The sequence below is a fragment of the Tachypleus tridentatus genome, chromosome 7, assembly GCF_004210375.1.
Source record: "Tachypleus tridentatus isolate NWPU-2018 chromosome 7, ASM421037v1, whole genome shotgun sequence".
In the NCBI taxonomy this organism is placed as follows: domain Eukaryota; kingdom Metazoa; phylum Arthropoda; class Merostomata; order Xiphosura; family Limulidae; genus Tachypleus; species Tachypleus tridentatus.
The window spans coordinates 149892690-150096045 of NC_134831.1; the positions used below are offsets into that span (position 1 = coordinate 149892690).

Sequence of the window (203356 nt, forward strand, 5' to 3'; positions counted from 1 at the left end):
TGTGAAGTATTGAATTTATACTCTGAATACGAAAATAATATAAAAAAATATTGAAAGCTAATGTATTATAAATGTCTTATAGCAAAAACAAAAATGATGCAATAATGATTAATACAGTAAAAAAGCTACAGTGTTGCCAAACAGTTGATAATATTGTTGGCAAATGAGTTGTCTCTGAGTTGGCTATCACCCAGGTGAACCTGAACAGAAGTGTACCTATAAAAAAAAATGTTAATTAACAACCTCTTTTGCAACTGTAATCATGTTTACGTGAGATATTTAAATTGGTTATTAATAGTAGTAGTACATATTTGTTAGCTAATGGGATCTACTGCGTGATAATGCTTTGCAAAATGATTTTATGAATATTAGTTATAAAATGGATTAAATATAGAGGAAAATCTTGTTTTACAAATCTCCATTTTTCTTGGGGGGTAGGGTGTGGTACTTGGACAACGGAAAGGATATACATTTCATGTTGTTAAGAGTTTCAGAATGCTTTTTAAAAAGTTTCACAGAGGAATTAGTTAAGGAAATCACATCAGGGAATTCTAGTTGGTCAGTTTGTAAAATGCTTGTTTGAGAGAAAACAAAATGCTGTTATTAACAGTTCAATCAAAATGGGCATTTGTTACTAGGGTTAGTGCTTGATCCTTTTCTTATTTATATTAATAATATTGGTTAAGGAATATTTTAGTTGGTCATAACATTAATCTCCTCATACATTTGTTATTTTCATGTGAAAATTATTATCTCAAAGAGTATTAGATAGGTCTGTTATATATTGGTAGGTTCTATTATTGAGTGATGCAGAACTTGGCTAAAATTAACTAAGATTGAGTAAAGAAATAAGTGAACTGGAAAAGATGTATGTCATACAATGAAAATGAACTTAAGTGAGGACAAAACTGTACAGGCAAAATGGACAATTACCTCTCACAGGATTTTTGAGCTCATTAGGTTGGTTATTCCATTGATGTGGGCCCGGCATGGCTAGATGGGTTAAGGCGTTCAACTCGTAATCCAAGGATCATGGGTTTGAATCTCCGTTACACCAAACATGTTCGTCCTTTCAGCCGTCAGGGCGTTATAATTTGATGGTCAATCACACTATTCATTGGTAAAAGAGTTGGCAGTGGGTGGTGATGACTAGCTGCCTTCCCTCTCGTCTTACACTGTTAAATTAGGTATAGCTAGTGCAGATAGCCCGTGAGTAGCTTTGCACGAAATTCAAAACAAAAAAACATTGATATGTATTTCTAATAATCAGTTCAATGAGGATCCAGTATATGATTGTTTAAATATAATGTTTCTTGATTAATAGAAAATGTTAGATCTACCCAAAGTGACTAGTCCTACTCACGTGTCTGGTGTTTCTCATTCAAATATAAGGTAGGCAATAGTACAATTGCTGTCAATATTTTGCACAACAGGGCAGGTGTTATATCCACCAAATGACAAAAAATAAACTTGATGACTTTCTTAACCACATGATATGCAAAAATTGTATAGCCTGAAATAAATAAAAAAAATTTGTAAAATCTTTGTTTATAATTTCGCAAAAAGCTGCACGATTGCTATCTGTGCTAACTGTCCCTAATTTAGCAGTGTAAGACTAGAGGGAAGGCATCTGTCTGGTCATGACCACCCACTTACAACTCTTGGGCTACTCTTTTACCAACGAAGAGTAAGATTGGCCATCACATTATAACTCCCCCATGGCTATAAGGCTGAGCATGTTTGGTGTAGCAGGGATTCGAACTGGCGATCCTTGGATTATGAGTCAAACACCCTAACCATTTGACCATGCTGGGCCTAATTTGGAAAATGTTAAGTTAGCAAAAAGTACAATATGTTTGTATTTCAAACATGTTTGTAGGTGTATTGAGGATATTAAATTATTATGAAATGATTTGTATTAATTGGTAAATTGGATAAATGATTTTAAAAATGGCATAGTAAATGCAAGGTAGGATGTCATTTTCGAAAGTTTTATAGAGGCTTATAAGGTCCACTGTGAAGTGGATTCCTGTATGTAGTGAGGTGACCTCCCAGAGAAGGTTCTTTGCTTTCAATTTGCCTTCTTTGGAATTTCAACATCCATCCACATGTTTGCCGTGAGAGGTTACCTGTGAATGGTGAGACAGGATCGTGATGGTTGGAGGATCCAGCAATTTCTATAGACTGGCGGCCTTGAGGTGGCTCTCAAGGTCATTTGGTTGGTCCTCTTGGACTAGGGTCAACTGGTTATCGGTGTTGGACTGTCTCAGTGGGTGTTGTGGACATTGTGTCTGATGCTGGTGTCTGGGTATAATTCACGTTAAACCCTGGTGCTATTCCAGTGTCATTGTTTGGCATTGTAGTGTGTCCCATGACAGGTGGAGTCAATGAGCACTAAAATTTATTCTGTTTATTATGGATACTCTTATCCAAGAAAAAATAAATAAAAATGATAAAAACAGATAATTGGAAAACGACCAAATATGGACGACTCTGTTGCACAGTTATCATCACAATCAAATTCTGTACCTCGGTCTTTCATTCTGCATTCATTATTTGAGAAATACTCAGAGCAGATGTCTCCCCTTTTCATTCAGAATGGAATAGAGAGGCTTGCTGGGCCCCAAGTCAGTAAAGAAGTTGCACTCTGGAGACATTTTGGTGGAAACGTCAACACACCAAACTTCTCCCAAATTCGAAGACCATTGGGGTATACCTATTGAGGTTACTCCTTAAGCAACTTTGAATTCCAAAAAAGGAACTATTGTTGAGAGGATATAAGGAAAATTCCTAATTGGAGATCCTCTTTGATTTCTTCAGCCAAGGCGTTTCTGCATTGTGCTGTATCTCCACTCGTAAGGATAGACTAATGCTGCCTACAAATGTGTTTATTTTTGCTTTTACATCGCCTCGACCACCTTCCACTATCAAGACAGATTACTAGAACTGTAAGGTATGTCTGTATATTCCAGACCCTCTTCAATGTTTCCAGTGTCAATGTTTTAGTCATTCAGAAACGTTGTGGCTCTCTGAGGTGTGCTCATTGTGGTGGCAAAGATCACAATGCCTACAAATGCAAAGTAGAACATCACTGTGTTAACTGTAGTGATTCTAACCCCTTTCACTTTTGTTCTTGCCCTAAGCGGGTGGAAGAGTAAGAGATTCAATGTTTGAAAACAGTGAACAAAATCTCCTATCCAGAGGCTCAGAAATTACTATCTCCCACTCCTTCTAGGATATATGCTACTACAGTACACTCCACTACTATAGTGGGAGTGTTTAGAGATCTTTCTGTACCTTTTACAGAGTCGTTCTCCAACCATGTGATGAGTTTTTTGCTCTCCATGGTAAAAAAGTTGAAAAGTCAAAGTCTATTCCCATCTCTGTTTCCACCCCTTCTTCCAGTGGCTCCCCAGATCCACTTCCTTTGGTTCCAGCTTCTGGAATTTACTCGGGCCTATTTTTTTCTTCTGTCCCGAGATGCAGAAATATTATTCATTCACGCCCTCAGTCGCTGGAATCTTCATCCACTAACAGACCTGCTCACTCAACCCATAACAGGATACATGGAGGTCGACAGATCTTCTTCTAAAGAAAAACAACGTAGTTTCAAAATAGGAGGGCTCTTCGTCTGATTATCTTCCACCTAAGTAAAAATGACTACTTTGATACTGTGGAACTGTCGAAGTTTACTTTCTAATTTGGATAACATCAAGACGTTGATTAATTCTTATCATTCTGTGTGTCTTTCCTTACAGAAAACGTGTTTGAAACCTGCCAATACAATCACCTTTCGGCAGTTTTTGTACAAGAATAACAGACTGTGTGATGAATAAGTGCATGGAGGGGTGGCACTGCTGTTCGACTAGCATGTGTCCACCCTATCTTTGTCACTCAATACACCCTTGGAAGTAGTGACGTATTTAGGTATGGGCTAAAGAGGGCTTAGCCCCAGAGCCCATAGTCTTAATGGTGGTCCTCTGATAATTTTATTTCATGTAAAATTACATAGAATATAGGGCTCACAAAAATTACTCGCACACACACAACCTTAAAACCACCACTGCTAGGAAGTTCTAAAGCCATCCCTGTTTCTTGGGTCGTACCATCACTGTTTCTTCTCTATTCTCCTGGAGAGACCTATGATCAGTCAGACCTTCATGCTCTCATTAAACACTTGCTTTTTCTATTCCTGGTGTTCTTTAATGGACATAATACCCTCTGGAATGATAAGTATTTATGGGAGGTGTTCTGTAGAAAGTATGCTCTCAGATCATAACCTTTATTTCATCAAAACTGGTTCTTATACTTACTGTCATGCATCTAGTCGGTCTTTTGCTGCTATTGATCTCTCTGTACTCCCCTTCTCTTTTCTCTTGGGGAGTTGACAGTGACTCACAGGGCAGTTTTCCTGTTATCATTTTGAAGAAGACACCGTGGTCGATCCCACCTGAACCATGTGCCTTGGTGGAAGGTGGACCAGCCCAACTAGCCCACCTCCACTGCTCTTTTGAAACTTGATCATGCCGTTATTTGTAAGCCATCAATAGACAACTGAATGGCATCAGTGACTGACTATATTGTCGAGGTTGTTGCTTAACTCGACACGTTTTCCACAGTATCCCCCTTCTTGGTGGAACCCTGGCTGCCAAATAGCATGGAAAGTTCAAAAACAGGTCTGGGATACTTTTAGTAAGTATCCCAAAGTTTTAAACCACATCGCTTTTCAGCAGGCCTGTGCACGTGTTCAGCAGGTAAAATGTCAAAGCCAGAAGGAATCCTAGATTAAGTTCACAACAACATTTCTTCTACCTCCAGTTCCAAAATTACACGGGAAAAGATTCAGATTGTCAATTAGGGGTATACTTCCCCCTTTGTATCTTGCTCTGGACATAAGTTTTACTCGTGCATCTAGTACTTCTATTTCGTCCCCCACCATCTTGGCCATCAAATGTAGAGCAGAGTGATCACTTCTTTTCTTTCAGGCCAATCGTCTCGCCTCCTTACACTGGTGGATCTCAAACTTGCTCTTTATTAGTCTGACAGTGCATTGGTCATACCTGATTATATTCACCACGAGATGCTGCGGCATCTCTCTCCTGCCTCTCTTGCTATTCTTTTGGTTGTTTTTTAACCAGATCTGATGGGAGAATGTTTTTCCTGATGCTGTCTCTGTAAGATCTTAGAAAGTATGGTTAATACTCATCTTGTTTGGTTCTTGGAATCAAACAACCTCCTCTCGCCAACCCAGTGTGGCTTCCAATGACATTGCTTCACCATGGACCACCTTATTCGACTTGAAACGTCGATCAGAGAAGCTTTTCTTAAGTAACAAGATCTTGTTTCTGTATTCTTTTACTATGAGAAACCTTATGATACTACATAAAGAAATGACATTTTACGAGACCTCCACTCATATGGGTTGCATGGCCATTTACCCACTTTTATACAGAATTTTTAATAGACCAGTGATTCCAAGTCTCTGTAAGCTCGACACTTTCTTGCTCATTTCCACAAAAACTTGGAGTTCCTCAGGGCTGTGTATTGAGTGTTACACTTAATAATTAGAATTAATGCTATCACTTCACAAATTCCTCCTACCTTTGACAACTTCCACTTTTCATGTCAGTTGTCGAGCATGAGTTTTGCTGAGCAGCAGCTTTAAACTGCCCTCAATCATTTATTGAAGTGGACCATAGCAAACTGTTTCACATTTTTTCCTTAAAATCGTATTCTTGCACTTTTACCACCATCAAGATATTAACCATGATCCCGAATGAGCTCCACCTCGGTGATTCTATGCTTCCCGTGGTCTTTGAAGCAAAGTTCTTGGGGCTTATATTTGACCACAAGCTTACCTTTATTCCATACATTAAGCAGCTACATATCAAGTGTACAAGGACACTGAACATCTTCTGTGTCCTCCCTTCCACCTCTTGGGGAGCAAATCGATGTTTTAGTTAAAACTTTTTCGTGCTCTCATTCGACCAAAACTGAACTGTGGGTCTTTGGTCTATGGCTCTGCCAGGACCTCAACCTTGAAAATGTTGGACACTGTTTACCATCAGGGGCTTCGGCTCTGCACACGAGCCTTCTACAGTTTTCCTATCCATAGTTTATACACTGAGGCTCATGAACCTCCGTCACTTGCAACTATCTTTACTGTATGCGGCAAAAATTCGATCCTTACTACAGCCTCCCACCTGGAGTTGTGTTTTCTTTCCTCAGTGAGCCTTGCCTTTTCAGAACAGATGGTCTGCTATTGTCGCTTTTGGCCTTCGTATCGAGCACAGTTGGCTGAATTGGATCTTTTCTTGGATGGCATTGCTGTCTCCTCTTGTCAGCTCATCCCACCACAGCTTTGCCATCCCCAAGTGCGACCTTTCTTTGAGTCATGGAGTCACCTGATTTCGAACCATCTGTACAAGTGGGAACGAAATGATGATTCGAAAGATGTTTAATAAGTAGAAGATGGTACTTCCAATCGCCGAACGTCTTTCAAATCACCCTCCATTCCAATTCATACAGATGGTTCGAAATCAGGTGACTCTGTGAGCTCTGCCATGATTTGTTGTGGTTCGGTGGTTGCACACAGGATTCTGCCTATAGTTTTTGTGTTCACTGCTGAATTGTATGCCATTTCTCTTGCCCTGGCTTACGTAAAAGCTTTGCTTAGCTCTCTACTGACCCTGTAATTGCTTCACGTTAGTTCTCACCCTGTTCTCGTCGACATACATTCAAAACCGACTAACTCCTCTCTCTTTTTCTTTTATTTCTATCCAGTTTCTCTGCATATCAAGTGACATCGGTATTGGCGAGAACGAGCTCGCTAACACCACAGCTAAGTCCGTCTGCGCTGGTGCTATCATTGCTGTACCTCTTCCATATATGGACACCGGTCCTGTATTGAAGGCTCAGGTTCGCGCCAGCTGGCAGTGGAGTTGAACTGATGAACTTTTCCACATCAAACCCTCTGTTGCTCTTTTGCCGTTTTGTTTCCATAAGGGTCGGAAGGAGAAAGTTGTTCTTGCAAGGCTATGCATTGGTCACAGTTTTTAACTCACCATATTCTTTTGTCCGAGACTAATGCACCAACGTGTGGCCTTTGCGATACTCAAGTCACAATAGCCCACCTTTTACTGCGTGCCGTCGTTATAATTCTGAACTACTGCATCATTTTAAACATGTTTTTTCCACAGGATTACCTCCTAACACTGAACAGTGTAATTGGCAATGGTGACACAGTCCACCTCACCAATGTTTTTAATTTTTTAAGGGTCATTGGCTTTTTAAATTATATTTAAGTTTCTTATTTGCTATTTGAAGTTTCTTTAGATCTATCTCGATAGGCCCTGCATGTCTAGGTGGGTTAAAGCGTTCGACTCGTAATCTGAGGGTCGCGGGTTCGAATCCCCATCTCACCAAACATGCTCGCCATTTCAGCCGTGGGGGTGTTATAATGTGACGGTCAATCCCACTATTCATTGGTAAAAGAGTAGCCCAAGTGTTGGCGGTAGGTGGTGATGACTAGCTGCCTTCCCTCTGGTCTTACACTACTATATTATGGACGGCTAGCACAGATAGCCCTTGGGTAGCTTTGCGCGAAATTCAAAACAAACCAAACCAGGTTTTTTACCGGTTATTTGACCCAGTTATTTTGCGCCAATAAACGCCAAACAACCAACCAACTTATAAGATAATCTCGCAGATTAATAGAATAAAGGCATTTGGTTTCTCTGAGCTGTATCTTAAAAACAGCATTACGAAAATATATAAATTTAAAATTTCGAAAAGCTGGTTTGTGTTTATTGAAAAGAATTTAATGTTTTCAACAGGATAGGTATCTTATGGAATGAGTTGTTATTGGCAGTAGTTAAAAAGTTAACTATCTTATAAAATATGAAAAGAAAATTAATGAATTCCTGAAAAGTAATGGGAGGTTTAAGATTTATTTTATTTTATTTAAGGGTGTGAAAGGACAGCCTTGAAGAATTGAATAGTCCTGGCCCGGCATGGTTAGGTGGTTAAAGCGTTCGATTCGCAGTCTCAGGGAGGTGAGTTCGAATTCCCGTTACAGCAAACATTCTCGCCCTTTCAATCATGAGGGAGTATCGTTGGTAAAAAAGTAGTTGAAGAGTTGACGGTGGGCGGTGATGGCTAACTGTTTTTTCTCTAGTCTTACACTGATAAATTATGTATGGCTAGCGCAGATAGACCGCGTGTAGCTTTGCACGAGATTCAAAACAAACAAACTTGAATGGCCCTTTGTTGTTCATGTGTTATGTTTGAGACAGTTGGATCTCAATCTGAGTAAATAGTCTCCAACGGGAGACTATTCCATAAACACTCATTTCTTGATGTTTAAGAAGAAGCTCTTAAGCTGAGAGCACCATTTTATAGACACACTGCATTGTGTCCGTAAATAGCCATATGGGTAATGTTAATCATTCTGTGTAAATCTGATTTTACTGTTTAAGTAATGTTAGGTTTAGAAGGCGAAAACACTTTTAAAAATAAGGGTGTTTTGGACCTAGCTTTCTTATAAATGTGACCAGCTGTTGTATGAAGCAAGTATACATACTATGTTTATTTTGAAAATTACAAATAATGTGGTAGTTTTATTTTTGTGTCTCATATCATTAAGTCTTTCTTGCAAACACAGCTATTCAGAACTATTTTATAATAAATATTCTGATTGAATTTCCGTTTATTGTACAGACCTAAGTTGATATTCTACAGGAAATCATTTTGACCTGAGAATACAACAGACTAAGTTAGAAGGAGAAAACTTTAGTTGTGTGAACATCGAATACTGCAGGTATTCTTCTTCTCTTTCATGTGTCAAATCTGCGGCAGACATCGACGACCATGGCATGCCAGACTTCTCTGTTGTCAATTCTCTTTATCAACTCTATGTTGCTCATTGAGTTCTTGGTGACACAGTTATTGAGGCTGTCGATATATTTAGTTCTTTGACACCCTCTGCTTTTCCTCCCTTCTATTTTTCCACATAGCATCTGTTTCTCTATCCCATTCTTCCTACAGATGTGTCCTAGAAATTCCATTTGTCTCTTTCTTATAGTTTTCATGAGGGACCTTTTGTATCCTGCCAGTTCCATGACTTCCACATTTGTTTTTCTTTCAGTCCATGATATTTTAGCATCCTTCTAAGGAACCACATTTCAGCAGCTTCTAATCTCTTCTCTGTATCTTTGTTCAGTGTCCAGCTCTCACAGCCATATAAGAGAACAGACCATACATATGATTTCAAGGTGTTAATTTTAGTGACATTTGACTGTAGGCATTATTAGGCACAAAAGAGTCTATTTTCTTATGGAAATAACAGTTCCCACAAATCAGAGGACTTAAGACAAAGAGAAAGATTTGATCACTCAAGGGAGATGGTTGTCGCGAAAAACTTCCTGATCTAGGAAATGTCTTTTCCTGAACACAAAACTTTTCACTGATGCTGTGAGAGTCTATGTATTTTTCCATTACAGCAATGCTTAGAAAGGAAAGCCAAAACAACTGCTTGTGCCGTCTTCACCTAAGAATTGACCTTAGTATAAGAGAAAAAACGAAGTACTGAGCAACCTTGCAGTGGTGTGGCGTCTTATTGGTTTGAAACCAAGTGTAGCAGTCTTTATAGGACTTTTATACCTTTTTCAACCAGAGTAACTTGACCTTTTCTCCACTCAAAGTCACCCAAGAATGGTGAATAAAAACTGGAATCTGATCTGTTAGATGTTGTTTGTCACTAGAGGCTGTCTCACCTACTATTGTGAAAAAGTAAACACCAAATGAGGAATCATGAGGCAATTATTAGTCTCCCAGAATCAGGAGATATAATGTCAAGTCTATCATGGAAAACCCTGGTATTTCACAGAGTTGACATGAAAGCAGCTGACAACAAATCATTGTTCTGCCACTCCTTACTAAAATTACTATTCATATGATTCAGAGTTCTTAAGCATGCCTACTATTCTGTACACACAAAATGGAGGACATCCTAATCAGGTGATTGCCGAAAGTTTCTAAGAGAAAAACAGTTTGTGTCCAAACAGTCAAGGTGCAGCATAGGAAGATTTGGGCCATTTCCTGAAGCAGTTCAGGTAGGTTATTGCTTGGAATGGCTGGTTTTTAGAATAAGCCAACAAATCTTTATCTTTAGTTTGAATGATCCCGACCTGTATTTCATAAATCACAACTATAGGACTGCGAGACGGCCATTGTCAATTTGTACCAAAAGCTTAACCTTGTGGATATCGAGCATTTTATAGGCCCAAGCTCAGTGCCCAGAAGAGAAGTACTATAGAGAACTTAGCAACTTATGTAGATGATCTGCACCATAACTACAATAAAGTTTACCCTGTAACGGCTTCAACAGATCACAAGGGTGTCCTCGTCGACAAGTTTGTTGAAGGTCTTTCCAGTGAAATTATGAGGCTCCATTTTAGTGTGAGAAATATTCTCACCCTTAATAGAACAGTTTATGTTCCAACAAGGTATAAAGGGATAACTCTGAACCAGTTGTAAAAGTTAAAAGCCTGAAACAGCAGATCATTGCAGGCACCTACATCATGCCGATATTGAGGGAATTTCTCATATCTTGTCGAGTTTCTATTAGGTAATGCTATTGGTTTTTGACCTGTGATTCAACAGATGCAAGAGAGTCAAACAGGAACATACCCAATACAGCTTCATAAAATCAATGTGACCCAAGGTAGGTATAACCATCGACTTGGAGCTGGGTGCAGTAGGTAGCGTGAATTAAAAGAATTTTATGAACAACTCTGTTTTGTTAGGACTGGGTTGTACTTGATATGTGCCTGTTTAAACAATGGTCAGAATACTGGTACATGCTGCTGTGTCAAGCTTTCAGAGCAAAATTACGACTTGGACCAGTCTATATGATATTTATATTGGGGAATAACAACAAGCTAAAAGTAAATGGAGAGGAGAATCTCTGAATATATCTAGATAGCATCACTCATAAAATGAAGGTAGTTATCCTTCACCTTGAATCTGGCCTTGTCATCCTTGAGATGGACATACTGTGAAGCTTATTTGTCAGTTTTGCCTGTGTAAATGCTGAACTGATATTCCATGGGAGAGTTATCTGATGTTAATAAAATTTGACCCAGGAACAGCAGACTGCAGGAATGTATTTAGGAAAGTTACAGTATCTCAATATACATAAATGGTGTTCTATGGTTTACTACGGACAAAGTCCAGTGTATTGGTACCAAGTAACGTAGCAATATAGCTTATGTTTCCAACTCAAATAGCAAGCAACAGTAGCTTGGGCAAGTATCTATCTGAAGAATGAAAAAAATCTGTGTTGTTCTGCGACTATGAGTGATTAGATACCTATATTTCCACTGACATAGTCATTTGACAGAGTGAGTGAAGTGGAAGTAATTAATACTACCATTAATGTATAAATTGAGAGTGGTGAAGGAGGAAAATAAGATGAGTTCTCTTTCACATCTTCCAATCATCTTTCTTTTTTCATTGAACATCTGTCCTCTATATTTCTTTCTCAAACACGTTTCAAACTTATCCCTTTCTTTATAAAATTGCGCCTGAATTATTATGTTTCATAACCATAGAGGATCTTATAGTCTCCATATTGGATGAGCTCAGAAAGGTGGCCATTTTTACTGCTCACTATAGTTCATTTTCTAAAGACTTAATACTGTTAATCGCCTAATTCTTCAGAGACTGACTATTTTATCACACACTTAACTTTAACCAAAGTGACCTTAACCTGACTTCATAACACATCTCACCTCTTTGCCTGAATGCGTTCAACAATGTTGGCTGTATTCACTCGTGACTTCATTTCTTTCTCGATGTTATACCAAGCTCAGAAATTTCAGTGTATAATCACACTTTTCTTTACATTGTTTCGCTATGTCCTTTAAGAAGTACTGATATTTCACTGTATTTCTATGTATCAAATTACAGTTTACAGTCTGTGTCCAGATATTTTATAAACTCAACAGCTTTATTTATCACTGCAATACTTCAAAAGGTTCACAGTATTTTGTACACATACCTGACATGAACAGATTGTTAGGGCGCTAGACTCATAATCTGAGGGTCGCAGGTTTAAATCCCCGTCACACCAAACATTTTTGCCATTGCAGCCGTAGGGGCATTATAATGTGACTATCAGTCCTACTATTCATTAGTAAAAGAGTAATCCAAAGGTTGGCGGTCGGTGGTAATAACTAGCTGCCTTTCCTCTAGTCTTACACTGCTAAATTAAGGACAGCTAGCGCAGATATCTTTCGTGTACCAGCTTTGCGCGAAAATTTAAAACAAACAAACTTTTGCATGCATATGTGTATTTACACACAATTAATATAGAAATACCTTCTATCTCCTCTGTTTCACTTTTCTTGTTCGTGGTTCTAACCAGAAAGTTAAATATTATTTCTCTTTCATTCATTTGCATAACCAGGCATTGATATACAATATCGATTTTGGCCTTAGCAGGACGGATCTTAAGGCCTGTAGCTATATACCATATATATATGTTACTTTTACCCAGAGGAAAGTCACATTTGCATTTTGATGGCCATTCACTGTTCTATAACATATTTGTAAAATTAAACTCCTATAGCGACAGCCTCCATCTCTGCAATTTTCATTCCTCAGGCTAAGAAGTCAATGTTTCCGTTTCCACAACAAATGCCTTACCTAAAGAAAGGATCTTAATTTAACAAGACCTCACATGATTGTTAAGCAGTATTTTTCAGTGGTGGCTGAAGCTTCATCACATGCTAGTAATTCGTGGCTTAAATATGCCACTGGGTGTTTCATACTATTCTCACTTATTTGACTCAGCCATAATCCTATAGCTTGCGCAGTGTTGGCTTATATTTCCTCATGTGAAATTGTTTTTCTACGCAGTGCCTCTTTCAATTTCCCAAACTCCTTCTCACTTACTTCACTCCACACAACGCGCGTTGGTCCTAATTTACAGATTAATGCTATGAGTGGGACTACTATTTCTACAAACATAGAAATGAACTTCTAACATCCAACAATAACAAACAAAATCGAACTCCTTTCCTTGTCATAAGTTTTCCTGCCTCTAATAACTCCCACCTCTACCTCAGGAGTGGCAATCAATCCTTTACCCACCACGTGACCTAGATACTCTATGTAGTTCATTCCAAGCTCACATTTACCTGGTTTTTCTGCTAAACCTGCTTTATTCAATCGTTCTAACACTTCCCTCAATACGTTTAGATGTTCATCTCAATTTTTTTTAAATGTTATCTACATAATTTGTGACTATCTATTCTAAGCACCATAATATGATACCCATTAAACTATGAAATGTTGCTCTAATGAGTATTACATTAAACTTAAATAATCCAAAAGGGGTTAAAAACGTTTTCTCTTTATCCTCTTCTTCTTACTCAACTTGGAAATAACCTTAAAACAGATCAGTTTTGGTAATGTTTTGTGCTTGACTAATTTCCTTTGTCATATTCTTCAGATGAGGTAATGATTAGGAATTGGCGATAATAACTTCATTTAATCTCCTCAAATTAATATTTATCCTTGCCCCCTCAGTCTTAGGTACTAACACTACAGCCAGTGCATAAAGCCTAGAATATTCCCTAATTTTAACTCATTTTAAATATTTCTCTATCTCATCTTTTAGAGCTCCCTTCGAATGATGTGATATTCCCCTTTGGGATACTTTATTGCAACATTAGATATTACATTTATCACCTACCTTAATAAGCAGGTTTTCCAGGTTACACTCTCATAATCTCATGTGCTTTTCCTGTTGCTTAAGAGTTAATCCCTCAAAACTTTTAACTTGTCCTGTCTTCTCATAATAATATAATATTATTTTTGTTCACTCTCGGTGTCACTGGTTTGGAAACAGATCATCACACAAGGTGTTTGTACAATTCCATTGTATCCTAACTTAAACATCCTTATACAATAGGTTCGTCTCATACTTCTTTATTTCCTACATCTATATCAAATATTACTTTACTGACATGTTTAAGTATGGGGAATGAATCAATCCATCTTATTGCTAAATTATTTCTTGGTATTGCTTCCAGTACCCCAACTAACTGATTAAACTTAGCCTAAGTCTAATAGAGTCTTAACATCTCAACAACATAGTAACATAAATGACGAAAGTCCTATTGTAGCTTGAGGGAATTCTCGTTCAAATAGTACAAAACTCAACATAATATCCCAGTTAACAAGATTATCTTGTCCCATTACTTTTAGCGTGGGTTTCATTTTTCCATTTCCTCGCTGACACAACCCATTTGTTCGGAATTTATAAGGACTAGAACATTTCACTTCTACTCTTGTTGCCTTCTGTAATTCTTATATTATTTTGATTGAGAATTTCTACCTGAACATGATAAGAACTGTTCAGTAAATGTGATCCATGAGAATATCACTATGAACTTTCGCGCTATATTCTTTGCATCTATAGAATCTAATGTTACTGCTTCTATATATTTCGTGTTAGAATGTATTTATTCCCATTCTCTGATACTAGAAGTTAATATTGTACCGATTTAAAGCGTTTACTGATAATTAATGAATTAATATTTGGCTTTCCTTTTAGCTATGCCTAAATGTCCAGCCAACATTGCATGATTTCCTAACCTTAATATTATCTGTCTACGTTCCTTTGGGAACACTATTTTATTTCTAACATCTGTTTCATCATTTCCATTACATTTATATCTCAACATTCCTTTTCACAAGCAATAGAAATTTTGCTCGAGTTTAGTTACAACTATTTAACTTTCAAAAGCTCGACATTTTAAATATGGTACAGTCTACACAGTTATTTCCGCTGTTGTATTAAAATTAAATACAGTATATCTCCTGTGAGTTGATTATTATTCAAGCTGTTTTCTCCTCAGAGTTTTCCAACTAACAGCATCTCTTAACATATTTATAACTTGACCATTTGACATTACCTTTTTATAAATGTTTATTTGAAACTGTTTCTTTGTTTTCAATGTAGCATACTATATTCTCTCTTCTTTACGCAATTTTCTTATTGTGCATACAGAATTTAACTACATGGCCGACTTAGTCACATATAAAACATTTTCGCATGGGTTTGTGTTACTTCTTATTTACAAAATCATTTTGTGGATAGGTTTTCCTTATAATTCTTGATGAGCAGCAATTTATTTTTATTTGTTTGTTGTAAGTAGTTTTACTAGTTTCGTTATCACTTACTTTCAATTCTCCGTGTTTCCTCACCAATATATATTCATTGGCTAATATCATTGTCTCATGTGTGATTGCTGTTTCTTGTTGTTTAACCATATTAATTGGTAATCTCGGCAAGATTCTCTAGTAGTGTTACATTGTTTGGTCCATTTAACAAGCAACTCATTCATTCTTCTTCCATACTCTTTAACTGTTTCATTTACCATTTGTTTTTCTCTGAACTCCCCGCAATAGGTCTCTTGGCTTGTGTCGTATGTCTCCAAAATACCTGATTTCTCTACATCGTACTCCAATTCTCCGTATTATTGTATGCTGCTAATGCCTTTTCAAATAATAAATTAAGTAACGTCCTCACCTTATCCTGTGGCTGTCATTTCTTTGCTCTTGTTAGTTTTTGAAAAGCACAGTAAAATACGTCTATATTGTATTCGCAAAATTTAGTCAATTGCACAATGGTGCTTCTTTCATGCGTGCTAACCCTATCATCAGAATTGCTCTAACTTCCACTCATCATCAACTTCATTTACTTTGTTTATGTCTATCTTATAATTCTGGCTCTCAGCTTCTACTTCTAAATATCTATTATCTGTTGTCAAGCATTTTATTTTCACCCATATCTTAACAACTTATAAATCTTTAGCGTGATAACCTTCTTGAACATAACTCACAGTTTCCATTTTTTTTACTAAACTCAAAGTTGGAAACACAATCTATTGTGACACCCACCTTAATTAAAACTTTCGTATATCTTTTTTATTCAAAATGCTAATATGTTACACTTGATTCCCTACATTTTCCAGCTGATTTGTTATCAGTGATTTTCAATTTTCATATATGCTAATGTTAATTCTCTACTTTCAACAATGAGCCACAAAATTTTTAACCAGTAAGAATTATCTGGACCGCCATTGAAATCAAAACAGATCAGATAAGAAACAAAAAAAAAATTGCTATCTTTCCTAACTTCACAGCTTCGTTAAATTGTCTTTCCTTCTTAGCTTATATCGGTGTGGTTTCAACTTTAAACTCGTATTTTATTGCTGGGTTTCGATTCCTTACAAACTGATAAACCTACTTCTAACACCACTTTGTTACGATTGTACTATACTTCGCATTTCCTTCCGATGTCCATAAATTGAACATTCGTTTTTAGATGCTTGGAATATGTTGATTTTGATGGCTCATAAATAGTAGCATATTACAGGACTCTCGCTGTAAGTTGTAACTTTAGAAAATAACGCAACAAGGTTGGTGAAGTAATTGAATATGAACTGAAGGCTGTCTGCTATAAGCTGTTGGAGACTATGCGATAATGTGTAATATCGATATGAGTAAATAATAATATACGTGTATAAATAAATATATATCAGTGGATTTACATACATATATAAATATTATATAAAGTCACTTATTAGTGTTATATAACACAAATCTACCAGTTACACAAAAAGCATAACTGTTAAGCAGCTTATAAATATAAACAAAGAATTTTATCTAGACATTAAGATATTGAGACATGAAGTTAACTGTTATTACTGAACTATGAGGTATTGTTTGAATACAGTGCACTTGCTATTTTCATTTGTCTTTCGGAAAAAATGTTCCAAATTTAACATTCATATGTTTGGGAGGTAAGGAATTTTGTAGAAGGATATGAATAAAGAACTCAAATCAGTTTTGAGAGAAATCAGTTACACTTCGTATTTTTCACTATGAGTAGCGTAAAATAATCCAATTAGACTGATTTGTGTATGAATTTTTTTTATAGCAAAGCCACATCGGGTTATCTACTGTGTCCATAGAGGGGTATCGAATCCATGATTTTAGCGTTGTAAATTCGAAGACTTACCACTGGATTGATTTGAACTATTTATCTATGACAAATTAAATTCGTGGAGAGTAACTTGGATTTAATGTAAAATGCTATTTTGGTGTAACAATTGTTTTGTTTGGTTATGATGGAATATTTTTAATCATGCAGACTAAAAGAGTATATAAACACATAGTTTTCTAAATATTTTCTTAATATTTTTACATTACAGATGCAGTTAAAATGGATGATAATGCAGGCTGTAAGTGTACAAGTGGAAATGAATTTAACACCCCATTTGGTAAAATTTTGTAAGTTGAATCTAGATTGTATAAATTTGTACCTTAAAAAATATCTTACAAGAGAGAGTGTGTTCAAGTATTAATGGATTCCAATGGTTAGAATTAGGGATCAGATTTGTCACCTCGATCCTATTCCTTTGCTACTGAACCCAAGCTCTGGTTATGTAACAGTAATGGAGAACATGCATCTGGATCATGGAGTAAGCTGTGTTGACCATTGTTATGGAAATGGCAACATAGCTATATGTATTTGTCAAGTGGAAATCCAATAAATCCTAGGGAACTGACTCTCAGGTGTTAGAGATACATACTCTGTAAATATCATAAGAAAAAGAGCATTTGAAACATGAGACTAACATAATACGTTTATTACTCTGCATTTAAAGATTTGTTTAGAGTGTGGATGTAGCAATTACGACCCTCTTTACATCCTTAACAAATGGCTCCCCTTCTGACCAATTGTAATTTATATAATATTAACTTTTCAATCTGAAATTTTACACTCTGATGTCGAATTCTTTAATCTTTTGAGGTATTTCATTCTTCGACTTGTTAGCTCGTTCGTACCAAATTAATCAATACTTAATGATGAAAGTTATGGTCAATGAAAACCAATACAACCAGAACTTTCTACTCAGTATTGATCTGATGTTCAACTTGACAGAGTTCACAGGTGGATATGCATAGTTAACCAATGCATCTATCATGTAAACTTACTGGTAGCAATATCAGAAAAGCAGTAGTTTCTGAACCTCTAGCAAAACTGAGCCTGCAGGAAACTTAAAGGCTGAAGATGCTACCAACGAATACCACAATCACGGTAAAGAAATCGAGACGTTCTTCAAGGTATTATGAGCAGTCCATTAAGTGTCTCATCGGGAAATTTCTAAAATCATGGTTGTCCAACAAACAAATGTAGATGCCCTGTGCAAATATCAGTGTGCTTCTACTTCTGGCAAGACTACTACATCCTGAAGTCACTGAAAATGTTTCTTGAGCATAAAGTTTCATCTAGGATTGGCTGGACTCTTGGGCATAATTTAGAGCCAAGGGAAAGAACCAATCTACAGTATTGAATTATCTGCTGATTATCAGAACCGCTTTCTTTTATTTTTGTTATTATTATTATATAATTAGAGTAGGCAATGCAATTGTTGGAAAAAGTTGCAAGAAAATTTTCTAAGTGGAACATTTGCAATTAAGAAGCCCATTACATTATTAGTTAACGTGAGTAAGTGTTTAAATTTTAGGATATATTAACCTAATCATTTACTAATAGGAATGAAAAGTCGCAAATTTTAATGATTGATCTGGATGAGGCTAATATTACCATTTCAACTAAGTACCGTTAGATTTAGTTAGTCTGTTGTAAATATTGTAAGAGATCTAAGAGAAGGTAATTTTATATTTATCTCTCCAATAAAAGCGATCATCTATCATATAAAACATGTAAACACATTGTACTTGTGAAAAGTAAAGATTTTTCATAATCAGCGTACCTTTAATTAATTATTGTGTTTAGTTGTAGTTAAGCACAAAGCTACCCATTAGGCTATGTGTACTGTGCCCCCTACAGATATTGAAACCCAGGTTTTATCGTTACAGCTGAACCACTAAGGGCAATTTTAATTATTCTTGAAGGTATCGATACTGCAAATCTATGGATATAGTTGAAAAGCAATGCTGCAAATGAAAACGCAACTAACTTACGTTAGCTTTGATATATTTTATAGTAAAAATTGTAAGGAATAACCATGTGAAAGACAAGGAAGAAAACTCATGCGTCACATAAGATTTTGTTTAGAGGGGGAAGAGAAGGTGTGGTATTTTGTATTTGAATGTTAAGACAGTGCTGTTTATTTAAGGCATTTATAATAGTTAAGTGGCCTACCTAGATTGCTCACGATGTAGGTTAGGCACGTAAAGTTCTGAATTGATTTGATGGCCATGCGGAGAAGGGGAGGCATCGCATGACTTTGAGGTTAATAATAAGTGAGACACTTGCACAAGACATTTTAAGGCAAATAATCTGATCAAAAATGACAAATCAATCGATTTATCTAATAAGAAACACCAGATCTAGCGATCATTTAAAACAGTGGTATCAAGGCTAAGTATTAAAACTCAACATGGTGATGGTATTGGTATTTCAAGTATTTGTAAACGGATGATGAACTTCACACGCGAAACCTTAATATATAAACACCACTGTCTGAGACGAGACTCTGAGGGATGACGTATCCACTCCTCAAATATTTTTCCCTTTGCAAGCGGGGCCTGGCATGGCCTAGCGCGTAAGGCGTGCGACTCGTAATCCGAGGGTCGCGGGTTCGCGCCCGCGTCGCGCCAAACATACTCGCCCTCCCAGCCGTGGGGGCGTTATAATGTGACGGTCAATCCCACTATTCGTTGGTAAAAGAGTAGCCCAAGAGTTGGCGGTGGGTGGTGATGACTAGCTGCCTTCCCTCTAGTCTTACACTGCTAAATTAGGGACGGCTAGCACAGATAGCCCTCGAGTAGCTTTGTGCGAAATTCCAAAACAAATAAACCCTTTGCAAGCATAGCATTATATATATTCAACCCTCCCTGATGTATATGGTGACGTCGTCCGTACTTCGTATTCCTAATTTCATTTTTGCATAGCTAATATACTGAAGTTTAAAAAGCTTCCCACATACGCATTCTCGTTGCTATTTTAATTATATAGATGATATTGATAAAATTGAATGTAGAGTCTGTGAAAAAAGATCTTTATATTTAACGATAAATATTTTATGATTAACAAAAAAGAAGTGTTTAAATATAACGGAAATATTTAACAAGTTAAAATAATAAAAAATAAAATAGTTGAGGCTTCTAAGGTGGGTAGATAATTAAATACATATTAAATATGTGAGATTCACATTTTCATTTTATTGTTTGCAAACTTTTAGCTACTTTACCGTAACTGTCAAATAATGTAGCTGTGAACAGCTACTGCACAGCAGCCGCAAGCTTGCAAATAAATAAACAAAACCGTGGATTTCATTAAATATATTTCTTAAATAAACATTTTTTTTAAATTCCCAATGTCAAATTCTAATTTTGCCCTGGTGAGTTAATTTATAAATAACACCCTTCATAACGTACGCGCGTCCGTAGAAACCTCCTGGTTTATATCATTAGACGTTGGGTATGAAACATGAATGTTCAAAGCATTATTATTGGAAACGTTTCACTTTAAATTACGTATCTAGGATATGCAGCTTTAAAACACAGAGAAGATATTTTGATCGTGTTGAAATAAACTTAAAGTGAATTTTATGAGCAAAACTTCAGGTAAATTTACTTTTATTTTATTGTACCTTTTAAATTTTTTATTATTGTAAATTGTGTAGGCTTAGAACTATGGTAAAAAAATGTTTAAATTATAATATGAGGAGCATGAATGACCTACGTTACATTCTGTGTAAATATTTATAATGCCGTTCAGTTTGATCATACATTAATTAGTACATTGGATTAAAAATGTAGAGCACTGTAGAGAAAGTTTTACCATTATTACTGTTAATAACATAGTCACTTGTTGAATGGAGACATCAATCGCAGTACTAATAATTAATAAATAAATAACTAGCCAGAGTTGGAACATAACTATTGAAATTTCAAAGTAAAGGAATTTTTTTATTTTTTAAATAAAATATCAGGAGTTTATTAGAGAAATTGATGTATAATTAATCATGAATTATTTGAATTATGTTTGGTACTCTCCTACATTTTTTTTTATAAGCAGGAAGAATATTTTGATAATTTTTTTCACTTGCTTACATGGGCATCCACACAATTTATGCAGGGTGGGGATAAGCCATCACAGAGCGTAAGGCATTTGCCTTGAAGTTTGAATGCAGTAATCTGGCTGATAATGGCTTATTTATGGAAACCTAATTTTGTCATTTATATTTAAATAACATTATTTAATACATTATTTTAAATTTTCTTCTGAAATTCTGGATGGAGCAAATGCCTTCCTTGACCTATCCTGCAGATACTTATACTTGCTTATATGTGGCTAATAACTATTTGTTGTTAATTTCAGTAACTTGTAATTGAAGTTGTAGCCATTTTATTAACATCTAACATATATACACGAGTATATAAACAAGTCACTTTGAAGCTTAAATTCTAATTTTTGTGATAGGAATAGAATTTCTTTCAATTCATAATTTTTGAAGTGATTTTCCCAGAGAGAGAGAGAGGGAAGGGGCATTTGAATTAGTAGGATTGTACTCATTTAGTAGCATATAATTGTATAGTATAGTACATCTCTAAGTAATATGTAACTTGCATAAACAAGGATAAAAAAAAAATAATAATAACATTGCATATATGATTACTGATTGCTAATGGTGTCCACTTTCTTTTGGTTTATATAAAAAAAAGTTTTTTTTTTGTTTTTTTTTAAACAATGTTTGGTTAGTTATTTACCCTGAATTTTGCAACAGACAAAAACAAAATTACTCAGTATGATGCAATATGTAGATTTTACTGGAAAAAACACTAAAAACAGATCACTAATTTTTGGACTTATTCTATGTTGTGGTATTTTTGCTATTTACAAATAGTTTTACAACTGATCATCACTATAAACCCATATTAATCCTCAGGTGTGATATCACATTTTGAAATCTCCTTTGACAATTATTTGCACCTAAATATGAGCTGTAGTGCCATTGCTTTTGGTTCTTTTCAGTAGAGAAATGTCATTTTGGAAAATACATTGGTTATATTGGAGGATGCACATAGTTACTAGGCATAAATTATCATTTACTCTTATGAATTTAGTGTTATGTGTATTGTAAGTTTAAATTACATGAAAATCTTTTGAAGAAAATTAATTTATCCCTTTTTAAACTTGTAAAATGCTGGCCTCTACTATTGCCAATAGCAAATCATTCCATAAGTTTATTGCTTAATATCTATGTTAAGGGGATCCACTAAATACCATGACTGAAGAAAGAGACCTCAGCATATTAGTGCAGCCCAATTTACTAGTTCTTCCATAATCTCCACTGATGTGATTTTATTAGCTAATTATTTGTGTAGCATCTTATAAAAAGGTTTTTGTAAACATAAATATACTAATTTCAGTGCAATTTGAGTAATTTTTTTGACTGCTACTTTCAGTGTATTACCACCTGTTAGTTTTCTAATCACTTATGCTCTTTTATCGTCACTGTGAACAATCAAGTACTCTAATACTAGCTTTCAGTTTGCTCTTACATTTGTATAACACAGGCTTCAAGGATAATAATTGTGAAGAAAAATGGTCACATCATTTTACAACACTGAGCTGTAGATGAATGTTTTTTTCATTTGTTACTAACTAATACAAGTTTAAGATATAATGATTAATTTCCTGTGGTATTGCTTAAGTTTTGTTTCCCCTTTTCATGAGGTTTATTCAACCACTCTGTATAAAGATCTATGTTGAAAATACAAATACAAAGTTTTTAAGACAGACAAATAAGTTAGATTGTTAATCTTCTTTTTTTTCAAAAAGTATGCTGGCAGATTTTTATTTCTTTTTGCACTCCTTTGTAAAGTAGATTTAATGAAATAAAATATTTTTATATATAAATAAAACTTTGCCAAATAATTTTAGTGTGGTATGTTTTTTCTTTGTAAAACAATTAGCAAATACTCTTACAGAATAAAGAGAAGGTGTGTTTTAATAGCCAGACTGTCTTTTTATGTTTCAAGCTGATAATTACATGTGACAGCCATGTGATTTTTGTATGTTTAGTAGGACTGTGTTTGAAAGTTCATTCACTAGTCAGGAATTTGAAGATAGTTCAATATATTTGAAGGTTTATCAGGTAGCATTCAAGTAGTGTCAGGTTTTTTCTCTTGATAACAAAAACTAATGAGCAGTCTTTGAATACTAATCGAACGTTAAATGTCACTGTGCAAAATTGTTAGTTTGACTTGTATAATGCTATTGCCTAAACAAAAGCTATTGTAGTAAAATCAAATACAAAAAACAAAATATTATATATAGCAACTTTTTCTGCAGACCATTCTGGTGAAGCACAGGGAATGATATTTTGTGGCTGCATTGCTTCAGTAAGATTTACTGAATGCCTGGTGTACAAGATATGACAAATATTATGGTAGAATAAGAAACATAAGGTACATGCTAACACTGATAATTTTAATGTTGTAAAAGTAGCACCTGTGTCACCCTGAACCCTCATCTTTTTTGAAGCTTACGTTTAATTAACCAAAATGTTGTTAAAAGAAGTGACTAATAGTAGCATATTTTCTTGTAACTGTTTGCTACAGTTCAAGCTCCATTTATATTCTGACTGAACTGCTGGTGTTACTTTTTTCTGTTTTGCTGTTTATTTATTAATCTGTTTATTAGGCATATTTAGGTAATCAATTTTATGTTAAAAATATGAAGTGTTAACTTGCTTAAAATGGTGACAACATTGAAGGACAATAATGGCCCTGTTGGTCCATTTATCCCATCTACTATACTAAACTAATAAATGATTCAAATCCAGTTTTTATTTAGATATTTATCAAATCTTCCCTAAACTCTCTTTAGTTTACTACTTCCACATCTAAAGGCAACCCATTCCTGAAATTCAACTACTATATTTAGAAAGACAAGACTCCCTATAAGCTAAAGATGACTTGTACTTTACCAACATTTATTGGTCCCCACTTGTACTAACATTTTAACCATTAAGTTAATTTCCTTGATATTTAATTCAATTTGATCCTCCAAAACTCTTCTTCAACAGAAAACCATTACAAGGATCTTAACCTGTTGTTATTACAGTTTCCATTTCAAATGTCATACTAGTAGTTTTTATTAACACTTAAATGTTTTCCTTAGATAAGGTGCTCAAGGTTGAAAAAAATACTCTAATTGTTCCTGACCAATGACATGTACAATAAAATTGTAATTTCTAAGCATGTATTTAGTATTCCTGGAAGTGCATCTTGAAATTCTATTTATTACTAATACAAGCAACAGCACTATGCTTGGGTTGATTAAGAGACTTATCAGTGAGAACACTAAAATATTTTTCTCCCACTATACTGTTAAGATATTTCCATCAAAATTATACTTCTAATTCAAGTAATGATAATCTACATGCTTTACCTTTCATATATAATAAATAAAAGCCATCTGCCATTTATTCTCCTAACTCTTCAGATAATCTAAATAGTTTTGTAAAATAGCAGAATTCATCTTGAAGCCAGTAACACTCGAAACCATAATACCATCAGCAAATATAAATAACTTATTGACCATTTTTTCATTTGTCATTGATGTAAATAATAGTAAAAAAAAAGGTGCTAACACAGCTCTGAAGTGCCCCAACTCGTAACATTGATTTAATTGGAATACTCTTGCAATGCAGGCTTACTGTATATAGATATAAGTATTGAGCATTGCATGTGGGCATAAAGAACTTGAAATTTTTATTTAAGATATAAAAACATGCTTACTTTACTGTATAATGTATTTGTAAATTTATATGAATTATCTATAAAATGAAAAGGTTTTTATCAGTAAATTACTGTTAAAGATTCAATACTTCATTTAGTAAGATTTTTTGAACCTTTAAAAGTCAAAATCAACCCTCTGTATCAGTCCACTCCCTTTCTGTCATCCAGGTAATCCATAACATACCCAAATATAGTTGGTTTTCCTTTGTGATATATTTCACAAAATGATTTAGTAAATATTCATTTCTTAGAGTTAATGTTCCCTGCTACAAAAGAAACATGAGCTAGCCTATTGATTTAAAGGCAACTATTATCATCCAATTAAAAAATAGAACCTTCCAATTCTCAAGCACCTTCCCATTGTCTACTGACCTATCATGAATGACAGACAGAGGCTTTTATATATTTGGCATTTGACCTCAGTCAGAATCCTGAGGTAACAACTATCTGACTGATACTTTATTTTTTTGTAATTTTTCATCTTTCTACTTACCACTAAGGGACTAGTATTGGCATGATTCAGGTCAATCCTAATTTTTCCTGTAGAATGCTTAAGATCAAGAATAGTGCCAATATTTTAAAAAAAGGTAAGAAAAGAAGAAAACATTTAAATGTTTTGCAATCTCATAGTTGTCGACCAAAACCTTGCTATTAGCATCTTAAGGTTGAATCTCTTATTAAACATTTTGTTTATCTTTACATAAAAAAACAACATATCAGTCTCCTATTTAATGTGAGCCTTTTTTTGAATTTTCCATTTGATTTTTTAGCCAAATTCTTAGTTTTAAAAACTTGAATATATTCTTGATTTTTTCCTTTTGTGTTTAGTGAGCCAGTTGGTTTTGATCTTTCCTTGTATCTGTTTCATTTTTTTTTATAAATGTGCCTATCTTTAATTGAAATAACTATTTAAAAAAAATTTCTAGAAGTCTTTTCTACATCACATTTTAACTCATTATTCAAATTAACTAATAGCAAATATTTTAATGGATTCACAATTAGCTTTCTGAAAGTTAGGAACTAATACTTATTTTTTATCTCAACATGTAGAACCTCAGATCTAATAACAAAATGATCACTCTTTCTCCATATATTTCTTCTCCAACTTTTGCAACCACATCCTTATTAACCAGATGTGTGTGGGATCAGTCCACATTGAAAAATAATTGCTTAGTATATCTATTTACATGACACATGGAAAACTCACTAAAACATACAAAGCTGTTATACACAAAACGTCATGTTACAAAAATAATTGTACTCTATCCATCTGATTCAGAGACTCTGACAAGTTGAAGTGCAAAATTATGTTTATGGAAAGAATAATATAAAAATACTGTTGGTAATTGCACTGTTTGCATGTTGCATTAATTTAATCTCTAGAACCTTGGAAATTTATATCCACAATTTCTTTCAATAACTATTTATATTGTAACTGGTACACAAATGGCTAGCAGTTAACAATATTATCCCTCTTTATACTTCTATTCAATATTTTTGTAAATATAGCCTGGAATACTATTTGCCTTATGACTAGTAATGTTACATTCTGTAGAAACATATTGCATGTTAAAAACATTTTTTAAATATGCAACATAGATCTTGAACTATGTCATTAAGAAAATAAATCTCAATTCTCAATACTAAATAAGTTTTATTTATTTATATTTTTTTTTACAGGGATTTGTATATAATTTGTGTGTATTATGGCTAATTCAGTTTTGTATTCAACATAAATACTTGAGAAAGAGTTCTAAACATGATAAATCCTGTTTATCCTGGGAGAAAGAACAACTTTAGAAAAAAACTAATTCAAGTCTTGGACACCTGAAACCTATTAAATTGTACCTTGATTTTAATCAGTGAAAACTACATTTATATTTAATGTTCATTAAGTGTTTAAATTAATTATATCCGTAACATGCTTATTGAATATGTATGTAAGGTTACTTGTAATAGACATATCTTTGATATTACCATGTTGGGAAATGATGGTCTGAGAGAGTTTAAACAGTTACTATTTCTAATTGCAAGATGACATGTGCCATTAAACTCTCATTCATAAAACTTTTTTTGTTTCTTAACTGTAATGCGTATATTCTTACCAAATTAATACAGAGACTCTTTGACTTCTTTTAAGTAGTTAAAGTAGTATCCAATTTCTTATAAGAGTTAACTTAATATCCTTGTTTTACACAGAAGATGTTCATTGCATGAAACTATGTAGGTGGCCACAGGCTCTAGTCAAACAGCCTATTGGCTATGCATGTAATTACTCACTTTCTTCATTTAAGTGTTTTTGTTAATTGCAGTAATAGTATAAACTGGTTGCAAAACTGATTATGCATGTTGCTGTGGTATGTTTAAGAATTTGTAAAGTTTTAGTACCATTAGCTTACTTAAACTTTAATAGCTGAACATACAAGTATCACTATTCCTATTGCATTTGTTATTGATACATAGAGGTGAGTATTCTTTAAAAATACACAATTTTTTTCTGATAATATTTCACTTCAGATTACATATCTGGATCTTTGCCTGATGGAACACATTTTGAAAGGTTGAAAATCTTATTTATGAATCTAATGAAATTTTTTTCATTTAGTAAGAGAATGTTTTATTTTAATTTTACTATAAAATATACTTTTTGACTTTATACACTTGTATGGTAAACGTGTGTGGTGTTTTAGTTTTATTCTTATGAGAAAGCTTATTGAAGTAAAGAAAGTATACATGTTCTTGGTCTTTAGCAAGCACTTAAAAGCAATAATATTTTCTACATTTATATAATTCTATTGAAATATTAATTGAAGTTTTCACTGCCATAATATTTTTACGTTTATTTTGAGGGGAGGGATTTCACAGATATAAGCAGTTTAATTTATTTTATCCTTAATACTGAAGTTAAGTATAAGTTTTGATAGATTTCCTGTAATTTTTTCTCAGGATTTTGTGAAGCATTATCTAAGGATTCTACATATACATGTGACCTGTAGCTTTGAGATTGCAGCTGATTGAGAATAGCCAGCGTTATTTGTATTCGATAGTTCTCTATAGTCACAAACCTGTGTGAAACTGTATGCCAGTTAGATAGGATGGATAACAACACAGATGACCAAGGCAAACGTCAAGGAACAAGGTACTTCGTTTTATCCTTTTATGATAATTTATATATAATGGGAACATTCTAGGAAGAATGTTATAATTTGTTGTTTTGCTTTTGTGATTTTTTGGTATATTAGAGAATATGAAACTCCCTAAGGTATGTATTAAAATTTAAAAGCAGATATACTCTGAATTAGTTTACTATTAACACTCCTACGAAAAGTGGGGCCTAATAGGCCCCAGAGCAACTTGAAAGGTTATTAATATTAGGCTAATAATTTTGTATTTAAATGAAATTGCCATTTAAATCCATTAATGAATGGATTTACGAGATTCCCACTGTCCCTATCTACTATCTAGCGAAACCACAGCCAGGGGAACGGGCTTGGAGAAATCAGGACTAGAAACGTCTTTTCGTAGGAGTGTTAAAACTAAATCTAATATTTAAAAAAACATTACACATATGCAAAGCATCAAAACATTACAAAAGATGTAAAAATCTGAGATGTATTTATAAATGCTTTGAACCTAAGAACACTGTACTGATCTATTTCTGTAAATTTATTTTCTGTTGTGCATAAAGAAATGACTAAGCTTATATAACATATAAGCTGTAGAGGATATTATTTGAAATATTTATGATAATTTTAGGAATATTTCTGTATTTCGTTTCCAGTAAGAAGAAACATAATATTACCTCGACTGCATTGCGTATCTTTTGTGCCACGCACCATAGTTAATGAGATCTTTGTTCAGTCTCTTGAAACTATTAGATCTGACAATGCAACTTGGTATTGATTGAAAACATTATTTGCCATATTAATTTCGCAAAGTGTAATATAATGTTTTGTAGTTTGTGTGGCATTACATCACATTTCACTTAATTTTTTTAATTTCTTTTTTGTATTGGTTCAACCAAAATTGTTCCATTCCCAACTAACATAGAGCTCTAGAACTGAGTGAACATTGTCATTAACAGTGCCATTGTTTATTTTTGCAGGAAATTCATAATATATGGTCAATAAAGAAAAAGTTAGAAAATTAATATCAGTCTTGTAGTGAGGTAATGTCCTCACAAATTACTAATAAAATATCCTTTTAACTGTAATAAAATAATATTGGTAAAATTAAACACAGTGTGAGATTCTTTATCAAATGCTTTATATATTTAGTCCTGCGTACATAAATCAAAAACTAATTTGTATGTTTGATTTCCTTAAATTGCTCTTCCAACACCATTTGACTTAAACAACTCTTCCAAAACACACTTATCTCCAGTTACACTTTAGTTTTATCCCAACGAAAGGTTATTATTTATTTTTAACATCTAAGCATTGGTATAAATTCTACCACGCTTTCTTTAATCTTCATACCACACTATGATGCCTCTAGTGATTTTGATATTGTGACCCACTCCACCAACATCAGTGCACCCGATATACCTGATTTGTATATAAGCTCCCCATTTTTCTTTCTTCATTTTTTCTCAGTGGCAAAAATTATGTAAATGGTCTTGTCTTTAGTGTGTGCTTTCACCAGCAGTATTGCTATGTTTGCAGCTTTTTCTCTTGAATTATTTTAGATCTTTTTTATGGGTATTGATATAATGTTTATTCTTTTGATTTTACAGAAAATATAATTTTTTAACTGTGTTTTTTTAATGTGAATAATCGTGTTCATGTCTCAGACATGCAATTACCTGATGCCTCTCCTCTACTACCTTGCATGTTTGTTACCTGAGCATCAGAAGTGGGGTGGGGGCATCTCCTATAGAGGGCAAACATTTCTTTATATGCAGAGAAGTAGAGGCTTACATGTGATTTGATTCCTCTTATTCCTGTTGGCTCTGAGGCTCAGTTTGTGGGAGATCAGAGGTGGACTAATGAAAATTTATACTAATTTTCCATCACCTTCCTTTTTTCAGGCAGCTACTCATGAACCTCAAATAGACATTCTGCCTTTTGCACCCCTTTTTTACAACCAGTATGCCCTATTTGTAATGTTATGACAACTACTTCTGTGGCTTATGAATCCTTACCTTCTTTACTGGGAGAAGGTAAGGATTACCATGTTCTTCTACTTTTGCCAGATACTGCTGTTCATGCAAGCAGACATACAGATCATTTGAGGGAGGGTCCTTATTCTCCTTATTTATTGGATCAGTATGTCTTGGCTTTCCATTGTCTTGAAAATTCATATTTTGACTGTCAAAGGCTAGACCTTCAACTTCCTATTTTGGACTCAAGACAAGATGCTACTGTTCATCTTTGTCAATCTGATTTCCCAAATTTGTCTGTCACTTACAACAGTTTTGGATTTTATTATCTTTGTAGCTGCTGTCCGAGATTCCTGTTCAAAGTTTGGAGAATCTTGGTAATCTATTGACTTCCACTTTGGTCAGGTTTTAGGCTTCTGCTTTGTCCTTGGTATCTTAGTTAGTTGATTTGTTGCTGGGATATTTTAGAGAAAGATGTCTTAGTGGAGGGAGGTTGCCTTCCTACCTTGGACATTAGAGATATCAGAGAAGATCCTTTTCTCAGACAACCTATTTTTGTAGGTATTCTAAACTTCAGGGAAATCTCAAGTAGATGTCACCCATCTACATTAATCACTTTTTACATTGGTTTCTTCACTCTTCCACTAAAGTTCTTCTACAGGGTGGTTTACTACATCTCCCACGTGTTTCTAGACATCCTTCTTTGATGCCACAGTTCACAGTTGGGATCTTCCTCCTGAGCAAAGTGCAGATTTCGATGGCAGTAACTACCTTATGAAGTCAGGTCTTGTGGGGTCTTATCTCAGAGTTAACATGAGCATGGGAAGCATTCACCACAGATCAATGGGTCATTCAAGTTCTCGGGAATAGATTGGCTATTCAGTTTCCTCCTTTCCTGTGTCTCATACTGGTCGTCTTTCCATTCTAAAAAATAAAATTTATTTTTAACTATCAAGCATAAGCCATCCAAGAACTTTTAAATAAAGAGACCATAGTGTGTTAACTCCTCTCTTAAGGGTTTTTATTCTCAGCTCTTACCAGTACCAAAAAAGATAGGCAATAGGTGACTAGTTATTGACTTTTCTTGTCTCAGTTACTTCCTCCAGCCTCCTTGGTTTACAATGGAGTCATTTCTTTCCCTTTATGGCTCTTTTCACCCAGACTAGGGATGACAAAATTTGACACCTCGGATGCCTACCTTTATATCCTAATTATTGAGTCTTCAAGGCATCATCTCCATTTTGTACATGACAACCAGATTTTTCAATTTCATGCACTCTATATGGTTCTTGGCTGATAGTGAGAGCCTTTTATCTTTATTTTCACTTCCTTAGCATTCGCACTCACCATTACATGGATAACTTACTTCTTTCTCCTTACATTTGACAGAACTACAAACTCAAACTGTTATCAGAATTTGCAAGAGCTGATTTTCTTAACAAAATGGAAAAATCTTTCTCTCACACAATACTTCGTCCATTTAGGTATGTTTTCCAATTCCAGATTAAGTTGTCTCTATATTCTCCTCTGCATATTCAAACCATGAAATAAATGATTCTTTAAATTTAGTTGTTTTCTTCTCCACCAGCACACAGAATTCTATCTCTTTGGAGATGTGGGTATCCTTGGAATCACTCATTTGTTTAGGTTAGACCCATATGGGCACTTTTTAATGGCTATTATGAGACCAGTAGAACATTTGCACAGATGTGCTGGATTATCCAGTAAGTCTGTAGGATTCCAGTTTGCTGGATCTCAGCTGGTGATTGAATAAGGACAACACAACAGTTTGTCCCTTCATCTTCTCCATGGCCAGAGATACATCTGCTCACAGATGCTTTTCTTCAGGGCTTGTATGCTTGTATAAAAAACAAACAAACATGGAATTCATGGGATTTTGAACAGCAGAAGAATCTTCTCTACACATCAGTCTCTTGTAACTTTCAGCAGTTCAACTCACGGTCTGTAATTGTTAAGAAGGAAGATAGTAATGCTTCGTTTCACAGCAGACTCAAAGCAGATCTTGCCTTTTTGTCCTGCCACTAATCACTATGGTATTCTTGCTAAAATGTGAGAGAAGGTAAATGTGTTTTAGAAATTTACATTTTCCTATATTGAAAATGTATTTCTGATTATACTGTTGCCTTTTCTCAGATAATTATCTGAAATACGTATTTTGGTGTAAGAAAATGGAAACCAACAATCATACTTGGGTTGAAATTGAGCTAAAAATAAGTTACGAATTTGCAGGATATTTTCAAATTGAAAACTTTTTAAATGAACTAGTTTTTGATTTATATTTAGGTCATTAATATCTGTTTTGACACTTATTTCAACTATGAATTTGTGGACATGCTTTTCTTGAATTGTAATTCATAATGCATATTTATTCTTTAAATTAGCATTCATTCATCAGAAAATATGAAGGTTAATTTTCAAATTTATTTTTAAAGGAAAAAGAAGCATTACATTTTAATCTATTTTCTGTTAGGTATACATGCATCTGTAAATAATTCATACTTAAAAAATGTATATGAGTGAATAATATATTGAGTGATACAGTAATTTTAATTATATGAAGATATTTTTCTGAAGTGTAATGTGTGTAAACTAATGAACTCACTTCAAGTTATTACTTGTGTATACAGGATGTGAACTTCAGTTCTTTCAGAATAAATGTACATAACCTATTGAAATATAATCTGTTTTACTCAAATTCCATGAAAAGCCTTAGATTTGTAAAGACAGTTGCACTGCCACAGATCTAACTAGCCTTTTATGTATAAAGGCTCAGAACTTGGCTTTTTACTGTTTTGGAACACTATCTTAAAATATTGAAATTATGATTTACTTGTAACTTTAATTTCTGTATTAACATCTACATGTGGGTTATGACCTTATTTTATTTTTGTGCAAACCAAATGTAGGTTTATGTGCTCATTGAAAATTTGTAAATAGTACTTGTATCTGGAATTGCATTGCACACCTCATAAAATGTTACTGTATTTTTTCTAATGTATAAAAATTGCAGTATATCATTGAAATTGTTAATATGGTTAAGCATCCTTCAGATAAAATTTTACTCAATCAAAAATATTTCGGTAATTTTAAAGTACTGTGTATAACAGCCTGCAAATTCTTTACCATTTTGAGTAACCAATGAATTTTAGCTTTTTTACATTGTGTGTGCTTAACTTGCAAAATATAATAGTTAAATAAAAATTTAATTTTTTAGACTTTTCAACACAAGGAAATGAAGAGGAAAGGAGTATGGTTTCATTAAGGTCCATACTTTTATTATAGTAGAAAGTGTATTACACTGTTTTAAACTAATGACTATTTGCTTTATCATGCAGACAGCAAGAAACAGTGAGCAATCACAAAAGTGGTAAGGAATTAAAAACCAAAACGAATCTAATAAATTTTTAGTCTTAAGTTACGTTTAATCTGTATTGTTTGAATGAAAGTGTGGGACTTGTATTCATTACTACGTTTATCACACATTAAACTACCCTTCATTTGCTAAATGCTGCCTTTTGTAATATATAAAAGTATAAAGGCTTTTATTAAGATAGTTCAAAGGACTGACAAAAGTGTATTTCAATTTTAAAACTTTTAAAATAAAATAAAAATGCCTATAAAATGATTCTTAAATGTTAACAAATAACACTATGTAACAAGTTTTGTTACTGGATGGTATGTATTATTTCTTAATTGTTAATGTTGTAAAACTACAAAAAATGAACATTATTCCCTTCAAGCTTTGGTTTTGTAACCTGGATAATGAAATTTAGAAATTAACCTACATTCTATGTAAAAACAGGCAACTTTGCACATTTTCATTTACATAAGGTCTGAATAAAACAACATAGAATCAAGATTTGCATGTATTTATACTAAAGTTTTATACAAAAATGTTTGCAAGTTTTTTGAGATTTGCAACTGTAATGTAAATCACTTTTGCATATCAGCCTCCAAATATAGTCTCCCATCATGTTTTTGTTATATACTCCCTGGTAGTAGCATTCAAAGTCCTGTATATCTTGCCTTGCTCTTCTGAGTATTCTCCCATCTTCTCCTTGAATTTATGAAGACGAGTGTCAAAGATATGGACTTTCAGGGACATCTTGCAGCCCATTTTGCTGTAGTTCTTCACCAGAGCCTCAACCAGTTCCACATAATTTTTGGCCTTATGATTGCCCAAGAAACCCTGAACTACTGAGACAAAGCTGCCCCAAGCCTTTTTTTTCCTTCCTATTGAGCTTCTTGGGGAATTCTGTACACTCCAGGATCTTTATTTGTGGTCCAACAAAGACACCAGCTTTGACCTTTGCCTCAAACAGCTTAGGGTAGAAGTCTCGAAGGTACTTGAAGGCTGCAGACTTCTTACCAGGAGCTGTGACAAATTGTTTCATAAGACCCAATTTTATGTGTAGTGATGGGAACAACACCTTCTGGAGGTGAACTAGTGGCTTACACTTGACATTGTGCCTCCCCACAGAGAACTTGGTCCATTTTGGCCAGTGCTTCCTGTTGTATGGTGCAGTGTCCCTGCTCTCCCAAAAGTAAAGATAACAGGGAAACTTGGTAAAAGCCTCCTTGGAGACCCATCAGGAATGCTACCATTTTGAAGTCTCCAATAATCTCCCAACCATAGTCATAAACTTCAAGGCTTCTAGTAAGGCCTTGACACTGTTGTATTCCTCTGAGGTGCACTGAATGAGCCAGGGAAAGAGACTGGTACTTGTTCCCATTATGGAGCAGCACAGCTTTGAAGCTTCTGGATGAGCTATCAACGAAGAGATGCCACTCGTTCGGGTTACAGTCAATTCCAGTTGCCTTGCACAGACCGGATACATTGTGGCAGAGGCAGAGCCCATCTTGATGAGTGAAGAAGCTTGATAAAGGTTCTTAAATTCTCATAGTTCTACAACATTCCAGAAAGTTCTTAAATTCTTGCAAGTTCAAGAAAATTCTCTATGAGCTACTCAGCACTGAATCTACTTGGAATGTTCTGGAAAATGAGTAAATTCGAAAATTTTATTACCCAGGTCAAAAAAGCAAAGTTTGAATAGAAAAATAGGTCTTTTTCATTTACTTTAGACATATACAATTGGGAAATAATACTTTCTGTCCAGGAACAAGAAAAAGTAAAAATTTTCTTTCATAGTGTAATTTGATGCTACATTACTGGCAACTCTAGAGACTGTAGGCTTATATTCCAACTTGTACCACTAAGCATGACTGCTGTGTGTTTAGTCCTAAAATCAAAAATATACTTCTAGGGAAATACAGGAAACTAGAAATATTTAAGTTAAGCTTAGGTACTTCCAGTTTTTATTTTTGAAGTACTAATGGCCAACATTTACAACAACATGTTTCTTAATTATTATACAAGGCCTATAATATGACTTAAGTAAAAGAGAATATTACTGCTTTATTAACTTTTCTTTAAGAGTGTATATGCAAATAAAAATATTAACATCCTTTATTTTTAACAGATGATAATTTCACTGTCAGTACCCTCCTATTTAGCATGTAACTTTTTTTTTGCTTTTTAAATTCAGAGCCAAACAAGCTTCCCATTCATAATTATTTGTTTTTTCCATATTACTATAACTAGTAATGAACAGTTTTGACTGACAGTATTCTGTGTAGTGTTTGTTAAAAGACAATGGAAAACTGGGTATTCAGAAAAAGTCTTGCGTCTTGTTTCCAAGTATAGTATGACATTAATTCCAGGAATTTACAGCTTTCACAGAAAACCCTTAAGTATAAAAGAAACATTGTAACTTACAGAGTGCAACTGATGTTCTTGTTTATTCTAAGTATTCACATACACATGTACACATAGGTCATTTTTTTGGACCACCTAACAACATGAACATGAAATGGTGTCCTGTACTTAGATTTAAAAACATTAAAGCTAAGTAATCATTATCTTGAAATAACAATATTTGTCTGTTTGGTTGGGATGAAATATCGGAGTTGTATCAAGTGTTTCGTTAATGAGAGAGAGACTTCAGGTCAATAGACAGATGGAGTAAAGCCCAATATTGTCACAAATACATGCATGAATGAACCATCTTGAATTCATTTAAGATAGCATTTGGAATCTTGCCAATTCAAGATGTAGTTATTTAAGCAATAGCCTCCTGTTTTGTGATTCTGCAATAGGCTGATCTAGTATGTCATTCCAAATAACATCTTTGTTTATTTTCCTCTTATAATTCATCATAATATTGCAGGGAAATGGTATGCAGTTTAGATAAAACAAAACAAGAATATTTAATCCTGTAAAAACCAAAAAAGGAACCAAATATACCATTTAACTGAAATGTAATATTGGGATAATATGTAGTAGGAATGTCTTTTCTGCTATATAAAATTTGCAGAACCTTTGATTTGTAATATACAGTTTTATATATATATATACTTTTTTAATCATTTGTATCACATACTTAGTGTGTTCTTTCAATATTTATCTTGGCAAGATAAATCAGGAGAATTTTAAAAACATTGAAATACTGGACTGGCATAATTTCCACACTTGTATATACATATTCCTGTATATAGTTTAAAATTTTCATATCTTCTGAAAGATTACAATTACTTCTGTTCCATTAGCTAGTTTATTTCCCCAGAAAATTATACATAATTACTCAAGAAAAAGTTTTGAATTTTGATGAGATGTTTTCTGAGTGTGAATAAGCTTCTGTTCTTGCTTGAACTAAGATGGGTATTAGTCATTCAGGAGGTGTATGTGAGAACAGCACTGCCTGGCTTAATTATACTACAGTATGAATTTATACTATAAACACTGAAACTGGTGTGTACCTTTCAGAAAATATTTTTACATCTTCAAGTTGTAAAGAAACTTTATATCATAAAAAAGAAAACAAAAAAACAACTGAATTCCTTTATCTTTGAAAAATGAATGACTTGGTACATTTTTTACATTTGGAAACAAAATTCCAGGGGTTTTTGGATTCTCCTTTCTATAAATTTTTCTTGGGAAAAATCTTAAGGAATATTTAGATCTTCTACAATAGGCCAAAGAAAATGATTCAAAGTTGTTTGAACAAAACTCTTCTCAGAACAGAATTCTACAAGTCAAAGATTGCAAATAGTTATTTTTTAACATTTCTCGTAATAACCAAAACATAGAATAATAAAATATCCAGCTACAGTGTGGAGAATAAAGATATTGCTACTTTTTTAGTTTCCAGTTCTTCTGTTTTGTATCATTTAATTTGTGATTTATACCACAGTTAGAATAAACACTTAAGCTTGAATTAGAAGGGTATTTCCAAATTAAAATGTTTTAAAATACTTCTTTCTTTTAATGTAAAATATAGTTGTGTAAAAACAAAAGTGTATTATTAGATGTTACTGCATTAAATATACCATGTTTAAACAGTAGCAATCTTAAATACATCTCCATTGTGAAAATGGCTGCTTTGAACTAAAGTTGCCTAACTTCCCCAGTCTTGCAACACTTCTTGGAGAATGAAAGCGAATGAAAATATTTGCAGAGATTTTGCTCATTATTCAATTTGTGCATTTTCAAGTGAAAAACAAAACAATCCAATATTCTTAAAATAGTATACAAAACTTTTATGGTACGACATTAAGATTCATTTAAAATAGTTTCAAAAAGAAAGTACATTTTAGACTGAGAGCTCAGTTTTACTTGTAGACTTTCACCAAAGGCAGAGCTGGGTATGCAATTTGCCTCTCGAAAAATTATTCAAATTGCACATGCATCGCAGCCAAGAATAAATATTGTAGTATTGTGTTATATCTTAATCGTTTCATCAAGTTGTTAAAAAAAAATCCTAGTCTGCTACTTGGGTGGCCTCTGCTTTGTACTGGTCATCATTTTCTATCGATTGTCAACTGTTGTTTCTGTTGATTTACTAGAAGTAAAAGTATGTATCACCTTATGATATTTTTGGCGAATTAGGGTTCTTTTCGCTATTTTTTCACCGCAACAGACATATTCTCATAAACCTTCACTGAGAGTGTAAAGAAGTATTAATATAAACAATTATTAATCAATTTTAATTTTACATCCATTTAATATTTGTCTTATCCCTCATTGTTAATATTAAATATCGATCTGGGCAAGCTGTGTGCTTAGAAAAACGAAGTTAATGTTTGTTCAGTTCTTCGCTTGATTAATTCCAACTTAATTATTTACCTTTATCACCTTATGAATAATTTATTAGCTTTTTTTGCACGCTTTATTTATAATAGTTATCCTCACCACAGAAAGTTTGTTCGCATTCTTTCGGAATAGTTATCGATAGTTGTAGCGTTATCCTTTTTAAAAATGCGTACACCAAGTGCAAACTATTTAAAAATTCGTACGTCTCTTGAAAATTACGTATATCTATTTCAAGTAGTAATCCATCGTCAACTGACAGCACAGTAATTTAAAGCATCAGAGCAAGACCACCTGATGAAAAACATCACTTCCAACCCCACAATTTCAGTATCAATATCATCTTTACAGAAAAAAGCACAAGTTTCATTGGCGAGACAAGATGCGCGCACACGCACGCACACACACACACACACAATGCCAAAGGTACCGAAGTACTAAATTTATTTTTATTTTTTATTGTTATAAAAGTAAATAAAATGGAAAAAAAAATTCAACTTATTAGGATAAATAACAAAGCATTAATGGAAATAATTACACAAAAACATTCTCGCTCAGGTGTGCATGCCAGCTGTTCATGAATTGCGTAATTCATTTACATAAGTTGAATTACGCGGTCGTAGAGCGATTTAGTTTTTTTACATATATTTAGTACATAGACAGGTTCAAAGAACAATTAGCTGTGAAAAGATTGGAGAACAGATTTTTCTTTTAGGATAAGCTGGTGATTGTTAAATTCTGCAACCATACTAGAGAAATAAATCAGAATTGGTTTCGGAATTTTTGTGGTGGTAGTGTTACGGTAGAGAAAATTAGAAACACAAAAATTTACCGAAAAAATTTATTAAGAGATTCTAGAGGTTGTGGAAGTGACATTTGAATACTGCAAGATGAAAAAAGTATTTTTAGTCTTAACACAGATCACTAATCTGAGTCGGACTCTGATTTCATACTTTTACAGAGGAATCTGCAGTAAAAAAAATAATTAATTAAAAACTACTTTTCGTGATTAAAAAACTTGTAATCATCACGGAAAGCTTGCCAAATTTTATGTAAATACATTTAGTACATTAAAAGTTGTGTACTTTCATGGTTACCTGGTAGTTACAAGGTCGGTCAATTGGGCAACACTAGTATATGAGGAATTAATTATAACGAAATGGCAAGGTTTGACTATTTTGACCGAAATTGATCGGCAACGGTCACAAACTCATCAAACTACAGAAATACAAATAGTTTGTTTACAGTTGGTACTGAGAAACTTACGTGCATACATTATAAATCAGTAATAGCATCTTAAGTTTGTAAGACCGTATCTTGATTTTCTACTTAATTGGCACATAGAAACACTTTAGTCTGTGAACCAGTACACTATACAGTAATTATTAAGCACCACGTTGTTGCAAAAATGACATACGTCAAACGCAATGGAATATCATAAATACGTGTGATAATTTCAAAACACGTAATTTACGAAAGATTTTGCATGAACGACGAGGATGGTTCTCGATTGTGCTACCACTTGTCCCATGTGTGACGTAATTGACTCACACCTACGATTACATATTTGACACGGACGTTAATGGTATTCATAATGTAGGTTCAGGACTTAAAATAAATTGAACAGAGGCAGTATAGAAAATTAAGGAAACGCGTGTAATTTTAAACACGGTGTCTTATTTAGGCAGGGGTCAGAGGAGGCTCAGCTCCAGGGCCCATGGTCTTAATGGGGGTACATTGATAATTTTATTCTATGTAAAATTACATGGGATGTAGCGTCAACAAATATTATTAGCCTATGGGCCTACATAACATTAAATCCGCCACTGTTTAAACACTCATTTTTAATTTACCAAATTCAGTCTTAGGTTACCAAAATCGGTTGGGCTTCTTTATGGTATCGTCTGGCTATGAGCATCGAGAAAATAAGCGAGTACAGAAAATATTTTGAGAATAGCGCTCACTAACCTTGCCTGTGAAACTCCCCAGTATGTACCTTCCACAATTATTTTACGTTATCTATTTTCTAGGAGTTGGACAACCAGCAAATAACACCTGTTGGTAATTATTATTGTTCCAGTTAATGTGTTAAACTGTTTCGTCATATAATGTTCAATGCTTTCACTCTATCGTGAAAGCAGGCGAGGGTGCATTTCTTATGATCATAACTATCTATCATGGATTCGATTAACCTAATCAAATGACCTTTTGTATTCCGAAATTTCCTGAAACGGTTTCGAACTTCGGACAATTTTGATGTGATATACAGAAAAGTTGAGATTCTATTGCTTATAATTTTTTCTAAAATTTTGCCCACATAACTATTCAGACTGGTTTGCCGGTAACTTTCTTGTTTATTCGCTGATTTTCCTTTCTTTAGAAATAAAAACATTTGCTTGCTTTCAAGAGGCTGGGCTATAACCAGAACTGAGGGACAAATTATATAACTCTGTTAAATAATCCATTTATGGGTACTTTTTTTCTTTAAGAGAATCGTTTGTTTTCTATCCTCACCTGGAGCTTTATTTTTGGTTTGATTCACAGATGTAATTACTGCTATTCTTGTTGTTGTCCGTGTTATTTTACTTGTATAATCATTACTTAAATTTTGTGGAATTGTACATGCTGAAAAATTTGTTTGCTTGTTTTATTCTGTTCTGTAAAGTCGTTTACTATGTTAAAATAGTGCATGTCCATGTCTGGTTCATTGTGTGTTTTGAGTTTTCCTCACTTGTTCTTTTAAAAATATCGGTTTTGTTTATTTGTGTATATTATTTCGAATTCATATACCTATTTTTGGTTATTTGTAAATCGTTTAAGATGTGACCAAAAGTTTATATGATCTGTGTGTTCATCTAGTTTTCAATATAAATTATCTTCTTTTAGTTTTTTATTTCTTTCTCAGAGTGTTTATTTGGGTTTTGACGTATGGATCTCTTGTATTGATGTATTTCTTCTCATATGACTACATTCTTTTATCATGTTTATAATTATGGTACGAGGTTCCCATTTGTTTTGAGTAGTATACTGGTTTTGTTTGGTTATTGTATATCCTGCACCTTTCATAAGGTACCCAGTAGTTGTTTGACAGTAATAAGTACCACATTTATTGTTGATTCTAGTGATAATAGAGCTACGAAGCTTAAATATTCTTCCCAATTTGCGTTTCTATAATTAAATTTAAGTTTTTCCTGTTGGCTTATAGTGGGGTACGAGACCAAAAACGTTATTTGGAAGTGATTGCTATCAGTATTAAATGTTAAAATATGAACATTTATTACTAATATTATATGAGCTTATGTACAAATTTAACATGACAAAACTATTGTATAAAAAGCTTGTATTTTTTCGAGTTGTATCATCCCACAGCACACATTTACTACTTTCTAGAAATTTCAGCCATTTTTTTTCCGTTTCTTGTGGTTTTCTTACATCTATTTTTTGTTGCTATTAACAACTCCAATAAATATTAAATTATTACATTAATTTAAGTTGTTTAATAAGTTAGTGTCTATTATTGGTTGGAGAACAATAATTGCCTGCTATTTTTTTGCCACTATTATTTGATATAACTGTTCGCAATTTTAAGGTCGTGAGCTCTAACCTCCGTTACTGATTATGCCCACCCTTTCAGCTGTAGGGGCGTTATAAAGTGAAGCTCAATCTCACTATTCATTAGAAAAAAAGCAACCCAACAGTTAGCGGTGATTGGTGTTGACTAACTGCTTTCCCTTTAGTCTGTCACTACTAAATTAGGGACGACTAGTGCAGATAGCCTTCTAGTAGCTTTGCGTGAAATTCAGAGTAAGCAAAACTAAACCAAACTGTATTTTCCCACAAAACTACTCCTCGGCTTATAGCAATAGTAGTATGATAGTTTCTTAAGTAGACTAAATTATTTATTTAAAAAAAAGTAAACAATGAACTCTGTGATCTCATTAGCTACGTTAAAGTAAGAATAGTTGAATAAGAAACAAGACGCATCCATTAAACACTGAATAAAGTACAACAAAAACTGGTAAACAACTTTCAATCAAAGTTCAAACTCTCATGAAATAAATTGTTTTAGATTCTTTCAACTTTCTTGCCGAAATCATTTTCAAACGTACGAAACTTTTTTAATAGAAATTAACATTTATTTTTCAAAATTCAAGTGCCTTTTATCATGAGAACATATTACTATTAATCTTCTGAGTTTTAAATATTTTTTCATAAGAAATAGTTGTTCATGAAGTTGTCAGCTGAGTTTATAATGTAAATCAGTTTGGTACGAGAAGCTGTTATCTAATTTCTAGGCCCGGTAGGGCCAGGTGGTTAAGGCACTCGACTCGTAATCTGAAGGTCGCGGGTTCGAACCCATGTCACACCAAATATGCTCGCCCTTTCAGCCGTGGGGGCGTTATAATGTTAGTCAATCCTACTGTTCGTTGGTAAAAGAATTGGCGGTGGGTGGTGCAGTCTTACACTGCAAAATTAGGGACGGCTAGCGCAGATAGCCCTTGTGTAACTTTGGACATAATTCTAAAACAAAACAATCTAATTTCTATATCGTCTTTGACAATGGTAACATTCTTGAAAACGTGGCATTTTTCTCCCCAAGTGCTTAATTTGGTGAAGGTCAGGAGAGTATAATTATTTTTATAGTTTGTTTTTGACTGACACCTTGTGTTATTCCAAACTTTTTTGACGGTTATAATAATCTGTTGAAAATAACTATCGTAGGTACAGGCATGAAAAATACAATAAGTAAACCACAGCGTTGTTACGGCTCGTCAGCAGATTTTGTAAGCGAGTTTATGAGTAAGAGAGGTAAAGAACGATACTGTAGCGACCATATACATCGTAAAGTACCGATAAAATAATTGCATATGCGAAACGCACTAATAGGGCATTCCATTCGAACAAACTTGCAGTTCACATCGTGTACGAAATTGATTCATTAGTATGCAAACAAATTGCTTCACCATGTATGTATCAGTCTGACATCATAATTGTTTAACTTTTATAGGTTTTTATGACTTGTCTTATATCTTCTTATATGTTAAATTAATTAGCAGACAAGCAGTCGCGAGGTAACTGAAGCATTTCCAATTTATCTTTTTTTTTTTTTTTTTCGAATGAAGTGAACGTGCAGCATTTCGTCATAATTAGTTACAGGAATGTGTATTGCACAAAGATCTTGCACGTGTTGTCACAAAGCTTGTTTCATTAATTGCAGCTATATTGGATTTCAAATATTTCCCTTTCGCAATAACTAGCAATCCCTAAAAGAAAAAGAGGGGTCCATGGATTCAATAACTATTCAGGTTTACGATATAATTGTCTTTATGCACATAGCGGAGATGGCTTACAACGTCAGATAATGTTTTAACCTAAAACGAATATGATAAGTTAATTATACGCCACATGACGTTTTGGAAATAGTGCAAGACCTTTAGATGTTAAAAAATTATAATAAAATTGTGTACTTACGTTTCAGAGATCTTCGTATATGTTAAATTAATTAGCAGAGAAGCAGTCGCGAGGTAACTGAAGCATTTCCAATTTATCAGTTTTTTTTATCGAATGAAGTGAACGTGTTGCATTTCGTCATAATTAGTTACCATTGCCTTCTGAGATGCTTTTGTCTTTACCAATAATTTACTCAATGGTGAACACGTGCAGTGCGGGTAGTGTGTGTGCGCTTAAATACTTCAAATATTCAGAAATAAATTCTAATAAATGTGGAAAATTTACAGAAATCCCTTTTGTTAACCATACATATAATGACCTCAGTATGGCTGTATTCAGGGTAATATAAAATATAAGTAATATGGTTAAGCTTTTGTCTTCATATGCCAAGTTAACTACCAAATGTTATACATTGATAGAATAGTGCCTAGTGCTAAGAGAAGTTTTAGGTGTATATAATTATCCCACATTATTGGTAAAGTATATTATTACAGTTCTCGCACAATTTAAGTATTATGGATCAATAGATATTTTGAGAGATAAAAACAGGCAGAGATAATTAGGTAACACTTGTTCTGTTCTGTAACATATGATTGCCAAATATAGAAAACTATCGTTTTTTTTCGAGCTGTATTCCATTTTCATTTTTGTATATGGGTGCATAAAAAAACCTGAAGTAAATTAAATTATCTGTGTGTATACCATAATTCAGGGATGGCAAACCATGTAGTGTGTGCCCAAATTGGGGATAACCTGAAAAATTTTCTTCCATGCCCATGGTAATTTTTAGCAGGAGATTATCAATTATTTTATATGAAACAGTTGCAGGAGTTACATGTTATTAATAACTATAGTTATTCATAAGAAATAAAGTTAATGAATTATTAACAATAATAATGGACTTTTTTTTAGGAAAAAGGAATCCTCTTGTTTAATTATGTTTATTTATTGTTTTACTATAAACAGAAATCATTTTGTGAAATAAGCTTTGTTTCATATTATGTAACATTAAAAAATCAAAAACCAAGGAAAGTAAAGTAAGCATATTTTACTCTTAGTGAGACTTTTGCTGCTGCACCAAAGATGACAGATATTTTATATCAGGTTTGTATTTGGTTGTTTTGAGAGCTATTCATACAGCACTAGTTTCATCAGCAAGTCTGTTCATATAATTACATTTTACAAAGTTCATCACTGAAAATATGACTTGCATAAATATGTTGATGAAAATACTCAATACTACCATTGTGACATTTTTCAGACAGTCAAAAGTTTCAGAACCTTATTTTCTACAATTTTCTGTTATTCCAGTCACTGACCTCTTTCAGCACTTTCTAGTTTAGCTCTTTAGTTTAAAAAAAAATTTTTGCCTCCAAATTGAGCTACTTTGTAAGTCAGTTGCATCTCAAAATTATCCAAGTCAATCCACTGTAACATGTCCAAATTCAGTTTGTCTAACATTACACTGTCTGCATACTTTATGAATTTTGCAGTTTCTTCAAATAACCTGTACTCATTAAATCTTAAATAAAATGGTTCAAAAATTGAATTAGTGATGCTTGAAAATTGCATTTGCAAGCTCCAAATGTATATTTTCTCATGAATTTTGGGAAATATTCAAAAGTGTTGTTATAAACATCACATTTAAAAGCTTTCAATTTGATTTCAAAAGCTTATATTATCACACGTAACATCAAGTGTTTTCCCAGATTCCTGCAGTTTGGTGTTAGTCATCTAATTGTGAGGAGAAATCTGTGAAAAACATCAGTCTATATCAGATAATTCTTGACAAGAAAATTTTTAATTTGTCAAAAACAGACTAATTTCATCCAAGTGCTCAATAAATCATTTAAGGACAGAACTTCTACTTAGCCATCCAACATAGTCGTGCATAAGTAGTCCTGTCTACACCAAATTTACCTTTCTCAGTAAATTCTGAAATTGTCATTTTTTGTGCAGAAATAAAATTAACTACCTTGGCTACTCTTTCCATCATTTTGTTTAAGCTCCTTAAGACCAGCTTTTGCACACAAATCTTTCTTGTGTATAATACAATGAAAGCCTACCAGTGAATGTCCAACATATTTTGCAAACAGGTTTACACAACTTGCTTCTTTACAAATCATGCTGGGTGCACCATCAGTTGTCATGGAAACTATTTTTCAAAGGTCAGCCTGTCGATTTGATAATTTATTTACTACTGCCTTACATTTCAGCCCCTGTGGTATGTTCAGGTAACATTATAAAGTTAACCAGTTGCAGATTTCATCACCCTGAAATAACTGAGCAGCAAGGACTAGCCAAGCTGATGATGTAACATCAATGCTCTCATCAAGACAAATGGAAAGGAATTTAGATAAACCAATATCTTTTGTTATCTTCTGTTTGTTTCCATCTTTAATATTCTTTTACTGTGTTTCTACTCATTGTCAATTCCTTGATGTGCTGAATAATTTTTTTTTTTTTTTTTTCTGGAAAACTGTCAAAAAGGAAGGGAGCATATTCTAGCCATGACTCTTTAATATACTCCCCATCACTAAGTAATTTTTCATGTTGATCAATAATATTTGAAATTGCAAAACTAGCAACAACTAATTTGGAACTACCTGAAACAAATTTCATTAAAACATTTTACTGCATGTTGCTATTGCTGACTTCTCAAGAAATCTGTTCTTTTTGTTCTAGTTCACTCTTATCATGTCCCCCACTAGTACAGCAGTAAGTTTATGGATTTACAAAGCTAAAATCTTTGGTTCAATTCCCCTCAGTGGGCTCAGCAGATAGCTTTGCTATAAGAACACACACACACTCTTATCACAAGCCATTTATGAACAGCTTCACAATGCTGCTTTACAGAGAAAGTCCTGCACATTGTTTCAGAACATAAGATACATAATGTTTTATCAACCTTTTTGATCATAACAAATCTTTCATCCAAGATTCTTAAATTTTTGCTGCTGCTCCTTCCACTTGAATGTTGTTTCTTTGTTGATTGAGCTGACATTCTGACAAACTGAAAAGGGTAAATACAATTTTAAAATATCTCGCCAATTATTATGTCAATGATAAATTTTCACAAAAAGTAAATGTGTAATTAACTAACTGATCAAATGTATATGCATGCCACACCAAACAATATAATTCATATATTTACTACAAAAAATAAATGCATATTTATCGTTATTATCATTAAGTATCCAGTATTCACTTACAAACAACAAAAGAAAAATATAAGCAGAACGAAGCCAATATCAACAGTTTACTTCTGCTTATTAAAATACTGATGTGCGCACTGGGTCTGTGAGGATTCAAAACGTGTCATCAGAAGTCGCATGTTCTAGCAACCACAAAGCTGGTGCCAAGAGGGAGTGAGACGTCCCATGTGAACATTTCTTACTGTTCCCGGATTGGAAAAAAACATTTGCTGCTGCATTTGGCAATAATGATAATGGTTTTATATATATATATATTTATTTATTTATTATGGGTTTGAGTTTAAAAAATCAAGAGGCGGCACTGCATGCCATGTGCCAGCAATGTTTTTTGCATGTCTTGGGTTTGCCATCACTGCCATAGTTAGATGATCAATGATTTATGTGTGAATGGAGTATTAAAACCAATACTCAATTATATTAAAATGTTATACATTTTTAAATAGGCACTATTATGGTTGTATCATATTCATATCTATGTATGTTTACACTTAACAAAAGTAAGAAATGTAATGCTTTAAAATGAAATATAAACTTTCCAGCAAAGTTATCCTCTATTACAATTGTAAGTACACTGACAGTCAGTAAAACATGTTTTTATCAACTGCTGTTTGTTCTGTGGTAGGTTCTGAAGATGTTTGGTGTATTTCATCCCATAGATATTCAATATAGTAAGGTTGGGGGAGTATGATGGCCATGGCATTAAGTCAACTTATTCTGCCTGGAGATAGTTTGTGCAGATTGCAAATGAGTGTGTTTTCAACAAAGCCAAATCAGGCTATCTGCTGTGTCTAACAAGGGGAATCAAACCCCTGATTTTAACATTGTAAATAGGAAGACTTGCTGCTGTCACAACGGAGAACGATTGCAAATGAGCATTGTCTTGCTGCAAAGCAGTGATGTTACGGTGGGCTCTGAAGAAAAGAACCACGTGGGGGATAAGACATTTTTCAAGTAACATTGTGCATTCAAGTTGCCTCCAGTGACTACCAGAGCTATTCTTTAGTTGCCTGAAATGCCTCCTTATATTATAGTACTAAGGTCATCCTAGCGATTGGACTGTCTAACTGCAGCAGTCGAATAACTTTCATCCTGTCTTGTCCAGACATGTTGACGTCTTTTGGTACTTGTTTGTAAGGATACTGGTGTTCCAATCCCTCCAGGTTCATTCCTAATGCTGCCTACACTGCTGCAGTTTGGCTAGGGGAGGTGCAGGAGTGAGGTCTGGAATTTTGACAGCTCCACGTGCGTCAAGCCCCTCGTGACGTACAGTTGGACTGCTTACAGTGAGATCAAGTAGCTTTTATGAATCTCGCAATCAGACTAGACGTCCGGAATCTGTCACATAGGTGCATCAGATAAATGGCTCTATCTTGACATTGAGTAATGATGTATTGCCGTTCTGGACGCTTTAGGTAAATCAACTAAGCCTGTCAAACTGTGTCGCTGGACTAGCCTCGTAATTAAATGGTCAACTGATTGTATCCCATTCTCTGTGGAACTTCCTTCCAGCATATCGATACCATGGTGGCATTCAGTGGGTACTAAATGAGGCATGGCTTTCTGTATTCAGTACTAAAACCATATTCTGGTTGTGCAATATATAGCACACAATTATCCACCCCTACACGCGATCCTATAACAACGTCCAGTAGCAGACCACAGAAATGGACTGACTTGGCGTATGATGATCGGTATTCAGTGAAGCGTGTCAAAAGTGTAAAGGAATGGTTATTTCACATTAGATGAGCCTCGGGAGCTCACATGGGAAATGGAAAGTTGATATTTTCTGCCATAGGAAAAATTATTTAAAACAAAACATTGTTTTACCATTGACTGTCAGTGTACATATGCAGGTGCATATGAGATTTTAAAAGCGTTTACACCTTTTAAAGATATATTATTAACAAATAAGTATCTGACAAGTATAATACTCCTGTTCTTCCATCTTTCTCATAGTCAAACAGCCTGCATTTATTTGTTATTGTTCATTTATTTCAGAATTCACCTAACATTTGTTTTGTAAAGTCCGGTTCCAAGTTTCCACTATCTTAGAAGAGCGTTGGATTAAGGATAGAGGCTATAGTTATACAACTGTATTGTTTGGCCTCTAACCAACACAGGAACCTTAAATGTAAATATATTTTTGTTTGTTTGAAAAGTTACACCAACACGTACATGTGTTAGTTTTGGAACTTCTCCATGTACAGAGCCTTCCAACCACAAATACGTCCATTTATATTCGAATAGAGTAGAAGAGTGATTTTTTCATTTGATAGACATTTGTAGGCCCTGTGGTAAATATAATTCTGAGTGAGAGCTGGGAAAGATGAATGCTTTTAGGGGATGGGAAAAGGTTTGGCCTACCTGTTTTTACAGCTGAAACTGAATGTTTTATTTTTACTTTACTTTCAGCTTACATGTTCCTATAGCTGTCTTGGTGTCTATCAACATTGTATATTTCAAGGCCCAGCATGGCCAAGCGTGTTAAGGCATGTGACTCATAATCTGAGGGTCGTAGATTCGCATTCCCATCGGCAAAACATGCTCGCCTTTTCAGGCTCACCCTTTCAGCCGTGGGGGCGTTATATTGTTACGGTTAATCCCACTATTCGTTGGTAAAAGAGTAGCCCAAGAGTTGGCGGTGATGACTAGCTGCCTTCCCTCTAGTCTTACATTGCTAAATTAGGGACGGCTAGCACAGATAGCCCTCGAGTAGCTTTATGCGAAATTCAAAATCAAACAAACAAGCATCTTTCAACATTCCTATTAGTTCAACATTTACTGTTAAACACTTGTCTATCCTCCTGCATTGACCACTTTAATGAGCTTATTTATCGGTTTCTATATATGAATCACCTTTTTTAATCACTAATGTATTTGTATTCTTCCGAACCCTTACTTTAGCAGAACTTTTCGTATTACAACTTTTCCGTTTTTAATCATCTTTGACACGGGCCATTTTTGATAGGACAGTTAGAAAGAATATTCAACATATGATCACCAAATTTCATCATAATCCTTTTTTTTTTTCTGATTTACAGAGAAAAAATAATGTGCAAGTAGTCCCAGTATTAACAGATAAGGATATTTTGGAGTTGCTTGACCTTGACCCTCTAAACATAATGACTTTTAGGTTGGGTCACATTCTAATTCTTTTAAAAAAATTGTCGAAATCCATTTAGCCGTTTTCTAAAAATCTTGCTAACAAACAAATGAATGAACACACACACACACACACACACACACACACACACACACACACACACACACACACAGTGAAAACATAACCTTTATCCACCTAGATAGTGAAGTTAATGAAGATGTAAACATAAAAACGTTGAATAAAAGCAGCTGTTAAATGTCTTTTTGAAGCTGCTCTCACCAAACATGCTCGCCCTTTCAGCCATGGAGGTGTTATATAGTTACGGTCAATCCCACTATTCATTGGTAAAAGAGTATCCCAATAGTTTGTTGTGGGTAGCGATGACTAGCTGCTTTCCCTTTAGTCTTACACTGCTAAATTAGGGACGGCTAGTGCAGATAGTCCTCACGCAGCTTTGTCCAAAATTCAAAAAGAAAGAAAAGAAACAGCTCTATTGTTGTGAAGCCAGTTAATTGTTTGTTTGTTTGTTTTGGAATTTCGCACAAAGCTACTCAAGGGCTATCTGTGCTAGCCGTCCCTAATTTAGCAGTGTAAGACTAGAGGGAAGGCAGCTAGTCATCACCACCCACCGCCAACTCTTGGGCTACTCTTTTACCAACGAATAGTGAGATTGACCGTCACATTATACAAAAGAATGTTTAGCGACGCTGGTGCGAACCCCCACTCTATTACGAGTGCCTTACCCGCTAGGCCATGCCGGGCCAGCCAGTTAATAGTGCATGATTCATCTCTGAACACAGTATTATTGTTTGTACGTATAGAAATACAAGCATTGTTAAGTATATCGTATTAAATTTCAACTATTTCAAATTATTCTGATAGCAAGCTAGTTTTTTAAACACGTGTAATCCTGTGCAAACTGTCAGTTGGTCTAAGTTTCAAATGTTTTCTTCCAGGTTTTGGCTGGCGATAACTTCTCTGGTTGAAACGTCAATGTTTTTTCTTTTCCCTTTTTAACTAATTGGCTCTGTGTATGTGACACTTAAGTGATACTTGCTTAATTCTAACATTACATCATTGGACTCTGTAATTTCCTGTTTTATTTTTCCAAGATTTAGTGAAAGTTAAATGATTTCTGAAGGTCTGGTTTAACATAATTTATCCATTATACATCTAACATGTCAATATTGTTATAGAAATTATAGTAATACTTTGGCTGAACGTGGGAAAGTAGAGCTTGGTTTTTCATGGCTCTTCCCATTGTCGAGAGAGGAAGAAAAAATGCCTTGAGTTCTTGGATCATGGATTGGTCTGATTTCAAGATTAGCAGTGAAATACAATTATTCAATCGGACAGGATTAACCAAGAGTTGACGGTTAGTGGTGTCTTCTCTTTAGTCTATCATTTCTAAATTATTGATGACTGGTGCACTAGCATCTGAGTAGCTTTGCACCAAATTTAAACCAAATCAAAAAGTTCAAACTTATCTTACTAAGCTTACTATTAACTTGTTGAATGAATGAAATTTTAATATCGCTAGCAATGTACATAAAAGGCTTTTTAATGAGTACTTGGTTTACTGTTTACTTTTATGAAGTCTCATTTGATGACTTGAGTTGTGTGGTGTTTCATACGAGAAGCTAGATCTACCAAAACTTCATCGTTGGACAATCTTTGTTGGTTTTCTTTTTATATTTATTTAAACTTTTACTGTAATTTACCTTGATTATTTAGCCTAAAACGGCCATTACACATGTGATTGTGTTTCTAATAACTATTATTTTATCAGCAATTTATTTTTAAATAAAAATATAAAACTTCATTTAGGTACATGCGTCCCTCAGTTGGAACAGTGGTATGTCTACAGACTTATACTACTAAAACTGGTTTTGATACCCGTGGTGTGCAGAACACAGGGAGACCTTTCTGTAACTTTGTATATAACAACAAACAAACAAGGTGCATGCTTACCTTAAATACATTTAAAAGTTCTGTGTTTTATGGTTACTATTTTAATGTCTGTTGTCATGTGGCCTCCTATGGTGTATGTGGTCAAGTTTCATATAAGTATATTTGAGATTTTAGTAGTTAGTCCATGATTCAAACATAAAACATTTTAGTTTGATTTGGTTTGAATTTCGTGCAAAGCTACACGAGGGCTAGCTGTCCCTAATTTAGCAGTGTAAGACTAGAGGGAAGGCAGCTAGTCATCACCACCCACTGCCAGCTCTTTGGCTTCTCTTTTACCAATGAATATTGGGATTGACAGCCACATTATAATGCCCCTACGGCTGAAAGGGCGAGCATGTTTGATGTGATAGAGATTCGAACCCACAACCCTCAGATTAAGAGTCGAGTGTCTTAACCATCTGGCCTAAAACATTTGTAGCTCAACTTGGATACATTTTTAAAAACCTCATGTGAAAAAAAGGAAAATAGCACTGATGTTTGAAAATGTGACATGCTTGTGAATATCTTTATGAAAATGTTATGAACATTGTGTAAAAAGTAGAAATTGTGTATAATTTTGTGGGAGTGGGAATAAAAAAAGTGTATTAGGAAAATACTTCTATATGTAGACAGTGGCAGCATTGTATGCTTGGAGGGGAAAGTAGAAGCTGAAATTCTCTATTTTCTTCCTTTTATAAGAAATATCATAATTAAACTTATGAGGTATGTTTTCTTTTTAGATATGTTGCATGCATCTTATAATTTAAAAATAAAAACTAAAAGTTTCCTATCATTAAGGGAAGTAAAAACACATTGGTATGAGTAATCAACATTATGTTCAGTTTTAACTCATGAATTGTAGTTCAATGGCATCAGTGGATACGCAAAATAATGCTTAAAAAGCGAAGCACACAGCACGTAACATGACAACTTCTGTTCATCTCTAATATGCAGTACTTCACTCCCCAGCAGGTTTTCCTTTATACTGTCAAAAACTATTTATTTTTGTGTGTTTTACAGTTAGCAAATGAATCTTTATCAGCGTGTCAAATAAAGCGTATTAAGTGTAACAATCTATGAAATATTTGATTATACTGATGTACCTCTTACAAGCCTAAAAGAGATTTGGAATTGTAGGATGTAAGTATACTTTTGTCCTCTCTTTAATTGGGGGCACTAACTTTTTGTAATTCATCCCCTTATTTCTGCTGCTAATGCTTCCATGCTAGTTTTTGTTTTTGAATTTTCTCACAAAGGAACAACAGAACTAGTTGCACTTAACAGTTCCTAATTTTGAAGAGAGAAATTACAGGGAAGACGGCTAGTAAACAGCACCCAGCGGCAACTCTTCTGTGACCAAGTAATGGGATTTGGGTGTTTACTTTCATAGCACATCTTCAGTTTATAAATATGGAATACTTTTTTGTTGTTGCAATGGGCAGAAAACCGTGAATCCTCCTGTGATCTATAGTGTGACCACACTAACCACTAAGACCACTTCCAGTCATCTGTATTGGTCACAATAAACCTTTTGTGTAAGGTGTTGCCTTTATAATTTTTATGACAATTTGTTATGAAGTGCAGATATCCCAAATGATCAATTTAATGATAAAATTTAGCAAATAAAAATGCAAGCTTTTAAATATCTCAAAAATGAAAATGTTCCCAGGGAAGTCTATAAGCCTTGTGACATATATGCTGTCTTATGATGTTTATTCAAAGGATGCAGTATATTTACACTGAAGATTTCTAGGCTAACTGCATGTCTCATCGTCTGAATAAATCAGTCTTTCATTTAACTTGTGTAAGCAACAATTTTAATACTTTACTATTGTTCAACAACTTTGTGCTTTTATTAAATGTTTTAATATTAATTTGCAGATTTGCTTGTTTTTTGTCCTGCCCATTTTATTAATGATTTTTAACTGATCATTGTTGTGCATTGACCTTATGTAGGCTGATAATCTATTAGTTATTAACAAAGTGATGTATTATTGTGCCAGTTGATAACTTTTGGAGATTGTTGTAAGTGAAGAAAATTGCCCAAAGCTAGCAGCTGTGGCATATCATGGGACAATCACCTGGAAACGTTGATCATAGTAATATAAGTTGACGGTGGTACGCTCCACAGCATTCACTACACATGACAAACACATACTATATATAGGTAATGATGTAGGGGTTTGGTAATCCGAGTAGACATCCCATCTTTTCATGTTCAGAGCTAGAAAACAAACAAAAAAAAATGCTATTTTGGAGTTTGAAGTTTTTTATTCATCATTCTTACTTTGGATTGTTATTTGAAAATTGGTTTTATTTACAGTGGTTTACTTGAAACAATGTGTGGTCCTGTATCTTGGGGACAAATAGTAGATATCAAAGCACCTTTCTACTTTACCATAAGTTTAGTATGGTGTCTATCATATCTACTATAAAAGCTAATAACTGCTAAGAAGGAAGATTGCAGATATGAAACAAATTCTCACATGTTTGTATAACTGCCTATTAGTAAGTTTTCACACAAAGTTACAAACATGGTTTTCATATTTACTGTTGCAGTATTTCTATTGTTGGGTGGAATGTTTTGTATTATTCTGGAAAAAAAAAACTCTAGTCCTTGTACACTTACAATAACAAAAGTTTTATTTATTCGACTGAAAGTTTTGTAAGTTACATTGTTTCATGAACTAATGATAGGTGTAACTTCACAATCAGTGCTTAGTAGTCAATTTTCTTAAGTGTGGTATTTCTCACATCTCTAGAATTCCATTGAAGCACGAGCTTCATATTCAGTAAAACTAAGTAACAGACAAAAATCACTATCCAAACTAACTCAACAATTAATCCAGGTCTAACAGATTCACGAGTCCATTAATAACTTCTTATTCTTGCTCCATGTTATATTTTTATATCATTAAAATCACTTCCTAAACTGCAAAGAATATTATCATTTGAAGTAAAAAAACAAAAAAACTTTCTTTAGGCAAAAACAATGTACAAATTGAAAAAAACAAAACAATTATGACATTTCAGTAACACTCCTATTATACCAATTATGGTTGAGTCATGTTAACATTAAAAGGAAATATTGTAATGGATTTACTGTTGTACATTTATTTTAATATCTGCATTTGTTTCAGCCTGATGCATGTGTATTGTCCAAGTTCTCTTGTAGAAGATTCTTGAGAGCAAGAATCAACAATGTTCAAAAACATTAGCACGTCTTCAAATATTTTTGAATGTTCAAGAATCTCTCCTAATTGGTATAGACAGTACAGTACAAGCCTTGGAAGCTATAATTGTGATACACACTTATTAATCATAAAACTACAGAATTTGACCAGGAACATTTATACATTTTGAACATTACAAACTGTTTGACTTCAGTGAATTAACTTTCAACATTAGTATTTCTACTAATACATTAAGTATCTTCATCATTAAAAAATCAGCTTGCAAGCAGAGTGAGGCCAATTAAGACAGCTAGCTAGCTCAAGTGAGTTATGACAGTATCCATTCATAAAATATGAAGTTTCACACCAGGTAGAAGACTGAATATTATTTGTGAACTTGTAAAGTTTTTATATATAAATAATTATTTGTAATAACTACCATTATAAATTATATTTGTGTGTATGTGTTTATAATAAAATATATTTGTGTTAAGAAAGAAAATTGTGTATCAGTCTTGTTGGCAAATGTCATAAATTTTATACATATTAATAATTAACCAACTTCTAAATTCAAATTTCCAGTTACTTGAAATCCTAGTACATAATGTACATAACATAATAAATCACTCATTTGAAATAAATTATAATATGTAACTTAAATACATTGGAGGCTCATATCCTAGATCGAAATCAGAGACAAAATTCTTTCTAAATTAAAATTCAAATCTTAATTCAATATATGTTTCAGTGCCAATGAGATTTGATTGTGTTATTATCACATCTTTATTGAATCATCCTTCCTCGAACAACTATAAAAATATTACAAAGTAAACTGCTCAAAATTTTAGAATTAGAGGTTAAAAATCAACAAGAAAAAATGAACTAAAAATCTTATTATTGAAATATTAGTCAATGATAATTTGTTGTGTGGGGAAGCATTAGAGGAATACTGTAGTGTGTCTACTAGCAAATCAGAGTTAAGTGATAAAGATAAGTTAAAAATGCAGTTAAAACTCAGGCAAATTGAGCTTGAGCAAGCCTGTATCAAAGCCAAGTAAGAAATTAGGCTGAAAGAATTTGAAATTAGACTCAGCTCCTATCAACCAAGGCAAAATGTAAATTTTGAACTCAATCAATATATTAAAATATCACCATTTAATGAAAATGAAGTTGATAAATATTTCCAACATTTTTAGAATGGTTGCCCAAACCATGGAATGGTCAACCGAAAAATAGTCGTCATTATTACAGAGTGTTTATGACTGGTAAAGCACAAACACCTTGTGCTGCTTTCTCTAGAAGATTGTATGGATTATAAGATTAAAGCAGCTATTCTCAAAGCATACAAGTAGTACTGTAGGCTTACTGCCAAAAGTTTCAATGTTATCACAAGCAAGATAGTCAAATATGTATGGGTATGCACCCATAAAGAGGTTTACTTTATATTGGTGGTGTAATTCTATTTGTATTGGTGACAGTTTTGATTAATTAAGACAATTATGTCCAATTGAGGAATTTAAATGCTGCACAAGTGACAACCTCAAAACTTACTTGGATGAAAAGAAAGTTAAAACACTACAGGAAGCAGCTGTTCTTTCCAATTATTACACTATAACACAAATCCTTTTTTGTAAAAAGAAATTTCTACCATCTCAGCAAAAACCTGCATTGTTCAATCCAATGAAGTTAAGAATTCTTCTAGAAAACCTAGCTTTTAAATGTTCAAAATCTTCAGGCAGTCGGGGTAAAATTTCACCAAAATCAAGTCCCATCTGCCATTTCTCTAAATTTCTTGCTCATGTTATGCCTGGTTGTTGGAGTTTGAAAAAGAAAGGAGAAAAGAAGCAACACCCAGTGCATTTGTATTCACAAGAACACCAGATGTTGGTTTGGCCACTGATGGAAAGGTTGATATAGTTAAGGAGAAATTTATATCTGTTTTGTTTGTTGGTTGTGTCTTAGAATATGGGATTAGCAGCATTATTTGTCAGTGTGATATTGGGGCACCTCAGCCATTACTTTTAAAAGGTGTATTGTCTTTAAATTCACATTCTGCCACTGGTAATTCTGATAATGTCAGGGTATTGAGGGTAGCTTGGTTAATGTTCCTTTTCATAACACTCAGCATCAGACATACTTTTGGGACCAGTTTTGGTTGGAGTAAGACCTACTCTGCCAGTTAAGGGTGTATTATTATTGTTGGGAAACAATTTGAATGAGGGAAAGTTGTTAAACCCAAGATGATTAATGAGCCAATCACTATTTCATTTAAGGTTGATGTTATTTTTGAGGAGAATCTAGATGTGTTTCCCTTATGTGCTGTGATTCAAACTCGGGTCAATAAAATAAGCCAAAAAGAGACGATAGACACGTTGGGATGACATTATAGATTTCTCAGACGTTTGTTTTCTGGATCCAGTAGGGCTCTTATAAATAATTGTTCTACTGAAAATTCTTCTGTGAATAACAATGATGGATATGAGGAATCTGGTTCACCAGGTGAAGTTCCATTTGTTAGAAGTAAACTAATCACTGAGCAAGAAAAGGATCTCTTCACTATTTAAATATGCACTCCCAAAGAATGAACTGGAGAAAATTCCAAATGGTTGCCTTTCAAAAATGTTGTGCTTATAAGAAAATGAGACTGCCAAATGTACCAGTGTCAGAGGACTGGGCTGTAGTTTATCAAATTGTTTTTCCAAAAGCATATTATTCTGATATATTGAAAGTGGCCTATAAATTCCCCATTTGAGTTAATTTAAGAGTCAGCAAGACGTGTCAAAATTGAGACTTTTTTTTTTTTTTGGCCAAGAATTAGACAAGTTTTGTAAAACTTATTAACCAAAAAATTCCCTTTGTTTCTTTGAAACTTATCCCAAAGAACCCTTCAGTTGTGTGATTTACCAGAAACTTAATCAGAGAACCAGTATTTGTTGACTGTCTTGTGATATCCACTTGTTTCCCTGAAGTTATCACCTTAAGAAACATTTCAGCCCAAAACATTTCTAAGGCTTTGATTAATTTCTTTACTTTTGTTGACTTGCCTGAGAATTCAGTCTGAACAGTGATCAAATTTTGTCTGGGTTGTTGGTGCTAAATAGATTAAATCTAGTGCATACCATCTCTACTTGCAAGATGCTCTTGAGAGATTCTTTTCTACCTTGAAATATGATGCAGACTTATTGTCTCAATAATGAGAAGGATTGGGATGAAGGAGTTAATTTATTATTTGTTTTTCAGGAGTTGTTTGAGTTGACCCCATTTGAATTGGTGTTTGGTGATTCAGAGCATGTCCCTTTCAAGTTGCAAGAAAAACAATGGTGTGAAGATTAACCAAAAGAAATGTACTTACCAGATTGTTTCCACATTTTGGTCCAGACTACTAGGTACTTGTGAATTGGTTCAAGAAAATTTGAAGTCATCTCAAGCTAGAATGAAAAACATTTATGATCACAAGGCTGAAAATTGTAAGTTCTGTCCTGGTGACTTGGTCTTAGTATTATTACCCACTATGGGTCATCCACTCAAAGCTAGGTACCATGGTCCTTACGAGGTTGTTCAGAAAAATCATTAAGACAGACCATGTTGTAAAAACACCTGATCATTGAAAGGCTACTCAACTGTATCATATCAATGTGTTGCTCTTACATTCTGGCCAGTCTTAATTCTGAACTTGATCACTTGTCTCTTAAACTGAAAAGTTGACTTGCTAGTTTATTGATTGAATATGAATGTATATTGCCAGGCATTCCTAATCAAATCTGTTGCTGTTCATGATGTTGATAAAGATGTTGCTTCTCCTGTAAAACAATATCTCTCATGTGTCAATCTAATCAAGGCTGATAAAATGCATAAAGAAGTATCTTGTATGCTGGAGAATGGCATTATAGAACTTAGTAAAAGTGATTGGTCTTCACCTTTTATACTGGTTCCTAAATATGATGGTTTGGTTAACTTCTGTACAAACTTTTCCAAAGGGAATGCTTTGACAAACAGATTCTTATCCCATTCAAAGAATGGAGGAATGTATTGACAAAAATAGAAAAGCTAGATATATCACAAAATGTGAACTGCTCAAGGGATAGGGGGCTGTTCCTCTAACTGACAGAGCAAAAGATATTTCTTCATGTGTTACTCCTGATGGATTATACCAGTAGAATGTAATGCCATTTGGGGTGAAAAATGCTTAGGCAACTTTTTAGTGAATGATGAATCAATGTCTCAACAATGTGTTAGATATTAGAATTTAAATTGATGATATTGTAGTTTACAGTAACGCCTATGAAGAACACTTTTTTATTATGTGGTGTTTTTGAAAGGCTTAAGAAAGCCAATCTCACTAAATTTGGCAAAAAAGTGACTTATTGTAAAGACAAAGTTGATTACATTGTGAATTATCCAACTGCTACAAAAGTTTAACTGTCAAAAAAAGAACTATTCAACTTTTAAAAAAGAAACATTGGCTTCAGTGTTAGCTTTACAACATTTCAATGTTTATGTATCTGCATCTCAACAACTTGTTATTTGCACTGATTATATCCCATTGACATGTTTTTAACTAAATGAAGGGCAAAACCAGAAGGCTGTTAAATTGGAGTTTAACATTACAAGAGTATGATCTGTAGATAATCTGTCGAAAGGGTTGATAACATCTGTGCTGATGCAGTTTCACGTGCTGTGTAATATTATGATCATTGGGTTATTTGTTTTGATTCTGATATGTACTGTCATGATTTTTGAAATTGTATTTAATGTATAATTATCAGTGTATGTGTACATATATAATATCTTAGTTAAAAATTGGTGTAAAGAATTTTTAATTCTCTAAGGAGGGAGTGTAACAGATATACTGTTATATCTTTATTTTAATATCTGCATTTGTTTCAGTTTGCTTGTGTCGTATATTATTGGATTTGTTTTGGACAAGTCCTGCCTGTTTTTTAAATTTTTAGAAGATTCTCAAGAGCAAGAATCACCAGTATTTAAAAACACTAGCGTGTCTTCGTATATTGTTGAATGTTTGAGAATCTCAACTAATTGGTATAAAAGCTAGCCAAGAAACAGTAATAGATCATTATTGTTTGGTTGCTACAGTCAGTATATTGTAAGCATTGGAAGCTGTGATTGTGATATATGCTTATTAACAACAACAACAAAAAAAACAACTCCAGAATTTGACCAGGAACATTTATAGATTTGAAACATTGTAAACCATTCAAATTCAATGAATAAACTTTGGATGTTAGTGTTTCTACAAGGACATTAAATATCTTCATCTGTAAAAAGTCAGCTTGTAAGCAGTGTTAGGTCTCTTGGGGCATTTTAGGTGAAGACAGCATACACCTTGCCTAAATCTGTATTTGTATCTTAGTTCTCTAATTCTCACTGTTAAGTATGAAAAAGGTTTATGCTTCAATATTATCAACTCCTTTTACAATCTTAAACTTCAGTGAGATCCCCTCTAAATCTTTTTTTTTTTCAAGAAAAAACAATTTTAAGGATCTTGTCTCTCTTATTATGACAACCTCTCCATTTCAAGTATTGTTTCAGTAACCCTCATCTGAACCCTTTCCAATAATTCAATCTCTTTCTTAAGGCAAGGAGATCAGGAATGAACACATTCAGTTATGGCCTAACCAGCAACTTGTACAATGAAACTATAATCCCTTCAGACTTGTATTCAATATTTTTGTAGATGCAACCTAAAATTCTATTTGCTCTACTGCTATCAGTAGCACACTTCTTGGATGGATATAAGAAACTGATCGATTAATACACCAAGATCCTTTTTCTTTTTTGTTCCATGACACTGTTAAGGATATTCCCATCCAAATTATAATTGAAATTATAACTCTCATGCATTATCTCGCATTTGTCATAATTAAAATCCATCTGCCATTTATATGCTCCACTCACTAAATCCTTTTATAAATCAGCAACATCCTCATCACAGCTGGCAACACCCAACATATTTATCATCAGCAAATTTAAGTAACTTATTGACCATTCCTTCATCTAAGTCATTAATGTCAATTAGAAAGAGCATTGGTCCTAAGACTGAGCCTTGAGTTCCACCACTTGCAACATTAATCTAGTCTGACTGAACTCCATATGTAACAACCCTCTGCTTTCTTCTATCAAGCCACTCTTCTATCCAAATTGTTAATTTATACTCCATGCCTATAGACATATTTCTTTACAGCCTTTTATATGGCACTTGTCAAATTTGTTAAGAGAATTGATAGTGTTGATTCATCATATTCTTTTATATTTAATGGTAATAATGGTAAGACTAAGGGACACCAATATTACTTTTGGCTGAGTAGAAGTTATTTTCAGCTATGACAGCTTTATTTTTCTAACAGGATGGCTGGCTGGCCTATGCATGGTTTAAAGAAAAAACTTTAAATATTTTTATGATAAAGACCTGCTTTGAGTTTTATATTTGTTTTTTAGTCTGTGGTTTAATTCAGTGGACAGGATAGCCTAGATGAATTAAAAGGGGTCCTTTATTCTTTAATGTTTTCTTAACCTCTGGAGACATTTGCAGTTTGTTTTTTTTCAACTTTTTAATCACTAAATAACCTTGAATTTGCAAATTTTTAGTAAAACTTACAAGTATATTGTATATAAAACATAATGTTAAGTAAACATTTTTATTGAACATTTGTTCATACATATATGAAGCTTTTACTTAATCAGTCTGAGAGAAAGGTGATCTTTATTTTTATGATAATTTTTTTTATACTACAGTTTTTTTATATTTCTTTTGTATAACCTAATAGAATATCATAAATGCATGTCAAGTCCTCCACATAATGTGATACTTTATCTCATATTTTTGCAACCTGTTGCCAACTATAGGGAAACTGCTAGTATAGAGTGAATGAAAAGTTGAAAAAATAAGAAATAAGATTTTTTTTTTTTCTAGAATGTCTGCAGTTTGGTAAAGACAATTACTGTTATTCACCCTAACAACTTCATATCTCTAGCCTTTTTACAGCTGCTGTTATTTAATTATATTGTTTTTTGAACCATGTATAAGCAGCATAACAAAACAATGAATCACCTGATGGGAGCTAAGGGTAAACAAACTATTAAGTTATGTAATGAGGTAGCAGTTTACAGATGTTATTCAAAGAGAAATTATGATCACTTAATTTTTCACTTAAGTGTTCTCTTATCTAATTTAATGTTTTTAATTCTTAAATGTTGGCTATGTTTGTTTAAAAAAGACTTAACAATAAACAAAAACATGAATAAAAAAAGAAAACATTTAATTTATCCTTGACAGCTTTTGGACTCAAGTGCATTATTTAGTAACTGTATTTTTTTTCACTTTGTTGACGTTTGAAAATAATTCACGTAGCTTTAAAAAGTGCATTTTAGAACACTGAAACATATCAGACATAAGAATAAAATATCCCAAAACTATAGTAATGTATATGGATTTAGAACTAACCTATAAATAGGTAAAAATAATTTAATTATTGCCCAGAACAACACTCAGTCTAAACACACAAAGCTTTCCTTATTATCTGTTGGATATTTTTACAATTGAAACAAATCAGAAGAACATTTGGTTTATGTATTTTAGATTTTTTTTTATCTGCTGGTTATAAACATGCCCAATAGCAATGTTAAAAAGAATTATAGAAATATCTTAAAAGACCAAGGACGTGCTCCTCTTATGTCATGTTGGTCAAATAAATATAGTGGTATGTCAGTAAAGCAAAATGATAATGAGTTGAAATTTCACATTTTGGATTGTTTGTGTATAGCATGTTTTTTATAATTGGTTGAAAAATCTAATGATCTTATAAGGAAAGAGAAAAATATTTAAATTAACAATTGGAGCATCATCACATTGACTCAGAGATGCAGACTGAGAATTTTGTATATTTCCATTTTAGGTTAAGAAACTAAACTTGGTTTATATAAAAAAAATTATAAACTATATTTTAATGTTGAGTTTATTAACATACATTGATAATAAAGTAGTTTAATTAGATTTTGAAGGTAACTCTTGAAAGGTTGGCATTTGCACTTTGACCAAGTTGTGTACATCATGTTAACATTTAAATTTTGAATGTACTTAAGAATCATTGAAATAATAAGATTCAATATGTTAAAATTCTTTGAAGTTTTTGAAAGTTAAACTTTATCATATTTTAGAATTATACTTTAATATCTAAGTATGAAAGTATAAAGCATATATATTGTGCTGATGTTTTATTAATTTTTTTGCACAATAAAAAATTAATCATTTTCAACATTCTGGTGTATTTTTTAATTGAATAATTTTATATTCAGAGTTTTTATTGATCCTTTAATTGCAATCAGTGTTCCCATTGTCCATATGTATATAAACTGGAGGCTTAATATTTGTTTATTATATGTCAATATGCATGTTAGAAATAACATTTTCACAACTGTTTTTTTTTTTTGTTTCAGGGTTTTTAAGAAAAGTTCTCCCAATGGAAAGGTAAGCTGTAAAAATATTTTTTCCACCATTAACCCTTTTCCCCACAAGTCAAAGGTCAAAGGCTATGCAATTGTGTTTGTTCACTTGCTTTTAAAATTTTATGGAACTGCTATTTTATGAATTTATGTTAATAAGTTTGAAATTAAATTGTAAATTATAATTCAAACTTTAATATTATGTATGAATTAATTTCTTAATTTAAAAGTAAATATTAAAATAACACTTAAATATAGAATCTAGTGAGTTGTGTGGTATGTTGAATGCAGCACTGTTTAAAATTAGATGTTTGTGATGTCAAAATACAAAATTGATAACTTCTTACAAATTAAAAACTCAAATTACTAATCTTGACAAGCTGGAATATAAAATAAGAACATTTTATCTTTTTATTTTGCTGACATATGGCTTATGCACTGAATCAAACACTGGCCCTGTTCAACTCTTCCCATTTTTTAAAATGGTTCCCTGTATACTTTTACTACACTATACGATATCACAAAATAATGAAGCTCTTGCTTATGTGTATGATACTGGAAAAACTTATTACTCAATGTGCAACCCCCAACTTCCTGAAATTTTTATTCTGTGTGCATGCATATTTGTAATAGGGGTTGCTGTTTTCCTGTTTCACCTCTGTTTCCCATCACAGAGAACTTTATATTTCTTCATTTGAATTTACAGAATAAAATTTGACAACAATTTGCTGTACATAGTGGAGTAAAATTAATGTGAAGAGGTCACATGCAGATTCAACTTTTACAGAGTATTTGGCATGTTTTTGCCTTTTGGACAAGAAAATAAAAAAAAATGAGATTACTAATACAAGGCTGCAAATCACTCATAGCCACCATGCACTATCATCCCTACCAATTGCTGGTACCTCAAGTGAGCACGAGTACCATGGGTAATTGGTTAGTATGAATAATGAACCAATATGATGTTTTGGTTATTCAAGTGTACATATAAGACCTAAAAAAAATGTTTGATATCCTCCATGTCCAGTAACATCCTAGTACAAAGTTCCTAGGGAGAAGAGTTAATTGTTTGCTTTGCTTCTTGATTTATTGTTCTGCATTTTAAGAAAAATGAGTGTAATAATTTATTTTTAAATGGTAATAATCTCTCTTTCTCTATAATGTATGATCATTGAAATGTGACTATTTTACAAAATACAAAACAGGGAAGACTAAAGGTAAGTTTTATATTGCTGCATATATTACCTGAATGCATGTCCAGACAATGCAAGTTGTGTAATGTTAGGTAGGTGTGACTGGAAGGTCAATATAGTAAGAAAAATAATAAATATGCATGTTTATATATAATATTGTGAGACTTAAGCTATTTAGACTAAATATTTTGTATTTTCCTGTTATAATACATAGTCATTCTAGCATGAAAAAAGCATTATTTATTTCCTAATTTTTTTATAATGGTTACAAGGTTGGTTAAGTGAAAAACCTTGCATAGTTAGAGAATATAAAATAACATAAAGTTATACATGCTGAAAACAAACATTTTAAATGTATCTAGAAGCTTTTCAGAGATTATGCAAATATTTGAGATTTTTGGGATGAAGAATAGTTTTTTAATCATCACATGAAATCACTTTGCTTTGAGACTAGTAATGAAACACTTTTTACAAACAAATCTTTAGTAAAAATATTTCATTAGAAAATCTGATTTTACATACATGAAATACTTATAATTTTTACCAAAAGTGTATGAAATTTTAAGATATACATGTTTTTTCAAAAGTTACATTGCAAATACTTAACAGGTGCAAGTGTTTAGACAAACACGTACATTATACCAAGCCCGAAATGAAAGGATTAAGTGGATGGTTGTGTACACACACAAACTTATTGCAACAGTATAATATTTTTTTTGTGGTACATTGCTTGTAAAAAAAACAAAAAACAAACAGTTTTGTTTTTGTTTGTTTCCCCTAGATAACAGTTTACTTGGGCAAAAGAGACTTTGTTGACCACATAACTCATGTTGAACCAATTGGTAAGTATGTATGCACTTGGATGTTAATATTTACGTACTTAGTGTTTTGTTTCACTCACTAAAGTGTTATATTAACAAAGAAAACACAATTACAGTACACGTTTGTAATAGGGTTGCAAAGTGTGCTTTTTTTTTAAATTTAAATACAGTATTTTATAAAATCTTTTATTATCCTTTAATGGTGATTTACAAGAAAAAATGTTTTAACAGCTTTTAAAGATTGGTTTTGTATTAGTTTGTGTCTGTGTGTGAAATCTATTTCAACTATAGATCTGTATAAGGTCTAAATAGAGAATTAAGAATTTGTGATGCATGTTTTGGTGATGAAGATACCATGATAGAAATGTTGAGAACTTGCTCTAGTTGGTCATCACTTTTCAGAACAATAGCTATGACAAGAGTATGCTAAACAGAGAAATAAAACTAAATTTGATACTATATATTGTAATGTGATAAGGCATTATATGCTGTTTTCAGTTCAGAAGTTGCATATTTGTGCAAAGGTAAATAAAGTAAAATGTGAGCCTTTTTTAGCTACTACTACAATCTCATAACAGAAAAACTAAGCTGGTAAATTAAATAAATATGCACTAGTCTTCCACACTAGAGATTACTGGTTGTAATATGTACACTATGAAGCAATAAGACATTTGATTGAATTTTTTGTTTGTTGAATGAGTGGACTCAACTAAATGTCTGATTTTGAAACGCCAGAGTTACTCAACAGCTATATGAAATGGTTACTATACAACAGCACTTTTTTTTAATGTACACATCAGAAAGAAATACTGTTATTTATAATAACAGTTTCAATCAGCTACTGTTCATTAGATTTAATAAGAGAATGGATGTCCTTTGTATATAAGAAAAATTTTACTTTGATATGGTTATTACATTTTTATATATCTTGGATACATCCATGGTGTTGAGAAATCAACAGTATTATTACTAGCTTGAGCTTCATTTAATAGTTTGTTGCCCTCTGTACAAATATTCAAGTTTACCATACCACTGGTTTCAGTTTTACAATATATTCACTATCATTGGCCAAAACTTCTCCGTCTTGCCCTTTACTGTTCATGACAGTTGCCTTGTTATGCAATTTTATCTAACAGCTAGTGTGGGTGTTTAATGATGTTTGTTTGTTTTTTATTAGCAAAGAGTTCACTTTTTATATCGGGTACTGATATAAGTTTGTACTTAGGTGGGCGATCATCTTGTAACTGCATAAACAATGATCATCTACTCAGCTGAATGTTTATGAAACATCTTAGCCACATGCACCATGATTAAAAAAAAAAAAAACCTTTGATTTCTTTTTGGATCATATTGGACACCACATTTTAGACATCTTCCCAATCCAAATATAAACTTGTCAGTTTCTTCAAAGTTAGAAATCTAAATCATGTTAACAAAATCATCCCCATATTTGATATAGCATGTAAAGAGCTGCTAGAATGCTTTTGGATTTTAGTGGCCCTGGAATTTCCTTGTCACTCATATTTTCTTGTACATGCCCTAAATTCCTTATTTAAACCCATAGTATACTTTTGACCAAAGTTGTATTTTTTTTAATATTTTTTTTTTACAAGTAATGTTTGTGGTCTCATGCCTTATTAATGGTACAATTGATTATCAATCTAAAAGATCATTTACTCTTGAGAAACATTCTATAATTTCAATATTTTAAAATTGTTCTTCCATTAAGTGATGAAATAATAAAGTAACTGTTAGCAACACTGTTTGTTCATTGAATATAACTAATGAATCAGTTGTGTTGAAATAAGTTATTAGTTACAAGTCTTTAAAACACGAATAGTCTATAATTTTCATTCATCAAAGTTGGGGTCTGGCTGGATCAGTTTGACTGAAATAATTGGATTTTGCATAAAGAAGTACTGATGTTTTCCCTGGCATGAGAACAATGTCTGCATCTCTGTTATATGCTTCTGATCAGTAAGTAGAATTATTGGATTAACATTTGGAGCCTGTCCAAAGGCATATCACATCATCTGTGTCAATCCTTGACTGATATATTCATAACTAAATTTCTTCTTTAAATTATCCATGAAATTTCTGTAAGCTTGTTTAAATTAAATGACAATTTTATTTGTTGCCCTTTAAATGATAAGTAGTGTTTTTCTGGATTAAAAAAATAAATGTTTTGTGATGAGTGGTAAGCTTCACCTTTAACTCTTTAATCAAAAATAAGAACTTTTAAGGCCAAACAAAACAACTATTAATTTCTCTGGCACTGCTGCATTCAAGTTTTTTTGTTTTTTGTTTTTTTGTTTCTTTAATTTTGGGGGAACAGATGATGATTCATTACACCATTATGAAGCTCATCTTAAATTCATGTCAAAGATCAGGTGAAGCATAATCTACAACATTAATAAGAAGGAACATATTTTTATAATTTACCTCAACAAGCAGCCTTTTTTATATTTAATAGACTATTTGCATTTTAAGGATCAGAATTACCACTAACTATTCATGTTGGAAATAAGTTATGTATGAAAATGACTTTGTTTCACTTTTCAAAAAGGTTTGTTTCTGCTACAGCATAACACATTTTAATAATTGTAAGGTGCAGCTTCTAGAAATTTTGGAGAATATTACACTGATATTGTAATATTGAACAATGCTGTGGAAAGATTTCAACATGTAACTACAGGTGCTGATGAAAAATAGCTAGATAGTGTAAGAAGTAAGTATTATAAGTAACTGGTTTATGCTCCAGTATAATGTCAGAATAGATTATTAGTACATACATTTTTTGTGAAAGCAACTTGATTTAAAGACTTTTTTATGATTCTGTAATAGATGTTTTTGGTAATCTTAAAGTTGTACTGTAATTTAGTTACTGACATTTTCAGAAGAATGTCAGATTGCTAAGTACAGAGGGTTGAGTAAGTTATACTTCCAAGATTTTGAATCTGTAATCAGCTGGTCATGTAACAATCGCAAATGATCTAAATAAACAAAGAAATAGCATTTACTAGATCTACAATTTGACATTTACTATTTTATAGATAGTATGATGACACTGAAGAATTGATCACTATTAGGAAGAGTATGAAACAGCTTTCTGTGATGCAAAGTATTAATACACTTAGATCATATAGCTGTGTTCAAACCAGGGATTTAGAATTTTCAAGTTAGGAATATCTCTTATGCTTAATGACATTGGGCAACTGGGGAATGTAGATGAACTTGAGCTGCAAGGATCATCCAAAAGAACACTTGCAACAAGTCATAAACTCTCCCTCCCCATTTGGTAAACAAAGAGTGACATCTCTTAACAAGTGTGAGCCCACTGACAAAAATGTTAGTTGAAAAACTATCCACATGTACCAGACAACAAGACCTTATGAAGAAAGATCTCTATCTGGTAAAGCAGTGCGAGTTGTGTACATGAACTGCTTCTAAGACATGTCCAGGAAAGGAAGGCCAGCTACAGAAAGTGGTGTGAACAGAACGTAGCCAGTAAAAAATGGTAGAAGGTGATAAATCTTGTATGTACCTTGATAACTAAGAAATCCTATACCCTTTACTACCAGTCTGGGGGTGAGATAATTTTCTAAAGATAGTAAAAGGCATGTTGCAAAACATTTTTGAAAGGTCCCATGATTACTGCTGGATGCTGCTAAGTTACAAGTTAGGAGTCAGAGTTGGATACAAAGGTTAAGTGGAATTTTGTTTGTCACGCTAGTGTTGTGGATCTTTTGTACCATACAAAAATACTAACTTTGTAAAGGAAAGGGAGGTCTACAGGACATGGATTTACCAAGATAAAGCTTCCAGTCATGTCATATTTAATGGTTGCATACATCAAATAGCTCAAGAATTAAGTGGGTATTCATGCAATTTCATATGAAAAGCATACTGGTCATGTTACCAAATATGATACATATGGATTATTTGTGATTGAAGTATTCAAAATGGTGCTAACAAACTATATGGATTATGGAAAGTAAACATGGAGAATTGGTATACTTCAGACATGACCAAATTTTTTGTAATGAGAACTGTGCTGCAGGGCTATTTCAAATTATAGTCATCAAATTGTTTGACCAGACATTGAAATATGGTAACAGTGTGGTGAGGCTATAGAATTATTTTAATGTAATGCACTCAACTCTTTGTTAACATATACTGTAAGCAATTATTTTTAATATATGATCTGTTTCAACTCAACAGGATCAAAGTAGTATTTTGTGTAATTTGTTATAACATAGAATTTTTACATTTTATGCCTGATAGATGGAGTGGTTTTGGTAGATCCTGAGTATGTGAAAGATAGGCGTGTATTCGGTCACGTTCTTGCAGCATTTCGATATGGTCGTGAAGACTTGGATGTTCTTGGGTTAAACTTTCGGAAGGACCTGTACCTTGCCTCAGAGCAGCTGTATCCTTTTTCAACTGATCCTGATAAAAACCACCCACTGACTCGTCTTCAGGAACGTCTTCTCAGGAAACTCGGCCCAAATGCTTACCCTTTTTATTTTGAGGTTTGTTGAAATACTTCAGAAACCTTGTATATCTATAAGAAATAATATATTTTATTTAGTTAAAAGTAAAATGTAACCTAAGATGGATCATCAGTTATAACTTAAAAGTTGGAAACTGTTTTAAAGCATGCATAATCAAAAGAAACATGTTCAGCTTAAAAAAATGTTGAAGTTATGCTGGAAAGTAGTCATAAAGGAATGATGCAACTTTTAATACAATATTGGAATCTTAACATTTTCCTGTTAGACAAGTTGAATTCATCTTGAAATTAAATGAATTTGATTTCTCTTTTGTTTTTGATGCATAAAATGATGACAAGTCAAAAACAATAATAGATTTATTTCATCTCTGTCTTTTATGATACTGAAAAATTTAACAATTTTTCCTAATAATTTCAATATTTTGGCAGTTGAACCTTCTTTTAACTCCTTAAACCTGAATGAATACTGCCAGCATCTGGCTATTATACCTGATATATGTGTCGGATAGTAACAACATCCAATAAAATTTGTTTCTTTGACTGAAAATTAATTCAAACCATGTTATTAACCACAGAATTGAGAAAATTGAAATTTTATAAGATATGATGGTAATTATTATGAAATAATGAAAATAATTTTTACAAAACATGGAAAAAATTATGGGTTTAAGTTAAAGACTGGATGAAGTTTTTAATATATTACTTATTACTATTATCCATGGCTTACTTTATTCTTAGTGACATTTGATTAGTTTTCTTTTAAAATTACTCCAGAAACACATCACATCTTTGTAATTTTCTAGAGATTTAGATTGAAACTCTTGCAAATATGTTGCTATAGATTTTTTTCAGCATTACAAGATTGTCATCATGATTTCTATTTACATCTGTAAATGTTCTCAAGTGTAAGTTTCTGACAGTTATTTAGAAAATTTATGTAATGTATGTTGTTTTTTTTTAAATTAATAAGTGGTTTTAAACAATGTCGTACATCGCTTGTAGTTTGTAAAAATGATTACACTGAAGAACTTGTATCAGACAATTTTGTTTTGCAGTAACATAATTTTATTACACCCATTTTTTTGTTTTTCTTTATTTTCCTCTCAGCTTCCTCCTCATTGTCCAGCATCAGTCACTTTACAGCCTGCTTCTGGAGAAACTGGAAAACCATGTGGAGTAGACTATGAACTTAAAGCTTATGTGGCAGATACAGTGGATGAGAAGCCACATAAAAGGTAATAATAAACATCTTCTCTGAGTTTATTATTGGACCTTTATTGACAATTATTCTTAGCAAAGGTTTTAGTTTCCTAGCACTAAATGAACTGTTAAAGGAATATTCTAGCAGATGAATGTGAAAAAAATTAAGTGTTATGCATTTTCAGAAACTCTGTTAGGTTAGCCATACGAAAGGTGATGTATGCACCAAGCAAGCAAGGGGAACAGCCCAGTGTTGAAATCAGTAAAGAATTTATGATGTCACCTAATAAGTTGCATTTAGAAGCCTCACTTGACAAAGAGGTTTGTTGTTACTGTGATTTTGTACAAGTTATTTTTTTTAATGTTGAACAATGATAAAAAGAACAAAATAGATTGCTTTGAAATAATTATATAGTTAAAACCTTTACTTCTAAGTACTCTTGTTCTTAATTTGACATTAATCATTGTTGTAACCCAGTGGGAATTATCTAAATATAAATTTTCTTTATAAATTGTTAGAATTTTGTATGAAATATAATTTACAACTGTGGAACATATTTCAGTAAATTGCATCAGGCCATATTAAGATGGGAAATAACTAAACTCATGAAATTGCCTCAAAACTTAAATCTTATGATAATTTCTAACCTTAATTTAAACTAATTAGAAAAATAGCAAACTTATTCTTTCAGACTTTTATATTCATTGTTTGTAATCTCTGTAATATACTTTGCCTGCTCCTTAACTGTAATTCTTTGTTTTTAAAATAATTTGTATTATTATTATCATTTTTACATTTAATGCTGGAATTGCCAATCTAATGAGTTTCTTAAACATATTTTCCTAGACTGTTTTTGCACCAAATTACCTTGCTTTCCTATTGAATCAAGAGGCCTTAACAAAATATGAGTAGTGTAAAAAATATAAATAAAATGCTATCAGTTTTGCAGTTCATTTCACCAATTACTGTTCATGTTCCATGTTTATTTTAGAGAGAAAAGTAGTGACTTGTTCTAAATTGTTGGCTAGTTCATTTTTACTGAGTGTTATAACAGGCTATCATCATATAACATTCCTCATTTTTTAAAGTATGTGGACCCCACCAGTGATAAAACAAATAGTTTGTTTGATTAATAAGATTGTTCTTCTTTCTTAGCTTATTATATAGCTTTAGTACTAACCTAAACCACCTACATTGCCAAACCTTGTGAAATATTGTATTTAATATATTCGAATCATTATAAATTTTTATTTTTCTTGAATTATGACATTACATACTATTAGTTATTGTATATATAATTGTTTTCATTAATTGATGAATCAGTTTTTAGTTTTGATCAAAGTAATTAGCTTAGTTTTGATGAGATATTCTTAGTTTTTTCTTTGATACTATAAAAAGTTCATAAGTTTTTTTATGTGGGAGTAATATATTTTAGCTCTATCACCATGGAGAAGATATTGCAGTCAATGTTCACATAGCAAACAACTCAAATAGGACAGTGAAAAAAGTCAAGATATCAGGTATGTGTAAAATAAACCCCAGTCATGAAGTTGGATGATGAACCTTCAGAAACTAATTCAAATTTTGATACAGTCAGAAGGTGATGAAATGTGTATTTATTATTTTCTGTTTCAACACAATTTTATTTGTACTTACAGATTTTATATGCACAGAGAAATATTGTTTTTCCTTGATAATCTATTCAAGTGTGAGTTCAAATTTATTCTGTCATTATTGCATTGGTCTGAATGTGATACTGTAGTTAGTGTCCTTGGATTGTGACTGTGATAGCTCATTTTTGAACCAGTTGTCCCAAAACACACCCCACATTTTAGGGCTGTGTGAGCATTCATAAGAGTAATGGTTGTACAAGAGTAGTACAAGAATTTGTGTTGGGTGATTTCACTAGATGCCTTCATTTTAGTCTTATCAGTTCAAAATTAGGAACAAGTGTGCACAGATAGCTTTATGTGAAAATTTTAAAATAAACAGTCTTCTCTGAATATTTTTAACCTTCAAGTAAAAATTCTTCATTAACAGATTAAGGGTTTTAACAAAAGTAAAATGGAATTTATTGGAAACATGTATAAGACTCTGGTTATTTTGTGTTTTTGATAGTTGAGTTTAAAAAGGCCAGTCTTGAAGTATAGAAATAATCAATAGGTTTCATATAGGTATGAATGAACAAACTAAGTTAGTCCTTTATTGCAAACTTGTTGGATTGTTCTATGATGAATTTTCAACAAAAAAAGTTAATTGTTTTTCAAAACTTTAAACCAAAGAGCCTAAGTGTGTGCATGTTTTATACAGTTAAGAAGAGTAAAACAATTTATATTCTGTTAAAGAAAGAAATTGATTTACTGTGCAAATGGATTGGATTTATAAGATATTTATGAGCATATTCTATTTTAGAAGTTCTGTTAATTTTTAACATTATAATATGTTCTAGTTCGACAGTTTGCTGATATTTGCCTGTTTACTGCAGCACAGTATAAATGTTCAGTAGCTTCAGTGGAGAGTGAGTGAGTATGCTGATATTTCCGTTTTACTTATAAAACCTCCCTTACGTTAGTTTCATTTTGTAAAAAGTAAAAACCAGCTGTTTTAAAATAACTTTGAACTTATAATTGCAGTTCATTTTTGGAATTAAATGAACCAACATTTCCTGTGAAAACTAATAAAAAATTTTGTTTTTGGCTTTTACAAAAACACCTTTATTATATTTAATTTCAATCATTGTCTTAACTAAACCAATATATTCAAATGTTTTTGAACCTATAATTATATGTCTGAGTTGTATATTTTGTCTTTGTTTCTTCATAAATCTATTTTACTCCTTCAGTAGTTATCAATAGTTATTCAATTTGCATTTTAATATCTTGACATTATCAACAGTCATTGTGTATCACTTAGCTATGTAGTTAATCTATCTATTAACCACAAGCTCTAGCTTGGTGATTTTAATATCACAGTGAAAATGTAAAATAAATATTTTTTAGGGATGGGTGTCCTGTTGGACCTGGGTTTACATTATCAAAGGTTTACTATTTGAAGCCTCTATTAGCCAATAATAAAGACAAGCGTGGTCTAGCATTAGATGGGCAATTAAAACACGAGGACACAAATCTTGCATCATCCACCATGTAAGTTACTGTTATTTCTGATTAGTTTATGATTTTATTAGTTAAAATAATAAATCTGTAGATATTGCATTCTTAATCAGTTTCTTCAACAATTTTGGAGTTATTATGAGTAATACAGATGTTATAGGCTACCCCCTTCCCCCACATACATCCCAATACTGGCTATAAATCAAGGTTGAAAATTATCCTTGAAAACATCTCTCACAATTGTTAGTTATTTATCATTAATGACACTGAAAATCAACTTATTTCTTTGCAGTAATTAAATATATTGTAATAAAAGATAGTAAAATACTAATCTTGTGATATAATTGTAGTATGTTACAAAACTACTTGTTGTCATCTAGAAAAATGCATGAGGATTTTGTTAAAACATTATATTATTGATTATATTGTTTTCAGTTAAAGATTAGGCTTAGCTTATTGTAAAATGTTGTTTAGACGAGTTATATCAAATCTGATTTTTTTATAGTTTATTAAAATTTTATTTTATATTTTTGGAATAATTAAGTTGTTTTAATTTTCTTGAAATTTTACCTTTAAAACCCAGTTTTTTTCAATTATGTAGACTTAAATGTACTTTTAATACTGATTCTTTAGGTTACCTTAAAGAGAATAGTTTTAAAAAGAAACATGAGTAGAAAAATAAGCATTGAAGTTTTATGGTGGCAGTAAAGTGAACTTCTGGTCAAGTTTGTAGAAAATGATCTTTTAATAGCCAAAGCATTATTTATATATTAGTATCAACTTGAAGTAATTGTGCACATATTAACATGAGTCTCAGATAGAAGAACAAATTGTGTGATGTGCCCAAAATTGTTTTGAAAAAAACTAGGAAGGAATTTTAATTGTTTATTCTCACTGCAACTTCCTCTTCTCTTAATGCATGTACAATATAAATGTAATGTTACCAACAGTTTTGTTGCAATTTTGTAAATGTCTTGCATGTGCAAATAGGCATAGTAATAGTTGAACATCTTCTACCTGGAAATGTCTTCCTGATATAATCTCTTCTTTTCACTACTATTTGGTAACCAACTGTGTTACAATTCAATGTAACATTAGGTGATATTTTTAGGGAAGTGGGGGTGACTTATCATTCAGTATCCTTATTTTAAAATGAATCTTTTAAATTGCTTTTTTCCCCCCATTTTCTTATTAATATAACAATAGTAGTAGTTTTGTTTTATTAGTAGTATACACAAGTACATTCATTCTGTTAGTTGCATAGAAGAACTAGCATCTCCACTGTGTTAATAATGACAATACTATCAGCTTTATTCTATTAATAGTCTGGCAGTACTTGCTGCTTTGTTCTGTTAAAAGTGCAGTTGTGCCAGCTGCTTTATTCTGTTAAGGTTATAACTGTTGTTAAATATTTATTATAATGTATACTTCTTAGGAATTAACAAAATTCAGTAGTATTAAAATAGAAAATATGACTATGTAATATTCAAGCCTAGATTTCCAAATAAATGGCAACTTTTGGTGTATTTACATTTTGAGTTACAGCTACTTTAGGTATTACAGATTAAAATACTTGTATATAACTTCTTACACTAGTATTTATACATTTGTACACATAAATTATACTTAGTAATAGTGTACTTTGTCATCTACATAAATTTGTATTTCAACATACAATTTGTTTTCACTAGCATCACAGATCCTTCTCAAAAAGAAAACTTAGGGATTATAGTGCAGTACAAAGTAAAAGTTAAGTTATGTCTAGGACCTCTTGGAGGGTGAGTTCAAATATCTTTATTATCAAACATATTTTGAAAAGAAAATCATTTTATGAGTTGAGTTTGGAAACAATATTCTGTTTGTGTTTTGTGAGAGTTATTTCAGATTTTTTAATAGATAATATATGTACATATATATTTTCCTAATAACATCAACAGTTGCCCAAATTTTGTTTTGTTTTTTGCTTAAGAAAAAATTCATTTTCTGTGGTAATCCTAAAGGTTGAAAGATGTTCAAAGAAAAAATTTGTGCTTCATATTAGTGGCAGTTACATTAACAAAAATCTATAACCTTTCTGTAGGGAGGGAATTGTAGCTTCAATTTTCTACCATGTGTTTTCTTAGGAATACACATAACTTGTTGCATTTCTGTGTGCACTTTACATGTTGATCATATGTGGCATTGTAACTGAAGAAATTGTAATTATTCTGTCTGTAGAATTTTCTGTGTTTTAGAAATATGCTTAGTAAAAGTTAAATCTTCTCCGTATTTGACATTAAGTTAAAAAAAAGTGGAAAATATTCTGTAAGGCATGAAACTCCCTGTCCCATGTGATTAACATGATGTAATTATTCTTTGTATTTAACAATAGTTTCCTGAAGATGATAATTTCATCCAACAAAATGTTAAGTTATATGTTTTGGCTCAAGAAATAAAATTATATGAGAAGCTTACTGTGATTTAAAAAAATTTATTTTAAACATTGTGACTTAGTTACTCATTGCATATGAAAAAATTCTTAACAGTATGTATGTATGGGACACAGTAATGATGTTATCTTTTCAGGTAAAAAATTGAAACTGAATTTGTTCTTGGTTGGAGTCATTGTAGCTTCAGTTTATCCTCAGTCAAAAGATAGACATAGAAACATCTATTCTTATCTAACTAAGCCATGAAAAGGAAATGATTGTATAAAAAAAACTGTATAATTTTCAAACTAAAGTTAAAAACAGATACAGAAATTTAAGTATTTTTATACACTTTTAAATAAGTTTTGTATTACTTTATTCTTTTTGCAGTTTAATGAATTTAAGGAACTTGTGCTATCTGTTTGTGTTGTTTACTGTTAAAGGTTTCTCACTTTAAGAATGTTGGATATTTATTTTGTAGGGATGTTGTTGCAGAACTTCCTTTCATTTTGATGCATCCAAAGCCTGAAGAACCACCAGACACACCTTCAGGTCAAGAGTCCATTTCGGAAAAAAGTCAGGAGGATAATAGTGTTCCTGTTGATATCAATTTGATACAGTTTGATACGTAAATATCGTTGTTTTTGTTTATGAAATTACTTGGATAAATCGTGAGTAATGAAGTTATTACTGCGGATGACAGAAGACTATTGACCCATGATAACTAGATTATAAGCATCAGGGGCTCATGCAACTAATTTATAATTTTCACAATTAACAGCAACATATACAACTGGGTTAAGTACTACAACTTACAATTTTCTTAGGTAAAAAATATTTTGTTGTACACATTACCATATGATATGACAATGTGCTCTAAAGCTCCATTGTGCATAGGCAGTGGAAACACTGTGATTCTAGAGGAGCACATCCCTCAAATATTACCTTTTGCATTTTTCTGTTTTGTCAAAAAGAAATTCTAAAAACCAACTTAATTTGAGCCAGAGAGAATGCTGCCAACTACAACCTGCCTTAAATGTTTAGCCTTACGTGCTGTTTTAATTATTCTAGTTCTTTTGCATACATTATAATATATGTAATTTATGAAATATAAATATTATATTTGCCATTGACTTTTTATTGATTAATATCTCAATTAAAACAAGCTAAATGTCCCCTTGGAACAAAGTGCACCTAAGTGTAAATTTATTGGTAGTATTGACTGTCCCAACCTATAATAACAATGGTATATATAAAGTTATTTTTGTTATCTTACTTAGACAGTAGGTTGAAAAACACTTAAGTTTGTAACTTAAGCAGAAGTAAAATTAACACACTCTACTACTGACAAAATTTTCATGGATACTTAAAAACTGTAGAATATCATGGAAAATATATATTCATATAAATCCAACTTTCAAAGTTCTGAAAAATATGATTTATATTTTGTTAGTTTCTGAAAAGTTGTGGAATATAATTTTAACCATATTCAAGTTGAAATGTACACATTTGTTATATTTTTAATGTATATTGTCCATTGATTGCTCAGTCCAACTGGATAGAAATTGTTGATTGTCAAAACATTCACTGAAGGCATCATTACTTACTCTCTTGACTTTTCAAGTAGAAATAATCACAACAAAGTAGAATAATGCATGAATCATGGAAGTTAAACATGACAGACAGTGACTATTGCTTGATTACTGTTTGTTTTTTATACCATTTTAAATTTCACACAGTGTGTTCATTCTCTTTAGTGTTGTGGGTGTGTAGTTGTGGGCCTGAACAAAGTTCTCTCACCTTTGTTTTCTACTAAATTACAAATAAGAAAGCAAACACAAACTGAAACTTTCTCCAGCATGAGACAAAAAGTTAGAAAATAAATGTTAGTATTGTAAATATTATGAGTTTGATATATGGAAATTGAAGGGTTTGTGTTTTGCCTCAACACAAGTCTAGATCTTATTTTCAGTGTTTGAAAAATACTGTGCTCACAATTCCTGAAGCAAGTTATTTGTGTTTGCTATTTTATTCTACTTGCCCATCTTGGCAGATAAACATTTCTGTGAATTCTTCATGTTTCACATCAATTTCAATGTAAGTTGATCTGGGTTAATTTTTCACAAAAGTGTCTTTTTGTTGTTTAATGAGGTTGTCAAATTTTCTAGATGCAGTTGATAAGCTTGAATGTTATTTTTTGTTTGGATCAAGTTTTTCATCTTCTTACTCCTTGGCCTGGCAGGGCCAAGCGCGTAAGGCGTGCGACTCGTAATCTGAGGGTCGCGCTAAACATGCTCGCCCTCCCAGCCGTTGGGGTGTATAATGTGACGGTCAATCCCACTATTCGTTGGTAAAAGAGTAGCCCAAGAGTTGGCGGTGGGTGGTGATGACTAGCTGCCTTCCCTCTAGTCTTACACTGCTAAATTAGGGACGGCTAGCACAGATAGCCCTCGAGTAGCTTTGTGTGAAATTCCAAAACAAACAAACAAAATTCTTACTCCTTAATATGATTTATATTTTCTAACAAATTCAACCCCATTTACACTCATTTTCAATAAGTTTAGGAAATACTTTTGTGTTTTATGAGAATTGGTTGACTAGTTGCTCCAACATTCATTAAATTAGTAAGAAAATTGAACAGAATGTATAAGTGTATACACTGGTGAAAAGTGAAATAAAAATTTTGATAAGCAGTTAACCTTAGAATTACCCAATTTTAAACAATTCTTAAAACGTGCATTAAATTGCTAATAGATCCATAACACTGCCAGCACATGGTGCATAATACGAGTTGCAAAAAGGAAATTAATGCCATCAGTATTGTGGTTAATCCAATGAACTATTGCTGGGACCTCCTATGCATTTAACATGAATATTTTCATCTAATATTTGTGGCAAGTTCACGACATTGAACATTCTAACAGGCAAAACATAAAATTGCTAAATATGATAGTATCTTGATACCAGCTGTAGAGAACTGTTTTCAAAACAAGTCCAATTTTTTATTCTATTTCTGGGTTCCTTGAAGCATTAAATAGTTTTTCCTTTCTTCCATGTTTCGTAAACCATTTCAGTTGATTATAAAATGCAATGAAATATATATAGACACATGCTCACACACACACACGTACACACACACACATATGCGCGTGCGGTGTCCCAAAGAAAATTGAAATTTGTTAATTGAGATAACAAAGTTCAAAACAAAATATATTCTCAAGACTTTCAAATTGTATTTTATTTAATAAACCTCTAATTTTTTCCATCATTAGCTATTATAAACCTATATCTAAGACCATGTTTTCCAATACAGCTATAGGGATGGATAAGACAGCATTACAGATCCTAGAGATCTGGCCTGGAGTGGCCAGGTGGTTAGGGCACTCAACTCTTAATTCAAGGGTTGCAGGTTTGAATCTCCATCACACCAAACATACTTGCCCTTTCAGCCATGAGGGTATTATAGTGTTATAGTCAATTCTATTATTCATTGGTTAAAAGAGTAGCCCAAGAGTTGGTAGTGGGTGGCAATAACTATGTCTTCTCTCCAGCCTTACACTGCTAAATTAGGAATGGCTAGTGCAGATAGCCCTCATGTTGCTTTGCACAATATTCAAAAACAAATAGTCTTAGAGATCTCTTGTTGTGTTATGATATTTTTTGTTGTTGAAAGCCCCCAAAGATAAAGATCCAAAGGGATGAAACTGGGAGAACTTCTCAAGTTATTTTACTCAAAATAGGGCCTGTTCTTAAATGTAAGTAAAACACTCGTAAATAACAACAATAATAATTAACTTCAATAAAATGTATAAGCTTTAGAAGGTATTTTTTTTAATTTGGTTGTTACCTCAAACAAGTTATTCAACTTTCTTTTTGGGACACCCTGTGTGTGTATGTATGTTTTAAACTATTTCATTTATCATTATTATAAGAAAAATTGTTTCTAATGATGTTAATGTTTGAAGTTTAATTTTTGTATATGTAATATACTTATTAAAGGTTTGATTAAAATAAACTTTACCCCTTAAGATTACAAATGTTAAACATGTTAGATTTACTAGTCAGCTCGAGTACCAAGCTACTGCTTCATCTTGCTCAGCAACCTCAATTTTAATATATTTCTAAAAGTGCAGGAAACTGTTAAAATCATAATCAGTGATAAGTACTAGAAATTCACACATTATAATACAATATAAAAGAAAATGTTTAATTGTTGCTTGCCAGTTTCATCTTCAGTTCTAGATGATGTATATTAGAAAAGGAGATAATCAGTCTTTGTTGAGTATTATTCAATTATTTATTGATGTTTTATAATTTGTTATAGAGGCTAAAGAAACTACAATTTTGGAAGTTTATATAATTTTATTAATGTATACATAAATCCCTTTTATGCATACAATTATAATAAAATTGTTGCTTTGCTGTGGTGGTTTTAGAAAACTATTTTTGATGGTTCAAGAACATTTATTTTTTCATACATCACAAAGATCTGTGAAGAGAATCTGAGACTCATTGTTTTACTTTCATTATCTATGAAAAAGTAAATTGTCATTTATATACACAATGATGATGTGATTGTTTTTATTTTGTTTTGCAGAGAAAGTACCAACTGTTCTTCTGCTCAAGAAGATTTTGTTTTTGAAGATTTTGCTAGATCTAGACTTAGAGGTGAAACTGAAGCTTAAACACACAACCTCAGCTTATCATGGGTTCTGTATACGAATTCCATCTTTGAACTTGGTTCTCAGGTGTATTTTACTAACAATAGGCCAGCTCTAATGTTTCTTCATAGTCCTGTTTTGCTACTATGCTTTGTTCTACCAGGATGATCTTTATTTATATTTGAGTGTTGTTTTTGTTATTCATGTTAACACAGAAAATATTTTATATACATTTTGGTAAGCTTTTGCTACCAGCACTACCAGTAAAATTATTTCCAGTATACTCAAAATACATTCTTTTGTATGTTTCTTCTTTAAGAGTTGTACTAGTCCAAGTTTGCATGGCACGTACTGATATTTCATATATTTGTTTGAACGTTTTTATTACCTTACCAGTTAGTTTCTTTTGCCTTCACAAGCATCATTTGTGTAATTGTTAACTTATAATTTTGATAAAAGTTATAGGTAAGATTATTCTGAAGTTGTGAGTAATACAATTACTTAACTTGTGGGACTAGGTTGGAGATGAACTTGTTCTATTTTATGAAGCAGAAATTAGCCTACATATTGTGCCTCATGATGAAACAGCAACATAAACACTGAATCTTCATTTATGTATGTGATAAACCCATCTAAATTTCAGTGTCAGTTTTATCAAGAGTACTGATTATATACATCATTATCTTGTATATTTCTCTTTGTGGAATCTCAGTACATAATTTCGATAGCACTGTTACTGTTTGTGGCAATCGTATTGTCACTATGGGCATCTCTCTCTGTCCTCATGAAAACGTGTTTGTATGTAACTGTTTTTAGTGTAAACATAAACCACATACTTTTCTGTTTCGTGAGAGCATCATAAGATAATCAGTTTATCTTTACCATTATTAATAAAATTTGTGTCCTTGGGGCTAGAAACATAATCACATACATCACTTATCTTAACATCACTGTGTAAAGAATTCTCTTTGTGGAAGTATTACCATATATATCACTTTTTCTTTCTTTTTTTAAAGTATCATCTCTGTATAAATACAACTTCTCTTCCTGGAAGTATTATCATACAACTACATAACTGTCTTTAGTATCACTGCTATAAACAGGCTTCTCTTTCTGGAAGTAATACCACATGTCTATATAACATTTTCTTTAGTATCATCATTACATATAGATCTATCTGTAATTACTTCATCTGACACACAGCAAATAAGATATAAGGCTATAGTAAATGTTGAAAGTACTTTATATGATATGGAAAAAGATTGTGTTAGTAAAGATTTTTTACAATATCATTGGTCTAGAACAGAGGTGTATGTTGCATAAAAATTGTTAAATATTAATGAACAAGATTTAAAATGCTAGTATTCTAATATAGATTATTGGTACTGACATTAATCTGGAGTATAAAAAATATAATTTGTAACAGTTTGTTAGTTTCATGATTTCTTTAAAACAAAAAGACAGAAATGATAATCATCAAAATCTTCACAAAGAAAGCTGTGTGATTTGCTTTGTTGTATTTTTAATAACATTACTAGTGTGAAATAGAGAAAATAGTTGTGTAACTTTAAAGTTGTTACTTGAGGAGAAACTGAAAAAAATTATGGTTTATGAAGTTTAGTACAATTGAAAGTATGCACGTGAAGAGAATAATGGTTACTGTAATAGTTTTCTATAAATCAGGTTTGTTAATGACATTAACATACTACTTACCATGGCTAAATCAGTTAACTTTTCAGGAGTAATTAATGATTTTTGTAATCTTGCTCAGTCATGTAAAGTACAATTATATACCACTTTGTATGACCTTTGCAACTGTTTTGTTTTTCACTCACACATTGTCACAAATGAAGTATTATTATATACAAAGAAAGCATGAAAAATTTCCATTATATCAATCTTGCATGTGTAATTTTTTGTACGATGAAAACTTCATGTTGTACTATTTAGATTTATACTTCAATAGTGCATTTGCATATTGCTTTATCTTTGACCTCACCAAGACCCTATTAGTTTATTTACTATTAAAATCAAATCATGTAGCTCTAAATGCATGTTTTGGTTTTTTTCTTTCTGTTTTTCAATTTGTAGTTTTCTTTTCTCAAATTTAAAAGCTTTTGTAACCTTTCTAAAAATAAAAAATGAAGAAATACATTTTCTATCCAAATCAAATAAATTTGAGTAGGATTTTATATACGTATTTTAGTTATTCTCATTTTATAGTTAAAGTTTTGAGAATGATTTATTAAATTGGTAATTAATAAATATGATTTTTTTATTTATTTTTTACATAGTCAGTCTTATTTCCCTTTTGACTAACGAACATTGTAATCAGCTGTATTACTGAATATACTCAGCAAAAGAATAAAATGAAATAATAAAACTAGTCTTTGTTATCCTTTGTTGTATTTTAACGTAACATCTTGAACAAGTTTGTGTATGTTGTAAGAGGTGATTGACACTTCATCTTGATTAATGTTTCATTTTTCAGGCTTCACTACATTATTAGTGAAGTATGGAAATATTTTAGGAGCTAAAATTATTCATTGCATTTAGCTTAACTTTTTAATTGCTTATGGAGTTGTCAAAATGTATTTTACTTCAGTTGGTAGTGAAAATGTTGCATGTTTAAGTTTATTTTTCTCCCAAAAGGATTTCTTACAAATTATCAAACTAATGTCATCAAACATTATTTTTGCTGAAGTATATCTGTATAATTATGTCAAAATATAACATTCATGAAGCAAAAACTGAGACTTGCTACATTCTAGAGGCTGAATCTATATGCATAGTCCAATCGTTCAAGAACAACACTAATAATAAGATATTTCATAAATGGACTTTGGGTAATTGGCATAGTATAAAGATGACTTCTAAATTCCTTCTTTAATAATTAATAATTGAAAACTTCGACATTAGAGAAAGGATTAATTGTTTGACCAAAGAATATGTACAGTGAGAAGAATAGTGTTTTCAAATTCCACCTTATTTCGATTTTGCAGAAGAAATATCGATGCCTTCCATGGATGATGTACTCACCTTTAAAATATCTACCTTTCTAGACAGGCTCTCATCGCCCAGCAAAGTTCCTACGAAAACAACGTTTTTATATTATGAAACAGCAGAAGTTATTGTCAGTTATGTTTTTATTTTGTGGTTTAGGTTTATGAAAAATAGATAAATTGTATTAATTTTCAGCTAAGTAACTTAATATTCTGGTGAATTGTTAAGTCAGTGGTTTTTGTTTTGTTGATTTTTTCACATTCGTTGGTCATTTAATAAAACACGCAATGTTTGACACGGTAGGATATATCAAATAAAGGGCAGATTATAAAGTACAACTGCATTATGTATTACCGTTTTTTATTGTCACGTTTGTTTTAGTTGTTTTTTTTATTAAAATTAATCAAACACGGAAATTGTTCGTTCATTATGATATTGCTTGGCCATAAAAAAAGCAACAAACTAAAACACAACTATTGGGTTGCACTTTATCAGTGAATAGTGGGGTTAACCATAAGTTAATAACGCATCCAGGGCGTGGGTCTTTTGTGACGGGATTTTGTCTTTTGACGCGCATATTGCGAATTGAATGTATTAACCACTAGGTTTTTTGTATTGTGAGTTGCAAAGAAAAATAATTGGACATTTGTAATGTCTTGTGTATTTATCAATAATTGCTATTCCTTTGGTAAAAGGAAAAAAAAGATTTGAACCTAAAACTTTCTAAATCAACTTACTGTGTTATATACTTTTACTCCGAGTTCGAACCAACAGTTGAAAGAAGTAAATTATCTGCAATTATAAATAGTGTATGTGCCATCGACGTGTATTTTAAAATGAGAAACAAGTCTATCGTTTATTTAACTGAAAAAATAAGATTTTTAATCAGACGATACACTGGACTTAATGTTCTTATACTCAATGTGATATAGAGTAATATTTCTTTGTAAACGTTGTAAGTTTCCTGTTAATCTTATCAATGGTTACGGCAAAATCTTGCTCTTACTTACAAATGGTGATGAATTAATGCAGTTTAGTCCATATAGCACTTAATACTAGACTAATATAAGTCACAAGTGGTGAAAGTTCGGCATAACTTCGAACCAATAACTTTGCGTCAATTCACATTTTATTTCGGCATACTGTATTGTAACTTTAAATTAAACCTATAATTAATTGCGTTGCACTTAGATTTATCCTATTGTATATATGTATGTTTAACCATGCTTTTACGTAAGAGCTAACAAATGTATATAATCATGTAAACTTTCATTTAATCAGAAAATATTCACAGCTGTCGAAACGTGAAATTATTTGTCAGAATAGGACACCGTGATAATCAAAAGTTACTACAATGTAGTAAATTAGAATCGGTACTTAATTTCTTTAGTCTTGATTTTTCTTTTAAGATATAACAGTTTAAAACAAAATAATTTAAAATTCTTGCTGTTTACTTTTACCAAATAAATTGACTTGATTCATCTTTGGGAAAAAACTATTCAAGAGATTTTTCTGTCACGCGATGGGACTTGCAACGTTAAGATCCAGGGTTCTATTCATCGCGGTAGACACAGCAGATAGCCCAATGTAATTTTACTCTGAAACAAATCCTCTTACAGTAGAATGCATACATATATTTTCCTTTTTAATGATTAGTTAATATTTTAGCAAAATCGTATCTAAATAAGACCTTAATCATGTATAAATTTATTCTACGTGTTTTTGACTTATTGTTGAAACGCTTAGAACTTTATAAATACAAAATTATTTGGATTATGACTGGAATATTTTGGATCTTATTTCGGAGCAAAAGTTAGTTTACTCGGACGTGTGTATTAAAGACTTACCCATAAGATATTTGAAACGTGGTGTCATTGCCCTAGTTCAATCTTTGTAGATTTACTCCAAACATTAAGATAAGGAGAGACAAATTGAACTCTAACATTCTACTGGGAAAAAACTAGATGGACTTCACAAAGTTGCGTTTGAAATAACAAAAAATACGTACTTGAGAAGTATATTTAATGTAATGATAAAAATGTTAGTCATACATTGGTCACAAAATCAGTAATTTTGAATAAACAGAGTCCTTCACAAGATATCGTTTTGAAATATAAACTATTCAACTCAAATATAACTTATTCATTTTATGTGGATTTAGATGGTGAAGTTGAAAATATAGCCTGTTGAAAAACACCATTAATATTTCATAATTGGGATAAACATGGAATTAATTAGTATTACTTAAATTATACAACATCAAGATGAATACGTACTTAAATAAAAAAAACCCTCCATAAATTGCTATTGTGAAGTAATTTATATTTTGCAACGGTTGTTGTAAAATGAATTTTTTTGGATAATTTTATCATTTTCCTTAAGATGACACCAAAAATAATTCCCAGAATATATATATATATAGGAGAGTAGTTTGTTTTTTGCGGTATTTTTATGTTATTGCGCTCACAAGTCAGACTTCGCATAAGTTTATCAAACTAGCTGTTAATAAATATATATATTTGCATGTTTTTATATTATAAAAAACATTCGTATTGAATTCGAAGGTACGTCTCGTGAAAGGTGTTCACTCAACGTTGGAGTTAACTTATACTTGATAATAGATTGCGCGTGTGCCAAAACCTTTTCTTTCTGTGCAGCTTTTACTAAATCATCAATGTAAAGCCTTTTGTTTACACAATTTAACCGTTTTATTAATTTAGAAACCTTTTATGACTGTATGTTGTAAATTAAATCGTAAACACATTCTTTCTTCTTCGTCTTCGTTTTCTTTTTTTATTTCGCTCAAGCATTAACTTCACTGATCTTCGTCAATGGTGGGTGAGCGAGAATTTTGTTTGATTGTTTTGAATTTCGAGCAAAACTACACGAGGGCTATCTGCGCTAGCCGCCCCTAATTTTGTAGTGTAAGACTAGAGGGAAGACAGCTAGTCATCACCACCCACCGCCAACTCTTGGACTCCTCTTTACCATTAAATAATGAGATTGACCGTCACATAATAACGCCCCCCACGGCTGAAAGGATGAGCTTTTTTGTGTGACGGGGATTCGAACCCGCGACCCTTAGATTACGACTCGAGTTCTTTAACCGCCTTGCCAGAGAGGAAACTTTATAGACTTACAAAGCTAAAATTTGGAGTCAGACTTCCCACACATTGTGTGGTTTTGTGTTGAAACAGACAAACTAAAACTACTCCTGATCTATGTTTATAGATAAATCCTTAATTTCATATTTTTATGTGGTTCCGCTGAAATTAATATTCAAAGCCCTTTCAAATGTAAGGTTTATTAAGTTCCAGATCATCACTTTGCTGTTGTGTTTGGCAGAAGTTCAAACCCTTAATGATTGATTTTACAAATGGATAATAAACTTTTCTTTTATGAATGATTTAATCATAAAATCAAAATAGTTTCGTTATTTTTATATTTTACTGAACCAGTTATCCGAAAAGGATTTACTGTTATGTACTTATTTTAATATCTGTGTTTATTTTAGTTTAATATATATATATATTTAGAAGTGCCTGTAACGTATATTGTTAAATGCGTATTGCAAAAGTTCTCCTAGTTTTAGGTACTCGAGCATAAGAATCAACAATGTATATATGTACATAAATACCAGTGTTGTTGGGCCAGCTGAACTTCCTTATTTACCTCATTTAATGTGTCAAATTTAACATTAATACTGTTAGTAACACGAAATGATTATATTATTAATAAATAATTATATTTTATTTGATGAATAAAAAAACAACACCATTTTAGTAGTTTATTTTTTGTAAAATAAAATATATATTTTAACAAACTGTTAAAGTATCTGACACTTCTGATAAAAAGGGAAAAAAAATTGAGCCTTAAACTTCTAAATTAACTCAGTGTGTTATGTATATTTACTTTCGTCCTTTCTATCCGAGTTCGAACCAACAGTTGAAAAAAGTGAACTATCGAGAATCGTAAAAGGCGTATGTGCCGTTGACGTGTATTTTTAAGTGAGAAATAAGGTTATGTTCCTTTAAGTTGAAAGAAGATTTTTTAATTAAACTATTCCCCAAAATTAATTACTATTCTTGATCCCGACGTGATCTAAGGTAATTTTTTTGTAAACGTTGTAAGGATCCTGTTGACCATATCAACAATAACTGGTGAGTCTGTTATTATCCGTGAAAATGTGTGTGTTGATACATGTTATATATCTTAGATATATATGGGAAAAGCTCACTTTATACTGGACATTATTCTTTGTGTCAAGTAGAAAGTTCCGGTTTGTATTATTTAGTAATTATAAAATGGTTACTTTTTATTTCATAACAGTATTCTTGTTATATATGTTGGGTCATCATTGATTATACACACTGGGGAGACAGTTGAATAATATTGTTGGTCTGCTACAATCAGTACACTACAAACCTCGGACGCTATAATTGTGATAAACACTAATTAATAGGAAAACTACATATATTTGACCAGTAACGTTTATGGATTTCGAACATTATAATCCGTTTAACTTCAGTGAATAAATTTCGAACGTCAGTATTTCTACAAGGACATTAGATATCTTCGTCAAAGAGAAGTCAGCTTTTAAGCTCCATGACGCTAGCCATTAAGCGAAAATTAACAAAATCAATATAGAATTAATTCATTCTCCGTGAAAGTCGATAATCGATTCAATTCCAGATCAGTTCTTAGAAGACTCAGGTTTGTATATAAGTTTGTAAAACTCTTGTATATAAACCACTATGGCCTAACGTATCCAGACTACTAGGACGCTAGGCTCGTAACCTCCAGGTCGCGAGTTCGAATCCCTGTCACATCAAACATTCTCGCCCTTTTAGCAGTGGGGGCGTTATAATATTACGATCAATCTCACTATTCGTTGGTAAAAGGGTAGCCCAAGGGTTGGTGGTGGGTAGTGATGACTAGCTGCCTTCCCTCTGTTCTTACAATGCTAAATTAGGGACAGCTAGCGCAAATATCCCCCATGTAGCTGTGCGTGAAATTCAAAACAAACAAACAATAAACAATTATTTGTAATTATAAATTTTATTGTTATTTGTATATAAATATATATTTGTGTTGAGAAAGATAATTTTGTGTCTCAATCTTGTTGACAAATATAAATTTGATAGATATTGACATTCAATTAAGTCCTAAGTTAAAATTTCCGGTTATTTGAAATTAAGCACAAAACTATATAATGGTCTAGTTGGGGTCTGCCCGCCAAGGGTATCGAAACCTGGTTTGTAGCGGTATGAGTGCGCTGACATTCCGCTGTGCCACTGAGGAAGCTAGCTATTTGAAATCGTAATACGTAACTTGTCCAAAACCTTTCATTTACATTTGTGTCTGACTAAGTCATTAATTATGAAGTCCTAATTTTTATATATTTTTGTTGGGTTACGACTGCTACAACAATCCCGTAATTTCTGTTCTTGACTAAATGTAAAAACCTTTTGTTCGCATATTGTTTACTACACTGTTATTACAGAAGTTTTTCCTTTATATGTGATTTTTACACATATGTTAATTCTAAGAACCGTTTAATTATATGTTCTTGTTTCGTCTGTGGAAAATACTTGAGTAAAATGTTTACTTCTCTTATGGCAAGGGATTTTGACTTGATAATTATCAAATAACTTATGTATTTTAAGTCTGTAAGATTATGTCTTCATCACGACCATTCTTCATACTCTGAGCCCCAAAAAATATAATTTATCTATCATAATCTTACGTTTTTTCATTGCGATAACATTTTTCCTAGTTCAGTTTAAAAGTTGGTTTAGTTTATTAATTTTCGATTGTTATGGCTTCTTTGTTAGTTATGGATAACCCCTTGGATAGTGGTAAGTCTTCGAATTTACAACATTAAAATCAGGGATCCCATTCCTCTGTAAATACAGCAGAAAGCCCGATGTGGCTTCGCTATAAGAAAAAACCCACTTTGTTAGATTTGGATCCAATAAGAACAAATCGAATCGAAAGTTGAGTCAGGTATTTAATTTTATTTTCCTTCTATAAGATACATAAGGTTAAGTATACTGGAACAAGAGAGGTATATGTTGCAGTACGACCCACACACTGGTAGGGATGTATTGTCTATTTAATGTAATCTCTATTCTATAAAATCTCTTTAGACGTTAACTGTCGTGTGAACTTTGTAAATACACATAAACATCCATACATACGTATATATATGTATATATATAATATCATGTGACATTAATGTAACAAATATTAATATATATTATTTAATGTTAAACATAGTACTGACATTAACTATCACAAATAAACTGCGACACAACAAAAGGCAAGAATGACTGTGTACAAAGTTTCGATAACTATGACAAACGTTTGTCAGTTTCGACTGATTCTCGATCACGCAATCTAGAAAATTATATATATATATATTTATATATACAATGATAAAATTACTGAACAACTTGATGTGGTTTATTGGTTACATAATGGATGTGTTTCGCCTGTTAAATGTGCTGATTAAGAGACAACAAAAACAACCATCCATCACTTTGAATTTATTTATCCAAGTGCTTAATTTCCAAAAAACAACAACAAAGGTTCCGGATCCCTGTTAGCTGAGAGGTGGAATTAAGTTTTGAAACATAACAAATTTAAACGTTACTGAGGTTATTGTATGGAATGAAAGTCAGTCAAGTATCAGTCAGCAGTGCAGTTGAGGCAGTATTAGAATTAATTGTAGTGTATCCACCTTCAAAGCTATAAAGAAACTCAAACAGATTCCAGATCTAAGATATTTAAATATTAAAAATTAATTAATCACTTTAGTGATTTAGCCTAAGAATATTATTAAATTATTTACTCTCTTATTCACAATTTAAACAAATTTCGCCCAAACAAAATGATGTTTTGTTACCTTGTGAATGACATAGTGGATCTGTTTGCCTTGACAAAAAAAGTGTATGCAACCTATATGCCTTATTGAACATGAAATACATACTGTTTCGATCAAATATTTGGAAGTGTTTGGTCTAAAATATTGAAAGCATTTACTGGTCGGATCACATATTGGGTGTGTTTTATCTCACATAATAATGTAAGTATTTACTCTCTACATTACACACTGTCACAAAACTGTGAATGTGTTTATTTTTTAGAACATGTATTGGGAGTGCTTTGTCTTATAAAGATGGACATATGTAGCCTACAGACCATACTGGATGTGACTTGTTTACTATTTGGATCACGTATTTCATAAGGTTAGTCTCATAAAATAATAACATTATTTTCTCTTTGGGTAAAGTGTTTAGATCACCTACTGGGAACGTTTGGTATTGCAACAACGTGAAAGTACATGTTACACTAGATGTAAAGCATTTGAGCTTTGAATCACTTATTAGGTGTATTTAGTCTAATAAAATAGAAAAAAAGGTATAATATTTTGACTGAAAATTTAATTTTCATCTATTTTATAAAGATGTTATAGCTGTTTGAAAATTAAAAAAGGGTATTATTAAATAGATCATCTTTTTAAAAACTATAGATATGACTAGATAACCCAGAAACAAAAAGAAGTTCAAAAACAAATTTTAGGTGAGGTATAGTGTTTTCCTGACATTACTGCAGACTAGAAAGAAAGCTTATTGGTGTACTAAAATATAACAAATGACTATTCATTAATGTCTGCTGAATGGTCCGGAACATGACAGATCGTGATTTTTTTGGGGGAGTCAGCATGGATCGGGATAGTGCGGTGAATGTGTGAGAAGAAGTCTGTTTGGATGACCTGAGTGACGTGTATTACTGGAAATGACAGTTTTAATAAAGTATCACCGGAATAAGGTTCCGATATCCGTTCATGTCCTTTCGCTGTGCTACTGGTCCTTATTTCATTTTGATAGATTATATTTTTCGTCCCTACCTCGACATAGTAAACTATTGTGAAAACTGATTGTCATTGTTTTCTCTGAATCAAGGGGACGGATTTTATGTGTATCTTAATCACACACTATATCGCTTGGAAAAATACAAAACAAAACACCTGGTCTGAAAATATAGAAACGAGGGACTTACACGTTCTCTTAGCAAGACGTTTTTGTGTTTGTTTCTGGCTGCTCAGAGTGATAAATTCGCTATTACATGGATTTAAATATTCTGAGAACTCTAGTTTTGATATCCTTGAGCGATGATATTATTGCAGACACGTCTAAACTACGAGTGTGGTTTGTCGGCGGCCCGATATGAAACAGTTCTACATTCGCAGCTTGATGGATTATTGTTTGATTTTAAGAGAATAAATCTGACATTCACTAGTAGATAAACTGTTATAATTGTGCTTCTTACATAACAGTTTGTTAATTCTCAATTTACAGTATGTTATTATGCAGAGTATATGTACCTACATATGATTTTATTACTGATGCGCTGATGGCACATGTATTTCGTATGGACTGCACTATGGTGATCAGATACATCAAGTAGAATACAAGTTGATGGCACGTGTACAGAATTATTTCATTTTTGCTAATGGCGAAGTACTTCAGACGTATTTGTTCATGTTATGCGTTTTTTTTTTAAGTTGATACACGTACTTCTTGCAGAGTACACCTTGATAGTAGGAGTACTCATTTAATATTGTAAATTAATAATACAGCTTCTTTATTTGGCTAGTACGCTGATGACTTATATATTTTGTATTGTTGAATGGATATTGTTTTACTTTTATAAATAATGGTATTTGAATTTCCGTGATAGTTAAGTACGTCCTGTAACGTAACGACTTTTGTATTTTGCGTTGAGAACATTTGTACTGTATATGAATTATACGTTACAACGTATAGTATATAGATTTCACGTCGTCCTTCGTGTAATTAGTTTGGATTTCTTAACATTAACCATATACACATTCCAAGTGGATTATATTTTTGTTCATATCTGTTAACTTTAGTTGTACAGTTTCTGACAAAAATAACATTGTAGTGAAGAATCAGATAGATGATATTGCCAGTGAAGGTCATAGAGTAAGAATAAATATAGAATGTTACCATTCTGCTTCTCGAAAAAGAATATATTTTGAGAAATTTATCTACACAATAAAAAGTAGAGAGTTATGTAATCTCAATTATTTAGCTTTGTCTTGAAGAAGTTGTTGCAGTTTTCGTAGCTTACAGTTTTGTTTCTTATTAGAATTTTTAAAGTCAGAACCAGACATTGTTGAGTTAGATAGTCTCGGTCACGTGACTCTCAAGAGAAACTGTCTCCAACTGAGAAATTATATCCATAAGACTAGCTGTGCTGGACCTGCTACTACTGTCCCTGCTCAGGGTCGGGTTAGACATGTTTAACCCGTCTTCTCTTATCCCTCGTATTTGCTGGTCAATATTCTTTATGCGACTGGAACTAAATGGGAACGTCCACTTTTCTCGTTTATTAAAACCGTTGTTGTTATTAACAGACGAAATTACGATTTTATTAGAGTCTAAAGGAGTCTGTATCTTCCTTTCGATATCCGCCAAAGCTGGAGTTAACTTGAGCAAATCTGTTGCCACCGCGTCTACATTAGCTTCGGTTATTGGAGAATTGCAATCTTTAGAAATCTCCTCGTCAGGAGTTTGGGCAGAATTCGTTTCTGATCCATCTGCTTTCTTCCTACCCAAAGCTTTAAAAATATCTTCGTTCTTAAATCTGGAAACGGCAGAACGATTATTCGAACTAAGCGTGTATTATCATAACATTCTACAAGCCCTTGACTATACGTGTTATGTATTACAGTTTCATGATGGAACATTCAGTCTTAAAGGTTTTGATATGAAAATTATCTTAATCGACTACAGGAAAATCAAAACTTGTAGATTATCAGTTTAGTTGTTACAAGATACAGCGTTAATACGGAGTTTTATAGGATTATTGAACAACCTCAAAATATGTAATTATGCAAATAGAAACACTTTAGAAATGGATTCCTGAAACTAAGTGGGTCTGTTTGTCGTATAGTTGAGTAAAAAAGTACCAACATTAAGGTTTTCCTGCGTAAATAAAATCAAAATTATAAAAGCGAATCTAACTTATTTACATTTGCAGGAAACACGGATTTTTAAGAGCCAGACGTATGAAGCAAACTTTTAAAAGACGTAAGCTGTTATTAAAGGAATATTTGGAAGTGTTAAAAAGGTCAATGAGTCAAAAACATTTCGAAGAAGAAAAGCGATATTTTCTCACTGCACTCAGATTTGAACAAACATCAGTAGTCTTTCTCTAAACACATCTAAATTTAAAACGTTCATAGTTAGAACAGATTTGAGCTTTGGTTCAAAACTATTATTTATTTCGCTGTAACTTTATTAAAATAAAGTAAATAATAACTTACCCATGATTTTCCTCTCTGCGGCAGCAACAAGAAAAACATCTATTTTAGCGACAAAAATACGCCTTCCAGTTTAAAATCAAATCTTAACTTTCACCCAAGCAAACTAAAGATATGCATCACAGCTGCTAACATTTTGACACAGGATGTTACCTATAATTGGTGAAAAGTAACTTGTTCGTGGGAATCTTCCTTATTTTACATTCAGTAAATAACTGTTTATAATTAAATAAACGTGTGCAACTATTTAAAGAAGAAGAATAAAGTTGAATGAGATGAGTTTGATGAACATAATTCGTTCTACTTATAAATTAAAAAGTCCATATTTAACGTGAGTTACTTTGTAATTTGTGAAACATCAGCAATTATTTTAAATATACAGATTTTTGTGTGTATCACAAATAAGCTTTGATACACTCTGGTGATATTTTGAATACCTGACTAAAAAGACACACAGTCGATTATATTTGAGCACATACCCGTTTACGTGATCGTCGAATACTGCTGAAGGTGGAGTGCATGTTGCTTGAACGAAAGGTACAAATGTATTATACAGGGTGTTCGGAAAGTCACTGTGCAGTTTTGTAATCATATGTTATTATATTACAGATTTTGATCCCAATATGGTTTTAGCAACTGGAGAACGTGTATGGCTCGTCGAACACGTATTCCGAGAAGGTGGTAGATACATAGATGTGGTGCAACAGCGATTTGCTGAAAAATTCCCAGATACACTTGTACTACATCGCAATGCAGTTCGTAACCTTGTTGATAAGTTTCGGGAAACAGGATCAGTGGATGATGCCAAACGCTGATAGCGGTGTTTAGAAACAAAATGAGAAGGATCCAAGCCTGTATTGATGCCAACGGTGGTCACTTTCAACATTGTTTATAATTGTCATTCATATTTACCTCTTGTATTCTATATTGAAACATGTCTGTTAATAAATATATAAGTGCACAGTAACTTTCCGAACACCCTGTATTATCCAAAAAAAAGTTGTTTTTATCTTGCGATGATTAATATTATTTTCCTTCGTTAAGATTGATCATTTATCATTTGTGGCGAATTTTATGGTTGTACGTGAAAGATTTCTTTAAAATGTTCTTTTTGATAAGTGAAAAACTATTTATTGTTTTCTCGAATATAAAGTAATTATAACTTCAGCAATTTACGCTGAAAAAGAACTTTGGTATATGTGTATGCTACTTAAATCTGACTTGATTTACCTAAGAACATGTAAAATAACTTCTTTAGTTAATTTCAACTAAATGGTGAGGGCCCGGCATGGCCAGGTGGTTAAGGCACACCAAACATGCTCGCCCTGTCAGCCGTGGGGGCGTTACAATGTGACGGTCAATCCCACTATGTAAAAGAGTAGCCCAAGAGTTGGCAATGGGTGGTGATGTCTAGCTGCCTTCCCTTTAGTTTTGCACTGCTAAATTAAGGACGGCTAGTGCAGATAGCCCTCGTGTCGCTTTGCGCGAAATTCAAAACAAACGAAACCAAACTAAATGTTGAACTATATGAAAAACTAGCATGGATAAGGGAAAGATGTATCATTCTCCATTTTAACGTAACTGTTTCAGTCTCAAAACGATCTTCCTCTCTTATATATGGTCAGATAATTAGTAATAAAAATGTCTAATAGTCTGATAAAACTGAGTGTATAAATAAGAGCATTGTTTGTTAGTTTTAGAAGTATCACACAAAACACCCGGAGGGTTACTTATACATAACTATTTCCAATTTCGAACTGATAGAATAAAGGAAAACAGTTAGTTGATAACCCACCACCTGTTCTGTGGTTGTCTGATCGAACAGCATAACTTTAGAATTTACATTATATAGTTTGACTATAACAAAATATTAGCATCTTTTATTACCCTATGAGTGCATAATTTCTCACACATGTTCAAACCATTATTTGACAAAAGTTTATTTTGTCGCTTATAACTGGAGAACAACTGCACCGAATGTCACCAAACTTAACAGGTATGTTAAAGCAACGTTTCTTAACCTTTTCGCTACTAGAAGCCAGTTCGTTGCCTCTGTAGACTGTCACTGACCACTAAATTACAAGCATACAGTATAAAAAAAAAACATGACGAGTTACATATGAATATTCTGTAAGTTTTTTGTTTTATTTTCATGAAATTTTACAGTTCAACAAGGTAGTTGTGATGGACTATTCACGACCACGTTCCTTCTTCAGTTTTTTTCCCGATATATATTAGAAACATGAAATAAACAGTTCAGTTTTTAAAATTCACTGAACCGAGCTGTTTATTTTGTGTTTTTAATATATACTGAGGGGAAAAAACTGAAGAGGGAACGTAATCGTGAATATTAAAATTACGTAATGTTAGACGTGTGGAATACACTGAAATTTAGTTTATGGCAGATAGATGTGGACGATAACTTCACCTGCGTTATTCATATTTTTTTATAATTATATGAATGGTATAACAATTAGGCTAGATGTGAATATGAAATCAACCTACCCGTCGTCCTCTGTGGGTAACGGTAGCTCTTTGTCGAAGCCAGCTTTTCCAAACAACCAGTATGTTGGTTGTTTTCCCTTACCCTAGAAGTATCATCAAAAAGAAATAAAAGTAATACGTTTCACAAATTAAATTTTCGAAAAGTTCTAAATTCCTGATGCGATACGATATTAAGTATTTCCTACTTTGTAGTAACTTAAAATGGTGAAATTAAAATAAAGGTAAAACAACAAATGATAATAATGAACTTTCAAAGAAACACTGAAAGAATTGTATTAGACACAGCTTCGACAAAACTGATTAATTTAACAAATAACGATAAATCTTTAGAAATTGGATTCGTTAACTACAACTATTGAGTAGGATTGGATTCCCCAGAACATAAAAGTGTGAATTATTTAATTTATTAGCTAACTTTATTCGAGTAAATAATATTTCACTAGAGAATGCTGATTAATAAATCACTTTATCGATAAGTGCAAGACTGAAAAGGTGAGTTACATATACAGTTAATCAGCCATTTTTTAATAGTGTATACATTTTCATATAATCTGGGAGTTCTACACATTAATAACTCAATAAACTGTAGTTAAAGCACAGTCACGAAAAACAACTACTCACGAAAACGTCACTTCAATATTAAGGGGTAGCGATAAAGTGGGGCAAAGGATTTGTTATCCCCCCAGGGTTAAATATGCTAGAATGGTCAAAAACTATGCGAGAATTTTGGGGCTTCAAAACTCAGTACAAAATACTTTTTAAACCCAAAGTTGGCTCAGTGTAATTTAGCTAAAATTTGGAGGGAATAACGAGTCCCTTTAAAATTATACAAGAGTATAAGATGTTTTGTTTTACCCAAAATAAAATTTAGCCTCCCCACACCTCATAATTTTTAGTGCTGTAGCCGCCATTGCCAACACTAAATAAAATGTAAGGAGTTAAATATGAACGTTAGTAATTGATAAACTAATCTAGTTGTTTTCTCACCCGAAATTTTACGTAACTTAGAAAACTAAGTTTGTTTCAATATAAAACACAGTATTTTATTATTCATGCATATTTTAATTGACAATAAGAGACGTATAGCTTTTAGAAGCTAAACATATAGTTTTGTACTTAAAACTGGTTCTCTGTGCTTTTATTACTGAAGGTTCACTATACTACCATAAGTATTGGGACAGCGTACCTTGAATAATGAAGGTTCACTATACTACCATAAGTATTGGGACAGCGTACCTTGAATAATGAAGGTTCACTATACTACCATAAGTATTGGGACAGCGTACCTTGAATAATGAAGGTTCACTATACTATCATAAGTATTGGGACAGCGTACCTTGAATAATGAAGGTTCGCTATACTACCGTAAGTATTGGGACAGCGTACCTTGAATAATGAAGGTTCACTATACTACCGTAAGTACTGGGACAGCGTACCTTGAATAATAAAGGTTCGCTATACTACCGTAAGTATTGGGACAGCGTACCTTGAATAATGAAGGTTCACTATACTACCGTAAGTATTGGGACAGCGTACCTTGAATAATAAAGGTTCACTATACTACCGTAAGTATTGGGACAGCATACCTTGAATAATGAAGGTTCACTATACAATCATAAGTATTGGGATAGCGTACCTTGAATAATGAAGGTTCACTATACTACCGTAAGTACTGGGACAGCGTACCTTGAATAATAAAGGTTCACTATACTACCGTAAGTATTGGGACAGCATACCTTGAATAATGAAGGTTCACTATACAATCATAAGTATTGGGATAGCGTACCTTGAATAATGAAGATTCACTAAAATATAACAAATGACTATTCATTAATGTCTGCTGAATGTTCCGGAACATGACAGACCATGATTTTTTTTGGGGAGTCAGCATGGATCGGGATAGTGCGGTGAATGTGTGAGAAGAAGTCTGTTTGGATGACCTGAGTGACGTGTATTACTGGAAATGACAGTTTTAATAAAGTATCACCGGAATAAGGTTCCGATATCCGTTCATGTCCTTTCGCTGTGCTACTGGTCCTTATTTCATTTTGATAGATTATATTTTTCGTCCCTACCTCGACATAGTAAACTATTGTGAAAACTGATTGTCATTGTTTTCTCTAAATCAAGGGGACGAATTTTATGTGTATCTTAATCACACACTATATCGCTTGGAAAAATACAAAACAAAACACCTGGTCTGAAAATATAGAAACGAGGGAATATTCATTTATGAATATTTATTCATCTTGAATAAAATATTTTAAAAACGAGGCCAAAAACTTGAGCGCTTTCGAATATTTGGCTATTTTATTTTTAGGAGAATAAAGGGTTATGTTTAATGAGTGTGATAAAATATATCGTCTCGGTTCTTGATCTCACGTAAACTAGATGTTCAATATGAGTAAGGCTTGAGAACTAGCAAATCATAACCTAGAGTTGGTCAACTTGAGAAGGTCAACAACCCTGGGATTGGAACTGATATCATTTGGTGTTACTGAATAAAAGGTATGATTCTTCCTTATGGTGTTATCTAGAATGACGTATTATAACAAAACGTTCATGAGTGTCTTAATAAGAGTTTGTTTGTTTGTTTGTTTTTAATTTCGCACAAAGCTACTCGAGGACTATTTGTGCTAGCCGTCCCTAATTTAGCAGTGTAAGACTAGAGGGAAGGCAGCTAGTCATCACCACCCACCGTCAACTATTGAGCTACTCTTTTACCAACGAATAGTGGGATTGACCGTCACATTATAACGCCCCTACGGCTGAAAGGGCGAGCATGTTTGGCGCGACGGGGATGCGAACTTGCGACCCTCAGATTACGAGTCGCACGCCTTAACACTCTTGGCCATGCTGGGCCCTTAATAAGAGAATCAAGTTTGTTTCGAACTTCGCGCAAAGCTACACGAGGGCTATCTGCGCTAGCTGTCCCTAATTTAGCTGTGTAAGACTAGAGGGAAGGCAACTAGTCATCACCACCCACCGCCAACTCTTGGACTACTCTTTTTCCAACGAATCTTGGGATTGACCATAACATTACAACGCCCCCACGGCTGAAAGGGCGAGCAGGTTTGATGTGACGGGGATTCGAACCCGCGACCCTCAGATTACGAGTCGAACGCCTTAACGCGCTTGGCCATGCCAGGCCCAGTTTTGAGTGGATGTTCTATAGTTGGTAAAAATACTAACACCATGTCAGCAGGATGGAACTTATGCTCTTCAATCTTGTGGTCATAAACGTTTTTTCATTTTAGCCTTGAGTAACTTTAACTTTTCTCGAGCAAATTCACATGCGCGTAAGAAAACTGGTTAATGAGAGAACCAAGTTCTAATCAGTTAAGTCCAGACCACATCATGACGACAAAACAGCCGTGACTGCTTTAATCAGAGAACCAAGCTCAAATCAATTAAAACAAGCCCATATCATGATACTATTTTCACAGTTAAAACAAAAACAGTTATAATCAAAGCGTTTTTCCCCATTGTTTATTTATTTATGCTAAACAGATAGAGAGTAGCAAAAGTCTTCCTCCATTTCACACTTTTCTATATTGTTATTTACCCTAATTTCAATATTATGTATACTACAAGAGTCAATGCCTCGAATTTCATGGCTATAACAAACAGCTTATAAGCAGTTTTGACACTCAGCTACTCGAGGAATATCAACTCTAACCGATTCTAATTTGGAAGTGATAGAGCAATGGGAAAGCAGTTGGTCAAACCGGCCATCGCCAATTCTTGGGTAACTTTTTTACAAACAGATGGTGGACCTGATCGTAATATTATAACACTTCAAAGACTGAAAGAACGAGTATGTTCGTTCAAGGTATTTAAACGCACGACCGGCATATCGTGAGTCGAATGTCAGGCCTAGTCGATATGGAATTTGGCCCTGGATTTGTCAGTGATGTCCATATCGACTTGGCCTGACATTCGACTCGAGAAATAAAAAGGTTAGATGAATAGCATTCGTTCTGAATGAACAAACAACTATTGAACATATATTTCGAGACTAACGGTACATACGACTAACTTGAAAAAAACGTGCAGAATTTCCTAGTTAATTGGTCGATGACAAATACACTGAGTATTTCATTTATTCTGGTTTCTATATTGTACTCTCATTTCTACATAGTACAGTAAATTCTACAAAACCTTCATATTTCATAAAATGTCTACATATTGTATAAAGAAAACGTCAAATTAAGCTTATTATAACAATTCAATTAAAATATATAAGAGATTCAGTATCTGTGTGTGTCCCGTGTAACTTAACTTCACCTAAACCATGTTGGTCGCAACGACTTTTAAATTGAATCAAACGACTCTCCTTAATCTCGAGGTTCGAACAAAGGTAAATATTTTTACACCACTCCTTTGGGTGCCTGGGGATTTTCAGAAAAGTCCTTCCTCTAAACTGCTGGATTCACAAACTTTTAAGTGGTGCCAAACAAATCGTCTCGACCCCGAGGTCCACACAAAGGTAAATTTTTTTCACCCAACTTCGTGGGGGACCCAGGTATTTCTCGAAAACACTTTTACAGGGAGGGCCGGCATGGCTAGATGGTTAAGGTGCTCGACTCATAATCCGAGGGTCGCGGATTTGAATCCCTGTCACACCAAACATACTCGCCATTTCAGACGTGGGGGCGTTATAATGTGACGGTCAATTTCACTACTCATTGATAAAAGAGTAGCTAAATTAGGGATGGCTAGCGCAGATAGCCCTCGAGTAGCTTTGTGCCTAATTCAAAACAAATCAAAAACAAACCAAACTTGGCACTTGTGTATAACGTTAAATGTAGATGTAGCTCTTAGTAGCAGCTATTTTGGGGCATTAAATAAAGGTTTAGAGTTTGCTTGTGAAATTTAAGGCATGAAAAATGAAGAATTCACAAAAGATATAGAAAATAATCTAGATAAAGTGATAGGTGAGAACTTTGAAAACATAATTAGACTTTAATATCATAAACTTATAGGAAATTTCAACCCTGTGGAGAGGTAACAAAATATAGAAATAAAAATCGTAAAATCATTAAGAGACAATATAGATATAGTGGTTTCTAAAGCAGGCAAAGAGGGCAGATTGTAGTAATTAATAAATATGACTATGATAACAGTGTGGGAGGCTTATTGAATTAGAATATTTAGAAAAACTTAAGGACAATGTTACAGTAAGCGTAATGAATTAGTGACAAGAGGGAATCCTCAATAGCTGCGCATCTGAAATTTTTTTAGGCAAGATTAAAGTAAATTAATCTATGAGACATGTTTTTTTTTCCTTTATTGCCTATATTTGTGCGTTAGCAATAACAAGCGTGGGGCGCGTGTATATCCGATTTGAGTATATTACTCATTAGAATCTGTACAAGCATACCCTCAAATTGAAATTATTTTAAGCATGATTAGAATAAATTAATGTATGAGACTTTGGGATTGATAAGATACGTCAATCGAAAGGGGTTGACTTACTGAGCCCAAAACTGTAATTAGATCTGAAATCTGTCAGGAGATGACGGAATTATCATATAAAAGTTTGTACTTGATGAAAAACTAAAACAGCAGTTTAATGAGGCATTATGTCGCAGCTTAAAATAACTGTTAAAATTGTTTAACTGACTCGGAGATGAGTGGATTTATTCCAGCTAATTGTATTACTCTGAGATTTTATGTACTTCCAAAAATGTATAAAACGAAAGACAGTTTTAGGCCAATAGTATTGACTATTGATATATCATCATAACAAATAGCCAAATACTTACTGTATATAGCTCAAGAACTTGTTAAAAATTTTAAAAAATGTGACGTTGAATAAGGAAGATTTGGTAGTATCGTATGATTTAGTATTATTTACGATAGTTTCAGTAGAAGATGCAATTAAGTATTTCGAAAATACGTTGTTACAAAATAAAACTTCATTAGTTGAAACTATAGATATAATGAATACAACAAAGGTATGTGTAGAGAACCCATTTTTTCAGGTTAACAATGTATTTCTTTTATCAACAAACGGAACGGTTAGCAATGAAATACTCTCTTTCACCATTGTTGTGTGAGTTACGTATGGATGCACATGAAACTAAAGCCATAAATGATGTAAAATCTAAACTTGGTATTTGTATACGATATATAGATCACGTTCTTGGTATGGACATGTATTTGGCATTAACAGAGTTTGCAAGCTATTCGAATAGCATCGAACCTTCTACCCAATTGACATATGAGATTTAGAAAACTAATAGCTTTCTTTGTAAGATGTCAAATGGAACGAACATGAAAACATCTATTTACCGGAAACCTTTTTTTTTCTTATACAACTACACCAGGAATCATGTCATACAGAAACACAAAAAAACATGTCCATGTTTTGCGCTTATATTCATAGAATTTTGAAAATATATACAAAACAAGATGACTTGTTACTGATGAAATGTGTAGCAGTTGAAAAAGGATTTAACCAAACTACTGTAGATAGAGCAGTTAAGAACTTCATTTAGGTGTTAACCTTAAAACCAAGTTATGATAATAGTAAAAAAGGAATATTTAGTGTTACCATATGTTCCAAGTTTAATTTTAGTTTATTTAAAGTGTTTACTAAACAACAAGTATTTTACTCTATATTTAAACCGATTAATAAAATAATTGTTTGTTTGGAATTAAGCACAAAGTTACACAACGGGCTATCTGTGCTCTGCCAACCACGGATATCGAAATCCGGTTTCCAGGGTTGTGAGTCTGCAGACGTGCCGCTGTGCCAGATGGGAGAGACGAAAGTAAAACAAATTTTAGGTAATACCGAAGATACCATACAGTTAATGGTAAATGCTGGAATTTATAAAATTAAATGTGGAAGTGTTTATATAAGACAAACGAAATATGAATAATTTAAAAATATCGTTTATCAAAACATAAGGGATGTATAAAAATTAAAGGACTGAAATTTCAGGCACAGCAAAACATGTAACAAAAACACAGCATAAGATATTGCTGGTAAAACAATAGTATTTGCTCAGCCAAAGGATATTTAATTTAAAATATCGTTTATCAGTTTTGTTTGTTTGTTGTGGAATTTCGCACATAGCTACACGAGGGATATCTGTGCTAGCCGTCCCTAATTTAGCAGTGTAAGACTAGAGGGAAGGCAGCTAGTCATCACCACCCACCGCCAACTCTTGGGCTACACTTTTACCAACGAATAGTGGGATTGACCGTCACTTTATAACGCCCCCACGGCTGGGAGGGCGAGCATGTTTGGTGCGACGGAGATTCGAACTCGCGACCCTTAGATTACGAGTCAAACGCCTTAACCCACCTGACCATGCCGGGCCCAAAACAAAAAGTAGTATTGTATCGACCAAAGGGTATTAGAGTCAATAATATTCGTGAATCTTTAGAAATAATAAAATTTAGAAAAGAATCATGAATTATTCAATGGAGAGGAAGATCCGGTAAACATCCGAGTAAGAATGTAACGGAACAGAACGTCTTTTGAGAATTGTGCAGAAATAGTGAACTTATACACAAGTCGCATGACCTTGCTGAGAAGAAATAAGTACGACACTTACGTAATATCTAGTTCACTCCTGAAGATGGTAAATGTCGAAACCTTTTAGAAATGGTTTAAGTTGTGTATCGAAGTTTTTCTCTCTATAATATCGACAATTTTATTTATCCACGACTTTAATTAGTGTTAACCAAGAGAATTTGTTTGTTTGTTTGTTTTGGAATTTCGCACAAAGCTACTCGAGGGCTATCTGTGCTAGTCGTCCCTAATTTAGCAGTGTAAGACTAGAGGGAAGGCAGCTAGTCATCACCACCCACCGCCAACTCTTGGGCTACTCTTTTACCAACGAAAAGTGGGGTTGACCGTCACATTATAACGCCCCCACGGCTGAGAGGACGAGCATGTTTGGCGCGACTCGGGCGCGAACCCGCGACCCTCAGATTACGAAGCGCACGCCTTAACGCGCTAGGCCATGCCAGGCCTGTTAACCAAGAGAAGATGAAAGTAACTCATAGAGCAATCTTCATTGAATATCTACGTTATAAGAAGGTCCTGCATGGCCAAGTGGTTAAGGCGCTCGATTCGTACTCTGAGAGTTGCGGGTTGGAATTCCCCTCGCACCAAACATCTCGCTCTTTCAGCCACGGGGCCGTTATAATGTGACGATCAATCGTGATATTCATTGATAAAAGAGCAGCCCAAAAGATTGCGGTGGGTGGTGATGACTAGCTGCTTTCCTCTAGTCTTACACTGCTAAATTAGGGACGGCTAGCGCAGATAGTCCTCGTGAAGCTTTGGGCGAAATTTAAAAAATCAACAACTATGAATCATAAATAGCCACTAATGATGGCAATATAATGAAATATAGGGATATTTGTTAGTAGATATACATGCCCTCATTGATTTGGTATTAACACAAAAATTAAATATTTCAGAACTATATTAATATTTTAAGAGCGTTATTTTGATATAAAAGAAGATAATTACCTTTTATTTTGTGATCTCGACAAACAAATAAAAATATACCTTCAGTGTTATTTCTCCTCGTTTTCGAATTTCATAGCCTCCAGCGTCTCGGAGTTTCTTTTCTGTTGTCTTACTGATGTGTATCCTATAAGCTAGATAGTAAAAGGAAAACTGTTTTTTTATACGAAAAAAATATATTTCTCTTAGTATACAAACTGCTGCTAATATTAGCATCCAAACCATAAAATGAAATACCGGACATGGAAAAGAGAAACAATATTTTACCTCGATTAGTTTCAGGTGGATTTCCATAAGATATCCTCAAATGGTAACTTGATATATATATTTTCTGAAGGTCATATAAATAATAGTTTTATGAAGATCAAATAAGTACAACTTGAGATATTTACAAATGAATATACCGATCTTGAACATACACGCTCTTTCAGCCATGAGGGTTTATAATGTTATGGTCAATCCTACTATTCGTTGGTAAAAGAAAACTCAAGAGTTAATAGTAGGTGAGTGTGACAAGCTGCCTTCCCTCTAGTCTTATGCTGCAAAATTAGAGACGGCTAGCGCAGATAGCCCTAGTGTAGCTTTGTGTGGAATTCAAAGCAAACCAAATCTAGTCTATCACTTAAAAATTAAGGAAGGCTAGCACAGACAGATCTCGGGTAACTATGGGCGAAATTTAAAATTAAAAAGGTGTTACATATATATAAATTTAACAAGGTGTTATATATATAAACGATTTAATGATTCCAGTATTTAAAAAACATCATACTGTTTGTAATGAAATAACCAGAGTTAGAATTTATGAAGCTATTAATAAAATTCCGTCTACGAAAGAAAATATTAGTCGCTAAACATCTAACAATCTAAAGATCTATTCAGTGCATAACTTCATTGAACTAAACTGAACAACTCTGTTTTTGATATACATAAGTTTGAATGTTAGTAGATAAAGATGTTTGTTTGTTTGTTTTGTTTCTTTTTAATTTCGCACAAAGCTACTCGAGGGCTGTCTGTGCCAGCCGTACCTAATTTAGCAGTGTAAGACTAGAGGGAAGGCAGCTAGTCATCACCACCCGCCACCGACTTTGGGCTACCTTTTTAACCAACGAATAGTGGGATTGACCGTCACATTATAACGCCCCACGGCTGAAAGGGCGAGCATGTTTGGTGCGACCGGGATTCGAACCCGCGACCCTCAGATTATGAGTCGAACGCCTTAACCCACCTGGCCATGCCGAACCCCATTAGCCATTTGTCAATAGTAAGCAGTCGGATCGAATGTAATGTTTTCAAATGGTTAAACTGGATATTGGGTAAACAAATTACTGTGCGTATGGTGACTTGATGGTTTAGCGAATATTTTTACATTGTCAGAATGAGATATCATTTTCATGAAAGTGTCTGCTCTTGTCTCTGTGTCGCATTTCTCACTGCTGTATGTTGCAACTGTTGCTTAGAATCTTCATCATCTTTGGATCAATAAACAGGCCACGTAGTTTCAAAATTTTCGTCATGATCAGTTACCTGTTGATTATTTGGAAATGTTCAATGTGGGAAGTGACTTTATAGTTCTCCCTATCAAATAAACGAATAGATGTGATATTGTCCTTGTAACTTGTAAAAATTAAATTTAAAACATTATTATGTAGGAATAATTTAGACATCATTCTCATTTAATAATCCGGGTTGCTGGAATTTCGCTGAATGTCACCAGCAAAATTCCCCATTGCTGTGTGTTTATAATATGTCATAGCATGTCGTTATCAACCAGACATGTAATGACCAGCTAGACATAAGGTCTGAAACTAGTGATGATATGTACGCACGCCCAGAAACTGATTTATTTTATAAATGGCTCGGTAGGCCAGGTGGTTAGGGCGCTCGACTCATAATCTGAGGGTCTCGGATTCTAATTCCCATCACACAAAATATGCTCGCCCTTTCAGCCGTGAGGGCGTTATAAGTGAAGGCCAATACCACTGTGACTTGGCAAAAGAGTAGCCCAAGAATTGGCGATGATTAGCTGCCTTCCCTCTAGTCTTACACTACTAATTAGGGAAACAAACAAACTTTTACAATTGTCTAAACAACATTTATCATGATGTGATATTAATTTTTGAAAAATTATATTATTGTACATAATACATGAATATATATGAAGTTTTGATGCTGAAAAAAATAAATACAGATTTTTTGTTTTGCACTTATTGATTGCCTTGCAAAGCTTCACAATATTATGACCAATCAACTGCGAACCATATAATAAACATTCAAGATTCAGCTTACTTTATGAGGGTCTGTTAAACATTTTACTCACAGACTCACGTGCAAAATTATTATTTACACGCAAGGTAATGGTAATCTAATAATCTTGCTGCTGAAATTAAAAACTAGAAATATGCTGTTCATTCTTATTATTGCTGGCAAGATTCGCCAAGTATCGGCATATATTCATCGGTGAAATTCGCCAGTAAAATTGCCAGGCATAATAAGCTCATTAATCCTTACACTACAGTTATAAGTTGAATTTATATCAGTGCATCATTGCACCATTACACATCTTGACGACTTACAAGTTTCACACAGTGCTGATCCTTGTAACAATTATAGCTGATAAATTTAATATTTTCTTGGGAAAAATGTTTCTTTGTTAGGTAGGCTTATATTAAATATGAATACCAACAAAATTAAACTACTGTTATTATTTCATTATTGCAAAATAATAATGTGACCAAATCGATATTTAAGTAATCAAAACTAACTTTACTATAGTATATAGTAGCACAATCACTTCCAGAGGATTGTTTGTTATTATTCAATTGGACACTTTTAAACAAAAAATGCTGATTTAATATTCTAATGACATTTACAGATTCCTGCAACTTTCTCGTCTTAGAAGATATGCGCTTTTAGTGTCTACTGGCTTATCTCCTATTTTTAAATTTTATTTATTGTTTTAACGTATGAAGCCTACATTCTGTTGTCAGCTTTAAATAATAAGTCCAGGACTTGCTCCAACTACGCAATGGTTTCATTATTTTTCTCAAATATTTTATACAAAACGTAAAGCTACGAGGTAGTAGTCAGGAGAGAAGTATGGTGGTGTAACTTGTATGTATGCCTACGCATACATCGTAGTTATATTCAGTCATACAAGGACAGATATATATGTATGAATCTAGGTCTATACATGGAAAGTTGTTGGGAATTTCCGTCCATTGCATAAGCATAATTCTAAAAACCAGACCAGTGGACTAAAGAATGCGACGACGCGTTTAGGTGTTTAAAACGCTTCTCTATGAATGTGTTTTATATTTATCTGTGGCGAGGCTTTCAAGAAGGGGAATATAAATATTGACTGCATATTATAAGTCTAAACGTATGCAGTGCTTATTATAGTGTTCCACATCAATTTGGCTGTTAGAGATAGATAAAGGGCGCTGGTCTTAACTTATGAACACGATTTTAAATATTATTAAGTAATAAACTATAAAATTTGAGAGGGCGCCATTGTTAGAATTTAGTACGGGCACCAAGATTTTGTCCGATTGTTTAAGCAGGCTAGTCTGCCAATGAATCTGATAGTTTTCAAGTTAAACTTGATACAATTAAAAGTTACCTCTCCGAATACGACCCTCGCTTAAACTTTGCTTTTCGTGCGCCTTTTCTATTACTACTGATGTTTGCTCAGTCGCATATCAGGCCGTAAAGAACGTAAGATTATTGATTTTTTAATTATTCGTTAGTGTTGTCATGATCAAATACCTTTCTATGTACTGAAATATGTATTTTATCAAGTGAAACAAAATACACTCTTCTTTTTTATTCAAGTTTTTCAATACAAGCACCATTTGTATGAAACAGGTTAAATAAAAAAAGTAATTTAAAAAATAAATAAGTCAGTGTTTTTCATTCAAAACATTTTGAAACTTTAGTTTCTACTTTCAGAGAGATTTGTAAAATTTATAGTAATTTTTCTTTTTGACTGGGAAAGTACAATAGAAACAAGACCTGAAACGCTTGAATATCACAACAAAGAGGCTCATCATGTAAGTTAATTTAATTCATTTATTTTATTGTTAATAACGGAAAACGAAATATTAATTATCGTATAATCTAAAAGTGGCTTATTGGTAAAACAGCATAATAAAAAATTATAAAAGCATGCATTTCTATTAGTGTATATTTAGAAATATACAACTTCACACTTGTCAGTTTTGAATGCTAAGCGAGTGGTCACATGATCAGTCGGACAGATTATAAAAATCAAGTCACCTGATGTTGCAGACATAGCCTAATAAAATGGCGCTTATGTTTTTAATATTTTGCACTTGGGTTTACTAAAGCAAACAAAGTATTGGTACTTCATTATTAATAGATTACTTCGTTTTTAATGTTGCAAAAAACTAACCTTTAAGTTCATGAAGTGATTATGGACTAAGGCAGGCGCGCTGGTTGAAAATGTGTATATAACCTGAAGCAGGAGGGTCTTGAAGTACCGCCTTTGCCTTGAAAGGGGGAAACAATGAGTGAATCTCCAGAAATTCCGCGACTATATAGATTGTTATTTTTCCCTTAACATTTAAATGGTGTAATTTCGCAACCATTTGAGTTTTTCTTTTTGTCATCGTTTAAATTTTGGTGAGAAAAGTTTCATCGAAAGAAAAAACAAGTAAACAAGAAACTACGCACAAAATAATTGAACAAAATTATGTCAGGAGCATTTGGGAAGAGCAAGCAAAGGAAAATTTTGTTTTGTGAAAGACTTTCGGACTATAGAGACTGTTAATTGAAATTTGTAATATTTTGTGATCCTTTTTACTTTTCAAGTATTACAGCCAAGATAATACTTCCGTTACTTAGTGATATTTAATTACAAGAGGTTTTAGCAGCTCTTTTCTCCAGGCTATCTTCAGAATTTCACGCTAGTGGTACACGGAATCGTCAAGTAATTATTGTATAAATGAATCAAACAGTTGAATGAGGAAGAAACAACAGAGATAATGATAATAAAGTTTGACCAATATCTTACCGTCTTTGGGGTTTATATGAGTCCCAGCAGCAATTAGTAGAATTAATTGCAGTATTAATGGTACTTTTGTTTAAACGTTATTTTTATTTGCTCGCATGTTATTAGATACTTTATAACCAATAAAATTATAGACACACAAGCATTTCAGTGCATAAATATGTAAGACAAGATATTTAAAAATTCGACGACGCTCTGGGACTCTATTGCTTATTCTATCATTAAGTTGTTCCCATACCTAGGCCAGATGATTCCATGCGGGAAGCAGTGTTGACGGTGTCTCCAAATAAACAATACCTAGGCATTGTTAGACCCACAACTCCGGCCACCACTGGGCCTGGAAGAAACAGATAATAATACGTTACAATAAAAATAATATAAAAACTTCACAAATTTGAAACTGAAACTATTGTCAAGAGAATCTTTTTATCAAGTGAACATTATAAAGGGAATAATAAAATGATTTGTGTAAAAATAAAGCGACATAAAACAATAAAATAAAAGGACGAAAGAAACGACACCAAACTTTGCACAGTTATAACTAAACGGATCTAGTTTCCGTACACAAACGTATACTTCCGCGTTTCTAACGTTGCGAGTATAATACAGGTCGTAACGAAAGAGAACGTATGGTACTCTTAAACTTCAAACAAAAATCACTCATTTCTCTTCATAGACATCACATTGTCGTTTCATTGGCATGAATGACCTAGTATGTGGAGACAAGTATACCGATTCTGTTTGTACAGAGTTTCGGCACCTTTTGCGTTCATAGTTTTTACGAATTTTAGGAAGTTTTATTTTTGGTTGCTTGTGTGATGTCAAGCAAAAACCTTCAAACCGCTATTTATGTTCTGTCCACAGCGAGTATAGAAACCCGATTTTTAGTGTTGTAAGCCTTGATACTTACTTTTGAGCCTCTGGGGAGCTTTTACTTTTGCTGCTGTCCACAGTTTTGAACAAGTGATCAGCTGGAATCCCATTACCGGACATGCTGACCCTTTCAACTGTGAGGGCGTTATAATGTGACAGTTAATTACATTGTTCATTAGTAAAAGAGTAGTCAAAGATTAGGCGGTGGTATTGACTAACTGCTATCTCACTACCTCTTCAAAATTAGGGGCAGTTAGCACAGTTAGTCTCCAAGTAGATCAGCGCGAAAGTCAATAAACAAACAAATAATTCGTGTTTGACTTTCTGAGTTTACAATATAGAAGTTTTTAATGATTCTAGACTTTACTGTGAATAACGATTAGCAGTGTAATTGATCTTCAGCGAATTATTTTTTTAAACCTAGAATTACACTTTTTTTTTCTTTATTGACGTGTTGCTATTTCTATAAGTGTTTTCGCCACCACCAGCCATTGAGAACAATATTAAATTTTTTGTACGTGCCCTGTAGACATTGGCAAAACGTTTTTTATAATTAATATTTATGGATTTTAATTAGTTAAGTTTTAATGGGAAAGTGTAGAATCTTATTATCTATGTAAATATTTTACAAATGATTTTATCTTTTTCGACATAACACAGCGTTTATTTTTAAAATAACTAATAATTTTATGACAAAATAAAATATCTGGAAGATATGTTTAAAAATTTGTATTTCGTATACGTAAAAAGAGAACATCTACTGTACTATTAGCTGTTTACAATGTGAATATAAATGCAATATTTCTACATAATAAACATGACCATTATTCGTGATATTAATGAAGTTTTTATGTTCCTTTTTAACTCACCATTTAGTAAATTATTTTTAAATGTAATTTAAATGTTCTTCCGTAGGGTCCTCGAACGTTTTCTGTTTCAGTAGTAGATAAAACCAAAATTAAGAGTAAAATATTTTATTTCTTGCTTTTGAAGTTCATATGTCATGCTATATTGTAGCCTACGGAATGCATAACTCTTCTCGCGATTCATGGCATGCGCACGTTTTTTCTGACGTCATGATATTACAAGTTGCCACGTTAAGTGTATTTTATGTGACGTCATTTTAGTGCTATAGACTGAATGATAGACAACACACTTCTGTATAATGATACGATTAATTAAAACTGGTGACCTTTCCAGTCGATTTTCGGCACTTTTACGGGGAAATAACGTAATGACATTTCGTCCAATTTATTATTCGATATTATACACTGGATCAATTGTTTAGTTATTATATTACAGCTTCCTTTTCTTTTTATATAGATTACTAAATGGTGAGTTAAAAAAGAACCTAAATGTCTTATTGGTATTATGTATACACCATCATTATATGAAGGAAAACTGTAGTTCACAGCAGAGGGCGAGGCGAAAGAAAGAATGCATTACGCCTCTACGTCATAGATTATATTTCAAGTTTACCATTAAATTGTCTTTGTCACTATGAATAAAGAAAGTTTTTATATGTATGTAAAGAAATAAACTAAATAATGTACTATTTCAAGTCTATAGTAATCCTACATGTTAACGTGCACTCACCTGTGTGAAGACCAATACGTAACATTAAAGGTACGGTTGGCATATGTCTAATTTTGAATTTGCCGCAGACATATAGCAAATCCAAAGCCATGGTGGCGATTTCTTCCGCGTGGTTCGGTATTCTCACTGGAAGTCCTCCTACCACCATGTAGGCGTCACCAATTGTCTCAACCTGGTGGTATCATCAAATACCATTTTAAAACCTGCAATCCCTTTTATTGTTGTCAAACATTGCACTACAATGTGCATGTATAGTAAGTAAGTAAACAAAGCCTTGTATAATTTTGGTGGCTCACATACATGGAAATCAATTCACGAAAATAAGGAAAAGTTTTACAACCTAATATATTGGTCGACTGCCCACTCCTATTAATTACTCAAGTCTTTTATCTAAAGCAAAGGTTTTAGTGTTTAAGTGATATTCTATTTTTATAGAGAAAGAGTCCACAGTGGCACAGCGGTATGTTTGCGGACTCACACCACTAGAAACTGGGTTTCTATACCTATGGTGGGCAGAGCACAGATTGCCCATTGTGTAGTCTTGTGCTTAATTACGAACAAACAATTATAGAGAAAGAATTTTAAACATGGCTAACTAACCAAACCAATATTCTTTTTGAACTAAATAAAAAAATGTTTCTGAAAAACCTGCCTATGGAATTTTATTTAAAATATTTCATGATTGATGACTATTTATTCAAAATGTTGTATCTTGGGATTTAAGCTACAGGTGTTATCTTGTAGTTCTACAATGTGTTGAAGTTACATTTCAATTTACTTCGTGGTAAGCCTTGTCAAATACGTTCAAACTGATAACGACTTCACATGTATGAAAGAATATTTTGATACACTACACAAACACTTACAAACGTACCTATACTTTACGTTTAATAAACAAATAGCATACTTTATACAAAAAAAAAAAAGAATCACTTGTGGTAAAAGAACAAAATAATTACATCTTAGATAATATTACAATTTTCGCTTTTTCTTTACATTTTAGAAGTAGTTGTCAGTCACATCCTTTGTTATCTTCAAATTAATTGTTGTTCTAATACTTACTTACCTACCGTATTAAAAGAGCACAAAGTGTGACGTACTTTATTTTAACACCTACTCCCAACGACTTACTTTATAAACGTTGTAGTTATCAATAGTGCTATCAAACGCCGTGTAAAGGTCGTTCAAGAGATTAACTATTTCCAATGGTTCACTGTAGGCAGAGATTGTGGTGAAGCCTACAATATCACTGAAGTAAATGGTGACTTCCTCAAACTTCTCTGGTTCCACTGGTAGTCCTGCCTTCAGGCTATCAGCTACAGTACTTTATATATAAAATAGGTATTAAAACATCTTCGTTTAAAAAACAAACAACAATAGAGCGAATTTTATGCGTTCGTCTTTTTTCCTGGTTCATACTAACATACACTACATTTATAAAAAATTATCAATATTTTAAGATTATGCTTTATAGTCGCATAAGATAACTCACAGAATACATAAATACCTCTATATGATTTACTCTAATTCATATGATTGTCAGGTACCTACCGAGTGATCAATGTATGGCTTGTATTTTTAAAATTAAAACGTATGCGGTAACAGCACCCAAAGTATTAAAGATATCCCGTCTATAAGATATATTGCAAATAAAAGATGCAAAACTAGAAAGCAAGACTCAGATTAAATAAGGAGTTGGAATCTGAATGCTATAGTCCACACCGTTCCGGGCAGATCCCATTACACGCAATGTCCAGAGCCACTTATGGATGTTATAGGAGCTACCCTTAAAATCATAAAAATAGAAATCCGATTGCACCAAGTACTTTCTATCATAATTTTTAGAGAAATTAATAAACAGCATAAATTTTAGATGTTGCTACAGTTTAGTAACATGATATACTAGGAATGATATAAATCTATATAGTTATAAAACCGATTTGAAGTTATATATATATATACTTGTATATTCATTTCAAAAACTAAGTGGTTTACGTAAGGTTAAAGCTATTTTATTTTTATTTTCGTAGTCAATGTGTATAGCCAGAGAAAACTCCTTAATGTTAATTAAAGAAATCAAAATTAAGAGTATCCTACTGGTACAGCAATAAGTCTATAGATTTTACAACGCTACAATCAGGGGTTCGATTCCCCTTAGTAAACTCCACAGATAGCCCGATGTGGTTTCGCTATAACAAAATACACACACGTCAAAACTGAGTTTCGGTGAGGAATATATATTTGAAAATTATATTACTAGCATAATTTTATTATTTAACAGCAGGAAAAAGTATTACATCAAATAGAATTAAATATTTTTAGTGGAAAAAACAAACAGGATCTATCTTCTTGTTTGGCTTGGACGTAGGTCAGGGTAGTGGACAAAAAAATTATAAATTGTTATTATCACCAGACAAATGTGATAAAAATAACACATGTCAATAAAGTTTTCTGAAAATATCACTGTTAATGCGAATTTACATCCTCCTTTATAATTGTCCTGGCACGAAAGAAAGTTTCTCGTCTACGTTGGAGTTTAAAGTACGTCAAAATACATTTGTTCGAAGCCATTGTTCTCTTTTTGAAATACTCTAATTAAATATACCACATTTAAGTATCTACCTGGGTAACATTCTATTCAACAGCTGATCTGTTTTCTTCTTCTCTTCATCTAACTGTATCGTCCTCTCCTTGATCAAATCTTCTAAGTTATTTGAATACTTCTCTAACATTTGAAACATGGTATCTACAATGTTGACTTTTCTGGAACAGTTAGAACATTCAACATGTAAAATACGCAACATAATATGTGATGATAGTTTAATACAACTGGAAAAATTATATGTTTCTATGTATGTATTAGAGGTTTGCGACATAAGAAGCAAAAGTTTAGAAGATCTATATATATAAGGAACAAGTCTAACATGACTAATTTTTACATGAACTAAAATAAAATACATATCCTCTAACTCTTAGAATAATCAGGTTAAATATAAGTTGCATTAAGTATGACTTTTAAACAATACTATACCACCTAAATTAGAATTACGGAAGAACAAGTTAACTGTGTTAAAATCATCACTAAATAGTCAACAGACACTGTTGATAATGTTCAGTAAGGAAGTTTATACAACGACTGAAGCTAGTTTTGTTATATCATGGAATATTGCTCGTGTTAAACGCCCATATTCTCATGGCGAATTTGTTAAGAAGAATATAGCTGAAGTTGTTGTAGTGTTAGATCCAAATAACGCAAAACTTCAGCGACTAATAGCACAAACACCAGCTTCATGCCACATTACAGAGAGACGTGTTTTTCAAATCAGTGCTGATGTTGCAGGCAAAATGCAAACTTATTTAAAGAATTCCCTTGCATTCAGCTTATCCCTTGACGAATCTACAGATATACGAGACAACTGGCGGTATTTGTTCGTTATATTTCCTCTAATATAACTGTGTAAGAAGAGTTGTTGGACTTAGTGGCACTAACAGAAACAACTCTGTAAGTTGACATTATAAATGCGCTTCACAGAGCCTTAACAAATGCTGATATTCCAGTGGATAAACTCGTCAGTGTTACAATAGATCGACGACCTGCAATGGTGGGGAAAAATGCTAGATTAATTGCACTTATGAAAAGTGATCCCAGCTCCCTGTTCACTGCATTATTCATCGTGGACACCTGGCAGCCAAACAGTTCAAGTATGAAGATGTTATGAAATTTGTTCTTGAAATTGTTAATTTCATATGCTTAAACGGGAAGACCCACCGACAGTTCAAATATTTTATTGAAAAACTGGAGCTTGAAGATAAACCCACTGATGTCTCTTTCTATTGCACTGTGAGATGGTTGTCACTCAGCAAGTCTTAAATAGGTTTGTGAATCTGTTGGAGCCTATTATTACTTTTCTTGCAGAAAAGAAAAGATTCTATCCTTAACTGGGAAATGATGAATGGATGCAAAATCTAATGTTCCTTACTGATATGATGAATCCTCTACAAACTCTCAACTTGGCACTCCAAGGGAAGATAAGATTGTTTCTGATCTTACTCAGACAGAATAAAATAATACTTTTTCAAAGAGACATATTGTTAAGAAACTTCAGTTACTTTTCTAGTCTTAAAAGGAAAGTAAATACATTCCCTGATATTGAAATAAAAGACCACAAACTGGAAGAATACAAAGATAAGTTACAAAGAGTGTTTTATTTTGTTGAAGGTGCTAGTGGTTCTATTATATATATGTTTTAATACTGCCAGCAACAGGGGCCACGCAAAACATTCTTTTCATGAATTAATTACGTTGCATTCAAGTTTAATTATATTTTTATCTATGGTATTTATAGACGAAGGTATAAAAAAGGGCAAATTAAAGATGAGAATATATTTGTTAAACATGATAAATTGTTGAATCTAATACATATCCGGATCATGCAACAGAATAAAATAAAATACAAAACACATGTACATAATTTTTCCTGTCAAAATACTTTAAACTATTGATGAAATAATATGTTCTGTTATTTCACATTCAGACTAAATTGTACTTATTGTATTACACAAACAATGCATTTCGTCGCCTGTGTTATAGATACACGTTCGATATATATTATGTCTGTCGTCTTATTATATGCGCATACTGCGTTGTGTTATTAGTATAGACACAGGCTACATTGTGTCTAACTGTCTGATGTGCACACACACTACGTTGTGTCAGTTGTTTTATATGCACACATACACACACTACATTGTGTCAATCATCTGGAAGTGCATACACTTTGTACTCTGAATACTTTTATGATGAAACAAAATAATTTTCTTATACAAACACTCGCTACACTCTGTGAATCTTCTTATATAAACAAATGCAACATTGTACTCGACATCACATTCCATACACATCCATTAAGTTTGCATATTCACTTACTTTCCTTGATTTAGTCTTTTGAAATGTTCATTGATTCGTCCAAAATCTGGCCTCGCATCCGGATGTTCTGCCCAACACTGTCTCATGATGTTGATAGCTTCAGGTGGTGCTGCTTGCTTGGACACTGATGGTCTGATAAGTGGTGGAGGTCGCTTTAGTTTTTCTATCAATTCTAGGATGAAAAATGAATCAAGTTTACTTATATATTTTTATGCTTGGATGTGTTAGAAAAAAGTAAATTGTTAATGTGAAACACGGGCATCTAGGTGATGAACGTTTCGCATAGACGTCATGTTTCCAAGAAGGCAAAAGTTGTGTCTTAAGTAACATTTAGAAAGAAATGGAAATTAGACTCAACTTCAATCGGTCAAGGCAAAATGACAACTTTGAACTCAATCGATATATTAATAAGGTATCGCCATTTAATGAAAACGAAGTTAATAAATACTTCCATTTCTTTCAGCCTAATTTCTCTTTGGGCTTTGATACGGTCTTGTTGGCCTCGAGACGTTTACTTTCTCTTTTCGCTTCGATACAGGCTTGCTCTTTCTCGACTTCAATGCAGGCTTGTTCAAGTTCAATTTGTTTCAGTTTCAACTGGATTTCTTATTTATCTTTATCACTCACCTCTGATTGACTAGTGGAGACACAAAAGCAATCCCCTAATTCTTCCTCACACAACAAGTCATCATCAACTAATATTTTGAAAATATGCTTTTTCATTTCATTTTTTCTTGTCGTCGTTTCTAAAATGCAGAAGGTTCACTTTCAATAAATCTTGAGGTGTAGCAGCGGACAGACAAAAAGTTTTGAAAGTTTCAGATATATATTTGTTAAAATTAAACCACAAGAAATAAAGATTTTTATTCCAACACGCTTGAGCAAAAGTCATTGTGTGAGTATGTTTCTGGCAACCACAGGAATATGAAATTCACATTAAATTTATATAACTATTTATATTTATATATTTTCATTTGTTTCATTTTGCAGTTAACTAATAGTTATGCTTTTGATGAAATAAAATATTTCAAAATTTGCAATTGAAAATTACTGCCATACAAGTTTCATTTTATTAAAATGAAAATAATAGTCTAAGATTTGCAATTGAAAATTATTGCCATACAATTTTCATTTTATTAAAATATGTTGATAGTCTAAGATTTATTAAAAGAGGCATAAAAGGTTATTGTTTGCTGAAAGGGGTCGCTGCCGCGAAAAAGTTGGAAAACATTGTGCGACAGGATTATGGAGTAATAATAACTGTTTCATTGTCCGTGACACGCTTAAAAATCAACGACAGCTGTAACAAGTACAAACACACTGTGTTCGTTTGTTTTGAATTTCGCGCAAAGCTATTCGAGGGCTATCTGCGCTTACTCACTGTGTCGCAATTCTCATTATCCATGCAAATAATGTAGTGCCGGCCGCGTAACATCCATTTGTGTCTTGTGCCCGACAAGCAGACACTGATAATCATTGAAACAAGTGAAAGAGGCATACAGCAAAAATAGAAGTCTGATGATATTTTAGAGACATCTTCGCTATGCTGCCTTTCGCTAGGCCCGTCAACTCCTTCTCTGCTGGTTCAGAAAAAAGACGTACCAGACTCGCACAATGCTTTACTAGCGTTATGGTGTAATTTCCTGGTTTTATTCGTCTGTTGCGTTCCTCTTCTCTTTTGCCCTTGTTTCACTGCTACGATAATCCTGTTACGATTGCAACGACGTCTACTGAGCTTTGCAGCGATATGTGGGGCCATCACTGTAAACGTAGTAGTGATTGCTGAAGAGAACTGTAGTAGTCTGTGAATGACACAACGCGCCACTTTACGCTGCTCCTAAGTATAGAGTTTCTAAGACCTTTACAATCTTGCATGATGTGTAAAAGTGAGGTGTATGGACGGGTTAAAAGCCATGGATAGTAGCAGATAAACAATGGTCAAATACTGTAGACTGAGAGTAATGAGAAGTGTATATGCTCAATCGATTCCGGAGATCAAGATAAATCGTTTGATGTACTCAAAATAAGTGTATCATTAATTTGGAAATGTTTTTTTCCAGAACTCTTCCCACCCAACCCCAAAATATCTGGTTGATCGTGCATCTAGTGTTAAATAGTAACAGAAAAAATTTGATTTACCTTGAGGTTGTATAGGATTTAAGCTTAGCGTGGAAAATACCCTTAGTATCAATCAAGGTTTTATTAGCATTTGCATGAGGTAGTTGTATGCTAGTATCTTGGTTTTTTTCTTCGATGTGAGGCTACCTTTGCAACTTTTCCAAACAAAGACAGTCCTTCTCTCTCTCTCTACGGTTTATTATTGTTATCGGTAATTAAGATATACAAGTGCTACTGCTACATTGAGTTTTCCACACACTGAGTCAGTTGAATATTTGAATTTCAAAGCGAGAGTACTCGTCTCAAACAAAGAGGTTTTTGTGTTTCTTCCTCTGGTCTTCAATGAACAGATATTTTTTGCAAGTTAGCACTTTTTCCAGCTTTCATTTTGTCCTGTTGATTTATATTTACCTGTGTTGCCTTCCTCCAGCTCCTCTCACTTCCTTTATTTTGTATGCCCCAATAAAAAAAATAAAAATAAAACCCATATATTTATAGTGTGTGTTTGTTATAGCAAAGCCACATCCGTCTATCTGCAGAGCCCACCGAGGGGAATCGAACCTCTGATTTTAGCGTTGGAAATCCGTAGACTCACCGCTGTACTAACGGGGGGCTATATTTATAGTACCCACTGTATGATCTCAGTTATACAACGTCACCATACCTTTCACAACTACTTTTAATAAGTAACTCTGAAATCTTCCATTTATCTGCGAAAGCAAACATCTTCTGTATTCTTTTTACTTTGCTCTAAACAAGATATAATTCACTAGAGAGATTATGAAAGCGAAGAAGTGCACATTAACCAAGGTACTTCAATTTAATTGATACATTTGACTTGAAGCTCATAATTAGACAAATATTTGCATATCCATCCGAGCTCCACTTATATCTTTCACTTACATATAAATCCACCCAAACCTATCCTGTTTTCTCCCTTTGTTTAATCTTAGGGTCGCGAGTTCGAATCCCTGTCACACCAAATATGCTCGCCCTTTAAGCCTTGAGGCGTTATAATGTGACGGTCAATCCCACTATTCATTGGTAAAAGAGTAGCCGAAGAGTTGGCGGTGGGTGGTGATGATTAGCTGCCCTCCCTCTAGTCTCACCCTGCTAAATTAGGGACGACTAGCGCAGATAGCCCTCGTGTAGCTTTGCGCGAAATACAAAACAAACCAAACTCCCTTTGTTTTGTCATTCGTTTAGTTAAGGATCAGAACAAACATTTACTGATTGAGATTTTACTAGTTATGTTGATAAATTAACTGAATAACGTGTTTTTTCTTTGTTTTTGGTTTTATTGCAAGCTGTTTGAAAAGGGCAAATAATTATTTCACAATTTTTGGGGCACTTCGACAGCATAAAGCTACGGATTCTAAGTGAACCCTGAAGGCAGAAAACAATTTTTTTTTTTTACATAAAAGGATTCAAAGTTTCTCTTGCTGTGGCATTACATTACACCATGAGACCTTCGGTTACGGCCAGAAATATATCTACATTTATGAATCTTAACTAAAGGCATTGCTGAAGCAGCTCACAGTAAAATGCAATTTAAGTTAATACTGAATGTTTTTTATTACACATTCAATTTATAACACCTAAGAAAAAAGGTGTGAAACTTTTATCGTTGTTCTTATGATGGTTCCTGTAACAACAGCCCTGAAACAAGAAGGTCATTCTGCTTTATTTGTTGTATGTTGTATGGGAGTATGTTCATAACAAGGATCGAACCTCAGTCTATAAAATCTCAAGCTTTTCACTGAGCCACTAAGAGAATTTATGTTTCTTTATAGTGTTGTCGTAGGTGTGATTCTTTTTCAACAACTTGCAATTTGCTTAAGCGAGTCGTCGTCGTGGCAATCCCTCGAGGTCGAGGATGATGGTTAATGAAGCCAATCTTTGCTGCACATGTCATCCTGCAGTAAGGGAAGGAAAAATTTCAATGGAACTACGAATGTAGCTCAGTGGTAGAACGCTCGCTTCGCATGTGAGAAGTTCCGGGTTCAAACCCCGGTTTCTCCAGATTATTTTAAATCACAAATATTTATCTTTACAAAGAAAAAACAGTTTGAATGCACTTTTTCGGCCATGTGGGTTAAGGCTTTCGATTCGTAATCTGAAGGTCGCGGGTTCGAATTCCCGTTGCACCAAAGATGCTCTCTCTTTCAGCCGTGGGGACTGTAACGGTCAATACTACTATTCGTTAGTAAAAGAATAGCCCAAGAGTTGGCGGTGGGTGATGATGGCTAGCTGCCTTCCCTCTAGTCTTACACTGATAAATTAGGGACAGCTAACGCAAATAGCCCTCGTGTAGCTTTGCGAGAAATTCAAAAAACACTTAATTTATTTAAGCAATTTTTCCGTGATACGGCACAGCGAATTAATTCAGTAACTTTCATACGTTTTTACAATAACGACTATTAAGGCCTTTAAAGATTTTAACGCCATATATAAAGTGCTCCTTCCATATTCATCAACTAGAAATTAAAGTTTCCTTCGTAGCTGAGAAGAAACAATAAAAATCTTATGCAACATTCCCCAGGAGGCGTAGTAGTTAGCATCTTAATGTTCAGAGTATGAAAATCCCTTATTCTGAGTGAATATCACTTTCGTTTGGCAATCAGGGTTCGTTGAAATACCACACTGTGGAAGTTTATAACCGTGACCTACTTTCTGCAACTACTAAATTAGGTCAACTAGCTGAACGACACGTTCTTAACGGCTTCATATATCTCTGTGTGTGTTGGTTTCGGTCTGATGGATTTTGGAAACTGTGGTGCCAGAACATGACTTATGGCGACTCATTATATTGAAATATGACTTACAGGCTACTTACACATGATAAACAAACTATCTGTCCCTTCACCAAGCTGTTGTACACATCTTTCAACATAGCATTCACTTGTAAGCCCTTTATAGCTTTAAATTCTTGAATAAAAGTGTTATTACATAACAGTACATCCTAGATGGCACAATATAAGAACTCACCTTCGGGTGATAAGTGCAGCATGGAATAAGGCTCTCCTCTGACAATAACTTCTTGCATCACTATAGAAAAGCTATAGATATCTCCTACCTGACTTCCCTTTCGCAGGAGAGTTTCATCTCGCAGTAGCTCCGGGGCTGCCCATAATTTATCTACATCAAAAAAAGAATACAATTTAATTAACCATGTTTTTATGCGATATTAAAACTAAAACAAATAAAGAGCTGTCAACCAAGTAAGAACATTTCTAGAGGGGCATACACCGAGAAAACAGTTCAAGTGAGTATTGCCTGGTGGAAACATGAAGCACTCGAAGTGGGAGTAAAGTGAAAACTTTTGAAAACTGGACATCAAAAAGATTCCATTTTAGATAGTTAGAACCGAAGCACTTTCTGCTCCCTTCAAGTATACAGTAAATTTAGTTATATTGATTTGAAGCTTCTTTTAGTATGATCCTCTTTTCTAATGAAATGGCTAATCTTGATTTTTGTTTGTTTTGGATTTCGCGCAAAGCTACACGAGGGCTATCTGCACTAGCCGTCCCTAATTTAGCGATGTAAGACAAGAGGGAAGGTAGCTACTCTTGGGCTACTCTTTTACCCGCGAATAGTGGGATTGACCATCACTTTATAATGCCCCCACGGCTGTGAATTTTGTCAATGCATACATAACATTTATATGTATGCCTAGCCTATAAGCTTTAGACTGAATAAAGGCAATTATTCTTAATAAATGAACAACATTTTGACAACTTTACTGTCCTTGAACTGTGAAAACCAAGATTAAGAGCAGTCATTGTCATTTTCAGTATTTGGCATCGCTGTTTGACGGGAACAATGGTGGTACACTTGTCTTGAATTCCAAGGAAGTACGAAGTATATCGCTGATTTTATGCAATTACGTGAAATTCTGTTACCAAGTGATTGACTGGTTTTAATTTGGAAACAGTCCTATTAAAACTCCCCTTACGCGTGCCCAAGGCTTTTTTGCTAGTCCTTAATTGAACACATGGTAGTGGGAAAAATCCACATCATGCCAATATTTTAGTGGACCTACAACTACGGTTGATAGATGACTTTCAATCGTTAAAATAAATAGTAATAACAATTATTTCAAATAAATTATACTTTCAATTTTCGTAAGAATATAAATTATAGTCATAAGATTTTGAGACAGGCATAAAACCAAAGAGATTATCGAAAAATCTTGAAGAGTTGGCAGGTGTACAGTTATAATATTTTTAAAATTACTTCCAATGAAAGGTAAAAGTAAGTCCCTCTTTTGCAGCACAAACACAAACATAACAATCAAGAAAAATTGCTCTTGAAAATGTTTGCAGTTCATGTACATTTTAAAACAGCTTTCCGTGAAAGAACTAGGGAGTATTTTCATCACCCTAAGACAGATAAGTATTCAACGTTTGATGCTACATTCGTTTCAGTGTTCTAAAATATAATATTGTTTGTTTAATTTCTTCTATATGATACAATATATTTCAACGAATTACTACAGAAGGGGTTATTTCTGATAATTTAAAAACATTGTCACTTTTAATGGCCGTATAGCATTGGCTAGGCCTAACAGGAATGTTTGAAATCAACAAAAATTTCTTTTAAGGGATAAATTACTAGAGAGCTGCCTTGATAGTTGTCATGCCAGTTAATTATTTATTAGTTAGAGTGAATTGTGCTGAAATGCTATCGTACTAGTATTTTCGAAAATCTAGGAGGGGAGAGAAATATAACGGAAAAATTTACTTATATTACTGTTTTTTGTTTATTCGTTGATATAGGTGCAAGTGCATTGTATGAGAGAAATATATTCATTTAGTCCTAGAATTACCACCAGGTTTCGTATGAAATCCATCAGCTTTCTGAAGACATTCTTCTAAACTATTTATGCATCAAAGTACCAGTACGTCCATGACTTTGTTAGTTACAGAGTCTATAATATCTGGCCCGGCATGGCCAAGTGTGTTAAGGCGTGCGACTCGTAATCTGAGGGTCGCGAGTTCGCATCCCCGTCGCGCTAAACATGCTCGCCCTTTCAGCCGTGGGGGCATTATAATGTCACGGTTAATTTCACTATTCATTGGTAAATAGTAGCCCAAGAGTTGGCGGTGGGTGGTGATGACTAGCTGCCTTCCCTCTAATCTTCCACTGCTAAATTAGGGACGGCAAGCACAAATAGCCCTCGAGTAGCTTTGTGCGAAATTCAAAACAAACAAACTATAATATCTGAGTCATACACAGAGATTAAACAAGAATATATTCAGCAATGAAGATAATCACGCCGATAACCGCTGAGAGTTTCATATGTTGTGTAGAAAGAAAATATGAAAGTAAAAATTGGTCTTTTCATTGGTTGTCTTACTTTTCAATGTAGATAATCAACAGGTACGTAAGCAACGCATGCGCCTGGGAAGGGTAGCATTATTCTTATATTAATATGATGCTTTGTTTTCTCACTCAGGGAAAGTTTCACAAATATTCAGATATGTTTACTTCTCAACTGAAAAATCTCATACTTCTGGCAAAGGCACTTTTCTTCGTCACGCTTATTTTATTTCACTGATATCATGAATAAATAAAGATTATTTCAAGTAGTTTTCTGCTGTGTTTAGTCTCTTCCTTTCTCCAAAATTATTTTTCGTAGAATCTTGTAATATTCTGAAAAACCTATCCAATTACTTTGAAGGAAAGTTAAGAGTTCTTGGGTATATCACAACAATATTACCAACATCAATGATAACCGATCTGAAATTTTTGAATACACATTCCATTAAATCTCTGACACATTTTTTCATACCTTTGCACTCGTTACTAACCTATTTGTGACTTCATAAAAATACTTCCTTGGCATGCGGCAAAGTATTTGTGACTTTTGTTGAATGATATACAAAAGGGAGTGTAACTTACTCCATACATCATCATTGTTTTATTTCCATATAGAGTTCTATTATCATGATCCCAGTTCTTATAACCCACTTTAACCCTAAACTCTATTGATGGACCACTCATTGCTAATTTAGTCGTATAAGTTGATTTAGATAACCAAAAATAAATATGAAGTCCAGTCTATCATTCCTATCTCGACTTGTCACTGAGGTATCGTGATTTTGGAGCATTCCGCTCCTCATCAGTATTCCGAGACAGGGGCAAGTTGTAAAAAAAAGAAGTCTGTGATTAATGAAAAGCGATTTTTGTTTTGTAGAAAATGCTCAGTGTTAAGGCAAGTGTAAAACGTCAATGCCCCCGAATTCTAAAAATTTGTAATTAAGGTTTGACAGTGTGTGAAAAAGCGTTGTTTTAATGCGTTTCGTTGAACTCGTGCACAAATCCGATACTACGTAAAGTTCAATTTTCAAGACTGGTATTTTATAATGGTAAGTTGAGTGATATGTGTTTTTTTATTAATATTTTACTTACAACAGTGGACCAATATCACTAAGCACTTCTGTCCTTAGTATGTAGGGATAAGTTGAGATAACAAAAAACTGTCGCATTCAATGTGTTACTTAGTAATGATTAAAATAACTGTTAAAGTTGAGTTATAACCTTATTGGAGCACTTAATCGTTATTATTGAATGTTTCACAGCTTGTAAGACTCCAAATATCATAGAAAAGTGTCGATAAAACGAATAACTGGACACGAGCTAAAGAGCCAAAGTGTTCGTCTCTCTTTTTTTTTTTTCTTTCCCATCGCTGGCCAAAAAAAAAACAGAAAGAAAGAAAAGTATTATACGGGTACATGGGAACGGGCTGTCACTAAGCACTGTTGTATTTTTGAAAATTCATCAAAACTCTTGTTATATAGCGACCGATTCCCTCTTTGATTTGGATGTGAGAGTCAATGTCAAAATAATCGTCATTTTCTTTTGAAATATACAATATTCAGTATGTTATTTTAAAATTTTGCCAAAAGTTAAAAAATTCTGCAATGAATTGATTATTGTCTAGAAGTAACGGCAGGTGATCCTCTATTTTCAGTTGGTGTGTGTTTTATTAGAGCACAGCCATATCGGGCTGTCTGCTGAGTATACCGAGTGGAATCGAACCCCTGGTTTTAGCGTTGTAAATCCGTAGACTGTGCTTGCGTGTGACCCGTTTTTAGTTTAAGCAAAAATTAATCAAAATATGTTTTGCGTTATATATAAATCAAAATTTCATCTTAGAGGAACCGTACTGCAACATAATAATATGTATATATATACTGCTCTTTTAGAATAATTCAGAGAAATACACTATCATATTTTGAAAATGTGACGTGGCCCAACTTTTTCAATAAATAAAAAAAGAAACAAAAGAGTTAGACCGAATCGCGATTGATATTAACTTCTGATCAAGACAAACTATTTAAATATATCATGACTAAAAATCAGCACGGTAATGAGTATATCTAATTAAATATATAATTCTTAACTTCTTACTTATGAGCTTGCGAACCCTTGTTGTTAACGATACTTTCGGCCGTAATGTGCTAAAAGTTATGTGCATTTGTGAAAGAGGAGGTTAAAACGCGAAATATTCGCGTGACCTAAAAATCTCACAAGTCTTTCTTTGGTTTAGGAAACCTGATAGAGCCTAATTTATAAAATATTAATATTGCTCTAATTTACATTTACAAACCATTTTTTGTTGATTCTACTCCATCATAATGCTGACACACGTAAATGGGCGCCATCTTTAAGGGATCTATTTTACGAAAACAGATTCATTGAATACCACATTACAACATATTTCTTTTTGTAAAGTCCATCTGCATTGGAATCCTTGCAACCTGTCAGTAAAATCTGAGAAGTAATAAGAAGTGCACAATTCAGCTTTGAAATGGTCTGATTCTGAAGTGTCTGTACACCACACGACCTTATAATAAAACCTCTCAAAATACAGGAGGGGTGTTTTGACACTAGCAGGTAGTTGTAGTTCGGCGACAACCAATTAGAGTTCACTGTGGTAAATAAACTGTATTTGCCTAAAAATCGGCCAATGTCCGTGGAAATTCGGGACTTTTAGTTTAAACTATAACTTCTGTTTTGTGTGTTAATTAGCTTCAGTGCAAAGTTAACTGAGAAGAAACATTGGGGATTTGAATTTGATAGAAGTCTTAAATTATGCCTGGTTCCACATATAACGTTTTTCTCAGTTAAAATAAATTAATTTGATTATGACTGAATTCAGAGTAAGAAGCGACTGAACGCAATAAAAACAGAGCGAAATAAATTTACATTTATTATCAAAATACAATTAAAATCATAAACCTACGAAAGTAAAATGGCAGCTTTACAGGTTTCTTCAGGAACCTGTGTGAAAAAAACTTCAAAATATGTTCTAGGCTGAGAAATTATATCATTGTGTACACTGTTACACAATGTTAGCATTTTCAAGGCTCCTGTGTCACCTACAACACTGTTGGTCAAGCCCAACAAAAAATAAAGGAAGGTGTATTCTCAAGGTATTACCTGGCCTGCCTGTGGAAAAGATCGCTGACCACTCTTTGAACTTTGCAATGATCTTTACAATAAGAAAATGATATGACTCCACAGATGAATGACTCAAATCAATAGGTAATTTGGACGAAAGGAAGTCAGCCACTTCCTTGATCAAATTTCTAACTTTAAAATACTATGTGTTCATATTAATGAATGTTTAACATTTTTATGAGTATAGGAGATAAATAAAAGTTGGAGAATGCCTAATACGCCTAGATACCACGTAAAAATATTTTATTTCTGTTACGGGAATCTATTACATTAATATTTTCTACTGTGTCTCTTGATGATGATTATTAACACCACATTACATTTGTTGTAGTTCGATTATATAAGTTTGATATGTATTTATGAACAAACAGTGATCTGTAACAGTGGTTTACCAATTTCTTGCCAAAACGTGTTACATCTGTAAATAAATATGTGTTCGTCCAACTTACAAAACAAGTAGTCGCTTAGTGGTTCTTTTTGTTTTGTAACCTTTAATAGATCGTTTAATGATTAGTTTTAAAATTTAAGTAACAGTGAATAACTACGTGATCAATTGTAGTTGCAGAAATGGTGTGGATAACTCATTACCAAAGAAAAGCTCAAAATTGGGCAATGCTTATTGCGTAGTTGCAAAGTATAGTGAAATATCGACTCCACACATTTTATTAACTATAAAATAGAGTGTTTAAGATATTTTTTATTTTTAAATGTAAATATAATAAACGATTGCTTATATTTTATGTGGCTTAAAATAAGTTTAGCGGTTTTTTTATTGCAATATTAAATGTAGCATGGAACATTTTATTTACCTTTAGCAGTAATAGGAGCTGGTGGTAAATTTTGAGCTTCAAAAAACATTGGAAGACCATAATCAGTTATCTTTAACACCCATCGGCTATCAATGACACAATTTTTTGATGTCAGGTTTCCATGATGCTTCAGTGGACAAGAATGAAGATATCTCATACCCTAAAAAAATCCGTGAATATCAAGTAAAATGAACATTTTAAACATTTTATTATCATAACAGTGAAAAAGCTTTAGTAAATTTAATGTAAAAATGTACGCTTAGCTCAAAGAAATCTATATAAATAAACTGTCATCATTGTAATCTTTGACCTGCAAATAACTTTAAAACAATTGCTTTAATAGAAGCATAAAATATCCACAATTTTATGAAATATTTTGCTACAAAGAAACCAACAGAAAATTCTCAGGAGATACATTCAATTAGATTTTAAATTTTCAAAGCATAAATAACCTAAATATAGTGTGAGTAAACCAAAATGTTTAACGATAATGATCAAACGTTTTTAACCTAGAATATGCATCATGACTGGTTTAAGCGAGCCATACTCCATTCAGGTATGTACAATATTTATTACACTTAGTACTAATTAGATTTACTTTAACCAGTTCTATAAAGTATTTAATATTGTCGTTTGTAACAAAACCTATTCTAAGCAGGCCTATAATATATTTATTATTTCTAACCTATAAAATACATATTATAATTAATCCTAATAAAATTATGACTAATCTTGATGAGACTTATTTAACCAGGCTTGTAAAATACTTATTATATGTAACACACAAAATACTTGTTATAGTTAGTTCCAATAAGATTTATTTTAATCAGTTCTATAAAATTTCTGTGACAGTTTATATATACTTTATTTAACATTATCTACGTAATAACAAAACGTTTGAGTGTTTTGAAGGCAGAGGAACAAAAATGTATTAATACGTAGCCGGTTAAAGCAAAAAAAGATCTGTTTCAGAGTGAAGACGAAAACAAATGAAAGCAGATCAAAGTATTGTTTGTTTGTACGTTAATCACAGAGTTACATAATGGGTTATCTGTGCTCTGCCCACCACGGGTATCGAAACCCGGTTTCTAGTAGTGTGAGTCCGCAAACATACAGCTGTGCCAACGAAGGTGAGTAATAGAAAATCAGAAACAAAGACAAATGAATAAAACGCAAAACGATACAATTTACGGAAAAAAAGTGGGAAACGGTTAACAATTTTTTCTTAAACATTTTTTAAACTGAACTGGAGCTGAATTATTTACTACAATTCACAACTGCAAAATTAAGCTAATCCTAAATAAATAAACTCATGTAAACTTAACTAGCACATCATGGACTTTTGAAACCTGTAACGAATTTTTTCAAAGTTTGTTTGTTTTTTTAATTTCGCACAAAGCTACTCAAGGGCATCTGCGCTAGTCGTCCCTAATTTAGTAGTGTAAGACTAGAGGGAAGGCAGCTAGTCATCACCACCCACCGCCAACTCATGGGCTACTCTTTTACCAACGAATAGTGGGATTGACCATAACATTAAAACGCACCCACGGCTTAAAGGGCGAGCATGTTTGGTGCGACGGGGATTCGAACCCGCGACCCTCGAATTAGGAGTCGGACGCTTTAACCCACTTCGCCATGCCGGGCCTTTTTGAAATTACCAAACCTATTTTAACGGTTTACAATAACAAATCCCATGACGAAATTATAGGACTTTTGGAGGTTACTTGTTATGGAATGTGACAGTTAGAAAGTCTATAATCATGTTTAGATACATCTTATATGACACTAAAGTAACTTATAATACCAGTTAAATTATGTCGTACTAGTAAAACTTTTTAAGCTTCAATACTTCAGTTCCGAATAAGACTTGTTTTTAATCATTATGAACATGTTTAAAGCTGGATAAAATTTAATAAAGACTGATACACGATGTTTTTAAATAAAAGTTATTCAAACTAAAGTTATAGGTTAAGGTATATTGCAGAAAGACTTATACTAACTAGATGTACAGGTCCTATGGCTGATCAAGTAAATTACGTTTACTTGATCCCGCGTAAAATCTTTTCTAACATTTTGTTTTTCACAGATTCATAAACTCAAACAAGACTTATATTTTTATTATATTTACAAACCGTAACAACTCATAATAAAACTGACGCTAAAGTTCATTTCATTACCAAAGTTAAACTTTATACTCCGTAAGTTAATAACCAATGAGGTTTGTTTCAATCATCATTACTAAAATTAAACAGCACACTCTATAAGCTGATAACCAATAAGGTTTATTTCAATCATCATTACCAAAATTAAACAGCACACTCCATAAGCTGATAACCAATAAGGTTTGTTTCAATCATCATTACTAAAATTAAACAGCACACTCCATAAGCTGATAACCAATAAGGTTTGTTTCAATCATCATTACTAAAATTAAACAGCACACTCCATAAGCTGATAACCAATAAGGTTTGTTTCAATCATCATTACCAAAGTTAAACAGTTTAATCCATAAGCTGATAACCAATAAGGATTGTTTCAATCATCATTACCAAAGTTAAACAGTACACTCCATAAGCTGATAACCAATGAGGTTTGTTCCAATCATCATTACCAAAGTTAAACAGTATAATCTATAAACTGATAACCAATAAGGATTGTTTCAATCATCATTACTAAAGTTAAACAGTACATTTCATAAGCTGATAGCCAATAAAGTTTGCTTCAATCAGCTCAACTTAGCCCTAGAGATAATAAACACAACTCATCTCGTTCAGGTTCACAGATCATCAAAAAAGTTTTACGAAAAGTTTTTCTAACTATTGAGTTGAGGAATAATTCGTGAGCGTTTTTTCAAGTTAAAAAAATATATTCATAAATGAAACGCTTTCGCAAAATATTTGATATCATTTGGTAGATAATTTTTTGCTCTAATAGATGGTGTGTTTGATTTTCATATGTCTTTAATTTTTGCTTTCATTTTCAGCTCATTAAATGGAATGTCAAGTGGACAAAGTCGAGCATTTTCGACACCATCTGCTTTTCGCATTTAATTTCTTGCAATTTCGTTTACAACAATGCATACTATATACCTAGGTATTACATGAAATAAAGTATCATAATAAATGTTTTGGGTGTAATGTGTTCATGCATTGAAGTATTGCATAGTCTTGCATGTAATGCTTGAATGAAATTATTTAAAAACGCTCACGAATTATTCCTCAACCTAATAGATTATAAGTTGTAGTAAGTCCTAACTAAACCTGCTATTAGTTACATCTATAGCTCAACATAGCTAAGAAAATTAACAAGTCGTAATCTAACTAGAATTAGATGTCCTTATGTTAAGCAAGAAAAAATCAACAGAATTTTTAAAATGTAAGTTTCTAATAAGACTTACTCTAACTAAATCTGTAAGCAGAGACAATTTAAATGGCCAATCCAGTGTAATGTCCTCACTAGCCAGAACATCTGCGAGACTTCCACGTGAACAGTGCTCCCATACAAGCGCAGGTTGTTGAGGGTCGGACAGACATCCCAAGAAAGGATTGATGTTTTCGTGACGTAACTCATAGATCTATAGAACAAAGAAAATATTAAAAATTTTAACTTGTGCTTTTGTAAACCGTTATAAAGATCATTTCACTTGGCTCACAACACGACTGTTGTCAGCATCGAATTTGGTGTGATAGTTCTGTTTCTTATCCGAATAGTTTTTCGTATGATTTTGAATCTACTTGAAGTAAGTATTCTAGCAGAGTAGTTGTTTATTAATCTGCCTGACACACTTCTAATCCTACAACTGAACTTTATATTAAGGAGAGCAGTTTATTAAGAAGGTTTTGTGTAGGTCAATAAGCAATCCTAATAAGTTAGTGTTTCCTTTTAAATGCAAACACCTTCACAACGTGCTAGCTATTGGATTACTTTTATGGTTTCTAAACTTGTGTTTATTTAATAGTTAGACCCCAGCAAACGCATTCTATAGCCTGAAGTATTTCACAAGATAGTAAACAGTGTGATCAAATATCTGTTAATGTGCAAATCTAATTAAAACTGCAGGTAGATCTACAGATCAATAAAGTTAAAGAAAAATTAACAAGTCGTAAACAATCCACGATTAGGTATCATTATCTTAAACAAGGAACGATAAATCAAACCTTAATAAATAAACTCAGACAAACTTAACTAACACATCGTGGACTTTTGAAATCTGAAACGAATTTTCTGAAACACCAAAATTATTTTAACAGTTCACACTGTTTCTCTAGCTCACAGATCACTCCTATAATTTACGAAAAACTAGAAAATAAAAGATATCTCCACAAATGTTCGAGTCTGTATATTGTTATTCATTTTTATTTGGAATTATTCCACTGAAAAAAACATTGTTTATATTGTTGTAAAAATATATTCTATAGCATATTTGTTTTTGCGAACCATATATTATAAAACTGTTTTACTTTACGTTGTTTATTAACGAGATCGTCAACTTCAAAATAAATCATTTATTTTTCATACGTTAGGCAAAACGTTGCGTCACAGTCTAATTTTTCTAGTTATGAATAACAATGTATATTTTAAAATAAAATAATTTTATAAATATAAAATAAAAGCTTCACTGAATTCTAGAGAAATCAAACTTTTTTCTTCAAAAAAAAGGCAAGTATTTATTGGCAGTTGTTCACTGTTTAATCCCAAGAGATAAGAAGAGAGACTTGAAAGTGCTTTAAGTATGTATATTCCCGCAGCACAAGTATAACTAATATATTACACCATAAGAGTAATTACTTTATCTCTTTCACTCTCCCATATCTCAATATACAAATGTGTGCCAATGGTCAAATGACATCTGTGTATTTATTTTAAAATGTCAAAGCGTTTCGTTGATTTTTTTTTAAAACTAAAGATTGTATTTAGTGTAATTATGATGAATCATTTGCAAGCTTAATCAAAAAGTAGCTAGTTTGGAGCAATGTTATAAAGAATTCTCAAATATTTCAAAACGTAACCAAACTGCTCGATATAATTTCGTTTTATGTTCACTGAACTGAATACTTACAGCCTTGAATGAAAAAATAATCAATGAAATATTTATCGCTGATAATTAAGTGTAAAACACTAACCTGAAGAAATGGTTATTGGAACGGAGTTTAGGATACTTATTATGGAATAGTTGGTCTTGAATGAAAAACAGTAACACCAAAAAAATTAACATTTTAGTTAACAAGAGAGGAAATAACAAACCTGAAGAAGTTGGTTCATTGCTTTTGCTTTCACTTCAAATGTTGTGGTGGTATAAAAGTGTTCTAAATGCACCATGTCTCCCTAGAAAATCAAGGAATGCTGATAACTATGAATAACTGGTTGTTTGATTGTTCCTTAAGCACAAGATTATCTGTGCTGGGCTGAACAACAACAAAAGACATTCTTTAAACCACAATATACAACAAAGGAAAAAAATCACGAGGTGCTGTGTACCACTAGTTACATGTTATTAATATTCAGTTTCATGTGGTATATAATGCAAATCAATTTATTAACACTGATTTTATGCATTAAGCAACAAATATATATTTGCTGCCTGTACGTTACAATGTGAAATAGAAGGTTACAAGACTGAAGAATTGAAATAGGAATAGCAATGCTTTTGAAAACGGCTTTTTTTTTTCAAGTATATATTTAAGAAAAGAAGGAAGAAAAGACGCAAATGTACCACCTACGTTCAAACGAGCACAGTTGACTGGTTCAGCTCCTGTTCTTCTACCACTTTTACCAGTACTTAGGTGAGTATGAGGCCGCAGAGAACCATGGGAAGCTTTGACGACATTCGGTTTGTCAAATGTAGATCCATTACGAAATGCCTGTTGAATCGTATAAAGACAGGAAAAAAATATTTTCCACTAAACTAGATACCACAGTCTCACTTGGTATGCTAATATCAGAAGCAGGCTTGTAGCAACAACCTTCGAAATTTGAGACTATACTGTAATATGTAACACATACTGTTTTGTTAGCAATTCGTCAGAATGTGGTTGTTATTAATCTACGAATTATAGATATACCTATACAACGTATGAATTATTTTAAGAGTATCGTATCAAAATACATCATTACTTTTTCGAAATTTATATAAAAACAGTGAATGTGATTATGAAACGCATATTATAATATTTTACATCTGAGAAGAAAACACCTTTTCTCAAAAATATAAAGGTCATACTTACATTTGCCAACTTTCAATTATCTGGTAATCAGTGCAATTAATTACAGTATATTGTTTATCCTTCCATTTTATGTTTTCCAGATTGCTTACTCTTAATAAATGAAGCATTCCATGTGTGTAACAAATTAATTATAGTAATTTTCAAACAGAAGTTTTCATGCTCCATTGCGTAAGTATGAGATGCACAATGGAAAGTGTGTTGTATCTCATTTTTCTGGATATGAATAATATTAAGCTAAATATAAGAGCCTTACAAAATATAGAAAATTCAAAAGCACATAAAATAAAATACCTAAACCAAGATAAAAACGACAAGGGTTCTTACCATTTTACTTGGATGAGTCATTACAATGTCGTCAACTGTTAGTAAGATCTTTTTTCTCATTTCTTTGAAGATAAGTTTCTTTCTGTAAATTAATTAATAATTTTACCCGTCTAGTATAAAAACCCATAAAAACTACATTTTTAAAATAGCATAACTGGTTGTCTGTGTGTTTTTTCTTTTTTTTACGAACCGATTGTTTTAGTCACGTATTGACTCGGAAATCTTCTAGTTTACTGACACAATAGACTTTTAGTTATGTATATTTCAGATTGGTTGATTACATTTTGTTTAAACAGTTTCAAGTCACCTATGAAATATCTATAAGGTACATCCACACACGACTTACCTTTGACGTTATAGTTATTTTGAACACCGAATACTAGTTATAGTCTGTGTGGTGTAATTAGCCTTTCAGTCGTAGTACAACGCTCCTAATAATATCCATACTTCCAAGAGCGAGAGGGAAAGACAAGAACATGGTTATCTGCGTACATTTAGCGGTTAGAGAATACCAAAATACTTGAAAGTAGTACACTATTCACGGTAGTCAAGACTTCATTCTTGAAGTACCAGAATGAATTGATAATAAGACACATATTGAGGGAATATTAAAAGGTTTGACTTATCATAATTATAAACATCTGTAATTATTTTTTTGCAGGAAGTGTGGGAGACGATTAGTTGAAAATACACAACAATTACGTGTCACATTAACAGGCTTTTAGTTTCGGAAAATGGTTTAGTTGGAATGTCAAAATTTAGGAGATTGGTACCAGAATTAATTGAGTATGTTAAATAATATGTCTGTTTTCCGTTTCTTCCATATGGAGGGAGAAACGAGCTCCCAGATATACAGATTAAGCAGTGAGGCGATTTTAAGTTTCAAGAAAAAATAACCTAAGGGCCCAGCTGGTTTTGAGAGCCATTTCCATCAAAGGGTTCGTGTTTGGTATGTGAAATCGTCTGACGACTAGAATGTCAAATGCCCCACAGAATTAATTAGTTGTGAAAAGCTTCGTTACTATAGGTATTTCCCCAGAGAATATAGCCCAGTTTAGGTGATATTTTCTACCACAACATATTAGCTGAGTAATTTTTTTATTTAGAAAGGAAATATTAAGTTAAAATAACAACAATGAATCACTTAATAGTTCAGTATTTTACTTTCTTCCAGAGTTTAAAATACATTTAATTATATTTTGTTGAATTTCCCACAAAGCTATACGAAAGTTGCTTGCGCAAACCGTCCCTAGTTTTAACATCGTCAATTTTTGAGCTATCGTTGTCAGAGCGAACAGTGAGCTTGACAGTTACTCTTATAACGCATCTATGACTTCAAACTGTGGATAATGATTTTTATTTTATGTCCTGCAGTAATGGCATACGAGCCAAAAAGCTGAGCTCTATAGTTCGACGCGCTAGCCATAAGGTTGTGAGTGGCCCACTTTTAATAAGATACTATATCCTTTTAAGAAAATTAAATAACAGACTAAAATAAGAGCTTTGAGTTTTAGGTAGCCTATACTAAAGGTTTAAAACACTTCAGTAAAAGATATAAGCAATGAAACTACTTTGATGCAGTGTTCCATTACAGAGATAATAATAAACTACATTGTAAGTGTGTTCACATAGAATGTGAAATCGGTAAATATTTAAAGTGACATGAAATAAATAAAAACAAACATGACATCAAAACGAAAAATCACAAACTAATCTATTTAATGGAGAAAAAGAAACAAAAGAAAGGATGAAAAAGGAAATATAAGCTTCAGTTCATTTATCATTGTCTGTAGCCCATTATATTATTTTTACAGATATTCCAATTCCATGTGGGTCTGTTAAGCTCTACCATATTTCTTGGATCTTTTGCGGTAGGAAAAGTTTATTTTGATGGTAATTTGCTCCTTTTTTCTTTTCACTTGTGGAAATCAAAATAGCCTATTTCTCTGATTACCACTCTTATGTAGTCTGTCTTCCATATTGTCTTTCAAATCATGATGATTATACTATGTAACACAAATTTTGTTCCTGGATAGTATGTGTTATTTCTTAATTGCCTATGTTGTAAAAGTACAGAAAATGGGAATTATTTCCCTCCAAACTTTGCTTTTGTGACCTGGATAATGAAATTTAGAAATTAACTTATTTTCTATGTAAAAACGGGCAACATATGAATCAAGATTTACATTTATTTATACCACAGTTACAAAGAAATTAACAAAAATGTTTAGAAGTGAGTAGTTTTTCGAGATTTGCGACTGTAATGTAAATCACTTTCACGTATCAGCCCCCAAATATAGTCTCTCATCATGTTTTCGTTATATGCTTCCAGGCCACAAAAGCAAAGTGAAGAGAAAAATAGGTCTTAAAAATATTTACTTTAGATATAAGCAATTGGGAAATAACACTTTCTGCCCAGGAACAAGAAAAAGTAAACATTTTGTTACATAGTGTTATTCATTGGATCTAGTCTTTTGTGACACCTTTGGTTACTCTGTTTGGCCCCTATGACTATCTTGCAGTATGGTAGGATTGTCAGGGTTAAATTGGCAATTTGTCGGTAAACTGGTAGCAGGATGGGATAAGTAAAATGATATCTTCTTCTTCGATAGGTACGTAATTAGAATGAAGTTAAATCTTGTGACTACATTAATAAAAGATATTGTGAGAGAATTTACTATTTTGTTCTTTCGTGAAAAGAAGTAGCATATTTGTGTATGTTTGTTTAGTTTGTTTTGAATTTCGCGCAAAGCTACATGAAGGCTTTCAGCGCTAGCCGTCTCTAATTTAGCAATGTAAGACTAGAGGGAAGGCAGATTGACAGTTTAATTATATTACCCTTTCAGCCGCGGTACTTCGAACCCGTGATCCTTAGATTACGAGTCGAGCGCCCGAACCAACTAGCCATGCCGGGTCCACTCGCGCATGAGATTATGAGGACCTTTGGTTGGAAGTAAATAACGAAACTTGAAATAAATTTATAAAATATTAAAATAATTTTCCCTGTAAATTGGATGGCAATAAATAAATTAACAAGTGTACCAACGACTCACCAACATATATATATATATATATATATTAGAAACAAAAGCTGAAGACAATTTAAATGGGCCCGACATGGCCAGGTGGGTTAAGGCGTTCGACTTGTAATCTGAGGGTCGTCGGTTCGAATCCCCGTCACACCAAATATGCTCGTCCTTTCAGCTGTGGGGGCGTTATTACGTGACGGTCAATTCCACTATTCGTTGGTAAAAGAGTAGCCCAAGAGTCGGCGGTGGGTGGTGATGACTAGCTGCCTTCCCTCTAGTCTTACACTGTTAAATTAGGGATGGCTAGCGCAGATAGCCCTCGAGTATCTTTTTGCAAAATAAAAAAAAACAATTTAAATAGAAACGAAGAAAAACGTTTCTAAAGTTCAAACGATCACTATTAAGTAGGAATAAAATGTTTATTATTACTTTGTGTCAAAACAAAAGTAACTGAACTCTTAAAAAGAGATATTTTTTAGGTTTCGTATGAAGCATCATCTTGTATTCATATATTCGTTTAAAAATTCTACGAAAGCTTTTAATAAAACCTTACATGTATTCTTCATAACAATGCTTGTACTATCGTGACTCCATTTATAGCTACTGTTTACCATGTTGGGCAAGAGGTTTATCAACATAACCTTAAGTTTACAGAGATGAATTAAAATGCATGGGATACATATATCCCATACGTACTGATATTAGTATATATTTAAACGAAATATCATTATCCAGATTCAAGGAATTAGATAAACTCATATTTATTAAAGGCTTTCTTTATTAGATTTTCAGTGGTTTTCATAGAATATATTATACATATTTATATACACGTGTAACTTATTGATTCAGTAGAAAGTTGGTTTGGTTGTTATTTAGTACAAAGTTACACAATCGGTTATCTGTGTTCTGCCCACTACACAGGTATCGAAATCCGAATTTTAGCGTCGTAAGTCTGCATACTTACCACTAAGAAGCTACTGGGGAGATGATAGTGAAAAAAGTACCCATAGAATATGTCACAACATAGTTTAACTGAAAATACTGCTAAATTACAATTTTCCATATTATTTCATCACTTGCTTGTGGATAGGTTCATATAACGTTTCGTCAAGGATGAATGTGCTTCTGTTTAACCAACATTAGAGAGTCATCTACATTTAGTAACTCTTTTTTTTTCTTCAAGATTTAACTTGGAAGATCTGTTTGAAAATCCATCACATTGTGTTTAAGGTCTGACGAAACCGATTGACCGCAGATACTTTTCTTCACATTTCTTTCACTTAGTTTTTATTTGGACTTGAATCAGAAGCGTAAAACAGCAACAATTAAGTAAATGGTAGTAGCATATTTTGGTAAAAACTCTGTTTACACATTATTTCAAAAAAATTATTGTTTGAAATATAATTTACGCAACAGAAACGATTATGAATAAAATCAAACTCATTGATATACTTACAAAGACAACAGCAAAAAAATAAAACGTACTCAAAAGTAAATTAAAAGATAAAATCGAAACTAAAACTCTGTGGAAACAGAATTTGAAAATAATACACAAGATGCAACATTAAAATCAAAGTTACACACAAAATGTTTTCGCAAGTTTAGAATTAAGTACAAAGCTACTCAATGGGCTATTTGTGCTCTGCCCACCACGGCTACACACACACACACATACAAAACAAAATAATAAAATATACAAAAAGACTCAAACATAATAAAATGCAATGGTATCATTACCACATCAAAACAATAAACATATTAAACTCATCAGTACGAGATAAAACGACTATAAACTCATATGAAATTATTAGGAATAACGCAATCAAGATACAATGAAAATCTTTAAGAAGCAAAGAAAACATATAATACTTTTAAAATAAAATTATTTGAAACAAAGATATGCTCTATCAAAAATACACACATACAGTGAAAGGAAAAACCTCAATGTCTATAATACGTTAAAGATAATTACTTTACAATGTATTTACAATTAATATAATATAAATAATATTCTAAAAATTAAGTAAATCAAAAGACAAAATGTGAAAGGAAATAACATAAATATACACTTAAGTTTCGAAAGAAACAGAGCTTCTTATCTACTGAAGTCCTAACTGTAGCAAACAGTTGTGGACTTTCATATCTCTCGAGCCCTTGCAAGTGTTTTGCGAATTTGTGCCAGCTGATTCCTGAGAGGGCACACATTTTCCCTTATCTGCGCATGAGGCTATTCCCACTGTAAAGTGTCCAGATTTAAATCCACCTAGCTGCAGATGCGCTGAATTGTAAGATGTTCTTTCATTTTATTCGTGTATTTGAAATAGCAGATCCAGATGACGCTGTGATTTGCTATGGTTATTTCTGCCGATGGTTGGATGGAGAGAGTTAGTGGTCCTTGAAGTTATAGGCATTGACAGACTTTTCCATCACTTAGATAATCTCTTCAAATTATTTAGCTCTGGGGCAGTTTTCTTGGAATAAGAAACATTCAGTCAGAGGTGCAATCACTTAGAGTGTCCCCAGTTTTTCTCGCTAGATCACACTCCACCTCTGATAGGAAACTTTATGCTCTTTGTTGGTTTTCCGATGTTGAACGAGTGTTATGTTGGCTTCAGGTGTCTTCGTCACCAGCTGGGTGATGGGATACTGGGCTCTACCATCTTCTCTGCTGTTAGAGGTCTTGTGGATTAGGCAGAACATTGGTCATGATAGCTTCAACGAATTCAGAATGAGCTCCGATATTTATGATGCATCTTCATTCATATGCTCTGTCAAGGCTGCCCCAAATACTTACAATATGGTATGATTTTCAGGAACATTCTTGCAGTTACCTTTAGATGCTCCTCCCATTTTATCACAAAAATTTAGTGGGTTGTTGCAACACAAGAAGAATATAAATAGGCACCTCAGCTAGTTGCAAACAAGACAGTCAGAAATGTTAAAGAATTTAAATTTTTGAATTAAAATAATTCAGGATTGAAATATAATGTCAATCGAATTCTTATTGGTCAGAATATTGGTTATAAGTGTGTGTTTAAGTTATAATGGCCCAACTACAGTAATTTGCAGTCCTAAAATTTTCCTTAGGAACAGAATGCTAAATCTATTGTTTCAGTCAAATGACATTTCTACGGTTCAACGTGTATTCATCTTTATTTCATCTGTATAGGCAATATTCCTTTCATATGTGGATATCTTGGTACTCAAAGCTTAATTGGATCTTGACTTACTTAGAGTTATATTCTCAACTGTTGCTATTGCAAAGACACCAGCGCACATCTACCCTGGAACCCAGCCACCTTTCTTTCATTATAATGTGATTATCATGCAAACAGATCATGGGTTTGAGTAGAAAGAGATGAGGTTGAAATTGAAAACTGGTTCCAACACAAGTAACCAAAAAACAAAAGCCACTGTACCGGCAGTAACTTCAATTTTATAACCATAGAAATTCATTAATATTTGCATTAGTTTTCTTATAGACTTCTTTCAGTTATACGTTTAGCATAGCTAATGGACTAGCATAGCCTGGTGGTCAGGTCACACGAACCACAACTTGCGGGTCGCAAGTTCGAATTTCTTCCTCCAAAAATATTTGCTCTTTAAGTTGTGGTGACTTTATAATGTGATGACCAATCTCATTATTTTTTGGTAAAAAAGTAATTTAAGAGTTGTTGTTGAGTGTCGCTAACTATTTCTCTTCCCTCCAGTCTTTCACTACTAATTTAGTTAGGGACGACTACCTGGAGAGGAGATGAACATCACTAGGTAAGTCTGCCTAAGAATCACAGTTAAAATATTAGTATCTAAGGTGCCCCAGTGGCCATAAGCAGAGCTTGAACTAAAAAAGAAAAGACAACTATGAAGAAATACTACATGGATGTTACTTCTTTACTCTAATTTACCCTTACATGCAATTTAGTTGCACTTTGTGTCGAAACTCTTCAGAAAATATTCATTAGAACAGTGTGCGTGCTTCTCAAAATACAACAGCATGCACGATTAAAATAATTTAGTTATAGTGAAACAAAACAGTAGGGACACATAGTTTATGAAATAAACTATTATTTGTGAGTTTCGTTTATTTAGGAATATCTCAGTTCGATCCAACCAAAACACTAACTATCATTCTAATAATACCAGGCTGTACTACGTGTTCTCCACTCCTTTGAAATTCACATTAAATTCACAAAATTCATATGTTTTTTTTGTAGCCTGCAGTCCTTGTATTATGCAAAGTCTGAAGAATTGTTTGCCTCAAAGTTTAAGGTATACGAGTTGCAACAAAGTTAGAGAGTCACGTCTTGGTATATTATATCAACGATGCAGCATGGCTTCTTACGCTCATAACTTCTAAGTGCCATAGGTTTTGTTTACCTGTGTCTTGTGTCCCTATCTTTGCTGGTCATGCTTCACCTTGGTGGATGACAAAGAGTGCTCATGATAGTTCCCTGTCATTCAGTTGCTATTGCAGGAATTTCTGGAGTATTAGCTGTGGCAGCCAGTCACTAGTTACACCTCTTACCATATGGCAGAAATAGCTTTAACTCCCTTTAAATCAGAACATTCATCAAATGAAAGAGGGCCTCACTATGTCGTGAATCATTCTGTAACCATCTCTTCAAGACCTTTAACGATCATAAGACCATATTTTCCAAGTGTAATGCTTACATTTTCCGTTTGGTAAAGTATTGCATTATGGGACCTGTATGAATTGCTAACTGTACTCAGTTATAAATTAAAATAATTTTAATATCAGTAGGAAATTTCAAAATTAAGAGTCCCAGAGGTTGGATGTAGCGTAGTGATCAGTGAGCCTAGCTGTGCATCTGAGGATCCATGACTTGTGTCTTGTTACTGAAAATATTGTGCTTTGGACTATTGAGCCGTGAATGCGTTGTAAAAGTGATGGTAAACCTCACTATTCGGTTAGAGTGGCCCAAGAATTAACCAACTGTCTTTCCTTTAATGTATCAGCTTAAAACTAGGGACAACTAATGCAGACAACGGTTGTCTGATTTTGCAGGATTATTTGAAACAAGCATTACAAGTAGTTTCTATGTTTACTATGACATACTCATGTATGTGATAATTTCATTGTGTGAAGTACTTTTTCTTGCTACTATCGTCTATTCTAACAAAGTAAGAAGTCCGATTGTTGCTGAAAAATATGAGGATGTGGAAATATTACTAACTACCAAGTGTGGTAACAGTTAATATTTTTTCAGTTTCTAGTAACAATTTTAAACAGCTTTCAAACCATTAATTGTGAAACACGGAATTAAGTATTACCTGTCAATAACAATGATTGTTAAGCCCCACTTTTAGATAAAACCTCTGACATTTAAACACACACACACATATATATATTAGTGAAAATAATTACATCTTAATGAAATTAAATAGTAAAATAAGTAAATTCATAAGAAAGGACAGCGTTAAAAACAGCAAATCCAAATCTCTAATAATATGATTTGTTATTTTAACTCAAAAACTGACCGAAACGAAACAAATTAAACAAAAAACACTGCACCCCAGGGTACAAGTACAATGTAGGATTATAAAATGTACCTTACGTTGTGGAGGTGAATACGGAATAGGACCCACATAGCGGTGGGGATACACCTTCTATCAATTTTAACATCCATTCACCAGTATCACATAAGAAGTTAAACAAAGAATAGCAATAGATATAGAATTAGAAATAGATACTAGGAAAGTGGGATGTGGGTGCTCAACTGTCTGCAGGCAGTGAAGGGTGATATAGATAACTAAATAAGGAAGAATAGCTAGCTGAGTAAAGTTAGAATTGACACGTACCTGATGAACGCAGCAATTCCAAGAGCTACCGTGACACCGGCTAACAAGGATACAATAATTCCAATAGTTTCTTCAGTGGAAAGAGCGGCATCTGGCGGGAAAACGATTAAAAGTTCTTGTATCTGTAACCATAACGTTTCAAATATAAGCATAAATTTTAAGAACTTAAAGTACAAATGTTGCACTTTGAAGTTTTGTCACAAATTAAATAAGAATTATTTGTATTTTCTATGTTTTATTTTTTCTTTAAAATGCTTCCCTTTTTCATAGTCCCCATGGCACATCGGTAAGTCTTAATAACGTTAAAACTGAGTTTCGATATCATGGTTGGCAAAGTATTGATAAACCATTGTGTAGTTTTGCACTTTTCAAAACAAACAAACAAAAACTTTTCCAAATTATTATGATACTTATTAAAAACCAGAATAATTGTGAGGCATGATGATTTTATCTTATTTTGACGAAAAAAAAAAAAAAAGATTATAAAATGACAACAATACTTATCATAATAATAACTTATAAAATTCATGAAACACTAACACCTTTTGTCGCGTTTTATGGTTTCAAAAAGTTTCATGCAATACAAGTGTTATTTAAACTGTAAATGTGGATATTATTTTAATAATAATGTCCTCCGTTAGCTCTTCCATTAACTTTATGGAGTTTATACAATAGTCAATTTTGTAGTTTTACAATTAAAAACAAAACGATCTTAATAGGAAACTTTGTTAAAAAGTCCCCCACTGGAACAGCGGTAAGTCTTCGGTTTTACCACCCTAAAATCAAGGATTCGATTCCCTTGGGTGAACACTGCAGATAGTTTGATGTGGCTTTGCTATAAGAAAACACACGCACATTCTTATATAAAAAATCACTCGCTACATTGTTTATTTTAAACCTTATCATTCACAACGCATATTCAAATATCTTGAATATTCGAGCATTAAATGATATTAAAACAGCATTAATAGAAATAAATTATTGCACTGGAGCAGCATTCCACTTTTAACCATGTTTTTGATTTAAAAGGTAATGCAAGCCATTTTATCATCATATTAAAGTTATTGTATTGCTAATGAAAACTATTTCCTAGCCTAGAAATAAAAGAGCGTTCTTTTAATTAATTGGTATGAAAACCTGAAGTGGGTGTTTGAGACACAATCGTTTACGAAAGTACTTTTTATCCATTACGTCTCTTTAATGACCCGGCATGGCCAGGTTGTTAGGGCGCTTGACTCGCGGGTTCAAATCTCCGTCACATCAAACGTACTCACCCTTTCAGTCGTGATGACATTATTATAATACAGTAAATCCCACTATTCTTTGATAAAAGAATAGCCCAAGAGTTGACAGTGGGTGGTGATGACTGGCTGACTTCCCTCTAGGTAGCCCTCGTGTAGCTTTGCGCGAAATTCAAACAAACAAAGATCTCTTTAACTCATACTTTCAATGCCAGATAGATATTCAATAACTATATTATAAGTTACTGGAGCTTTGCTACACAACATTCACCAAATAAAGGAGAATTAGAATTTTGTATCTCTGAATATTTTTATATTATACATAAAACTTGTTCGTTTGTTTCTTATAAATACACGTACAAAGTTACACTGCTGTTTTGTCTACATCACGGATCGAGGTCCGAATTTTAGCGTTGTAATCTCTCAAACTTACCGCTGGGTCACGGCGAACTATAAATAAAGATGAATTATTCAGGTGAGGAGCATATGTAGTTCAAGTTTTTTTTTTTATATTTTCGATACTGTTATAAAGTTTTCCAACGTAACCCAATGAAACTACTTTTAGATGGGAAGGTTTGTTTGTTTGTTTTGGAATTTCGCACAAAGCTACTCGAAGGCTATCTATGCTAGCCGTCCCTAATTTAGCAGTGTAAGACTAGAGGGAAAGTAGCTAGTCATCACCACCCACCGCCAACTCTCGGGCTACTCTTTTACCAACGAAAAGTGGGATTGACAGTCACATTATAACGCCCCCACGGCTGGGAGGGCGAGCATGGAGGGGCGCGAACCCCCGACCCTCAGATTACGAAGCGTACGCCTTAACGCGCTAGGCCATGCCGGGCCCAGATGGGAAGGTATAATACTGTGTATACCTACATTCAGTAATGAAATATTTTAAATAGTATATAGTGAAACCAGAACGACAAAAGTTTATTATGGCTCTAGATGATAGAATGTGCTTATTTCCTTGATCTTAATTAAACAAACATTTATTTTTTATTTTTTCCATTATAACAGATATGTGAATAAGCACACGTTACAACAACTTATCAAAACCTATTCTATGTAATACGAGGGCTGTTCAAAAATTCGCGGACTGTTTGAATTGCGCGGCTCCAGTTGGTTCCAGGGGAATCCGCTTGGTGTCGCTAGGTTCGCACAGATCAGCTGATTACGACGCCATTTCCACATATCTTCATTTGTGTATTAGCTACGCGGTTTTAAGTGAAGTGCGATTTTTTCGTTTGGCGGATTTTAGAATGAATGACCTGAAGGAGCAACGACTTGCTGTGAAATTTTGTGTTAAACTTGGAAAATCTGCAACTGAAACTTTTGCTATGCTTAACACAGCCTACGGTGATGTTGCTATGAAGCGTACGGCATGTTTAAAGTGACATGAACGTTTTAAGGATGGTCAACAGTCCATTGAAGATGATGAGCGTCCTGGACGTCCTTCCACGTCAACTGACGACCCACACGTCGACAAAATCAACACCCTGGTGCGAGCAAATCGACGTCTGACTGTCAGGGGAGCTTGCTGAAGAGTGTGGGATATCAGTTGGATCTTGTTACGAGATTTTGACCGAAAAATTGAAGATGCACCGCGTTGCTGCGAAATTCAGCCCTCAGAACTCGTGAGTTTTTGGCCAAACACTCGATCACTGTTCTTCCCCACCCCCCTTACTCATCTGACCTTGCTCCTTGCGATGTTTTCTTGTTCCCCAACCTCAAAAGACCCTTGAAAGAAAGAAGATTTGAGACGATTCCCAAGATTAAGGCAAATGCGACGAAGGAGCTGGAGGAAATTACAAAAGAAGCGTACCAGAGCTGTTTCAACAAGTGGAACCACCGTTGGGATAAGTGTGTGCGTTGGGGAGGAGAGTACTTTGAAGGGGTCCCAGACCTGTAACTTCTAAATAAAATACATTTTGTTTTACGACGTCAGTCCGCGTATTTTTTGAACAGACCTCGTATGCATTACCTGGGTAAAATATATATGCATTTCCGTGTTCGTAATGGACCTTTTCACACATACATCAGAATTGCATTTAAAATTTACCATTTGTAGAAGCAGAACAATCGACTTCCTGGATAACGCAGTCAGGATCTGCCATTAGCGGTCGCTCAGAAGGCCAATCTATATATTTTATCCACTGATTATCTGTTACGTGCAGGTCTTCGCCACGATCAACATTCAGATCTGTTATTTCTCTGAAAGCATGGCCATTTGGTTCAAAGTCGAGTAGCACAAACTTCACCACAAGGTCACCAACTTCATCCGTTTCGCAGTTTCCCAACAAAGAAGGAAAAGTGACGTTTCTTGTGTAAAGCGCAACGTTAGCCATATTTTGGTCTCTATGAGCTCTCAGTAGTGCAGTAAGAAATAACGAGATTGAAGAATACTGACGATAAAAATAATAAACTAGGTCCTGCAAAAGAAAAATTAATACAACATTAAAATTTCATTCAAAAAATTAGTTTGTTTTTTCAAATTCCATTTCTATAAATCGGATGAATCAACATAACTGTCAGTGATAAAATTTATTGACTCCCATACATTCACACAAACTGATTGGTAAATTACATTTGGAGAACAGTTTTTCACGTTACGCAACATTGTCTAAATAGTCTTTTTCATTAAATTTGTTGAACAATTTAGTTTTAAGTCATAATCTGTTTACTTTTGTTTCATTATAATAAAATAAAAACACTCATCGACGAAAACTTGCATTACAAACCATAGCAGTTTACATTTTGGTTAAAATTATTTTGTTTCATAATATAGCTTAAGTCTTAGGTGGTAAACTGATTTTATTAAAATCAAATATATAGTTTGTTATTCTTTCACTAACCAAATATGGTAAGGATCTTTAATGTTTATTTAACTAGACAAACTAAATCAAGACTGCCACGAAACTTTGTAATCCATACAGATCGAATATAGGTTTAATCTGACATACTTCATTGGAGACGTTACACAACTATGAACCGAGAGTAGAATTAACTATATATACTTCACTGAATAACTTACGTAGGTATGAGTTGTTGTTTACATAATGCTAGTTTTAGCTAATTGTTTTACTGTTCTTTGGAGTTCATATTAGATCTACACGTATTAATGTCGATACATCTTGTAATTGTGAGTGTTTTAGTAAAGCACAGTGGATGATTCTGACGGTTAGCATCAGCATGACTATTCATTGTTATCAACTATTTCGTCACCGTCAATACAATAAATAACGCTCATCATTACTCTGCACTGAACAGCTACACCCCCATCTCACTTATCAAAGTACTTATTTTAACGTCATGTTTAGATTACTCTCTGTGTTAGTATTGTTAATAATGTCAGTTGAAAAGCTAGAATGAAAACTAATTTCCCATATTGTTCTTACAGTAGAAGTTGTGTTCAGTATTTCTTGAAAAACGTTTTCGTTTTCTTCACTTTTCCAAATTTCCCTGTAGGTTGTGTTTGAATTAACCACGGTCATAACAAAGAGGGCTCGTAGAATGTCGAGGGACGATGCAGCTATTACGGGTACTGATGTAGGATGTAACGTAGTCGTTACGTGCAAGACAAAGAATGCGAAACGTCCGTCTGCCCAGCCAAGTTCATCGGCAGCTTTTAACACATTCTGTACTAGTGTCATAGTGATATCCATGCTGAGGATAATAGCTGAAAGAAACAATATATTTTCATATATATATAATAAGAATATACAACAGTTTGTGAGCACAGTATATACAACGTGAAGAATCGTTCGAGCTATTATGAAGTGTTAACTTGGTCATCCCTCAAAATACGGTAATGTTGTGAGGCTAAACTCTGAAATGTATCTACAACAGAGATGTTTAAGCGTTAAACTGCAATCTATGTCTTTAAAAAATATTTTAAAAAATTCTTGTTTACTGCGGCAAGCGTTAAATCTCAACTCTAGCATTCATCAGTAACATGCAAACAATGGCCAACTTTTATAGAAAAAAAATCAACATCCGGTTGTATCAATTATTTTTAGTGTATCTTAAATTATAATAATAAATTTTAACCAAAACCGAATACCTGGCTCGGCATGGCCAATCGTGTTAAGGCGTGAGACTCGTAATCTGAGGGTCGCGGGTTCGCATCCCCGTCGCGCCAAACATGCTTGCCCTTTCAGCCGTGGGGGCGTTATAATGTGACAGTCAATCCCACTATTCGTTGGTAAAAGAGTAGCCCAAGAGTTGGCGGTGGGTGGTGATGACTAGCTGTTTTCCCTCTAGTCTTACACTGCTAAATTAGGGACGGCTAGCACAGATAGCTCTCGAGTAGCTTTGTGCGAAATTCAAAACAAACAAAACATTCTACTCAACATTAGTGTTGATAAATTTTCTCAATAATAACAGTGAACACAATTTTTTTATGTTAGTCACGTTGTTGAACATGATTTTCAATGTTACTACTGTGTATGGTTCTCAATGCCACTGTTGAAAAAAAAAAAGATTCTCCATTTAAATATCAAATCCAGTTTGCCAATCAGTAGCCAACTCTTGGGCTACTCTTTTACCAACGAATAGTGGGATTGACCGTTACCTTATAACGCCCCCACGGCTGAAAGGGCGAGCATGTTTGGCGCGACGGGGATGCGAACCCGCGACCCTCAGATTACGAGTCGTACGCCTTAACGCGCTTGGCCATGCCGGGCCCAGAGTAGAATGTTTATCAATAACACCAGAGATTATCTTAGATACTAATATTGAGTAGAATGTTTATTACTAACATCAGGGATTATCTTAAATACTAATGTTAAGTAGAATGTTATTACTTTTTGTTGACTTACAACGCTAGAAACCGAGTTTCGATCCCCTTAGTGGGCAGAGCACTGATAGCCCACTGTGTAGCTTTGTGCTCAATTTAATAAAAACAAAAGAACTAATCAGCATCGCAATCTATTTCAAATTCTAGGGTTAACAAATAAGTTCAACACTAAGACAAAAAATATATTTAATGATAATATTGTCAAGTGCAATTTTGATTTCCAACATCGAAAAAAGTTCAAAATGTATTTTAGTGAGAAGGAAGTTCAATATTAACACCGAAAACAATTAAGATTAAGAATACTTTTCAAATCTAAGATTTAAAAGATGTTCAACACTTTCATTGAGAATATTTTATGTTCTTGTAACAAACCCACATAGGGTTATCTGCTGTGTTCTAAAAAGGGAATCGAACCGTTTATTTCAGCATTATAAATCCGAAGACTTACCGAGGTCCCAGCAAGAGACCCTAAGAGGAATGTTTGACAATGGCACTGAGAACCTTGCGGAAACCTAACAACCATGTTCATTCAGCAGTATCTAGTCCTACATAACACTAACGTTTAGATATTCGTATGTCTCACGAAGGGTTACAAATCATCTACTATTCATTGTAAATAATTTGAACAACTTACGAAAAATTGGTCTGATGTACAATATTATGGTATATTTTTACATGAAGCAAAAAAATTATGTGTAATGACTATTTAAAAATTACACGTTATGATCAAGCATTCCAGCTTGTGCTGCTAAATAAACATCATATATATATCTTTTTGATATATTATCAATAAGCGGAATATCGCCGTTGCATTAAAATTGCCCGACAGTTTTAATTTGGGTTAATAACGCTCTGTACATATTACAACATACATAAAAAATCGTCCTAGAACAAGACGTCAATCTTGAGTTTATATAATGTTACGTATTACTAATAAAACACATAAAATATCCTTTCAATATATGTAGTGTCTTTTACTTTTATACATTTATTTTTCTGATATAATAAGTTTCTACTATATATACTATTTAATTTGTCGAAAGCGTGCGTTTTTATCCTCACGAATGAACGTTACTTCAATTCTGAAATATACAAGAAAAGTCATAAAAAGATTTTCTTTAAAAAAGTTAGTTGTTTAACAGATGTATGTCACAGTTTCTGTAAGAAAAAGTCCTAACAAAAACAGGAAGGTTTATATACTGACATATTCAGTTGGATATAAATAGATCTTAACAAGAACAAAAACCTAGATATTGCTACATTCCATACTTGACTTCTTTATGCGAATGTTAACAAGAAAAAGAAGGCTTAATTATTTCTAAGTTCCCTACTTGACTTAGATATATGTAAGGCTTAATTATTTCTAAGTTCCCTACTTGACTTAGATATATGTAAGGCTCAATAAGAACAAGATGGCCTATCTGTTACTACATTCCATACTTAACTTGTAAGTGTTAAGGATCTAGAACAACTGCCAGTGGACAACTATTTGTGTAACGCAACCGCCAGTCAGTTGATGTGAGTATTCTAAATATTCAAATAAAAATTTAATACGTGTACTTTACAGGAGGATTGTCGAGATTTTAAACAAAAAGGCCATTTACAAGTTTGATTTCCATGAAGTAACTTTTAGTAAATAAATTACTAATAGCCAATGTTATACAATAACAGGAACTGCACATAACCTACAAGTTAAAACTGAAAATTCAGTATATTAAAAATAATGATTAAAATTCTAATAGCTAATGATGTTTTACATAGACAATGTGTTAAATCATAATTGAAAAGTCACAACACCGGTGTGTGTGTGCGTGTTTTCTTATAACATCGGGTTATCTGCGCAGCTCACCGAGGGAAATCGAACCGCTGATTTTAGCGTTGCAAATCCGTATACTTACCACTGTACTAGCAGGGGGCGCAACACTGGTGTGTTAGAATATTAGTCTAAGTGTAGTATAATTTGACGTTTACAAAATTTAATGATTCGACAAATTTTAAAATATAAATATTGCTTACGCTAATTTAGAATAAGTGTTTAGAAAAGTTACCAAAATTTAAAACTGATTTTTAATATTACTTTAAAATTTTCTTTGGTCGAAGCTACTTTGGTTCCCATGGCCTATCTAGTCAAAAGTCAACCATAAAAGGCGACAGTTGTTCACCGGCAATTATCAATCGACAATTGTCCTACTCTCGAGTTACAAGAAACAAGAAGGCCTAACTGCTGCTACATATCGTACTTGACTTGTGTATGTAAGCCGCAATAACAAAAACGCCTAGCTACTGCAACATTCCGTACTTGATTCGTGTATTTAAGTTTTAACATGAACAAGGAGGTCAAAGTATTGTGTCATATTTCATTCTTGACTCGTCTCTGTAAGATAATATAGAAGGTAAACTGCATATTTACCATTTTTAGGGTATAACAGTAAAACATTTTAAGTGACAGATCACGTAAAATGCAATTCATTATGAAACTAATTATACTTCTTAAACATTTGTATATCATTAAGTTCTAAGATACAAAAATGAAAAATGTTAAGTAGGTTTAACGTTACTTATGCCCTTTTGTGTGTGTTTTCTTATAGCAAAGTCTCATTGGGCTATCAGTCTACTGAATCCACCGAGGAGAATGGAACTCCTGATTATATCCTTGTAAATCCGTAGCGGGGAACTAAGTCTAGGAAACAAATGTGATTGATATAATTTCACATTTAGCGTAAGCTAACGTTAATTTTTATGGCTTGATTTACTGACCGATATCTTAACTTTGGGTTTTATTTTGTCACTTTGGAAAATCATAATTAGGCTATCTCTTCCTGGTTATTGGATGTCGATATTTCAATTAGTATGAGAAGCCACTTAGTAAAACTTTAATACTTACATTTCTTTTGAGTTAAAAACCAAGACATGCATGTATTAACAACCATTCCTATCTACTCGTTCTTCAAGTGATATTTTGCAAAATGATTACTATAAACTAATACCCTTTTTCGTTTTTGTTATTATGTACAGTGTAATACAAGCACACATTGCAAGGCAATAGCGTGTCTAAATAATCGTATTTTAGATTGTATTAAATGGCACACGATATCCTAACAAATAGTGGATGATTGTTTATCTTACTCCAAATTAATAGGCTTAAGATATGACATAACTGTATTAAAAACAAATTTATTAGGAAATTGTCTCTGTCCGTTCCGTAAATGTTCCCACCGTAATAATTCAGAAGGCTTTCGATACTCGTAGTGGGTACATAACAAATGGCTCATTCTGTAGCTTTGTGTTTAACTATAAGTAAACAAATATAAAAAAAAAACACCGACCTGTTTTTTGTCGGTCTGACCAAAATATTTGTAAGAAAAAGAAATGATAGGAAAACATCACATCTCTCTGTGGAAACATAAATATATCCAGTGTAAGTTAAAATTATAATGTACTAAAATTATTTTGAAAAAAATAATAATAATAAAACTATAAAATAAATAAAGCTATAAAAATACATGTGGCATCATATTCTCTCACATTCAAGATCTCACGTGTCATTGATTTTTCATGTTTAATATTAATTTATTGTATTATGCTTTTACATGCTGTAAGGCCTAGAATTATTGATCATTCGTCTTCATTAGTTTTACATTATACCATCTGCTAGTTTTATCCACACTTTTGTCATTGTGAATATCTCATTCTTCTGTACTTGTAATTATCTTATTCCAACCTTCATACTTTGTGAATGTACTTAGAAGCTGGTTTTATAAGTTTCTAATTAAATTAATTTGGTGAGTGATAGGCCGGATATCCTGTTCCTGGATATATATCCGTTCAGTCTGTAGAATTGAACAACTAGTCTACCAAAATTAGATTTCCGGAATCCAAAAAGTTAGCTCATTCTGTATGTTCCACTTATCATACCGACAGCAAAGCGACCACAATGGAGGATGAAACTCACAAAGAAAGACTAGCTTGACCTCCAGCTTTCTCAGGTTTTATATTATTCATATTATAGCAGAACATTAAGTATCTGTAAAATTCCCAACCCAGACTATTAGTGAGTTAAAACATTCGTTTCCATCCTTTAAGCACATAGATCAATTAGTTTGTTCCAAAATAATATTTTATTAGTGCACTTTTATAACACATAATTAAACAATGTACATTTTAAAACATAAATGATTGTAATAAATAAGTACTATTTGATAACTAATCCTGTCCTGGCATGGACAGGTGGTTTAGGAACTCGACTCGTAATCCGAGGGTCGCGGGTTCGAATCCCCGTCACCCCACACATGCTCTCCCTTTCAGCCGTGGGAGTGTTATAATGTAATGATCACTCCCACTATTCGTTGGTAAGAGAGTAGCCCAAGAGTTGGCGGTGGGTGGTGATGCCTTCCCTCTAGTCTTACACTGCTAAATTAGAGACGACTAGAGCAGATAGCCCTCGCGTATCTGCGCGAAATTCAAAATAAACCAAATGCATTTATTTTATCGAAAGTATATATACCCTATGTGCAATTAATCATGCTACATATAATGCAGTACTTCAAAACTGAACATCACCGCTTCATTAGTTGATTAATCTTATGCATGATACACTATCTTGATAATGAACATAACCTTTTAGTTAATTTATCTTATGAACAATTCCAAAATAGAATATATTTCTCTACTTAATCGATACAAAATATTTTCTTTAAATTGAACATAATGTTTTGGCTAATATATCTTATGTACAATTTGCCATCTCGAAACATACACAACCTATCATGTATATGACAATATACAATACATATAATGTGTGTAAAGTAGCTTCTTTAACACTAAAATTCTAGAGCCAGCAGAGTAAACTATATGCGTAAATAAAAATATATAAAGGTGTTTATTTGAAACCTTTTATAAAATGTACGTAGGTATACCTGTAATGCGAGGACTTATTACATGTTTCCTACTTAATTAATTAACAGAGAGAATAATCAATATTGTTGTTGTTGAAAGCTCCTCAGTTTGAGCAGAGAGGCTCTCCGGTTAGTTACTAATTTTCAGTTTCTTTAGTGGCGAAGTAGGAAAAATGAGGATTATAGCTTGTTCGTGTGATACTCTTACAGAGATATATTACTATTCAGCGACCCGAGTTATTCTTGTCAGCGAAGCATATGTTAGTTACGAATGGAATTTTCCTAGATCTTTACTGCCTGTTGTCCAGCTGATCTAACAAGAAAAAAATCACTGATTTCTTGAATGATGAACTTGAGAATTTATAGATATGTTTAAGGAAATGTTGAGACATGGAAGATTAGAACATTTACAGCATTTAAGATACTTCATACAAGTTCCACGCAGTTTACATAATTTTTAAATCCCACTTAGTTTTCTTATTGTCACAGTTATACTGCAGTAAGTATCTGGCAGTTTTCACCTTATTTTCTTCACACTTTCATTTCAAATTAAAAGTTCAGGGTTGAGCAACTTGTAAGCATACTTCTTTTTGAAAGTTGTTGTTATCCCTTCACTCCCTTTCAGCAGGAAGATTCAAACTGGTTTTGTAGCATTTGTTCAAATTAAGTATGAACAGATTTAGTGCTGTAGTAGCACTTTTTTGTTAAGTGTATATTTGTTATTTTTATAGCATATGTTCACACTGAAAGTGAGCAACTGTAGTATTTCTACTAACATTTCTTATGTTAAATGTGAATGGCTTGTTGTTACAGCATTTGTTCACACTTAGAATGAGCAGCTTTAGTATTTTTATTAACATTTCTTGTGTTAAATGTGAATGGCTTGTTGTTACAGCATATGTTCACATTTAGAATGAGCAGCTGTAGTATTTCTACTAACATTTCTTATGTTAAATGGGAATGGCTTATTGTTATAGCATTTGTTCACATTGAGAGTGAGCAGCTTTAGTATTTTTTGTAGCATTTGTTTATGTTAAGCGTAAAATGCTTATTTTTGTAGAATTTTTAACATTAAGTGTGTGTGTGAATAGTTTTAGTATTTTTGCAAGTTTTGTTCACGTTAAGTGTGTGAAAAAACTTGTGTTTTATATCGTTTTTTAATCTTTATGTGAATAATTTTAGTATTTTTGTAACATTAATCATGATAAGTGTGTACACTTAAGTATTTTTGTAGGTTTTCTTCATGTTAAGTGTGTAAACGGCTTCACTATGTTTGTATCATTTCTTCGCATTAAGTAAAAACAGTTTGAATATTTTGTAGCATTTGTTCACGTCAAGTGTTTTGTTTTAGAATTTTTCTAGTGCTTGTTCATGTTATGTGTGAGTATTTTAGTAGCATTTGCTTTTGCTTACATTATATGTGAATTACTTAATTTTGTATCATTTGTTCAAGTTAAATGTAAATGGCTTTAGTATTGTAGTTGTTTAATTTTTATTAAACATAAATTACTGTAGCATTTTTGTAACGTTTGTTTTTGTTCAGTATGCATTGATTGAGTAATGTTAATGCCTTTGTTCTTGTTAAGTGTAAACTTATTTAGTTATTTTTAATCACTTTAGTTGTTTGAACATCTCTAGTGTATTATTCGTTTCGGTTAACTGTGAATATTCTTAATATTTTTATAGCATTTGCTGCCATTAAGTGTATATGACTTTACCATTTTTGTAGTGCTTGCTCATGTTAAGTGTGAAAGTCTTTAGTATTTTTCTACCATTTGATAACGTAAGGTTTGAATAGCTTTAGTATTTTTATGTCATTTGGTCACTTTAAATGTGAACGGGTGTGGTATTTCTATAGCATTTGTTTATGGAAAGTGTGAACAGGTTTATAGTGTGGCTTTGGCTTCACGACTTGAAGTTTAAAGTGCTTTTGGACACATCATTGGAGAAATCGAAGTAAAATCTAGGATTTCATATAGAGCACTTACATAGTTTAAAGTATTGTGATAATTAAGTTAACTTGAGATATGTTTGCAATTAGTATTTTCTTTCACTTTATCAGTTCAATTTATAAGAGAGATCTACATGTAACGACAAGAGCTTCTTACACTGTTAAAGTCTGCTCTTCCCAGTTACACACATACAATCACTTGTAAAGTTTTATTTTATCATTGTGTGTAGTGTTTGTACTTATTGTTCACTGTATATTGTTAATTGTGAGTAAATGCTGTTCTGGGTGTGGTTTGTCTCGCTGTGGCAACACACCAACATAACTCTTTGGGAAATGTAGACACTCAAACCCGAGAACCTCCAGTTATTAGCGGATCTATCGTCTTTGCTCCTTTGATTATTTGAGAGATATCGTTGTACAAATATGAATTAAAAAGAATTGAGATTTTAATTACAAAAGTGTCCTTACAAACATCGTTGTTAGGTAAACATCTAATTGAAAATTCTTCATAATCTAAGTCAAGTAGGTGACTACAACTGTTAACATTTTTCCTTATCCACTTCGTGAATAAAAACAACATTCTTTTTTTTACTGTGTACCGGATTTGCTAATATATATTTGTTTAAATATCAGTGTTTGTTTTATTTGAATATATAATTAGAAATGAATGTAATTTATATTGTTAAATGTGTGTTGCGACAGTTCCGCCTGTTCCTTAAATTTGTAGAAAATTCTCGAGTGTAAGAATCAATGATATATATATTTTAACATTGTTGTCAGTTGATCTTTCGAGAACCTCTCCTTAAAGTTTATAAATCGTAACATGCGGTGATGCAGTGATATAATATTGGTTTGCTACAGTTAGTATACTTTGAGCCCCAGAACACTACAGATATTAGATCAGGAACGTTTTTTAGATTTCGAACGTTACAAACATCAATGTATTAACTTCGGACATTAGATATTTTAGTCGGGAAAAATTCATGTGTGAAGAAGATACCTTCTTTCATATCAATAGAAGTATACCTGTGTATCAACATAGAATTAATTCGATCCTCGTGAACCGTTGATAAAAATTAATTCTAGACCAGACAGAAGACTCAGTATTGTTTATAAGTTTGTAAAACTCTTGCATATAAACCATTGTTTGTAATAACAGTTATTATCAATCATATTATTATTTGTATAATAAAATACTTATTTTTGTATTAGGAAATGAAATTGTGTGTATGAATCTTGTTGGTAAATATAACTTTGATCCATATCGACATTCAGTTAATCTATAAATACAAATTCAAATTTCAGCTATTTGAAATTGTAATACATAACATAATAAATCGGAGACTCGTCCGAAACAAGTTATAATACATAATAATGTTATAATTAGTGTAACATTGAGAACTGGAGTATATATATAGAATGGTCAAACCCAACTAATAGAAAAGGCTGAATATTAGAACAACAAAATAAATATGAAGTCAGAAATATATGGCAGCAAGATAACCTTAATATAAGTTTAAATTTAATTATAGAGAAAAATAAATTAAAAATAAGCTTAAAGTCTGCAGCAACAAAATTACTTTTATTTGTTTAGTTTAAAATTGTGCGCCAAGTTGTATAAATTATTTGTTTAGTTTAAAATTGTGTGCCAAGTTGTATAAATTATTTGCATATTGGCGACACTAAAGTTGAACTGGTAGACTAAAAGGGTGTGTGCTTTTATTTAACAAAGCCACCTCGGGCTCTCTGCTGAGTCCACCGAGGGGAATCAAACCACTGATTTTAGCGTTGTAAATCCATAGACTTACCGTTGTATCAGTGGGGAAAATTGACAGACAATATAGAGCCACTATGCAATTTTCAGTATTGTAATGAATCTTATTTTTAAGTTTTTCATACTTATTATTCAATTAAAAATCATATTTCGCCAATTTTAGTGATTTACAAAATAATTATAGGTGTTTCTCAAACACATAAATAGTATTTGAACTAAAAAAATTGTGTCTCTCAAGTCAGCCTGGCGAGTTTAATATGTCGACTATCTGCGAGCCCATGTTTGTGTTCTGCAACTGTAAACAACTAAAATAAATTTGCTCTCGACACTTTGAGGCTAGGGTGTGATATATGAGTGGCGGTCAAATACTACTATTTGGTCGATTACGAGCAACCCATTGGTTGGTAGTATGTGGTATTGACAACTTACCTTCCCTTTGCAGAATATCCAACAAACTAAAAAAAAAAAAAAATTAACGAGCTTATAATGTGTGTGACACAGAGGTAGTGTGCAAATATGTATTAAATAACGTATGAATATTGTGTGTAATTCTTATTAATGCATCTGTTTTGCTATATACATATGTGTTATTTCTGGTACGTTATACAATGTCCCCCAGTGGCATAGCGATAAGTCTATGGACTTACAACACCAAAAACCGGGTTTCGATACCCATGGTGGGCAGAGCACAGATAGCCCATTATGTAGCTTTGTGTTTAATTCAAAACGACAACGTTATATAATTTGTTACAAATAATATATATCGTGTGCCTGTAGTAACGGCTATATGTAGTTTGTGCGATATTTCACATTAAATAGATAAAGCTGTGGCTTAAAAGGTTTTATTGATTCACCAACGTCAGACTTAAGCAATGAAGTACCTTAGTCCTTCCATTACTTAAGACAAAAGGTTTAACTTCTCTTTCATTAGCGAAAAACAGTCATCTTGAATAAAATGTCTCGTTGATAGAAGTTATTCGCAGGCAAAAAACTATGGTTGAAACTCTTTTGCGTGGATGTACAAACTTCTTTTAAAGTTTGATCAAACTGAGGTTCTTTCGTTGCAAACTGTAACTCTCTACGATTCACGAGGTGTGTTGTTTTCCCAGCTTTAGGCATTTAATACAATTACACTGCACAACAAAGTTTTTGCTTCTTGAACACTGTTGGGTGTTCCTTATAGATTGTTGGCTGCTGATCATTAAAATCACATCCAAATTTGCCCATCACGTACCGTTTCATCGAAATCTTCATTTTTGTCATGTTCACCAGGACATTGCTACAACGGAAAAACGATATCAGGGCAACTGGAATCCGGCAATGCTTGCTGACTACTGTTGAACACTGCAACGTGATGCACCGGACATTGAATACAAACAAAAATCAGGAGCAATACACTTTTAATTACGTTGAACTTAATAGCATATTAGAGACATAAACGCAATTAAATACGTTATTGCCGGTAAACAGTTAACTGTCTATTTCTCAGAGTTCCTACGTAATGAAGCAAAACCAAAACTATATTTGTGCATACCCACCAGGTACCTGTCACAATCAGTAAAAACCTTTCAGGAAGCAAAACATTTAAAAAAAAATTGTTGTGCAGTGTTATTAGTGAGTTGCGCATGATATCAATTTTTTCTGGTATGTACTTGAAATACAGTGTTTTTTGCTGCTAGTTTTGCTTCAGGTGCGGTTTAAATGTACAGTCTTAACTAAGTATTCTGTTTATTTTGCAACCAACGACAAAGTTACAGATATCGATGTGCATTAACAAGTGTGTATGCAATGTGCATACATTGTTGCACAAATATTTTTGCACAAAAGATTCCGCATTACACATATATATTCAGTAATACTTTATTAATAATATATTTACACTCTGTTATCAACAGTTTCTGAATATTTACTTTGGTCACTAGTCATTATTTTGTATTAATACAACCACACATTTTCATGCTGGTCTTTGAAATTGAAAGCCAAGTAATATATTTCCCATGTGTGTAGTCAACTTTTTGCTGTTTATAATTCGTATTTATTCAAAACAGTTATCTAGTCCTACCCACTCTAAACAGTGACTTAATCTTGCTCATCCTAAATTGTGATCTAATCCTACTTATCACAAACAGTAACCTAGTACTACTCATGCCAAGCAATGACCCAATCCTCCTCATCTCAAACAATGACTAGATATTATTCTACCCAAACAGCGACCTGGTCTTACTCGTCCCAGACAGTAACTTTGTCCTACTCATCCCAAACAGTGGCCTAGTCTTATTCGCTCTAAAACTTATGTCTAAAATTCAATGTACGGAATGTTCGTATCTATAAGGTAGCATTTAACGCTGTAGGACTATGTCAACAAAAAGGGAATAAGTACATATCAGTGGAAAAATACAGAGCATTATATTCCACCAATGTTCAAAAATTGTAATATGTCAAATTTTAATTGACTAAAGTAATTAATTTAGAAATATTTTGATAGACATTTAAATTATACTCGCACTGACTATGATTACAATTATTTAACCCGAACAAACATATAAACAATTCTTCTTTCCAGAATTATTATAGTATTACCTCAGCACCTTTAAAAGGTGGACCTTTCTAAAGCTTTCGGGTTGTAGAGTTTTATCACTTTTTATCAAGATGTCTTGAACCTACATGTTTTTCTGATATCATGAATATATTGCCCTTTCAGTTGTCTGGTATCTTTGCTTCCAGTCTCAACAATATATTATCAAGCTGATAAATTGAATTCTTGTTTTTGGTCTTGTTGTAATATTATCTGTCTGTCAGTTTAAGTTCGTGTTTTCTAGTCTTCTGAGACTATCACTGTGCTCTGCTCACCACGGATATCGAAAACCGGTTTCTAGCTTTATAAATCCGCAGACATTCTGTTGTGCCGCTAGAGGTGTGTAAAATGTAACTGGATGTCAAACAACATTCCATTTCATCGATTTTTTTCAAAAGTGTGAGAATATGATTATCTACTATGTGAAAGAAATTATTGAAACTGTTATATGAAAACTGATAAATGATTCCAAGACAGCTTATTTGAAATGCTAACTGAAAAGACCGGCTTCAGTTATGCTCATAGTGCAATCTGTGATCAATACATGATAAATATGAAACACCTGGCACAGCTTTTGTTTTTCATATCGTGCAAATCACTGGAGGTGGTGTAATGGAGAGGGAATTTAGTGGAAAATGTTGAATCCTTTCATTCATTTCCTTAGAAAAACTCTAAGAGCATACTCTACTTAATAAAATTCATCTTACAGTTTTGTACTTACTTCATAACTGGTAAGAGGTCTCCAGAAGAACAAAATAACAAACTACCGTACCCGTATTGTCTCAATTTTTTAAGAAAAGCTCATTTGTGACTTCGGTCAATACTTGCCTAGTACAGTTACTGGATATGAACCGGATTCAGCTTTTTTGTGATAAAGTCACAAGTATTCCTTTTTGTTAACCTGAAGATGACCTAGGAAGGTCGAAACATTGTTCTCTGCTTATCAATAAAAGTAATAATACCCATACCAGCCATTCTGAGATACAAAGTCGTATTCGTCACTATAATTCTCTACTAACATTTGTAAGCCAGTTGCAGACAATATGTACCCCTTGACGAATGAACGACGATTGTACACGACACTTCTGGCACCTTGAGGAGTCAATGCGCTATTATTATTGCAATTAAATGGCGTTCAAATTCATAATAATAGATAAGAGTTTTAATGAGGTGACCACTCAGTTCGTAGATTCTTATGATTCTAACAGCTTTGAAAGTCAATATAATACTTTACTGTAGATATTCCATCTGAAAAACACTCTTTCAGCTTCAGTTATTTCTTCTTTGTTCTGAACCAGTTGCGTTTTTCTGTCTACGTTTGTTTATCGACGAAACTGGAATAATATTTATATTAAAACAGTTCTGCCCTCATCAACTCGAACATATTTATATGGATGTCTATAGTCGCTGAATTAAATTATAAGTTTCTTGAGTTAACTAGGCTATAAAAATTGTCGTTCAAACATTTTCATGTCATTCTATACCTTCCCATATGGAAATAATATAAATATTAAAATGCTGCACGAAGTTTATTGTCAATGTCTGTTATACTTACATTATCATGTTGATCCGTATATTGGAATAACCTAAGGCAGTCAGTTGTAAAATTGCATTTATTAATGTAAGAAAATGCACATAGAATACACGTGCTTCTTTCTACAATAATAGTCTGTTTTATTACCTGGATGATAGAAAATGTTTAGAAAGCAACAAAGTACTATGAGTACTGTTTAAAGGAAAAATAATGGAAAATATTATCATGTAACAACATTTATTACCTCCATCACGGAGGTTATATTTTCACCTCTGTGTGTGTGTTTGCCTATGTGTCTATCAACAAGATTTCTGAAAATCGGCTGAATAGATTTTGACGAAAGCTGATATATATTTGGATTATGACCTAACTTAGAAATGTTTAATTATTGGACGGTCAAGGTCAAATATCAAGGATACGAAAGTTCATGGATAACGACGGATATGTTATCGTATTTTTTTTATTAGCTGAATATGATCCACTCTGCTTTGCGGAAGTATGCGCTCTATTGAGTGTCCCTCTAGTTATGTATTGTTGTTGGCTTCGCCTGATCTAAGATCTAATAAAAAACACCTAATTAGGAAACAAATTTAGAAGACAATATTGTGAACCTTGTAGAAAATTCCTAAATATACGACTGATGTATGTTGCCCACACAATCACAGTTAACCATTAGTGTGAGAACTGATGGTCATTACAGTATTAAAGGGATGTTTTGGAAACATTTACAAGACTAATAAAATATTACAGTGCATAAAGAAAGCCCTCAGAGGAAATAACCTAAGGTATCTGTCGAGAAGATACTTTGAATAAATTTTGGGTGAGATAAGGTGGTAAAACAACTTTAATACGAGACTTAAATAAGTTTTAAAAAGAAAGGGAACACCGACAGGGAGAAATCAATCATTGCTGTTAGAATGAATGGTAGTTTTTGTCTGGTCCATCTTCTCTAATTTCCTTGGGATTCCAGAAAATGCTACGCAACGGAAACATATGTGCAAAAGTAACACCACAGCATAAGAATAAGAAATTTGTATCAAGCTATTTTTATCTACAACTTCTTGTAGAGTCTCAAAATAATGAAAATCTTCTTAGAACGTGATGTTGATGAATGAAGGCTGTAGGCAAAATTCATATTTAATCATTTTTATGTTACCCCAGTCTCAGGGTCTTAAAGTAACAACGGGTCTAATACCTCATTCTATCTCCCTTTTCTCCGTTTCCTTGAATAACTACTAATATTTAGGGAAGAAAGGCGTCAGATTTTCAGCAGTGCTAATGATGTTAGTCATTTATGAAACTAATGTTATCTTTATTTAAGATGGAATATTTTTACTCTGTTAGTTTGTTGTTAAACACAAATCTGCATAATGAGTTCTCTTTTCTCTGCCTGCTTCCAGCGCATATAAAACCCAATTTTTTAGCGTTATAAGCCCTCAAGTTTACCGCTGAGATAAGATACAGGATGGCTGTTATTATTAATACATGTATACTAAAAATAACAAATATGTTCATAAGATTGTGTCGGTAGTTACTGTGCACGTATGTTTTCTGAATAGTATTGTTTGTTTGTTTTTGAATTTCGCGCAAAGATACACGAGGGCTATCTGCGCTAGCCGTCCCTAATTTAGCAGTGTAAGGCTAGAGGTAAGGCAACTAGTCATCACCACACACCGCCAACTCTTGGGCTACTCTTTTACCAACAAATAGAGGGATTGATAGTCACATTATAACGCCCCCACGGCTGAAGGAGCGAGCATGTTTGGTGCTACGAGGATTCGAACCTGCGACCATCGGATTACGAGTCGAACGCCTTAACCCACCTGGTCATGCTGGGCCGTTTCATTACTATTTGCTAGGTTAAACGTAATAAGTTACATTATAGTCATATACTAGTCTGTTACTTAGCCGCAAGGTTTTCGGTGGGCTTCCATAAAGCATTTTACTTTATCAAGGAAGGTGTTATTCCCTGAACACATTTTTGAAGACTTACCGACGGTCTAGTAAACCTTTTTGTTAATTATTTTAAAGGTACATGTGTTTGTGTGTTTTATTTCGTATAGCAAAGCCACATAGGACTATCTGCTGTGTCCACCCTAATTTTAGTTTTGTAAATCCGAAGGCTTAGCGCTGACTCATGTGGGGACTTAAAAGTGCAGTACAATATAACTGTTTTCATCTGTACTTGACAATTATTATGTCAGTGTAGCAGTTTTAATCGCTCTTTAAAAATAAATTATGCCATTCTGAGCCTATAGAAGGTTTCTAGACGAATTCGAACTGCTCCTGCTTATAGCTGTAACAAGAAGATGCCAATTATCGAATTAGTGGCACCATATGCACCAGTTCAGCGTATCACTTTTACACTCGGTTTTAATTCTAGAGAATAATTTAATTTTATTTAACAGAGTCAGAACTCACCGACCATTTGAATATAGACAGATATAGATATCGTGCAAAAGTTAGTAAAATAATGAATAAAAAGCAAATTCATATACGTTGTTTTAATTTTTAAGCGAAACCGAAACGGAGGAAACCAAGCAGAAATACAAGTCCTTCTAACTAGTGCATTCTGTTTCAAACCATATATATAATAGCAAGTCAAAACATTTTCCACAATTTTAAGCAAACCAGACAGAACTAGTAACTATTTGTTCTAATTTTAATTATCTTTAAAAATCAAAATTTTTTCCTTATTATTTTAATTCGTTATCCTACTTTCTAAATAATAATCGATTCATTTTCTTTTCGTGTTTAAAGTACATCTTGAAAAGTGATAACAACTTAAAAATATTCTGCAGTTTACTGAACGTAAGAAGAAAACCAGGGATGATTGAATAATTTCGCTTCTTTTTTAATAGAAGTATAAATTTACACAAACTTCATATCACATAGAAGTGTTTAAAATATGTATAAAAATAAGCATCTAGATAGAGTATCTCAATTTTTATAATGCTATAAAACTTTACTATTGGATATGTTAACTATATTGCCACTTAAATTACTTAAACGTCCTTGGCTCAAACTTTTCGTAAGCCTAAGACGTTTTAGTCACAAAATGCTTTAATGTTTTTCATATCTATATACTATTTTAATGCCCCCCAGTGGCACAGTGGTATATCTGCGAACTTACACGCTAAAAACTGGGTTTCGAACCCGTGGTGGGCAGAGCACAGATAGCCCATTGTGTAGCTTTGTGCTTAATTCAAAAACAAACAAGCTATTTTAATAGTTTGTTGGCTTGTTTCGCAATATCCTTGTTAACCTACACACTGTTCGCAGCCGCTTGTAATTAAAAAAATGAAAAACTTCTACAGTTTAGCTTAGCTTACTATACTCTGATGTCGACAACTTCTACACTTTAGCTTAGCTTACTATACTTTGATGTCGACAACTTCTACACTTTAGCTTAGCTTACGATACTCTGATGTCGACAACTTCTACAGTTTAGCTTAGCTTACTATACTCTGATGTCGACAACTTCTACACTTTAGCTTAGCTTACGATACTCTGATGTCGACAACTTCTACGATACTCTGATGTCGACAACTTCTACAGTTCAGCTTACTATACTCTGATGTCCGCAACTTCTACAGTTTAGCTTACTATACATATAGTGGTGCTCTTTATATAATGTCTTTGTCCTGCCCGCACCTTACTAGCTAGCATAAGTGTTCTCAGTTCAATTTTCTTTTGTCTTCAAGACAACTGGCGAAGGAGTATGTTGCTCACTTCATTGTGTACACTTGGAGATGCTCTGAGTGAATATTCTCACAGAGAAATAACTGTTTAAAAATACATTAACACAGAAATGGTGTAAACTAGCAGGGAGCGTTTGGAAGCTTTTCAAACTTGCTAATATCGGCTATCGAACCTTTTAAGGTTAAATTCTCAAAGCTATAAATATTTACAACAATTGCTTGACAGAACTTATATTAAGCTTGTTGGGCGCCATAGTCTTACAAGGAAACACTTTAGAAAAATAAAATAATTTCTATCAACCATGTGATTAACACGTAATTAAAAAACCTGATTTGTTTTTTTATTATACTATTCACAGTATACATACAGAAGCAACAGAAGGCAGTCTAAACTTGTAAAGCACCATCTATTGACATCGAATGGTTTTATTATTACAATATTTATTGAAAGACGGCTACGTAAAAATTAATTGTTAAATATTATTGTAGTTTTCGCAAACGTTTGACTCATTACGTTCCCAATACATTTGGTCTATCAGCTAAATCAGAGATAGGAAAATTTACATACAGTATACCTTTGAACTAATTTTTCTTTCTTTTCAAATTTTGATTTTCTCGGAAGTCACTATTTTAAGCAGATTTTCTTTTGCAGACTTCCTTACAGTGATGGTGATAATAAATTTGTCATTTAGTTCCTTTGTTTATTTGTACAGAGCTAACACTTAAACCTCTTTTTTTTATTTAATCAATAAATTACAATCAAGAAGAATAAGTAACTACAAAAGGAGGATTATTTACATATATGTTAAATGAAGCATAGAACAATTATTGAATACGTTATTACACATTATCTACTTTATAATTTTATACTTGAGTTGGACCAATGATCAAAGTTCAATCTATTTAAAACAACTGGAGTTAAATAATCAAAATAATTAGAACTCAAAATGGAAGTACTTCTTGTACAGTACTAGATATTTCTATGGCAAATATAAACTATCTCTAGAGGGGATTAACAAATTCATTTCAGGATTAACTATTATAGGATTTCTTGGAGCACAAGGCCTGATAAATAATTAAAAGCCCATGTTTCTTCGGTTTGGCATGGCTAGATGGATAAAGCACTCGATCCGTAATCTGAGAGTCGTGGCTTCCAATCCCCGTCACACCAAACATGCTCACCCTTTCAGCCGTCAGGGCGTTATAATGTTTATTCGTTGGTAAAAGAGTAGCCCAAGACTTGGCGGGATGTGGTGACGACTACCTGCCTACCCTCTAGTATTATACTGCTAAATTAAGAACGGCTATTGCAGATAGCCCTTGTGTAACTTTGCGCGAAATGCAAACCAACCATATTTCTTAAACTTGTTTGAATTCGATGCTTTAGTAACAACCGGGTTGGTTTCAAGTCATTTAAATGTGAGCCCTAAACAATTAGTCGTTAGACTGTAGAAAATAGCGTAATAAACTTTTCGAGAAAGGGCGCTAAATGGAAAACCCTCTTACACGGAATCATAATATAAACTACTACTCTAGCGAGTTTTCGAGATACTTTTAGTATGTTCATCCCATATGAGGTTATTCTGAATAATTATTACAAGAACATTTATTGAATCAACTCTGGATAGTATATTTCCTTCAAAACGTTGTATAACTCTAGTTTCAGTACCAAAACTCGCTGGTCCTTTGATAATATGCGTATTATGCATTAGGGCTGTTCGCACGCAATTGTATATGTGTATATTTTAATAAAGTTATTGATATATTTTCAAGACACTTTGCCGAGCGCTGTAGAGTAACAAAATTTTGGACTACTCTATATTATTGAAACCAAGTGAGCCTGCTAGGATTTCAGAGAAATAAGTTCTAGAGTTAGTGATGGAAATTCTCATTTACAGATTTCCATAAAACAACACTAAAAATTTATTATTAAGCTCGGTCTAGCCACTTTATGTAGCGAACGTGAATTGTGTTTTACACTAATTATCTTTAATTTTTAAATGACTTTTATTGGCATGTTTTAGGTAAATAAAACGAAAAATTGTTGAAATTATCGAGCTTTTTTTCAACATCAGACCAAAAATATTGTATCGTAGCTTCGATAACTGTTCACCAAAGCATTTACATCAAGAGGAACTTCAATTATGCCTTAAGGAATTAGGCATCGCATACCAAACAAAATATCCCTCGTAATCCGAGGGTCGCGGGTTCGCGCCCGCGTCGCGCTAAACATGCTCGCCCTCCCAGCCGTGGGGGTGTATAATGTGACGGTCAATCCCACTATTCGTTGGTAAAAGAGTAGCCCAAGAGTTGGCGGTGGGTGGTGATGACTAGCTGTCTTCCCTCTAGTCTTACACTGCTAAATTAGGGACGGCTAGCGCAGATAGCCCTTGAATATCTTTGAGCGAAATTAAAAAAAAAGCAATACTAGATTGAGAAGATAAATTAACAACAGATATTTATCTTTAATGCTTCATGATAGAACAATATTTTTTATTCGTATTATAATGATAGTATAAGGTTGATTTAGATCTTAAATAACTTATTTGTGTTTTTATTTTAATCTTTTCCATACCAATAGTTTTCTCAGGCCAAGTTAATATAATAAACAAAACAGAATTTGAAACATAGTTAAAGTGATGGTGAATGATCATAAGAATAAAAATGAAAACTTGAGTCATAATTTAATACGTTATTTCATGAAAAGAAGAACAACAGAAGCTATAATCCCTTTTCATAAACAAAAAGTAAGATCCTGAATTATTTGGAAAAGATACCTTGAAGAAAAAAAGAAAACTTTCTTTTAATGTTGAAAATTCACTGGAGATAAAAAGTAACGGACAAAGCTTCCGCTCAATGCTGTAGGACCAACAGAATAATGTTCTTTCTCTGTCTTAAACATGGAAACTTAATAAGATTCATTATATACTCATAAATAGTCAAGCTCATAATATGTCTACCTGTACGACTGAGTAGGAACTGTTGTCTTATAAGAAATTTGTACTGTGTTTCTGTCTAGGATTAAAAAAATTGTATAATCTAATTACGTTTCACACTTATTCACTGAATCGACTTTTATTTAGTTACAGCCACAACTAGTGACTACTGAAAAATAAGAAACCTGTTTGATCCCATTTACAATGATGCCAACCATTACGATTTTAGTGTATACATTACGACTATACGCTCATACAGACAAATATTACGACTTGATGCAACTCCCAAATTATTATGTATTATATAGGCCTATACAATAAAGTGATAAATTGTTCCCCCAGGGCGTGAAAGGTGTAAAAAGAAAATTTCAAGTGAGATACAAATAAATTTTGATAATAAATAAAAGGCATAGTCTTGCGATAATCATGTTTGTGCTTGAAATAATAAAAAATATTTGTATCTCCGACGTCTACCAATAGTTTGAGTGCGGTGCTTCTCCATACTGGGTACGTGGAGGAATCCATAGTTACGTTATCAGCGCTTGTCAGCCAATCAACGCTCGCGTAGATGGGTATTTCTCATTTTCTAAGAGGCATAGAAACACCAATGCGACCGTTCACAAGTTGGAAAAAAAGAGGCCTCGTTCACCAGATTGTCTTGTTTCTGGCAAATCTAAAACGATTAAAACTGTGAATCAAAAATTTAGGAAAGAGTATAGTGCAAAATATCCGGTCATTGCATCAAAAGTCAGTGACAGTCATGCGTTTTGTACAGTTTGTCACATCGATTTTTTTGTGGCGCATGGCAGAATAAATGATTGTTCCAGACATATAAAATCAGCATCTCACCAACAAAAGGCTGAGGCGAAGACAAAAACGATGCAGATAACGACATTTATGAGTAAGAATTCAGAATATGAAACCATAAATGCAGAAGTGATGTTCACGTAATTCGTCATTGCTCACAATTTACCCCTAGCTGTAGCCAATCATGCAGGACATCTATTCAGAAAAATGTTCCCAGACTCTGATATAGCGTAAAAATATGGCTGTGCTAGAACCAAACCTACAGCCATTGTACAAATATTGGGTTGTGAAGATGACAAAATGATTTCAAGCATACTTACTAACAGTGTTTACAGTTTAGCCACAATAAGTGTCATAAACATGATATAAACTAATCCTTACACAAAGGCTTTTTCTACTTACTGTTTGTGCATGTTCAATGTTGTTTTACCACTATGTTTGTTACTCTGAACTAAATAAAAGACATAATTTCAAAAGAATTTTTTAAGTTTATTTATTAAATACACAAAACACAGTCATAAATGAACAATCTATAGCAGTAATAAATAATAATAGTTATAATAATAATATAATAATAAACGGCTTAGAGACATTGGTCAGGTCTTGTAGCCGCAAATGATAAAAGACTCTGTCTACAATCATTACGCTCAGTCATTTCAAATAGTTGGCATCTCTGCATTTATACGTACACCGTTTAATCAAAATAGACAGATGGATGAGCGAGAGGTATACCTTTCGTCTGTTTGTTTACTGTGATATTTTCTCGTAGTTAATTTTTCATTTAGTTATAAAAGTTTAAAATTAACTGTCAAAATATTTAAACATCTCCCATATACACAAATTGAGTAAGCTCAGTTTGGTTAAATAAACGTGATCCATTGTGAAAATGCGATTTAGCCTATTTTTAGCTTAAGTGGACCACTAATTGCTCCAAATTGATAGATCGAAAATGCTGACGACTGTCGAAAAAATGCAATTATAGTTCAAAATGGAACCTTTGTCCTGTAAACATAAAAGGTCCAGATGCCCAAAATACTTAGCTTGTTCTTGTTGTGATTTTAAATGTGACGGATTATCAATTTCTGCTAAACTGAGTCAGAGGCGTGCGATAAAAAAAGCCCAAAATATATGAACAAGTACTTATAACATAACAAACGACTACAGCTAAATTACAATTAGGATATTGTGAATATGAATAGCAAAGTTGTAGATTATGTGGATTTTATTGGTAATAATGTTTTGGCCTTAACTGAATACAGTTATGACGAAAAAGAAAGTGAAAACATCTTGAAAGAATGCAAAAATGTATATGATATCTTCATGTTTCCTAAAGTGATTCTTTGACGAAAAGTTACCAGGCCGAAAGTCATGTGAAAGTAAATTCTTTAAGGTAGCACTGATCCTTAAAACTGGGCAAATTGACACGCTGAGGAAACAGATAATATATATCAAGAATATAATTATCAATTTATTTAAGGAAATCGTATCGTTCAGTTGTTTTTTTATATGACTAAATCTTTTTATTTTTCTAAGTTAACAAAGACTTATTTTCAGAACAAAAGGACAAATGACAAACACAAGCTGTTGAGACCTAATTGGGTGTGAAATACTGACAACTACAGCTGAGGCGTAAATATACCATAACTTTCTCTGAAGATTTTCATATTTTTAATGATTTACTTTTCTGACTTTATAAAGCACTTTGCTGAAGTGATTTATACTGATAAACAATGTTCTATTATTTTCTAATGATTTTACTTAGGACACGTTTCAAGTTCTTTTTTTTTTCTACTTAGTTTGCCTAATGTAATAAAACATTTTTAAAGAATAGCTCTCTCATTGTCCCAACAACAATTTAAGAGAAATATACATCCTGTGATACTTGATTTCACATAATGAATAAGGTTATGTTGTCAATATTATCTGGCAGCTTAGAGCTTTAAATATCATTTGTATAAGCTGAAACAGACACCAGCCTATAGCGTCGTTTGTTCATCTAAGCGGCACAAAATCGTTAGAAGATATTTAAATGGTTTAATGAGATACTCCTCCATTATTTAAATAGGTCAATCACTTGTTTTAGATGTAACAGTTTGTTTTACGGTAGGTTAAATATCTATTGATAAAAGCTAATCTTGAGTCATGATTGAAATGAGTACACATTTAAGTTAATAGTATCAATTAGAAATGTTATCTCAAGCCATTTTCTTTCATAGTAACTTCTAAACATCGTAGAAGAAAACAAAATTCATATTCGAGAATTTATAATATCATAGATACATATATATGTATTACGACGAAAGGATACTTTACATTTTATTTCTTGTTCTACGTAAAAAGTGCCTCCAAAAGACTTAATTTATCCATAATTGTTTAAAATATAATTATTATATTTTCCTCTGACTTTATCTTCACCCACTTATATTTCATAATTGTTATTCATAAACAAAATTTATATTTTGATATTCTTACATTCTTTGTTTTAAGCTTAACTAATCACATTAAGGGGTTGAGTATTTTATATTAAAGCTATATTAGATATGTAAATTAGCAAGTTATTGCCAGCGACAGACAACTGGTGTAAATTCGCTGTGAAATCTCATATATTAGAAGCACATATTGAGATTGTTTGGCTGTACTTAAGTAGATGGTGTGATGCTTTTGTGAAAGGTATGTAGCAGTCCTTTCCAACACAAAATATTCATATTTTAGATCGAAAAGATGTACGTAGATCGAAAATTTAGAATTTTGAAGATAGAGACCTTGTATACTTAATGGCACAGAAAAACACACGAATATGAATCATCTTGTGAGCCCAGAACCTTTAAGAAAGAGACCTTCATCAAGTCGTAACCCATTAACGGTAAGCGTAGTGCAGCGTCTTGTAATAGATGAGCATCCATGAACACAAACATCAGTATAAGAACTTGTCCGTTAGTTCCAGTCAACTGTACAGAACACAATCAAAATTATTTTAGTCTGTAAAAGCAATGGGAATCACAATACAAGGGTCTTCTATGGCATACATTCAATCAAATGTTCCATACAGTAAGCATATAAAGAACACAAGGGATGTGTACGCTACTATACATGAAAACATACTGGCTAGGTTTAAGGCACATCACCTATGTATTTCTGTGCAAACTGATTGTTAAAATGGGAGCTGGGAAACTATCCTTCTCCTACAATAGATGACTTATGGAAGTAGCAGGAGGTAATGATATGCTTTTGACATGACAGCATTGCGACAAAGCCTTTTGTATTTGGAACTACGCTTCAGGGTTATTGTCAAGACGCAAAGCCATCAGATAAATCATGGCAAGTCGTTTATAGTTTGTCACAAGATTTCGTCTCTCGTGATTTATTTTAAATACTTCCTTTAAACCTTTTTCTGCTGTCTATAATTATTTATAGGTGCAACCCCACTTTTTCTTTCTCGGAGTTTTTCAACACTTTTGTCATCAGTTCTTTCTTTTTTCTATTGTTGTAAATAAATTAATGCCTCTCATATCATTAACTTTATTACACCTCAAACTGATTTTTCTATTTTTATAATATTTTCTGTGAAAATTTTAAAGAATGAATACAACCAACTACAAAGACATTGTAGCTGAATCCTAGATCTAGCTCCCGAAACGGACAAATACTTTACTGCACCCAAAATATGACATTTAAAGCCGTATAAAAAGTGTCTCAATCTTTTGAATGCTAAATCTTGGTATTCCTTTGGAAATTATTTATTTACGTATTTAGTCCGTTCTCACGAGTACAATGAAAAACTAACTTTCATTACTTTCTATCAAGATCTGGTAAAAATGAACCGAATATATTTATTGTTTTCTTTATTTTTGAATTTTGCGCAAAGCTACGCGAGGGCTATCTGCGCTAGTCGTTCCTAATTTGGCAGCGTAATATTAGAGAGAAGGCAGCTAGTTACCACCACCAACCACCAACTCTTGGGCTACTCTTTTACCAACAAACAGTGGGATTGACCATAATATTATAACGCCCCTACGGCAGAAAGGATGAGCATGTTTGGTTTGACAGGGTTTCGAACCCGCAACCCTCAGATTACGAGTCGAGTGCCTTAACTACCTGGCCATCCCGGATTAAACCGAATATATATTATTAGGTGTTTTTATCTTGAATTACTTGCAGTGTTGCAACTTATAACAAAACTTACGATCGCCGGATGCTGTTTATCTTTGTTATAAAGTATGATGATGAACTAAGACTCGATTTATTAAAGTTTATCGTCTATTATTCTGGATGTTCTGTTTTTTAAGTAATGATGAATATTAACATTAGTTTTGTTTCTAAATGTTTTATACGTTAAACCCCAGATTTGAATGCAACTTCTAAACAACGGACGTCATTTTTGATACATTTTTAAACAGCCCCTGTTTTAACCACGTTTATTTCGAATCGTACATTGGCTGATGTAAGAAGCGGTTAGACCGTTGTTTGGTTTGTTGTGAATTTCGCGCAAAGCTACACGAGAGCTATCTGCGCTAGCCACCCCTAATTTATCAGTGTAAGAATAGAGGGAAGGAAGCTAGTCATCACTACCCACCGCCAACTCTTGGGCTACTCTTTTACCAACAAATAGTGGAATTGACCCTCACAATATAATGCCCCTACGGCTGAAAGGGCGAGCATGTGTGGTGTGACAGGGATTTGAACCCGCGACCCTCAGATTACAAGTTCAGTGCCTAAACCACCTGTCCATGCCGGGCCAATAGAGTATTGTATAAGTTCACCAAAATGGTGTTGTTTTCAGAAGTTGCAAAAGATATCAAAATATGTGAATTAACTCTTTATTTAACTAGACAGATTTGTTATATAGCTTAAATACTGTAAATAAACTTATCACTTTCATCAATTACACAATTATAGCACAATAGTAACATTGAAAAGTTATGATTCCTACTTGTTAATGCTCGACCACACTAGCCCGAGAAATTATCTAATTATTTTCTCAGAATAATTAAGGTGTATTTTAAATATATGTGTTAACATAGTTTCTACTTGATTTTAAAGTTTCAAAATTTTAAATTTGCCATTTAGTTAAACTGGTTTTGGGACTTAAAGCTTAAAGTTCAATTATTATTTTTTTACAATAAGTGCAGTTAAAAGACTTTGTTAAAATGTTATAAAAGTGCTATTACTGTTATTAATTTGGGTTAAGGCGTTCGACTCGTAGCCTGAAAGACACGGGTTCAAATTCCGGTCCCACCAAACATCCTCGCCCTTTCAACCGTAAGGGCGTTATAAAGTGATGGTCAATCCCACTATTCGTTGGTAAAAGAGTAGCTCAAGAGTTGGCGGTGGGTGGTGATGACTAGCTGCCTTCCCTCTAGTCGTACACTACTAAATTAGGGACGGCTAGCGCAGATAGCCCTCGTGTTGCTTTGCGCGAAATTCAAAAGCAAACAAACACCTTCTTTAGAAAAGTTTTCATTACAGTGAACAAAGAAGATCGTAACACTAAATTTCTTTTAACCAACAATAAAGTTTACAGAAATTTTAATATGAATTTACGATAAAAATCATCCAATTAAGCTTCTGAAAGATCGGAGTTGAAGATGACGCGATCTAGCGAAAAACCAATCTTTATATTTAATTATTTTATTGTTTCTATGTACATCAACTTTCTTTTTTACTTTTTACTATATCATTGTTATTATTTCCCCAGCCTTTTAGTTGTCTTTCTACATATCTGTTACATAGCTTCCTGTATTCTTAACTATTACATCACTGTCCGTCTCAATATCTATTCATTACGCGATTTATTGTCCGTATGTCTTACATGCTAAGAGACTGTCTTTTTACTTTTCAATACGTTACTCTACTGATCTTTGTATGTTACATTTCAATAACTGAATGAAATATTTCAAGATCTTGAGAATATGTAATTTGAAATAATACGCACGTATAGTGCTGTGTTAAAATGTTAGGACAAATCAAAAATTAGACTTCAGGCTACTTTCAGAAAATAATAGATAAAATAAATCACAGGTTAAACGTCAAGATTTTATCAGTTTTCATATTTAGTACAACAGAAGTGGAAGTGCTTGAGTTTAGCAAACAGTTAATTTTTTGAGTCCCTCTTTTGTTTTAATAACTGTAGACAGTCTTTCAGGCATTGTTGCAATATATTTAATCAGTGTCCTTTAGATATTTACTTCAAATATCTCTAATACACTTCCATAAAGTTTCTAAGGAAGTAACTTCTGATTTGTTAAGTTTTGATCTATTAACTCCCAGATCTGCTCGATTGGGTCGAGATAGGGATCTGTGAGGGCCATTGCATCATCTGAATGAATCCAGCAACTTCTTTCTTAGCTAAGTTATTTGTTTATAGGTTGGATAAGTATTTGGGGGCATTATCTTCTTGGTAATATAATTCTTTACCAATAATACACAAACCACTGGGGATACCATTACGAATCAGTATCTGATGCTAGTTGCGCTAATCCATTATTATTTCTATTTTGCAAATATCTTCTGTCGTCTCAGCACCAAAAACATCACCTCCAAACCACCAACCGCCTCTTCCGTGGTTCATGGTAGGTGATATATATTGAGGTATTTTTCATCTTTCTTTCGCGGGACGCACAATCTACACTCTGAAAAAAAATGTTATATATTTGGACTAATCTTTCCATAGCACTTTTTTCCAATAGTCAGATTTTGTACATTTTAACAAATTTCAGTTTCTTGACAATATCTGGAGATCGAAATAAAGTTTTTAGCTGCCACACGATCAGATATTCAGTTGTTGTTAAATATTCTTTAGACTGTAGATTTGGACACTTTTCTGCCGTTTGGTACAGGCTTTAGATCAGTGACAGTCTTCCTTCTGTTCCGAAGGCTGCATAAACTAAGATAATTGACATCAGTATTATTGAGTTTAGGTGTTCTTCCTCTTACTTTCCTGTTTTCAGATTAACCTGTCTCTGTCTCACTATCTAAGGTGTGCTTGACAGTGTTTGGGGAGCATTTTAAGTCTGCAATAATTTGTCTGAGAGTCCAACCAGCACCACATAAAGCTATTATATGAACTCCCTCCTCTACTGACTATTTTATACGCTTTTTGAGCTTAGTATGACAATAACACTTAAAATATATTGTTAAACAATGTTTTATCAAGACTTATTTGTGAGGTGCCATTAAACGGATTTCTTCTAATGTATATCAGCAGCAAATGCTAGCCCTTTGATACATTCTTTTTGTATAGTTAAGACACTTCATGGGATGCCATGACATTTATTTCAGACTCTAAATTCGATCAGTATGTTGGTTCGAGCAGAACCCTTATGACATACTCTTGGTTCAAGTATATGGGAATTCTAAATGATGATAAGTATTCTGACTCTGGTTCATTCAGTTATCAAAACGGGTCAGTGAAGCATTAACATAGTGTTGAAATATACATTCTGTGACGGCATGGAAAAAATAGCCCATAAAAGTGAAACACTGGCAGAATATTCTCTTATTCTAACACTTTTGAACAGTACTGTGTTTAATGTTTTGCTTTCTAAATTTACCTAAAAACGTATGAACATATTTGTAATTACACTCACATACAAAGTCCTGCCGAGAATAAATTCTCCAAGATAACACGGGAACTAAGGCTATTAACAAATGCTAGAGCCATTGTGCACCATTAACCAATTGTACCTCTCCGTGTAAAATAGGATCAGAAAGATCCGTACAGTTTGATTAATTTTCTAATAAATTGACTTCTTTCAAGCCTTTTCCTCTGTTGTTTTAATTTTATAAAGTTAAAGTGAATGAAAAATGTATTGATTTCTTAAACCTAGATTACACTTCAAAAACTAAAAATAAATCATGTTCTAATTTTTTCTAGTCTTACTTGCCTTTCAGTTTGCTGCTAGTTTTTCATATATTTGAAGCTTTTGATAACCTCCAATGAACCTATATTTAATTCTACAATAGTCTTCATAAGATGTTGAGCCCATCCTCCCAGTGGTACAGTGATGAGTCTGCGGACTTATTACGCTAAAAACCGAATTTTGATACCCGTGGTGAGCACAGCACAGAGTGACTTATGTGTGGCTTTGTGCTTAAATATAAACAATTTTTTTTATATTAAACATACTTGAATTTCCTGGTGTAGTTATCCGCATATACAACTATTTCTAAGTTTGGGTGTCGATCAACCTGAACTACTACTAACGTGTATTTATGTTATGGCCTGGCATGGCCTAGCGCGTTAAGGCGTGCGCTTCGCAATCCGAGGGTCGCGGGTTCGCGCCCGAGTCGCGCCAAACATGCTCGCCCTCCCAGCCGTGGGGGCGTTATTATGTGACGGTCAATCCCACTATTCGTTGGTAAAAGAGTAGCACAAGAGAGGGTGGTGATGACTAGCTGCCTTCCCTCTAGTCTTACACTGCTAAATTAGGGACGGCTAGCACAGATAGACCTCGAGTAGCTTTGTACGAAATTCCAAAACAAATTTATGTTATTTTTACTTATTTGATTTCAAGGCCTAGGTTACACATGCCAATATTTGCGTATTGATTAAAGTTAGATTCATTAATTATTTATCAATATATAGTGTCCGCGAACTGTGTTAATAAATTTACCCATTTACGTAAATACTTTTGTTAATGACCAAGTGGTTAAGGCACACGACACGTAACCTGAAGGTCGCAGGTTCGAATCCCCGTCACACCAACCATGCTCGCTCATTCAGCCGTGGGGACGTTATATAGTTACAGTCAATCCAACTATTCATTGGTAAAAGAGTAGCCCAAGAGTTGGTGGTGGGTGGTGGTAACTAGCTGCCTTCCCTCTAGTCTTGCACTGCTAAATTAGGGACGGCTAGCGCAGGTAGCTTTCGTGTAGCTTTGTGCAAAATTCAAAACAAATCAAATCATACTTTCGTTAATATAATTTCCGAACACTCTGTATAACTCAGCCTTTATTCTATGTATTTTTCGTGTTATGTCTATTCAAACTGCTTAGAGCTTTTATTCTGAACTGTAGTTAAACTTTTTCTGTTTTTCAAACTTAAATCTCAATCAAAACGTTTAACTGTGTTAAAGTTTTGAACGTTTCGATGAGTTATTTTCTAAAACAGCACGTTCTAAATTGATAACAATTAGTGTAACATAAAAATGTAAGTAAGATTTCAGATATTCATAAAACATGTATAATTTCAGTTATATAGTACCACATATATTTAAATACTGTTTACTTAGAAATTTTATTCAACAACTTCCATGTTATTATGTTTCTGTACCTTTAACAGGTGCTTTCACAGTCGATAGCAAGTTCTTGGCCTCCTCCACCGTCGCTTTACTATGTAGAAGGATGAAATCACGAACGACGTATCCTTGATCTCTTATGGCTGAATCCAATTTTTCAGCCATTCGTCGCCAATTTTCATCATTTACCACCAGCAACACAGAGTATTTCCAACGTAGAGTGGCTACTAAGGCCGCCAGAGCCTTGGCCGTAGCATCAGATGAGGGCACAGTGCGGGCAAATGTCGGGTAAAGTAACTTATCTGAAAGTGAAGACGCTGTACAGCTCCCTGACACATAGAGTTTCTCGTGGACATTTGCCAATATGGCTGCGGCCTCACAGAGATGGTCAGCTACAGATCCTACCACTGCTTGGATATTTGGGTCATTCAAAGCCTCAACATATGGATAAAGAGATCCACTACGACACCCTGGAAGTGGAAAACGACTGTTCAGTTTAACTTTGGTCATTTTAGCAGCCAACTTCAGTTCTGGCTGTCTCATAACTCTGGCTATAACTTGGTCCAGAATGGAGACATCGCCAGAACACTTACTGTCATAGTGGAGAAATACCGCATTATACTGACCAACAATGGATGGCCAAGTTAAAAGGAAACAGAGCAGGTGAAGTAAAAGATGAACTAGTTTATCCGTCTTAAATACCTTCATGCGTTACGTCTGTTATTTAGGAAACATAGCTGTCAACATATCTACAATGCTTTATCCGTAGTTAAAAAGTATTACGTTATTTATGCAATTTGAAAATATTTAAAATAATTCAATGTATGTTAATTTGAAAAGACGTTTACTTTATATTTCGGATAAAAACGAAGAAAACTAATGCAAGCATTCAGTTTGTATATGTTTACTCTCCCGCGGTACAACCTCAAATAATAAAGAAAACACTTTTACAGTCTGCGCTCAGGTGGTTGCTCGCATAATAATCTAGTTGAGAGAACAGGTGACTCAGAGTGAATTAAGAGAAATTACTCACAGGTGGCGGCCTCTCGTAGTTAATAAAGAAGATATATTCTTCTCAAAATAATTAATAATTATTGCTTTATCGAAATGAAAATACTTATTCATATCAGCTTCTACAGTTAAAATCAAATAAGACAAAATTAATATATCACCTACTGCAATAGAAGATATTTAAAAAATACCGTGTGGTTTTTACGTTTATTTTTCCATAGCCTGAAGGCTTATAACGTTAAGTATTGGGCTTCGATACTAAGGACGATATATTGTCTATGACGAAAGTTATTATTATTTTTCTTATATTTTCTAGTCTTGAGGACAAGTGAGATCATTTGATTAGCATAACTAGGTAAAATAAATTTTAAAGAGCAAAGAATGACAATTATTCTAATAATATTACTTAAAGTAGAAACAATATGAAACTAATGAACATTTCAAAAATAAACTAGCTATAATATGATAACAATCTACACAGTTTCTCTCAAGAATGATTTTATAATTTAATCATATATAAAATAATTTTACGAATAACATGAGTCTAATTTTTAAATTGTCCGCTCAGTTTAAATATATATTAGGAAAACAAGCGTGCTCAAAACCTTAATTAAAGACAAAAGTAAGAAACTGCATAACACGGATGTTTTCGCAAGGTGGACTTTTCTTTATCAAGAACAACCTGGAAATGTCCTAGTTTGTACAGCTGAACTTTCGAAAGCATTGGGATTAAAAGATATCGTATTTTTTATATATGTACGTGTGTGTGAGGAAATTGAAAAGTAAAATTAAATTAAATACATATTCTAGTTGTTGTGGCCATCATGTATTCTCTGTCTTACAAGGTCGTACAGCGTATTTGTAAAGTGTGATTGACATGTTTTTTAATTATTTATAAAAGTTTATAAAATTAAGCTCAAATTATAATAAACGATTTTCTACATTTCCTAACCTATCAGCATTTATGTTCCAGTGGTTTCAAGGCATCAGTTAAGTAGAAACTACATTTTACTCGAGGTCGACCTTTCATCTAACATTTATTGGTCATTTTGTATTTATTTTGTATGAAAGTATTATAAAATACTTACCATTTATGATGTTACAAAACATACAGAAATTAAGTTTATAATTTTCAACTTTGTTTGAAGTTAAGTAAAAACTACATAATAGACTATCTGTGCCCAGTCTACCAGGGAGTATCGAAACCTCGTTTCTAGCACTGTTAATTCCAAGATGTACCGCTGTGCTCCAGAAGACGGTTTAAAACAAAACAAAACATAGTTCACAAGTAGGGCCTGGCATGGCGTAACGCGTTAAGGCATGCGCTTCGTAATCTGAGGGTCGCGGGTTCGCGCTCGAGTCCAGCCAAACATGCTCGCCCTCCCAGCCGTGGGGGCGTTATAAAGTGACGGTCAATCCCACTATTCGTTGGTAAAAGAGTAGCCCAAGAGTTGGCGGTGGGTGGTGATGACTAGCTACCTTCCCTCTAGTCTTACACTGCTAAATTAGGGACAGATAGCCCTCGAGTAGCTTTGTGCGAAATTCCAAAAAACAAAAACAAACAGTTCACAAGTAGTAGAAGATTATATTGGTAACTTAAAACTATTAACACAAATAACATCATAAATTAAAGTATATGTGATATCGTACTTTAACACATGAAACGTAGCAATCCTCTAGAAGCGTTTTTCCCTGAACTTTTATTATGGAAAACATGTTTAATCAGTAAATGTTTTGAAACATAAATATTGTCATTTTTATCATAATCTGTTATAATCAACACATTATTTTCCGTATTTAAATTTAACAAGAAAATGGGGCCGAGATTGGCCTAATGGTTAAAGTGTCCAGACTATGAATGCGAGAGTTTATGATTCGCGTCAAGTTAGTTGTCAGAGAAACGTTGGGTTAAGAATAGTTATAAGAGTAACGGTCACATCCTATTCTAGCTCAAATAAGTGTAACCTAAACGTTTGTGATGGGTACTGATGACTTTTATCTGTCAGTTCAAAATTATGTACAATTATGTTTCGCCCGAAAATTCAGAAACACATAGAAATTATTATATATGCTCGTACTTACTATCGCCTTGATCAGTAAATTTAACCCGTATTTCAGAGATAATAAAAATGTAGATATAAATACTTATTTTTAAAAAATTCAACTACATGTTAGCGATGACATTTAACTTTAAATTATGGTTAGTTGATATTTAACTTCAATATAAAGTTCGCGACTTAAATTACTTAAATGTTCTTTCGCACATACCTACAAATTATAGATATGGCACATGACTTAATACTTTGCCCACCTTAATTGCTTATTTGTTGTTGGTTTTTAAAAGTCACAACAAACTAGTGGCGGTTTGAGACATAATATTCGTAAATATTTATTAAGATGCTAGTTTGAGAGATGCTATTTGCGAATAACCTTGAACTTGTACTTGATATGGTATGGATAGGAGGCCTCAAATTGTAAGTATTATTTTCATGTTTATAGTTTGTCACACAAAGGTGTTTAAAATATGTCTGAATAAGTTGAATCTTATATGTGTGAATAACGAATATTTAAGTCATCAGTAATACATTTTTTATATTTCTTTCCGTTCTGTAGTTTGTAAAATTAAACATTTAAAGTATGACGGTTATGTCTACAAATAATTTACTTTTAACACCATAATGTCTTTGAATAATATAAAACATCAAAGCGCTGCTATCAGTCAAAAACAGAAATAATTAGCATTACATTTGATATCAAGTTGTCATTTCCTAATTATTTTATTCAGTAAACTGTCGGTTTAAGAGATAAATAGTTGAGAAAAAATGCATATCTTAATAGGAATTGGTAAATTAGTTGTGTTCTATCGAGTTTTGTATTGCAGTTCATATTTTAATTACAAACATATGAACGCCGTTAGCTGTTAAATTTGGTAACATTTAAGTTGTCTGGCACGGAGACCATCATGCAAGATTTTCTTTAATTCTCCCATGTTCTCCCAAGTGAACTTTGTTTTTTTTAACAAATGAAATCTCTCAATCATATGAAAGTTTCTTTGCTATGAAAGTTTAAACTATTTACTGAAATCTCAGAACTCAAAGCAATACAGTTTAAGATGGTTGAGCTAATATTCATTCAAAAAATGTCACTGTTTTAAACTAATGTTTCTGGCAAGTTTTAAAGCTATATGAACTGAAAAATAACAAAGTTTAACTACACTGAACCCTAACGAAAGTTGTGTATAATGAAAACGTGCTCTTTCTTGTAATTTTTGTCGCTAGATTTTCTGTAAGTCTTAATTACTTCTTACTCAATCAGCAGTAAAATGTCATTGGTTGGTTGTTCCATTTGAACTCTCAGTTAAGCCTAGATTAGTAGTTGGTATTGATTTCTGTTTAAATGTTTACTTCTACAGTTGTTTTAAACTTTGATACAGTTTCTCACGCTATTCTACTATATACCCAATAATGAAATGTTCTTATAGACTTAAACCTTTCCTTACGTGGCACAGAAGCTGGAATGACTTGCAGTCTATCCTAGAAAACTATTCTACAACTAATAGTCTCTACAATATATATTTATGACGACCCTGATATAATGTTATATCGATTAAGATTTTCATCAATAGCGTTATTTGGCCTAAAATCAACACAATCTAAGATATTAACATTCATGAAGTATTTTTTTTTTGCATATTTCAACTTTTCTTTACTGTTTAATTTACCTTGAGCTATTATTTTACTGATTGTAAATGAAAGCGTATTTTGAAGTTTAAGGTTCTAGTATTTTTCAGTTCTATTACTTTCGCGGAATACTTATGTTGTTATAACCGTTTCAGTTGTGTGTGATAGCCAAAGCTGGAGCAGTTTTTGTGACAATTACTTTTGTGTGTGTTCTAAAACAGGTGGTGGGGTATAAGTTCCTCATTATCTTGCTAAACCATTACATAAATAATAGAAAGACTGTCACATAAAGAATAGATACCTACACAACTGTGAAATATTACATACTCATCTATGTTATTATTACACCAAACAAGTATAAAGTGTTATATACTCATCTGTAATTACTATACAACACTAGTGGGAAATGTTGAGTACTCATCCATATCGTTACTACACCATACAAGTGTAAAGTGTTATATACTCATCTGTAGTTACTATACAACACTAATGGGAAATGTTGAGTACTCATCCATATCGTTACTACACCATACAAGTGTAAAGTGTTATATACTCATCTGTAGTTACTATACAACACTAGTGGGAAATGTTGAGTACTCATCCATATCGTTACTACACCATACAAGTGTAAAGTGTTATATACTCATCTGTAGTTACTATACAACACTAATGGGAAATGTTGAGTACTCATCCATATCGTTACTACACCATACAAGTGTAAAGTGTTATATACTCATCTGTAGTTACTATACAACACTAGTGGGAAATGTTGAGTACTCATCCATATCGTTACTACACCATACAAGTGTAAAGTGTTATATACTCATCTGTAGTTACTATACAACACTAATGGGAAATGTTGAGTACTCATCCATATCGTTACTACACCATACAAGTGTAAAGTGTTATATACTCATCTGTAGTTACTATACAACACTAGTGGGAAATGTTGAGTACTCATCCATATCGTTACTACACCATACAAGTGTAAAGTGTTATATACTCATCTGTAGTTACTATACAACACTAGTGGGAAATGTTGAGTACTCATCCATATCGTTACTACACCATACAAGTGTAAAGTGTTATATACTCATCTGTAGTTACTATACAACACCATTGGGAAATGTTGAGTACTCATCCATATCGTTACTACACCATACAAGTGTAAAGTGTTATATACTCATCTGTAGTTACAATACAACACTAGTGGGAAATGTTGAGTACTCATCCATATCGTTACTACACCATACAAGTGTAAAGTGTTATATACTCATCTGTAGTTACTATACAACACTAGTGGGAAATGTTGAGTACTCATCCATATCGTTACTACACCATACAAGTGTAAAGTGTTATATACTCATCTGTAGTTACAATACAACACTAGTGGAAATGTTGAGTACTCATCCATATCGTTACTACACCATACAAGTGTAAAGTGTTATATACTCATCTGTAGTTACAATACAACACTAGTGGGAAATGTTGAGTACTCATCCATATCGTTACTACACCATACAAGTGTAAAGTGTTATATACTCATCTGTAGTTACAATACAACACTAGTGGGAAATGTTGAGTACTCATCCATATCGTTACTACACCATACAAGTGTAAAGTGTTATATATTAGTCTGTAGTTATTATACAACACTAGTGGAAAATGTTGGGTGCTCATCCGTATCGTTACTACACCATATGGCCCGACATGGCCAAGCGTGTTAAGGCGTGCGACTCGTAATCTGAGGGTCGCGGGTTCGCATTCCCGTCGCGCCAAACATGCTCGCCCTTTCAGCCGTGGGGGTGTTATAATGTGACGGTCAATCCCACTATTCGTTGGTAAAAGAGTAGCCCAAGAGTTGGCGGTGGGTGGTGATGATTAGCTGCCTTCCCTCTAGTCTTACACTGCTAATTTAGGGACGGCTAGCACAGATAGCCCTCGAGTAGCTTTGTGTGAAATTCAAAAACAATACCACACCATACAAGTGTAAAGTGTTATATATTCATCTGCAGTTACTATACTGCACTAGTGGGATATGTTGGGTACTCATCCGTATCGTTACTACACCAGTGTAAAGTTTTACGTACACATTTGTATCGTTATTATACTATACAAGTGAGAAGTGTTACATACCCATCCGTATCATTATTATGCCACACAAATTTAAAGTGTTATATACTTCACAGTATCTTTACAGAAACACACAAAGGCTGAAAGCAATGTATATGACTTCGTATATTTATTACATCACGGAATTTATGTTTAAACAAAACGTCTGAAGATACATGCGATTCAGAATACACAAATCTAAATCGAGTGTGTGTTTGTGTGTGTTTTTCATATAGCAAAGCCACAAAGGGCTATCCGCTCAGCCCACCGAGGGGAATCGAACCCCTGAGTTTAGTGTTGTAAATCCGGAGACATACCGCTGTACTAGCGGGGGCCAATCTAAATCGACACTGTTCCGAGTCATTACATCAACACACAAACACAACACATCAACTTCTGTTTACTGTTCCGTGGTAGAATAATCTCATAGAACACTGTGATTATCGTATGAAAACAACATTTTAATAAATTATGAAGGGCTTGGTATTAATGTAAAGTAACCATTATAAAATAGCCATAATTATTTAAAATTATAATTGTTTAAATAATGTTTCAATAAAAATAATAATATCATTGATGCCGAAGGCCAAAGCTAATGTTTTATTAATATATAAAGATGACTGTTTAATTTTTTAATTGAAATATGTGTTTCAAATAGTCCACCCTTTTAATATTTTATTTTAAGGATCAGATATCAATGAATATTGTTATAAAAGCATCTTGAATTTTGCATATTTAGGTTTGAAAAGTTTCTAATATTGATTAAATACCACGATAATTGAATATATTAATTCAGCACATCGTGGTGAATGAACGGAAACTGTCCAATGCCGCCGAACGTAGTTCCACACTTTTGATTCGTGAATGCGCTGTAAGAGCAACCGGCAACAGTCACTCCTGTTATTCTATAAAAGAGGAGTAGCCCAAGAGTTTGACGGTGGGTGCTCTTCTCTAGCTACCTTTTCTATGTGTAGACATACGTAACTTTATACAAACACTCTATGTGCAACAACTACAATAATGTTAGTTATTTAAGAATAGTTCTGGAAAGGGAGTTAAGAGTTCTCCTCATACTTATGCACTAGTCCTTATTAAGGACTTGGAGTTTTCTATTTTAGTAATACCTGTGCACTTGGGCTAAACGAACAGGCTCGAAAGTGTCACAGCTTATTTGTGACCATCAACTTGATGAACTGAATAAGGAGAATGGCCGATTTTTCTATAACACATCCGTAGCTGAAAGTGTGGAATGTGGTAACTAACATCAAGTCTCAAACCAGGACCTTTTGATGCATATCCCGACTTGTTAGCTTGCCAAGTCTAATATTATAGCTCTATATACATTATATTATATTTACTTAGCTTACTTATTACGCCAGAACTTTGATTACAAATGGTAAGAATTTAATTAAGGATATCCAAGTGGTTAAAATCCACCCTTCCGCGAGGTGTTTTAATGCAGAAACATAAATTATAACGATGTCAGTATGTTTGGTGTTAAATGTTCTTCGGTTTTTAACAAAGACTCAATAAAGACATTTATCTTTATACTCGCAATAATAATAATCGAAGAAAAGTCCGTATAATATTTAATGTTACGTTAATGCATTTTCCCTCATATTCTTTCCAAGTTAACGCATAAGTTTAACCAAAAAATGTTAAGTTTATATTAAACTTTGATTTAAATAAATTCATTAATGTATGTCTAAATTTATTTAACAGTCCAACAAGTTATTCATTTCTGTCGCCAGATTTGCTATATTCTATAGTACTTTGTCATTTTTAAATACCGTCGATTTCTTTTGATTAATCAAAAAAACTTCTATAATTTCTATCGCAATAGTTTTTATTCATTTTCTTCAGTAATAACGTATATTATTACCATATGTTTTATGCACCTTTTTCATTTCCCATTCATTTTATTCTCAACTTATTAATGTCGCTTGGTTTATATATCAATTCGACTTTATTTATTGCCATCAATTTCCTAACACTTCGTTTTTCTAACATTTCAGTCTGGCATGGCCAGCTAGATAAGGCACTCGACTAGTAATCTCCGGGTCGCGGGTTCTAATCCCCGTCATACCAACTAGGATCGCCTTTTTTTTTTAGCCGTGGGAGCGTTATAATGCAATGGTCAATTCCACTATTCATTGGTACAAGAGTAGCCCAAAAGTTGGCGGTGGGTGGTAATGACTATCTGCCTTTCCTGTAGTCTTACACTGCTAAATTGAGGACGGCTAGCGCAAATAACTCTCATTTAGCTTTGCGCGAAACTCAAACAAACCAAACCAATTTTACTTATTTTATTCAACTTTCAGTGCCGAGGTTTTCTTTATATTACACAAAATCCAGTATAAGAAAAAGTATAATTTCTTTTCAGGCAAAATGTACTGTAACATTAAGAATAAAAACAATAACGACTCAAAGAAAGCTTCCTTCAAAATTCTTTCTTTCGAATACCCTTCGACGGATTGACATTAGAGATGAGGTCCCGTAGCTTGTGTCTCGTTACCATAAAAAAAAAAGAAATTCGCTCTCTGCATTTTGGATCTGTTGGTGCGTTATAACAGTTGCAGTCAAATTTCACTATTAGATCTGTAAGTGGTGTTGATCAGCTGCCTTTCCTCTAGTCTATGACTTCAAAATTAGAAACGACTAGTGATCAAATAAACTGAAGAGTAGTTTGCATGATATGAAAAAAACGTAACATTATTGTTTCTACGTGAATAAGTTGTTTTTATTAAACAAAAACTGACGTTAATGGACAAATTATGTTACAAAAATAAGAGCTAAAATCGTTAAGAAAAATGGTAAAAATTATACTTATTTTATTTAAACAGTAAAAAATATGTCGTGAGATTTAAGTTTTACGTTAGTCATTTCCGATCGTATGTTTCTGAACCCAAATTATAGAAAAACGTAATACAACTGATTGAGGGTAAAAAACTAGGCTAATCAACAACTAGTGTGTCCGATCTTGTGAGCATAATGAGCTGTTGTTTATTTAAAGAAACATATGTCGATTTCGTTCTGTGTAGCTAGAGAAGAGAATGGGAGTTTGTACATTATATTACACGGTTAAGGTGATTTTCTGTAGCTCATAAATGAATATTTTTAGAACCTAACTTAATCACAAAATTTTTCTTCCTTTTGCCTTTTAGGGGCTCTAAATGCGTAAAACGAATTGAAAGCTGGAAGGCAGATGAAGACACACTCATTCAGAGTCTATGACGCATACGCTCCCTGAATATGTTCAAACCAACTTTGTCAAGACTTCCTGAATAAAATTCTATATCCGCCTCTGACAGAACAGAATTAAAGAAGATAAAAATGTAGCAAACACTTTCTTGAGCTTACTTGTAAAGGTTTCTTTCAATTCCATCATTAATAATAATGAAGAATGCAAGTTCCGAAAGTTTCTGCCACTAGGATCTACTAGAAATCTCTGGAGACCAGCACCAGCTTCGAGTCTATTATATCAGCAAACATGCCTGTTTACACCATGCCAATAGATTAACAAACATAACTAGAAAGCAGCTTTTGTTAAATAACAGAGTGGGCTACGAATGATATGAAACAACGACATACGCCGAATATCGTATGTGGGTTATATACAGCTCTACAAATAAATACGTAAAAGTATGCATATATAGCAGAAAGAAGAGCGGAGATATAATTATATAGATAAACACGTAGACTGAGATACTGATTAAAGTGGGTTGAAACACTGTATTCAAAACAATTTTTTAAGAAACACTTTTGTATGTTTACATAGTTTTTGAACCGGATGAAGGAACTGCATGGAAAATGAAACGTTAAGGCAGAACCATAAGAACACATTCCCTATAATGTAGACAGTTTGATTGACAAAAATATAAAAATATTACGAGAAACACGTAATAAAATACTAGCAAATATTGTCAACAGGTTTATTATTGAAAACCTGAGAAGATGATCATTCACCTCTTCGTCCTTCAGTGAGTCAGCAGTACGTTTACAGGGTTCGATTCCCCGCAGTAGACAAAGTGCAATAGTCCTTTGTAAAGCTACGCGTTAAACAGTAACAACCTTTCATACCTCTATTATATAAATAGCAATTAATACGGACAATGAAATACAGGTTTGGTGTTGACAATGTAAAATATATAATGCATATTCATTAGAATGCCAGGAACACTAATAGTGTAGGAGCTACTATTCGCAGTGTAGGGCATGGCCAGGTAGATAAGGCACTCGACTCGTAATCTGACGGTCACGGGTTCGAATTCCTGTCACACCCAACGTGCTCGCTCTTTCAGTCGTTGAAGCGATATAATGTGATGGCGAATCCTACTATTTGTTGGTAGATGAGTAGTCCAAGAGTTGGCGGTGGGTGATGATGACTAGCTGCCTTCCCTCTTGTCTTACACTGCAAAATTAGGGACGATTAGCGGAGATAGTAGCCCTCGTGTAGCTTTGCGCGAAATTCAAACCAAACTAACCCATTGTTTCCTTTTATAACAGTATCTATGTAATGACTGAGTCGCGAGTTCTGTAAATATCATGGTAAAAATGTTTGAATTTCTTGTTATTCTTTCTTCTGCTTCTTTTTGATTACATGGTAACTCAGAAACCAAAACAATGGTGTCAACCAAATTCACTGAGGTGACATAGTTGCAAAATGAGTATTCATTTTTATAAGTATTATAACTACCAGTAATTTAAAATAAACAACATAATTCTGGTGTAAACGACGTTATCATTATCCCCGTGAAGTTAGTTTTTTATTAGAAATTTAGTGTTCATTTCACGAACTTAAGTATTGGGTGAAATAGAAACTGCCGGCCAATAAATAATAGATAAGCAATAAATATTATACTTAGAATTTCATAACAAATAGATATTGGTTATAAATACAGCCTGGCTATTTATATTTAAATACTGTATTAAAAACAATAAGTAAAGAAAATATTAGAAAAAAGAACTAAGTAAACATAGGGATGGCTAATATCACTCTTCAAAAACAATGTAAACATTCTTATAATTACTTATTTTTTGAAAAGTATTTGTTTTAGTAATATTAATATAAACTTGTGTAACTTAAACGCGTAAAATATGTGGTTTATATTAATGTAGGTCTGTATGGTAAAGAAAGAAATGATAAAGTTTTAACAATTGTAAGCTGATCATTGTTCATCACTTTTACGCCATTTCTAATGAACTTCTTGCCACAACTTGTTTCGAAGTACATATACTCCACTTACTAAGACGTCGTGTCTTTTCAAATTCATAGAATAGAACATGTTTGGTCCGTCTGTGTAAAATATTAAAACTAACATCACAACATCTGGAATGGGTCAGTCTATCAGATGTTGCTGTTAAACTAGTTTGCTAGTTAAAATTTCTTACTTAATGAACTATTAGAGTCATTGTGGGAGTGAGACCAGCTGGTTCTCTTAACTGATCAAATGACAATCTAGCGTGACCTGTGACAGTCTTTTTTTCATGCAACTGAAGAGCTGAGTTTAATCAAATGTTTGTTTGTAGAGCTTTTAAAAATAGCGTACAGTGTTTCAGCCATTTAAGCAGTAAACACTTTCATTAAAGTTTTATAAAGTTGAGTAAATCATTATAACAACTACTTTTTTATTTATTTCACATAAAAAACATACAATGTCCCCACAGCTGAAATGGTGAGCATATTTGGTGTGACGGGGATTCCAAACCGCAACCCCTTGATTACGAGTCAAATGTCTTAGCCACCTGGCCATGTAAGACCTATGCTAGCAATGATAATTGTACTGTAAGATAGTTGATAGAGACGGAAGGATACATTGTGGTGATGCATATTATAATTCTATGTGCAGTGGGAAAATGACTGTGAGATAGAATATAACAAGAACGTTTCATTATTCCATTTGAAAATATTTTTAAAATGATATTTGAATCTTCAACTAAACCATATCATAAAGAAAATCTTTAAAACTTTCCCCTGACGAAAAAAGAGCAAAATTTTCTTCGAAACTTCTAAATCTTCTACTTTTTAAAGTATCAAATAATGTGTATACCAAGTGTAAATAATCGGTTAAACATTATATTAACGACTCTTCTCACTTTATAATCTGCAGACAGTAAAATATTTTAAAATTAGTGTCTTTAGAGCTTTTTGTGTAATCAGTCGATCTTCACAAGAAAAATGTTCCTGGTCACTTTCTGACCAGATCAATCGTGTTCATTTTGATGACCGAGATTACACACTTTTAGCTGACACTATAATTTCTTTTGAAACAAGTTTCGTAGACCACACACCTTGACAACGTTTTCACAGGCCATTCAATGTTGGCGTACTTTAACTTCTAAATTCACATTTAAAGAGATAAAAGGAAGATTGGACTTTCATCGGAGAACTGGACAGGTATGTGGTCGAAAAGGGTAGGTTTGATCTCATTTTCGACCGCCTTTCTCATGCAAATATATATTGATTTTAAAGTGTGGTCCGAGGACTTTTACCGTGACCACCAGTTTTATAATGCAGGCATTATTTAAAAGAAAATTGAAGACATAATGAGCGCCATTTAATTCCTTGTCTTCACGGGGATCATGAGATGGTGCTAACGTACGTCCTTCGCTGGTATGGGCAGGCGAAAAAATTGAAATAGCTGCCAAACTCTTAAAATGATAAAATGTGTAAAGTAAGCTGAGAATTACTAAAACATTCTGATCAGAAGTCGGAAAACCTTTGTTATTGACAGACACAAGCTGTTTTATGAAATATATAAAATGAGATTTCATTTTTTTTTAAACAATTATATGAGAATTATAATATCAATTTCGTAAGTTCTTTATTTATTTAGAGGTAGTACTTTCTTTTGTTGTTGGGGTTGATTATTAAGCACAGAGGGCTATCTGTTCTCTACCCATCACGGTGATCGGAACTCAATTCCTAGCCGTACAAGTCCACAGACATACGATTGAGCCACTGGGGTATGTCTTGATTTTCTTCTGTTCTGTTTTTTTTCATAACTCAATGTCAATTTTTGTGTTTATTACAATAATTGAAAGAATTCTACAAAACCGGAATTATTCTTAAGAAATTAAAAAAAAATCATTTGGATTATTACTTATGTCATTTTATAGGGGTTAAAATATTTGGAAAGCACTTGAGAACAAGAAGGTAGACATATCACAAGTTCAAAACTGAAATAATTGAACTTTATTGGTCATTTAAATTCATCATCTTAGTGCCATGAATGTGACCTCAAATAAACAAGTACATTTGTTGAAAAATAAGCGAAGCCGACGTTTATCGAAAGTGACGCTTAATACCGTGTATTTCTTGAGCACCTTACATTAGACGAATATATCGTGTGCTAGAGATCCAATTGATTGTTTGGTTGTTTTTTAATTTTGCGCAAAGCCACACGAAGGCTATCCGCGCTAGTCGTCTCTAAATAAGGAATGTAAGACTAGAGATAAGGCAACTAGTCATCCCCATCCAGGGTCAACGTTTGGACTACTTTCTTACCAAAGAATAAGGAGATTGACAATCACATTATAAGGCTCCAACGGCTAAAATGGCAATTATGTTTGGTGTGACGGGATTCGAACTCGCGATCCTCAGATTATGACTCAAACGCCCTAACAACCTGCCCATGCCGGACCTGCTACAGCCCCTAAATCTTAGAAGGTAGCAACCGTGCTCCCACATATAGGATTACAATTTAAGCCAAGCATTGCCCAGAATGCTTACATATATCACGTTGTAAACTGTTTATCGCAGACTTCTAGAGCCTAACTGTTATTTTTGTAATATTTAAAAAAATAGATGTTATGGAATTGAAAAACCTGCAAAAATGGAGAAATTATGGTAACGAAAATTCATAATGTTAATTTTTTTTTGCTTCAACATTTTCGCGCAAAGCTAAACAAAGGACTATCCGCGTATATCCGTCCCTAATCTTGAAATAACAGACTAAGACATCCACCGACAACTCTTGGGTTGCTGTGTCTGACCGAATAGCAGGATTCGACCGCCCACTTTATTGTGCCCTAACAGCCACAACGTATACTGTAAAGTACATATTTGCGATAGTGGGCCGCAAATTACGAGCCCATTTGTTCACATTCTGAGCATGCTAACTAGTATCTTAGACCCAAACCACTTTTAAGAAGAACTGAAAAAATAATATGCAACGTTCAAGTATGAAACTGTATATATTAAACAACATCATCTAAAAAAAATATCCGTCTTAGTCTGAAGCAGACCTAAAGAATAATTGTTGAATTCTTTACAGATGCTTACTGTATACAATTCTGAACATGTATTTGAAGTCACAGCCGTAGAAATACCTTGAAAATTGTGCTTAGAATACAGAACTGAAGATTACTTTTATATTGGACATAAAGACTGATACCACCAGAATGTTACTTAACTATATTAGACTAAGCTATACATTCAAGTTCGGTCAGCAGGATATCCACACAGGGAACTGAGAAGTAGACACAACAGAAAAAGAGATGTAATCTAATTTATTTTCGTCTAACTGCTAAGAGCATTTTCTCCTTGCCGCAAAAGTGAACATTAAAAATTAATGAGCTTCGTCATATAAAACTTAACACGATTGAAATATTGATTACACAAGTTAAGAGCATTACCCATTCGCTGTAAAAAATGTGCACTTACAAGTAAGGGAAAGATTTCTGTGATGTTTAACAGAATTTAGAATGACATAAAAACGACAAAAGGGTAATAACAAATACAAGAGGAAAAATGTATAAAATGTTTGTGGAATTATTTCAACAATAAATAGTTTCATTACTGTAAGATTACTGTGTTCACTCTCTGTATGATGTAGTGATTCTTTGAAATACGTCTTACCACATTTTCTTTTTCAATTTAATCATTCCTGCTATAAGTGCACGCAGAAAATAGTTGGTATAGCTATCGCATGTTCTTCATCAGTAACATTGTAAGTACTATATTGTTAATATAGTCATTGAATACACTAAGGTATAGTAACTAGGCTATTCAGTACGTACTGATGTCATCAAGTTGTTTATTCTACATATGCTTAATGTCGTCGTCGTAAGCAACACTTTTCTAAAATAATTATATATATTTAATATTGTCTTTATATAGATTACGTTAATTGACAATTTTATTAAGAACCCCACTTCCCCACCAAATATCAGAGTGGATCGCCTTTAGTCGTGGTACATGTAGTCGTCTGAGACGGAGTGTAATGGGCTTTATCAGATACGAAAATTAATTGCACCTCAAGAATTTTAGAGATATAAAAGTGCCAGTAGTTTCTTTTTTATTGTACTCCGTCATTTGAAGATTATGGTCTACAGTTCGTTCATGTATTTCAATTATACTAAAATTACGACTTACACACTGTTAACAGAATATTTACTTTAGATATACAGTGAAAACGCTGATAATCCTGGATATTTTAGGTTACTGATAATTAGATCTTCTCTTTTAGTTTTATCAAAAAATAAATATTAATTGTAGAAATAATGTACAATATACAAGTTTTCACACAACTTATTGTAAAACTGCTCTAAGAATACTACACATATTTAAAGTTTATTAAATAAATATGTGTCAAAAGTTAACTATGAAATATTTTCCTTAATATTGTGTCATTAACATTTTGTGTAAAAAAAAACAGTGACACACACTCACACCTGATTCACATTTATATTTAATATACACTTGTACATGATGCACACATATACTTAATACACTCTATACGTAGTACATACTATTACGTATTACAGTTGCAAATAGTTTGAAACTGAGTTAAATTGTAATTTAGATTTAAAAGTTAAATAAATCTCGATATGTGTCCAATTTATGATACTTTTCAACAAGATTGATACATACAGTTTTCTTTTTTAATACCAATGCATTTTAATGTACAGATAATAACACAATTTACAATAACGGTTATTAGAAATAATGATCTATGTACAAAAGTTTTACAAATTTACAAACAATATTGAGTCTTTTTCCTAGATTGGAACTTCCTTGATATCTTATCAAGGGTTCACAATGAATGAATTAATTTCGAGTGAATGAAGGTACGATCCATTGTACAGGGAGTTAGCTGGCCCTGCATTCTTCATTCTTTGTTGATCATACGCCGAGTTATTCTACTACTGAAATTATATAATGTCTTCGTATAATACCAATGTCCGATATGAATCGCCGAAGTTAAATGGTTTGTAATGTTCGAAATCTATAAACATTTCTATTAAAATATATGAAGTTCCTGATTAATGAGCGCTAATCACAGTTATAGGTTTATAACGTCCAAACTACAGCAAATCAATAATATATACTGTATGGCTGGTATGCGTATTAGAACTTTTATTAAAATAAAATAGAGAACGACGTTTCGACCTTCTTTGGTCGTCTTCAGATTAACAAAAAGAGTTTGCAACTGACTGTTGCCGAGCACATGTCTTAGGGGCGAGGCAGTATAAACGGTTACGGGATTGTAGGGGCGTTGCAGTATATTTTAGATTGTTAATTAGTATACGTATAAAGGTGTTCATTTATATTGGTTTAATTTTGGTTTGAGTTGTTGTATAAATAGGCTTTGTTTGATTTTGCGTTTGTTTATGTTTATTTCCCTACTTATTAGCTGGGTGTTTTCTATAATTATGTTGTGTTCATTTGATTTGAAGTGTTCAAAAACGTATGAAGGTGTTTATGTGTTCTTTGAATCTGGTTTCCATTTTTCTTCTTGCTTCTCCAATATAGAAGTCGTGGCAGTTGTTTCATTGTATGTTATAACAGACAACAGTTATAGATGTTACAAATAATAATTTATATACAAAAGTTTTATAAACTTACAAGCAATTATGATCCTTCCATCTGCAATAGTACTGAATATTTTATCAACGGTACACAATAAGCGAATTAATTCTGTATTGATATAGGTACAATTCTCTTGACGTGAAGCTAATTAGCTTCTTTATTCAGCACACATAAGTTTTTCACCGATGAAGATATGCAAAGTCCTTGTAGGAATACTAACATCCAACGTTAATTCACTGAAGTTAATCGGTTTCTAATGCTCGAAATCCATAAACTTTCATGGTTTCCCGATTAACAAGCGTTTATCACAGTTATAGCTTCTAAAGTTTATATTATACCAACTGTATCAAACCAACAATATATACTATATCTCCGTGTGTAGCAATGACTATCTTTTATAATTGATACAGGAGGCTCTCGAAATTTCAGTTGGTAACAACACTGGTAGTCACTAGTGTTTACATGCACACATCGTATATCGTTGATTCTAACACACGAGAATGTTCTACAAATTTAGGGAATAAATGAGAATTTTGCAATACACATTTAACAGTATAAGTTGCCTGCATTTCCAAATATATATTTAACTAAAACAAATATCGATATTAAAATAAATATATAATAGTAAATCTGTCACAATGTGTGTTACTTTGGTTATAGTTTGAAAAACGTTTTTTACTCTGGTTGAAATGAGACATCATATTCTTTGGTTATGTCTGGTGATAAGCTGTTTAACTTTCCTTGCAACTGTTTTCTGAAATCACGTCTTTCTTTGCTTTACCGAAACAGTTTATTGTTAAAGATATTTATTTGTTCGCAATGCTGAAACGTTGATCTTATGTAATTTTATAAGCGTTTGCTTCAGAACATTATATAATATAGTTCTTCCAGGAGGGATTCATTTTCAGCACCATCTCTGCTGACAAATCACTGAATTTTGAATGAATTTAATTAGAGAGTAAGAGCTTTTCACATGTGTAGTCAGATACCATGATATCGAACAGCACTAAGTTGATTGAGTATGTCAGTTGTTACCATAGATCGTGAACAATCCTCTATATATCAGGGAAGGAGGGAGCATGGGTATTGGTTTTATCTTCCACGTTATCAGTAATATTATTATGGTTTTGAACACGAGAGAAAATGCGTTATCTTAACATAACCATGTCTAGACGTTTAGCCACACAAAGCATGAATTTCACTTCATGTAATTTATTTCATTAAATTCTCCCGATAATAACTTGGTCCCACTTTGGAGTTTGTGTAAACTTTGCAAAGTTAAAATTATTTATTGTGTATAAAATCTACAACATCAATTGGATCTAAGATAATCTTCGTTTACACGTTCTCTGAAGTCCTTATAAATGTTTCATTAGTAGCAAATCTACCATGTCATGTTGCAACAAATTCCCATTCCTTATTTCCAACATATTTTTGCAGTTTGTATTTCTCTTACCAATAAAACTCGGAAAAAACTGTGCAAGGTTTTTCTCGAAATATCTTGTTGAGAGTTTATAACGATATGTGCAATCTGTTAGCAATCACATTCTGGTAACTCCTATGTTACCAATATATCAAACATGACTGCATTCTTGGTGTGGTGGGATGCTGGTCATGTGTTTGATTATAACTCCTGTGAATCAGCTGATCTTCCTTTGTCATGATATTCAGAATGTAGTAATAGTTGCCTTTAAAACTGTTATTTACGTTTCCGGATATATTTTCTAGTTAAAAGCTACAATAATTCCTCCATCCCTAAGTATATTGAGTTGACTTTGCATTATCAAATGGTCGAGATTTTACTGTTAATAAAGATTTAGGTGCTAAACACGTCACCCATGTGGTCATGGCTGACATCTATCGTGATATGCCACTTTATGATTACATGTAAATAAGTATTAAGAAGTCCGACTAACGTTATTTTCGGTTCACCATGACCAGATGGTTAGGACGCTCTACTTGTAATCTTAGGGTCGCGAGTTCGAATCCCCGTGACACCAATCACACTTGTTCTTTCAACTGTGGGGCGTTATAATGTTACAATCGATCCCATTATTCGTTCGTAAAAGACTAGCCCAAGAGTTGACGGTTGGTGGTGATGACTAGCTGCCTTCACTCTAATCTTACACTATTAAATTAGAGACGGCTATCGCAAATAACGCTCATGTAGTTTTGCGCGAAATTCACAACCAACCACTCAAATTTGGTTCTCTAACTCTGAACTCTATTAGCATATGTTATTACTCCTCGAAGGTCTCAATATAGAAGAAATTTTGTATGTTTTCTAAACTTTATTTTTTACGGATTGATCTTCAATTTGTATATTAATGTCGTACTTTACAAAGGTAGTAACTCTTCTAAAGTGAGGTTGTTGCACTTACACTAAATTATAGCTTTTGCATACAACAAAAATATTTCTCATATTATTCCAGAATATTATGTTCCACAAAACACTTTCCTAAGATGCAATAAGGTACGTGGTATGAGGGTCTAAGTTACTTACATTTATACAATATAAAGGAATATTTTGTTTCTTCTGTAAAGTAAAATATTGTAACAGAACAGTTTTAAAACTAGCGTGAAAATTGTAAGATAGAAAAGTTGAGATAAAAACTTCGAATGATCATTCAATTTTGTAATTTTCAGTAGGAAATCATTCTCAAATAAATTAAGATGTAAAACTCTGAAGTTCAAAGTTCAGTATATTTTAACATCGATGACAGATCTTAAAATGAAGACCCAACTTCTTGAAAATGTTTAATAGGTTCTTCCTTGTTACCTACAATGTCTTTTTCCTGTATAAATACTTTTTATTTTGAGCTTTAAAATGTCAAAATAAGAATTATTACGGTTTCTTGTAACAGTGTGGTTTAAACCTTGATAATTGTTTGTTGAGAATTAAACACAAAGCTACACAAGGGGCTACCTGTGCTCTGTAACAACGGGTATCAAAATGTGATTTCTGGAGGTGTGAATCCACAGACATATCGCTGTACTACTAGAAGATACCTTGGTAATGAGAATCTAAAGTCAGTACGTGAAATTATTTTAATTAATAGTAATTTGCTATTAAGCTTTCAAGAATAAAATGAATTTGTAATAAAATGAATTTGTAAACTGTTCTTTAGGGCCCGGCATGACCAGATGGTTAAGGCATTCGACTCGCAATCCGAGGGTCGTGATGACAAGCTGCTTTCCCTCTAGCCTTGCACTGTTAAATTAAGGGACGGCTAGCGCAGATAGCCCCGGTGTAGCTTTGCGCGAAAATTCAAAAGAAACAATGGCATTCTTATATATAAATATATTACATGTTTAACAAATATTTTAAATTTTATGTGATAAATAAAATGTATTACGATACCATCACTCGTTTGTCTGAGTATTATCAAACTGCAATATATAGAAGTATATTTAGCCACAGAATTCAAATTCTACGTGATGAACAGCATCAAACCTAAAATAACATAAGTATTTTATAACCACTAAAATATTAGTAATTACAAAATTACAAAGTTCAAATTTGCTCATAACTCAAATTGATATGCACACGATTATTTTTTAGCAAAATCAACAGATACCTCAAATATAATTTCTCAGTTTACACCCGCATATGATAAGAAATTCAAATTAATTGACGTACCGTTGCTAAATGATTTGTATAAAGTTTTGTTTTATCATTTAGATTACTCACGCAAAGAAAGCTAGGCGAGGTCTATTTGTACTATATATCCCTAATCTTGAAATGGAGAAACCCACTTAGTCAATTATTGGATTTGAGTAATCGAATGGTTTTATTTTACTGTCACTCTTATTATGCAACGACTATTCCGAAGTGTAGAGTGCGATTTTGTTATTCTTTTGTAACGGGATGAATCATAGACCTCGGTTTTACAGACCATCAAGCCGAGCAATAAGACATACCAAGCTCATTTATATAAAGAAAACAGATCCAGATTAAAATTATGATTTTACAAACTTCCATCTTTATCTGTTCTTTTTTCATAATAGAGATTACTGTAGTGACAGTAGTGACACTTTAAATATGTTATTAGTATATATTACAGGAAAAAAATACAGTTCGTATGATGTGCAGTTTAAAAACGAAACGAAAAAAATAGGTCGTTCTAAGCAATTCTTTTTCTTAAATAAAGTATTCCTTTACCCATGAAATCAACTAATTCCTTCTAAATAAACACCATTCGTAGTTTCAATAAAAACCATTTACACAAAAGTATATAATAAAGTATTTCAAATAACGCACCAAACGTCATGTTTTCAAGCCTTTTGTCGTATTGTTTCTTAGGTGTAAGTTCAGACATAATAATTCCTCATTATAACAAACATTAACTTCATCAAACGTGGGTAAAGTTGGTTTTTAGTTTGTTTTTAAAGTTAACTGTACACATCAACTTTTCAATTTGACACTTATTACGGCCGAATCAGTAAGGTAATTAAATTCATATATATATATAAGAAAACCAAAATTACGTATTCCTCTTTCTTTATGTTGGTGTAGTTGTCCTTATTTGAATTCGATCACTACTTATACTTATTGCACGGTTTCCTCGATTAAGTATCAATATATTAACATAAGGTAACATAAGGTTTGATATTTATTATGGTAAAGTAAAAAAAAATCAAGAGAAATAGTTTTTTTACTTGTCAAATTTTATTTGCTTAGCTCATTTATTGTTTTGGCCCTATAACAATGAAAGCATCTTGTAATACTTATATAGGACTCACATGAAATTTTGATATAAAATATACATAACTTATGTTAACAGCTTTTATTTCTAATTAGCTATTCAGTTGCTCACCCAATATTAGAATAACGACACAGTAACAATTCACTTATTGCATATAAATTGCAGTATTCAGTGGCAAATTAGTGGTAAGTCTCAAAACTTACAAGATTAAAATTCGAATTTTGATACCCACGGTAGAAAGAGTACAGACAGTTCATTATGTGGGTTTGTGCTCAATAACTAACAAAAAAAAAGCACATACATTACTAATTCATAGGAATTAATAAGTTTAAAATCTGTAATAAAAACATTTTAGACAATAGATTTTTCCCATCCACATTTCTTTTAGTTAATTTATTACTTCTTTTGTTCTCCAGTAGTTCAAAATTAAAGTTCATTCACTTCCTATTCTAAAATCTGGGCTTGATTCTCTGTATTGGACAACGTGTAGGTAGCCCATTTATAGCTTCATCACAAGTGTTTAAACAATAAACATTGTGTTAGGACCAGTCTTTACTTTGTCACAAGTATTTGTTTACAAAAAAAAAGAATAGATTTCAGAACACCACATTTCTCCTCTTGCACAAC

The 203356-nt window shown here is 33.1% G+C and overlaps 2 protein-coding genes across 7 annotated transcripts; one reads left to right on the forward strand and one right to left on the reverse strand.

Moving 5' to 3' along the window:
• Window positions 1-20487: 20487 nt before the first annotated feature.
• LOC143256893 (beta-arrestin-1-like) lies at window positions 20488-84725 on the forward strand. 6 transcript variants are annotated; one of them, XM_076514718.1, is made up of 14 exons: window positions 27150-27326; window positions 27808-28000; window positions 48794-48926; window positions 63476-63506; window positions 65456-65516; window positions 69780-70027; window positions 71116-71243; window positions 71394-71529; window positions 72645-72729; window positions 73659-73731; window positions 74209-74352; window positions 76011-76097; window positions 77209-77355; window positions 81325-83774. In XM_076514718.1, coding segments are annotated over exons 3-14 (1230 nt in total). In that variant the 5' UTR covers window positions 27150-27326; window positions 27808-28000; window positions 48794-48924; the 3' UTR covers window positions 81413-83774. The 6 variants fall into 6 exon arrangements, with proteins under 6 accessions (XP_076370834.1, XP_076370835.1, XP_076370830.1 ...); XM_076514719.1 differs by lacking the exons at window positions 27150-27326; window positions 48794-48926; window positions 81325-83774 and adding exons at window positions 20488-20676; window positions 84391-84725; XM_076514720.1 differs by lacking the exons at window positions 27150-27326; window positions 48794-48926; window positions 81325-83774 and adding exons at window positions 20488-20676; window positions 78700-79861.
• Window positions 84726-94610: 9885 nt separating this feature from the next.
• On the reverse strand, window positions 94611-181316 carry LOC143256894 (retinal guanylyl cyclase 2-like). Its single transcript, XM_076514722.1, has 18 exons — window positions 180443-181316; window positions 149599-149879; window positions 148263-148632; window positions 144963-145053; window positions 136114-136195; window positions 135286-135426; window positions 134810-134890; window positions 132963-133139; window positions 129566-129725; window positions 123276-123425; window positions 118170-118341; window positions 115865-116005; window positions 114374-114566; window positions 113243-113414; window positions 111012-111110; window positions 105787-105878; window positions 97251-97333; window positions 94611-94763 (listed from the first exon to the last, which is right to left on the reverse strand). The coding sequence occupies exons 1-18, from the start codon at window positions 181113-181115 to the stop codon at window positions 94745-94747; spliced, it is 3177 nt and encodes a 1058-aa protein (XP_076370837.1). The 5' UTR covers window positions 181116-181316; the 3' UTR covers window positions 94611-94744.
• Window positions 181317-203356: the final 22040 nt, after the last annotated feature.

Excerpts from the sequence above, each read along its gene's own strand:
- LOC143256893 (XM_076514715.1), top strand. The coding sequence starts at position 27,957 with ATGGATAACAACACAGATGACCAAGGCAAACGTCAAGGAACAAG. Across the intron at positions 65,517-69,779 it reads AACTCATGTTGAACCAATTG|ATGGAGTGGTTTTGGTAGAT; the intron begins GTAAGTATGTAT and ends TATGCCTGATAG. Across the intron at positions 76,098-77,208 it reads TGTCTAGGACCTCTTGGAGG|GGATGTTGTTGCAGAACTTC; the intron begins GTGAGTTCAAAT and ends TTTATTTTGTAG.
- LOC143256894 (XM_076514722.1), bottom strand. The coding sequence starts at position 181,115 with ATGAAGGTATTTAAGACGGATAAACTAGTTCATCTTTTACTTCACCTG. Across the intron at positions 136,196-144,962 it reads GGAATTGCTGCGTTCATCAG|AAAGAAACTTATCTTCAAAG; the intron begins GTACGTGTCAAT and ends ATTAATTTACAG. Across the intron at positions 116,006-118,169 it reads AAAAGACTAAATCAAGGAAA|AAAAGTCAACATTGTAGATA; the intron begins GTAAGTGAATAT and ends TAACTGTTCCAG.